This window comes from Passer montanus, unplaced genomic scaffold (assembly GCF_014805655.1).
Source record: "Passer montanus isolate IOZ18808 unplaced genomic scaffold, ASM1480565v1 scaffold73, whole genome shotgun sequence".
Lineage (NCBI taxonomy): Eukaryota > Metazoa > Chordata > Aves > Passeriformes > Passeridae > Passer > Passer montanus.
In genome coordinates this window covers 1-204,348 of record NW_024372481.1, presented here as the reverse complement: position 1 = coordinate 204,348, position 204,348 = coordinate 1, and the positions used below count along the sequence as shown (strand labels likewise).

Sequence of the window (204,348 nt, the reverse complement as noted above, 5' to 3'; positions counted from 1 at the left end):
CATGCAATAGGATAAACTTACCATGCAGGGAAAAATAAGTGGGGAAAATATTACCCTTAGAAATGGCTCTGTCCCATCAAAATGTGAGTCCCAAGGGGGGCTCCCCCACTGCTCAGGGCACCTCAGTGCTCTCTCTGCTCAGCTAGAAAAGACAACGAGGCAAATCATTTCCAAAGGGCATTTTCAGTGGATAACAGCAGTGTCAGGGTAGGTCAGAGCTGATCCAGACACTTTGGCTCCTTGCAGCAAAATTCAACTTGATTGCTTCATTACTGCGTTCAGAAACCTCGCAAAAAAATACAAATCCTGGACTAGGAGGTTTAAAATATTGACCCGCTGGGAAACAACAGAGATTAACATGCGGACATTATCCCTTAGCCAAACTCCCTATAAAAGCACGATCCAAGGACATGGAAGGTGTGGTGACTGAAGCCCAGGGAAGCCTCTCACTGTGGCTTGTAAAGCCCGAGTGCACATGTGCGGATGCAGACCCTCGGGCAAACTTCCCGGAATGCAAATCCAGGACAGCCATAACACAGCTGTGCAAGCTGGAAAAGCATGGAGCCCACTGGGATCCATAACTTTTATCAGTTATTACCCCATTCTGTGCTAAACAAAAGCCTCCAATAATTTACTCACACTGGTGTTTTCCAGCTTGCAAACCCCGGGCAGGTGCTGGTGTGGCCGGGCAGCTGGGACCCCATGGCATCAGTGGGGGAGTTCCACTGCTCTGGGATGGTGAAGCCTGTGCCAGAGTGAGCTGGCAAGTTTGGGAAGGCTGGAGATGCAGGATGAACCCAAGAGCTGATTGTGGGCTTGCAGGGCATGAGGGTTTTTGCAATCGCCTCTGAATTCTGGGTCTAGTAAAAGGGAAATCATAGAGTGGTTTAAAGTGGGAAGGGATTTTGAAGACCACCTTGTTCCACCCCCTGCCACAGATAGGGACACCTTCCACTATCCCATGTTGCTCCAGGCCCCATCCAACCTGGCCTGGAACACTTCCAGGGATGGGGCAGCCACAGCTCCTCTGGGTAGGGAATCTCCTTTAAGCTTCCCCATGCAACACTGAAATAAAACCCCAACAATCATCTCCTGGACCCACCACTCAGATGCCTCAGGATGGTTTGCTTTGCCCCACGTGCCTCAGTTTCCCCAGCAGCGTGACATGAGAAGAGAAAACCAGACACAAATGAAACACTGGGGCAGGGAGGAGAGACCCCAGGAAGGCTTTAGGGGACCAGCTGAAAAAGGCGAGCTGCGAGCTGGTGCTCCCTGTTCTCTGTCCCTCAGCCCTGGCAGAGTTTGACGAGCCCAAGAGATCGACCTTCATCATGTTTGGCGTGCTCACCATCGCCGTGAGGATCTACCACGACCGCTGGGGCTACGGCGTCTACTCGGGCCCCATCGGGACGGCCGTGCTGGTGATCACGGTCAGATGGGTACGTGGGGTGGGCTTTGTGGGGTGCTCCTGCTGGGGAAAGGGCTGAACCCTGCATGGAGGAGTCCAGCTTGTTCCAGGGATTTCCTCCTCAAGATGCAGCTCTCAGTCTCAGAGTGATTTCTCCTTTAACCTGAGCAGAAGGCAGACGGCGGCCCGGGTGATAAATGCCAGATTCTATCGGTCTGAGCAATCTACCACATCTCCTGTCCCTGTATTTCTAATCAGGAGGAACGTATTTATGGAGTTTTTACAGCTACTCAGGGGCAGAGGGATCTGGTAAACTGCCTCAGATCTGGGGAAGATGTGGATAAAACCACGGTGATAAAGGGGGGAGGAATCTGTCTGCAGTCTGCCTGAATCCAGCTGGGACAGTCGGGCACAGTGCTGCAGTCTGTGCCCCACTGTGCTGTGGACCCAGCTGGGAGTGAGGTGGGGAAGCCACTGCAGGAGTGGGCAAGGAGTGATGGGGTAAAAATTGCAGAAAGATGATGTCAAACATCGTGGAAATACAGTGGTGCAAACCCCAGTTATAAACTGTCACTAAGCCAGCAGCTAAAAGCAAGTGACCACCATGGGGAGGGGATGGGCAAGGAGGAGACCAAGGCACGGGAGCACCCTGCATCCTCCAGTCTGCAGATGCTGTGCTGGGATCTGCTCTCCCACAGCTGGGTTTGTGAGGGCACACACTCCCTGAGCTGGCTCTGGGGCTGAATATTTAAAAACCAGTGTTACTACAAGGAATGAGGGTGGAGCAGCCACCTAAATCCAGGTGAATCCACTTGGTGTGCTCTCTCCTTCCTCCCAGCTGCAGAAGATGAAGGAGAAGAAAGGGCTCTATCCTGACAAGAGTGTCTACACCCAACAGATTGGTCCTGGCTTCTGTTTCGGGGCGCTGGCACTGATGCTGAGGTTCTTCTTTGAGGTACCTGTGTGCACACTCACCCTCCCTGACTCTACAAGGTGTGAGGGACATCACCAAGAGAGGGACAGCCCCACTCACACCACTGGGCTGCATCTAGGCTTGCACAAAACCCAGCTCAGGCGTGGGCTTCCAGGGGTGGCATGCTGGAGATGAGGGTCCCTCCATGCTCGTCCCATCCCCTGATCCATTTGGGGCAGGTGTGACAGCAAGTGGCACACAGGGTGATGCTCTGTCTCTTTTCCCCCCTTCAGTGAGTGACAAGGACAGGGCATGTGCTTTCCTCAGGCACACGTGGTCCTCAGAATGGCTTTGTCAAGTGCGAGCAGGGTTTTTTGGAAACTGGGCACGGGTGACTTAAGGACACCTCGCAGCGACGCGGCAGGGACTGGATCCAACCCAGGCATGGCCGGATCCAGAGCTGGCTCACGCCAAAGAAAAGACTCTCAGTGACTCCCAGGGGCACTTGATCCTGTGTTTATATCCTCCTCCTCCTGCTGCTGGCCAGTCCCCCCGTCCTGCTCCGAAGGGTCCCGCCGGGCAGGCGATAACCCCCCGACACAGCTGCCGGCCGTGCCTGCGCTCAGCCCCGCCGTTACGGCTGCTCTGTGCTTTGGGACTTGCGAGATACAACCTCACAGGCATCCCCAAGGATTATTTTTCAAAGCATTTAGTAATTGCAAATTCTAGCAGAACATAAAAATGTCACTTAGCAGAAGCCGCCTCCCCGCGCGCCCCGGCCTCGCCGCCGCGTCCTTTGCGGGGTAATGAAACACTTCATTCAAGAATCGGGAAATGTGCAAATTAGAACGTGTTAAATCCCCTTTGCGTTAGGGTTTTTTGTTCACTGGAAATCCTTTATTCTCTGACAGCAAAGGGAGGCAGAAGGTTCAGGAATCTTTTTTATCCCCTTCCTTTTGGCTACTTGTAGAAATTTAATGTCGCGCACCTCACGCGAGTCCCCGGCCCTGCTGCTCCCGCTTCTCACCGCGCTCTCCCTGCCCGCAGGAGTGGGATTACACCTACGTGCACAGCTTCTACCACTGTGCCTTGGCCATGGCCCTCGTGCTGCTGCTGCCCAAGGAGAACAAGAAGGCCGGGAGCGCCGGGACCCCCGCCAGGCTGGACTGCTCCACGCTCTGCTGCTGCGTCTGAGCCCCGGGCAGGCCGGGCGCGCGTGTTCCTGCCCCTGGGTGATGGAGGCTGCAGCCAAAAGGAAAATGCCTGCCTGGTTTTCCTCTGGCATCTTTTCCCACCAGCTTTGTGCCTGCTCTGGGATTTTCTCCCCCGGGAAGTTCCCTGGGTAACCTGGTCTAGTGGAAGGCATCCCTGCCCATGGCAGGGGCATTGAAACAAGATGGGCTTTAAGGTTCCTCCCAAACCATCCTGAGATTCACCTTTCCACCACCAGCCCTAGCGAAGCTTTTGGTACATATCCATATTCTCCCTGGAGGAGCACTCAGCTGGGCTGTGACCTGTCCCCTGTCCCAGGAGACCCCTGCCCTCCCAGGCCATGTCACCTTGTCCTGGGCTGTGCCTTGTGCTGACCTGGCAGGACCCAAGTTGTCCCCTCCATGCAGGTTTGCCCAGCCCGTGCACACAAAGCTTTGTTTGCAACACCCAGTTAACAGAACCTGTATTTTTTGTGAGATATTAACTATTTTATTTATGCATTCTCTTGATGTAAATAATATATACTAACAAAGACCTTGCCAGCGTGCAATGCCAGCATTTCTTCAGCGGGGTGAGAAACTTTCCAGCTCCACTCATCTCAGTCAAGGCCAGATGCCAATTCCACAGCAGAGCTCTGGGCACGGCCACCAGAGCCCCTGAAACCTGGAGGGACCTGCAACACTGGGCACTTTGTCCTTGCAGACCTGCAGACACAGGCAGCAGGTGCCTCATTGGTATGGAAAGTACATGGAAAATGAGAGGCAGAGAAAAGAAGCTCCTGGAGGGAGGGGGAGGGCTGTAAGCCTATAACATCTCCTCTAACAGACTATTTACTATAGCAGAAGTGTATGATTTATTTAGACTGTCTGGGAAAAAGGCCAAGACTATATGTCATGGACAATTAGAGCAGTATTGATATACAGAGATGTCCACAGAAAGCCCACATTAAGCCTGGGTTCCTCTGGAAGAGAAATCTACCCCAGTCATTCATCAGAGCAACTTCCTGCGACGGGGCAACAACCGAAACTGAATGAGTTTCCAACAAAAATAGAAATGAATTATGAACCCCCAAGCATCCAAGAGTCACTGGCAAGCGGTGGCACAGCTGATGCAGCTGCATGCAGAGGCAGAGCTAGTAGAGAGCTTTCAAAGGGTTCCCCAGCACCTAAACCAACCTAAACCAGCTCCATTCCTTCCCAGGATGTTTACAAGATGCTCTCAGGGTTTGCATGCAAGGTTTTCCTTGTTGCTTGCACGCTACTGGAGCTCTCTGCCATGTGAGGGCTGCTCAGGGTAACCCCAAAAATCAGGCCCAAGTGCTCTGATTTGGAGTGCAAGAAGTAGATCAGCACAGCCTGCAAGAGATGCTTCTGAGGGTGCACAGCAGCTTCCTGAGGGGTCATCCCCATGGGCATCCCATGGCCACGCTGGCTCTTCCTGGGTGTTTGTCACCAAAATGCAAATACTCTACACTGACTCCTCCCAGGATCCTGTCCAGCAGTGCCAGCAGCCTCCCTCGCTTGCTGCAGCCACTGGTCAGAGACTCCTTCACCCCACAGCTCATTTCGGGACTGTTTGGTCCCTCCTGGGCTGCAGTGACAGGCACAGCCCTGCAGCAAGCCCTGGGGACACGGGCACTGTGGGCATGGTGAGAGCCTTGTGAGGGTCCAGTGCTGGAGGAGGGCACTGGGTGACCATGACACCCAGCTGGGGCTGAGCATGAGGGACCAAAGGTTGGCAAACCCCATGAAAACATGGAGGGCATGTTACCTTAGGAGCAGCTGAGTGGATAAAACCTCCTGCTCCCACAGCTGCAAAAAAATCCCCGCAAATTGTCTTGCACACAGCAAAAGGTTTGCTTTGTCCCCTCCTCTCCCTGCTGACGCTCCAGGGTGATGCTCCAGCTCTGCCAACCATCCACCCCTTTGGCCAGCACCCACCTGGGACTGACACACACCTGGGCACACCCACAGGGTCCCTGCCCTGGCATCAGCCCTGAGCTGATGGCATCCCAACACCACAGGAAGGTGCAGGGCTGGATCCACTACCCCGGGCAGGATATCCCCTGCAGCACCAATGCAGCGAAATATTATAAACATCTACAGCAACGTAGACAAAACAGTCTCTTGTAACCTTTTAGCGCTGCCGAGAGCTTTGCCTGTAAGAGCTCTTGAGCCCCTGCCAAAAATTCTGGCTGTTTTCATAAGAGTAGGTGTTTTCGTCTAAGGTGCAGTCTGAGTGCTGTGACCTTTGTCATGTCTGCTACTGAAATTTCCTGCTTCTCTGTTATTCTCTTCTTTGGTAAGACGATATGAAACCCAAAACTTTTATTGCCCCTTTTAAAGTGTCTTTATAGCTCCCCGTCTACTTCATATACTGTCTTACTCTTCAATGCTGGGATATTACTTATGGGATCCGGGCTTGATGCTGCAAAAGGCATTTGGGTTTCACAAAGCCCAAACCGCCTGGGCTTTTTTAAGATCAGCCAGAGGGGTGGGGGGGAAGAAAAAAAAAGGCAGAAAAAAGGAAAAAAGGGAATGAGAGGGGAGGGACTAGGCTTTCCGCTCCGGAGGCATCGGCATCTGCTACCAGTGCAGTCTCCCCACATCTGCCAGGCCTCCCCGGGCACGAAACCCAAAATTTGCTTTGTGTCTGGGTCAGCATGGGGTGCCCACAGACCCCATGGGGATGGCATTGCACAGCATCTCTTCCCCTGCCTCCGTGCCCTGCCAGCTGTGCCCCGGAGCTGGCAGCTCAGATGTGGCCGGACAGCACAGCTGGTGCCAAAGCTGGTGTGCAGCAGCTGGGGCACATCTGCCCTGGAGCTGGCACTGGGGGAGGCCAGCCCTGCTTGGGGGGCTCCCATGCACCCCATTTCCCAGCCCAGTTTGGTATCAGAGCAGACACATGAAGGATGTGTCCCTAGGGAAGGGTTGTGGGTGCTGAGGCTCTGTGCTCCCAGTCCCGTCCCTCAGGCTGTGGAGTGTCACCTCCCTGTCACCCTGGTGACAAAGATCCCTTGGGATCGCATCTGCACGCTCCCCAGCATTCCCACTGCAGGGATGTGGTGTGCCAGAGGGGAGAGGGCTGGTGGAACTGTTCCTCCAGGGGACATTCCCCCACACTTGCCTAGGGCAGGGCTGGCGGAGGAGGGAATCAGAACCTGCTCCTGCTGGAGAGGAGGCTTCCAGAGATGTCTAGTCAGGCTCAGTGCCAGCTAATCTTCCAGGCAAACTTTATCCAGATCCTTTTGGCTGCAGAAAGTGAAAAACCAGCCAGACCCAAACATAAAAGCTTGGTTTCTGCTGCCAGCTGCATGGGGCACTCCAGAAAAGGCCTTATCACCATGTGATTTTGAGAGACAGTTTCAGGTTTTTTTCCTCATGCTGCTCTTCCCTCCTCTCCCTTCCATTGCCATTCCCCCATGAATGTTCAAGAGTTGAAACCAGCCAGGTTAATGCAGATGGTAGGGCCAAGGTTTTCCTTGTGCCCACTTAGAAGCTGTCAGGCCAGTGACACCACCCCACTTCAGAGCGTGGTGTTGCTCCATCCTGAGGCACCAGGAGTTCATTGGGAGCAGCCTTCTCCCTGGAACTGCCAAAGGAACCAAAGTTTCCCCTGGAAATTCAAGAGCAGTGGTAGGTGAAGAAGCTCTGTGGGGAGTCCAAGAGAGATCTCTTGCCTTGGGGTCCTCCATCCCCCTCCAGCTCTGATGTGCCTGTGCCCTGTGAGGGATACATCGGGTCTGCAGGGGTAAAAGGAAGCCACCAGCCAAGTCATACACAGCTCTGGGGCTTCACAACCCCAGGACATGGGGCAGATTCATTGTGAGAACCCAGCCTTGTCCATCAGCCTGGAAAAAAAGGGAGATGGAGCAACTGAAGCACCTATTTGGGACCACTTGGTATCTCTCAGCTTTGCTCCAGCTATCCCAGCCCCAATGAACATCCTTTTTGGGTGTAAAAAGGAGGTCTCCTGCCCTGCCCAGCAGCCAGAAGGCACACAGGAACAGCAGGGTGGAGTTAGGGCAGAGGCAACCACAGGAATCAGTAAAGTGGTACCTCCTGTGAGGGTGCAAATCTGCCTAACCCAGCATTCATGGGAGAAAAAACACATTAATGCATCAGGATCCTGCTTAAAATGCCACACAATGGTGCAGCACATTTCTCTTCTCTCCTCTTTCCTCTCAGCAAGATTCCCAACCAAACCTCCCAGCCCGGTTGGTGCAGGCAGGGCAGCCCCATCCGGTGCCACTGGCAGCATTGGGGTATTTTTGGGGCACTGCAGACTGAGCCACTCAGCTCTGGGGTGCTTTGGGGCACAGAGCCAGCCTGGGGTGCTGCAGGGAGCCCCTCACACCCTCCCTGGTGTCCTCTGTCCCAGCAGCACCAGACATGGACACAGCTGTGGACTCAACCCACAGCACCAAACCCTGGGGCAGGGCAGATGTGGCACAGCCAGACCCTCTGGGCCCTTCCAGGGATGCTTTCCCAGCTGCAAAACCCCTCTCCAAGCCCAGCTTTGGTGTCTCCAGCCTCCCCACTCCTCAGGCAGAGCAGCCCCAGGTCCAAGGTTTTCTGTTTAGGCCAATCTCCCAGAAATTCTGTCATCATGCAGTGCATCACGCACACTCCCGGATCCGCATTACACAGAGCATGGCTCCGCTCCAGCGCCTCTTAAAGGCAGTGGAAAAACCCTCCCTCGTAGGATGGGAGCTGGCTCGGGCCCTGCATGATCTGACAGATACCAGGGAGTTGTTCTAAGCTGGGAATATCTCGTGGCCCCAAAGTTTCTCCTGGAAAGGGACAGGGCAGGGGGTCTGCAGAGCGGGTGCTGCTGGGGAAGGCTCCCGACCTTGCAACCGCCTTTCAATGAGCTTTTAATGAGCCATCGTTATCTGATCCACGTGCTCCAAATGCAAGGGAAACGCTCAGGTTTCCAACTGCACACATCACCTGATGCCCATAAAATGAGCTGATGTGTCTGGGAAGCCCCAGACCCAAAGAACCATTATTTAAATGGAGGGAAAAAAAGTCAATTATGCTTTAAAAACACCCGTGTGGGCAGACAGGGATGGTGGCTGCTCTCCCCTGCTCTCCTCTGGTTTTCCAGTGAAGCAAATGTTCACTGATAAAACTCACAATCTCCTTATAAAGGCAGGATCGTTTTGCCTGTAAAAGGGAAGGTTTGGGGGAAGTTTTACACACGTCTCTACTCTCTTTATGTCTTTATTTGCATTTTCATTTCCACAGTAGTGGAGCTAATCTGAATGGAGCAGGAGCGAGGGTCCAGGTTATAACCAAAGTATCAGGTAGCACCTTCACATCTGGAAGGGATTTTGACACAACTTCTCCCAGACTGTTACAGACAGTTTAAAAGCAAAATCTGATAAATAGCAAATGTTTAACAAGTCAATAGGAAGCTGCATTCGCAAGAACATGTGGCTCTAGCCGGCCTAGCACCGCCAAGGCCCTCCAAACGCATCCGCACACATCCCCGCAGCACGGCGAGGGCTGCTGGGCCCTGCCCCGGCCCAGGCTCGCTTACAGGGGGAAGGATTAAACACAGATGTGTCTTTGTATGGCCAGACATCTCCAGCTTCAAAGCCTGACAGGGTCCCGAGCCTCCCTGCTCTGGTGGCAGGGACTGGCTTCTCCTTCCCGGCCTAAAGCGAGCCCCGCTCGCTTCCGTGAGCCCCAGCCTGGTGTTTGTGGTGGGAAGGGGACAAAGGGAGATGAAGAGCCCAGGAAAGCAGCTCAGAAGCTGTTGTCACAAACCTCCTGGTGTGCTGGGCACTGCTGCCCCTGTCACAGGAGGTTTTGGGGTCGAAGAGGCCCCGCTCAGGGCGCTGCACTGATGGTCACAAGCACACAAGGTCTCACCCCTGTTTTGCACTGCTTGGCATCCATGAGAGCCCCAGTCCACGAGGTAGAGGTGGATTACACCTATTTATACCAATTTACACCTTTAAAACTCCTTTTCCGACCCTTGGGAGCCTCCGCCTCCCCAGGACAGAGGTCACTGGCCATACAGGCAATGCTCCCCTGAGAAAAAGTGCCACAGGACACAAAACCTTTTTCAGTGTTGCAACCCTGGTTTGCAGAGACATCATTCCCAAAATGTGGGCAGAGGCATTAAAAGGGAGAGAATTATGCAAGGAAGGGGAGCAGAGGGGGAGACAGAGAAATAAGTGACCAGGAAAACCACCAGAAACCCTCCAGGATGCCTGCCTATATTTAAAGATAATGTGTCCAGCCCTCTTGCCAAGTCCCACTCATTTGGAGCCGAGCTCATGTTTTGGATTAATTTTAAGGCAGTTCCTAAAGCATCTCACTCGCACAAGGAAGAATTTTTGCCTCCTTGGCCAAGGGGACCTTTTAAAAAATCTCACTCGCTATTTTTCAGCCTCTCACTCATTTAAAATTGTCATTGCCCGGGTGCTGCTGGGGCACTCAGTGCAGACAGTTTGTGTTCTGGCATCCTCCAGCCGCACAGAGCATCCTGGGTGTGAGGATGGGGAGCCAGGGAAGGATTTCTCTGCAAATCAGAGCCCTTCCCTCATCTGTGAGCATCACTCAGCCAAGCACTGAGAGCAGAAATAGCCCCTCCTGCACACCCACATCTCCCCATGTGCTGCTTGAAAGTTTTCCCTTTAAACTCGTCCAGGTATTGGGGTTTTTGAACAAAAATATTGTGTGGACACGTGAATGTGCTTTTTGTCTGAGGAATTAAATTACAGATGTTGCCCCCAAATGGTGGCTGTCCTGTTGCACATGGGTTTTCTGCTCTGAGCCTCCTCAGAAGGAGCCACCTCAAGCCAGAAGGAGCCACCTCAAGCTGTGCTGGGAGGATTCATCCCAGAGGTGTCATTCCCATCTCCCAGCCACAACACAGAGACAGTTTTGGAGCAGAAACATGAGAAGAGTCACTCCCCAGCCCTCCACCCAGCCTACCTTCTCACCCAGGCATCTGCAGCATCCCAATCATCCCGGAATCCAAAGCACGTCCACGCAGGGATTTCAGATGCTCCCACTCAGCTCCAACATTTGCAGAATGCTCAGCCACTGACTCAGGACAGCCACAGCCCTCACTGCACCATGGCAGCACTCAGTGCACCACCCCAGAGGGGTTTTTGACCAGAAAAAAAAAAGGATTTTTGGTAACCAAGAGGCCCTAGGTACCACACAGCTTTCCCAGCACACCCAGGGTGAGCGAGCAGGGTGTGGGACATGGAAGTTGCTAATTTTTGCTGGTGATCCCAGATGTCACACTGGGGTTTTGAGGGAGTGATGGGAGCAGTGGAGGGGAAAAGCACCATCTGTGAGGGATTGGGAAGGGGGAGCTGCAGCAGAGCTCAGTGTGGGGGTGCAGAAGGTGCAGGAAAGGAATCCAGAGGCTGCAGGATGTCAGGAGCCACTCAGCTGCTGCTTGGGCTTTTGGGAGCAAAACAGGTAGGGCCAGACACTTTCTTTACCTCACACCTCGAGCCCTAAAGATCAAGTGACAACAGCAGTGATCAGAAATTGTCCCTTTGGGTGGAAAAAAACCCATCAATCTCAAGATCTTCTTGTTCCCTGCATCCAAAGGCACCAAAAGCAGCATGAGGACATCCTTCCCACAGCAGCTCTGCTGCATGAGCATCTCTTAGGCCCTGGGGGAACCCAGACACACAGAGGCAGCCACAAAAATGAGACAGATATTTGGGGTTTCAGCTTAGCACGACCAGCAAGAAAAGTTGAGCTTGAACTTGACTGGATTTGGGAGATGAAGTTTTAGGGCAGCTCCATAGTTCAACCATAACCTCATCCCACGAGGGAAATGCAGAAATTCAAGGTGCTTCTTGTGCAATAGATGCTGCTCCCTGCTCAGGCAGGTCTGGGATAGTGCTCAGAGTTTTGCTACATCCCTGTCCAGGCTAAAGGAGAGACCACACACAAAACGTTTTCAGGATGCCAGCAGCTGTGCACAAAGCATTTGGTTTACATTAATTATGTCTGGACAAAAAAAATAAAAGGGGGAGAGAAGGAGAGCAAGCGAGTGGAGGACAGGAGGGATGCAGGGAGGCTTCTGCTTGGTGCTGATAAGATCTGCTCTGATCCCACCTGGAGGTCACAGCACAGGCTGGGTGTCTTAACACCTCCTGCCACCCAGAGCAGCCCTGTGAACACCTCGGGGAGTGCCAAGCACAAACAGAGCCTTGACACTCTTAAAGGCTTTGTAGGATCCTGTCCCCTGAGCTTTGCTCCCCTTCTATTTCCTTCTTTCTCCTTCTCTGAGCAGAAATGTTCCCAGGGAAGGTAAAGCAAATTCTGCTGCTGGCAGCTACCAGGGTGGGAAGCAGCACATGAGAGGGGAAGAGGCGGATGGTAAGAGGAGTCATTAAAACCAGGAAGATCCCCTTTGCTCCACAGCTCTGCAGAAAGCCCAGCAGGGCTGAACAAAGCCCTTCCCCATCTTCTCTCCAGGGAGCAGCGGGGACTCTGCATGGTTAGGAACTGCCACCCCCCAGGGATGGACACCAGCACAGACCTGTGGCCCCCTGTCCCCTCCCCAAGGACAAAGGAGCCTGGTGAGGTGCAGGCTGAGCCTGCTTTGCCCTGGGCAAAAAGGCTGTATTGATCAGATCCCCACGAAGTAAAACCCACCATTGAAGGTCCATGGTGCTGCTCTCTGGGGAAGTGCTGTTCTCACCTTGGGTGCACCAGCATCACCCCACTGGCCCAGCCCCAGGCTCAGCAGCACACAGAGGGACATCCAGACCCAGCTCCCAACAGAGGACACCTCAGGGACTGGGCTGAGGGGCCACAAGAAGCTGCCTGTGACCTCCAGCAGCTGCATCCTTGCCATGCCCTGCACATCTTCCATACCCTGCACATCTTCCTGCCCCACATCCCCATCCCAGGCACCCTCCCTGGGCTCTGTGTGCCCACTGGCACTCCAGCAGTCCCTGAGCAAGGAGCTTGCTGTGACAGGAGCTGCACCAATCCTAAATCCATTCCCATCCCCCAGCAGCCACCCAGCCAGGTCCTGCTCCAAAACAAGTGATGTCAGGTGGCAGCACTGCCAGGCACAGGCAGCTGGAAGAGCTGTGCTGCCATCCCAGAGGACTGCAGCGGTCAAACCCCTCCCTGGCAGCAGCTGCCCCCTCCCAAAACCCGGGGCAGCCTCGCTGCTTGATGAATGTTGGCGTTGCAGCAGCAGCGTCTCAGGGGGCCCAGCCTGCGCACGCCAGAGCTGGACTGACCCATGTCAGAGGTGATTAATTTATCAGGCTTTTGGCACCCACCGCTCCCCGCCAGAAAAACAATATCCCGAATTCCAGGCCCTCCCGGCCAGCAGATGTGTCTCGGCCAGGGCGGCCGGCCCAGCGCGGAGCAGGAGCCGCTGCGGGGATGCAGCGCCCGCGGCTCCCGTGGTGCCGGCTGCCTCCCAGCCCCACGGGGAACCCACGGCACGGCCTCCTCCGGAGCAAAACCCGGGCTGTGTCGGAACCCAGGACATGCCTCTGGGTGATCTGGGTGGTTTGGGCCCCGGGCAGGTGGCTGATGAGCCCTGGCAGAAGGCCAAAAACATTTGGGAATTCGATCTGAGCCCCTGGGAGGAATTACCAATCTTGTATGAAGAATCACAGGTCACAAAAGTTTAAGTAGAATAGTAGTGGCAATCACAGGGTGAAGGAAAAATTTCGGAGCATTGTACAGGGGGGTTTAGAACCTTGTTCAGGGGGGTTTGGGATTCTGTACATGGGGGCTCCAAGATGGAGGCATTTGGGCATGCCCTGTCCTCCTTCTTTCTTCTCCCTGGCATCCATGTTCAGGATGATGTTGGCACTCACAGATTGGTTTAGAGTAGAAAGTCACTGTCTAACATAGGTGATAGGTATTGGAACATAATTGTAAACATAGTATACGTAGTTTTTAGTATAAAAGATAGCACTAGCCCGAGAGGTGGGCAGAGAGTGTGTGTGTGCCTCAGACCGACCTGCCAGACAGGCCTGTGGTGGGCCAGAGAGAAAACATCTTAGATAAGCAACAATAAACAACCTTGAGAAGTGCAAATGAAGAATTCTGGCTCTTTCTTTGACCATGGGGCTGGCTCGGGGTCATCCCAACAACAGGGAACCCGAGAGGCTTTGAGCTGGGCTGGCACACCGTGGGTCCAGCCTGTCCCCATGAGGAGGAGCAGGGTGATGGGCTGTCACCTCACCGAGCCCTCCATGGGATGAGCAGCAGCATAGTGTCACAGCATTCAACAGCCCTTGGAGCATGTCTGGGTTTGAAGCAAGCAAGCACTGGTTCAGGGCTAATTAAATTAGCATTAATCTGTTATCATCACGAAAACAAGCCAGGCCTTAAAGGGACAGATTAATGAAGTTGTTGTTGTTAGTGGAGAGGGTCAGAGGATGGGGATGGGGCACAGCACCTCTGGGGGTGCTGCTTGAGCCCTGAACTCTCCATCCCGGCCTCTACCAGGGTTTAAAGCAGGAAATCAAGAGGGCAGTGATATTAGTCAGATACCAAGACATGGGAGATTTTTCATCCTCTCCCCCCACTCTGCTGCCTCCCCCTGGGATTCCAAGGAGGGATGAGAGCCCCTTTGGAGCACAGGAGCAGCCAGCCCCTCTGCCTCCCAGCACTGGCCATGGGGAAACCTGCTCCTGGCCCAGCTCTGAGCTCACCCTGACATCAGGGCGAGGGGTAGAGAGCCAGGACATGGGGAAACGACCCATTATTTATCCCCAAAAGGTCACCAAGCACCTTGGAAGGGGCTGGAGCTGGATCCCCACGGCCCAGAGGGGGCCAGTGTCTCCTCGAAGGAGAGGTTTCACAATTCATCTCATTTGCTCTCTGTGGCATTTTCATCACGGTAGTTCGACTTATGCAATTACATAAAAAACATCTAATGAAATCTCGGTGACACAAAACATGAACGTTTATATTGGCCTCCCCGTGCCGCGGAGTTGATTTTGGCCGGGCCGTCCAGACAGACATTCTGCATTCTTCAGAGATTAAGCACTGAAACGCTCCGGAGAAACCCAGCTGCCCGCTCCCCCTGCAGCCGCGCCGCTAATTCCAACCACATGCTCGCCGGCCGGGAAAAGGGAACGAATCCCTTCCAAAAACACGGGCACCACCGGGACCCGCCACCCCGGGCACCCCCCGAGGGCATCCCGGCCATGAGCACCCGTGGATGCTCCTAAATAAACTCAGCAGGGAGCGGGGATGAAGAAGGTCCTGCAGTGGGATTGTTGTGGAAATAAGAGGAGGAATGGGTAATCCCAAATCTGGAGCCTGCCCGTGCCACACCTCGCTGGGTTATCAGCCAGCCTCCAGAGAGAAATCGATGAGCCCTCACTGGGTTATCAACCAACCTTCAGAGAGAAATTCATGAGCCCTCACTGGGTTATCAACCAACCTTCAGAGAGAAATTCATGAGCCCTCACAGCCTCCAGAGAAAAATCGATGAGCCCTTGCTGGGTTATCAACCAACCTTCAGAGAGAAATCAATGAGCCCTCGCTGGGTTATCAACCAACCTCCAGAGAGAAGCTGATGAACCCTCACTGGGTTATCAACCATCCTCCACAGAGAAATTCATGAGCCCTAGCTGGGTTATCAACCAACGTCCAGAGAGTAATCAATGAGCCCCAGATGCTCTGGGCAATGGAACCTCCATCCCGGCTTGGTTGCCACCTCCCCACTTTAAAATTTCTTCTGCCTCCCATTAAAATTGAGCTGATCTTCAAAATAAAGGGAAAAGAAGCGGAGGATGAGGCGTGGAGGGCGGGGAGTTTGTCCTCAGCTGTGCACAGAAAGCTGGGCAAGGAGTGACAGCCCTTGGGGTGGGGACAAGGGGAGCAGGCACCCCATCCTGATATTGCCCCATCACCCCTGAGGTGGGAGTGAGCCCCAGAGCACAAACAGGGGCCACGGGGTGACGTTGCTTGTGGATGGCCACAGCACTGAGGAGCAGCCACCTTGCTGTCCCCAGCCACCACAAATCCCTGCTGCCACCATGGCCATCCTGCGTTTTAAGGCTCAGAGCAGTGATTCCACTGCAAATCCCCATCTCTGTGCCTGTGGCATCCTGAGGAATGCAGGTCATCTGTAGATGAAGGGCACCTGTCACACCAGGTGACACCACCAGAGCAAAAGCCACTGCAGCACTGTGTGCAGAGCTCCAAACCCTGCACGAGCCCTCCCTGGTGTCCCAGGACAAAGCAGGGCAGATCCCAGCCAGCGCCAGATCACACCACCAGCAATTTCCCCAAATATTGCTCACCTCAAGGACAGGGACCAGCACTGGCTCACTCAGATGTGGCCACCAGGCTCCTGCCCCACACCACTGACCACAACTGGAGCTCTTGGAAAGCCCCAAACTGTCCCTTTTGTGACAACAGAGGGTCTGAAGCACAAAACCCACCAGCCCCATCCCTCGAGCAGTGCCCTCATCTTAAGGGCAGAAAACTTTGACATGGGCAAAACAAGATTTGAGGGCTGAAATTGCTGCTGGCACTGACCCTGCTAGGGCATGGGAGGGATCCAGCAACAACCAGGGGGGGCTCAGTGAGCAGCAGCCCCCTCCCCTGGGCTGTAGCCCCCTCCCCTCTGGCCCACGGGGTCTGCCCACACGGGATATCTGCAAAGGCTCCTGCTTTATCACCCTGCACGGAAGGAGGAGGAAAGGCTGGAAGAGGGGAAGAGGGAGAGGAAAAATAGCCCCTTATTCCACTTTCATCAAGGAAGCATCCAGCCGTCCAAAAAATTTAATGTCATATTTTAGCAAGAAAAACAGCTGTTGTGGTACTTTAAGGCCCAGCATACTTTGGCCAGAGCTGCATGTTGTGGATATTGGCTGAGTCAAGGTTAGCTGTTAAAAGGCAGAAATTCTAGACCCGTATGAAGAAACATCGCGTTCCTCTATATTCAGATAATATTTACTTCCAAGCCTGTTTTGTTTTGTTTTCTTCTCCCTCCTGGAGCGAGGCCTGGCCCCGGGCTGTGGCTGCCCTTGGCATGGCTGCTCCCTGGGCAGGACAGAGCTGTTTGGAGGTGATGGGAGCAGTGGGAAAAGCAAGGGAGGCGCAGCCTGGCACCTCATGCTTGAGCTTCACTCTCTGATTTTCAGCCCTGCCAGGCTTTGTTTGAGCCATGCCCAGTGCAGAGGGACAGAGAGAGGGACAGGAGCTGGGATGGTGGTGGCAGGTCCGTTCCAGCAGCACAGGCACTGACAGGGGTCAGTCACATCCCCAATGTCACAGCGAGGATGGGGACACAGGAGATGGCACTGGTCGTATGGCACAGCAGCCACAGGCCTTTCACCACTCAGTTTGAGTAAAATTTCATTCCTCCCAGGAGGGAAAGATGCCAACAAACCCATGGCAGGAAAAGGGGGAGCGAGGTCCCAGGCCATCAATCTCCCACTCCCCAGGAGGGGCAGCTCTACCCTGGGTAAGGTGCCATTATTAACCCTACAAAAATTCAGTGTAATTTTAACATAGTGTTTTGCAGCTTTATCTTTTTATACCTTTGTTCTGTCAGAGCAAATCTATTTCTAAATTGTCACACATTCAAACACCTGTATCCAGTGCTGTCCCCAAACTGGCCATGTCAGGGCACAGGCAGGGTACAAAGGTCTTTGTGAGGCAGCTCCTTCCAGCTCTCACCTGTGCTGTGAGACCAAACAGAGCTCCTGGGGTGACCAAGGTGGGGCAGGGGTGAATTCCTACTGGAAATGAAAGCCCAAAACCCCAAAAAGAGGCCATGGAGTCGCCAGGTCCCCAGACCCGTGCGAGCACTGTGCCACCCAGGCTGGAGGTGACTCATCTTCTTGTAAAGCTGGTTTGCTGAGGAAGAAAGAAAAGCTTTTGCCACGAAACAATTCCTCTGTGCCTGCCAAGCTCAGCAGGAGCAATCCACGCTGTCTCTGCTTCCCTGGAGCACCCCACAGTGGTGCCACCTTCGGAGCTGGGTCCTCATCTCCCTGCAGCAGCAGGGTTTTCCCCTCCACTCCACACCCCATGCCACGCCAAACCCTCACCACAGAGCCACTAAACACAGCCCCACATGGATCACTAAACCCAGACGTATGGAGAGGAAAGGCTGTGGATGAAAAAAGAAAAAAAAAAGAAAAAAAAAAAAGGATTAAAAAAAAAAAAGTCCAAGGTGGAACCACAATGTTTATAAAATGGGTCACTGAATTATACATAAAAATATTTTCCTTGTGGATGCAATTACTTCCTGGACTTGTTATTCCACAGATGCTTAAGTTCGCCTCAAGCAGCTCCAATAAATGCTTTACAGTCTGCAAGATCAACAGTAGCAGCGCTGGAGCGGATTGAGCAGCGCTGGTTCAAATTTGTCAGAAAACCACACAGTGTTTTCATGCGCACGTTTCAGAAACCCAAACAAAACCATTCCCAACCGTCGTGCTCCCTTTCCTTACGCTTTTTAATGGCTTTCACATGAGCTCCTCCAGACACGGGCACTGCCCCAGGGGCTGCAAACACCCAAAAACTCCGGGGAGCTCCCGGGAGGGGACAGGGACAGAGCGAGGGGTGACACCTGCCACCCCTGCCCCTGGATTTCACATCCCATCCTCCTGCAAGGTCTGGCTCACCCGTTAGGGACCCGGGGGGCAGTGGGATGTGCAAGGGGCTTAGGAGGCTTTCCCAAGGGAAATGAATTTTGGGGTCAGCCCTACCTGCCGGGTGACCGAGAGTTCAGGGGCTGCAGGGGACACACGGCCCGTGGGGTTTAAAAGTGCAGGGACAACATCCCAGAGGAGCTGCAGCAAAGCTGGTGGGAAGGGAAAGGAGCTCCGTGGCACAGGCACGTGGTTCTGAGTGAACTCCCACGGCAAGGACGTGGTTTTGGGGTTTTTTCTCCTCTATCCAGACACAAAATTGAGAGAAACTCCAAGTCATGAAGGTGCCTGAGGATTTTTCTAATGCATGTAGGACTCACCCTAAAGGCCCCTGAATAAAGTCCTGGTGCACCATGAGCTTCCAAAACCTCCAGTCCACTTTGGTTTAATTGAAGATATTTGGTGTCACGAAAGCAATTGAGGGCTGGGGTGTTGGGGACAACCCAGGATCACAGGACAGGACACTGTTATGCCATTAAAATAATGTAATATCTGCCCAGAAATCCTCAAGAGTCACTGCAGGACTAACAGGTGGCTGTAACAAGATTATCCCATTTACAGATCAGCAGCAGGGCAGAAATGTGCTTTCAGGTCTCTGCTTTCACTCCAAATTCCATCCACGAGATTTTCTGACAGCAGGATAAACAGGTTAAAAGGTGCCTATAAAAATGGGTTTATCAGAAGCTCCTGATTCTTCTGCTTTGAGGATGCAGCTGCCTCCCACTGGCCCTTGTATGGGAATCCCAGCTCATCTTGGCCTTTTTATAGGATATTGCAGCAGAAGGAGTGAGTATCAGATCTGCCTAAAGTCCCAAATTAGCCACAAAATAAATAAAAATAAATTAACATTCCTGCCCTGGATCCCAGCCAGGGGAAGGAGCAATTCAGGAGATGGGGATGCAGTCACCAGCAAATGGGTGCAGGGTCCCAGTGCAAACTTCCAGGGAAATGGAAGTGGCCAAAGGTGGGAAAGGGAGGGACCTGCACCTTGCTCCTGGGGATGGCCCTGACAGCTTGTAAATGCCCAGAGCATTTTTCTTCCCAAGGCAAAGCAGCTGGGAGCACCACACGAAAAGTGCCCCACAGTATGTGGGATCTCACAGGAGCTGGATCCCACCCAGCTCCAGCTCCCTGAGGCAGCAGTGCCCGGGTTGGAGGGGTCAGACCTGCCTCAGGGTGTGACTGGGGCGGTGGGCAGGACAGTGCAGGGACAGGAGGGCCCTGGGGACAGCACCGAGAGCATCCCTGCTACCCTGGGCCAGCCCCCGCAGCACCTCAGGTGTCCCCAGCTGCCAGCATCCCCTGGGCTCAGCACCCCACGCAGCCCCCGTGGGCTCTCCCCGGCTGCTGGCACGCTCCAACCCCTCTGTCCCACGCCCTGGCACCCTCCTCCCTCCCAAAGCCTCCTGATTTTGCCATTTGGAGCCGCGGGCGCGCTCCAATGTGTTCCTCATTAGGAGGGGCAGACAGCCCAGCCCGAGTCTGAGCCCTAATCTCCTTTCCAGTTGGTGTCCTTCAGCAGATGTACAACAAGTGCTGGGATATTTTAGTGGGCATGTGTGGGACAGAGCCCCTGGGTTTGCTTGTTTTTGTTTTTTTCCAGCAAGGGGGGATGGATAAAATGCCGTGGCTGGAGGCTGTGATGGACAGCAGGTCCAGGGAAGGCAGCTCTGCTGTGGTTTATTTTACCAAGGGCTTTGCTGGAAGAAGTGGTGATGAAGTTAACAGCCTGCGAGCCATAATTGGCTCACATTAAAGCAAGGAAATGATATGTTTTGTTTTCCTCTTTTTTTTCTTTTTTTAAATCATATTAAACAGGCAAAACCCACACGGAGCCAAAGAGGGAGCAGGCAGCAGCTCTCAGGAATTTAGGGGGGAGATTTTTTTGTCCCAAGTGTAAAGAAATCCAGTCCTTGCCATCAAATAAAAAGTAATTTCAACTTCAGAATACCCAGCAGAAATGGGCAAGGGAAGCGGGATCCAAAAAATCCAGGTTGTGGCATCACAACAGGCACTGCTCCAAAGCCTGGCCCAGCAGCTCCAGAGGGACACAGTAAAAAAAAAAAAAAAAAAGAAAAAAAAAAGGTGTACTTAAAATTCTTCTTCAAATTATTTTATTTATCCTGCCACCTGCCAGCAAACACAGGGCGTTGAAAACCTTGCTGGTGCCTCTGGATGTGAAGGATATTTCCTGCATTTGTTCAATTTTTAGCCCCTGTGGCTGCAGCCTGATGTGGGCTGAGCCTGGCAGTGGCAGAATCCTCATCCCAAGGTCACCATGAGCCTCTCAGGCCTGCCCTGGAGACATCCCTGCAGGAATTCCGTGGATGTGCAGCTCTGAGCTCACCAAGTTCTCACCCAGCACCCAAACCCTGTCCTGGCTCAGCACCAGGGCCCTGAGAGCCATCAGAGCCCTCCCCAGCTGGAAGCTGCCACATCCCAGCTCATCCTGCCCAGTGCTGGATTTTGGGGAAAATCCAAAAGCTCAACATCCCTGGGGACACCCAGCCCTGCGTTTGTCACTGCACAGGTGACCCCACAGCACCCAGGCAAGGCAGGACAGATCCAGGGGGTGCAAGGACAGCAGGGATCCCTGCCTCTCTCAGGAGCCACCACAGCCCTGGGGACATCCAGGGTCCAGCAGCGTGTCCTGCCCTGACCCTGCTCACACCCAAAGCTGTCACACAAGTCACAGAGAGTGACAAAGTCACCACATGGCACAGGAAGGGCTGGAAACCCAGAACCTTCCTCCACGTCCCCTTTTTATGCACTGTGCCAGTTTCACTTGTACCCACAGCCAATGGAATTTGTGGGTCATGGGACTTCATGTGACATCAAAGAAGTCCCCCAAGCAGGTTAAAATATCCCACTTTTGGTACATTCCCCACCCAGCTGAGGGCACACACACATCTTCCAGCTCATCCCAGATCCTTGGGTAGCCAGGTTGGAAGTGGGACACTAAAACCCCTCACTCCAAGCATGGGGACATGAGAAACTCTTCCATTTGTGTGGCAACAAGGAAATCCCTCAAATTCAACCATTTTTCCAGCTTATAAACAACAAAAAACCCCAGATAACCTCAATGGGAAATTTTAATTTTGTTTGGAAATGTCATCTCCAAATGGCACATGAGAAATCACACTCAGACCCAGCCCTGCTGACAGGCAAATATTTATCCCCACAAAATTTCCACATAAACCCATCACTTTTGTCAGTAGGTCTGGATGTTGGGAGCAGAGTGGGAAGGCAGGAAAAGGGAAGCCAGGAGGCACAGGGAGCACCAGCCCTGCCCAGCAGGTCAAAACCACAGCGAGTCCCTCTGAGATCACTGCAAGCTCCTCCAGCCTCATTCCGAGGCAAGATGCAGATTTTTCCGACGCATTCACAGCAGAGATTTGACAGGATTTCAAAGCTATTTGCACCTTTTTTCCAATACATGCAGCCCATGCCAGCCTGCCTTCCCAAAAGCTGCAGCACTCCATCATTCAGCTCCGTGTTGGAGCGGGGAGGATCCTGTCCCACACACATTTCTCAGTCTATCAGGCAGAGTTACTCCTCTGCTCTGTGTTTGGATACTCACAAAGCCATTACCATCCCTCTCATGCACATCCATCATCAGGCCTTCAAACTCCAGAAAGCCCCAAAAAACTGTTTTCCACTCACCATGCAGCCTGCCAGGCTCTGCTCTTCTACTCTGCGTTCCTTCATCCATCGAAAGACGTTTCAGCAAGTTCAGAGTTGGACAAAATAAACAGATGGCAGCCTGGAAGGTGGTGATTTTCTCCTCTGAGGGGGAGTGGGCTGAGGGATCCAGCCAGGGAAGAGCTGAGCTCTGTCTGCCTGGTTGGAAAAGCTAACCTGGGCTCCAGGTGCTGGTGCCCACAGGGAGCTGGGGGTGCAGGCATTATTTTCCAAAGCCGTGGGGTTTTGGAAAGCTGTGGGAGGAGCAGCTGGAGCTGCTTCCTGAGCTGGGAGTCCCCCAGTTGCACCTCCCAGGGGTGTATCCAGACCCCAGCAAGCACCCACCTTCACCCTGTGTGTCCTCAGCAGCCACCAGCCATCCCCTGCATGGCTCTGCCAACCCAGCACACGCTGATGTGCAAGGAAACATTTCATCATTTCACCTCTGCACCACCCTGATGGCTCCTCAGTAGGGACCACACTCCCCAAAATCACCCCCTAAGCAGCACCCTGCAAAACCCCAGCTCTGCTCCAGCCTCAGGATGTGGGGGATGCAGAGAGAACCATCCCAGCCCCAGGCCAGGGTAAATCAGCCCCGGGGCTGCCCCAGCCCAGCACAGACACCAGGCGTTCTTCCATCCTGATCCAGCACTCACCAGCTCAGACTCACAGCAAGATTTATGAAAGGATGTGGCCAGATGAGCGATAGAGATGGATAGCCCTGAGGAGTGACTGATTTCTCCCTTACAAGAGGGATAGAAATTAATTTATGGATTGGGTTAGTTGAGTTGCCAAGTGGCTTTGATGCTGGTTATTTTTTTGCATATGTTTGTGATCTATCTCCCAGCTGTTGTGGGGGGAGGAAGGTCCTGGGGAGCTGGAGCAATGCATCACCGAGCCGAGGCAGCCAACAGCTCTCAACAAAACCAGATTGCCCTTTAATCAGCCAGGGGTTGCTCTGCTTTCCCAAAGTGGGCACCTCAGCCCTCCCCAGCTCACCCTGGAGCTGTTATTTGCTGCAGACAGGCTGGAGCCACTGCCATGTGACAATGGCCAAGCACAGCCCACCAGAGACAGCACTGCCACTGAGTCTGCTCTCACCTCAGCCACCCCTCGTCTGTCTTGGAAGGACCCACAGCAGGTCAGGGAGATCTGGAGCAAGGTGGTGGATCCTTTACTCCTTACCAAAAATGCACTTTTAGGGGAAAAAAAAAAAAAAAAAAAAACAACAAAGGGCAGAGCGAGGATGTAGTACCAGGAGTTCTTCCACCACACTGAGGGACCTCTTCCCTCAGGGGACACTGGGGACAGACCAGCCAGGGGCTCAGCCCTGAGCCAAGAGCAGCACAGACAGCAACTCCCCCTGAGCAGCTCCCTTCCAGGCGTTACAGGTGCTTGGAGGGTTTTCAAGACACAAAGTAATTTCCTGCTTGAAGCAGTTGACAAATCTGCAGAGAAACTGGAGAACCCTCTGTGTTTCAGGGATGGATGCTGCAAAATCATGTAGTGGAAGCCAGCCCAAATTCATGGAGCAAAGTGCAAGCAAGGGAGGAAACGGATGGTGCCTGCTGATGGAAAGGGAGCCCCAGGCACAGGGACCAGCTCCAGGTCTGTTGTGACCTCCCTGCTCAGACCAGCACAGAACTGAACATTTTTTGGATGAGCTGTCCTGCCCACCCCTCTGTCCCACCAATCCATGACCTTTCTTCCTACGGGGAAATCAGAGCCCCGAGTGCCTGAGTCAGCTGTAAATCCCCTGCAGGATCAGACAGCAGAGGCAGCCCTTGGTGGCTGCAGAAGGAGAACCAGCTTGCACGCAGGGAAGACACAGCAGCTCCTGAGGTGGCACTGCAGCCCCCACGCAGGCTTGGGGGTGCAGAAACCACCCACGTGTTCCAAAAAGCACCAAGGGGAATGATGGACACAAGAGGAGCACTGTGGTAGACTGGGGAAATAGAGCTTTTGCTAATTAAATCCAAGGGGCTTTGGGTTCAGAGCTGGCAAGACACAGACAAAACCCTTTCCTGCAGGGTGAGTTTGGACCTGCAGATGTCCCAGCACAACAGTGCCCACAAAACCCTGAGGGGTTGGGGGGAGCAGGGTGAGGGGGCAAATTCACCCATGGGCAGCCTGGAGCCCACCCAGTGTGGCAGAGATGCTGCTCTCACATTTCCCTCCTCGTCACTGCCCTTCATCCCCATCCCCTGCTCTTGTACCCTCCCCATGTTCACCTCCCTCTGCTTTCTTCTCCTGCCTCTTCCTCACCTCTGTTCTACACTGGAAACCCTTTCCCAGGGTGGCTCTGGAGGCTCCCACAGATGGAATTTTCCCTTGTAAACAGAGGCAGCACTGGGCCGGTCTGACTGGTACCAGTTCCTCAATGGGAGAGTCGTGACCTTGGCAAAGGGACATTTCTGCTGGTGAACCCAGCTCTGTGAGGACCATCCCTGCAAGTGTCACTGCAGTGGGAGGGGTTGGTGTCCGTGGGGCTGGGCAGGGTGAAGGGTGCAGGACATCTCTGTCACTGTCACCCTGTGGCTCTCCTCCTGCTGGTTTTCCTGCCCCCCCAGTTTCCTGCTGAGGGGCAGCGGGGTGTGAGCCCACGAGGCACAGATTTCTGTGATTAGGCAACGCCAGGCAGCCTCTCCCCTTTCGTTTTCAGCTGCCTCTTCTTCCCCTTCCCCTGGGCAGCCCCAGCATCCGCCCCAAGCGCAGCCCTGCACGGCCATGGAGCACAGGGACCGCGAGCCCCTGGTCAGGAAAACGAGCTCCTCGTACCACACCTTCCCCGAGAGCACTGCCAGGAGGCTCGACAAGGAGTACCTGAGGTGAGGAGCAGGCTGGGGCCACAGGGTGGGCAGAGGTTGGGCTGTGCCCCCCATCCCCAGGGTGGTGGGCTGGGGGCAGCTGGGGGAAGAGATGTTCCATCCATTGCTGAGCTGCTTTGAGATGGGATTTCATCCTGCTCAAAGAGGCTGGATGAGCCCACTTGGAAGCCTGATGGGTTTGGAAGCTCTTGGAAGATCTTCTGGGGGCAAGAGGTTCTGCTGGGGGCACGGGGGCTTTGAAAGAACCTTTTCCCTGCTCTGCTGGAATGAACTGGCTGCCGCTGGGCTCCTGGTGCCACCCAGCTCCAGCTTCTGCTTTTTTTGCTTTGTTGAACCCCCTGAAAACTGCCTTGCACAGAGAGAAGCACTAGCACAGATAAACCCCACCAGCCCAGGGCTGTGCAGAGCCATTCCCCAGGAAAATCCCTCCGTGGGTGTCACCAGAGCCTCGGCCAAGGCTGGGGGAAGCAGGATTTAAGTTTCTGCTGGTGCCCATCACGTCCCTGTCTGTCCGTGCCTCCCTCAGGAGCCTCCACAACAAGCGGCTCTACCTGGCTGTGTTTGCCGCTGTGCTGGGCAACTTCAGCTTCGGCTTCGCCCTGGTTTATCCCTCCCCCGTCATCCCTGCCCTGGAGGCTCATCCCAGCCCTGCGCTGAGGCTGGACCAGCACACGGCGCCCTGGTTCGGGGTAAGGAGCGGGGTTATTCCTGCCAGGATGGGGCAGAGCTGGGGGATGCCAGGCTCACTCAATGCCCTGGTTCGGGGTAAGGAGCTGGGGGGCAGGATGGGGCAGAGCCAGAGGTGCCCAGGGGGATGCCAGGCTCACTCACCGCCCTGGTTTGGGATAAGGAGCAGGGATATCCCTGCCAGGGTGAGAGCAGAGCTGGGGGATGCCAGGCTCACACAGTGCCCTGGTTATAAGGAGCTGGGGGTCAGGATGGGGCAGAGCCGGGGGTGCCCAGGGGGATGCCAGGCTCTTCAATGCCCTGGTTCATGGTAAGGAGCAGGGTTATCCCTGCCAGGGTGCAGGCAGAGCTAGGGGATGCCAGGCTCACTCAATGCCCTGGTTCAGGGTAAGGAGTAGGGTTATCCCTGCCAGGGTGCAGGCAGAGCTAGGGGATGCCAGGCTCACTCAATGCCCTGGTTCAGGGTAAGGAGTAGGGTTATCCCTGCCAGGATGGGGCAGAGCTGGGGGATGCCAGGCTCACTCAGCGCCCTGGTTATAAGGAGCAGGGGGTCAGGATGGGGCAGGGCCGGGGGTGCCCGGGGGTGCCAGGCTCACACAGCCCCTCTCTCTGCATGCCCCCAGTCGGTGTTCACGCTGGGAGCGGCGGCGGGCGGGCTCAGCACGATGCTGCTCAACGACTGCCTGGGCCGCAAGCTGAGCATCATGTTCTCGGCTCTGCCCTCGGCGCTGGGATACGCGCTGCTGGCCGGGGCCCAGGGCCTCTGGATGCTGCTGCTGGGCCGGGTGCTGACGGGCTACGCCGGCGGAGTGACCTCCGCCTCCATCCCGGTGATTGCCAGGGGAACGCGGGGCAGCGGGAGCTGGGCATGGGCTGGGGGTTGCAGGCAGGAGGAGCTGAGGATGGGTTGGAGGTTGCAGGGCAGCAGGAGCTAAGGGTGGGCTGGGGGTTGCAGGGCAGGAACTGAGGGTGGGCTGGGGGTTACAGGGCAGGAGGTGCTGAAGATGTGCTGGGGGTTACAGGCAGGAGGTGCTGAGGATGGGCTGGGGGTTGCAGGGCAGGAGATGCTATGGATCGCTGGGGGTTGCAGGGCAGGAGGTGCTAAGGGTGGGCTGGGGGTTACAGGGCAGGAGGTGCTGTGGATGGGCTGGAAGTTGCAGGGCAGGAGGAGCTGAGGATGGGCTGGGGGTTGCAGGGCAGGAGGAGCTGAGGATGGGCTGGAAGTTGCAGGGCAGGAGGAGCTGAGGATGGGCTGGGGGCTGCAGGGCAGGAGGTGCTGTGGTGCCCTGGATGAGCTGGGGGATGAGGCTGGGGCACCCTGCTGCTTTTCGGAGGTACCAGCAGAGCTCCAGAGCTGTCTGGGCGAGAGGGATGGGGAGGATGCAGCAGGTCAGCACCGGGGTGGGGAGGGTGTACCCGCTCTTGGTGCTGGATTTCCTGGTCTGCAGGAAAGACAAGGCAGGTCCTCAGCCCCTGCTCCTCCCAGCAGTTATTTCCTCCCAAACTGCAGGCTCGTGTTTCACAGAGAGGGGAAGGCAGGGGTTGAGTAACAGCAGGGCACCTCTTTCCAGTAACGAGTCCCTGGAGCACTTGTGGCACACCGGGGGGAGGAGGGAAGTGGTGCTGCCGGCCAGGCTGTCCTCTCCTCTGGCCAGGAGCAGCTGGACCCATCCGGTCCCCACCTGAGAGGGCAATTCCTCAGCAATTTGGGTTTCCTCTGGTCACAGGGTGTGACTGTGAGGTGCCAGAGGGCAGGAGCAGCGGGTGACAAGGGGATGTTGCAGCTCTGTGAAGTGTGTGCTGTCCCTGTGCAGGTTTACATCTCGGAGATCTCCCACCCGGGGGTCAGGGGGATGCTGGGTGCCTGTCCCCAGATCATGGCAGTGCTGGGCTCCCTCGTCCTGTATGCACTGGGCAAGTATATTTGTGGTATCCCAGTGTCCAGGGCAACACTGTGGGGATGGGGAGCTTAAAATAAAATAAACAAGCAGGTGAGGGCTTGTTCCCTCTGCTATATGATAAATATAAATGTATTCACTTGGTTTTTAATTTCCTAGTTTTCCATTAGAAGGTTTAGAAATTTCCTTGCCTTTCTTAGCTTTGTATCTACTTTCCAAAACCTTTTTGCACTTTCTGAAGTCTTTTACTTTTTTCTATTCCTACAATTCCCGTGGTACCCACCACCACAGCTGTGCTGAGGGAGCTGGACAGGGTCATTCATGCTCCTTGCCCTGGTGTGTGTGCTCTGAGGGATGAATTCATAACCCATGTGGAGCTGTGGCCATCGCTGTGCCCACATACCCAGGTCCTGATGAGGTTTTGTCAGGCCTGAAGGGCAGCACACAATGATATCCCTGTGCATCTCCTGCCAGCACATGCCCTGGTTGCAGCAGGATCTTGCTGGATACTCTCAGATTTGCTGGAATTTCCCCATATCCTACTGCTGGAAATGCTGTAATAGGAGAGAATACATTTTAAATATATTTTTTAAATTATTATTCCTATTTTTCCTGCTAGGTTTATTAAATGAAATCCTTGGGGTGCCCAGGTGGAGGCAAGGCAAGGACACCCATTCCTGAGTGGTTTTTCTTACAGTTCTCCCCTAACTGTGCTGCTCTGGCAGGGCTGGTCCTGGACTGGCGCTGGCTGGCCGTGGCTGGGGAGGTGCCAGTGCTTGCCATGGTCCTCCTGCTCTGCTTCATGCCCAACTCGCCCCGGTTCCTGCTCTCCCAGGGCAAGGAGGAGGAGGCCCTGGGCTCCCTGTGCTGGCTGCGGGGTGAGGACACAGATTACGCCCGGGAGTATGAACAGATCAAAGACAGTGTGAGGAAGCAGGTGAGGAAGCTCAGCATGGGCAGAAGTAACATGAAAACTGCAAAATCCATCCCCTGGGCAACTCCTGAGCCAGCCTCTGGATGCCACATTGTTCCCAGAGGTGTTCTCACTTTGTGTTTCTGCCTTTGTGCCCCCAGAGCCGTCGGGTTTCCTGTGCTGAGCTCAAGGACCCCTTCCTGTACAAGCCCATCCTGATTGCGGGGGCAATGAGGTTCCTGCAGCAGCTCTCGGGGGTCACCTGCATCCTCGTGTACCTGCAGCCAATATTCAAGAAAACATCTGTCATCCTGGTGAGCCCTGGGCTTCTGCTCCTGCCCGGGCTGCCTGGGCCTTCAGTGAGGGTTGCCCAATTCCCCCACTTCCTTACAGACACAAAACCCTTTGTAAAGGACCTGCCCTGCAAAAGGCTGAGGGAGGATGGGGAGCAGGACTGGCCCCACTGTGTCCCTGCTCCTCCTCTGACTTCAGGCTCACCATCTCCAGTCTCCTGCCAGGAGAACAGCCTTGACCAAGTCCCCAGCAGCTGCAGGCACCTGCCCCTTGCCCCAGCTCAGCTTGCCCCTGTTTTTTTGCAGAAAGCAGAGTACGATGCAGCCCTGGTGGGCCTGGTGCGTCTGTCCGCGGTGGCCATCGCTGCTGTGTCCATGGACAAGGCTGGCAGGAAGATCCTCCTCTTTGTATCAGGTGTGGCTCTCTCCACTTGTCCCACTGTCTTCCCAAGGGAAGCTCTTACTGAAGGATTTTCAGGAGCTCTGCAAGTGTGCAGGAGTGGAAAGCTCAGCCCTGCAGGGCTCAGGAAGGGAGGCAGGGAGGTCTCCTTCCCTTGGTGGTGCTTCAGCTCCTCAGCAGGGGCATTCCCAGGGGCTTGGCACAGAGAGGATCACTCACCCCTCATTCCCACTGTGCTGCTGCCTCTCTCCACAGCTGGTGTCATGTTGGTCTCCAACCTGACCATGGGGCTCTACATCCACTTTGAGCCAGCTTCTCACAACGGCACCGTGGCCAACACCACCCTGACGAGCTCTGCCAGCCTCCCTGCTGGGCCAACAAACTACATCACCCTCATCCCCCTCCTGGCAACCATGTTCTTCATCATGGGTAGGTGCAGAGAGCACAGGGCTGGCCACCAGCCAGGGAAGGGTGTTTCTCATCCAAGGCAGGGTGATGTGGAGCAAGGAGACTGGGTTTGGAGGTGGAAGGAAGGCAGATGTCCCTGGAAGAGCAAGAAAGGGGGCATCTGAAGTCACTTTGGGAGGGATAATGATTGCTCAGGGTTCTTCTGCACTCCGTAGTGACCTTCAAAGGCTGATCCCCTTCCCTCCTCCCCTGCAGGTTACGCCATGGGCTGGGGCCCCATCACTTGGCTGCTGATGTCAGAGATCCTCCCTCTCAAAGCCCGTGGGGTGGCCTCGGGCCTCTGTGTGGTCGTGAGCTGGCTGACAGCCTTCACCCTGACCCAGTTCTTCCTCCCAGTCGTGGTGGGTACTGCCTGGGGTGTCCAGCAGCCCCTCCCCAGCCCCTCTCTGCACCAGCTCACAGCTGCTTTCTGCCCCACTTTCCAGAACGCCTTCGGCCTCGAGGTGCCCTTCCTGTTCTTCGCTGTCATCAGTGCTGGGAACATCTTATTCACAGGCTGCTGTGTCCCTGAAACCAAAGGCAGGTCCCTGGAGCAGATTGAGGCCTTTTTCAGGACTGGACGGAGGTCCTTCCTGAGGTAGGAACTGCCCTTGCCCAGGCTGAGGGCAAAGCAAACTTGTGCTGCTGGAAGTGGAGGCTGGAGCTCCCTGTGGGAGAGGAAGGGGCAGCAGTGATCATCTTGCTCTGGCTGTAGAAGTTGCCAGCTGGAATTTTACCTTCTCCTCCTGTCACCCAACACTACCTGTCACCCCTTGGGGTGGGAGCAGGACACCAGCAGGGCCAGGCTGGAGATAAAGGTGTCCTGGAAGAATAAGTGTGGACAGGAGACTGTGGTGCCCTTTGCTCCGCAGCCTGAGGGTCTGGGGGCTTGTCTGGAGCTGAGTTTGCTGCTGGAGCTGTTCTGGCCAAAGCTCACCATGTAGCTGCAAGAATAAAACAGTTTTGCCTCCAACTGCAAGACATTGCCTTGATTTGCAGGGAAGGGAGGGATGGGAGAGGCAGAGCAGGACTGTGGCAAGGGGACCACAGCAGCCTGCAGCTCCCCAGAGGAGTCTCAGGCACTCAAGGACCATGAAAGAGGCAGAGCCAGATCTTTTGTATCAAAAGCTGCCACGTTTTATTGCTCTAAAAACACACATTACACTAGAAGCCTAGAGTAAGACCAAATACAGCTCACAAAGAAAACCCAGGACAAAAGAATGGGAACAGACAAACATCCAGCTGTAGTGCAAGTGATTCCCTGTGGGAAAGACACAGTGAGTACTGACAACACTTTGTGCTGGGGTGGGTCCTTCCCACCCTGGGGTTTGACCCAGCCACAAAGAGGGAGGTGGATGTGCCTCCACCTCCACCACTTTGAGATTTCAACTGCATAGTTAGTAGCAAATCAGTCTTACCCCTTTCCTGTGTGTGTCCTGCAAGATTAAGAACCTTTTATAACTACTAACCCGAGGTAAAACAGCTGCAGGAGGTGGTTATGGCTGTGAGGAACAAATGGCCTTGCTCAGTCCACCCTGACTCCTCCCAAAAGGGCAGAAGCACAAAGGCTGAGCTGGGACATGATGTGCCCAAGCATTTGTCCAAGCTCCTGAAATGCACTTGGCACCCTGAGGACTGTTCCTGGGACATTCCTGCTGTCCTGAGGAAGCAGAGGGTAAAACAGCATGTTTGAGCCAGCCCTCCAGATGTGCCAGCTGCCATTCTGATCTCCTGCAGCAGGAGATGAGAAATCACCTAAGAGAAGATGTGCTTTATCACAGCATTAATTTAAAACAGCCTAGGACAGAGGGAGAGAGGTGGGCCAAAATAAAAAACACAGAAAACATTCACTATTAAACCTACCCTTTGCTGCTGAGACCCTTTTCCAGAAAGATGTTCAGCCCTGGCTGGAACACAACTTTTTCTAAGCATGACCTGACTACAAGAGGTCTCAAGAGCCTCTGGTTTCCACTGACTTTCTGAAGACCGGGATTTCTGGCAGCCCTGTGCTCGAGCATTCTCTTTCTCACATGGCTATGGACCAGCTCTTGATATCTTCACTTCAGTGAAACCCTTCCCTGAAGACAGTGGATGTTTTTTTCCTGAGGAAAAAAATGACAGAGATGAATTGAGCTTCCCAGGGCTCAGCCTAAGGAGGAAATGCCCCACTAGGAAACGAGGTTGGGCTCCAGCTCCTGAGAGAACCTCACTGGAGGAGCATTTTCTGAGTGACCTCCTTCCTCCAGCACAGTGAATCCCAGGGCTTTTGCTACAACGTTTGGAGTGTGAGAAATCACAGTGGCTCTTTCCAGAGGTAGAATGGTGCTTTTATTCACTGCACACACAGAGAACCGATGGGGGTTACATGAGCAGCTCCTGCCCAGAGCAGCGAGCTCTGCCCTGCTCTCCACACCCCGTGGGCAGCCCCAGGGGACACAGAGCCACCACACACGAGTGGCAGAGGCATGGAAGAGTGGCACAGTGCATAGAACTGCCCTGGTGACTGGTGTGTGACAGGCCACTGCTCCCCAGGGCTCCTGCCACTCTCGGTGCCAACAGCTCGCTGTCCTCAGCGTGTCACCCCCTGAGCCCTGACATCACCTCCTTCCCAAGGCCTGGAGAGCAGACCCTGCTGCACAGAGCCCCTCTGGATCCATCCCTCCTGCGTGCCCTCAGCAGGGGTTGGGTGCAGCCTGTGAAACCTCCAGAGCAGGGTTTGAGCTTCATTTGTCCTTGCACAGCTCCAAGCACCCCGAGGGTGCCTCTAAACACAACTAACAACCACCATGCACTGGCACTAACTACTGTGACTCTACTCTACTCTAAAGCTCCTTCCTATCTCCATCAAACAGGCCCACATGGGGGTGAGACCATCCTCTCACTGTCACTACAGCTCTTACAAGCCATGGGTGCTGTCACCAAGCCTGTCTGCCATGCTGGCAGCGTCTGCCTTGGTTCCAGCTGCACCAGACAGCCAAAATTCCCGAGGGTTCCTGCTCCAGACAGGCCCCTGTAGGAGTCACCACCCTTGGGGACACCTCCAGTGGTGACAGACACTTCCCTGTGGCCAAAGGCTCCAGCTCAGCTCTGTCAGGGCAGTCCCTGAGGCCCATTTTCAGCTCGCTGAGCTTTGCCACCCGCTCATGGTGGCAGATTGGTGCAGATTTCCTCCTTGCCTCAGCCCCAGGGTCAGACCCTGCTGCCACAAAACACCGTGACAGCACTGCTGGGACTTCTGCCTGGGTGCCAAGGAGCAGAGAGTGCCCTGCAGGTGCCCTGGAGCAGCACCCACCTGCCCCAGCCCCAGGGACCATGGCAGGGAGTGGCAGATGAGGGTCCCACCAGCTCTGTGCTTCCTCAGAGCACCCTGGAAGTCTCAGCCCTTGAGCTCTGCTTTGCCTTTGGCCTCCTGACACTAAAGCTACTGCAGCACTACTCACAGAGCAAAGCTGTCCCTACCACTGACATGCATGAGTCTGCAACATTCCTCTACTAAACACTACAGAACTCCCCACCCCCCCTGAAATCAAAGCACGTGCCCATTCCTGAGGCAGGACTCTGCCCGTGCAGCACCCAGAGGTTATTCCCTCTGGAGAACCCCCCATTCCTCCTGCATTCCCCCCCTGCAGGCATTGCATTCAGCACCAGGGATCAGCCAAGGGCTGGGGGCTCCAAACCAGCACAGTTTTGAGGGAAAAAAGCTGCTTTTGTGGGAAAAAACCCAGGCTGGTGGTGCCTGCTCTGCATCCCAGACACGGGATCCCAGTTCAAAGGTGGGGGGAAAGGGGCTTTGCACAAAAAGGATGCAGGAAAAAAAAAAAACTACATCCAGGAAATCCTGGCTGGTGGGAATCCTCCCAGCTCCTGGGAAGAAGCAGCAGCTCACAGGAGCCAGCAGCTTGAGGAAGGGCAGGGTTTAAGGAGAGTTTTCAGCATGGACAGACCCCTCTGACAGACAGACAGCTCTCAGCCTCCAGCAGGTTTTCTCAGAGCACAGCACAACCCCTCTGTACCCAAGGACACAAACAGGGACACACAGTGCTGGTGGCTGTCCCAGTCCAGCATTTACAGCCCAGTTTTCCTCCTTCCTCTCTCCCAGAAGAGGAGGAAAACACAGTTTGTCAAGCTTGTGGCCCAGAAGAAGACAAAGGGGTCAAAGGACAACACACTTTTGTTGGAAGAGTCTGAGAAACACTCTGAAGGCTGAAATTGGATTTTGCAGCAGCCGGGGTTCAGAGACCCCTGGTGAAATGAGGCAGCCCTGTGAAGGACAGGAAACAGATCACTCCTTTCTCCGATATCCAGAGAAAATGAGTCCCATTAAAGTACTTAAATAACTAGAAATAAATTATTCCCCTTTTTCCTAATCAAAACAAAAAGCAACTATATAAAAATCAAATAAATTAAAATCCCCAGGACAAACTGGGATGAGAAGAGGGGGATCTGGGCTCAGTGAGCAGTTTTGTACTGCATGGTACAAAGCAAACAGAAAATACAATATGAAAACCACAGAAAGAGCCTGGAATAGCAAAGTAAAACATCCCAGCTGTCCACACTGAAATGGTGCAGCCTCCTCTCTGCTTGCACAGGGAAGTTGTACCACCTTCCCATACAAAACCAGCTCAGGATTGATGCAGAAAACCACAATCCCAAAGACCAGGTGAGCAGAGCACGTCCCTTCATGGAGGGATGCAGGAGCAGAGTCCCCGGCTCACGAGGCAGGAATGCTCCTGCACATCACACCAGCAAAAAATCCCACTTGGCTCAAGAAACAGCATCCTTTTCAGCAGTGGTACAGCAAATATTGTTTCCCTTCTGCCCCACTAAATGAGTGAAGCTTAAGAAAAATGCCCTTATTAAGACAAAGTAATTAATTCTCATAATTCAAGTAAGTAGCAGTCACTGCCTGTAGCTGTGTCCAGAGGAAGCAGGGACTGTGCTTTGGAGGTCCCAGGATCTGCTCAGCAGCTCTGGCAGCTGTGGTACAGCAGATATTGTTTCCCTTCTGCCCCAGTAAAAGAGTGAAGCTTAAGAAAAGTGCCCTTATTAAGACAAAGTAATTAATTATCATAATTCAGGTAAGTAGCAGTCACTGCCTGTAGCTGTGCTTTGGAGGTCCCAGGATCTGCTCAGCAGCTCTGGCAGCTCCCCTGCAGAGATGGATTTTACCTTTAGATTAATTTTTGCTGGAAATCCTTTCCCATGCAGCAATGCCTCCAGTGCTTGGTCCCGTAATTAAAACAGTGGAAGAAGACCAAGGTTAAGCACCAGGGGGTTTTAGGTGTTGTACCTGGGAAGGGCCATCCCAGGGAGTGTTCCTAAACATGTGGAACCTGCACTGGCAGGTCCTCTGTCCCTCCTCACCCATCCAGAGGGCAGTCCATTAAAAAAAAGAAAAAGGCTGGGAAAGCAGCACTCAGAGAGCCAGCACCTCTACTGGCCAGAAAATATTGGAAAAAAAATTCTTTTCACAAGCAAAAAGAAAATAAAAGATTAAAAAATAGGGGCACAGTTTAGGTTGAGGTTTGAGGAGAGAAGGAGCAACATGCTGAGGTCTGGCTGCTGGAGTGAGGAGAGGACACAGCCTGCCCCAGCCCCTGAGATTTCCAGTTGCTGCAGTGTCCAGGGAAATCGTGGTGTAGCAGGGAGTGGAGAGGACAGAGGGAAGGGCAGAGTGGATTTCCACATCTTCACCATCTCAGTGTCCAGGAGATGCTACCCTGAGCTCGTGTCCTTCAGAGAGCCTGTCCCTCCAGGCTCCCCGCGAGCTTCTCTTCATCCATCTGCCTCTGCTGCTGGTGGATCCGGGCGTAGGAGATGGCATCTCCCCTGTGGAGAGAAGGGACAGCGTGGGGTCAAGAAACGTGTTTCCTACTGGTGCACCACAACAGTGGGGATGGCAGGGACTGTCCCAGCTGGGGCCTGGCTCTCCATGCCAAGGGATTCCAGGGGTCAAACCACGCTTGCTGGCCCTCCCCAGTCCCCAAAGCTGCTCTCTGCCCCAGGGCTGAGCCCATCCACCCAACAGCTGTGGACAGAAGAGTGGGACCCTCAGAACTGCCAAACTCCCCAACTCAGCATCTCCCTGTGGAGAGAAGGGACAGTGTGGGGATGGCAGGGACTGTCCCAGCTGGGGCCTGGCTCTCCATGCCAAGGGATTCCAAGTTCAAACGATGCTTGCTGGCCCTTCCCGACCCCCAAAGCTGCTCTCTGCCCCAGGGCTAGACCCATCCACCCAACAGCTGCAGACAGAAGAGTGGGACCCTCAGAACTCCCAAATCTCAGAGCTTCAGCAGCCCCAGGACCTTCCCTTGCAGGGCTCTGACGTGAGGGAGATTTCTCTGGCCGCGTCCACACCTCAGCACGGGTTGTGCACGAGGAAAGCACAGCCTAAGGAGGGCAGATGGAGCAAGGTCTGGAGCTCCTTCTCCCCCTTCCCTGCCCTCCACGAGCAGCTGGATCTCCCTTACTTCTTTCCGAGGGCCGACAGGCCGTAGAGCACGCCGGTGGCGAAGGCGATGGCGTTGCCCAGCAGCGTGGTCAGCGTCAGGCTCAGCATGACGGGGAACACGGCCATCCTGGAAGACAGGGCCGGCCCTCAGAGCAGGGCCCCGCTCCCCGCGGGGTGCAGGGGTGCTCTTTCCCCGGGATGTGCCCACCATGAGCCCCCAGGAGCATCCTCACCCGCAGTAGAAAGCTGCTTTCTGCCAGGCCCGCAGCCGGTCGGCCCTGGCGGCCACGGCGTTGGCGAACTCGATGAACTGGCAGCAGAAAGGGGCCTCGCACAGGAACAGCACGAAGGCGTTCAGCCTCCAGAGAGAGAAAAGCAGAGTTAATGCTGCTTTTAGTCACCAGGTGGGGGTCAGCAATGCCACCCAGGCCCACAGAGAGCAGATACACCATGCTCCGTGCAGGTGGAGGGAATGGTGAGGCTGGGCCCTGCTCTGCTCCCCCCAGTTCTTGATAATTTCCAAATTTCCAAGCCCTGCAGCCCCAGAATTATTTTGGACAAGGGTATCTCAGCATTTAGCTAAAAATGCATAAAGAAATAATATAAATAGAATAAACCTAACATCCCAACCTGCCTGATGGAGCAAAGTCTGGCAATTCCCAGAGCCTGATGGATGTTTTACTCCCATCCACTGCCCAAGCAGGGCAACCTTGCCCCCCTCAGTGTGTCTGGTTAACAAATGTCTCCCTCCCAGCAAGAAAAGGAAAATAAACCTGCTCACATCATCCACACGCCGGCTGCAATGTTCAGGGGGTTGATGGTGACACAGTTCCAGAGACCAGAAAAGGCACAGGCTGGAAAGAGAGACACTTTCAGTGACCACCATGACCAACCCTGCGTGCCCTTGGCCAGCACAGGATGGTGGAGGGAAAAGTCTGGTGGCCCAAAAGGAGTCTGGAATGCAGGGAAGAGCCCTCGTCTGGTATCCTTTTGCAATGGGTGCTGCTCCAACAATTATTTCCCTTGTGTAGAACAATATTTGCTTCCACATGGAGTTCAGGATGTGCACCTGGATTTTATGTGCCAAGGTAGAAAAGCAGTGCCAGCAGGTTCCACCTCTGAGCAGCACAGGGCAAGTTCAGCAGAAATATGACTTTCACACAGGAAAATAATAAATACAGCAGAGGTGAACCCAGCACCTGCCACTCACTGCTGGTTCTGTACAGCTTCACCAGAGATGGGCAGAAAAGAGCCAAGTTTGGGTCTCCACTAACACAAAAGGAGGTGAATAAAGCCCAAAATAGCCCCAGTGCTCCTGGCTCTGTAACTCAGGGAGAGGAACCAGGAAGCAGTGACTGAGCTGAGCTGCATCCACCTCTCTGCTGCCTCATTAAACTTGCAGAGTGTTCCTGGCACCTGATCCGGCCCCTTCCCTCTGCCAGGGCCAGGGCTGGCACCAGGAACTCGAGCCCAGCTGGGAGGGCAGGAGACACACACCCAGCAAACATCATCACACTGCAAAACTCCACCTCACATGGATCCTGTACACTTTAAAGGCTGTCTTGGGGGTGATGGAGAGCAGCAGAGCCTCTCTCTCTGAGGATGAGACCAGCCCTGGATTGAGGATTTTGGGTGTCCGCTGAGGGGATCCCTGAGCAGAGACGCTGTGAGCAGCCCTGACCTTCAAAAGCCTGGCACATGCTTGCAAGGTTTCTTTTAAGCAGTCACTGCTGAATCCTCAAAGTTCCTTTAAAAATAGTTATCCTTGTTTACCAGGCTGGGAAGCAGAATTGCAGGCAATGGCAGGAGAGTCTGAAGGTCATCCCATGAGCAAGTGACCTCCTGGTCTTAGGAAATTCCAAAAATGTTATTTTTTAACACTTTCTAGAACTAGGTCCACAGGACCCAAAATCTTTTGGAGAGTCCTGCAAGAACAAGATCAGCTGGCAGAGGGGATATTCCAGAGGCTGTGCTAATATCCGTGCTCCAAGGGCACTTCTCACCCTCCCACCCCACAGGTTCCAGTGTCACTGTCCCCACACTGCAGGGGACACTGAGGCACGGGGGTGGGGTGATCTGTTCATGGTCACAGGTGCAACCAATGGCCAGCAGGATTTCTGGGAGCTGTGGGCAGCATGGGGAGCAGGGCACAACCAGGGGGTTCTAATTCCCTGTGACCACCAAACCCTTGGGTGCTGATGGAAGAGGAGCTCGGGGGATGCACCCCAGGCTCGTGGCACTCGTTGTCCCCCAGGAAAGGACATTCCTGACAATAATTCTGAGTGACTTTTTGGCACTTTATAATTAGCAGAGCAGCAAAACCTCTCAGCTATCCCCAAAACACAGCCAGGGCTGGGGCAGGACCCTGCCTTGCTAAGCAGCACAGGACAGCAGAGTGGTCCAGGCAGCTCCCAGCAAGTCTCCACCACACAACAAACCAAGGGAAGCAGGATGTTCTTTTCCAAGCAAGTTTTTTTTTGGTTTTTTTTTTTGTTGTTTTTTTTTTTCCCTAATCAAACCAACCAGGGGTTGTTTTGCCAGGTTTCTGGTGTGGTTTTGTCCCCAAACATTCCAAAACAGCCCTGCAGCAGTCCTGGCTCAGCAACCAGCCTGGTTGCCAGAGGACTAATGACCCAGGAAGCAGAGCTGAGAGAGCCCCACGTCAGCAGGAGCAGCAGGAAAGGAGTCAAAGGTCTGGGATCACAGGAGCACTGCCCCCAGAGCTGCTGCCAACAGCCACAGAACAACTCAGTGACCTTGGGTCTCCTTTGCAGAGCTGCTTGTCCCTCACAGCCTGGTACATCCTTGTCCCACCGGGGCAGGAGCTGATCCCACCCCTGCCAAGGCAAAGATTTCTTTTTAAAATATTTTCTTTTCGAGCAGAGGCCTCACAACAGGGTTAAAATGCAGATAATGCTCCGTGGCACGTAAGCCATGGGAGACAGACAGTTCTGCCATTTGTTTAACTGCTGTCCCATCTCGAGTCCCTGAGGAAGCACAAATAACTGGGAGCTAAAATGAGGGGGGAAGGACACCCTTCCCTACAAAGGCTCTATTCATTTCCAGCAGCTGGTCACTGTCCTCAACACAAGCCTATTTTTGCTCCTAGAGTGTTTTACAAAAGCCACAGACTCTCCTCGTCCCATTACAAACAGGAACACAAGGAGAGAAGGGACTTGGCCAAGGTCACCAAGCCAGCATGTGCAGGAGCCAGAAAGGGATCCTGAGCCTTGTCTGTCTGGTTCTTGCTCCAGCCCTTGGATTTTTCTGGCTGAAGCAAGCTGTGGCTGCAGGTGTTTGCATGTGGCAGATGTTGTCTGCTGGTCTCACCTCCACTAACGAAGTTTCTCTTCCTTTCTGAGGGAATTTTTCCTTCTGTAAGAAATAATCCAGCCCTGTAGCAGCATTACAATCCAGTTGCTCACAATCCTTATAAATTAGTTCTGTTCTTTCACAGCAAGCTCTGAGAAGAATAGCAAACTCCAGCCTTGCTGGTTTATTCATCACCTCTTCTCCAAACCATCCACCTTCAACAAGGTGATGCTGAACAAGCAGCATTTTGAAGAGGAATGTTGGTAGTATGGGTGGTTGTTTTTTCCACAATCCCCCTTTTCCCTGTTCATAAAGAGAGTTTGTGCCTCATTCTCTGCCTGATAAAGAGACAGTCAGGGCTCCAGAGCCAGCTGTCACTCCCCAAATCTTTGGCAAACCCTGTTAAGAACCTGACTCTTCTTCCAAAAGCTTCTCCCAGACTCACCCAAAGACATAAAGCTCTCATCTTTCCTGTAAAAACAAGCCACGAGGTCGCAGAGCCGTGAACAAAAGGTTGGGAAAATAATCCAAGTATAATTCAGCTGCTTTGAAACACAAAGACAGAGAGGGAAAAAGAAGAAATTTGCACTTTCAAGCCACTCACAAGCTGCTGTAGCATGAGGCTGGCAGTGCCACCAGCATGACCCACCAGCTCTTCACCCTCCATCCACATCACCCCGAGCTCTGCACGGGATAAAACTGCAGGAAAAGTGCTGAGGCTCCTGCTACAGCCACAGCCCGTGGGAAAGAAACTGCTCCTCTGAACCCCCACCTGGGACCTGCTCCACAGACACTTCCCAGCTGGTTCTCCTGGCTGCTGGCCGGGCCAGGAGCGCGGGGGCCTCCGGCAGGGCACGGGGTGTTCAGAGCAGTCCCACCAAATCCTGTCACACCTCCAGGATTTCAGCACCTAGCACATGGAACGGTGAGAGCAGCACATGTTTTACCAGCCCAGCCAAAAAGAGCTTTCAGGAGCACAGTGATACCACAGGGTGCAAATGTCAGCTCCAAAAACATCTTGGGGTTGTGCAGCCCAGCCCCAAGGCAAAAGGCAGGCAGGGGGAGAGGGTGATCAGACACAAAGCTCCAGCTGATGGAATAAATCAGGGCTGATTGCACTGGCTGAGAAACCTTCTTGTTTAACTTGTGGACCTGAAGCAGGAGAAATTCTCCATCCTGTGCTCTGCAGGAGATCAGACTAAGCGGTCATAACAGTCCCTCCTGCTTTTAAGAGCTATTAATCTCTCCACAGAATGTAGCAAAACAGCACTCCAGGACAGGCTGATTTCTGGCAAAGTTGCTGAGACTCTTTCCCTGGGAAAATTTTTTTCAGCAGCAGGTAATTCTGAGCTCAGCCAACTCACTCTGCGTCTGCAGCTCCGCTCTCTGTGTCCTACCAAACCCCTTAAAAGCACACAGCACAAACCAAAACCATTCTTCACCTTCAGTAAAACCACGGGCAGGCCTTCTGCAATCAGCAACAGGAGCAATGGGAAACATGCTCTGACAGTGAGGATGGAGGGGAAAAAAACAAGTTGTAGGAACATATGAACACTCAAAAGTCAAGTAGGATAAACCAAACCCTGTGGCCACTCTTCCAGCCCTGACCTGACCACCATGAGCCTGGTGCTCATAGTAAAATAATCTAATTTGCCTGGCAGGCACCAGGGCTCAGCTGCTGCTCCCATCACTGCCAGGGAGTGCCACATGCAAGAAGAACCTCGGGGATTTGCAGATTGCCCCGTGACGTCCCCGCTGCCGGGTGCCAAAGTTCAGCAGCCTCAGTGAGCACAGAGCACATCCCTCGTGGGCAGCTGAGCCCACCCTGCTGCAGGCACAGCCACAGCTCTCCCTCCTGCCCCAAACACAGCAAACCGAGAGCTGGCACCGACCCATCAGCCCAAAACCCTTCATGGCACAGCCAGCGTGACCCCACAGCGCTGGCAGGACCCCGGGACGAGCAGTGTCATGCAGGAGGGGGCTCAGAGAGGGGAGGGGATACTCACACATGCCCCCGATGACCCCGGCAATCCTGCAGAGCCACCTGTACCACCAGGTCATGCCCTCATCGGCGTCTGCTGCCTCGGGGGCTGCTGCTGCTGCTGCTGCTGGGAGCTGCTCATCCTGCGAGCTCATCTCCCCCCGCTGCCGGGGGCTCAGTGCCCTGCTGCCCACCTGAGCCCCCAGGTGTCACCCCCTGCTCCAGCCAGCCCCGGGGACAGCCCCTAAAGGCAGGCCTGGGCCTGTGCCCGTGTCCCCATGCAGGGCTGGCACCCCAGGGCTGACAATGGAGGGTGGCTGGCTGCAGGGCGGTGATGCCAGCGGGCCTGGAGCTGCTCCACGGCTCTCTCCAGCTGCATTGTGGGTCCCCCCCGGCAGCAGGCAGGGCTTTGGCTTTGATGTCACTCACATTAAAAGGCTGTGGGCAGAGCTCTGCTGCTCATATTCATCAGCACAGGCACCGCCACGCACCTCACACCAGCTCTGGACAGCCCTGGGAACAACTGGGTGTTGTTACCCAGGCAAGCCTTAAAAATTCACTGTTCCTTAGTGATCCCAGCGATCCTGAACATTTAGTGATCCTAGTGATCCTAGTGATCCTTAACATTTAGTGATCCTAGTGATCCTTAGTGATCCTAGTGATTCTTAACATTTAGTGTCCCTTAGTGATCCTACTGATCCTTGACATTTAGTGTTCCTTAGAGATCCCAGTGATCCCTAACATTTAGTGATCCTAGTGATCCTTAACATTTAGTGATCCTAGTGATCCTTAGTGATCCTAGTGATTCTTAACATTTAGTGTCCCTTAGTGATCCTACTGATCCTTGACATTTAGTGTTCCTTAGAGATCCCAGTGATCCTTAACATTTAGTGTCCCTTAGTGATCCTAGTAATCCTTAACATTTAGTGTTCCTTAGTGATTCTAGTGATCCTTAGTGATCCCAGTGATCCTTAACATTTAGTGTCCCTTAGTGATCTCAGTGATCCTTAACATTTAGTGTTCCATAGTGATCCTAGTGATCCTTAACATTTATTGTTCCATAATGATCCCAGTGATCCTTAACATTTACTGTTCCATAGTGATCCGAGTGATCCTTAACATTTGGTGTTTGCTTTTCCAGAAAGGGAAACAGGAATCCTCATGCTGACGGGAACTGAACGCTGTTGCAAAATTCTGCTCTCCAGATAAGAGGGGTGCACTCCCCTTATCTGACTGGAATCAGGTTTTCTCCCTAAAAATGGGAGCAGAAGTAGCATTTTGCAAGTAGATGCCCCAGCTGGCAAGCTGGTGGTGTCCAAATGGGACAGGGGAACACGCTGAACTCTCCCAAATGAGGAAGGCAACAGCTGCATTTTGTGCAGATGAACGTGGAACACAGGCAGAGCCCAGCTCTGCACAGTCGATCTGGAACAATAAATAGCAGTGAGACTTGGGATCCAGAGCAGAGTGGGAAGACAGATCCCATCTGCTAAAAGGTTACAAAAAAGGGATTAAGGAAAGGATGTCTTTTCATTACCATCTCCTGTCAGACAGGAAATGAAGGCCCAGGGCCTGCATCACCCACGCACTGCAGAGGGATAGCTGATGTATCCAGCTCCTCGAGGATCTCACTTCAGGAATCTATTTTCTGGCTCCTCCAGGAATGGAACGTAAATCTGGAGGCTGGCAAGCAAAAAACTCCAGGTTTAACCAGCAAAAAAACAGTTATTAATTAAGAAAGTATTTGTGGTTGTAGAAGGATGTCAGAGAATCCAACTGAGAGAAAGCAGGAGCAGGGTTAAAACTGCCCAGGCAGAACCATTTATTGCATCCAGCACGAAGAGCAAGTGCAGATGTGTCCAGCCAGGCTCCAGGTGCAGAAAAGACCCTTGAAGCAGTATATTGTGATTTTGAGGAGGATGACAGACTTGGACCAAAGCACAGCCCAATGTTCAAGATACTAAAAAAAAAGAAATAACCTAAAAAATTCATTTAAACGAAGCTTGTGTATTTGCCACTGCTCTAAAATCCCTCTTCCTGCCACAGCTTGTCCATGCAGCCTCAACCACAGTTCTTGTCAAATGAAGATACAGATTGATAGCACAGCTGCTGTTCTTATCTGAATAAGTCAGACCTGGCATCAAACCTGGCATTCATACTTTTATTTTCTCACAGAAAAGAAGTGGTGGTATCACTGTCAGATATCCAACAGTAGAACCACAGAAAGGGTGGCTGGGGAGGGACCTCAGGATGTCATTTAGTCCTCCCACATAAAGCCAGCTGTCACCAGGGCTTGCCCAGCAGTGCCTCAGTTCAGCCAATTTCTGAAAACATTCAAGCTTTGAGTGACCTGTCCTAGGGTGGCACTGCCCACCCCACACATCCCCTTGTGCTGGCAGTTTATCCTCATACACATCTCTGCCCTCTTTACTCCATTCCAGAACTTCACTGTGCCTCAGTTTTGAGGGGCATTTACACTGCAAGAGGGTGAATTTAATGGCTAAAACATTAATTGTGGTGTACAGAGGTTTATACTGGAACACCAACAAATCAAATGACTCTCTTAAAAGGTCCCATCACATTACAGAGGCAGGACCCTGACACTCCAGTGCCCAAGTCACCTCCTGCAGACATGTAAAGTGCCTTAATGCCAACCAAATCAGACAGAAAATCCATATGAGGAAGATTTGCTAAATATTTGGGGGTTACATGTGTTTTGTATGACCTTTATCAAGACTGAGATCCCAAAGGAGTCAGCAGACATTGCTTTTACTCAGCAGATGCGGAAGCAGTTGCAAGAAGATAAATGTGTGCTGTGAGCAAGCAGCAGTGACCAACTGGGCTTTTCTCAGGGCAGTGCTTTTATTTAGGCTCAATAGCATGATATTCAGCCCAGAAATGCGTTCTGTGATCCTTAACATTCTCATGGAATTCAATCTCAGCTTGGCTTCCTGTTGACTGCCACAGGAACTGCTGCTTCCCATGGAACACCACTGTCTTCATGGTGCTGACATCTCGGACCTGCAGGAAGAAAAACCAAACCATTTCACCTCAGCAGGCTAGACATTAAATAAGTGCTTAAAAAATACTGGAGACTTGCAGATTGGTCACTCAGGGAAAAGCTGTGCTACAAAGGTTAGAAGAAATACAGCAGATATCAGAAATTCTCATTCCCATCAGAGATGGGAACACAACAGAGATCCCAGGCACGGGTTTGTGACTGAACTGTGCATCTGGGTGGAAATCTCTGATGGAGATGGGTTTGCTCCCACCCCAGTCATCCCACTGGGGTTCCTGCCTCCTCACCAGGATGTAGTTGAAGTGAGTGTGGTTGCCCCCAGGGCCCAGGTCAGTGCTGAGGGCACGGATGGAGATGCGCTGCCGCGGAGCCACCGTGATGAAAGTGCGGCACACCACGCCCTGCCTCCCCTCAGGAAACTGCACAGGATTCACTATTTCACCCTGGGGGCCAAACAGCTGCTGGTCACAGTCTGACAGAGCAAAGGGAGAAGAAAAAATGGATTAGAGAAGTATCCAGCACCTCCAAGGAAGAAATCATTTAAATGAAACACAGGCAGAACAGTTTTTTAGGGATTTTCAGCTGGGGACCTTTAAGCATCAGCAAATACCTGAGGGGGTTTGCTTTAAAACAAAGGGGCAGTCCACAATTAATACTGAATCCAACACTCCTCAAGAAGGGCATTGTTAGCTGCTAACAATCCATAGATTTCCATAGGCAACCACCATTCATGGAACTCTGTGGGCCTTAATCGAAAACAAGAGCAAAGCTTTCAGTACAATACCTTGGTAATATTTTTTGGTTGCAGTTCTGCTGCTGTACTGCAGAATGACCCCGTTTCCTGGCAGCACAACACGCTGTTTCACAATCAGAGTGTTGGTTCTGGAATTTATCAGTGACAGAGTGAGCTTCCTGCAGCCTGTCCGCCACATCATTCGCCCAGAAAACAGCAGGATCTCACCTGGAACAGAAGAGCACAGGGCCTAGAAACACTTTTCTTTTAAGTTAAAGCCAAAGTCTCTCTTAGACAGGTCTGGAATCAAGTAATTTCTGCATCTTGTTTCTATCTTATCAAAATCTGTCATGAGAACAGGCCAGTTAACTAATCTAACTGTTGATTCCAGCTAGAGGGTACATTAGTTTTATAACAGACCAAACCAAGCAGCTTCTTTAACCCCATAAGCTCCTTTCATCTCATATCTACCAACAAAACAGGGAGAAAACCACTGTGTGAGGGGAGAACAAGCAGCATCTTCATTTTGTTCCACCTGGCAACAACTTGGTGAGACAGAAAAACTCAGTAAAATGGTTTCAGAGATTACAGAGGCTCTGAGGCAGCCAGAGCTTCTCAAGGCACCAGAAAAGCTTGAGATGCAGCTTTGCCAAAGGGCCAGGCTGGACCCCAGAGCTCCAGGCAGTACCTGCAGTGCAGTTGAGGGAGCTCTCGAGGATGGTCACTGAGATCTCCTCCCTCAGGGGCCGCCCGATGGCCACCGTGCAGTCCCTGCTCTCCACGCCTGTCATGTTGATGATGCCAGTGGCATTGAGAAACAGGTTTCCACAGACACCTGGACAGCAGAGACAGGTGAGAAACACACCCAGAAGGAAATACAGGGAAACAATTCCCTTTGTGGCACTATAAGATAAGGTCACATATTCTGGGTAAAGCACAGGAAGAGTCACAGGATCCCAGAACATCCTGAATTGGAAGGGACCCACAAAAGGATCATCAAAATCCAACTCCTGGCCCTGCACAGGACTACCCCAGGAATCACACTACGTGCCTGAGAGTGTTGTCTAAACACTCCCTGGAGCCTTGAGCTGCTGTCCCACAGGCTCCCAGGTCAGAAGAGTTTTGGGAAGCACAGGGAAGCGAGTTTTTGTTCCTAGCTCAGGTGACATGGACATGCTGGAACAGCAGGTTTTCCCTCCCAGCCAGATGCATTCCCTCCCATGCTCCTGTCCTGTCTTGCAGCAGGATCCCCACAGCCCAGCTGCACACAAGAAGCTCCTTTTGGCTGTGCCCTTCTCACCTCCACTGGGCTTTGTCTGCTCCCGGGGCCCAGCAGACTGAGGCACATCCAGCTCCTTGTGTCTGTGCTCTGGGGCAGCTGCAGCTGTTGGCAGGTGTGTGGCTGGTGTCACTGGCTGCAGCTCTGCCCCAGGGGACTGGGTCCCCTCCTGCTCAGGACAGGGCCCTGCAGAGCAGCCACGCACCACGATGGCCTTGGGGAAGTGCCGGCAGAAAAGGGGGTTCACAGCCTTGTGGGTCAGAGAGCTGAGGCAGAAATCCTGCCTGGTCTGAATGCCATTGCCACAGGATGTTGAACACTGCAGAAGAACAAACCCACAGGCTTTTATCCCTGCATTCCAGGTGGTCTTTGGAAATAAATGAATTGATAAGCTCATGCATGATCTGGGGGGGTTCACTGATGCTCTTCTACCATTTGCCCTGTCAGTGCTCTTGTTCCATCAGCTATATGACGCCCCACCTTCCAGGGGACCTTCCAAACTATATGTTTAAATTGCAGAACCACTTCCTAAAAAAATCCCAAAATATCTGCATTCCAGGAGAAAACATGCCAAAACCATTTCTAAGCTGCAGCCAAAACTTGAGCTGAGGAAGGTGGGAAGCAAACCTACGGCTGCTAAACACAGGGCAGTGGAAAGGATGGAAAACACCCTGGAAAGAGTTTAGCATTTCTGTGGGAAGCCAATAGACAATAGAAGTTGTTATTTCTCCCCTGCAGCCTCCAGGGAAGGGAAGAGGTGGAAAATTTCTGCATGTGAAGGGGAGCAGGTACCTCTGACCACTCGCTGAAGCTCCACTCGTAAGAGCACGTGCGGATGACACAGGGGACACTGGTGAGGGGCTTCTCTGCCACAGGGCACAAATGTTCCTCCTGCAAGACCTCCTGGCCGTGGAGGGTCTGCACACAGGTGACCAGCTGCACTGCCAAGCCCAGCCCACAGCTGGAGGAGCAGGGCCCAGCTGGGGTTACCTTCCACCTGACAGGGCAGGGAGGACAAAAAGTGAGTTAGTGATGGGTCCCCACCCTGTCTCACTGCAGAAAAGGCACTGCAGCTCCCTCACCCTTCCTCCTTCTTCATCCTCTGCTTCACATGGTCTGTGGTGCTTGGAATGCAGCCTGGGGCAGCTTTGGAGTTGGATACAGAGGAAATTCCCATTTTGCCAGGAGCCCACAGATTTCAAATCCACACTGAATCTTACTCTGTGTCCATCACTGCCCTCCCCAGAGTGACACACACGGGTTTAACTGCAGGGACAATCTTATCTCCCTCCAAAACACACACACCCCTGAACTCAGATCAGGATCAGACCCAGAGGCCCTGGGAGTGGCATCCTGTAAGAAAAGTTGCAGTAACTTTCCAGTCCTACAGCAAACAGGGCAGGACAAGCTCACCACAAATCCTAAGGAAAGTGCAATGCATTTCCTTCAGTTTTCACAGCAGCTGTTCCAGATTCTGAGAATATTTAATTCTTGCTACTTTCCTTGATGCTCTGTGGAAACTGTACAGCTGGCAAATGTGTCACCACCTTCTGCAACTACAGATTTGTTCCTGCTTCCCCAGAGTAACAAGGGATCAAGAGGTCTTCAGTTTTTCTCTGGACTCAGACTCTGAGGACTACACTGATTTCTGTCTGAGATGTACCAGCACAGGAAACACTCTGAGTTTGCTGAGTATGGAGCAGTGCTACAGTTTTTGCAGCTGGCTGTGCTTCCAAAGCAGGGAAGAGTAGCCTGACCCTTCCTTTACCATGTCCCTGCAAACAGAGAGAGAAAGAAAGAACTCCTCACTGTCTCATTGTCTCCTTTACCTTGGTGGGCAGGGGTTGAGATCACAGACTTCCACCCTGCTCTCTGGCTTTGGCACTGGCTGACAGTTTTCCTCCTGGGTTTCTTCTTTGGTGTCAAAAGCCACACAAACATAGTGCAGCTGAGCCTTACCTAGGAAGGGAAGCAATCTGACTGTGTGGTTTGGATGCAAGGGTTGAAAATAGGTCAGAAGTGTCACATCTGCATGTAAAAAACAAGCAAACTCTGCCCAAGCCATGGCACTCTTACTGCACTCATCCCCCCAGCTCTGAAACACAGCCAGACCACCCTCCAATTATTCTGTTCCAAAAAAACTGTGATCACAGCTACTCTTGGAACTGTAGAGGGGGAAAGACCAGCTGGGCCTCGAGGTTCCCAGGCACTGAACTCACACCCACAGCCAAGCAACATTTCCCTGCAGCACAAAAAGGCCTCACCTCTACCACAGGAGACAGAACACTCCCCAGCTACAGGGCTCCAGACATACACAGTCTGATTTTCCAGCTGGACATGCCCAAGTGACTCCAGAGGCTGAAGTAAACGTGCATCTTCCTCCTCAGAACAGAGCAAAAAACAGCTGCCCTAAACAAACCACCACGAGGAACTGAGGGATCCAGCAGCACATTAAAGAGGGATGGAGCTGTCTAAAGTGACAGGATGAACTCTTAACTGGGCAGAGCAGTGGTGCAAACAACCCTCCAGGTTCCAAGAGTAAGCTGGTGGTTCTTAACTGCTGGATAAAAGTGCAAAGCTCCCAGTGAGGTTCCTGAAAAGCCAAGGCAGCAAACTCACTTTGTCCCAGCCCAAGGGGCAGACATTGACCACACATGGCACAAGGGAGAGGGGTTTTTCTTCTGCTGGGCACAGGCTGTCATCCACCACAGTCTCCAGGCCATCATGGAACTGCACACAGGTCAGGTTCTGCTGGGCAACTCCAGTCCCACAGGCAGCAGAGCATTCATCTCTCTGAGACAACTTCCACCTAAATGGGAGGCAGCTGCATCACCCCATTTCCCATCTGCATCAGGGAGGTTTATTACTCAGGACTGTTTACAGAAATGGGTCATGCAGAATATTCAGCTTCTCTGTGTCAAAAGCTTTGTCTGGATATGACTGAGAGGACAGTTTAAGTCCTTTCAAGGACTAAAAGCACCTATGCTATAGGCTACAGTTGACAGTGCAATCACTTTTTGTTGAACACTAAAAGGTCTCTGAGGGCACTGTCTGGGCAGGCTTGGCCCTTGGTCCTCCTTCCCAAAAAATCATCACAAGGGTCAACCCTCTTTGCTGGCACCATCTTGGAAAGGATGTGAGAGGCATCTTCTTCTGGAGATGCCCTTAAATAACTTCATTTAGCAGATTACTGTAAAACACTGAAGGACTATTTCTCATTCCTTCAGCTGACATCTCAATTATCTCACAGGACCAGGAGAGACAGAACACGGTTTGGGATCTGCTACCTCATTATAATTAGGAGGAAACTACTTCCTACTTCTCCTTTTTTTTTTTGACCTTGACAGCACAAATACAGAGCCTGAGTTAAGTGGCAGAGCAAGGCAGGAATTGAGCTGAGCTCCCAGGAACACCAACCTGTAGAGGCATGGCTCCATGGCACAGGGCTTGTGCTCTGGGAGGGGCTGTGGCAGCTCCAGACACCTCTGATCCTCTGTTACTTCATTCTTGGTCTGATCAAAGCACACGTGAGCCACTGGCTGCACCCCTGGGACACAAAAGGAAAAGGAATTGAAGTTACAACCAAAGTGAACAGCTCCTCTCTGTTATGGAAGGATGATGCAGTGATTTTGCTTTACTGGATCACCTGGGTAAGAAAATGGGCTGTGTAGGAATTCAGACTTCCTGTAAACACACAAACTCCTTTTTGTGATATAACCTCCCTCAAGAGTTTTAAAGTGATTTTCCAAGGTGAGCACCCCAGCAGAGGAGAAGTCTGATTGATAACCCACTGCCAAAATGGAAAGGTTGCTCTAAGCTGGCTGTGTGAAAGAACAAAGATATCAATCATAATTTGGAACAAATGACTTCTAATGATCTGTCTGATGAGGGACAGCAAATAGGCTCTAGGAGGGAGCTGCTTTTAAATGCCACTGTGTAGAAGTGACCAGGTACTATCATCACACAGCCCCTGTGCTCAAACAGCACCAGCCTCCTCAAAGGCATCTGCAGAGCCAAAACCAGAGGCACTGGGAGAGAAACTGGAGACTTGCAGTGCCTGCAGCAGGCTAGGAATGAAATATTCATAAGATACAGCTATAGAGAAGACTTTAAACAATAATGAACATAAAAAGCAAAGCAGATGAAAAGTCAAACTCGAAATTACAAGCAAAGCTAAAAGGAGTCTCCTTTCAGTGAATGGGCTACAAGGAGAGCCAGGCATTCCTGAATCTCCAGCAGCATGCCCCTGAGCACCAAATGTCCAGAATCCATCAGCAGCCTCATCTTTGCTCTACTCTCCTTGTTTTCAAATAATGACTGTTGCTGAGGAGGGCTGTGCATCACTTTCAGCTCTCAAGGTGCAATTTCAGCCCAGATTCCCAACTTTCTGTTAAGTCCTGAGTTTCTCATTCTTTTTTCTGTTTGTGGCTGCTTTAGCTGGAGGCTCTGGAGCCTTCTGAGCTCCAGGGTTTCAGCAATCACTTCCCCTGGGGGATTTGCTGGAGAAAAGCTCTCCAGGCATAACCAGTTATGTGGATTGACTTGCATAAATATTCATTAATGCATTTTCTAAATCCTTGTCACAGAAGTCTTGAGAGGCCTGACAGTGTGATCTGAATTATCTGGTAAACAAGATGTCAGGCCATCTATCAGAGAGAACTGTTACAATCTGCATTATGATTCCTTTAGGGAGGCAGAAAGGATTAGCCATGGCACAGGAATAGAATTCAAAGAAGGAAGTTTCATAATTAGCTCTGAGGCTTTAGTTAGACACCAGATATCCCTTTGGTCTCAGACTTCTGATGTTTAGCCAACTTCAAATTACAGTCTTCAGTAACTTTGAAAAATCTGAGAAATTTATTTAGTCTTAAAACCAAGAGTTCAGTTAAAACCTATTTAAAAATCCTCTATGTGATCAAACATTTTCAGTATCATTTTGATGATTCAGCTCATTTGCTGATTAGTTAATTTAATTCAAAAGCTTCACCACTTTTTCCTTTGGTTCAGTTGAACACTAGCAAACATTTCCAGCAATCTGGTTTGAAATTCAGTTCAGACCAAAGGAGAAGTCTCCATAAAAAGTAAAGACTGAGTCCTGCTGCCTCACCTTCCCCACAGGTCACTGAACATGGGCCCTGCTGAGGAACCCACACATAGGTCAGGCTCTCCCTGGGGACAAAGTAGCTGAAGGTGATGTCTGGGTTGGTGGCATTGCCATACTCCTTTGTGTACCTCCTGTAGACCTGGGAAGGAAAAACTGTGGTCAGTGCAGAAGAAAACTTGGATTTATTTCTCAGGATGGAGGAAGGAGAAGCCAGTTTCCCTTCTTTCCATCCAATCCTGAGCCTCACTGCAGTGCCTCAGTCCCAGCCAGATGCAGTCAGAGCACCCACCCTGTGAATTCTGGGCACTGAAAGTGACTCAGCCAAGCAGAAGGTTTAACTCAGGGTGGTTTTCCCCACACAATCCTGCCTGTGGGGAGCCAACCCCCAGCCTTTCCCAAGAACAGCAATCCCATCACTCTTCAGTGAACCCCAGCCTTGGGCACTGAGTCACCTGAATCACCACACCTGGATTCTGCAGCAAAGCCACCCAAACCAGGCCACTTCTGACTGGCCCCCTTCCAACTCTGCTGCTTTAATTCACCTGTATTTCAATTTCTTCCTGTGTTGGCCCATCCACATGGATTTCCTCCAGGCTTGGCAGGTTGTTCTGGGTGAGGAACACTCGGTATTTGAGCTGCTTGTCCTCCAGAACTGATGGGTAGGTGACATTCAGTGAGATTTTTCCTTTTCCAGCCACCACATACTCTCCTTTAACCTTCACAGCTGGAGAAACCAGAGGAGCAGTGAGTTAAGAGACATGATGTGGTCACCAGGATCCCCTGGTGCTGGCAGCTGCTGGCTGCCCACTTGGCAGGAACCAGTTTGATCCAAGTTTGGAGCATGGCTCCATCAGCTTCCCACTGGAGAGCATCCCACAAGCAAAATGCAGCACCAAAAATTCCATTTCTTTGTTTGCACAAGCTCCTTTCAGCCCTGCCTGTATCCCCTCCTCTCCTTTTCATTCCACTCACCCAGGTGTGTGAAGAGAGGCCTCCTGTTGGTGACATGGACTGAGGTGGTGTTGTAGGGCAGGGACAGGAATGTCACATACTCTGGAAGGGTGGAAAGGAGAAAGATGTGGTCACCTTACACCACTGAAACCCTGTGGGAAAGGATGGGGGCTGCAGCTCAACTCCTAAATTCACCCTGAGCCTGCTCCTTGCCTTGAACAGTGATGGTGACACAGCAAACACAGCTGAGCTGCATCCTGTGTCCTGCTCTCACATTTCTTTGGTTCTTTTTAGGTTCTCTGCTAATCTCTACATGAGACTGCAAGAGCCAGACCAGTTCCCAAATTTAACAAATCAGGAAGCATGGACAACACTCTCAAGGACATGGTGGGATTGGTGGGCTGTCCTGTGCAGGGCCAGGAGCTGGAACGATGATCCTTGTGGGTCCCTTGGGATATTTATGATTCTGTGATCTGATATCACCCCCAGCTCCCAACAGTTTACAGGACTTCCCAAACAGTTACATTTCTGACCCACATCCAGAGAATTATGACCAAAAAGGGCATTCTGCCCACCTCCCTCAGCACTGACCACCCAAAATCCATCTCCACACCCTCCATAAAATAAAACCAAGCAGAAGCAGAAGGGGGAAGGAAGAAGATTTGGAACACTGCACACAAACAGAGCCTGAGGGGGAGGACTACACACCTTCAGCTTTCCCTTCTGTGTAGGATCCACTCACTTTGGTGCAGGTGGAGTTGTCACCCCCACAGACCTTGCAGGGATCCATGGCCTTCCTGGAGCCCATCTGGCCATCACACCCGAATGCCTGAGGGGAGCAGAGGGCAGAGCTGTCAGCCTGGCCTGCTCTGAGAAAACAAGAGAGTAAAAGCAACATCCAGAGTTCCTGAAACTGCCCTTTCCATTTGGAATCTGGATTTAGGAAGACAACAAAGGAAAAGCTGTGTTTGTACCAAGGGCTGCCACTGGGCAGCAGAGTGCAAAGCCAGGGACTGGGAGGTCTTAGCTGAGAGCACAACTCTCAGCAACTGTGACATTTTCTTTCCCATAAGAAGCAGCTCAAAAAATCTCTCCTGTGACCTAAACCCAAAGCTCTGTGCTCTCTTCTATGAACTCTTTCTGGAGGGAGGGAGGAAGGCAGGAAAAAACAAAAGCCCAAGAGGACAGTAAACATGAATGGCAGGTTCTAAAGGAATCTTTAGCTCCCCAGGCTCCAAAGCCAAACCCAGCTCACATCACTTCAGTGCCATGGAACTCAGAAGAGAGATTCTATCCCCATTCCCACGAACAAGACTAATTTACACAAAGCTACAGGAGGATCTCAGCAGGCTTAACAGCAAAACATGTGCAACTGCTGAATTTATGCTGCAGCCACTGATCCCAGGCCTTGGAAGCTGCCATAACATGCATATTTATCACTGCTGCCAATGAAAGAGCCAAAATCAGAACAGGTTGTGCCTACACCCTCTGCTGTTCACAGGGGGAAACACTTCACAAAACATGATGAGCACGAGGATAATGAGAAAAACATAAAATTTACAAGGAGTATTCTGGGAATGTAAAGAAACAACAGAAAACATCCAGCCGGGTCAGCACTGAGCAGTTCCTAAAATGCAGACGGCGCGGGGGAGTTGTGTCCAAGGTCATCAGGAAAGAATGCCTTCCTCAGGTCCAATCCAGGAAAAAAGTCCACGAGCTAGACTGCAGTTTTGATCAGCAATGCTCCAAAAATCAATATGTCGACTTGTGATGCCCAGGTTTTGCTCCTTATCTTGCCACTGACTCAGTGATTCAAGCCATGGAACTTCCCTCCAAGACTGCCAGCATTTTATGGGGCTAATTACAGCAGGCAAGCTGAGCAGCTAATGATGTCTCCTCCACCAACACATAAACCAATTGCTTCTTGGATTAGGGATGAATAGCCCTGTGTGTTTACTGCATAATTAGCAGAATGTCTTATCTAGAGGGCGTTGGATGCACAGACAGAACAGTAGATTTTGGATTCTATCCAACACACCAAGAACAAAACTCTCTTCTGAGAAGAGCTTGCTCTGTTGTTTGGGACACTTTGTTTTTTCCTAGCAGGATTTCCCCTGACTCCTGTGGTGCAGATCACCTGCCAGGGGCTCCCCTGGACTCCCCAGTCACTTACTCTGCATCTCCCCATGACACACAGCTGGAGATCCCCGTGGTGCTCCGTGTCATCCTGCTCACACCTGGTTCCATCCAGGAAATGGTCCCCACGGCTCACCATGAACTCCTTGCCCACAGCCCTGCACATGTGCTTGCAGAGCAGGTCCCCTGGAGCAGGCAGGCACAAGGAAGGGGTTATTCTTTCAGGAAGGCACGTGGCTGCTCATCAAGCAATGGGAAAAAACCCAGAGAGGCTGTGGACTCCCATCCCTGGAAGTGTTCAAGGCCAGGCTGGAGAAGGCTTGGAGCAGCCTGGGATAGTGGAAGGTGTCCCTGCCATGGTGGGATGAGTTTTAAGGCCCCTTCCAACCCACACCATTTTGGGATTCTATGATCTCTCATAAAGCACCCAGGTTTCATGTGAAAACTAAACCAACTCAGTGAAATAGCCTTTTCATTCCAAAGTACAGAGGTCCATGAGCACAAACTGGGGTTCCACATTTCTTACCTTTGGCAAAGCCAACAGCAGAGGTCCAGGTATAAAAGGATGGTGCTTCTACATCAAGGTACAGTGGCTTTAAATTTGTTGCTGCACACTGTTCAGCCATGAAGTCCTGCTGGGTGACCAGACAGGCCTGGATCCCAGAGAGATAATTGTGTAAGGAAAGGAAGTGACTGAGCACTGACACTCAACCCTCTAGCTAAAGGCAAAATGCAGTGCCTGGTGATTAAAACACCCAAACAACTGCAAAGAAAGAAAACCACTTTAAAGGAAGGCTGCAGGATATGCAGAGAATTGTGCTTGGAAGCTGATATCTTTGCAATTTATACACAATAAATAGATAAGGAAAACAGGAACAATACAAGAAAGCCCATCTGAAGAAAACCATCATTGTGAGTCACTATTTTCTCAGCATCTGTCCTGCTATGGGGCATAGAGAAAATGCTTCATTACATGTGAACAGTGCTATTAAATAATCCTGCTGCCTTCCATGGCACAAATACCTCTCCTGCTGTCAGACAGATGGAGGCTGTACACCAGATCTTTACCAGAGCAGTCAGCTGTGGGAAGGACAGTCACAAAACACCCATCCCTCAAAGGGCTCAACAGTGAGGCAGAGGTTCAGATGCTGCTGAGCTCCATTACCTGCGTGTTGCACATCTCTGCTTGCATGCTGGCACCGCGGCACTCCTGCCCCCCAAAAGCAGGCCTGGAAATGACAGAATTCCTCAACAGAGGCAGGTTTGTCCCAGGCAAAGAGGAAGACTCACCCCTGAGGCCCTGAGCACAGGCGGGTGCCCACATCTCACCTGGGGTTGTTACAGAAGCGCTGCCTCAGCAGCACGCCCCCGCCGCAGCTGCGGGAGCAGGGGGACAGGGGGCTCCAGGCAGACCAGTGCCCATGCACCACAGCCATGGGGTTCAGTTCCTCCAGAGAGCTGCACTGACCCTTGGAGCACCACTAGGACCAAGAACACACAGAGCTGGCAGCAGTGAACACAGCAGGGCTGGGATCGAAAAGGCTGGCACAAGTCCCTGTCTTTGGCAGGTCAGTAACAGAGTCCCAAGGGGAATGAGGCACCTTCTGACAAGAGGCTGAAGAGTCCCCTTCCTAATTAGGGTCTAACATGAGGCTGGGGTCAAAGCAAAGAGCACACAGGTCGTTTCAAGTAGGAGAGCTCAGATATCAGGCTATAGAACTGCAAAGCAACTCCAGAGAAAAAGACAAGGTGGAAAGACCTTGAAAGATCAGTACATAACAGTACCCGTTTAGGACTGGTTTTAGCTCCCTGACCAAGAGGCAGTGAGTGCCAGACACTGACAGAGCTCTGCTGCCTGAGCCCCACAGCCCCCACACCCAGTCCTGGTGGGAGCCTCCTTACCTTGTTGATGCCACACTCAGTTCCATCCAGGAGGGGCACCAGAAGCCGAGTACAGCTGGATTTGTCTGCTGGCTGTACATGGCATGAGAGAACTTTACACATGTCCTGGTGTGACAAGAAAATCAGGGAGTTCAGGGAGTCAGGCTCAACAACACAGAACCAAAAGTCTAAAGAGGGCATGCCCCAGGTTTTCTCCTTGACACCCAACAATGCAAATTCCTTCATTTTTCCTGCTATTGGGCAAAAGCTGTGGGCAAGTCAAAAGATCCTCAGTGTAGTGATCACCAGCTGTAATGCTGGAAGATGATCAACTGAAGCAATTAAAGTTGCACCCACCTTTGTGTTTCCTCATTAACAAAACATGTCCAGATGGCAGCTATTAAACACGCTGTGCTTCCCAGACAAAGGGATTTGAGCCATGGCAGGGAAGCTGGAGGAATCCAGTGAACAAGAATTCCCCAAGGCAGGACCCTGAGTGGGTGCACCCAGCACTGCCAGCTGTGCACAACAGCACCCAACTGTGCAAACCTTACAGGAGATTTACGTGGAGGAAGGAGGTGATGAAGAGAAGGGAAACATTTTGAAAGCTTTGCCAAGAAATCTGTGGCAGAAAAGCACCTTCGATCCCTTCAGAATAAAAATGCTGCCAGCCAGTTCTCCCGAATTTTGGCTCCTGAACATTTCCCAGCTGCCCCTTAGCAAGACAAACAAACTTTCTACCTACAACATTGGTGTCAGCAAAGGTGCAAGCTGTGGCCACGCTCCCAAAGGCAATTTTACACTGCTCATCTGCTCCGTAGTACAAGCCAGGCTTCCACCCCGGGATGCTGCCGTCCATGTCCGGCAGGTCATTCAAGCAGCTTGTTTGGCCTGTACTGATAGAAACATGAGGAATAACACTTTCCCAGCTGTGGGTAGTGAGGACAAGGACATGTTTGCAGACTTGTGCTGAGTTTCACTCTGGGAGTTGGCTGCTGCTTTCCCAGACAACACATGCTCGCTGTGGGCTGGGATGGATTTAGTTGCAGCAGCTGCCTGGAGGTTCTCACAGTTCCCTGCTGCTGGAGCTCTATCCATTCCTTTCCTGCACCCAGCCAGCACAGCCTGCAGTGCCTGGATGCTCTGATGTTGTAAATAAAATGTGCAGGCTGAGCCAGTGTCTGAGAAATCCAACCCAGCCCAGGCACGTCAGGCACCAACCAAAGCCACTTCCAGCTATGTAAAGCAAAAACTGGGTTTAACCTCAGCAACAAGTGCTAAGAAACAAACAAACCCCAAGCTTTTCACTGTTCCTCATTTTTCAAGAAACTTTTTTATTCTTTGAGTTTTTCTCTCTTAAGCTCCCAGCACAGGGAGCTGAAGAACTCAACCATTCCCTTACCTGACAAGGGCCAGGAACTGCTCCCGACTGCAGGGAGACCAGGTGAGGTCGATGCTGTTGTGGTTTCCTGCTGAGCCCATGATGTAACCACTGCTGCTGCACAGATTCCCCTCCCCATCGTGGGCAATGCCAAGGCTGTAAAGAAGCAGCACAGAGCCCTGAGAAGAGGAAACCCAGAGTCTGGAGCCTCCCTTCTCTAAGCAAGGACTGAGCTCCCTCTGCAGCCCTTCCTTCTTCTGTTGTCACAAAGAGTTTCTCTCCTCTTTGCAGCTTCTAATTGTCACAGGACATGCAGGGATGCAAGAAATGCAAGAAACTCTTTCCAAAATAGTCCATGATGATAACCAAAAGGGTTAGAATAATCCATGGGGAATTCCCTTTTATTTCAAAAGGTCCTTTGGCTTCTTTCCTTAAACTGGAGGATGTTTTTACCTGAATAAAACCTGCTGGGCTGCTCTGGCAGTTTCCTACTGACCTGTGCCCAATCTCATGGGCTATGGTGACTCCAAGGTCAAAGCCAGTGTCCTGGGTAATGACACAGCTCCAGAAGGAGGAGCAGACTCCCCCTAACTGAGTCACTCCACGAAGCTCCTTGTTCCCATCAGGCAACTCCAGGTCAAACCTAAATAAAGAGGAAAGAGCAAAGAACCCCCCACAGCTAAAAAAGCCAGGTCTAGACATCCAGCTGAATTTATCTGAGCCTTGCCAGCTATCTAACATTTCTTTTGACACGAAGACATTTTGACATTACTTTTGAGCCCACTGCTCAAATTTTATGATGATTCCACATTAAAAAATCCAAACCTCCTCAGACAAGCAGAACTGAATAAAACAACCTAATCCTATTTCCCAAAACAACTTAATCCTATTTCCCAGTCCCTCCCAGGGCAGGGAGCTCAGCACCTGGTGATGTAGAGGACAATGTCAGCGTGCTGGGGGTCAGAGTCGTTCTGGGGGTTCACCTTCTTGCTCCACTCACACACACTGATGAGGGAGGAGGTGATGTTGGTGGTGATGTTCAGCTCTGCCTGCAGGGAAGGCACACGTTGGCACGTTCCAAACAGCCTGGAGCCTGGGCAAGCCTCAAACCCAGCCCTCCCCTTACCTCTGGCTCTCTCAAAACCAGCATCTGCATGAGGTGAACTCTGAAATGAGCCCCCAGGGAGGCATCTCTGAGCAGCTCTGCTCCCTGAGAAGAGACACAAAGGATTCAATAAAAAAGGGGCCTTGGGGACGCCCACTCCCTGCTCCCAAAAACTGGGCTGCACTCATTACAAAGGTAACTACAGCACTAACATATGCACTACAAATGTGAATAAATCTGTCAAGAGATGAGAAGTGGTTGGATTTGTCAGATGCTCTGAAGCAAAGAGAAGAATCTGCAGGAAAAGTTTCACAGGGTAGAGTGAATGCTACAGGCTTTTCTGCAGTACACACAGAGAAAAATTCTTAATAATAGCAGAAAGAGAAATGAAAATTCTGCAATAGAAATAAAACAGTGAAATGTAAAATATGTAAAAAATCAGTGGGATTTAGCTCAATCCCACTGAAAGCAACAGGGTGAGAAAACTCTTTACCTGAGTTGTAACATGAGTAATGAAATTAAGAGCTAGCTTTTCTATGTGGGTTTTAAATCCTCTAAGATCTTCTTTTACTCCTTGCACAAGGGAACTGGGGGGATTTCATGCCCAGGGAAGCACAGAGGAATGCCTGCACATGAGTTCTGAACCAGGCACAGCTGATCCCACCCCCCTGAGGTCCTGCCTGGGGCACGGGGTCCCAAGGCCTGAGGCACTCACAATGTTCAGGTTGGCCAGCACGTAACGCTCCGTGTCCTCTTTGTGGTACAAGTAAACATCTGGCCCTGCCACCACCATCAGCTCCAGATGTTTGACAGCTGTCTCAGCCCTCTTGTGCAGGCGAGGAGGAGCCCACCCTGCTGGACAGCACAGAGGGACACCAGGAGTCAAATGCACCATAAAAGGTCCTACAGATCCACTCCCTCTCCCCAAAAGCTGCAACAACTCAGCTGCAAGTCCACTTCTGCAGGGGCTTGCTCAGCTTTCCCACTTCTGGTGGTGTCTTTCACCTGGCAGCAGCTTTAGCAACACACCTGTGCTATCAAAATAGCAACCAGCCACACCAGACACGCTGGGCACACCTCAGCGAGGTGAGGAACCTTTTCAGGTCTACCCCTGTATTTGTAAACAGCAATTTCTCCTCTGAGCTCATGGAAGCAATGCTCCAGGAGACAGCTTTTCCAGCAGGGCTGTTACCTCTGGCTGGTTTTGCCTCTCCTGCAGCACTTTTGAAGAGGATGTGGGGGCTAGAGAAGCCGAGGTCCTTCAGCAGAGCCACATCTTTGCTCCTGACTGGCCTGATGTGAACCTTCTCCTCGCCCACGGTGACCACTCCTTGCTGAAGCAGATAAAATTCCACCTCTGAGTTATTTGCTATCCATGGGGATGGCAAGGATTTATTCAGTGGATGGTTCACACAGTTTGGAGCAGGAAGCTGCCACCCCAGAGGCTGTTCCTGCTCATACTCACCAGCTGCCCTTCACAGTAAGTGACTCTGCTCCTGGCCCCAGGAGGCTGCAGGGATTTTCCACCTGCAAAGCAGCTCCCTGGGAATCTCCTCAGTAAAATCAAGGAAGAGTTCACCAGCTGGCTGCTCACAAAGGAGGAGGACAGGAGGGCATGGTCCTCGAGGAATTCAAAGGCATAGAGCTGCCCCCAGGCCTGGATGGAGCAGTGCTGGACCCGGCAGGGCCTCAGCCCAAAACGTTCTTCTTGACAAGAGCAAGCTGGCTCAGCCACAACAAACTCAGGTACTGAAAGAAATGAAACAAGACCAGAACAAGGGGAGCAGTTATGAGAAAGGCTGATACACAAAAACCCAATGGAAGGTCTATTTCCCCAGGAAAAATTCCCTACAAATGACAACTGTGTCATCTTGGGGTCATGGTGCCAACAGCCAGAGAATTTCTGTGCTTTTGTGTATTCCAAAGTGAGGATAATCTGACTGGGAACACACAACAGAAAACTGGCACCGAATTTATTGCAGATTTTGCTCTCCCAATTCAGAGAACAGTCCATCTAAAAAGGCTGAGACAGTTTTGTTCCTGCAGATTTTAATTATTACTGAGTGGGAATTATCACAATGCAGACAAAGACACTGGGATGAGCACTAGGTGAACTCACAAGGAGACAACACCCTTCCTTTAGGGATTTGAGACTTCAAAACATCTTTATTCTGAGCTATCATCAATGCAGACCCAAAATTCAAATCTATTTGTGCATTTATTAAAAATAATAATAATTAACAAGTATTTAAAGTTACACTTAGTCTAGAGCTTTTATCAGAAGAAAAACACCAATACAGAGAATGGGGACTGAGCAGAAATGTGCAAAGAGGTTGAGCACATCTCCTTGAGCACATCTGAAGCTCTGACACATCCCTCCATCCACTCACACTGAGACCCACGTTGTCTCGCCCGCACTGGGACTCGGAAACACCAAATGCTGGTCATTTCAGGGGGTGTTAATCAGAGATTGTTAATCAGGGGTTGTTAATCGGGGTGGTTAATCAGTGTTCTCTGCCCTGTCAGCCACACAGGTCAGAAACCAGCGGCCAGGTGTGCTCTAAACCGAGGGACGCTGAGCCCTGCGTACCATCAGCCACTGAGCGGCTTCCAAAGTAAGACAGAACATCTCCCGCCTCCAGAGCGCCCAGGAATTTCTGCAACAAGAAGAAGAAGAGCAAAACGAGATGGACACGAGGCTCTCCCTTCGCTGGAGCCGAGCTGGAAGGAACGGAGCCAACAGAGCCCCTCAGGGCTCTGCTCCGCCGCAGCACGGGGGCACAGAGCAGCTTCATCTTCCTGATTAGCGACCTCGGACGGAGTTTGGCTTAGAACCGCGTCGTCTCCTCTTCTTTTTCTTTTTTTTTTTTTTAATTTTTTTCTTGGCTTAGAACCGCGTCGCCTCCTCTTCTTTTTCTTTTTTTTTTTAATTTTTTTAGCTTTTCTTAGAAGGCCGGCAGCGTTCCTGGAAGGGCCGGTGCGAGGCCAGACTCACCTCAGGGAGCCAGCACAGCCCCAGCGGGAGCACGGCGAGCGCCCGCAGCGCCCAGCTGACGGTCATGCCGGACGGGCCCAGCTCTCCCAGCCCAGCACCGAGAGTTTTGGGCCCAAAGCATCACGTGGAGCGGAAGGGGAGAGCAAAAGCGGCCTTTGAGCAAACGGCCTCTGAGCAAACACGCTCCGAGCGGGCCCGCGGGGGCCGCGGCCGCGCCGGCAGCTGGAGCGCGGCCGCCCTTGCGCAATGGCCGCGGCTTCTGCAGCTTGTGCGCCAGCCCCGCGGGCCAAGGGGCGGCTCGGGGGCCGTGTGGCCCTGGGGACACACCCGTGTGGGGCGGGGGTCACCCCGCGACCCCCGGCCCGGAACCATGGCACCGCCCCCTCCACCCCGGAACCCAAGCGCGGGCCGGCGTTCCCCGCCGGGGCGGTGCGGCGCTGTGCCGGTCCCCCTGCGGTAGCGCGGCCCGGCTGGGACGCGCTGTCCCCTGATCCCGATCCCGGTCCCGGTCCCGATCCCACCCCGCTGACCCCCGCATGGCCAAGCAGAGCCTTGCGGAGCCGCAGGCGGCGGGCCCGAGCGGCGCGGCCCGCGGGAAGAGCAAGAAGAGGAGGAAGAAGAGGAAGGCCCTGGGGAAAGCGGCGGCCGCGGCCGGCGTGGCGGCTGTGGGTCCGCCCCGCAACCCGCAGGAGTTCTCCTCCAACTGGAAGGCTCTGCAGGAGGTGAGGGGCACCGGGGGGTGCGGTGGGGGCAGCCCGGGGAGCTGGGACAGGGGTGCAGCTGAGGGGTGGCAGGGAGAGATGGCACTGCCCCAGCAAACCCCGGCCCTGGGCACTGCCAGGGACCCGGGGACAGCCGCAGCTGCTCTGGGCACCCTGTGCCAGGGCCTGCCCACCCTCACAGGGGATAATTTCTTCCCAAAATCCATCTAACACTGCTTAAAGAACTTAATCCTGGCACTCCAGGCTCTTGTGAATAATCCCTCTCCCCCTTTCCTGAAGGCTCCTTGTAGGTACTGGCAGGACACAATTAGGTCACTCTAAAGTTTTCTCTTTTCCAGGCTCTTTTCCTTTATCTTTCTATCTTTTTTTCTTTTTAATGTCATTTTAGGTGCTGAAACAAAAGGCAAATAACTCCAAGAAGCCCAGCTCCACGGGTCAAACAGAGAGCACAAAGAAGCAGCCACTCAAAGCAGCCAAAGTCCCAGCAGTCAATGGGAGTGGGAATGTGGTAAAAGCCAAATCCACAAAGAAAATGGACAGTGCTGCTGCTAAAGCCAGCCCTTCTCTGGCCAAGCCAGAACCCAAGGGGGTTACAGCAAAGAAGAACTTAAATGGCACCAAAAGCATTGGGAAAAGCTGCAAAGAAAAGAAGAAAAATGGCATTGTTGTGAAGGAGAAGGATGAGCTGAAACACAAGAGGAGGAAAGCTGAGGAACACGTGGAGCAGCAGCCCAAGGAGTGAGTATTTCAGGCAGCAGCTCTGGATGTGAGTATTTCTTTTGGGAGGAGCACAGAGAGGTACATTCCAAACAGCTGCACTTTTCCAGACTAAATTCTAAAAGAAATAAGGAACAGTTTGCCCCAACTCCTCAGACACAGCAAGAAACCTGCAGAGGTGCCAGTCACAGATTTAATTTTCACAAGGTTTATCTCTTGGTTTAAAAAGTAAACATACTTTTTGTACAGCAGACACCAGATTGCTTTGAGAGTGTTAAATGTAATTAAATCTGTTCTTCCCAGGGCTGACATCTGGTTTGATGACGTTGATCCCAAGGATATTGAAGCAGCACTAGGACCTGAAGCAGCAAAAATTGCCAGAAGGAACCTGGGGCTTGAAACAGAGCAGTGCCAGTCTGTGGAGCAGGTGCTGGTTAAGGAAAAGGCTTTTGATGGGTGAGTGACACTGCAGGGGGATGGATGGCATCAGAGTGTGAGAAATGGGAAGATGGAAACTTCCAGAGACACTGAAGGGTTTGATCTGCAGCCTGAGAAGCTTAGATTGATGTAAAAATAAAGTACACAGATGTTAAGCAGAAAGATCATAAACTCATGTTTATAGTTGTAAGAGTATACCTTAAATAAGTAAAAAACTGTATTAACAGGGTAGTGAGTGGTTTATAATGTAAGAGTGTAACTGTGTAGAGTAAGCTAAGAGCTTAGAAGTTACAATAGAAACATGTGTGTACATGTGATAGTAGCCCATCAGATAAAAATATACACATTACAGTAGAAATAAGTAATAGAAAAACAAAATAAACTTTGTAGCAACTGTCCATTAGATTAGAAAGTTATAAATTGTCTTGTAACAAAGAACTTCTAACTACTCTTGAGCTGTAACCAGCTACTTACCCTGACAAATCTCACAGCCCCTGATGAGACTGATGTTTATCTGAACAGTAAATGGTTTTTAGCCTGGCTGCAGTCCCATCCCTTCAATTAAACAACAATAATGATATCAGAGCTGTCAGAGTGCTGACCTGCACAGTGAGCTGCTCTTGTCTTGGCAGCAGGGACCCCACGTGTGAGGACACGAGGCTTGGCTCCATTTTCATCAGAAGGCTGATTTATTATGTTATATATTATATTAAAATACTACATTAAAACTATACTAAAAGAACAGAGAGAAAGGAAGGATCAGAAGGCTACAAAGGACAAGAATAGAATAGAATAGACTAGACTAGAATAGACTAGACTAGAATAGAATAGAATGCATAACAAAAATCCTGTGACTGCTCACAGCCTCAGCATAGGTGGCTGTGATTGGTCACTGATTGAAAACAATCCACATGGACCAATGGAAGATGCACCTGTGGCACTCCACAGCAGCACACAGTTATTGTTTACATTTCTTTCCTGAGGCTCTCAGCTCCTCAGGACAGGAAAAATCCTAGCAGAGGATTTCTCACTAAAATATCATGGCTACAAGCTGCCATCGCCCTGCCTGTGCTGCCTCTGCCCTGCTCACAGCAAGGCGTGAGCCCTGGCAGCTGCAGCTGGGCCCTCACAGGTGTCCCCAAGTGTCCCTTTGCCTTCCAGGCTGACCCGGGCCGTGGCCATGGACTGTGAGATGGTGGGGGTGGGCCCCAAGGGCGAGGACAGCATCTTGGCTCGGGTGTCCATCGTCAACCAGTTTGGGAAGTGTGTCTATGACAAGTATGTCAAGCCCACAGAGAAGGTGACAGACTACAGGACAGCTGTCAGTGGCATCCGGCCTCAGAACATAAACACAGGTACCAGGGGTGCCCCCAAAGAGGGACAGTTCACTGGGTTGGCACAGAAGCCTCATTGGCTGGGCTTGGAATGGTTTGAGACATAATTTGGGAAAACAAAATGCTGAGATTTGAGTTAAAGTTAATGCTAAGAAAAATTGTGGGAAGAAGTGCTTTTATACAGTGATCACTGACACCTTTGAAGGAATTAACTGCTGGAATATGGTATAAAAAATAATTTCCTTTTCATGCCGTGCACTTTATAGAATTCTCTGCACCCTTGAAGGAATTAAATGGTGGAATATAGTATTAAAAAATAATTTTATTTTCATGCTGTGCTCTTTATGGAGTTCTCTGTGTTCTAGCAGACAGAGATGCAGTGTACTGTACAATAACTACAGTCCCAAGGATACAGTTGTTTCCCAGAAAAGATGCAGAGGTTGCTCATGGAAAGTGTTTCCTTGTGTGGCATTTTTAGGTGAAGACTTTAAAACGGTTCAGAAGGAGGTGGCTGAGATTCTGCAGGGAAGGATTTTAGTTGGACACGCCTTACGGAATGACCTGAAGGTACAGTGAGAATGAAGTTTCTGATAAATCATTCTGGATCAAGGGAATACACCTGAGCTCCTGGAAACTCCTGAACCCAGCCTGGATGAGCTGGGTCTTGTTCTTTCATGGCTTTAAAGTGTCTCTTACAGTGGATGGGAGGAAACAAGGGGCAGCTGCACGTTCAGCTCTGTAAAGTTTCATGCAATAACACATTTTAGACTGGAAATCTGATTTCTTCTAGGTTCTACTTCTTGATCACCCTCACAAGAAGATCAGGGACACACAGAGATACAAACCTTTCAAACAGAGAGTCAAGGTGAGAGACTGCTGGGAAGGTGCTCAATTAACAGACTCCAGAGCTGCTGACTCACTCCTGTGCTTGCTTTTACCTGACCCTGTTCCTTCTTTCCTACCTATGCACACACAAATCTCCTAATTCATTAATTATTCCTGGTATTTCACCAGCAGAGGCTAAGGTGTGCTATTCTTTGAGGAACATAACATTTTTATATAACACCATCTCTGTTATTTGAAGTCCTGTGAGACAGCATGGTTTATGATCTGCTCTGTCCTAGAGTTCCAGGCCATCCCTGAAGCTGCTCTGTGAGAAGCTGCTCAATGTTCAGGTGCAGACAGCAGAGCACTGCTCGGTAGGTACCTGCTCACAACACCCAGCTCTGGGCTCTGCTTCAGGCCCCAGGGCTGTGCCTTCATCCCAGGGAACCTCAGCAAGCCCTGCTTGGACAGCAGCAGCAGTGGCATTGACATCTGAGCTGGCTCATTTCATAAACACTCATCCCATGTGTGTCATGAAATGAGTTCACTCATTTCACAAGCAACTTCTGCACAAGTCAACTCTTAATTCTGAATTGTTACTTCAGAATTCCCAGGGGGAAAAGTAATGATGATGATCTGTTTATCCTGAAAGCAGCATTCTGCACTGTGGCAGGATGGGTAAACAGTGGGAGAGGCTACACCTGAACCTCAGCAGATCCTTTACTTCAGTGGGCAGGAGGATGGGAAAGAGGAATGAACTGGGGAAGCAAAACTGGGAGGGGAGCTCAGAGATACTGTATCAAAGTTCTCTTAGGACTTTCCAAGTAACAATCAGAAATGCAGAGCCTTGTGGTGGCCCTGGACTCTAAATACACCATTTATCCCTTTCACTAGGCACAAGAAAAAAGAGGTAATGAAATGTTAATTGGAAGGATGTATTAAAATTATGGAAGATTTAGCTGCTTATTATCTCACATCCTTGTCTGGTCTCTTCTCTTTCAGATCCAGGATGCACAAGCAGCTATGAGACTTTACACCCTGGAGAAAAAGAAATGGGAAGCTGCTGTTAAGAACAAAGCTAACAAGAAAAACTGTAAAACTTAAAAACCCAGGGTAGAATCTTTCATCTGCAGCATTTGCTGGTTTGATGTCACATTCCAGATTTAGAGATAAGTCAGAACTGACAGCAGCTACTTCATAAAATCAATCCATAGACAATGCTACAATAACCTGGAAGTGCAGGAATGCTGCTGGCATCCCTGTGGATGGGCCCTGTGCCTGATGCCTGCTGCTCTGCTCAAACAACGTTGTAACAAATGCCTGCAGCTGGGAAGAACTTCATCAGTTAAATTTCTTCAATGGAAATAGACACTGAATAAGTTAAAAAAAATTAAATTATGATAGATGAAGGAAGAAACTGTTATTGCTTTGTCAAAACTCTGAGGATTGAAATCTTTATTTCAAGTATGTTGAGGCCCACACAGTGAGGTCTGCTGTGAGGTGAATTCTTAATTACTGCTGTTAGTTACACAGTTGTGACACCCAAACCATCAATAAATACCTGTTTGTATATTATTAATAGCCCAATATTCTTTGTTCTGGTGAGAAGAGTCCTCTAATGGAAGATCCAGGCTTTTGTATCCAGCAGTGGCCAAGTCTTCTTCTCAGACAAAGCGTTTTTCCTTCCTCAGTTTCAAAAGTGTTGCATTCACCAGGGTCTGAATCTCCTGGAGGGAAATGTGAGAATTGTCAGAAGATTACCTTGTTGCTCCACTTATTTTTGTATTCATTTATTAATAAAAACAATGTGTCTAACATAGGTCTTTGAAGTGGCTGCTGTTCCAACAGGAGAGGGAGCTTTCTCCCCTTCTGTGGTTATTTTTTCTGTGCTACCTTGTGGCTGCAGTGTTCATTGAATGGGTGCAGGCAGTGCCTGCAGGAGAACAGTTTGTGACTCTTTGAAAACAATTCTGTAAATACATTACTAAAATCAGCAAAATTAAGACTAACCAGTTCTGTTGGCTTGATGGACAAACCCAATTATTGGTTTCTTGCCAGCATCCATTGCAAAAGAAATATTAGTGTAACACATTCTGATAACTTTGCTGGTTTTTCCTTTTTTTTTTTTAAAGTGTGACTGATTGGTGAAATTCAATGTAAGTTAAATGTTCCCACAGACTGTCAGAAAGTTTTTGTTGGGTTTTTTCATTTGTTAACGATGCTACTTCCAAACCAAAAATAAATTGGATGTAATATACTTCTGGCTTTATTCCTGTAAACTTTAGCCTAATTTAGCATGAAGACTGTAGTAAATTCATGTAATGTTGCAAGAGACCAGAACAGAGTTTTTTAATATTTCAGCATTAACAACAAGAAGAAAAACAACTTTCAACCACTTATTCTCAGTAATTAGAACTATCCTTACAAACTCACTCTTCACTCCACATGCAGCTAATTCTCTAAATTTCTGCACTATTATCAAATCCCTCACCAGAAATAATATACTAATGTATTTTATTATTACAGAGACTTCTCCATACCGTGCTAAATGGAAACTGGAGTTTTATTTCACACAGCAGCTTTTCCATTTTCTGGGACCTCATATTCAGCATAACCTCATCTGCAGTGCCAGTGAACAAGAAAATTTATGGTTATAGCACAAGTGCCAGTGGAGCAGGAGCTAAAGGAGCAGGCTGAAGGGGAGAGGACAGAGCTACACAAGGAGGAGGCAACAGAAGATGAAGTTAAAATGTTTTACCATCAGAGTGGTATTTGTTTGGAACAAGTGGAGTGAATTCTCAGGAGGATAAATTGGAGCTTTCTCAGACATAAGTCTTTCCTGAGAGCAGCCAACATGTCCCTGAGAGCTGCTGTTGTGGTTTTACTGATTTTGGGGCTGGGAGAGAGGAGGAGACTCGACAAGTGGCAGCAGCCATCTCACCATACTGAACCATCTCCTTCATCAGCAGGCACAGAGCCTCTGCCACCCCTGGCTCGCTGGGATGAAGGTGATATTCATCTTTGATCAGCTCTGTTCCACTGCCCTTTGAGTCCAGCAGAATTGCCAAAGCTGCAGTTTCTGCAAGGAAGACAAGCACTGCTGGGCTCTCTGCAGCTGCAGACTGCAGGATCTGCTTCCCAGCCCCTCACCAGCTGCCTCATGTCACGTTTTCAGCAAGTTGTGCCCATTATTTTCAGTCTTCCTAACAACTATTCTGAAGCATATTTGGGAACAAGTAGAAAACCAGACATGCAGCTGACACTGTCATGCAGGGCAGAAGTGATTTTAGTGATTACTTTCATGTTGATGGAGCTGATTGGTAATTGATAAAAGCAGAGCTGCTGAATGTTACCTGAGAGCCTCACAAGGCTGGCCAATGCCAGGCAGCCATTCTTCACCAGCACTGCTCTTTCTGGGTTCATCCTGACTGCATCCAGCAAAAGTGCTGCTGTGGGCTCGTAGTCACTGTCAGTTAAGCAACCTTTAAAGAAAATAAACAAAACACAGAGAAAAGCCCAAAATTTCAGTATCCTTCAAGCCAAAAGAATAAAGAGTTGTGAATATTCAACTTATTCTACTGGTGGGGAATAGAAATGAGATTGCTGAGGGTGTTTTGCTCAGCTTTTCCCAGTGGAGCAATGGCACAAGGGCTGGCAGTAGGTAAATGTGACAATATTGCTGCATGAGGAAGAAATAAGACAGAGTAGTACTGCAGTAGTAGTAACTACTACTAGTAGTACTGCAAGGATGGGTTCCTTATTGCAAATGATAATGAAAAATTATTTATTTTTTAACATAAAATACTTTTCCAAATCAACCAAGCAAATTAGCAGCCCACCAGCGGACTCCCCATTAGCAGTATCTGGTGATTTAATTGCTACAGCTCATCAAAAATGGCTTCATTAGGGAGCCACAGAGGGAGTGCAGGAAGAGCAGCCAAGAGAGGATGCAAGTTCCTAACTCTGCTGCCATCTGCAGAGCCTCTCCAGCCCAGCAGCCCGGGCTGCAGGATCACTGACACAGACATCCCAGCCTTTCCCATGCCCGAGGGACAGCAGGGACACTGGGATCACACACCTTGGAGAGCCAGTGCCCACAGAGCTGAGCAGGCAGCCTCTGCCACGACTCCATCCTGGAGGTGTTTCTGAAGCACTGCTGAGGTGACAGGGAGAGCACTTGCCAGCTCTGCTTGGTCTGCATTATTCTCTGAATTACCTTAGCAGAAAGGAAATGCACCAGGCTGAGTTATTTAATGAAGTAATGATATCATTGCAAGTCAAATTATATCAGTAAAACCTTAATGGGTGCTGGCATTGGAATAATGCAACATTGTTTTAGTCTGGAGGGCAGCAGAGGGAAGGAATCAAAAATGTACAGGACCAATAAATAATTCTGTTTATTGGAGAAAGCTGAACTTCTGCAGGAACTAGTGTTCTTTGTCATTTAAATTATGCATAGGGATCACAGCAAGAAGCCTCCAGAAATAACCACAGTTTTGACAGAATCCAGGCTGCAGGATGGAAATTCAGCTGTCCCATAAATCCAACGGGTAATTTGCTGCACAGAGGGAATAAAACACACCAGGTGAAACTGTGCACAATCTGTGCTTCAGCCTTGCATGATGATCAGAACACCTCCACAAGAATACATCACAAACAAATCAGGAAATGTGAAATCAGGTCACATCTTGGCCTGAACGGCTCAAATTTGACACCTTATCACATAAAGGGTTGCTAAAAAACTCTGCATTAATTTTTAGTTTTATCTAACTTTGGATCACAAAGTGATGGTAGCAGTGCTGTGGAAACAACTCTCCAGAATCACAAAATCAGATTGGTTTGGGCTGGAAGGAATATTTAAGATCATCTCATTCCATCTCCATGGAACAAGAATGGGAGAAAAATCCAATCCCAGCGACAGGAATGTCTGAACTCAATTAGGCTCAATACCTGCAGCCCTTCAGTCCCAGGAGTGCAGGCACAAAACTCCTGTGCTCTACTCACCACTCACAGCCAAGCTCCAGAGAACGGCACAGCAAGAGAAGCAGATCTTGTCATTATGAAGAAAACGTCTCAAAATTGACAGAAGGTCCGGAATGATTCCAACTTTCCTTAGGTTCTCCGCAGCTACTTCTGAAAAGCACAGAAATTCTATAGAATCTGGTATTTTTGTCCCACCCACTGGCCTCGAAACAGGCAGCACTAAGGTGTTTAAACTGAGATAACAGAGCGGTAACATGAGCCCATCAGCTGGACAAAAGGAGGAAGAGAACAGACCGGATTCTTTAACAAGATGCACTTAACACATCTGATCCTTTCAAATGCATGCCTCGCCTTCCTTTTTTCTCACAGACTTGGAATTCACAGAGCAGGAAAGGAACTGAGAGGGTGGAAGTTACAATTTTTTACCTGTTTCCATTTTAACGATTCAAACTAAGCTTCAGAATTAGGAAACGCTGGATAAAAATAGTTTGGTCTTAGACATGACTCTTTGTAATTATTTTTTTGAAGATTTCTCCCTTGCTGCTAAATCCTACTGTAACCACATCTAAAAACAGTCTTTGACGACTGTTGAACTGACACTGAAAGCAACTAAAATATAATAAATATTTAGCAATTACAAGTTCAGAAGAAAAGAAAACAAAGTAGAGAAGTTAGGGAGAATGGTTTCAATTCATCATGGCAGAGTCCAAAAGATAATTCAGGTTCTGTGCCCTCATTTTCTCAAGCAGTGCTATTTGCAGAGCTTGTACTTGTTTCCAAACCAAGAGGAAATACAGAATTGTATCTATTAGAGTGGTCCTGTAAATCCCTGAAGCCTCAGCATTGTATCTTAAACTTTCAGGGATGTTATCAATATCTGATCAATCTTACCAATATTACCACTATTCAATTAATAATTACCCACAGACATCCACACCTCTCAGTGAAATCACAAGTTCTGCATTATATCTTGGATTTGTTTCAAAAAGTAAAAATAAATTAAGATTCCCCAAAGAATGAGCAAGGTGACCCACCACTGGCTGAAACCATCATCAATAATGTGCAGAGCATTGAAAGGAACTCTTCATTTTCAGAATGTTTTCTCACTGTGTGTGACAGGCAGCTGGCCACACTCTCATCCAGGGCCACCATCACCCCCTGTTCCAGAGCTGTCACCACAAACATGGGAACAGAACAAAGATTTCAGTGGTTTTGAATGAAATCTGAACCCCCTGCCCTGCAATCAGCATAGCAAAACATTCAATTAGCAGCATTTCTTCACATAAAATAAGCAAAAGTTACTTTAAACTTTCATTTTCTGAAACCCAATTCTTAGTATTTTTTAGCTCATATCATCAGGTGGTTTTGGGGTAAATTGCCAAGAAAGTGACAGCAGGGACCACACAAGAGACCCAAAACCACTTTTATGGTTTAAAATTCAAACATCAAAACAACAATATTATTATCTCTCTAGCAACCCTCCACATAACATGAAAACAAACTTGGTTGGACAAGATCAGCACCTGTATTCAAAATTAACTCTTAAGACAGAATTGCTGTGTGCCAGTCCTGAAGGAAGGCCATGAGAATTCACAAAGCTGCTTAACTTCCTTTAGTTCTTTAAATTCATCCCTAAAATTGTTAATTGAGCAGGTAATGGGTTCAGAAATCTTTACAAGACCCAGCAGAAGGAGGAAGTCTTAAAATTGTACCTTGACTAAGAATTTCAAGCAATAAAGTGCAGCCATCTACTTGTATATCCAGAGAATCTGTGTGAACCTTCATGGCAAGAGTGATCACTTCTGTGCATGTTAGCAGATAGGGGAATGCTGTGGGGGAAAAGAAATTCTTTGAGAAAGGTTCTTGAATCAAAGAGAACAAAACAGAGTGAATTGTTTTCATCTGTGTGGGAAATGCCTCCTATCAATTAAAGCTAAGAATAACCCTGAGTTTTAACATCATAAGCCAATGCCAGCATTACAATGCTGTCAAAGCACAAAGTATTTTATAGCTGATTTAACACAGTGCTTTGAATTATGAATCTTGATCTGAAAGCTTCTTTTGAAAAATGTGCAGCTTCTGGGAGAAAATACACAGTTTTCACCCTCACAGCTTTACAGACAGAGGAATTAGCCATGTGTGGTTTCCTTTTGCTCTGCCAGCCTTGCAGCCCCAGGAATTACCCCCAGGTCATCCCAGGGCTTGTGGAAATTACCTTCCTTAGATGTCAGTTTGTTGCCAATTCAAATATCACAGGGGTTTTTGTTTGTTTTTTTTTTCCCAGTGCCCATTTTTATGATCCAGTGAAACCCCTCTGCTGGTTAACAAAAGCATGTACAGAGCAAGTACTAACACAATCCCATCAGCTACTGGTCTGGAGAAATGGGAACAGAGCAATTTCATTTTTATTTATGGGCATTAGAAATGTTTTCCTCTTCCTATTATCTCAAAATGTAAGAAAGGAGCGAAGGAGCAGAATAAATAAATAAATAGATCAAATAGTGCCTTACCACTTTTATCCTTTACAAAGCTGGCAAGGTGCTGAATGCCTTTAGCCTGGACTTCTTCAACATCCCAGGAAGCCTGCATGAATTCTGAGAAAGCAAGGAAATTCTTCCAACCATTCCACACTTACACAAAATACTCAAATTGCCTCTGTTTTGTGCAAGATGTGAATTCATGTGAATGAAAATAATGAAATTTGGGATTGTTGAAAAGAGAGTTTTTCCCCCAGCTCATTAAACATTTCATTACCAAGTGTTATGATTCACAATGTATTTGGCATTATATATCTGGTTTTGGGGACCTGTTGGAATACTAAACCAGAGAGGGATATGAGCTTTAAATGTATTATTCCAATAGACTTTTCAGATTAAAATAACATCCTCCTTACTTAGAAGGAAAATAATGGAGCAGATTGCTTGTGGCATGAATCAGCAAACATGTTACAATGCAAACAAAATAAGTGGACTCCCAGATTTTCTGAGGAATGACCTCTGTGCATGTTTAACATTTGCAGCAGGAATGGCTGAGAACCTTAGGAATTTTTAGAGGAAAAGCTGCATAGTGATCCTTGCTCCAAAGAGTATCCCATTTTATTGCAGGTAAAATGAGTGGCCAAGAATTTATTTCCAAGTAGAATACATGCTGACTGGAAGGGTCTATTTCCTGTGAAAATCACCTTTACATTCATTTTATTCTCCTTATTACCTAGAACACTTTCAACTCCTCCCTGAAAGAGCATATCTGTTGTTGTGGAAGGCAGAGTCTTCTTCAGTTTTATTGAGGTGTCACCAGCAAAAGTCAGGCATTTCCCAACAAATGGAACAGTGATCAGATCACTGGAATTTTGAGGGACAAAAGCAGCACCAGTGAGTTAGAACTGGTAAATTAGAAAAGAAAAAAAATCTACAGGCATTGCTTCATTTTGATATAAAAAATTTAATATTAAATTTAGTATTAATTTAATATTAAACTTCTAGACTAGATTATTTTTGACAGAACTTAATTTACTTCCAAACAGCTCAAGAAAGAGCTCATGTTGCACAAGCCATGCTTAGGTGTCAAGTTCAGGCTCATAAAATTGTGTGTAAATGAATTTATATTAGAACTGCAAAAAGGGACAGCTGTGCATCTCAGTGTCCACTCTGAAGGAACATCAAATCTTTAATGACTCCATTTGTTGAGGCAGGAAGATAAGCAATGTTAACCCTTTCCAACAGCAGTTGCCAATTTGTGGAGGTAGGAGAGGTTTAGGACAAAATAAATCAAGGGCAGGCAGCCAGAACTCACCTTGCTGTGGGTCTCATGCTGGGCTCAATCTGTAGCATCATCAATAAAAGTGGAAAGAAAGGCAAATAGCTGCTTTCTCCATCCTGCATCAGGGCCAGGACTCTCTCAAGGCAGCTGCTGTCCCCTCTGATGTCCTGCAGTAAGGATTTTATCTCTTCTGCCTGGGAAGAGCACAGTGTCAGAGAGCCCTGACACACTCAGGGGTATCCTGATGAGCCCAGGACCCTTCAAATCCCTAATAAATCACTTTTACACACATTCAGAACAAAGCAGCTCATCATATCAAGGAGGACACAGCCCAGGGACCAGATGTCAGATTTCTCAGTGAAAGAAAATCCAAATGCTTCTGGAGCCATCCAGGACTTGCTTTCTGTAGAAACAGGAATCATATGGTGACATTGCTGACATCGTGCTTCCAAAAACTACAAAACACACTGTAACCAATGAATATTTTTCTGAGATGTTCCTGAGGACAAAGCTAAAAAGGATTCCAGCTGTATTGATTGCAGAAACTCACACACATATCTACATTTTTCACTTGTGAGCACAATTAATGCTACAGACAACTGCCTATGAAAATCCTCTCTGGAAGGCAAATAGTGTAACGCAGAGAAAGGAAAGGGAAGAGAAATTTCTCCTCTTTCCAAATTTTTCCCTGAGGACTAAAACTATCCATCACAACTGAAACCTTTTAAAAATACAGTAGGAAAGAAAAAACAGCAAAACAAATATCTACCTTCTTCCACTCTGATTTTCCATTTCAGCTCATCACCCATAAGTGTTTCAGTGCTGAAGTCACTCAGCATGAAGGATGGTTCACCAGTCACCAGGATGTTTGATGGCTTGAGATTTCTGCAACACAAATATTTTCTGTCATCCTGTGAAATTAGAGTCTAATCACATAGAATTACAAATTTCCTGCATCTTTGGCCCTCAGAAATTTTGGTTTCGTTTTTTTGGGGGGTCGGGGAATTTGTTTGGACATTTTTTTTTGTTTGTGTTCTGTTGTTTTTGGGGGTTTTTGTTTGTTTGATTGTTTTAATATACAAGTGATAATCAACCAAAATACAATTATTTTCCTCTCTAAATAAAAATAAAAAATTGTGCTTGAGACACAAAATGATCAGAGCATGGAATGCAAGGGTTGTCTTTTATTCAGATACACAAACTTTGTCCATCACAGCCACCAAAATGTGAGCATTTACAGAGATGGACAATTTTTTTTAATATTAAAAAACCCCAGGAGATAATACCTCAATCAAATGAGTATTCCAGACAAAACTCAGGAAATAGGTAACTTCAGAAGTAAAAAAAACTAATCTAAAGTCTGGAACTTCTACCCCCTACTTCTTTTGGAAGAGTAAAATTCCCTGCCTCTGAGCACTGCTGAACCAACACTGCAAAGAACAGGAGCCTGTCAGACAAAGAAAACAAGATTTCTGCTCACCTGTGCCAAATATTTTGTTTGTGTATGTAAAACAAAGCATCCACCATCTGTCCCAGGAACTTCTGAACCACCTGTGGAGGGAAACAGACATGAAAGTGTAACACAAACAGAGGAACTTTCAAATATCTTTCAGAAGTGAGCTTCCAAAACCACCCTCCTGTGCTTTGAAGGCTTTAGGGAGGATTTTCAGAAGGAAGGAATACCATAAAAGCAACACCTCTCAGTTCAAACAGGTGCCTCTTCTGTACTTTTTACCATGCCTGCTATCTTTTCTGACTTCTGCCTCTTTTCCCTGATTAGAGCTGAGAGATCTCCTTGGCCTGAGTGCTGCATTACCAGGCAGAGGAACAGAGATGAGACCTGCAATAAAACATTGCACCAAAATTGCTGAATTGTTTGCAGTAACAGAGACAAACCAAGCTGGTGGGTGTGATTTCACAGTACAAAAGGGTTCTGAGATGATGATTCTCTCACAGAAGAGACAATATTTAATTTCTTTCATTAAAAATACAGCATGCTCATTATTTTAGCAAATAAAACCACCACTATCAGGTATATTATCTGGAGCTGTATAGGATGATTCAGATCAATTATGCATCCATAAAATCATCAAAGGTTCTGTCCAAGCACTGAAGAAAATCTCCAAGTAAGTAAGTCAGAGCTCTCAGCTTCTTATGGTGCCCTATAGAAGGGTTTTCATGCAGGCATGAAAATCAGAATTGCACACTAATTCCCATCAGAATCTGGGAGTCTGCCATGTGATGGACTCCATACATATTCACAGCTTTTTAGTGTGTGTATTCAGGAGCCAAAAAAAAAAAAAATCAGGATTGTTTCAAATCAAAAAACCTTCTTTTTTAGCATCTCACCCCAGTGACCCCAAATTTAAATCTGTGAATAGGCTCGTGTGCCTATTACCAAACCACACATCCGGTTTAACTAATCCTGTTCCATTCTCACCTCATTATTCCAAGTCAGGAACAATTCCTTGTAAGTACAGATGTTAGAATGGCAGAGTTTTAGCAAATCCATTGCCTGCACAGAAAAAGATAAGACAGCTTTCTACAGCTACAAGTCCTTCCCTCTAACAGGACCTTAAATAACACCCAAAGCCAGTTCCTCACTTGTTCATGTCACAATTCTGATCAAACTCTTCCAAAGTGCCAGCTCTGTTAAATATTTGCATACACAAATGTGGAAAGAAGGAAAATATTTCCCTCAGTGCTGCAACAGCCTTGTGAGATTCAAAGACATAAACTGATCCACAGGGAGATGATGTGTGAACCACCCCCTTCTTCAGTTCCTAGCATCCTAACCCGAAAACATTTCTTAGAATGTAAGTCAGGATGATTTTTCAAGTGCAGCCATTATTTCCTGTAACCTCCATGCAAGCTTGAACCTCAGCAAATACAATGGCACGAGAGATTTTTATCTCCTTGAAGGTGGTTTCTGTGCAGGGCTCTAACAAATCCTAACCACTTCAGCAAGCTTGCTGATTATGTGGAAGATAAAAAGAATTGAGGTTACTCTCCTGTAGTTGTGTTTGTGGCTGTGCAGGCACAACAGAAAAAGCTAAAAAGAGCCAGGCTCCCAAATGGCACAACTGCATTTATTTTAATGGACGTAATTCAATATGTATTTCAATAGGAAAATTGGAACTATGCTATATTTGGTACAGAAAGAGGTCAGAAAGGTCTGACCAGGATAAAATATCTGCACAGACATTTATTCTCCTTCTTTTCCAACTCCAGATGCTGTGCATACTGGGCACTGGGAGACTCATCCATCATGTGCTATTCCACTATTTTATTGAAACCATTTTTGGTCTTTTAAGAGTATTTCTGATGCTACTTACTCAAGGCACTACAACAAAGCTTGCACCAAAAAAAAAAAAGGGTACAACAAAGGGAGAAAATAATTCACAATAAAAACATCCAACTCTGAGAAATTAGCATATCAGTAAATATATTATCTAGACATTGAATTATTGATAGTAAACTACAAACCGACCATGGTTCTCCTTCAGCCTAAAGGCCAAAAGGATGAGTTTTGTCCTTTAGCTTCACAAAACAAAAATTCTGAGAAGGAATTGTCCTCTGAGAAGACCTGTCCATTTGAGTTTACATATCCATAAATAACAATTAATACAAAGCCTGGCCTGAGCCCAAGCAGAGGGCAGAGAGCACACCCCATAAATAGTCCTACCTGATTTACTCATTTACTCAGCTAATCCTTGTAGATAAAAGACTTGGTTCTATCAAGACTTTGGTCTTTGTAAGAGAAGTAGTAAAGAAAAGACTGCACCAATACCTCCTTCAAGGCCACATTTGCTTGGTGTTGGTCAATGCATTCAACCTGCACCAAACAAACAACAGGGATGAGACTGGAACAGAAACACCAAGGAACTTTGAGCCAGAACACTCTTACCAAGGTGCAAATGACATCAATTTTCAATGATAGGTCAAATCTCTCATGTTTGGGGCAGTTTTGGTGACAGGAGATGGGTAAAACAGAGCTGAAAATTTGTGTGTGACAGTGTTTCTGCACTGTCAGGGCAGCAGTGAGCTGAGGTGAGAGCACTGAGGGCTGCCCTTTCCCCACTTTGAGCCTCAACATTCCAGCAAACTGCTCTGAATCTCCCACTTTCCCAAAAAGCAGCACAGTAACAAGCAAGCCCACTCCTACCCAGCAGCTGGGTCTCCTGCTACTATCCCAGTGCCCCTGGAGACAACAAACACACTGAGCTTCTGTTTTCATAGCAACCACCTGCTCACCTGCTTTATTGCATATTTCTTCTGGGCACCCTCATCTGTTTTCAGCTGAGCCACCAGCACCGTGCCCAGCGCCCCGGGCTGGAGCTGCTCCAGCACCTGCCCAGGACACACCCAGAGCACCTGCTCAGCCAGGCAGAACAACCCAGGGGAAAAAAACCCTTCCACGGAAACCTTCCAGAGAGAAAACACCTCCAGCTCCCCAGGGCAGGACTAGAGACACCCCGGGTTCATACAGCCCTGAGAGGGGCACAGATGGGGACACCCCAGGTTCATACAGCCCTGAGAGGGGCACACACCTGGGGACACCCCAGGTTCATACAGCCCTGAGAGGGACACACACCTTGGGACACCCCGGGTTCCTACAGCCCTGAGAGGGACACAGATGGGGACACCCCGGGTTCATACAGCCCTGAGAGGAACACACACCTTGGGACACCCCCAGCTCCTGGAGGAACAGAGGCCTTGGGACACCCCAAGTTCACCCAGCTCCTGAGAGAAACACAGCCCTTGGGACACCCACACCTTCAGCTCCTGGGAGGAGCACAGGTATTGGGACATCCCAAGTTCACCCAGCCCTGAGAGGAGCACAGCCCTTGGGACACCTCCAGCCCTTGAGAGGAACACAGGTCTTGGGACTCCCACACCTTCAGCCCCTGAGAGGAGCACAGGCCTTCCCTTCCCTCCCCTTCAGGGCATTCCCTATGCTGAAAACACCCCCAGACCCCCTCCACGACCACATAACCCCTCAGGGCCACTGAACCCCCACCTCCTTTGGTGGTGTGCTGCTCCCCACACCATCCCCAGGGCCATGGACCCCTCATAAACCCCTCATAAACTTGACCCACTCAGAACTATGTCCCCTCACAGCCTGCCCTGGCCACAGACCCCCACACAGACCCCTCCAGCACCACAAACACCCACAGAATAATGCTGGATAGATTGAGCTTGGGGGCAGCACCTCATATTTTTCCATGGCGGGGACACAGCCCGGCCTCCCCACACAGACACCTCCAGCACCACCAACACCCCCAGAATGCTGCTTATTGCCGGGTACAGCTTGAGCCTGAGGGAAACACCTCATATTTTTCCATGGCGGGGACACAACCCAGCCTCCCACCCGGGACCGCAGGGCAGCAGCCCTGAGGGCGTGAAACACCCCCCCAACAAGTGATGGGGGCGCGGCCCCTTTAAGAGCCCCGAGGGGCGTGCCCGCGGGGCGTGTCCCGGCGGGCAGGCCCCCCCACCTCACCCCGCGCCCGCCCGGCGGCCTTTGTGCGCCGGGGCCACGCTGAGGGGCCCGGCTGAGGCAGGCCGGGATGGCGGCGGGGTCGCTGCCGCTGAGGGGCCGCGCTGTGCCGGGGCGGCGGGTTTGTGGGGTTGTAGAGCCGCGGAGTGGTTTGGGCTGAAGGGATCGTTAAGATGGTCTCGTTCAAGCCCTGCCGTGGGCAGGGGCACCTTCGGGCAGCCCAGGCTGCTGCAGGCACCGGCCAGCCTGGCCTTGGGCACTGCCAGGGATCCAGGGGCAGCCGCTCTGTGCCAGGGCCTCACGGAGAAGAATTCCTTCCCAATGCCCAGCCTGAGTTTCTTTCGATTTGTAGCCGTTCTACTCTGCCTCCTCACTACCTGCCTCTGTTTCCATCTTTCCTGTGAGTTTCCTGTGAGTTGTCTCCGAGGGCACCCCGGGCCCGGCTCCCCCCGCCCCCGGCCTCTCGGGCAGCCAGTGCTCCTTGGGGACAGCGCTTCTCTCTGTCCCCAAGGAGAGCAGGAGCCGTCCCGGCTGGTGGAGAGGGCACAGAGGGGAGTGGGGAGCCGGGTTATCCAACCTGACAGGGTTAGAGGGGATGTTAGTGAGGAATTCCTCCCTGTGAGGGTGGGCATGCCCTGGCACAGGCTGCCCAGAGAAGCTGTGGCTGCCCCTGGATTCCTGGAAGAGTTCAAGGCCAGGCTGGACAGGGCTTGGAGCAACCTGGGATAGAGGAAGGTGTCCCTGCCCACAGCAGGGGTTTGGAACCAGCTGAGCTTTAGGGTCTTTCCAACCCAAACCACTCTGTGATTTCGAGAAACCCTGATTCATGTCTGGAAGGCCAAACTGGAAAAGGTTGGTCAGCACCGTGGTGCTGTGCTCAGGATTGGGGCAAAAGGCAAGCAAACGAGCTGATGTTGTCTTGTAAACCTTCTTACGTTTATTTCAGTGGAGGCCCGAGTGATTTCTCTGTTAAATAGAAGTTTGTGATCTCTTACAATGTCTGACAACAGGATTATTTTGAGTGTAAGTAGTTGCTCTGCTGGGGATGGTGTTGCAAAGATCTTCACAGTCATGGTGATTCATCTAATCGACAATGAGAAGCAGCAAGTAATCACATTCAGCAAATTGGCTGGAAAATCTGATTCTGCCTGGTTCCACAACCACTGTGATTTAGTGTGAGTTGTGTGGTGCACAATAACACGTCACAGCTCTGAGGGGGCTGTGCTGCCTCTGTCTTTCACTGATTTCACTGGGAAAACCTGTTCTGCACTTCCTCCCCACCCCCAGATGGAAGAAGGAAAACTCGATTTAGAGTTTTAGATTAAAGCTTTTTGTAGTGTGTGGAATACTCAGTTTGAGGAATATCTGGATTATCTTGGCCATTCTCTGTTTACCTTGTCCTCTTGCTCCTTTTAGAGTTGAATGTAAACCATCACTGCAGTGTTCACATTACTTGCCAAAATTTGCAATGCTTGTCCTGACCTTTTTATAACACCTCTCTATTTATTCCTGTGGGGTTATTTCTAGATGTCCTTAACACCCCTTTTTTCACTCTGCTGAAAGCTCTTTTGTCCAGCTTAAATGTAGTTTGCCTCCTCCTAAAGTGAGTTTTAAATGGCACAAATTCACTTGTGCTTGGCCACATCCTGTTTAAAGATGAGTCTTGCCTTAAGCTGCAGAATTTAGAGTTTTGCTCCTCTTACCAGCAGATTGCAAAAGAATTTTATGGTGTTCTGAGTAATAACTCCTGTGATAATTCTGCCTGGTAGCTCAATCAGAACCTTTCAGTGCTGTCTGTGCTGCTAAAGCTCAGTGTCACACCAGTGTAGGAGTGACTTGCTAAACACTAACCTTTGGTATATATTGTGAACTTAACACTTGGCATTACAGGAGCTGTTAGTTCATCTTGGATTAAAAAAAGTATTTGGAATGTTTGGACTGAAATTGTGTTGAAACTCCCCTGGTGGAGGCTGGACAGTGGCTGTTCTGGGAGCTGAATGCATTCTCAGTGATGTTCTTGCTTTTTCCACTCTCTGTACATAATGAGTCTTAATTTGTGTAGCATAAAACCCCTGTGGGAGAATGTTTGAGCTAATTCCACGGCTTATCAGGAAATCCTGAATGTCTCTTACAAAAGCAAGAATAATCTGTTCCTTAAATTCAAGCAGTAAATCTTAGCTTTTCTCAGATACTGTAATTTCCCTTTGAATTAACAAATTATGCCCTAGGTGCCAAGATGCTCAGCAGCAGTAAGTGGCTCTTAATCCAGAGGTGAACTGTGCACTCACAGGCAGCTAAGCTTGCCAGACAGCCAGCTGTCAGTGAAAGGGCTTGTCCTACTTCTCCCAAGGCTACATTCCCCTTTTCTCTCTCACCAGCACTTCTGTCATTGGACTGGGGAGCTGAACTGGCAGGAGAAAAATTTGAGGGTTTTTTTTTCACTTGGTTCAGTTATCTCCATGAGTGAGGTACAGTACTGAGGGTAAGATTGCTGGTAATAGACAGCTCTGAGCTGTGAGGAATTGCAGTGAGGGGACACTGTAACACCAGCTCAGTGTTAGTAACTCAGTAATTTACATACTCAGAAATTAAGCCCATTTTTAGTGATCTTTGTTGAAATATTACTTGGCAACCCCTTCAGTGCAGCCACCAAGTACTGAAAATAGCTGTATCTGGGGCCTTGTCTCTCCTTTGTAATCCCTTCCTAAGAGGGAGCAGAGCTCAGGCAACTTTCCTGGTGTCTGTAATAATCTTTAGGAATAAATCCTAAGAGGTATTTCTGCTGTTCAAAAAAAAAGATTCATGAACAAAAATGCAGGGAGACTATTGAGTCATTGCACAGCAGTGAGAGGGCTGCAGGGAGAGCCAGACTGGGGGAGTTTGTTTAATTTTCCAAGATAAATGCTGATCTGCCTTGTCCAGATAATTCTGATACATAATCAGAGAACCATTTGGGTTGGAAGGGACCTTAAAGCCCATCTTGTTCTGCCCCTTGCCATGGACCTTCCACTGTCCCAGGCTGCTCCAAGCCCTGTCCAGCCTGGCCTTGGGCACTTCCAGGGATGGAGCAGCCACAGCTTCTCTGGGCAGCCTGTGCCAGGGCCCCCCACCCTAACAAGGAGGAATTTCTCCCCAGTTTCTAGCTCACATTTCAGTTTGAACCCATTATTTCTTGTCCTCAGTGTCCTATTTTGCAGAAAATGGAAGGGAGACGAAAACATTTCATTGTTAGTCTGAGCTTTGTCAGTTAGATTAAAAAAATTGAATTTGCAAATATTCTCTAGGACTTTGTCATGGCAGTGCACTGATTGTTTGTCATTATAAGCCAAGTAGCCTGTTCTGGTTAGGCTGAGGAAAAAATTTCCCATGAAGAATGATAGTAAAATGCAATAAATTACTAAAAGTACCATTTTAAAGGTTTCATTAATAAATAGCCTGTTGGAAAAGGGAGTTGGTATGAAGGGAAGGGAGAAGCTTTGAGAAATCTTCCTGCAATTAAAAACCTAATTAATATTGCTGGCAATGCTCTAGTAGGTCAGAGCCCTATTCCTGCCTTTGGAAATAAATGGGAAAGCCTGTTCCCAGTTTTTACAGTATTTTGTAGGCACTGAGCTAATGAATGTGATGGGTTTTGCTGTCCCTGTGATTTTGGGGTGGGATCTCTTTGAGTGAATGTATCCAAGCTGGTGAAAGAAAGGGATTTTTTTTTTCCTCTGTGGATTGAGCATCTTTTTCCAGGAATGATCAGTGGTGTCCCAGGCTGCTGGAGGAATTTGTTCTCCCAGAACAAAGCAATCCCTTAAAAGTGTTCAGGATATTTGGGATGTGCCTTATCAGAAGTTCTACACTAATAATATATATAATAATGCAGTGCAGCTCAGGAGGGTTTCTGTATAGATGAGCAGTGTGCTGTTCCTCACCATAATCAGAACTTCCCTGATACATGAATACACAGGAAAGGGCTTTGTGCCTGGACAGAACATACCTGCAAAAATTCCCAACTCGTATCCATTTATTGGATTTAAAATACCTGTAATTGTACCATGGTACACACACTTTTATCAACACAGAGTGGACTTTCAGCAAATGTGAAACTGTTGGAGGTAGGGTCCAAATGAATCACTTTATTGCCTCTCTTTTGGTCAGGCCTTTATGGGTTTGAACATTTCAGTCCTCCTTTAGAAAAATGGGGGGCTGAGCAGAGCTTTGATTAAGGGATCCCTGGCTCTTCTTGTGCATCTTTGGTTGTTAAACTTAAAGGAGCATTTAAATCTATCTTTGCCTTTCTAATCCCATTAGAGGGGGAAGTGGCAACACAAAGCCCCTCTGACATATGTCAGTGACTTGGCTGCCAACACAGAACCAGCTGTTCTTCTTTAAAATAGTTTTATTTAGCATTTTCTTGTCTTTTCTTGTGATGTTTCACCTCTTCCAAGGAGACAGGACATGTGGAAAGCAGTTGATGCATAGCCCAAAGCAGAAAAAGCCCTGCAGTTATTTGATGTTGTGAGTTTAGTGCTGCCACCTCCTCCATCAGTGGATTTGGATTTGGATGTGTTGTGCTCAGTGCAGGGTGTGTTTCAGGTCCCATTTCTTAGCTGCAGGTATCAAACTGCAATTTTCCTATGTGTGCCACTTTATCTGTGTGAATCTTAAAGGAAGAGGGCTCAGGGTGCAGCTTTTGAGCCCCACAGTGCTGGTGCTGTGCAGGGCCAGGCCCAGGTGACTGGTGCTATTCACTGAGTCCCACTGCTGGAGCTCTCCTGTTTCTTGTCATTTATGCCATCTTTAGTTAAATTACTCGAGTGATTTACACCCAGATCCTCTAATTGTGAGATCACTTGATGCCTGTTACATTCTCTTCCTGTAATCGTGGTGTAGTTGTTCTTTTCCTTTCTCTCTGGATCTCCTGGTTCCTTTGTGTTGGCTGTTTGTTCCCACAGGCTGTTTCTGAAGTTTATTCGAGCTTGCTGTGTACAGGGGGTTCAGCTGGAGTGCAGCTCCAGGAGCTCTGGGTGCCCAGGGCTGATGTGAGAGCTGTGAGGTTGCTTAGCACTGGAGCTGCCATGGGCTGCAGCCTCTGACTTGTCTGGAGCCCATTGGATGTGTGCACTCGTGTTTAATGGCCAGTGTTAAATTCCCTCTGTGTGCCAAGAGAACAGGTAAATGTTAAATGTCTTCTTGGATCCTTCACCTGTGCTGTTCATGGTTCCAGGGAAGGGGAAAATGAGGTCAACTCCCACTTCAAAACAGCAAAGATGAGGCCTGGAGGAAGATACTCTCTATTTGCTGATTTTTTTTCAGCCTTACCACACCACTGTTTTTATCCTTTCCTTACAGATTCCCAGCACTTGTCTTCTTTCATTTCTTTCTACACCAAAGTTGCTTGTTCTGTATCTTACAAACGACTTCTGGTTTGTAAGAACTTTATTCTTAGTATTCCTCAGCAAGTTTCCTCAACCTCACAGTGAAACCCAGGAGGGAGGAAAGCTGTAGACCAAGATGTGAGTCTCATTCAGTGAGTGACAAAGATCAGAAATTCTCTTCTGACTCATTCATCCAACTGTTGACATGGCTTAAAAAAGCCTGAAGTGGCAGCCTTCAGGAGGCAGAGTACAGCTGCACTTAAAATGCACTTGATTAAGGTGAATTTTGACCCTTAGACTCTGGATACAGGCAGTACAACAGTGCAGTTTGTTCCAATATTAACTATTTAATTGACCATTAAGGATGTTTGCTGATTTTTTTCTTGTGATAATCTGTAGTTGCACAGTGAGCTAGGCTTGTCATTTGCATAGCCTTTAGTATTGACTGATTGCTGCTGGCAGGAATAAACTGTCAGAAGTGGCTTTTGTCTCCTTCCTGCTGGAAGTCTCAATTAAGTAATAACCAGTGCTGCCTACAAAATGGGTTGACAATTAAACACTTGTCCTAACCCAGAGGCAGTAAGCTTTCCTGTGCACCCCACAGCCCTATAGAGCAGTACCCTCTAGACTCTGTTTGGCAATTTTGTATTTGTTCCTTTAATTGTTGTAATTGCCGAGCAAACTGATCCAGGAGCCTGCAAGGTGAAGAAGGCCCAGATACATCTTCCATTCCCAAAAACTACAGCTCAGCATCTGTTGCATGATGATATAATTTCCTTTTAACCACTGCACTGAACTGTGGCTATAAACCTCTGTTTCCTTCCTGCAGAAGATGCTCCTTTGAATGGAAGTAAAAACCTAGAGGACAGAGGGTGCAGTTCCATGCAGTGGTTATGTGGAGCTAAGATCTGCTGCTGCTCGAGTGCTTTGTTTGCACGGAGCTGTTGGAGGGAATGAGTTTGGCAAACAACTTAGTAATGTTTTTTAATTTTTACAGAACTTGTCTTCTCTCAGCCTGGCTCCCTGAATCTGGGTTGTTCCAGGGTGCTGAGTGCCTGAGCACATGGGTGGGAGCAGGATTGCCCTTTCAGCTCCGGGCTATCTGATAGCTGAGCTGTAACATGAAACCCTGAGATAGAGAAACTAAAACCAAGGTCAGCCTTCATTAGGAGAGCTCCATCAAAGCACAGTTCCTGTTACACAGAAATGTGCTGCTGGATTCTGCTTTTTTTTCCAAGTCCTAGTCCAATGGAGAATGACAACAAGTTTCCCCTGCTGCTCCCAGTGGATGAAGAAGCATTTCATTAAATCCAAGTCCCAATTTCTCTCTGGATGTTGGTGACCCTGAGTGCATGAGAACTGCTGATCCCAGTGTGCAGAGAGCAGGGCTGTGTTACCCTGCAGTGTCCCTTTCCCTGCCTTCCCTGCTGATGCCCTGTGTGCCCCTGCAGTTCCTGAGGGTGACCAAGCAGTACCTGCCCCACGTGGCCCGGCTGTGCCTGATCAGCACCTTCCTGGAGGATGGCATCCGCATGTGGTTCCAGTGGAGTGAGCAGAGGGACTACATCGATGGCACGTGGAACTGTGGCTACTTCCTGGCCTCCATCTTTGTCATCCTAAACCTCTTTGGGCAGCTGAGTAAGTGGCTCTGGGTCCGTTCAGTGCAGGCAGAGCACTCCAGGGTGGCTGCAGCTCTGTTAGTCATGGCAGCGTGGGATGATGCCTCGCTGATTTCCTGATGGCTCCTGACAGCTCAGAAATGATAGTACTACATGGGCTGAATGAAAAGAGCTCTGAATTGACCTGCTTCAGCCTTTCCTGGAAGCAGTCATAGAGAGTTCCTTGTGACACAATGCCTCTGAGTCAGAGATGCCAAGAATTCATCAGGACAATCTGGTTTCAGTTCTGTACATGTATCCATAAATACGAGCCACACCCAGAGTTCTCTAAATTAAATACTCCTGGTTTTTTAAACAAGGGAATGTTGAGGCTTTCTCAGCCTCCTGTTTTTATGGGCATTCATCTCCAAGGCAAATTCTTACCCAGGAGAGGGGTGCATTTAAGCCTGAGTGAGGTGCTTGTGTCAGAAACATTTCCAAAGCTCAGGAATCAGAATAATCCCTGAAGGAGTGCAGTGCTATGTGTATGCTGGGTGGGCTCAGGCTGTGAGAAATGGAGAGAGGAAAAATCCTGTTCTGTTTATATTATGTCCCTGATTGCCAATTCCTTATCTTGTGTCTGGATTTAGATTTTTTTGCCCTCACTATTTTGTGTAGAGGGTCACCTTAATTTAATGCAGTTGCCAGTCCTCATGTCAAAGTGACAAAGGCTGTTGGTGCTTTCTGATGGAAGTTTTCAGAAAGATTTTGGGTTTTAACCTTTTAAGGAAAAGGAATACAGCATGATGGGCCTAGCAGTTACCTCACAAAAGAAAAAGGAAAATCCAAGTTAGCATTCCTGCAAGAGCTTTTCCAAGTGTAACTGTGTTCAATTTCCCCACCTCAGGTGGCTGTATCCTGGTGCTGAGTAGGAACTTTGTGCAATATGCCTGCTTTGGACTGTTTGGAATTATAGCATTACAGGTAGGAGGCTTAAATCTTCATCCCTTCTAAACTGTATCTTTCAAATCTCTCTTAGCCCCAGTACTCCCAACATGTTTAAATATAACTTGCAACCCTGGAATTTTTCTCCACCCTGGCTTGGTGCCAGTCCTTGATGGCATTGAACTATTTTGCTGCTTCTGTTCCCTGATGTGCCCAATAGATGTAATTGCAATTAGTCAGCTTGGAGAGATTCATTCAATACTTGACCTTGACCAATTTAGCTGAAGTAACTGGCAATTTACCTGGATGTCAGTTAATGAGCCAGATGTGGAACTTGCAGTTGCTTTGGCCTTCAGCTCTGTTCCCATCACAAAGGATCCTATCTAGCAGCATCCTTCCCCTACAAAACCAGGGAATTTTGGGGGCCCTAAAGCACAAATCAAGTGTTACACAGACTCACTGAACCACACTGATGTAATGACCTTGTTTCCCTCACTGTACTGTGCTTATAATCAAATTCTGCTGTGGCTGATACAGCCTTGAGATTGTAACAGAAACTCAAAACTTCAGTGTGATTTCTATGATGTTTTAACCTGTTTTATTCTTTGCCTAGACTATTGCATACAGCATTCTATGGGACCTGAAGTTCTTGATGAGGTATGCCTGCTTCTGGGAGTTGTTATGGAAACAGAATGAAAACTGACACTTGGTGGCAGAGGAAATGACATTTGTACATAGTATTTACTAGAAAGATTTTACAAGTGATGCATTTATATTAAAGAAGAAATTATAGCTCCTGAAAAATCAGGAGGGACTATGTTAAACTAAAGAGAGCAGGTTCAGAAAGGGAACGACTAATCCTAACCCACTAGGATCCAAGTGCTTCTGCTGCTAACCTGGCTGAGAGCTCAGCCAATTGTCTACACTTGATCAGAGTTGCTTTTATTTCCCAAATGGCTAAAATAGCAACTCTGCTTCTGCATGACTGAAGCCATTTTCTGAGAAAACTACAGCATGCGGTCACTGGAGTGGTTTCTGGGATTTTAAACCTCTTAACACCTTCCCTAAGGAGAAGACAAGATTATAAACATGAGCTTTCCTGTCAGGCCCTGAGTGATGGCTGGCTGTTGCCTTTGCACCCCTCTGAGGGAGGCCAGCACAAGAGCTACACTCTGGGCTTCCTACAGCCCTGTCAATGTGTAACTTTTCAGCTGCTCTGTTTTCTCAAAGCAACCTCTGAACTACTTTGGCATATATGGCTAAACCTGAGGTACAGAATAACTGGAACACAACGAAATCCATGTTGTAACAGCCCCTGAAGCAACTGTGCCTGAGTGGTGAGTGCTGGACTTCCCTGGCAGGCTGTGTTCCCCCAAATCCTGGGTGTGCTCAGTGCTGCTGGGGCTGGGAAGTCTAACACAGACCAACACATCCCACGGTGCACAGCAAGTCACTCCTCACTCTCACATAGATCCTTACTGAAATTGTCAGATAAGACTTACAGATATAGATCAGTGCAAGCTGTACTAAACTCTAAACTGCCTTTTTTTTTTCCTTTTTCCCCTTTTGTGTAGGAATCTTGCCCTTGGGGGAGGCTTGCTGCTGCTTCTGGCTGAGTCCCGCTCGGAGGGGAAGAGCATGTTTGCTGGTGTCCCCACCATGAGGGAGAGCTCCCCAAAACAGTACATGCAGCTGGGGGGACGTGTGCTGCTTGTCCTCATGTTCATGACACTGCTACACTTTGACATGAACTTCTTTTCTGTAAGTATCTCAGCAGTAAAGTATGAGTTGAGTAACTAGAATGTAGCACCAGTGCCCAGGTGGGCTGCAGGATCTCAATGGTTATTGCAATCTGTAAGTAGAATTAATACTTTAGAAAATCTGTAAGTAGAATTAATACTTTAGAAAATGTTATTAGGTTATCTGTGCCATGACAACTGAACTTATCCAAGCTCTGCTCTGATGCTGATTTTCTGCTTAAGAACTGTGTAAGTAATGTTTTTTTCACGTTTTTTTTTTCCTTGCAGATTCTGCAGAACATTGTGGGCACAGCCCTGATTATCTTGGTGGCAATTGGCTTCAAGACTAAGCTGGCTGCCTTGACTCTGGTCATCTGGCTCTTTGGCATCAACATCTACTTCAATGCCTTCTGGACCGTCCCAGTCTACAAGCCCATGCACGACTTCCTCAAATACGATTTCTTCCAGACCATGTCTGTCATTGGAGGGCTCCTCCTCGTGGTTGCACTGGGTCCTGGTGGAGTCTCCATGGACGAGAAGAAAAAAGAGTGGTAACAGGAATAGCAACACTTCTTGGGACATACTGTACTAAGTCCAGAACTGATTCTCTATGGATTCAACAAAAACTGCCAGCATTTTACACGTACATGCCCCCTTCCTATAAAAGGCACAGATGTTTTGAATTTGATTTACTGTGGCACCAGTAATACAATAGATAAAATCCTATTTCTTCAAGGAATGTTGCCTAGGCTTATTCTAACTTCCTAGATTTGGAACTAACCCAAGGAACCTGCATTTTGCTGATGCTTCAGTGAATTGCAGTAAAACAGTTGCTGTCTGGAATGTCAGCAATGTCTTAAAATTTGCAGAAAGGTGAGCAGATACAGCTGGATCATTCAGTGGTGTTGGGTTGTAGCTATAACTAAAAAAGTGGATCCCCTTTCTTGCCCTTATCAAAACTGTCTTGTGCATAAGGAGTTCCATGGCTGGTTATAGCATTGCTTATCAAGGTGGAAAGCAGCATCAAAGAAAACCTAGAAAATCACTGTTAATTTGCTGCTCAGAGGCCTGTAATTCCCTTTTGTCCAGCAGGGAAGGGTCTTTCCTGCTCCTGAACAGAAGGCAAAAAGAAAACCCTGGAAGTAGTTGTACTGCTTTCTGGGTAAGAAAAGGGAGAGGATTTTCTAACATGTCCCAGTTCTGCCCTTGAGGGGAACAAGGGGAAATCCTGTGTTGTTAATCATGAATCCTGTATTGCTAATCAGATTTAAAGGAAGTGGGGGAGATAATCCTGAAGAGACAGAACGTTAGATTCTGTGGAAATTCTGTGCCAAAAGAATTCTTTATTCTACATTCTTTCCCCAGAAGTTGCTCCTCCTGAATTCCCAAGAAGGGAGCCAAGTTGTGCTGCAGTTTCCATAATAAAAGCTCCTTTCTGCTATTAACCAGCTTCCATCCATATATACCCCAAATTCATATTTGAATGGCAGGTTAATGGTGAAAATGTCTCGAGAATTACAGAAACTCCCCTTTTCTGTGCACTCAGTACTTGCCAGATGAGAGCAGTCAATCTCCTAATCTGTAGTCTTTGCTTCTTAGATTCACTTGTCAGTCTCTTGGCTGTAGGAGCCCCAGCTGGCTGAAGAGCTGGGCTGCTGAGCTCTCCAGCACAGCCCCTCCTCTGCCACCTCAGAGCACCCTGAGCTGTGCAGGATGGAAATGTGCAAGTGGCCCCTGATCCCAACTCTGCAAACGGTTCTAGCTGAGGAATGTGAGTGCAAAGCCTGGCCAGTGGAGAAGCAGCCAGGGGTGAACCTTCCCTGGGAGGAACTCGGGAGGGTGAGGAGAGGAAGGCCCTGTTTGGCTTCTCAGTGCCACGACCTCTGTGCCATGACCATGCTTAGTGCTGCTCAGGGAGGCCTTGTGTCCTCTCTTAGTCAACTAGGTGTGAACCTGTTTCACTAGATTGTGGAGGAATTCTAGACAGCATGAGCCCTACCAACTTCCTACCATTACACTGATTCCTTGCTCTCTTGCCTCCCCTGAGGAAGATGCTCAGCTCTTTGTTCAAGGAGGAATTCAGCTGAACATCTCCAATGGGAGCTGTTCCCCAGGGTCTCCTGATAAGGACAGTTAATAATAAACAGTTAAACAGTTGCTTTTTAGGAGAGAAAACTGGGCTGAAAGAACTAATAAAAAATAGAAGAGCACTGTTGAAAGTTAAACCAGTGATTTCATCATCCTAAGGGGATAATAGCCCCTGTAAGGGCAAGATGTGCTGCTGCTGGAGGAAGCCATTTGCTATCCCAGAACAGTTAGGGTTGGAAGGGACCTCTGGAGATCCTCTAGTCCAACCCCCACATCCAGACTGATGGAAGGGGAATTCAGCATTAAGGGCAGGTCACTGATGGCTTTCTTTTCAAAGTTTTGCAAGAGAAGTCTTCACCTCAAAGTGTTCTGTGTTCCTGACTCTTCCTGGCTAAACAAACTGGTCCTGTCAGTCACAGAGCTGCAGCACAGGAGCCTTTCACTGTTCCACTGCAGCTCTTACAACGGTTCTAGACTGATCAAGGCAGCCACTCTCAGATACCTGAACTGCTGTTGATGTTCATAGTATTTATAAATGACAGAAACTACTCCTGCAAGTAGCCCCTTGTGTCCTAACTAAGGAGCAGGATGACAGACTAGTCTGAAATATTGACCAGTTTCCTCTGTGAAAATCAAATCCCCTTCCCAACAAAAGACCCTAGAAAAGGAACTGTTGCTGTTCCCTGCAGCAGGAATACTTCAGTATTCCAGGGGCAGTTAGGTGGAGGGCATTATCAGATACTTCTAGGCAGCACAACGTGCAGACTTATTAACTGTGAGTCCTGATGCAGAAGATTCTGGTTTCCTACATACACTGCTGTACTTGTGCATCTCCCAGAAATTCAGTGACCTCTCCCTGTGGCTGAGAAGCTCTCACAAGCAGGATATCAGCTACCAATTGGCTCTGCAAAGTGTTCTGGAATTCATTCTGAATATATTTTTGCTTTCTATGTGGAAAAAAAAAAAAGAAATAAGTATAAATTCTAATTTTATGCTGTATTTTGTACCTTAGTTGTGTTTGAAAATGTTTTGATTTTTGAAAACAATCAAAATAAAACAATGGCATCTTTGTATCCACTTGGCGTGTGTGGCTGGTGATGCTCCACTGCTGAGCTGCTGTGCTTTCCTGCCTACCAAAAACCAGCTTTCTGTAAAAATCTGAGCTGTCTGGACTTGACTGCAGCAGACATCCTACCCTCAGTGTAGGGCTGGCTTGAAGCTCTTGGAATGCAACTTAATTCCAGCCCATTATTCCTTTCACACCTGTAACAGTTAACTGGAATGGGCAGACACTTCATCCTGGGCTCCCACTGGAATTGTTACACAACAGGCTTCAGGCCAGGTATTTATCACAGAATTTATTTCCCGTTGGTTGCTTTCTTGAAGTTTTTGGGTTTTCGATGATGGCTCTTGAATTTCTTCTTTAAAGGGCCTGTCTGTTTCTGTAGGGGGAAAAAAATGTTAATCAGCTTATTTCTAACAGCCAGAAAAAGCCTTGCCTGAGACAGCTTAAACAGAAACTGAGTGTGATCTCTTTCAACAGCCAGAATGAGCCCAAGTCTGCTCATGGAGCCAGGATCCTGCAGCTCAGCAGCCCTTTCTGATGGTTTCATTAGGTATGAACTGAGAGGCTCCCTGCAGCAATGAATCCAAACTTTATCCAGCCCTAATTTTCTACTTTGACACATTTGTAATATAGGGCAGTGGCAGAAAAATGGTCTAGAGGGACTCTGTGGCTGCAAAACAGTTAAATTTTTTGTGTATTTGGAGAACAATTACAGAACCCACAGGACACACATCAGCTTTCCTTCCATGATGCTGTGGGGCAGGATCCCACCCAAGATGAGCTCTTTGTACAGGCAGGAACATCCCTCACTACCCCAGCCAGGATAAATATTGCCTGGCAGGAATTCACACCTCGGGATGCAAGTCACTGTCTGGTACACACGGAAAAATCTATTCTGAACAGCTTTGCACCTTCTGCTGGTTCCCAGACAGGAATAGCTGGCACACCTACGGGCTGGGATGCCAGCTCCACACCCCCTGCTGCTGCAGGCAGGGGGATGACTCCCACCTTTCCTCTCTTGCCAGCTGCTCTGCTGCCATCCTTCCTTGCCCCATGCTCTCCGTTCTGCTTGGCGCCGTCGTCCTCGCTGTCTGTCACGAAGTCATCGCTGCCCTTTGTGCTCTCTGCAGCTGAGGGGTTTTTTTCTGGGAAGAGGGCAGCTAAAAAAGATTCAGCTCAAAATCAGTTCCCTGTGCACACAGGCTCTGCCTCCCCTCACTTTGCTTTAAAGGTGCTTCCAGTCACCACGTGTCACTACTGGAATACTAAGGGAATAAACATGTGGGTGTTTTATTGGAAATGTGCCTTGGTGCTCTTTCTGTTCCCATTCTGGGAATGTCAGCACAGGTGCTGCCATGTGTTACACCCCTGCTCCTGCAGCAAGATGGATTTGCACCTCCAGATCTAAGCCTGACCACCTTCTGTCAAGGCTTTGCTGAGAAACAAGGAAAGTGGAGATTCCTAAAACAGCAAATCCCAGTGGATCTTGTATCCCTTTCCTCACACCTTGCATGATCCAACTCGTTATTAGCATCAGCTATTTCTTATTTGGTGGTGGTAAGGTTTTCCAAAACCCAAGGACTCCCAGCTGGATGAAGTCAGGTGCCTCTGGCGCACCAGCATCAGGCAGAGTGTAAAGAAACCAGGAGACAATTAACCAAGCAACTCCCTTGAGGACATGGCTGACACCAAGGCTCTCACTCACGTGGGTACAGGTCACTCATGCTGTCATCTGTCTCCTCTCCATCCTCCTCACTGGACTTTGGCTCCCAGAACTCCTCTTTCCTGTGAGGCTGCCTGCTCCCATTTGTTTGGTCATCAGGGTGCTGTGCCCGCTGCTTCTTCTGTCTCAGGCAGGCAGGGACGTACTCCACTCCTTCCCTCTGGCATTCCTCATCTAAGAGAGAGGGTCAGGCAGCACTGGTCAGCTGCCCAGCCTCTGAGTCCTCCCATTCCCAGCTCAAGCTTGTAGGAAATGCAACTTGAAAGTCCAGCATGCTCCAAATACACATCTACAGTGATGCTATGGACCAGGGAAGATGTTAACACAGATTGTGCTGGACACATGAATCACACTCCCTGGGGGAGTTTCAGAGCTGATCCTTTTAAGGAAGGATGTTCCAACGTATTTGCTAGAAGCCAATTGCTCCCTATATCTGAGAAGGACACATAGTAACACACTGCTGTCAATTTAAACAAAGCTGTCCCACCCACTTCAGAGAGAGACTCTGGAATTTTAACAGCTCAGGAAATAAATGCTGCCTGGTACAGCTTCAGAAAATAAAAATAAAAAAAAAAGCTACTTACATCTTTTCAGGGCCTTCTGGTAGCGCTTCCCTTGGACGTGACGCAGGACATGCTCTGGAAGCTTGTTGATGTGTCTGAGGGTGAGCTTGCAGAACAGCTGGTGTCTGACAGACACAGAAAGGGCCAGCAACAGAGTTAAAGTGTGCTGTGACTTCAGAACTTCTCACTTACAAGCACTGCAAGTGGCTCAAAGTTGATAAATACTTTATAAATCTTTTCCCAGTCTCCCCAAATCCAGTTCCTAAGAACTTTGTAAAGCCCAACCACATTATGTCTGGGATTGAACAAAGTGTAAAGCATAGCAACAGGAGGGAGAATACGTACAAATTCTTCGTGCTGGGCACTATGTGGGGCTCAAACGTGCCATAGTCGAACTCTCTGGCTGCCTTTATGAGCCGCTGGTACTTCTTGCCGCTGGTGTAAGCCTGCAGCTCCGACAGGCGACAGGGCAGCTCGTGTCCTGTCAGCCTGCACCTCACCTGGAAAACACACTGATGGTCAGGAAAACAGGGGTTTATCCCACTGAATCTCAGAGTCCATTCGGTTGGAAAGAACTTCTGAGATCATCGAATGCAACCTATGAGCGATCCCCACCTTGCCAACCACACCGTGGCACTCAGTGCCACGTCCAGTGGTTCTCCGGGCATGGGGACTCCACCACCTCCCTGGGCAGCCCCTTCCAATGTCTGATCACCCTTCCCGTATCCATCCCAGGGCGAGGAGGGCAGGACAGGCCAGCGCTCTGGGCCGAGCCCCTCGGGTACCACGCGGCGCCGTCCCCATCGCGGACCCGCGGCGAGGCGGCCCCATCCCCTCATTCCCTCACGGTGCCCCCCAGCCCTCACAGCCCTCACAGGCCGCACCTTGCCCGGCCCCGCGGCGCTCAGCAGCGGGTGCTGCCTCAGGAAGAGCCGCTCCGCCTCGGGCACCTCCGGCACGGCTCCGCCGCCGCCCGGGCCCGGCGCTGCCATCGCGAGGGGCCGGCCCCGGGCGCGTTTCCCGTTCCGGGCCGCGGGCGGGGCAGCGCGGCTCCCGCGGGGCGGGGCCGGGCCGGGCCGGGCCGGGGCTGCCATGGCCGCGCTGGTGCTGCGAGCGGGGCCCAGGCTGCTGAGGGAGCGGCGGGGCCCGGGACGGGTAAGCCGCTGATCCTGTCCTTCGATCCCGTCCCCTCACCCTGTCCCATGATCGTGTCCCATTATCCTGTCCCCTCGTCCTGTCCCTTGATCGTGTCCCCTCATCCTGTCCCCTCATCCTGTCCCCTGATCGCGTCCCATTATCCTGTCCCCTCACCCTGTCCCTTGATCGTGTCCCCTCATCCTGTCCCCTGATCGTGTCTCATTATCCTGTTCTCTCATCCTCTCCCCTGATCCAGCCCCTTTCTCTCTTTTCCTGATCATGTCCCCATATCTTGTACCCTCATCCTGTCCCCTGTTTCAGTTCCCTGATCCTGTCCCCTGATCAGTCTCCTCATCCTGTCCCTTGATCCAGTTTCCGCATCCAGTTCCCTCATCCTGTCCCCCGATCTTGTCCCATTATCCTGTCCCCTGATCCAGTCCCTTTCTCTCCTTTCCTGATCCTGTCCCCTGTTTCAGTTCCCTGATCCTGGCCCCTGATCGTGTCCAGTCATCCTGTCCCCTGATCCAGTCTCCTCATCCTGTCTCCTCATCCAGTTCCCTCATCCTGATCCAGTCCCTTGATCCTGTCTCTTCCTCCTATTCCCTCATCCTGTCCCCCGATCTTGTCCCATTATCCTGTCCCCTCATCCTGTCCCCTGATCCAGTCCCTTTCTCTCGTTTCCTGATCATGTCTCCTCATCTTGTCCCCTCATCCTGTCCCGTTTCAGTTCCCTGATCCTGTCCCCTGATCCAGTCCCTTTCTCTTGTTCCATGACCCTGTCCCCTGATCATGTCCAATCATCCAGTCCCTTTCTCTTGTTCCCTGATCCTGTCCCCTGATCAGTCTCCTCATCCTGTCCCTTAATCCAGTTTCCTCATCCAGTTCCCTCATCCTGTCCCCCGATCGTGTCCCATTATCCTTTCCCCTGATCCAGTCCCTTTCTCTCGTTTCCTGATCATGTCTCCTCATCTTGTCCCCTCATCCTGTCCCGTTTCAGTTCCCTGATCCTGTCCCCTGATCCAGTCCCTTTCTCTTGTTCCATGACCCTGTCCCCTGATCATGTCCAATCATCCTGTCCCCTGATCCAGTTTCCTCATCCTGTCCCCTGATCCAGTCCCTTTCTCTCTTTACCTGATCCTGTCCCCTGTTTCAGTTCCCTGATCCTGTCTCCTGATCAGTCTTCTCATCCTGTCCCCTGATCCAGTCCCTTTCTCTCGTTTCCTGATCCTGTCCCCTCATCGTGTCCCCTCATCGTGTCCCCTGCAGGCCCTTGTTTCTGTCAAGAATAGATTAAGCTGTTGTGTGTTTGCTGATTGCATGGCTGGAAGTTCGTTGCTCTGCTATAGGCAGCTCTGTAACGGAAATTTTATCTTATTTCATTTAAAAATAGCCTAACCCGTAGTGTTTCACAAGCAGCTGCTCATTTGAGACTTAAATCAATGGATAAAAAATTATTTCACACAATCATCAATCACTGATATCTCCTAAATAGACGTTTTATAAAGCAGCAACATGACAAAGGATCTTTCTTATTCTGTGTAGTCATCACAGTGCTTGATCAGAACATTTTTTGGATGTCGTCTAACTAAGGGAGGTTCTGGTCTGGTTCAAAAGACTAAAGGTAAGAAAATATTTGTCTGGGCTTCTGCTCTGTTTCACCCTAGAACCAAGATGTAATATTTCCTGCAGGAATTTGGCATCTCTTCTCTGAATTCTGTTCCTATTCTGGTTTTCTGTAGATGTTTGTTTGAGGTTCTGCAGACCACGAGGTTCTACAGCAGCTGCTGGCACATCTGGAGAGGATGCCTTGCTGAAATGGGGCCTTCTCCTCGTCCCTCTGACCACGTTCGCTCTCGGCACATGGCAGGTACAAATCAATATTTCATTTTGTCAGAAAATGAGCACTTGAGGACTGTCAAGTTTTTCCATCTGTTTGATCTAGTTCAGACAACAGGCAGGTTAAATATTTGTTATTTTACATTTCAGTTTTCCAAGTGTCCATTTTTAAGTCTTAAAGGAAGTATTTTTTTACACTTTTATTTTAGTATAAATATTTCCTCAAATTAAATTCATTAACTTCTATTTTCATATCTCCAATTACCCTGATTCAGGCCAGGTCTGATGATAAAATTGTGACCAAGATTTTAAGGCTTGCTGGGGTTGTTACATTGCTCTGTTCTACCCTGAGGAGTTACTTTTGTGTTTGTTTACTTCCAGGTTCAGCGGCGCAAGTGGAAATTAGATTTGATTGCACAGCTGGCATCAAGAATCAGAGCAGATCCCATCCCTCTGACATTAGAGTATGGAAACAGGGATGGTTTGTTGCCTACAGACTGGGAATATTAGATATGGACCATGCACTAATGAGCTTGTGCTGAACTGACCTGCATGAAAATGAAGTGATGCAATGGAAATTGGGATGTGCCAGCAAATTAGAAAGAGATCCTGATTTTTTTTATTTTTTTTTTTTAGTAAAAGGATGTGTCAGTTCTTTCCTGTGGGATACTCTAAATGCATGGGGAAGGATGAATCTCTGTTCAGGAGAATGTGGGATGTAATTCATAGCATTTTTAATCCTGCTGGGGAAAGAGGGCTTGGGTGTCTGTGGTGTTCCAAAGGAATTGTTACTACAACAGGGAGTCTTGGAGCAACAGCAGGCCCTGGAGCCGTTGTGTCAGATGTGAGAGAGATTTTTAAGGCCACTTGGTCACCTGGCACAACTCTCAGAAGGACTCAGTTGTTGGATTTCATGGTCTGGGATGGGAAAGAAACGCTTCCCATGGCTGGATGCACAGGCAGTGAGTCCACCTGCTCTGTGATACCTGGGCTGCAGATACTGTGGAAAAAAACTTCCCCCTGGATGCTCCTGATCATCTCTATTTGATTCTCTGGGACAGTTGAAATACATTAAGCCATATTCCATTTGTCTTCTGCCTGTTTGCCAACAGGCTCCATGCAGAGTGAACCATTAGGGAAAAGGGGAGTCCCACAATAAAACCTCCCAATTGAATTCACCTAGCACAGCCATGATTGTGTTTTCCTCTTGTTGCACGCAGCCCCATGGAGCTGAAGGAGCTGGAGTACAGACCCGTGCAGGTCCGGGGGCGTTTTGAGCACTCCAAGGAGCTGTACCTCCTGCCCCGCTCCCTGCTGGACCCCGAGCGGGAGGCGCGCGAGGCCGGGAGGATCGCATCCCACCCGGAGAACGGGGCCAACGTCATCACCCCCTTCTACTGCACAGAGCTGGGGTGAGTCAGGAGAGTCCTGCTCCACGGGAGCACTCACTTCTCCTTGGAGAATCTGAATGCTGGTGGTTGGGTTTGTATCTGTCACTCACAGAATCACTGGGTTGGAAGAGACCCTAAAGATCATCAAGTCCAACCCAGCCCCAACACCTCCACTAAACCTGGCACCCAGTGCCACATCCAGGCTTTGTTAAACACATCCAGGGATGGTGACTCCACCACCTCCCCAGGTGACTCCACCACCTCCCCAGGCAGAACTTTATCACCCTTTATTCCAGAACTTTAGCACCCTTTCTATAAAAATCTTCTTCCTAATATCCAACCTGTATTTCCCTGCCTTAAAAGGTATCTCTCAGTCTGTGACATCACTGAGGCTCCATTTGAAATTGTATTTAAATTCCTTTATAATGTGCATTCAGGTGACAGCAAAAGTGGCAGCAAACACGTGGGTTGCTTCTTTCTTTGGTCTTTAGTTCTAGGCAGCAGCAGGAATAAATTCCTTTTCACTCCTGAGCAGTGCTTTTTTATGTAACTCTAGGGTCACGATTTTAGTCAACCGAGGATTTGTGCCCAAGAACAAATTGAAACCTGAGACCAGGCTGAAGGGACAGGTAAGGGGGATCCAGGGAATGGGGGATGTTACTTTGTGCCCCTTGCTTACCCAGAGGCACCACTCAGTAATCCAGAAAGGCAGGAGCTATGTTCAGCATCATCGTGGCAGGTGATTTAATTAATCATTGCACTTTTCAAAGACAACAAACCTTTAATTCCCACCTTTTTGTTAAGTAAATAACGTGTTTTACAAACAAGGAGCTGTTCTTGTTCTGCTTCTTTCCCTGCTGTGTTACAGCACTGCCCACTGCAGGGAACAATCACTTCATTTATGTTCAGACCCTTCAAGTGCCACATTTTCCTGACAGGACTTGATGTGTCAGAATATGAAATCAATCTTGAAACATTCCTTTTTCTTTCTGTACTTCTCCTCAGATTGAAGATGAGATTGATCTCACAGGGGTGGTGAGGTTAACAGAAAAAAGGAAACCCTTTGTGCCTGAAAACAACATTGAAAAAAACCGCTGGCACTACCGGGACCTGGAGGCCATGGCCAGGGTGACTGGTGCTGAGCCCATCTTCATCGATGCAGACTTCAGTAAGTCACACAGGAGCCCAGCCCCATGTCCAATTTACATCACTCTCCCTCTCTTTCCCCTCAGTTCTCTTCCTGTGCTCTGCCAGCCCACTGTATGGAAGGTGACAGGGAGCCTGCAAGAGCTGGAGAATGACTTTTGTCAGGAGCATCAAAGATAGGACAAGGGAGAGTGGGTTCAAACTGCCATAGGGTGGGGTTAGATGGGATGTTGGGAAGGAATTCTTCCCTGTGAGGGTGGGGAGGCCCTGGCACAGGATGCCCAGAGCACCTGTGGCTGTCCCTGGATCACTGGAAGTGTTCCAGCCCAGGCTGGACAGGGCTTGGAGCAACCTGGTCTAGAGGAATGCTTCCCTGCATGAGATAAGCTTTAAGGTCCTTTCCAACCCAAACCATTCTGGGTTTCTGTGAACTTGGAACCACCAGTGCTTGTATCCACCAGATTAATCACTTTCTTCTGTTCTTACACACTGTGCAGATAAGGATTTAACTTGGCTGTGTTGTCCCCACAGGAAGCACAGTCCCAGGGGGGCCCATCGGGGGCCAGACCAGGGTGAGCCTGCGGAACGAGCACATGCAGTACATTGTCACCTGGTAAGGGACCAGCCCGAGCACACACAGTGCATTGACACCTGGTAAGGGACCAGCCCAAGCACATTGTCACCTGGTAAGGGACCAGCCTGAGCACACACAGTACATTGTCACCTGGTAAGGGACCAGCCTGAGCACATTGTCACCTGGTAAGGGACCAGCCCGAGCACATTGTCACCTGGTAAGGGACCAACCTAAGCACACACTCTACACTGTCACCTGCTAAGGGACCAGCCCAGGCTGCTCTGGAGTGCCTGGAGGAGCTCTTGAGCTACAAAAGCCCAGTTTTAACCTAAATAGCTTGGGCCAGGTGTTTTTACTTGGTTATTGCAGTTGGTTTAGGGAGGCCCAGTCCACCCTGGAAATATTTTCTTTAGTATTTTGAAAATCAACGTGTGATCTTTCTCTCACAGGTATGGCTTGTGTGCTGCAACTTCCTTCTTGTGGTACAAGAAATTTATACAGAAGGTACCTCTGTGAGGGGAAGGAACATGAAACATCTTTAGTCAAGAGCAGACTTTTATGGATGACAGGAGCCTGATCAGTCCTAAATAACTGAAGCACCTGGAATGCCAGAGCAGTTTGAGCAAACGAATTATCAAGCTGCACACAGACTTCAAGCAATCCCTGCAAACTGAGCTCCCACCAGTGTGATCTGGCTACAGCTTGGGAGCCCTGAATTTCAACAGTACTCACAAGAATACTGTTTTTCTATCCATGCTGGTTGTAAGCTATATTTTAACAATTCAATTTTTTTTTTCTTAAGACAAATCCAGGGGATTTTGTGAATCAGCCTATTTGCAGCAAGTAGTCCTTCCTGAAGTCAGGAGTGGCTCACAGCAGCTGCAGCAGAATAAATAAAGGCCTGCAGGACTTTGCCTTGTGACTTGCATCATGCATCTTACATGAAGTGCAGCAAACCTGAATTAGAGGCTACTGTGGACACTCAGGTCTAGCTGGGGAAGGCAGCCTGTGGCTTTGCAACACGAGGGCTGGCAAAAACAAGAAACTACCACAGCTGGAGCCTTGGCAGCCTCCACAGTGCCACCAGACCAAGTCAGCACTCAGGAAAGTCTTTTTTCCCCCCCTCAGCCTGCCCTCATTGCAAGGGGCACTGCAGGTGTGGAAGGTTGTAACACTGTATAACCCTGTATACTGTAACCCAGTCCTAAGTAAGGAGAAATCAAGAGCTATTTCCAATTTAGATTTGCAAAACAAAGCCAGGCTTAAAGCCAGCATTAGCCCAGCCCAGTCAACTTCAACACCCCATGTGCAGCTGAGCTGCTGGGCTGTGTGTTCAAGAAAGAGGAGCTACTGCACAGGGCTAGTAATTAAGGAAAGTTATTCCAAGGTAAGTACTAACCAGCTCTGTGCCCCCATTTCTGCCCAGCACTGTTCTGCCACTGGATGGAAGGCACAGAAATACAGCACAGCCACTGTGCTACTCCCTGCCTAGAACACTCCATGAACAGAGACCACTGAAACAGCTGGGTTTATTATGTACAGAGAACACGGTGCAATGCAGTACATCTTCAGCCCAGCTTTGTGGCCAGCTCTTTGGCCTTGGCTTTTTCCAGCTTCGCGATGCGCGCCACCGATTTTGGACCCAGGACATTCCCGCCCCAGTGGCGACGGATCTGCAAGGAAGGGACAACAGGTCAGACACCTCATTCCATCTCTCACTCGTGTGTTCAAGAGAGAGGAGTTACTGTACAGGACTAGTAATTAAGTTATTCCAAGGTGAGTACTAATCAGCTCTGTGCCCCCATTTCTGCCCAGCACTGTTCTGCCACTGGATGGAAGGCACAGAAATACAGCACAGCCACTGTGCTATTCCCTGCCTAGAACACTCCATGAACAGAGACCACTGAAACAGCTGGGTTTATTATGTACAGAGAACACGGTGCAATGCAGTACATCTTCAGCCCAGCTTTGTGGCCAGCTCTTTGGCCTTGGCTTTTTCCAGCTTCGCGATGCGCGCCACCGATTTTGGACCCAGGACATTCCCGCCCCAGTGGCGACGGATCTGCAAGGAAGGGACAACAGGTCAGACACCTCATTCCATCTCTCACTGTGGCACTCAATTCTGCACAAGGGGAAGAGCTCCCTCAACTAAGAAGTCCTGCACATTTCAAGCATTGCACTACATTTTGGGGCAGCAAAGAGAAAAGCTTTAAGTCTTTCCCAATGAGGGATGTTGGATTCAGCTATGCCACAACTCCTGGCTTTGGGATATGGAGTTTAGGTAGCAAAAGCTGTTGCCCTCTCTAAAATCCTTGCCCTAGGGGTTGCTGTTTACTTCTAACCTGCTGACAGCTTTCACATTTTACCCCATCCTCAGGTAGAGAATCTGAGTACATTGTAAGCAAACCTAGGTATAACACACACAGGTATAAACTGATGTCACTATGTCCCATTTCTCCCTTCTGTTAACAGTGCAAAAAGACAAGGCCAGCAGCACACAGAATCTTACCTCATCATATCTGTCATTGTAGTTGGTCTTGACAGCCTCCACCAGCTTTGCAAGTGCTCCCTTATCCTCCCTGTTGATGACAGTTTTAGTTCCTTTAGAGCCTCGATATAACATTTTCCATAAATACCTTGCCATAGAATTTGAGAGATTCTAGTGACAACCCAATTATTCAAGTTAAGCAAAAGCATCACTTTTAAAGGGTTAACACTCAGAGTCTGCACTGCTTGCATTTTAGAGTAACCACCCTTTTGGCAAACCAAAATAATCTGCACCTTCAGAATTTGATAGACATTTTTATCAGACACTACAGAGGTAATATTTTAAATTTTACTATTTCAGAGAGACCCAAGTTTGCTACCCACCTGCCTAAAGCCTGTACTTAGGGAAGTTTGCTTTCTCCACAAGACAATCAAGAGAGCTCCCAGAACACTTACGGGTTAACCTGGGTGAAGGCCACGGAGGTGCAGGTCTTCCTGTGGACCAGCCTGCCCAGCCTGGCTTTGCCCTTGATGATGCAGTAGGGAACTCCCATCTTACGGCACAGGGCTGGCAGGAAAACCACCAGCTGAAAGGGAAGGGAGAGCTGAGTACCTGAGAGAGAACATCCCCTTGTGCTGGCTGCCAGCCTGGGCTGTGCCAGCTGCTCAGTGTTAAAAAGCTCGTTTTGCTCTTCACTGCTGCTTCAGGTGAAGAAATTCAAAACATCATTGCAAGGGCCCAGCCTCACTGTCCAACCAGGACAACTACAAACATGCACAAGCATCCAGTTCTTTTTTTTTGTGCATTCTCTTTCATGCAATTTGTCCTAAACCCCAAATGTGCCTTAAAAGCACTTCTGACCCCACCCTGAGTTACACTGTAACATGCTCACCTCAATGGGGTCTACATCGTGGGCAATAACAACAAGCTGAGCTTTCTTGTTCTCCACCAGAGTTGTGACAGTATTGATACCTGAAAAACAAGTTCTAGATAAGCTTTGATTCCTCTCAGTCAATTTCAGAACTTTCTTGCAAGCCAACTCTGATTCCATAGCACAACATCACTATGGAAATCACAAAAACTTCACAAAAACATCAGTGGCACAAAGACATTTCATGGACAACTTGCTAAAGCTCAGGGTTAAAAAGCTCGTCTATTTTGCTCTTCACTTTGAGCTCAGGTGAAGAAATTCATAACATCATTGCCATAGCTTGTCCAAGGCTGGCTGAAGAACCAACTCTTTATCAGTTTTCTCTCTCCCACACTCCACATTCCCCCAGCTCAGGTGCAAAGTCACCTGCTCGGAGGACGGGCGGCCGCTTGGTTGGAGTATCTCCCTTCCCTGCAGCCTTCTGCTCAGCACGAGCCAGCAGCCTCTGCTTCTTCTCTTGCTTGTTTTCAGGCCTGTATTTGTGTGCCAGCTTCAGGAGCTGCGTGGCTGGAAGAGAACACCTACTAATTAGTTGCATGACCTGAAAATCTGAGCATTCTTTTTAAAAAAATACTGCAGTGCATCAGCGATCTTGGTGGTTGGCATCATTTTTTTTTCACAGCGAAAAGTGATCATCATCTGCACAGTCCCAGAGAAGAGCACCCGAGAGCCCCTCTTTGCTGTGATGGCACTGAGAGCTCCTTGACTGTCTGGATGAGGAAATGCCTGGGGATCCCCACAGCAATTATGGTTAGAGGTGGTTCATGGCTCTTTTAAAGCAAGGAGCATCTATAAGGAGGAAATTATTCTACACAGGTCCAAAGTTTTTTGTATTCACAGAAGAGCCCTAAATCCATTCTTCCTTCAGTGCCAGCTTCCCCCCAAAACCTGCACTCCCACAGATGTCTCAAGCAATCTGTTTATACCACCCTGGATAGGTCTACATCAAGCTGGAAAAATGGAATCACAGTTAAGATTTAATGCAGGGTTTGGGTCAGTAAATAAAGCTTTGATATTTTCTAAACCTCTTTTCAGGGTACACAGCAGCAATCCAAAATTTAAGCCAGCCAATTGATTCTGACACCACCCTGGTGGCTATTAAAGCCTCCCTAGTGTTAAGGCTTTGTTAAGCCCTTTGTTAAGGCTCATTTTGGTTTCTTTGCCCTTTTTTGAGGCACACCCCATTTAGAACCCAAGGCTGGAGAAGCTTGTGGGGCTCATGCTCACCTGTCTGGCGGTCCAGGGCCTGGGTGAACTGGTTGACGGCAGGAGGCACCTTGAGGCGTTTGTAGAGGATGGACCTCTGGCGCTGCAGCCGAATGTAGCGCGGCCATTTCACAAACCGCGTGAGGTCACGCTTGGGCTGGATATCCTGTCCTGAAAAAACACAGCCTTGAGCTCAGGGCTGCCCCAAATCCACAGCAGCAGCAGCAGCAGCACGGGAAAGGCACAGGAGCATCAGTGATCTTGGTGGTAAGGTGTCAGCACGACCACTCAGATAGCAAATATTCTTTCACATCATCTGCGCCTTGTACAACAGCACTGCACAAAGCCTGCAGTGGTTTTTAGTGTTTAGAGCTTAATCTGTTCATCAAACAAGAAAAAAAAGCCATGGGTGCAACTACCCCAAATATCCATTTACTCACCAATGCCAAAGTTCTTGGGCCTCTTCTCAAAGAGGGGATTAACAACCTTCTTGGCCTCCTGCTTCTTGACTACAGCAGGGGCCGGTGCCACCTTCTTGCCCTTGGCCTTCTTTCCTTTCGGCTGCAAGAAAGAAACACACTTGGTCTTCTCTTGCCTCCAAAACTCGCGTGCTCGGAAATTACCTAGAAATGCATTTGTTTTCCCAGGCATTTCATCAGCCTGCGGCCTCCCATGCTCGCCCTCCTCTTCCAGAGAGAGCAACTCCATCCCTTTACGTTTATAAGGTTTATAAACCACCCCGAGGGGAAAAAAAAGATTAAAACGAGCGTTATGATCGCTTCGCCCGGCCGGGCACTCCTGAGAGCAGCCAAGATACCCCCACGGTGATTTACCGACCACCGGGACCCGACCTACCCCGGGAAGGCCCTGCGGCCCGGCCGGGCTGCCCGAGCCCGCAGCAGCCGCAGGCTCCCGGCCCGGGCTGCCGGGCCCGCGCGCGGCCTTCCCCCATCACGGCAAATCGGGCACGGAACATCGCTGCACCGCCTCCCCCGCCAGCCGAGCACCCTCGCGGCGCTGCCGCAGCCCATGGGCGGCGGCGGATGACCCCCGATGGCGGCGGATGGCGCCGGCCCCCCCGCGCCGCCGCCAGCACTCACCATCTTGGGCGGCGGGAGAGAAAGGCGGAGCGAGGCATGCCGGGAGATATCTACGTTGCGCGAGGTCTCGCGAGAGCGCGGGAGGGCGGGGCCGGGCCGTGAGGGAGGCGCGGCCATGGCGCAGCCCCGGGTGCTGCCCCAGAGCAAGGAGACCCTGCTGCAGTCCTACAACAAGCGCCTCAAGGACGATGTCAAGTCCATCATGGACAACTTCACCGAGATCATCAAGACGGCCAAGGTGGGCCTGAGCGGGCTGGATGCTCCCATGGGAGCGCCCCGGGTGCTAAGCGGAGAAGGGCGGGGGTACGCGAGGAAGAAGGGGCTGTGAGGGGAGAACCTTTTGTAGAATCCCCGAATGCTAAAGGCCTTAAAGGGATCTTAAAATTGTTTCTTTCCGCCCCCTGCCGTGGGCAGGGCCACCTTCCACCAGACCAGGCTGCTCCAAGCCCTGTTCAGCCTGGCCTTGAATACTGTATGAATTATACAGATGTAAATTTTACATACGTAATGTGTAAGCTCATTTCGCATCTATAGGAAATTCACGCACATATCCACATCTATAGGAAATTCACACTCATATCTACATCTATAGGAAATCCACACACATGTCCACATATGTGGGAAATCCACACACATATCCACATCTATAGGAAATTCACACACATATCCACATCTATAGGAAATTCACACACATATCCACATCTATAGGAAATTCACACACACATCCACATCTATAGGAAATTCACACACATATCCACATATGCAGGAAATTCACACACATACCGACATATATATTCCCATATATTGTACCTTATAACATAGTAATTGCCTGTTTGAATTTTAAGTATGTAGAGGTGGATTTGTGTATTTTTTTCCTTAGATTGAGGACGAAACTCAAGTCTCTCGAGCAACCCAGGGTGAACAAGATAACTACGAGATGCATGTCAGAGCTGCAAATATTGTGAGTAGCCCTGTACTGCCCAGACCTGTGGGCAGCACCTCCTGCAGGGGCTGTTTGGTTCATTTTTGGGTCTTTGTAACACTCCCAAGGACTGCTGCCAGCACAGCAACTTCACGTTTGGGGTGGCTGGGGAAGGTAAGGTAAGAATTCTGTCAGAATCCTCATATTGTGGGGAGGTTTTATCCAAAGTTTGGGCTGCAGGAGCAGCTTGGGAGGTGCTGGAGCTGGAGCAGAGCCCTGATGTGGTGTGTGATTTTTCTCGCTGCTGCAAGGTCCGAGCTGGCGAGTCCCTGATGAAACTCGTGTCCGACCTGAAGCAGTTCTTGATCCTCAACGATTTCCCCTCGGTGAACGAGGCCATCAACCAGCGCAACCAGCAGCTCAGGAGTCTGCAGGAGGAGTGTGACAAGAAGCTGATTGCCCTGCGGGATGAGATCTCCATTGACCTCTACGAGCTAGAAGAAGAATATTACTCTTCCAGGTACAAATAGGGCAGTGGACTCTGCCTCACAACTCCAGGCCTTTTTGGGGTAGTTAGTCCAGACTATCAAATAGCCCTTAGAGTATAGGTGTTGAGAATGTTCCCCAGAAATTTTCAGTCCTGTTGTTAATTAGGTCAAACTCTTTTTCTTCAACTAAAGCAGCTGCCTTTTCCTTGTGGATATCCTGCAGGGTTTAAATGTCCTGGTGAAGGAGGTGTTCACAGCAGCCCAGGTTTGATAGGTAATTTCCTTAGGCTCCTGTTTAATCATTAGAAGATGAATTTCCTTGGGGGAAATCCCTCTGAAGGAGCCTCTGGCTCCCTCCCTGCAGAGACCAGCTTGCTGAGCTGTGCTGATGTCAGCTGGTGTCACCTCACCTTGGTGGTGAGTCCTTTCACAAGTGACCTGGTCACACATTGTGCCTTTTCCTTCACAGCCCACTGCCCCCAGCTGCCTCCAGCCCTGCTGGGGTCAGAATTTGCAAGGAGCAAAAAGCCTTGCTCAGTTTAATTGAATTATGAAGTATTGTGATAGGATTTTCTAAGGAATTACTTATTTCTGATTTGTTTGTGGGATTTTTAATATTTTTAAAAGCCTCTTATTTAGCAAACAGACTTTAGAGAATTCAGACACTTTATTTTTTTTTTGTCATGCACTCCAGCACTTCTAGTTAATGATTCAGTTAATGAAAGCAGAAGAAAACAAATGTAAACCTGGTTATTTTGGCTGCACTTTCCAAGCTAAGTGAAGTCAGTGCAATAATTCTAGGACTTTTAAACAAACACTCAACTTTTAAAAAATCTTACTTAAAATTTTACTGACCAGGTTTTCTATGTTTGCCTTTTCCATTTTTCTAAGAATGCTGAATGCCTGTAACCCCAGCTAAGTCAACTAAATTGCTCAAGATCTTTGAAAGTAAGGCCATTGTTTATGAGTAATATATGTATTTTTAAGAGTTAAAAGATAATAATATGACACAGCTTAGAGGTAAAAGTTTAGAGTTGCTTTTCAAACTTCAGTTTTTTGAGGAGGTTGTGATGATCACAAGCCCAAGCACCCGTGCAGGTGCTGATAGGTCCATGACATAGCAGTGAGCTTCTCCAGAGGGATGTGGTGTGGGATGAGAGTGCCCCACAAGTGCCAGGCATGCTTCCCTCCCCTGTCCCCAGGCTGCCAGCACTGTGTGCTGGTCACTCTCACTTTTGCCCTGAGGGGTTCTGGCCATGCTGGCATGGTCTGCTCACCTGCCTGGCCCACATAAAGCAGCCCTTGCTGGCAGAACTAACATGCAAGCACAAATCTTGGTGTACATCAGATGGATTTGCCTTCCTGCTCTTTCTTAAGGGCCATGAGGTGAGGAAACCTGACAGCTCTGCAGAGCTGTGATCTGACACTTTGTTATCATGTAGCACTTGGTCATTTGCTTTTAGCACTTCCTCCCTTCCTGTGCTCTTTCCTGTCTTTTTTCTGCACCAAAGAAATTGTGTCTGTGTAAATACAGAAATAGTGATTTATTCAAAGTCCTTTTATAATTAGAATACTACAATATTTTTAATGAAATTTTATTATCTAATGTGGGGGAAAAGGGTTTCTGTTATGTCACAGCCATGTTCCAGTGGCTGTCAACACAACAGCCTGTTTGCCCCCAAGGGGGAGTTCCTTGCTGTCCTGGGAATGCCTGGTCAGTTGTAGGGTCAGGTGTTTGCCAGGCTTTTTATGTGCACATGGGCCTTTTGATGAGACCCAAAAGCAGGTCCTTGAAACTAAACCTGAGAAGATTGTCCTGAAGGGATCTGTTTTCCTGCCCTGTGATCAAGTAGTTTTCTAGAGTGTCCCTCTGCCCTCAGACTGGCTGGGTGCCTCAGGGGAGCAGTGAAATCCCTTCCACACCCTGAGGAGCCCTGCCAGGACAGAGCAGCAGGCTGGCCAGTGCTCCTGGCTGTGCAGAGCTGCTCACTGACCCTGACTCTGAGGAGTGCTAGCTGAGAGGTGGAGCTTAGACTCTGCAACTGTTCTAACTGGGGCAGCAGGAGAAGCAGTCGTGCTTCTGACACAGCTGAAACATGGTTAGCAGCTCCCCTGCCATGAAGTGTGGATGCTGTGCTCAGGTTCTCCTGCAGCTCCCCTGCCATGAAGTGTGGATGCTGTGCTCAGGTTCTCCTGGGAAGTGGTGGCCTGAGGTCTGACAGAGCAGGAGTTGTAGTTCTGGTTCAGTCCTGATGGTCTTTGTTAACTGAACCCAGCTCCACTGTGTTGGGGACTGATCTTCCAAGGGATTTTACAGAAGCCCCAGATATAAAACCTGTGTCCACTGCCTTCTCACTTCTCCTGCAAAGCCAGCTGGGTGATGCTGCCAGAAGAGAGCTCAGCTTGCCCCTAGTGCTTTGTGTGCTTGTTCCCCAAAGTGGTAACTGCAAGTCCAGCTTGCCCTCTCTCATCCTAACCCCCAGACCTGCATTTGTGTTCCATTGCTCCCTCCTCTGAGATCACAGGAGCTGTCTTGAGTGTGGGGTTAAATCTCACATGTTTCATGTTTGTGCAATATGAACTGTCTCATATTTCTATACTTAAAATATTTCCCTAAGCATCAGTCCATACATTACAAATGTAAATAAAGCTGCAACAACAAAATCACTTGACCCACTGGGTTTGTTTTTCTCTGAATGCAAGCTTGCTTCCTGCTCCAGCACTCTCTTTGTCTTGGGTGTCTCTTGTGTGTGCAGCTCCTTCTTCTCTTTGGGATTTGTGTTGGTTTTGTTCCAGTTCCTTCCGTGTTTCTTTTTCGTTTTGGCCCTTCCACATTATGTTTTCCTCAGAGTATGGGCAAGAATTAGCCAGTTGTTTAAAAACCTTATTTTCCCACACTGCTGGTTCATGCAGTGTTGGAGTCCAGCCAGCTGCTTTTAGAAGCACTGTTAGCTCAGGCTCTTTGGGAAAAGGCAGGAGCTGTCAGGATTTAATCATCAAACTGGGAAGTTTCATTGGGAGATCCAAACCTGTGGAGCACTTTTTTGAAAGGGCAGGGGTGCAAATAGGATTTTTCTTTATTGTGACAGGGACAGGCCCCAAAACAGTTGTGGCAGGTTTTTTTGCTGAAGTAAAATTTAAAGCAGGATTTCTATTTTTTCCTCACATAGGTTGCAGTCTAATTCCAAGTAAAATAATTGTGGGTAAGGTCCATATCTCACTCATCAGTAGCAGAAGTTGCATATTTGGGGGTGCCAGGACTTCAGCTCAGATCTTTTCAGAGACTTGGAGTGTCTGGTTTAGAATTGAGCCTCTGTTTTATTTTGTAGCCATAGTTCTTCTCTAAAATTGCCCCAATCCTCACCAGGCCCAAGAGATTTTGGGACCAGCCCTTAGTTGGGGTGTCTTGGGAAAAGCCAGTGTCACACAGTTTAGGATGATTTCATGAACACAGACCTTACATCCAGCATTTTTTTTGCCATTTTCTTAATGCTTTGCTTCTGTCTTGCTCCCTCCACCCTTTCCATCCCTCCCCTCCTCTGTCACCACACCTGCTCTCTCCTCACTGGGGTTGTTTGTTCTGGAAAGCTACAGTCTGTGTGACAGCAATGATCTCCCACTGTGCGAAGCCTACTGGAGACAAGACTTTGCCACGCTGTCCCCGGAGAGCCTCTCGATGCCTCTGGCAGCTGCCGCGGCCGAGCAGAGCGTTGTCACCTCGCAGAGTTCCACCCCGTCACACCCGCACGTGAACGGGCACGGGGCGGGCCCCGCCGAGCATTCCTGACCCGGACCCGCTGCTGCCGGGCCGCTTCACCGGGACGGCCCCGCCGCGGCCCCGCGCTGCTCCAAGTCTTCCTCCTGCTGTCCTGAGGAGGCGCTGGGGCTGTGCTGGCAGGGCTCTGCCCCCTGCGTGGCTGCAGTGCTTCCTCCACGCCAGGACCTTGCCAGGAGTGTTCCTGTCCCTTAAGAGATATGTAGACACAAAGTGAATCTCATTATAAGAAATTAGAGTCGGGTTTGCTTTAACGTGATCGTTAGGTGTAGAGTTCATTAGAGGTCTTAGAAGTTTGTTTCCATGTGAGTGTTGGGAGGTGAATTTCTTTGGGATAAACTTGAGCCAAATGTGGGGGCAGTGAGCATGTTGGGGTTTTTACTCTGCTTCCCAAGGTTATTGACGTTCTGGCTGCTTTAAAGCTCTCTCAGGATGGCATGTGACAACCTCTGGTCTACTGTAAAGAGTCTTATAGTACTTTTACACAACAGTCTGCACTGTCAAAATGCTTTACAAACTTGAACTCTTGATTTGGAAGGAGGATCCCAGGACACCCTTATGGAAGAGCAGTGTTCCCCCCTGGAAGAAGAACAGGCAGACAGGGATCAGGCTGAGGGATCAATGACACCACTTGCTCAAAGCCACAAAGAGAAGCAGTGTCATGCTTTAGTCAGTCAATTCCTTCCTCAGTGTTTACACAGAAATTCCTGTTAATGTAGTCTGAGCTAACATGGAGCCACTGTTTATGTTGGCTTTTAGTTTTGTCTAATGGAAAAATCTTGAGAGCAGTGAGGAATACTCAGTTACTCTGTTTCCTTCCAAAGAAACCCATTTGGTGCTTGGTCTGCAGCTGTTCAGCAGCTCAGCACATCTTCTGTCCTTTCCTTTTGTGGTGGCTCTGCCTTGGCTCGAGCTGTGCTGCTGAAAGGGAGATGCCACTGACCTGAACAGTGTCACCGCAGCTCGGTGTCACGGGCACCACAGAGCCACAGGGCATTCCAACAACTGAGCTGAGCTTCCCCAGCTTTCTGCTGTAATGTCTCGTTTCTTAGGATGTGAATTTTTGCCATTATTTTTTTGTTTCTTTTTCCTCCATTCCATTTATTTTTGTAACTAGGTGATTTAATAAAACCGACTGTTTTGTATAATTTTTAAGGCGTGTGTTTTCAGCCTCGAGGCTTTGTGAAAGTGTCACAATATGAGCGTGCACTTGCGAGGAGGGGATGAGCTCCCTGCAGCTGTTCCCGTACAGGGGCTGCACAAACCCTCCCGAAACTGGGCACCTCACCCCGGTGCTGGGGCAAGCTCGGTTTAGTCCTCCAATAAATGGAGATTTGGCAAAAAAAAAAAACAACCTTTGGGACGTGCGGCGGAGGCGAACCGGGGGCTGCGGGGAGGTGTGTGGAAGGAATGGGGCTCGCAGCCTTCCCGCAGAGCCCGGAGCAGCCCCGGTGTGGCCGGGGAACGCGGTGGGTTCGCGGCAGCCCCGGTGTGACCGAGGCAGCCCCGGTGTGGCCGGGGGACGCCGTGCATCCCCGGTAGCCCCGGTGTGACCGAGGCAGCCCCGGTGTGGCCGGGGGACGCGGTGCATCCCCGGCAGCCCCGGCAGGGCGGCTCCGTGCGCCCGGCGCTGCCGTCACTTCCCGGCCGGCGCGCTCCATCCATCACTTCCTGCCGGCGGCTCCACGAGGAGCACGCCGCTGTCCCCAGCTGTCCCCAGCTGTGCCCAGCTGTCCCCGGCAGCTCTGGGACCCGGGGCGGCAATGGCCAGCCTGGCCGCCCAGGACTCCTACCTGCAGGGCTTGGCCAGGAGGGCCGGCGTGCAGCACGCCCCGGAGTCGCGGAAGAGGAAATTGGGTACTGGAATTGTAACGCTTCGGTTCTGTTCTCTGGCTGGTTTGTGGGAGGCTGGGCGCGACAGCCGTGCCCCCACGGGGTGCTTGGCTCGGGATTGTGCCGGTTTCTAACAAAAAAAAACCAATCTGCTCAAACACGGAGCTCTCGAACACGTTGCACACATTATACTGGGAACCCTGGCAGTCAGTGGTCTCCATTCTCTGTTATGATGGATGTGGAGAGCTGGGATTTTACAGAAGTGTGCAAGGATGTTTGGTCTAATTAAATAAATCCTGAAACGTATAAGTTTTGAACATTAAGATATGCCATTGTGATGCTAGAACTTTAGTGTTCAGTAATAACAGAATGTTATGAGTGGGAATGCAGCATTGTTCTCTTTTGTGTAATTTGTTTTTGCCTTCTAGTGTCTAAGCCAGGCCAGCCCGAGGATGCTGGCAGACAGGTCAAAAAACAGAAGAAAAAGAAGCCCAGGAAGCAAACTGAGAAGAAGAATGCTCCTTCAGCCAAACAGGTGGTTTCTAACAGCAGTAAACCCACTCCAGGACAGAAAGCAGCCCCTCAAGCCAGCAAATCATCTCCACAGGGTGGCACACAGAACAGAAAGGAGAGTTTGGCTACAGGTAAGAATCTCAGCTTTGCCATGGTCTGATTAAAGTGACGTGGGCTGAGCTGGCTGCTTTTCACTTGCTTCACACAAGTCTAGTTTGGAAAGCCTAAACTGAGAACATCTTTGCTTATTTGATGTGCCCCAGAGGCTTTTGCCTATGGACAGGAATTTGTGCCATCACCACTGGGTGGCTCTCTGGAAACGGTGTTTAACTGAACTGCAGAGGTTTTGTGCATGTGGTGGATGCAATCCCTGTCCTGCCAGCTCAGCTTTCTTTTATGACAATGAAAAGCCAGATCACAGAGAAAAGATGTCCTGAGCCTCTCTGTTCCACAAGCTTGGTACTTGTCTTTGGCTTGCCAGGCAGCCCCAGGGCATACCAGGCCACTGCTGGCAGTGTTGAATGATGAAAGGGGAAATTCTAAAGAAACCAATGAAATAGAAACTCTGGGTTTCTTTGGATTTTCCGTTCCATTCACAGCATCTAAAGAGTTCCCAGAGTTTTTCCCATAGCCAGAGAAAGTGCTACTGTTTAGCTGGTGCTGCTTTTTCAGTATTTTTATTTTCTCTCTCTAATTTTCAGGAAGTAAAAGTGAACTGAGTTCTCCTTCTGTTTCTGCAATCAGTCTGTTGCGTCAGAGACTCCACGAGAAGATTAAAAAGGCTTCTGGGCAGGTATGGGACTCTGCATGTGTATCCATATGTGTGTTTGTGCCCCTGAAATCCTCCCCAGCCTCCCAGGGTGTGTGGGGACAGGATCTCATGGGCTCAGGGTCTGAGCTGATTCCATTTCCTAAGGAATTGCCTGTAGGGATTGCCAGGTGACCTGTGTATGTTCTGTGGAAAAACCTATGAGAAAAGATGTGGCCAGCTTCAAAGAGAACATGCCTTTGGTGATTTTTAGGAAAAAGCAAAATGGTGAGAGCCTGCAAGGGAACAGCTACAGGCTGTTGGGGGAAAGCAAAGGGTTTGAAATGTTTCTGTGTTTAGTGTCTCTAACAGTGGAGTCACAGCTTCACATCACAGGTGGTGCTTCTTAGGAGGAGTTTGAAATCAGAACTGGGCAACAGCCCACTTTTACTTCTGCTTTAGCCCTTTAAGGCTTCTCATTCATGTCCATCCTTCTCCTTAGGATAATGCCAAGGAGTTAACCCCTGCAGTGCTGGAGAAGAGGCAGCGGAGGAAGTATGAGAGGGAGAGAAAGAAACGCCGACGGAAGGAGTTGAAGATGAAGGCAAAAATGGAGAAGAAAGAGACTGAGGAGGTACCAGCTGAGCCAGAAAACAAAAAGGAGGAGAGCAAAACTGACATTGTCTTCAACAGGGTTAAAGTTCATGCCAGGCTCAGAGTCTGAGCTGATTCCATTTCCTAAGGAATTGCCTGTAGGGATTGCCAGGTGACCTGTGTATGTTCTGTGGAAAAACCTATGAGAAAAGATGTGGCCAGCTTCAAAGAGAACATGCCTTTGGTGATTTTTAGGAAAAAGCAAAATGGTGAGAGCCTGCAAGGGAACAGCTACAGGCTGTTGGGGGAAAGCAAAGGGTTTGAAATGTTTCTGTGTTTAGTGTCTCTAACAGTGGAGTCACAGCTTCACATCACAGGTGGTGCTTCTTAGGAGGAGTTTGAAATCAGAACTGGGCAACAGCCCACTTTTACTTCTGCTTTAGCCCTTTAAGGCTTCTCATTCATGTCCATCCTTCTCCTTAGGATAATGCCAAGGAGTTAACCCCTGCAGTGCTGGAGAAGAGGCAGCGGAGGAAGTATGAGAGGGAGAGAAAGAAACGCCGACGGAAGGAGTTGAAGATGAAGGCAAAAATGGAGAAGAAAGAGACTGAGGAGGTACCAGCTGAGCCAGAAAACAAAAAGGAGGAGAGCAAAACTGACATTGTCTTCAACAGGGTTAAAGTTCATGAAGAGAACGAGTTAAACAAGGTCCAGAAGAAGAAAGAGAAGAGGAAAGCGGTGAAAGGCAATATCACTCCTCTGACAGGCAAGAACTACAAGCAGCTGCTGAGCAGGCTGGAGACCAGGAAGAATAAACTGGAGGAGCTCAAGGAGAAGGACGAGAAGAAAGCTCAGGAGCTGGAGACCAAGATAAAATGGACAAATGCCCTCTATAAGGCAGAAGGGGTGAAGATCCGTGACGACGAGGAGCGTCTGAAGGAGGCCCTGAAGCGCAAGGAGAAGCGGAGAGCGCAGCGCAAGAGGCAGTGGGAGGAACGCACGGTGAGGGTGGTGGAGAAGATGCAGCAGCGGCAGGACAAGCGCAAGAAGAACATCCAGAAGAAGAAGAAGGAGAGGATAGAGAAGAAGAAAGCCAGGGCCCGGAAGAAGGGCCGAGTTCTGCCAGAGGACTTGAAAAAAGCTGGGTTAAAGTGAGAGGCAGCTCTGCTGGCATTGGGGTTCCAGGGTCTGTCACACGGGGTGTGTGTGAGATTCCCAGCCTCATCGTGCTAAAAAAACAGTTGTATGTTTGTTAATAAAGTTTTCTATCCTAAAGAAACACCTTCTGGCTGATTTCTAATAGGAATTATTATTTTTCTAAAGGAGAAGTGTGGGAAATATCAGTTGCTGTTACTTCCTCTGATGGGGCACAGTGTGTTTGCATCCCCTGGGAATGGGAAAGAGGAAACAAAAAGGCAAAAAGACCAAACATGGGATTCATCTCAACACAAAGATAGTAAAACCTTTGCTTATACCTTTGGAAAGGAGAGTGAATCTTGGATTCATTTATCCTCCCCACCACAAGAAAACTGGAAATAATTTTCAATTTTAGGCAGTGCTGTTCATTTATAAGTTATGTTTTATCAGCATTAGGTCAATGTACACATAAACACATGTACATTTGCATGGATTTATTGTGGAGCTAACTGATCTTTTTGGATCATCCATAGGACACACTGATCCTGATGGCAGAAGGATTGGCTCCAAGTCTGCCTTTGGCAATAATAAAAAATTAGGTTAAAAAAAAATCTGGCAACCACAGGTGCCTTCAAGGGTTTCTTCTCTGCACAGTTTACCAGTGCAAAATTGTATTGGGTCATTACCAATTTTTTCCTTTATTGTTGTTGGTACAGAAATATAAATGTGAATTTGAGCAGCTGTTTGCCCAGCTCAGCAGGGAAAGTACAGCTTGGCTGCTGGCAATTCAGCCTGGGGAAGATTGGTGGGAACAATCCAGAAAATAAAGCAACTCTGCCCCTGAGATCAGTCAAACCTTGCTGATGCCCTCCTGATCTTGGTTGGTGTGAACTGATAATTTATACTGAGCACAGGGGTGTTATAAATTGAGTCTGGTTGAATTCTGGATTCTCTCGATCTGGCTTTTTGGAAGAAGCCCTTTTCTGCCTTATGACTAAAGCTGAGAATGTGCTGGGAGGGAAACGCAGGCTGTGCTGTGCAGTGCTTCCCAGCTGGACCCCTGCCAGAGCCCAGGTGACTCCCTGGTGCAGCTGTAATCTGAGACTCTGCAGTGGATTTGTGCTGAATTTGTGTTCAAGCCTCAGGTGTGACCGAGCACATTTGTGTTCCTGCAGCCTGTTCCACGCTGGAGTCCAGCAAGGAAAGCTCTCCTCGGGCACAGATGGAGCTCTCCCCGTGGATATCTTCTCTTTCTTCACTTTCTGAACAGCCCTGCACTCACAGCTTGCCACTTCAGTTGTAGAAATCCGAAATCCACGTTTGGAAATCTGAAATAGTTGCTCTGCAAAGAATATTTTCCATGGAACGGTCTACAAGTGAGGTATTTATCAGCTGTCCAGAATGCTTTCCAAGCAGGGCTTGAAGATAAAGTAATGCTTTGTTCTGGGAGGTCAAGCAAGTTCATTTGGGAGTAACAGAGCTACTTTCAGCCATATCCCTTTTAAAAAACCCTCTGAACAAATTCGAGGAAGCTGAGTAACTATTAAAAATGCTTTAGCTGGGATTTCTGTTTGGTTGGAGATTCTTTCCTCAGCTACAACCACATCTATTTAATTTCTGTTTGTATTCATGGCAAACTGTAAATCAGTTGAGGTAAACCTCAGTGAGAAGGCTTTAGATGCAAAGGATGTTTCAGTCTCAGCTGGCTCTGGTGCTCTGGCAGGTTTGTACCACAGAAACTGAAAATAAGAGGGGAATGCATCAGCTGTGCTCCTAATGATGTAATATTTCAAAATATGTGTATTTCTCTTCCTGAGGGATTAGATGTTTACTCTGTAAAAAGACACGTGGACGTGCTCTATGTCCATTGCAACAGCTGAAACTGCACTAAAATAACCAAACACCCAGATATTTTTTTATTCTTTGTTTATTCTTTGTTAATTTTACTGCCCCGTTTGAGAACAACTATCAGTCCCCTTTCTTCTCTCTGTTCTTGAGCCTCTGTCCTTCCCCATCACCCAAATTCTGTGCTCTCAGCCTCTGTATGCCATGGAGACAGAGCATGGGTCAGGTGCAGAAAATGAGAATCCCCAGGAGACTCTGCAAAGGGATTGTTTGTGTATTCCTTTATGCTTTGGGAGGAAATGTTGAGAGGTTATTTATGCAATTGGAAAGTGGCATCAAGCTGGGAGGGGCTGCAAACCCCAAGGAAAACAGGATTCAGGAAAACAAATAGCCTGGAAATTGAGTTTGTTTCCATGAAGTCAAGTACAGGTTTTGTGTGCCTCCCACCTGGCTGGGAGAGGTTCCACAGAGAACACATGGATTGCATTTGGGCCCAGGCTGTGTCATCCCAGTGCTGAGGTCCTGCAAGACAGGCAGATGTCCTGTGGAATGCATGGACCGTGACAGCTTTTCAGTTTTGGGGGGCAATCCAGCTTTACTTCACTGCTGAGGGCTCAGCAGGGGAATTTGGGGTGCTTTGACACCAATTTAATGAGAATGGGCTGATTAGAGTCCAGTCAGAACTGACAGAAATAATCCCAGATCTTGTAGTTAGACAATTACAAAGATTGAAGGAGGTGACAGAAGAGAAGAGGGAAGGAAACATCAGAGTATGGAAAGGGAGACTGCCCGGACCTGGGCTGCAGCAGGTGAGATCCTGGTTGGAAATTTGGAAGCCTGCTGATGAGAAGGGCTTTCCTACCTGCTCTGTGTGCAGCCATCTCTCAAAGAATGCCTGAAAAACATCTGTTTGAACCCCCCTGTGCACATTTATCTGCTTTGCGTGTGCTGGAAGCATCAAGCACAAGGTAAGAAACGTGGCACTGACAAATCCTGGTGTCAGCACAGCAGCTCTCATGACACAACTAGCACAGGAATGAGATAAATCTGGTCAAAACACAGAACAACTGCCTGGGGGGGAAGGCTGTTTGTACTTCTTTCTGTGGTTGTGGATCTGCAGCATTTTCAGGCAAGAATCCAGAACTGCTCAGCATGAATCCATGAAGGTTTTAAGTGGTGGAAGGCCTTAAGATGTATATTTATATAGATGCACACACATACATAGATATAAGTGTGTATATACATAGTCATTATTTTTAAGTAGGATTTTGTGATGCTTCCTGGTGAAAGCTAATTAGATTCTCTCAAAGGAAAGTGAAGGAGAAGCACCAGTGAGGATTTCTGTGTGACACAGCAAAGCAAATTAAAGGACTTTTTTGCCACTTGTCTTTTTCCAGCCAAAGAAATTAAAGCAGGAAAATCACTCCTGCTTGTTCAGATCCATTGGCACTGTCCTGTGCCTTACCAAGGGCCACTAATGACCGCCTCTAGGATTACTCCAGCATCCTCCAGGAAGCATCATGTACCAGCTCCTCCCCTTAGTATAAATGCTGCCATCTTTATAAATGGTTGATAAACAGCCTTTTCCTCTTTTTATTTTCTTTTTCCTTCTCTGCAGGTTCCAATCACATTCTAGAAAGTAGAAAGCTCTGGCTGGAAATATATCTGGTTTGGTCCTGAGGAAGCAGGAGTGAGATGAAAGCCCACGAGCCTGATCCACAGCTCCCTGCTGCTGTCCTCACTGAAGTCAATAATGAAAGGAATAACAATTAATGTGCTTGTACTGGAGGCCCCACACAAATGCATTTTGTGTTCAACACGGGGACCAGCCAAAGTTTACACTGTGGGCACTTCTGCTTCCCTGTAAACAGAAAAAGAGATTGATTTGAGCTTTTAAGGTAAGACTGCTGGGGTTGGGAAAGTTGATTTTCATGGCTGTCGTAGAGGAAATAATTTCCTTGGCTTAATCTTTACCCAAGGTGCATTAGGATTGTGAAATGTTCCTTTGTTGGTCTCACACCTCAGTTTACCTTTCCTTGGGGCACCTTTGCAGGGAGTGCCCCCGGTGGTTCCTGGACTGTGAAAGGTGGAGTTAATCAGCTCAGGTGATAAACTGTGTTAGCTCTCTGATAGGACAGGAGTGAGTGTTTGATTCAATTGCAAAGGGTGCGTGCTTGAGGTGAAAGAATGGAATCTACAGAAAGTGGAATGAAATCAGAAAGGCTCCCCATGCACTAGAGCTGGGGTTGAAGCTCCCTGAAATGAAAAACTTGCTCAGACATTTTACAGATCTGCCTCAGTGCCCTGGCTCCTACAGTCTGATGCCTTCTGTGTTTATCACTTCAGAAAGACTGAAAGAGAAGCTACCAAGAAGCTCCATCCTCCTCTGAGAAATGATCAGTTTCTCTCACAGTGAGGCACTTACAGCCCTCTTCCCTTTATGTTTGCTCTCTGCAGAGTGAAAGCTGCTGGAATTCAGAAGTTGCCCTTCCCTCTCCTGCAGAAGATATGATTTCCAGGAAGGTGCTGCTGGGATCTCTTGTCTGCCTGGGCGGTGTTGCTGCAGTTATCTGGTAAGCATTTGCTGGCCAGCTCGGTCATACCTAAAACACCCTGTGTAGATCCTGTGCTAAACCTCCTAGAACACAAAAATAAAGGTTGTGCATTTTGTGGGAAGCCCCTCTTCCAGCTGTGAGAAAGAACAGCAATTTGTGTCATAGGTAAAGGAGCACTGGTAGAGGGAGAAGGCCCTGAGGGAAAGAGCAAAAAAGAGCAATTGGGTCCAAAGCAGGCTGCTAACACCGTAGTGACTCACAAACAAACGCTTGAGTAGAGAATATTCCAGTTACATTTCAGCTCAGGCCTTGCAGAGGTGATTATTTGTCTCTTCACACAGTCCAAACTCACTCCAGTGTCACCAGGGTCTATCAGACATCACAGCTTTCAAACACAGAATTCTGTAACTGAATATTCTTACAGCTGAGTATGGCTTATGGAGCAGACTCAAACATCCTTGGAAGGGAATCTGAGATGAGGCATTTCTGTTAAGTATTGAAATATTAATTATTAAATTATTAGGAATTATTGCAGTTTTATGATGCTGCAGTTTGCTGTACTTTCACCTTGTGGGTAGCTGCATTTTGCCTCAGCAGCAGGACACTGTGTTAAAATGTGAGCACAGCAGATCCTACACTAATTAATAAAGTAGATATGGAGTTAGCCAGATTTACCTCCCAAAATCTTTGCCAGGTCCTTAGGTGGTGTTGGAAAATCCTAGGAAGGTTTCCCTCAACATTTCCTATCTTAAAACATCTCTTTGCTCTCACAGGGCTGTAGCTGGGAGTGGAAAAGTTCATTACCTGCCCTACTACCTTCCCTGCCCTGAAATCTTGTGAGTATTTTGTTCTGTGCCTGATGAGTAACCCAGCTCATTGCTACAGTCCTGCTCTTCACTGCCAACACAAACACTGACCAACAAGGGGCTTGTTCTTTATTTATGAAGCTGTAATTAGTCACTCAAAACAAAAAGCTACCAATGCTGCCCAGGTGAGGGAGGCTTTGTGTGGTGTGGGTGCCAGGACTAAAGGGTTCCTTATCAGGGTGCAATCCCACAGCTGTGCTCTCAGGATCCCCTGACCAGACAGAGATACCTGAAGCACAGAGGTGAGATGAACAGGCTCAGGAGGAGTCTGGCACAGCCAGGAGTAACCCCCAGCCCTCATCAGGCTCCTGCTCTCCCTCTGAGCTCTGCTCTGCCCCCTCTCCAGGGATGTTTGTGCTGTGGCAGCACCTGAGCTCTGCACCCGAGCAGGTGAAGGGAGGCTGCTCCTGGGAAATACCTCCTGAGCTTGTGCCTGACCTAGCCCGGGTGCCAAGAGCTCTCCCAGAGCTGCACAGGAGAGAATTTGCACTGTGCAGGGGCCAGGGCCATGGCCCCAGTGACCTCCTCACTGCCACCTTGCCCCAGGGCTGGGACAGGACAAGCTGGGGCTTTTCCCATGACCTACTGTTCTTGTAAAAACAAAGCCAAGCCATGCAAATAGAAAAAAAAAAAGATGTTTCATGGAGGTATTTGTGATTATTCCAGCCCAGAAATGTGATCATTTCAGGTAGTTCAGCCCTCCAGGTGACCAGGAGCAGTTTTGCAGGGCGTGGAGCACATACATGATCATTGCTGACAGTCCCACAGGGATTTTGACCCCTAAACCCCAGTGTGATTTCCTCAGAGACTGGGACTGCTGCCAGCACCTCTCTGTCCCTGTTGTGTGTGTGTTCTGTCCCTTTGGGGAGGGTGTGCAGGGGATGCCTAACCCTGGGCCAGGCAGGGCAGCGTCCACAGCAGCTGGGGCTGGGTTTGCACAGCAGGTCCTGAGGCCAGGCTTGGCTGATATTTTAAGAAAAGCATAACAATCCCTTTCATTTCCCACCCCACCATGCAGCTCCATGAAACTCCAATACACAGAAGAGAAGCTAATCCAGCTTTTCCCCCAGTAAGTACTAGCTTTTTATCTCCTGACCTTTAAACTGCTGCTCCTCTCTTCCAGGCATATTCATGCACTATTCAATGGGTATTTCTTCCTTTTTTCAGATTATTTTATCAGCAGCCAAGAGTGCTGGCGCCAAAGTAAGTTTCTTTGTTTGAACTTTGTTTCTGCTGAGTTTGGCTTGGGCACTTTGCAGCACTCACAGAGTCCTGGGGCACACTGAGCAGGACCTTGTTCCACGAGAATCCAGCCACAGGGGTGTGCCAGCAGCTGCCTGTGCTGCCCTGAGGTTGGGTTTGGTTACTGTACACTCATTAACACACTTCCTGTTAATTCCCAATTATTACCTTAGCGCACACACTCTCTGACGTAGCCAGGAGCTCTTTTTGAGGTAGCAGATCTGTAATATCTGTAAGTAAGAAATTCCTTCTCTTATCTGTATTTAAGATATTACAGATCTGTGATATGAAAGTGGGAAATACCTTCTGGAGCTGTGGGGCCAGCTGTGGGAGAGCTCTGAACCCATTTCAGGGCAAAATGAAGCCGGTGCTCTGTGTGGCCTCCAGCAAACACAGCCAAAGCAGGGAGTTTAAGGGAAGATTTGGGGCAGCAGCTCTGAGAAGTGGCTTGGACAAACTGTCTGTTTGAGAGAGTTGTTGTTAAATTTCCTCAAGCTCAGGTTGTTACAGCCTCCTTTGGCCTGACTTTTATCTGGAGCAGTTCACCTTCAACAGCCACAATCTTTTGCATGCTAATAAACACACCCTGTTGGAACACACACTATATATATATTATTTCCCTCACATATTCAGGATATGCTCAGCCTGAATATTTCTTCCATATTGGAATAAATTTCTGTGCTAAATCATCTGGTATATTCTGGGACAAACGAGGGGTGAAGCCTGAAGCTTTTTCTGTGTCCTCTGCAGGGAGTTCACTGGCACTGAGAGGGTGACCATGACTCATTGGGAAACCCAGGGCAGCCCTGTAAAATCAAATTTACCAAGCTTAGAGAAATGAACATGCCTGTTTCCTTCCCTCTCCAATAAAGAGGATAATCAACTCAGAAACCCAGATCAGTCAGTACATTTTCCCCAACCCAAATTCTTCCTCCTGTATAATTTAATCTTTCAATCACAGGCATTGCTGCAGGAAGGAGTGCAAGTGTTATTCTTGTATCCTCTCAGACTGAAAGCATTAGATCTGGCTTGGAGGCTCTGACTGGACCAGGCTGCTCCCCACAGCCCCCCCAGTTTGGTTCTGGTGCTGTTTTGCCCTGGCACTGTGTCAGGTGGCAGCCCCCAGGTGTGGCCACGTGCTGTGTGTGACAAATTTCATTAGCAGAGGGCTCCTGGTCTGGAGCGAATGTGAGCAGGCTCCACCATAAATGACATCTCCTTTTAGAATCAAAAAGGCAAGAATGAAACGCTGAAAACAAAGCAGCAAATTGAAACAGCATTGCAGAGCTGTAACAGGGCAGAACCAGACTCTGCTGCATTTATATTCAGTATTTCCACTTCCCTCACAGGAGATTAAGGATTTTTTTCTAACTTTGTTACACATTTGAATGCTGGCTGACATACAGCATTTTAAATTATATCTGAATGTGTTGGAGCTATATATAAATACTGGGAAAATAAGCTGTCATGCTGCAAGCTGTGCTTTAATAACACAGCAATGGGCTATATTTTATAGCAATTTTCATATTATTATTATTACTTGTGTTTTAATCTGCCTGTTACACTCTGCATCAGGCTGATAGCAAATAGGCACAGCTTCGCATTCTGAGAGTTCAGTGGTCATTAAACTCTTCCCCAGCAGAAAAGTCCTTAAATGAGATTTTAGCAGATCCTCAGGTTTTTGCTGATGTGTTAAGTGCCTAATTTCAGCCCAGGAATTGAAATATCCATGCTCTGTAACCTCAAATAAGAGTGCAGGGAGAAAATATCTGAGCTAATACCCTCCATGGCGAATTAATGCTGATTCACACACTCCTCTAGCTGCCTTTTTCGTGCTTCTTTCTCATTTACTGGCCTCAAAACCAGCAGGAGCAGTTACATTTCATGAACATTTCTGGTTTTTTCCCCCTTCAGGCGCCAGGATGTGCTGACAGTCACACCATGGCTGGCCCCCATCGTCTGGGAAGGGACCTTTGAGCCTGAGATCCTGGACAGTGCCTACAGACCCCTGAACCTCACCATAGGGGTGACAGCCTTTGCTGTTGGAAAGTAAGGGAAGCACTCAGTGGGCACTGCTCTTGGGGTGATTTCCTCTGTGGAAAGATGATTTTGGCTTTCCTTTTCCTGAAATGTGCCCCAGTTTCGTGGGCACAGTTCTTGGGGTGATGCCCTTCCTCTGTGGAAAGATGATTTTGGCTTTCCTTTTCCTGAAATGTGCCCCAGTTTATAGGAGGTTTTGTGCCCATGTAATCACACAAGGCCATGGGATGACGACACATGAGGTTCCTGAGGTGTGGGCAGTGTTTTTGAACAATTAGCATGTGGCTTGGGAATTAGAGCTGGTCAAAATGGGGATAATCCACTTATTCCTCATCCTCCACCACACCTGGTAGTGCTAATCAGGGAACTCTCCTCACTCCTTGTCTTGCATTCTCTAATGCTCTTCATAATCCACCACACATCCCCTTGGAATCCCAGAATGATTTGGGTTGGAGGGGACCTTAAAATCCATCTCCTTTCACCCCCTGCCGTGGGCAGGGACAGCTTCCTCTAGACCAGGTTGTATCAGCCTGTCCTGGGACACTTCAGGGATCCAGGGGCAGCCACAGCTTCTCTGGGCACCCTGTGCCAGGGCTTCCCCACCCTCACAGGGAACAATTCCTTCCTCAAATCTGATCTAACCCTGCCCTCCTTCAGCTGGAGGCCATTCCCCTGATGCCTTGTGAAGGCTGACCTAGAACAGAGACTAGATGGAGCAAAAGAACAAAGTAGAGATTTATTAAGAGGCCTCAATAGATACACCTTGGGCAGCACAACCCAAAAATGGACAGCTGGTCATGAGGTCTCACACTTTGATCAGCTCCATTTGCATATTGGAGTTAATTGTCCAATTCCAGCTTTAGGTTATGGAGTCCCATCCTTGTTTTTCCCTCTTCAGTCCATGTTTGTGCTCTTGGGGCTGAGATTTGGATCATTTGTCCTTGGTCCCCAGCTGGAGCAGGAATTGTTTTGTCACGCTGCTCTGTGCAGAGAGCTCACCATCCCCTGATGTGAACCCAGACCCTCAAACCAAAGCAGCACAGAATGTAGAAAATAGAAAATCTAAACGTAAAAATGTAAAAAATAGAGGCATCGCCCCTCTCCTCTGTCACCCAAGCCCTTGCAGGAGGGGCACAGCTCGGCCCTGCTGGTCCCTGCTGTTCTTCTGTCACCCAAGCCCTTCAGAAGGGGCACAGCTCGGCCCTGCTGTCCCCACTGTGCCCACAGCTGTGTCTGCTCAGGTACACGAGGTTCGTGCGGCGCTTCCTGGAGTCGGCGGAGCAGCACTTCATGCGGGGCTACCGGGTGAACTACTACATCTTCACTGACAGCCCCCAGAGCATGCCCCACGCCCAGCTGCAGCCGGGGCGCAGGCTGGTCGCCGTCCCCGTGCAGAAGCACCTCAGCTGGCAGGAGATCTCCATGCGCAGGATGGAGGCCATCAACCGGCACGTGGCCAGGGAGAGCCACGGCCAGGTGCAGTACCTCTTCTGCCTGGACATCGACATGGTGTTCCACAACCCCTGGGGCCCCGAGACCCTGGGGGACATGGTGGCAGCCATCCACCCTGGCTACTTCCACGTGCCACGGGAGCAGTTCCCTTATGAGAGGAGGAGCTCCTCGGCGGCCTTCATCCCTGAGGGAGAAGGGGATTTCTACTACGGAGGGGCCGTGTTTGGAGGCTTGGTCAAGAAGGTCTATGAGTTCACCAAGATCTGCCACATGACCATCCTGGCAGACAAAGCCAACGGGATCATGGCAGCCTGGCAGGAGGAGAGTCACCTCAACAGGCATTTCCTGTCCCACAAACCCTCCAAGGTGCTTTCTCCAGAGTACATATGGGATGACAGGAAGCCAAAGCCGCCCGAAATCCGCCTCGTACGTTTTTCCACTGTGAATAAGAACTACAAGGAGGTCAGAAACTGACCATCCCTGCAGAGAGATCCTCCACGCAGCCAAACCCACGCAAATTAGTTTCTGCACAATGTGCCCCACCTTGAATTTCTGTTTCTGGTAGGAGCAAACTGGGAAGGGAACATGTGGATAGTTCCTCTGGAGAGCAGAGTATAAACACATTTCAGAAGCAGCAAAGTGCAGGTGAGACTGAAAAGCTTTCTGGATTCCCACTCTTTGTAAATACATCCTGCTTGAGGCTGCAGCACACAAAAAAGCATCCACAAGGCCAGTTATCCAATGCATGGCTGCAGTTGCCTTTGCCTGAGCGTTTTCCAGAGACCTGGTGGAAATTTAACAAGATCAAAATGGCATTTGACGTTCCTGTGGAGAAGAAAACCTTGGGTTTTGGTAAAGACCTTTTCACTTAAAAAAAAAATAACATTGCAGGGCAATAAATTTTCCTGAATTGTGATTTAAACTAACGCCTTTTGTCAGAATCAGGAGGAAACTTGCACTCAGAGCTCGTTGTCCCTGCCTGGTGTGCAGCAGGATTTCTTGGACATTCTCAGCAGAGAGCTGGTGCCAGGCATTGCCAGTAAGAGCCCTGGTCTGACAGGACAAACAGCGTGAACTCATCTAGCAGTTATCTCCCAAATTCCAGTCTGTGCTTTGGAGACCCAAGTTTAGACAGAACTGGCACAGCTCAGAGCAGGCTGAACTTCTTCAGGTTTATTTCAATCACAGATGTGCTCTGAACCTTTTCCCTGGGTCACATGTCTCTGTGGATCATGTAATCTTTTCCAACACAGAAAATCTGGTTTGGAGATGTTCATGTTCCTCTCCATTGCTTCAACCCTTTCCAATTTTTCTGAGCTCTGTGAAATAAATTGGCGAGGAGCCTCTGGAGCTGACAGCACGAGCTGATGCCTTTCCAGCAAACAGGATGATTTCATTCCATAATGAAATGCTCTGGAGGAGCTGGGAGTTCAGCGTGGAGCTGGAAGTGGGCTGGGGTTAACATTTCCTCTCCTTGGGTGTGCTGAGGAGCTGAACCAGGCGTTTAGAGCCTGGCAGCTCCCTCGGGGGAGCCCTGGCAGCTGAGGTCACACTGGGGTGCCTGTGCCACCTCCCTGGTCACAGCAGGGCTGCCATCAACATCATCTCCCCGTGCTGCAGAAGGGCTGAGCATGTTCTCTCAGGGGGAGCAGGGAGAGGAGGAGCAGGGTGAAAGGGTGAGCTGTTTCTAAGGGAACAGTTTAGGGGGGGAAAAAAAGCTAAAAAATAAAAAAATAGTTTAAAAAAAGCTAATTTGGCAGAGAGAGGGAAAATAGGGAAGAGGTGCCTGACTGTTCCTGCTTCTCTTCACATGAGAAAATTGCTGTATGGCAGTGAATCAAGTATGCAAAGCTTTAGGGCCCCACCACTGATTGCAGATGACTTAACGAGCCGTTTCAGTCCTGTGAGCAGGCTGGAAATGGCACTTGCCACTGTCATCGCAGGCATTTCATCTTCCAGAAGACTAATTAGAAAAGCTTTCACGGACCCATAATACAGATAAGGTACCTGAAATACCTCCAGCCCCAAAGCCCCAGTGGCAGCTGGGTTGGCTGATTTGTGCTTAATCCAGCAAAGGGTCTTTATTATATTTTCTCCTGACTGTTCTTAGTGATGTGGTGCAGGAGGAAGATGCCCCTTTACATAAACTAAACCAGAACTGAAACCCCTGCCATATATGTTGGGTAACCAGGCACCTCAGCTAAGCCAAAATGGTGAGGAAAAATACTCATCCAAATAGTTCCAGAAAGATACATTTCCAACCAGCCCAGGATTAATACTGTCTGTTTCTTATTTGTTAAATGAGTTAGGGCCTCAAGGCCATGCTGAAACTGGGTTCTCATTATGCTAATTATACATATATGCATATGGATTCTTTACCAGCCAGAAGGAGCTGTCCAGTCAAGCCAGATAATTTTATCTCCTGGTGTCAGTGCGTGGCTGGGCTGGGCTAGACCTCGTAGAAAACTACTCAGATTCCAAGAAAAACGTGAAGTTCCATAGCAGCCACAAATCTATAGATCAGCTGTAGCAATGGCTAATTCCCCTCATGCCTTAATTCTGCTGGAAATTGCTCTGGGTTTGCAGCCATAGGGCTTCATCCTGCCACGTTAATGATTGGATTTCTGTGCAGACACTCATAAATCCTCTGTGAGAGGAAGCTCTGCAGCACAGATGATGGGTGATAGAGGGTGGTCTGTGTTTCTGGGGTACCTGTTTTGGACAAATGGTGAAGGGCTTGGTCTGAGCCCTGCATCCGAGCTGCCTTTTGGCTGAATCCTCAGCCCTCTGATTGACACCATAATGGCCTGGCTCGTGCTGTGCCAAACATGTTTATTTTCCTGGCAGGCCTGCAGCTTCTCCCCAGGGGAATGGCTTGTGTTGTGTGACACAGTTCTGCTCCACGGGGCTGTGGTTTGAAGCACTACCTACCAACTCCTGGTGCCTCCAGGGAGAGGAGAATGTCTGCAGAAAAAAACCCCCACAGCGCCGTGTGGGAGATGCTCCCTGAATCAGCTCGTGCCCTGCTGTAATTAATGAAAGGCTGGACTTCTGTTGTCATCCCCTGCTGATTAATCCCCTTCCCCCAGCAGCAGCAGCCAGCTTTCCTTCTCCCAGTTTGCATTGTGCAGCCTGAGGCTTGTGTGCACGGTGGGAGCTTCACCAGCACCTGCTTTCTGATGTGCATCTCCCACCCACACCCAGTGGGGAAACTGAGGCACGTGATAGAAAGGCAGCACAGTGCCACTCTCATGGGGGACAACGTTGTCTTACGTGTTCTTGTGCCAAAGGAATTTGGACTTGGAAATGCAGGGGACTGCATGAAAACTGAATCACCACGTGTAAATAAACCCCACTGCCTGGGGATGTGGTTGTGCTCTCAAGGTATTTCCCACTCAAGCCCTTGACCCAGCCTCAGAGCAGCAGCTTGTTGCCCTCCCAAGGGCCCCTTTTTCCTTCCATCCCTTTCTGCTCGGCTGGAACAGACTCATCATTCATAGTCCCTCTAATTTAAGCACTCATCTGACAGGCTGTTTCTTTCCTTCTCCCTGCTGCTGTCTTGCCCAGTGCATCCACCCCCAAAGGGCAAATTTCTCTGTGTGATATGAAAGAGAAATTTCCAGCACTGGATATGATCTGCGGTGGGGCCAGGCTCTGATCCTCTCATTCTCCCCACTGATAACACAAGAATCATTTCCACTTAGCCAGATTAGGATTATTTTCCTCTCTGGTTTGGATTTCCCATAACCCTCCCACAGGTGATGTTCCCTGACAGTTTTGACCAGAAATGTCGTTTTGTACCACATGGAAGCATTCATGAAAGGACTGGCTTAGTCAAACTCTCTGTGGGTGAGATCTGTGCCTGTGGGGCACGGAAATGAGATGATCTTTGAGCAGAGGGGGTAAGAACATCAGTCACACACTCCCTGCACAAACCCAGCTTGTGCAAAAGCCACGTGCATCCGGCTGCCTTCGTGCAGCTGGTGGTGGCAAGGAAGGCTGGGAGCTCCCTGCCAGGCTGCTGGCCTCACTCCCCTGCCCTTTGTCACCTCCCCTGTTCAGCTTTTTGAGGGAGGGACTCTGTCTCTTGCTCTGTGTTTGCACTCAGCGGGGATTTGCTCTGATCTCGAAGGGCAGCTCCTAGCACCAAGGTTATTATTTTGTCACTTCAATCCCACCTGCTCTGCTTCACCTCCTGCCCCTGCAAGTCCCCGTGGGACCCCGGGGGTGACACACACAGAGCAACAGCTGCTCTCCAGGTGGAGTGACAGTGACAGAAACAGTGACAGTGACTGTGACAGGGGTTCTGGGGACAGCAGGAACAGGAGAAGGAGTTACAGGAGTGGGTTGGCTTGTACTTTACTCACGGTAAATCCCCAACCCTGGAGTTCTGCTCCACACAATCAAATGTTTTAGGGAAGCATCACTAGAAAAACCCATCTGAGGAGTGACATTTGAGTGTCTGCCTGCCCACCAGACTCCCTCCTTTCCCCACGAGTGTTGCTGTACTGACGTGACTTTTCCTGTGCTATATTTAGCTGAAACATAGATCCACCAAATGTCGCTGTTTTGTGTAAAACTAGTGTAAAGCCTTAGGAGTAAAGAGGCAGTTTTAACCACAAATCTCCTCTGCCTGTATGCCCACATCATCCCCCTGCTCCCCTGCTGAACCTCCAGCCGATTTAAAGCAAGCCAGATGAGTACAAATTACATTTAAAAAGCGCTTCATTCCGGTGTGGTTTTTGGCGAGTTTTGCCAGCAGCAAATCACACAGCTCTAGACCTTTTGACGTGCGTGTTTTTCTCGCCGCGTTTCTCACTGACACCGTTACTATAATTAGAAAGATGTCGCTCTGTAGCAGCATCCAGCGCCAGGGGCAGAGCCCTGGCAGCACCTTTTCCTTTCCTGGCTGCGCTCCCCGGCCAGAGCTGCTGGTTCAGCTGGCCCCGAGCCACGGAGGAGCGGCACGGGCAGGTGCTGCGGGCTGTGCCTTGTCGCTCACTCCCTGCAGAAATCGGGGATGGCTGCTGGGGCCAGCACGGGGTGTTGTGCCCAGGAGCAGCCCCGCAGCGCCTGGGAGCGCTCGGCCATGGACTGCAGCCTTCTCCCGGCTCCTTCTCCCCGTGGAATGGCTCATGGCATCGGCCTCATCATGACAAACGATGGGGACCGGAGCTGTTTCCAGGGAAACCCCGCTGGCTCCGGCAGCGCTGCCCGGGGGTCCCCCCGCACCCCATTTCGGTGCCGAGCTCAGCGGAGAGGAGCGTGGGGTGCCCTGGCTACCCGGGTCTCTCCTCCAGAGCCGGACAGCCCGTGGGGTCCCGGGGGTCTCTCCCGACCACTCCCCAATTTCTTCTCCCCGCTCCCCGCCGGGGTCCGCCCGGTGCCTCCCGCTCCGGGGGGAAAACACCCCAAAAACGCCAAGCATCGCCCCGGTACCCCCGGAGCGGTGTCCGTGCGGAGCAGCCCCGCTGCCGGGGCCGGGCGGAGCCGGAGCCGCCCCCTCCCTCCCTCCGTCCCTCCCTCCCTCCGTCCCTCCCTTCTTCCATCCTCGCCCCCGGCCCTGAGCGCGGCCCCGGCCCCGCAGCGGGGCCAGCGGCTCTCGGCGCGGCCGCGGGGCTATGAGCGGGGCACGATGATGATCGACAGCCAGGTGAGTGCGCCGGGAGCCGCTTCTGTCCCTCCGGGCTGTCCCCCGGCTCGGTCCCGGCTCTCAGGCGGGGCTCGGGGCGGTGTCCGCGGGGGATTGATGGGGGCGCGGAGCCGGGGGGCTCTGTAGCTGCAGGTGGCCGTGCCTTGCTGCCTCCTGGGGCCGGGGTCACTGGACGTGCCAGCAGCCCCGGTGTGCAGCGGAGGAGCTTTGCCGAGGGAGCGGGAGGAAGTCTGTTTTTCGGTGTTTTTCCCTTGATGTTTTTTTCGCTTTCTGTTTGTACGATGGTTAATGCGGCTGGGAGAAGAGGAGCTGGCGGATGGGGAGGGGAAGGGACAGGTTTGGGACAGGCTGGGAGGGCGCCGCGATGCTGCAGCAGCGCCGTGCTGCGATGCTGCTGCCAGGCTGGCGCTGCTGCCCGCCGAGCCAGGGCCGGCTCCCCTGGCACCGCTCAGGCCAAGGGGCACCAGCAGGTCCCTTGTCTCTGCCTGGTGTGTTTATGAGGCCAAAAAAGCTAAATCCAGCCGAGGTGGGCTACAGCTCTGCACTCCCAACCCCCCTGGTGCTTTTGGGGTAGGGGAGGATGAAGCAAAGGTATGAAATTTGGGGGTGGCACCAGAGCATGGCTCTGGGTTTGGTCCTGATGCTCCTCTGATTTTTGTTTTTTCTTCTTCTGATGTTTGATCCCATCCCTGCTGCCCTTGGGGGGTGCTGGGAATGTAAGTGGGCAGCAATGGCTCCTTGGAGACCAGGAATGAATAAAGGGAAGGGCTGATGCTGTGCTGGAGAAGTGGGCTGGGATCTATTTTTGGGCTGGAAAATGTGCATTCCAGAGCTGCCTCCTGCACCCTGTGGGTCTCTTTGGTCTGGGCCTCACTCACCTTGGTCCAGCCCAATTAAAAGCTGAATTAACTCTCTTGGGGGCACGTGTGTGAGCCAGGCCCTAGTGCCACACCGGTGTGTGCTGGATGGTGGCTCGTCCCTTTGGAAAAGGGGATTGGCAGCCAAAATACTGGAGTTTGGGTCCTGACCCTGCCTAGGGTCAAGAACGAGAGTTTTCTGTCATTATGGAGTGGGAAGATTGATCTTGCTGGGAGATCCAGAAGATTAAAGGTGTAAGGCTGTCTGGAAAAAGATGTCCAGAGGAGCTCAGCCTCCCATGTTGGGGAATGCATGTGGCATCCTACAGAATGTTTTGCATTAAGCTCTCAGCTTTAGTCTTCCTGTCACGTTTTTATGCTCACCCCATTTTATATATGTATTTATAGGTATATTTTATATGGGTAAACTGAGGCATGTAGAGATATTTGTTCCAAGCCCAGCATCCTGCGTGGGTGGAGAGCAGAGGTTTAAAGTCCTGGTTCCTCCTGCTCAAGGGGATGAGCCACTCTGCCTTTTAAGGGGTGCAATTCCTTGAGGTCCCGTTGTTTGTGGCTACCAGTTAAGAGGAATTTCCAGCTGCACCCGCAGCCTCACCCTGCCAGTTCTGAGGGCTGCACAGCTACATTTTTCATGCCTTGTAAATGTTCCTCTCCCTGGTTGCTAAGGGAAAGACCCACACAAACAACTGGTAAAACTGAGTGTTGCAGAGTAAATAAGCTGAGCAAACAAGGAGGTTTTTTTCATCTCTCAGTGCTGCAGGTGTGTTGTTCCAGGTGTCCCGACATGTGAAAGCCAAGGTTCACGTGCAAGGGTGAATTTCAGCCTTTGAAAAGGAAACCTGCTCTTGAGCTGGCTCAGAAGGAGGCTTCCATCCTGAACCAAGCAGGGCTGCAGGCTCACCCCCGTGTCCCTGTCTGGCCGTGTGGGCGGCAGGAGGGAGCAGATGGTGGATGAGCAGCCTCGGGCTGGCTGGGGCAGGAGGCGGCGAGCGCGGGGAGCTCAGCTCGGCGGGAGCTGCCTTCGCTCGTGTCTCCCCTTTCATCTGCCCCCAGCGTCTGAAGCGGCTCCAGCGGCTCGGAGCGAGCTCCTGGAGCTGCTCTGCAGGGGCAGGGGGGCGAGCTGGCAACAAGTGACAGCCAGGGAGGGTCCAGCTGGCAGCAGGGGCTGGGAGGCAGCAGGTGGAGAGATGCAAAGTCCCCTCCTCGGCACGGCTCAGCCGCTCCATCTGGAGCTCCCACTCACGCCCGGGTCTGTGTGCCTGGGCTCATCGGGCATGAGCAGAGGATGCAGCGACTGCTGCAGGCTCCGGAATAAATCTCTGGGATGTTGTAATGATGGCTCTGACATCCCCTAGATCGGTGCAGTGGGTTATCTCCAAGCCAGGTTGCTCAGTGAAAAAACGAGGGGATTTTCAGGTTATTCTGGGCGTCTTTGGGGTTGTGGTTTTCATCTCCTCGTAGTGTTTTCACTCTGTCATTCCCTAAATGGTGCCTGACTGTCAGGGCTTCTGTCTCAGGTGGTGATGTCCAGAGCAATCTGCACTATCCATCAGGATTCTGTCATTCCCTAAATGGTGCCTGACTGCTGGACCTGATCAGGGCAGTCAGGGCTTCTGTCTCAGGTGGTGATGTCCAGAGCAATCTGCACTATCCATCAGGATGGATTTTGCTTCTGATACCTTTCCCATTGCTATAGCAACCCATCTGAGGAGGATGCCAGCACGCTTTCCAGGCAGTGTGTGCAGGGAAACTGCTTCACCTGCCACCAAGCTGCCACCAAGCTGCCACCACTCGTGGGGCAGGGCTGGTTAGCTGGAAACTGCACGCAGGTGCTGAGCCTGGAGGGGCAGGGGAGCTGCTGCCAGCTCCCTCAGGCTGACCCTGCCCTCCCGGGTGTCCCCACCACCTGGAGTTTCCCTGGGATATCGGGGTGACACAGCTCAGCTGGGGGAGCGCATGGTGCCTAGTGCCAGGATCTGGGATTTCTCCCCAAAAGAGATGCTCAGGGTGGTGTGAAGGAGCTCACCAGGGCTCGGTGAGTGTTAGGGGCTGCTTCCCCCTCCCCTTGCCTGTGGAGAGGATGGAAGGTGGGTCTCAGCTCCAGGGGCTGATAGAGAAGTTGTTTTGCCTGCTTTTGCCAGGGGAGCCCGTTCACACTCTGCAGTCACTAGATGTGCTCCAGCACGTTCTGCTCTGCCTCATCCTGCTGCCCTGTGCCTCCTGTGCCAACCAGAGCCCATCCAGCTGTGGCTGATGCCAGGACAGCTGTGGGGCCGCCTTCCCTGCTGATGGCGCTGCCTGGGGCTGTGTTGTGCCCGGTGGCACTGCCAGGCTGTGTGACCCTGCGTGGGCCGGCCGGGGCTGCCCGGAGCCCGGCGGGGCCGTGCAGCAGATGGCACTGTTGTTTTCCCGATGAGTTATTGCCGTGGGTTCAGCGCTGGGAAGGGTCAGCAGTGATGGGAGCGGGCTCGGAGCCAGCGCCGGCTCCCTGGGAAAGCCCAGCACGCCAAACTGGGCTCGGCTGTGGCAAGCAGAGCTCGGTGTGCGGGCACTGCCCGCCCAGGAGGAGCCGAGGTGGAGGCAGCTCCATCCTCGCCCATCTCCGGCCCCGCAGCCGCAGCTGGGGGGGCTCTGCTGGCACAGAGAGCACGGAGCAGCAGGATGAGAGGCAGAGCAGCACAGAGAGCGTGCTGGAGAACATCTAGCGACTGCAGAGCGCGAAGGACATGGAGGAGGGGACAGCCGTGGGAGACCCCAGCAAGGCCGCGACAATCACAGCATCCTTCCCATAAAAATAAATCCCCGATCCCCCGCTCCCGTTTGTGCCTGGGAGCTGCCCCAGCTGTCCCCCAGCACTCCGTGGGCAGCAGGGACCCGGCCCTGACCTTTCCCTGGGGCCGCCAGGCACGGCTGCCCGTGTCGCTGTCGCATCCGCGCCGCCGGTGTCACATCAGGAGCGCCAAGCCCGTGCCCGGGGCGCTGCGGCTGGGCTGGCACAGCCCTGGCGGTCGGGGGGGGCTGTGGCAGCTGCTGCCAGCTCTTTGGGTGCTCCCACACGCAATCCATCCCTCCCCGCCCGGGATGCGCTGGCGGAGCTGCAGATGTTGACAGCTTTTCCCGGCGGGATCGCCCGAGCCCGGCCGGTTTGACCTGCCCTGGGGTCAGCCGCCTGTTTTCCTCGAGGATCTGCGTGTTTGACTGGCTGGGTTTCCTGGGGACCTTTCGGCTCCCAAGGCACCGCGGGTGTCTCCGCGGATTGTCGCTGACATCCCGGCTCTGCAGCCCTGGCCGCGGGTCAGAGGCGGCGTTTGGAGCCATCAGCTGCTGCCAAAGGCGGCTCGGGGCTGCGGGATCGCGGAGATTCCGCTCCCTCGGGCCCTGCGGTGCAGCGGGAGTTCATCCTCCGCACGGATTTACAGCCCCCCCCCGGTGCTCCCGGGTTTGCTGTGCCCTGAGGGCTCCTGTCCCTGCCGAGCCTCATGCTCCCTGGAAATGGAATTCATGTTCTTCATCACCCTGCCTGGAGAGGGGGTCCAGAAATGGGGGAAAGGGGAAGCAGGGTGAAGGGGCTGGGCAGAAGGAAGGGGCGCAGCGGGGGCCTGATGGGTCACAGAGGGTGGAGAAGCCATTCCTGGTCTGTGCTGCCCTGTGGGGCATCAGGAGAAAATCAGAAGCTTTAGATGTGGTGGCAGAGCTGTGGGATGTCAGAACATGTGGGATCCTGAGAAAATCAGATGCTTTAGATGTGGTGGCAGAGCTGTGGGATGTCAGAACATGTGGGATGTCAAGGCAGCCCAGGTCAGGCCCCACACTTTCCTGTAGGGTCTGGAAGAGAAAGGGAGGAGGGGAGAAGCTGAGCGAGGTGTGCTGCAGACATTGCCGTGTTCCGAGGGGGGATCACTGCAGGAGCACTCCAGGCAGCCTGGAGGGGACGTGCAGGGCGCTGGCACAGCCTGGGGGCGATGCTGTGCTGGGATTCAGGATGTGGCCGTGTGAGCCTGCCCTCCCTGGGCTGATAACACCCGGCTCTGCCTCATGGGCTTCTCGGGGCTTCCGCTGCCCCTTTTTATCTTTCCTTTTCCGTGCAGTCCCACTCCGTTTCCCACTCCCCTGCCATAAACACCCTGCCGGGGCTGGCGGCAGGAAGCAAACCCTGCCAAGCGCTGGAGGAGCTCCGGCCGGCTCCGTGCGAGCCCTCGGCACGGAACGGGGAGGTCGAGGTCATCCCTCAGCACAGCCAGGAGAAATCCCTTTGAAATCCCCGGCAGCCGCTCCTCTGGCCCCGCCGGCTCCATCCCGCAGCCGATTTCCCACCGAGTGTTTCCTGCCTGTCCCTCTCGGCAGTGTCCCACAGCTCTTCACCCTCCCCGGGGGTGTGACACCCCTGGGGTGAATCACAACGGGCAGCCAGGGTGGGGTGGCAAAGTCCAGGGCAGGCAGGAACAGCCTGGCCACACCTGGGCACTGCTGCATGTCCTGAATGACAGGGAAAGGGGCACAGCCATGTCCTGAATGACAGAGAACAGGGACACAGACATGGCCCTGAATGACAGAGAACAGGGACACAGCCATGGCCCTGGATTGATGGAACAGTGACACAGCCATGGCCCTGAACTGAAGGAACAGGAGCACAGCCATGGCCCTGAACTGAAGGAACAGGAGCACAGCCATGGCCCTGAATTGATGGAACAGGGACACAGCCATGGCCCTGAACTGAAGGAACAGGAGCACAGCCATGGCCCTGAATTGATGGAACAGGGACACAACCATGGTCCAGAATTAAAGGAACAGGAGCCCAGCCATGGCCCTGAATTGATGGAACAGGGACACAACCATGATCCAGAATTAAAGGAACAGGAGCCCAGCCATGGCCCTGAATGACAGAGAACAGGAGCACAGCTATGGCCCTAAACTGAAGGAACAGGGTCACAGCCATGGCCCAGGGCAGGGGTTGGGCTCTGCCCATGTGGAGGCTGGAGGAGCAGGGCTGGGCATCCTTTCTTTTTCATTATTATCATTATTACTGTATTTCAATAATTAAACTGTTCTTATCTCAGCCCATGAGGTTTTTACCCTGGGAGAAGTCCCACATTTTCTGCCCCATGACCAGCAGGCCAAAGGCAGCACAAATCTTCCCCTCGTACAAACGAGGGCTTGTGGATGTTTAAGGGCCCTGTTTTTCTTGGCTGAGAGGTTGAAAGTCCCAGCAGGCTTCAAACCCTCCCGTTCAGCATTTCCATGGTGACAGGAAGGCTCTGCTGGTGCCTGTGCTGTCCTCAGTGCCACCAAAATAACGAGGCTGGTGCAAGCCCTGTGCCTTTTGGGGGGGTTGGAAGGCAGAGCCCGTGCCCAGGGTTGGATTGGACACTGTCCTCCGTGTCCCTGATTTTACCCCGCTGGGATAAGCCCAAAAGGAGGCAGGGGTGGTTCAGGAGACCATGCCCAGCCTCCCGTGCTGTCCCTGCGTGCCTGGCACTGCTGGTGGTGCTGTGGCATCACGTCCCCTGACACAGAGCCCACCCTGTGCCCGTCAGGGCCAACAGCAGCCCCGGCCCTTGGCAGTGCTGTGCGAGCAGCCGGAGGCACAGGCAGGCTGATAAACGCTCCCCCAGCCGGGGAAGGAGCGCTTCTGCCGCTGGAAACGCCTTTGTGTCCCTCCTCCTGCCAGGATCCCGCAGGGATTCCAGCGGGGTGGGGCACGGGCAGACGCCCACCCCTGGTGTGACAGCTGGGGGAGCTGCGGCTGCTCCATCCCTGTCCTTGTCCGTGACACTGCTCCATCCCTGTCCCTGCTCCATCCCTGTCCCCGCGGCTGCTCCATCCCTGTCCCTGCTCCATCCCTGTCCCTGTCCCTGTGACTGTTCCATCCCTGTCCCTGTCCCTTCTCCATCCCTGTCCCTGCGTTTCCCCGGAGCTCAGCAGAGCCTGGCAGCTTCTCCCACCCACATGGCTCTGGATACCCGGAACTGCCACACGGCTTCTGGTACCTGGAACTGCCTCAAAAATTGGGATTTTACACCCCCTGCGTGCTGGATTCATGGCTTTTCCCCCGCACTGTCCATGCTGACTGGGAGGGGAGGGCTGCACTCCTGAAACCTTTTACAAATACAGTTAAATGTATCCTTTCTCCTTAGAAAGCAGCAAGGAAATTCCTGTTCTCCCCCGGAATGCTGATATATTTTGGGCCAAGCTGTGTGTCTTCTGCTGTCAGGCACCCACAAGGAGGACCAGGTGCAGTGAGATTTGTCAGTGTTTCAGGGGCCAGCTCCTGTGAATTTGCCTGTGTGGGCACCATGTCCCTGTGCAAAGTCTGTGGCTCAGTGGCCTGCAGCCAGAGCTCGTGTTTGGTGGTGGCATCCAAATTTTCCCTGTGCTGGCCACCACTGACCCCTCCCTGGCCGCTCTGGGTGTCACAGCCCAGCTTTTGGGGCATTTTTGGGGCATTTGCTGGGGCTGGGTGGCTGTGACTGCTTACACAAGTCCCCTTTGGAAGGGTGTTTAGTTAATAGGATTATAAAGCTTTCCTGTCGTCAGGCAACGGAAATCAATGGAGGGCCCCTGGGAATGAGCCTCATCCCAGTTCCAGCCCAGCCCAGCAGGGCTGTGTGGCCAGGGCTGCTGAAAGGGGACGAGCTGCCCCCTCTGTGCTGCCCCCCACACTGCTGGAAATAAGGAAAAAAGGATGTAAAGCTACTGGAAAGTGTTTGGAAAAAATTCCTTCTTGAAGCATGCTTTGAAGGCCAAGAATTGGAAATCCTTTCTTCTGTAAAAATGGATTTTTTGCATCAGATTCGGCATTTTTGGCTTGAACAAAACAAAGAAAACTTCAGATATCACTCCCTATCACCCTGTGTATAAAGATGCAGATTCCTGGTGTAATTGTACCTCAGTTCTGTTTTCAGCACTCAGTCATACCCCTTCCCAATTACTGTGGGGGATGCTTTTCATCCCTGGAGAGAGAGTTTGTGGAGATATCTGTGGAGATACCTGTGGAGATATCTGTGGAGATAAAGCATTTTCCAAAGAAAATGGTGAAGACTCCATGGGGCCATCTGAGGAGTGGCTGCATGGGGGATGCTTTTCATCTGTGGAGAGAGAGCTGGTGGAGATATCTGTGGAGATATCTGTGGAGATAAAGCATTTTCCAAAGAAAATGGTGAAGGCTCCATGGGGCCATCTGAGGAGTGGCTGAGGGCACTTGGCTTTTTGGCTGGAGAAAAGGAGACCCTGAGTTCTGCACTTTGCTCACGAGGGACAGCACAGGGTGATTTCTCTGATCTCTCTCCTCTGGTGGCCACTGACAGCACCTGAGGGAATGGCTGGAGCTGGGTTGAGAAGATTTAGGTTGGACATCAGGGGAAGGTTCTTCCCCCTGGGCACTGCCCAGGCTCCCCAGGGAATGGGCACAGCCCCAGAGCTCCAGGAGTGCTTGGACACTGCTCCCAGGCACAGGGTGGGGTTGTTGGGGTGTCCTGGACAGGGCCAGGAGTTTGAGTTGATGATCCTTGTGGGTCCCATCCAGTTTGGGATTCTCTGAAGTGCAGAGGCTGCTCTCAATCCATTCATGCCAGCTGCAAGGATGCAGCTGGGGCAGTGCCTGGGATCCCACTGAGGATCCTGCTGCAGCCCCTGGCTGTCCCAAAGTGCTGGATGTTCCCCTGCTCCCATCCCTGCTGCTGGGCTGGTGCACAGGAATCCCTGGAATCAGCAATTTTCCCTTTCTCCAGTCAAAAACCATGGCTTGGCCTGAAAGCTGAGAGGAGGTGCTGCTCTGTGGCGCATGGGGGGGCTTTGCCCTCTTCCCTGCTGCCAGCAAACATCAGCAGCTCGGCAGGATGGGCTCATTCAGGAATTTCTGGGGTGTCCCCAGAGCACGCAGCCAGCTCCAGCCCCTCCCTGGTGGGCTGCACCTTTCACTGCACAGGGCAGCACTGGAAAAGCCCAGGTCCCCCCCAGCCCCCGGGAGGTCAGGGAAGCTCCTTTGTGCTCTCTGGGCTGTCTGCACCAGGGCTGACAGCCTCAAGCTCTGCTCGGTCCCGCCCTGCCCTGTCCCTGCCCTCCCGCAGGGGATTCCAGGCTGGAATGCCTCTCTCCGGTCTGACCCAGCAGGGAGAGCTCTGCACAGCCAGGAGAGCCACTGGAACCTTTGCTGTGGGGGAGCAGCAGGGAAACTTCCAGAAAAATCCACCCGCTCCAGGAATCTGGCCGTGCAGAGAGTGTTTCCCATCCTTTGGCTGCCAGAGAGGGGGCTGCACGTGGTGGAGAATTCCTTAATCCCTGGGGGCTGCAGAACAGGGTGAAGAGGGAGGATTGGGAGGCTCAGGGTGCAGGGCTGGAAAGCTGCAGGCTGCCAAAGCCGTGTCTGTTATCTCTGGAGCCTGGGGCTTGCCGTGTGCCAGGCAGCACGGCGTGGATCTGCAGATAACCTCTGGTGTGGTCACAGCACGTCAGGAGCTGGGCTGGGCTGAGCAGCACCCTCAGAGCGAGCTCCAGGGCTGGGGAGGCTGGAATCCCCTCTCTGGGTTATTTCAGCTCCAGCTCAGCCCTGGAGAATGTGCTGAAGGGAGCAGCCCTGCCCAGCACTCAGCCAAGTGGGTGAATCAGTGGATGCCCCACATCTGGCAAACATCTGGCTGCCTGCAGGCCTGCGCCCAGAGAGGTGCCCTGGCCTTGCTGCCAGCCTGGTCCTGCCACAGGCAGCTGCTGCTCTGGCCTGCTGTCATTCCTGGGGAGGTCTTTGATGCTTGACATCAAGCACTGGAGTCAGTCTCCCTTTGTGAGTCACTGGGTGCCAGGAGTGCCCAGCTCCATGGGAGAGGTTGGTCACTGGTTTTTGGAGCATCCCAAAATGGAAAAATCACCACGGGTGACCATGTCCTGCCTCGCTGATACCCCCAGCTGGTTCCCCCTGGCATCTTTCTCTTCTCCACCAAAGATATTGGCAGCTGGTCCTGCTGCTGGGCTGGTGTGGGCACAGCTGAGCTTTGCTGTCACCTGTGCTGTGCCCGCCTTGTCCCTGCAAGGTCAGTGCCCAGCGCTGGCCCTGGAGGGGACAGCATGTGCTGGCATTTGGGAGCTTATTCCTGTCCCCAGCTGCCTGTGCTGCAGCTCCCCTGCCAGCAGGAGCTTGGGGAAATGAGGCTTCTCCTTAGGTCTGGAGCTGCAGGGGACACGTGGCAGCGTGTGCCTTGTCCCGCAGTGCCAGGAGCAAAGGCTGGGGTGTGTGCCCAGCCTGGCAAGAGGGGCAGCGTGCAGGGGCACAGCCAGCCTGGCAATCCAGGCAGCTGGGGGCCCTGTGCCAGGGATTTCCCGGCGGCAGAGCCACGCCCGGCTCTCCGCTGTGGTGCAGGTGGGGTGGGGACACCCCGGAGGTGTCACTGGGAGGGCTCAGTCGGGTGGGAAACCATCCTGGGGCGAAACCATCCTTCCCCCCCATCGCCGGGAAGGGCGGTGGGAGCAGCCGTGCACTGCAGGGAGCTGTGTGGCCCCGTCCTCCTCCTTCCCCCCGCTCGGGGTGGAACGGGGGCAGCAGGGAGTGGGGGTCTGCCCAGGGGCACGGGCTCCTTCCCCACCCTGCGTGTGAGCGCTCCTGGCACGGCTGTGCGGCGGTGCAAGGGCAGGAATCCCCTCCTGGAGCATCCCCAGGGGTGTTCCCACGCCGATCTCTGTCCCCGGCTCCGCAGGGAGGGAGGGAGGGAGGGAGGGAGGGAGGGAGGCTGCGGAATCCCCTGGAGCAGTTGCCATGGCAGCCCCGAGCAGGGCTCGCTCCCCGTGCCCACGCCGTACCCTCCGTGAGAGGGCACGCCTGGCACCGGGCTTGGCATTCCCAACTCCCCTGGCACCGGGCTCGGCATTCCCAACTCCCCTGGCACCGGGCTCGGCATTCCCAATTCCCCTGGCACCGGGCTCGGCATTCCCGGCTCTCATGCCACCAGGCTCGGCATTCCCGGTTCCTGTGGCACCGGGCTTGGCATTCCCAACTTCCCTGGCACCGGGCTCGGCATTCCCGGCTCCCGTGGCACCCAGCTCGTCATTCCTGGCTGCCTTGGCACCGGGCTTGGCATTCCCGGCTCTCATGGCACTGAGCTCGGCGTTCCCGGCTCCCGTGGCACCGGGCTCGGCATTCCTGGCTCCCGTAGCACCCAGCTCGTCATTCCTGGCTGCCTTGGCACCGGGCTTGGCATTCCCGGCTCTCATGGCACTGAGCTCGGCGTTCCCGGCTCCCGTGGCACCGGGCTCGGCATTCCTGGCTCCCGTAGCACCCAGCTCGTCATTCCTGGCTGCCTTGGCACCGGGCTTGGCATTCCCGGCTCTCATGGCACCAGGCTGGGCATTCCCGGCTCCCGGGCACCGGGCTCAGCCCCTGGGCAGCAGATCCCTTTCCCCCGCCGATCGGGAGGTGTGCGGGCTCCCGCCGCTCCCTTTCCCACCGGAGCCGTGCTCCCGGTCCCCGCGCATCCCCTCCCGCCCCGGGAGCACGGCGGGTCCCCGTTGCTGCGGTGACGGTCTCCATGGAGACCGGCCGGGCACAGCTGCATCCCGGGCACCGCAGGGGATGTCCCCCTCCCCACGGGGACACGCTGGCTCCCGGGGTGCACCCTCAGCCCCCAGGGCAGCGTGGAGATGGAAATCCCTCAAGTGTGTGGCAAAGGCGTGGAGGAATCCCAAGGAAAGTGAATTGGTTTTCCCACACCCCGCCTTTAATGCTCGTTGGCTTTCACTCCACGCTGGTAATTGCTGCTCTGCACTATTAAAAGGCTGTCTCGTGCTTTGCACGGGCTTGATTGTGGATTAATTTTGCATATGTATCTATTCTGGGGAGCATGGGGATGCATTCAGGATGCTGAATGGCAGACGGGCTCTCCAGAGGTGTGAGGTGCAGCAGGGGCTGTGCCTGCTCTCAGGAGGGGCTTTGAGGAAATGACAGTGGCTTCTCCAAAGAAATGCCTAAAAACAAGGTTCAAATCAAAGGGATTTATTCCCACAACTAGTTTGGGAGGAGACAGGTTGTGTATATCCTATTAGAAATCCCTCTTGGACCTCAAGGTGATTTTGATTTTCACTGGGAAATAGGTATCCTACCTGCTCATGGTCTCCTGGAAGTCCCACCAGGCTCCATCTCCATGTCTGCCTCTCTAAACCTACCCACAGGCTTTCTGTAAACACCACATTTCTCCAGAGAAATGCTGTTTGGTTGGGATTTCTGTGGTTTTGAAACCAGATTTCCTCTTTCTATTACTGAGAAGTGCCAAAAGGGAAGAGCTGTTGGGATTTTCCATTTGCCATTTACTCCTCGTGGCACTTTCTTTCCCCTTTGCCTTTCTATCAGCCTCACACAGTGAAAATAAACCTGCAAGTTTTGTGTCATTTCTCTCAAATACCGTGCTCTGGTGCAGGATGCTGCGATGTTGGAGCACGGAGTTGCAATTTCCTTTGAAAAACAAACTCACCATTGTCATTCCTGGGGAATTTCTTTCATTTTGTGGAGGTCTTTGATGCTTGACATCAAGCACTGGAGCCAGTCTCCCTTTGTGAGTCACTGGGTGTAGGAATGCCCAGCTCCATGGGAGAGGTTGGTCACTGGTTTTTGGAGCATCCCAAAATGTTCAGCGGTGCTGGGTGCTGAGATCCTCCTGTGCCCGAGCTTGTCCCTGAAAGCTGCATTCACCTGTGCAGAGGTTCAGTCGTGGGGTGCTCAAAATGATGTTTTTGCAGGGTGGCAGAGGCTGTTTGGGCCTTGAGGAGTGGCTGCACCTCCCAGTGCAGGAGCCGTTCTCTCCCCGGGGCAGCAGCAGAGTGGCTGTGAGCAGGATGCACCCAGCATGGGAATTGCAATGAATTTGCCCTGCAGTTGCTCTGTTCCTGCCAAGACTCTTACTGCAAAACTGTATTTTCCCAGTAATGGTTGCTAAGCACTGATGGGCTTTATCTGCTCAGCTGGAGCTGCCACAACAAAGCTCTGGAGCAAAATAAAACAGGGAAACATCAGTGCTGGGGCTTCCCTGTCCTCCAGAGGCAGCACCAGGAGGAGATTTCCCCTTCCCTGGGCAGGGCTGGCCCGTGCTGCTGCGGGGCTGCAGCCTGGGGGTGTTTGCTCTGTGTTCCCTGCACGGGGAAGGTTTCCTGCTGGCAGATCTGGGATCCCAGCAGGGTTTGCACTCACGTCAGCCAGACTGGGGGAGCAGGAGGATGAAGCTGTCGTTCAAACATCTGCGTGGGATCATCCTGTCTGGGCTGCTTTGACAGTGGGGTTTTGTTTTGTGTTTCTGCTGCAGATCTGCCAGTGGGAAGGGTTCAGAGCCGCTCTGCTGGTTCAGTGAGGGACAGCTCCATTCCCCGGTGGGTGGACATGCATGAGCTGGCCCCAGCACAGGAGGGGAAGGCTCCTCACCATCTCTGGGGCTGTGTGAATGCCCACAACACCTGTCAGGTTGCCTCTGACCAAAGCATTCCCTGCACAGCAGCTCTCATGTCCCCTCAACCCACCGTGTCCCGTTCCTGTTGGTTTGGGATGGATCTCTGGAGCATCTCTTCTTCTCTCCAGCCTCTGCTGCTGCTCCTCTGCCTGGTGTCCCTCCTGGGACTCTGCACTTGGAATTTTACTTTCCTTTGCAGCCTGCCTGTGTGGTTTGTCACTTTCCCAGAAGGATTGTCCCTTTTGGCATCTCTGTGGCTGCCAGGTGGGAGGTCACTGGGCTGTGTGGGCCAGCAGAGCACACTGAGCCCTGGCAGAGGTGTGTGACAGCTTCTGAGTCTGTCCCTAGCCCTGGAAGTCCAGGGAAGCCCTAGAAACCAGGGAACCAGCAGGTCATGGGGCTCCTGCACCTCCACACCACCTCTGCAGAGATTCCTGTTCCCACAGTACACATCAGCTGCTGAACAGGATGAGTTCCTGGGAATGGTAGCTCTTGGAGACTGGCACTTGAGTGTGAAATCTGTGTCCTTCTCAGGCTGTTTGGAAGCTGCAATCTCAGCTGACCAAGCCCTCTTACTGGAGAGCTGTTGTTGGAAAGCCGAGCTCTGCTGACCAATTGTTGCAGGCAGGTGAGTAACCTGAGCTGGGGCTGAGGCACAGCTTGAATCACCTTTCCTGGAAGCTGAGCTGCGGGCACTGCCTGCGCTGAGGGCAGGGTTTGGGGCTGGTGAGATGTGGGACAGTCCTCAGAGGGAATGCTCTTTGCACTGAGTCACCAAGGAATGGAGAAGGAGCAGGACAGAGACTGCCTGTGCCAGGGAGTTTCCAGGGCTGGGGCACTGCCTCTCTGCCCTGAAAAAAGTTGCCAAAATTCTTTCAGTCAGCAGCTGGGGCATGGCCCTGGAAATTTTGCCTTGTGCACGTGCTCCAGCCCTGATCTCCCCTCTTTCCTCTCCTGCAAATCCATTCCTGGGGCTGCTGCAGTGCTGAATTCTCATCCTCGCTGCTGCTCATCTCAGCCATATGGCGGATGAAAAATCCGCCTAATTTCCAGTTAAAACTTAATTCATGGCGGGTTTATCCCTACTTGGTCTTGTTCCAGGCTTGCCCATTAGCTCCCATTCCTGCAGCAGGCGAGGGCTGCTTTCCTTAACCTTGCATTTCCCCCAGGAAGGGAAGTTCCCAGCTGAGTGTGGGAACTCAGCTGGGAGCTGCGAGGGGCACGGAGGGTCCGTGAGCGTGTGAGACCCCTCGAAGCCCGGCTCTTGGCTCTGGCTGCTGCGCGGATGAGTCAGCCCGGCTTAGCTGGCGTAGCGCTGAGCGGGGCTCTGCCAAGCCCGGCTTACCTAAGCCCGCAGGAATGCCTGGCTCAGCGGGGCTCCTGGGCTCCGCTCCCACACCCCGGCGTGCTGCGAGCCGCCCTTGTGGCCTCGGGCAGCGGCTGCGTTTGGGAAAGCTGGGAAAAGGCTGCACAGCCCCGGACCTTTGCCCTGCAAGGCTCCTCGGAGTGGGACCCACAAAGCACCCAGGAAGAGCAGGGTCTGCTCATCCCATTTGTGTCACCCCTGCTGGGCCCGGCAGCAAGGGCAGTGTGAGGACATCACTCCAGTTCATCTGGGATTTTCACTGGCGTTTCTCCCTGGTCCCTGTGTTGGGTGTGTGGCTGGCCCCAGTGTCTCCCCTGGCCCACCAAAGTGTTTCTGTCCTGCTGCCCTCGCTGGGAAGGGACACCCTGGTGTCACCCCTGCCACTGAGCCTGGCCTCTGTTGGGGTGAGGTGGTGGCTCAGGGGCTCGGCCCAGGTCCCTCCTGTGTGTGAGAGCAGTAAAATCCGTGTGATGTGTCTGCAGGTGACAACACCAGTTGCTCCGTGTTGAGGCACCCACCCCACTGCTGCTGTTGGTGAAAATTCTGTAGGAAAGTGCTTTTCACACCCGATTTTGTGCCGTGCTTCTTTCAGCAAAGCTCCAGTTGGGATTCACAGGTTCTCTGGTGGGAAAGGCAGCTGGGAATGCTCACCTGGGCAAAACCTTCCACACACAATTGTGCTAGGAAAGAAGTGATCAGCAGCACTGGTGGTCTCTCAGTGCCATGCTGCATCCTCGGTGCCACAAGGCTCCCCGGCACGCCGTGGATGTGAATTATTGAAGCCTCACTGTGGTCCTTGGAGCTCAGGAAGGCGTTGAGCTGAACCTGCCTCTGACAATGGAAAAGAGGGACGGGAGAAGAAAGGGGGAGGCTCCATCTCCGACCATTCATCCTCGCTGTGTTTCACACCCTCTCATCCTTCCAGCTCTGCCTGTTTGCCTGTCACAACAGCCAGGGGGGAAGGCTGCGAGTGCCGCAGACGCGGTGTGATCGCAACCACAACCCACCAGCAGCAGGACCTGTTGTGCTCCTCCGAGACAATGCGAGGGCTCGGCGAGTGCCTCGCGTGTGGATGAGGCTGGGCAGCTCCCCGGGGCCCAGCAGAGCCGGAGCCGAGCTCAGCCCGGAGGAAGGAGAAGCGGGGGGCAGGCGGGGAGCCGGGGCAGGCTGGCCGGGGCTGCTTCCCCAGCCGCGCACGCCCAGCCCCCGGCACAGCTCCTCGCTGCTCTTTGATTCGCGAGGGAGGAAATAAGAGCTCGTAGGAGCGGCAAGAAGCAGCAGCTGTTGGCAAGATGTGCTGACAAAATTGGACGGGGGGAGAGAGAGAGAGAAAGAGAGAGAGGTCTCCGATCGGTGTCGCCGCCAGGGCTGGAGCTGCTCCCGGCAGAGGAGAGGGAGGAGGATGAGCAGCCCCTCCATCCCCGGGAAGATGGAGGCTAAACCTTTGTTCAACGTGCAGAAGGCTCTGGTGCAGCCTGTGCAGATGTGCATGTTGGACATCCCCCTGAGCGTGCAGGATGACGATGTGAGTAAAAGGCGAGGGAGCTGCCGGCTCGGGGACACGGAGGGGACACGCGAGGGGCAGTGAGGTGCTGTGACCCCACCCCGGCACCAGCCGGGGGTGGTGAACTTCTGGCAAAGTTGACGGTGCCAGGAGCTGGCACCGCCTCCAGATGTGACCCGTTTCCTCTCTCAAGTGCCGTGTCCCGAGGCTGTGGCGCTTGCCAGAGCCAGGGCACCAAAACGAGAGGAGGGGTTTGGGAGGGAGGGGAAGCCTTCCTGCGCCGAGTAGGAGCCGTTCTGTGTCTCGGGAGTGTTTGCTGTGCGTGTCCTGGCTCTGCCGGCCTGGGGTGGAGGCGGCTGTGTGTCCTGGCTCTGCCTTCACACACCTTGGTGGCTGCCCTGCCCGGTGTCACTGTCACTGCGGTCCTGCCCTCCCGCTCTGCTGCAGCTGCAGGGTTTGGCTCACCACGCAAAAACTGGTGTCGATTGCAGCATCGAGGGAGGCTGAGCTTCCCAATGTGGGTCAGGGGATTCCTGCTGAGGGCTCCTCTTGCCACCTTCGCTCTGCCCCTCGCAGAAACACCCCCCGAATCTGCTGTGCATGAGGGACCCTGCGATAAAGCTACTGGAGAACCCAAAATCAGGGGTGATGCTTTTTAGGGCAGGTGGGTGGTGAGTGGTCAGTGTCCCACCTGTGTGAGGGTTTTGGTTGTGATCCAGGTGCTGTTAAAATTTCAGGCCAAACTTGCTTTGATTTTTGGAGCAGGGAAGCCCATCTCTTGCTCAGGGCGTGTAGTGTCACTGCAGGAGCCTTAAATCTGGATTTTCTCCATGGCCACCAACTGTTCTGTCACAATCACTGCTACCTTCTCTTCAGCATTGTCTGTGTGTTTAAAGAGGTGAAATGAGAGCACAAAAACGAGCCCAGTTCCAGGGGAGGAGGGAGCACTTTCCTGCAGGGGTGGGATGCCCAGCATCCTGAGTATCCCTACAGGGACTTGCAGGGAGCCTCCTATTTTTAGAAACAGCCCGGGGGGCTTTGCCAGGATCCACGGTGTTGCTGCACTAATGAGGATAATGAGGATACCTGTGACGGCCACTGCGGAGCTGCTGGGGTGTGCCGGGGTGGGCAGGTGCCTCCTGCAGCATTCCTGGCAAGGAGGGAGGGTGGGAGGCGGCTGGAGCGGGGGATGAAGCGGGTGAAGCAGTGCCTGGGTGCTTTATTCTCCTTCAGCTCGCTTCCCAAGCAGCAGATTTCTCCAGGTTTATGGCAGGGCCTCTCCATTGCTGCTCAGCAGTGCAAACGGTGCTGGACTTCCCTGCTGCAGCGAGGGGGATCCTCAGGGATCAGGAAGCTTCCCTGCTTCCCTCCCTGCTCTGGGCATCAGCTGGGACCAGGCACGGGGAATGCCCTGGCCTGGCTCACTCAGGGACCTCTGCTTGCTTGTCCTGTTCCTGGTTTTTAGCAGAAAATACAAATAATTGTTGAGGGGGCTGTGCAGTGTGTTGGTGCTGGGTTATTTTCTCATTTGGTTGGTTGGGTTTTTAACAATTCCTGCGAGCCCTCTGGAGGCTGCTGGGTGACAGCCAGTCCTGGCAGTGAGGCTCTGGGTGATGACTGGCACATCAGGGTGTCCCCAGAGCTCAGGTCATGGCTGGGGCATCAGTGCAGGACAGGAGAGGTTAGGGCTTCCCTGGGAAACTCCAGCTCCGGGGGGACACACAGGGGCTGGGTCTCCAGCATCCCCATTGTCACATTTCCCAGCCTTGCTCACATTTCCCAGCTGTGCTCGCTGGTGCTTTCACCCCCTGCCCTCTCCTGCACTGGGCAGAGTGGGGTGAAACCCCCAGGGGTGGCCCCCGTGAGCAGGAGCTGGGTCAGGGGCTGCTCTGCTCTCCATGCTCACGTGGCCCTGCTCTGAGGCTCAGTTCCCGTCCCTGGGAAGCAGGACCACAGCGGGTCCCATCGCTGGAATCTCCATCTGCTGCAGAACTCAGACTGGGAATTTCCCCAGCAGGGAAATCCTGAGCGGCGTTTTTGTCTGTGGGGTGATGGAGAAGCTCCTCTTTCCGAGCTGAAACATTCCCCCAGGGTTTGGAGTCTCACACCCACCCGCAGGTCCCTGCTCATCTCCTGCCGGCGCTTCCCGGTCTGCGTGGGCAGCAGGGAGGGAGCAGTGCTGGCATTTCCCCCTCTATTTCAGGCTTTTAATTTCTATTTCAGGCTCGTTAATTTCCTTTCTTCTTGGAGACGACACAGGCAGGTTGGGGAAAGTTTGGGGGCTGCGTTACCTGGGGCTCTTCTGCAGGATTCTGTCTGTCTGTGTCAGTCACATCTGGGCCATCCCTGTGGGAGGGCCTGGCTGGAAAAATGGGCTTTGCTCCTGCTGCAAACGCATTCACTGAGCACACCACTGACCTTGTTCAGGCTGGATTCCCAGGGAGCAAGGCTTTGACTTCAAAAAGGAGCAAGGCAAAGCCCAGGCTGGGGACACCTCGCAAAAACTGGAACCTCTGGGTCAAGTCTCTTCTCCCAGGGCAGCAAACTCTGTTGGGATCTCATCTCATTTTCCTGTTTTCCAGGGAAACTGATGTGGCCCAGCAATGGCCTGGGTCTCCTTTGGGGCACATTTCAACAGCAGGCAGGTGCTCATGCCCAGGTTGAGTGGGTGGGTGGGGGTGAGCATCCCCCCAGGTTTCCCTCAGTGTGGTGCTGTGTATCAGGCACACCAGGCTCTCGTTTCTGCCTCCCTTGATCACTTCCAGTGGGGCTGTCAATCCCCCCTTTCATAACTCAGCCACAGCAATTGCAAAATTGCCTCTTTTGCTGTGATGGGGAGGGATTTCCACAGCTTTGCTAATAAAAGAGCAGCAGTTTCTGTGCGTGGAAGGTGGGGAAATCAATGAGCAGGCTGTCGCAAGTGACACAACGGCCTTTTGTGGCATCTCAGGCAGCTCCCTGACACACGGAGCTTTGTGGCTCGCTGTTTGTCACCTCAATTGGCGACATCCCCTCCCTGCCGGGGCTGGGAGGGAGCAGCGAGCCGTGCCCGGGATGCTGCTGCCCGCTCCCCGCGCATCCCTCCTGCCTGCCTGCCTTCTCCACCCGGCTGGGCACCCCAGGGCACGCCAGGCCGGTGCCACTCAGGGTCGCAGCGCCGTGTGGGGATGGAAAGCGATGGGAAAGCTCATCTCATTGTCCTGCTTGCAGCCCCCGCAGCCGGTCCTGGCGGCCTCCCCATCTTTGCCTCCTTCCCTTCTCCTCTCTGATGTCCTAATAAGTGCAGTCGGACTGACTTCAAAGTGGTTAGCAAATATTTTCCACTCCAGTGAGCTAATTAGTTAAATTACATTTCACATGCTAATTTATTCCTCCAATATTATTTTTTTTTCCCCTCAGCATACTGAAATACAGGAGAAGATAAAAGCTTGGTTTGACCTTAGAGCCAGGCTCAGAGGAGCTGGAGATGGGAACTAATGATTAGTTCCCGGGTTTGCTGTAGCACAGGCTTATTCCCTGCCGCATTTGAGACCTCGTTCGGATGAGTTTTAAGAGTTTTAGCTGCCTGCAACCCGGGCATCCTGGGTGAAACGTTGTCCTGTAGCACATGGAAAGAAAACTTTCAGCCCAGCAGTAATGAGCTCCTAATTTCCGCCCTCATTGTTCCTGTCCGCAGCAGCGGCATCACCTCGGAGTGCTGCATAAATAGCCAATTAATCCTTCAGGACGGGCTGGGAATGGTGTTACTTCCCCCATCGGGGCTGGAAAGGCTTTAGCTGGGAGTCAAACAGGGCCAGGGAGCTGATGCTGGTGTCAATCCCGGGCTGAAGTGATAGCTGCCAACGGCCCCGTGGTGAATCAAAGCCTGCCGTGTCTGTACCAAAGGCTGTTTCTTTTCCACTGCGTGCATATGGGAGATGTTATCAAGAGGGAGGAGCTGAAAATGAGCTCTAGGACCATTTCCTGACCACGGCTGCAGTCAAAAACAAATCCCTCGATCCCCGCTCTTGGCCAAACTCTCCTTTTCCCTCAGGCAAATCATCGCTTGGTTTCTTTGGAGGTAATTAGAAACTATGGAAAAAGACTCCCAGGTTTAATTCTCATCTGTAAGGGCAGAGGTTGAGGAGCACTCTGTAAAGTCTTGGAACTTCTGGGAATTGCTCTGCCCAGGCTGAGGGCTGAGCCCATCCCACACCATTTGTGCCCGTCCAGCTCTGAATCCGTGAGGCCACGAACACGCTGCTTTGTGCCTCTGGCTGCTGCTGTCCCAGGAGCTTTTGGGGTGGTGGCAATCCCTGTTTCCAGCCCTGGGTGAGGCTGCAGAGAGGGAAGAGTTGGTGTGGTGGCTGAGCCCTTACACTGGTTTAAAAGGGATGGGGAAAAGGGTGCCCTGTTGCTGCTGTTTGGGTCAGTGGTGCTAAAACCAGAGTCTTCGTGTTCCCACACTGAATAAACATGAGAAATACAGCCCTGGGAGTGCCAGGCCAGTAATACCAGGGTTAGTACAAATAAGCAGGTAGCAGGGTGGTGTTGATGCAGACAAGAGCTGCTGAGGCAGAGTGAGAGCACAGACCTCTGGAGCCTCAGCCAGCCTCTGACGCCGCTCGCTGGGGTACAGCCTGTCCTGGGGCTCGTGCTGGCCAAGGGCTTGTCATTATTGCCCGAACTCTGTCACCTCTGGGACAGGCTGGCTGCAGGTTTTGAGGTGCCTGGTGCTCACCAAACGCCTGTGCCTTGCCCGTGTGTGGCCTCAGCAGTGGGTCTGTGGTGGTCACCCCACGTGTGCTTACTGCAGGGGCTGGAGTTGCCTGGCCAGCTCTCACTGCTGCCCTCTGAGAGCTGCTGGTGCAGTTAAAGCTCTGCTAATTCTCTGTATTGCGGGCAGAAGGAGCTGATGTTTCCAGTAATTGTTCAGTCCGTCTATTTTCAGTGGTTTTTTCTAAGTGGCCTGGCTGGGTCAGTGGTTGTGAGAAAATGAGGTAAAACACCCTGTGCCACATCCTCAGCTGGTGCACATCCAGGTCAACCCTCTGATTTTGGGGGCATTACAAGCTGTCCCTAGCTAGGAACGTGAGGTTCAAGGTGACCTCCTAGAGTGTTTCTGTGCTTCTTTGCTCTTCCTCCCCATCCTTCAGCACCAACTTCTCTGTCTGAAGCTTCAGGGCAATGTGAGAACTTGCTCCTCGTGCAGCTTTTACTCTGTAGCCATGGTTTTCCCGGAGGTACAGGCTCTGCATTTTGCACTTTCCCTCTCTCCAGTGAAATGGGATCTCTCCCTGCATTTTCAGCCTTCTCTCTCTCTCTGCTCTCAATTTCCATCCCGACCATCCTGTGGGATCAGCAGAGCCTTTCTGGTGGCTCCGGGTGCTGCCGAGACAGCTACACAGCCAGATCCTGCACAGCCAGATCCTGCACAGCCAGCTCCCTGCACAGCCAGACCCCTGCACAGCCAGATCCTGCACAGCCAGATCCCTGCACTGCCTGATCCTGCACAGCCAGACCCCTGCACTGCCAGATCCCTGAAAACCTATACCTCTGAACAGCCAGATCCTGAACAGCCAGACCCCTGCAAACCCAGATCCCTGCACAGCCAGGTCTCAGTGCTGGCTCCATCCCTGCACAGCCAGACCCCTGCACAGCCACATCCCTGCACAGACAGATCCCTGCACAGCCAGACCCCTGCAAACCCAGATCCCTGCAAACCCAGATCCCTGCACCGCCAGGTCCCTGCACAGCCAGATCCCTGAAAACCCGGATCCCTGCACAGCCAGACCCCTGTACACCCAGATCCCTGCACAGCCAGGTCCCTGAAAACCCAGATCCCTGAAAACTCAGATCCCTGCACAGCCAGGTCCCAGTTCTGGCTCCATCCCTGCACAGCCAGCTCCCGGTGCCGTGTGCCGCTGGCAGGAGCCGGCTCCATCCCTGCCCCCGGGGCTGGGCACCCTGACTCACGGCAGATCAGCCACGGAGCAGCTGCCTGCTGACACTTTGGTTCAGTTAAGGGCCCGTCAGTGCAATTTGCTGTTGTCTGTCCCGGTGCAGCACTGGCAGAAGCAGCTGTTGCAGGAGTGTGCGGTGAGCGCTGCCAGCCATCCCAAGTGTGCTCAAATAAGGCAAATCCAGCTTGCTGACTGCTTTGGCACAGCACACGCTGCTTGCTGCCTGCTTTGGGGCTTTGCCAGAGCACGGGCTGTTTGCCCCTGGCCATCCTGCCCTCCCTGGGCGGAGGTGCTGAGTTGGAGGTGTGGGTGTTGCCTGCCCCTGGCTCCATCCCCTCCAGGTCCTGCAGGGACAAGGTTACCACCACCACAGCCATGGATTCAGAGTGTGCCAGCTGCAAACACCGGGGAAATGGAGGGTTTGCCCAGTCACAACCCTTCACATATCAGCAGAGCACGGGTGTAACCGCAGGCATCTCCCACCCAGGGACTCCATCCGAGATGACCCCATGTCATCACCCCGTGCTTCAGGGAGCCCTGGGGCTGTGCAGCAGCAGAGACAGCTGAGAGTGGCAATCCTGAGTGTGCCTGACACGCCTTGGGCTGGACCCCGCCTGGCCTCGGATGTGGCTGCCACCACAGAGGTGATGGCACTGCTCCTTGCTGACACGAGCTGCGTGTGCTCCTGTGACCCGTGGCGTTGCTGAAACGTCCTCCTGTCACACACAGCCTGCAGGGCTGCTCCCCGGGCAGCCCCGATGAGCCCCGGGGCTCTGGGCTCGGCTCCAAAGCCATCACACGGCTCTGGAGCATCCCCTGCCCCTCGCTGCTCGCTGCTGTCCCCAGCAGGACACAGCAGCTTGCTTTTGTGGGGCACTGCCAAGCACAGACAGGCACCACTGCTGCACCCAGGTAGGGCTGGATGTAGCCATGGGAGCTCCAAATACTGCTGAGAAAAACCCTGGTCTGTATCAGCTCGAATTGGCCACTGCTGGCTGTTAAATGCTGTTGAGATGCAAAAAGCATCTTTGGTTTCAGGGAAATTGCTCATGAGGTGGTAAAGCCCTGCAAGGAGTGGGGACAGCCAGGTGCAGCTTGGTGTTGGCTCTTTTATCAACCTGCAGAGCTTTGTGGGGTCAGCAGTGCTGGAAGGATTGGCTCTGCTGCCCCAGATCCTCCTGCCTGCCCCATCATGTGATAATGGTGTAACAGGACAGGCAGGGCTGCTGGTTCTGTTGGGGCAGAACTTGTGATATTTGGTATTTTTAACTCTGGGCTCCTGTGCGTGGCATCACTCGTGGTGTCTAGAGAGGGCAGCACGTGGTGCACCCCAGTGTTGTGCTCCAGAGCTCAGGCTTTGGGGCACCACCTCCATAAAGATGCTGGTGAGGGGCTGACTTTAGGAACCTCAAAGGCTGTTTGATCCAAAATCTGATTTGTTTATTTTCTTGCGTCACCCCTGTGCAGGCATCCCCTCAGCCCTGTGTCCTCACTCCTCTCCTGGCTTCTCTGGGCCTGTGCTGGGGCTGCAGCAGCTTTTGGCAGCAGGACTTGGGGTTTTTGCTTCCACTTGACAGCCCAGGAGTGGGAAACACCCAATCCCATCCTGCTGACAGCTGCCTTTGTAGTTCGGGTGCTGTGAGCTCCCAGAGAGCAGCTGTGAGCATCAGCCCTTCACCTGGGGGCATCGAGGAGCTGTTTGGGGGGACAGGGCTGGTTTGGGTGTACTGAGGAGCTGTTTGGGGGGACAGGGCTGGTTTGGGTGTACTGAGGAGCTGTTTGGGGGGACAGGGCTGGTTTGGGTGTACTGAGGAGCTGTTTGGGGGGACAGGGCTGGTTTGGGTGTCTTGAGGAGCTGTTTGGGGGGACAGGGCTGGTTTGGGTGTACTGAGGAGCTGTTTGGGAGGACAGGGTGTGACAATCTCGGTAGTGTCTCACTGTGATGTTGGTGACAGGAAAATGCAGTGCTGACCTGACACGAGGGGGCTTCCTCCCCTGCCTGCCAGGAAAGCAGCACCCCAAAATCTCCCTTAATAACCCCTTTCTGCTCATCCTTCTCCCTTTAGGCTCCCGCGTGCATTGCTCTGAGAGTCAGGGGTTTTTCTTTCATCACAGTGCCCTCCCAGCACTTCTCCTTCCCATACTGGAAACCGAGCGTGAGTTAGAAACTGCAACCGAGGAGGAAGGAGGGGCAGTGTGGTTTGTGGTGCCAGAGCCTGGCCTGGCCCAGCAGAGCAGCAGGGAGGCACTTCTGGGGGCTCTGGGGAGAGGAGCTGAGGGCAGGGGAAGCGGGGTGCAGGAGCTGCTCCAGCCCTGTGGGGTCTGGCAGTGTCCTGGCCGTGGTTGGGGAGCCCCTGGCCGGGGGGATCCCGCCTGGGCAGCCCTGGAGCTGTCTGCAGGCAGGAAATGGAGACTGATCCCTCCCCACCCAGCTGCGTGCAGAGCGAGAGGGAATCAAAAGCAGCTGAAAATCCCGGATTTCCCTTTCTGTTTGGCCATGCGGGAAGCACAGGGGAGGAGAGGACAAGTGAAGTGGGCTCAGCTCCACCTTCCCCTGACACCTCTGCACCCACAGCCCCTGGGGGGAACTGCCCCTCCCAGCCCTCCCCAGCTGTTTATTTATCTATAATCTGCTGCTGACAATCCAGCCGGCCTCAGAATGGCACCAGACCCTGTCTGAGACCTGTGGCACAACTCCATTCCCAGGGGCTCTCGAGTGCCAGCTGTGCCCTGGCACACCTGCCCCGGGCAGGAGCGTTGTCAGAGGTGACTCTCAGCCAGGGCTGGGGCAAGGAGGGGGAAAGGGAAGCTCCCCAGGGGTTTGGCTGTTGTGACAGATGACTCAGTGCATGCCCTGGCTGGGTGGCACCCTCTGTGCCACCGTGTTACGTGCCCACGTGTCATGGAAACCCTGACACTGCTCCGTGCCCGCGTGGCACTGGGAAATGAACCCTCAGTGCAGGTCTGATCCTCCCTGCTGGGGTTAAAGAGTCACAATGCAACGGTGCTGGCAGCTCAGGAAGGGATGGATCAGGCTGTGCCCTCTGTGCCAAAGAGGGGAGAAGCTCCACTGCTGTGAAGGGCTGGGTGAGCCCCTCGGGGAGCAGCTTGTCCCACTCTCTGCTCCCTGACCCTCCTGCAGGAGCTCGGGCTGTGTTTCCTCACTGTTTTCCCTGCAGTTAAGGGAGCCAGAAAGAGCTTAAAAATCTAATTTCCTACCAAAGTCAGGCTGCTGCTGTCACGGTGTCCCTCTGGCTGTGCCCTCTCTCCCCAGATGACTCCTGAACCCTGCGTGGCAGATCTGGCCGAGGGCTCGCGGATAATTATGCAGAGATGATGAAATGAGATGGCTGAGAGGAGGAAAAGAATCCTGTAAATGCCCCAAAACATCTGTAGCATGAGTTCATGTATTATTAGACACCAGCAAATCCACGTGGGAGATGCTTTTACAAACACTTAACCGCAAAAACATTTTCATTCTCAGTTCGTGCATTTTTAGGCACCAAAACCGGTCTTGAGACACAAAACCATAGGAAGCAACACAAGTAGTTTCAGTGCTCATGGGATAACCTTTTATTTTAATAAAACCTGAAATTCTTTTGGCACTCAATGTGATTCCCAGAGCCAAGGCTTGAAGGAAAAACAACATAAATCATGGACTCGAGAGTAAAAAGTTGGGAGGGTCAGAGCACTGTGGCCAGACCCAGCCGTGGTGTGACTTGGTGGCACTTGATGAGTTTGTTGATGTTTCTGAGGGACAAACCTGGCCCCTCAGCTGCTGGCACACGGTGTTGTTTGGGAGAGCACTGCTCCTCCATGCCAGAACCCCCACAACAAGAAGAGTTCTGCTGGCCGTGGAGAGAGGCCCTGGAATAACTTCCCCCTCTAAAACAATGCGGAGCGGAAACGCTTCAAAGTGGTAATCACCAAAGGGAAAATAATTTTTTTTAAACATCCTTTGTCTGAGCACCTAACAATACCTGGGGATACTGAAAGACTTTTCCAATCCTTAATTGACTTTTCAGCCATGTCACTGTTTGTTTCATCTCTGCAAGAGCCAGCTCGGGGCTGGGCAGTGAAACTTTCCCTTTCCAGCTCTTGCCAGCCCCTTTTCCTGGCTCTCACGTGGCCAACACCAGTAAGTGTGTGCTCAGGCTGTTACAGCACGATGTTTTCATGTCCACTCACTGCATCCCTGCCCAGCCCGTGGTGAATTTGGCCCGGATGATTTGGCAGGGGCCTCGCAGTGTCAGCACTGCTGGCTGCTGGAATCTCTGCTGCTCCTCCTGCAGCTCCTCTCCCTCATCCCCGAGGCTGTTCCGGCCCTCTGGCTCCTCTCTTGGCTCCTGGCTTTCAATCACACCAGCTCCTCACTCTGCTGGAGCCTGGCTCCAAGGTTTCACTCCTCACTTCAGACCAAGCTTTCCTGCAGCCTCCCGACGTGTCTGGGGTTTGATTTATGCTTTCCCTGACGTTTGTGCGGTCAGAGGAGATACAGGACCATTGTTGGAACATCCTTTTCATATCCCCTCTTAAGGGGCTCTGTTCCTGTTTAGCTGGGTTTCTTGTTTTCAGTAATCTCAGTTATTTATTGGTGTTATTAATGTTGTGTGTGTAGCTTTGCTGTTGCTTTGTTTATCCCCATGATCTGGCATTTAAATCTGCTCCACCTTATTCCTATACTGGGACAACTTCGTGCAAATCTGTTTTATTTCCCTACCTGTATCTCTTCAGATCAACTCAGCACCTTACAACCTGTTTGGCTCCATTTTCAAGCTGACCTTTGGATATAATATAATCTTGTGCAAGGAATCAGCCCCACGTGCTTCTTCCCTGTGCCTGTGCTATGGCCTCACTTTTCTCTTGGGCTCCTCAGCAGCTCTGTGGCATCACTCCCTCCCCTGTGTGTGTGTCCAGGCACGTCCTTCCAGCAGCAGGGCAGAGACTGGTGCTGTGCAGGTTCAGGGAGCTGAGTCTGAGCGTGCTGGGCTGGTGGCACACGCCAGCCTGCATCCCTGTCCCCAGGGGAACAGCAGTGTGGGGTCACAGCACATCCCCGGGGGATGCCCTGCACGTGCTGTCACCTGGGCAGGGGGAGCCTCTCCTGGCCTTCCCAGCCCAGGAGAGACAGTGGGAATAAAGCTGGAATAAAGCTGGAATAAAGCTAGAATACAGCTGGAGTAAAGCTGGAATAAAACTGGAATAAAGCTAGAATACAGCTGGAGTAAAGCTGGGATACAGCTGGAATAAAGGTGGAATAAAACTGGAATAAAGCTAGAATAAAGCTAGAATACAGCTGGAATAAAGCTAGAATACAGCTGGAATAAAGCTGGAATAAAGCTAGAATACAGCTAGAATACAACTGGAATAAAGCTGGAATAAAGCTAGAATAAAGCTAGAATACAGCTGGAATAAAGCTGGAATACAACTGGAATAAAGGTGGAATAAAGCAGGAATAAAAGTGGAATAAAGGTGGAATAAAGCTGGAATGAAGCTGGAATACAGCTGGGATACAGCTGGAATAAAGCTGGAATAAAGCTAGAATAAATCTAGAATAAAGCTGGAATGAAGCTGGAATACAGCTGGGATACAGCTGGAATAAAGTGGAATAAAACAGGAATAAAAGTTGGAATACAGCTGGAATAAAACTGGGATAAAGGTGCCCTCCTGCTGTCCTGGCTGCACTCACAGGCCAGTCCCATTCCCCATCTGGAGGCACAGGTGAGCTGGGTGTCCCTGTCCCTGCAGCAGGGCTGGGGCTTGGGCTGGGCTAGGAGCTGAGGAGGAGGAGGAGGAGGAGGAGGAAGAGCTGCTCTGCCCGGCAAAGTCTCCTGTTATCCACTGGGATTTCTCCGTGGATCAGTTTGCAGAGCCTCTCGTTTCTGGGATTCTCCTTTTACACGACTCAGCTGAACGTGTCATTCTGGCCGGTTGTTGTGGGTGGAAAATTGCACTGCCTGCCCTTGGATGTGCTTTGGAGAGGTGAGCAGAGCCAGAGCTCTGCTCTGTATCCACCCAGGTGGTGCCTGTGTCTTTTCAATATAAAATGAAATCTCGCTGTTTCATTTAATTTTTTTCTGGCAGATTAGAAGGAACAGCTTGATTTCACAACTGAGTTTCCCTTATCCTGAGGGGCTACACCTCTTCCCACCCTTCCCTGCAATTTTTTGTGGCTCCATAACCTTTCCCCTCTTTCCCACCCGTGGTTTTCCTTTCCCTGGCTGCTCTGCAGAGGAGCAAGGATGGAAATTACAATAACGGAGCACCTGGGAGGCTTGAACCCGCCACACGCTGATTGCTAAGCAACAGGGAGAAATGTTTTTCCTGTTTTCCTTTTGGTTGCGGGCACCTTAGGTGGTATTTGTTAAAAGAGCTGACTGAAACATTCTGGCAGAAAGGTGATGGGGAGATAAAAGCTGCCTTTAAAGACAAACAGCTCAAGAAATAAAGGTGCTTAGCAGAGGGGCTCTGGCGTGTCTGCAGCAGCTTAAAGCCTGCTGAACTCTGCCATCCAGGGAGAACACATGGGAAAAGGGAGAACACGTGGGAAAAGGGAGAACACGTGGGAAAAGGGAGAACACGTGGGAAAAGGGAGCTGCAGCTTCCTCCCGGTGTGGGGATGTCCCTGACAAAACTCCCTAGATTTGTGGGGATGTCCCTGACAAAACTCCCTGGGTGTCTTGTGAGCTTTGGGCCCTGCATCCCCCTGCCAGCAGTGCCCTGCAAAACGCTCTGAGCTCTCTCGGTGCTTTTTGGGCATATTTTGGTATTAAGAGTTGTATCTTGCATCTTATTTTTCTGAGTATTTTCTTTGCTGTGAAGGAATCCAGGTGCCTGCTTGGAGCGTGCTGTGGTTGCTTCTTTCTGAGAAAGTGGCTTGATCTCCCCCCCCCTCACATGTTGGCCTTGTTCTGATGAGCTTTTAGAGGTCAGAAAGTTTGGAAAACAGATGTTTGTGTTGTTGCTTGCTGCCCTAATGGAAGCTCCTCGAATACCTGATAAATTGCCTGGAGAAGAGAAGGTTCTGGGGCAATTTTAGCATCCCAGAGCATGAAGTGGCTTCAAGAGAGCTGGAGAGGGACTTTATACAAAGGTCTGGAGTGACAGGGCAAGGGACAATGGCTTTAAAAGGAAGGAGAGTGGATTTAGATTAGATATTAGGAAAAAATGTGCCCTGTGAGGGTGGGGACGCCCTGGCACAGGTTTTCCAAGGAAGCTGTGGCTGCCCCTGGATCCCTGGAAGTGTTGCAGGCCAGGCTTGGAGCAACCTGGGCTAGAGGGAGGGGTTGAATCTTTAGGTCAATCTTTAGGTCAATCTTTAAGGTTTCTTTCAACCCAAACCTGTTTGAATCTAAAAAAACCCAACCCCCCAAAAAATCTGTGATTCTGCTACGGCCAAGGGAGTGGTGCAAGGAGCAGGATGGAGGAGAAATATTCCTGCAAGCTCTTGAGTCTGCAAGGCTTGTGGAATAATTGCTGAGCTTCGGGAGGCGGCAGCCTGGGCAGGAGCTGCCGTGGCCCAGCCGTGCCTGGAGCTGCAGGAAATGAACCACAGAATAGCTGGATGGAGGCTTTCAGGTCCTGCCTGCCCTGGGATTTGCTGTGCTTCCTCTGCTGGGAGCTGACAGTAGTGAGGGGCTTGCCTGGCTGTGTTAATGGGGGTGTGGAGGAGAAATGTGCTCCCAAATGAACCCAGCTGCCCCCGGGGGGAGCAGGGGGTGCTGCAGCTGGGCAAGGGCACCAGGGGCACAAGGGGCAGGAGAGCCCGAGCCAGCCTCCCTCCCTGCCAGCACAAAGGGTTCACAGTGCCTGATCTGTCAAAAACAGCTCCAAAGAATGCCCAAAGCCTGGAGGCAGAGTAGTCCAGCTGCCCTGGATCTGAAATACTCAGCAGAGAATCTGAAATCCATGCCTGCTGTAAGCTGTGGCAAGTGGTGGGTGGCTCTCATCTAAAATCTGGTTAAATCAGGGCATTGTTCATGCTGGGAGTGAGAACTGGGTGTGTGAGGGTCTGAGGTCTGTTGGTCCCCAAATTTGGGGGGACCCAATCTAACATCTCTGTATAGAATGTATGAACAGAGCAGTGACATTGTTTTCCCTTCTTGCTCCAGCTTCCCCCCTCATCCTGAAGTGGAAGAGATAGTACTGGTTGTTTACTCTAATTATTATTATTATTATTATTATTATTATTATTATTATTATTATTATTATTATTATTATTATTATTATTTCTTCTTATAAAATAACCTTCCAGCTGATTCTCAGCAGTGAAAACAAAAGTCTTTTCCTATTAAAATTGGAATGCCCAAAAAGTTTTGATCTAGCACATAATGCCTAACCTCCAGTTAGTAATTCTTGTAACTGGGTAGCACTTTTCCTCCAAAATGCCTTAAAAACAGCAAGCAGAAGGGCTTCCCCAGCTGCACAATAGAAGGAAGTGCTAAGGGCTCCATGTCAGAGCCTGACACAGACTCGCCTTGTGAGCTGGTGCCAGAGCTGGGACAGAGGCTGGGTCGTGTTGCAACTCCCACATGAAGCAGCCCAGTTCCCCTCAGGGGCTGCTGGTTTGGGTCCTGGGTGCTTTGCTGGTCCAGCAGTGGGAGCTGGGGCTGTGGGATGCTGCAGAGGGGCTCAGTTGGGGGTGGTGAGGGTGATTCCTGTGAGGGTGATTCCTGTGAGGGTGATTCCTGCCTTCCCTGCTCGGGGCTGGGATCAGCTCCTTGCAGCCCTTGGCATCGCTCCTGCTGTGCTTTCACTGAGCCTCAAAGGGAATGTGGGTTTGTTGGGGTGCTGGCAGTGCTCTGGGGGTGCTGGCACTGCCCTGTGGGTGCTGGCACTGCCCTGAGGATGGTGGCAGGAGCACTGGGGTGTTTGCAGGTGATGCCAGGCAGGAGTAGCTCCCGTGGGAGTGTTTGTGAGCCATGCCTTGGGGTGGGCAGCTTCACTCGAAATGGCAAAAACAACCCCCCCACAGTAACACTGAGCACAGGAGCTGGGTCACTGTGAGTTTTGCCCTGTAGGAAATGTGCTGGAAAGCCCCACTGAGCAGCAGAGCAGGGATAAAAGCAAAGGAGGGCTGGAGGATGTAGCTGAGGGAATGCTCAGACACCACGAGCTGGGCAGAGACAATTTGGGGTCCAGGCTGAGCCCAGTTATTAACTGAGGTCTGAATCTGCAGGTCCTGACTGTAACAGATTGACCCAAATTGATTCCCAAACCAGAAAATTGGCTTAAAGTTTCCAAAAGTTCCTCTGTGTTACCCTCTCACGTTACTGACCCTGCAGGAAAGGCTGGAGGCTGCAGCAGAGGAGCTGCTCTGGTGTTGGGTGTGTGGAGTTGGTGTTCATCCAGCCAAGAGCTGATTTCAGAGTGGTGGAAAGACAAAAATTGGTGAATTTCTCAGCACCCAATTCCTGGGCCTGCCAGAGTCAATGGGACATTTACAGATGACCTGCAAAAGCTCAGTGTGTTGTGAAAAGTTTCTGGCTGAGTTTGCCAAGTGCAAATTGACAGTATATATATATATATTTTTAATGAGTCACTCAAGCATTGATCGTTTTCTTAAATCCCTGAAGTCACGTGCCTGTCAATTCATCACATTTTGCAACAATTTCTCGACCTTCAAGGATTCTGCAGGGAAGCCTGAGGGTGTGATGCTTCCCGTTCTCTTTCACCTGTGTGCTTAGAGGCAAACAAGCCCTGAAAAGTTATTTGTTTTGAATCTCATGATTTTCAAGAGCCTTGCCCCTGACGGCTGAGTGTTTGGGGTTAGCTGCACAGAGCAAACATCCTGAACTTGGGCTCCTGACCCTGCCTTGAGTGTTTTGCTTTTCAGACCCAGAAGGTTCCCAAGAGAGGAGAGAGGAAACTGGCTGGCTATTTTTAAACCCCTGCAGTTGCCTTCCTGCCTTATATTATTTATTATCCATTATCAGAAGTGTTTTTCCCCTGGAACCATCTTTAGTGGTCAACCGAGGGATGGTGAAAATTGCCCATCAAACAGAGCTGCATCTTTCTGCAGAGGTCAGACAGAGCTGGAGGCTCTGGGAGGGCTGGAAATGAGTGCTGCTGTTGTTTGTTGTGTGCACTTGAGCTGTGCCAAGCAGTTCCAGGGGTGGGCTGTGATTTCTCTGCCCTAAGACTCAAACATGGAGCAAAGCAGAGCCTCATTCCCAAATATTTCAGAGTCCAGAGAGGCAACGCTGATTTCTGCTGGAAAGCAGGTCCCTGCCTCTGATTTCAGCAGGTCCCTGCCTCTGATTTCAGCATGTCTCTCTGATTTCAGCATGTCTCTCTGATTTCAGTATGTCTCTCTGATTTCAGCATGACTCTCTGATTTCAGCATGTCCCGAGCAAAGGGATGCACAGCCCTGAGTTTCACAGCACATCTTGCAGTGCCACGTGGTTCCTGCATGACATGTCACCGGGGCTGGGGACACCTCTGCAGGGAGCAGCATCACATCCTTCTGCCGTGGAGAGAGCTGCCCTGACCCCCCTGGCACTGCAGGGTGACCTGGGCAGGGAGCAGGGCTGGAGCTCAGTGCCTGGGCAGGCTTAAAGTGTGCATTGCCCCCAGGGATCAGGGCTGGATCTCTGTGTGTTGCCCCCAGGGATCAGGGCTGGATCTCTCTGTGTTGCCCCAGGGATCAGGGGCTGGATCTCTGTGTTGCCCCAGGGATCAGGGCTGGATCTCTGTGTTACCCCAGGGATCAGGGCTGGATCTCTGTATTGCCCCCAGGGATCAGGGCTGGATCTCTCTGTGTTGCCCCCAGAGGTGTGGGGCTGCCTCGGGCAGTGCAAGGCCCTGCTGCTGGGCTGGGTCCCCTTTCCCAGGATGTCCAGGAAGTCCCCTCTGACCTCTTTGGCTCCAGATAAAGCAGGACAATAGCCCACGTTGTCCTGGCTCATCCTTCTGCCTGGTAAACTTTCCAGTTGGAAGCCTATCACAGCCTGGCAGCTTTGTTAATCCTTTCCTGCCCGGGCAGGAGCTGCTGGTGCCCTGGGCAGAGCTGGACATGTGAGCCTTGGCTCCATCCTCGCTGGAAATAAAGCTGCAGGGCTGGGAGGCCCTGGGAGGCCGATGTTATTTCAGCTGCAGAGGGAGCTGAGGCATGAAAGTCCAGGTTTTGGTGGTGTCAGCAGCACTGCCCGGCCCTGGGATGCAGTTTCTGAGCAGTGTGTGAGGAGGGAAGAGCAGGGGAGGGCTGGGGCACGCAGTGCTCAGCACGGGGGGCTGATGAATGACAAACAGTTCTGCCCGTTTCTCTCTGCCTCTGAAAACAAAATTATGTCGCAGGGGGTCTCTAAAGTGGGATCTGCAGCCCTGCTGTCCCCCAGGCTCGTTTTGCTGGGCCGAGAGCAGGTGCCCGGGTCCCCAACCCCCACTTTGGCTGTGCATGGGGGGCTGGCACGGCCTCCCATCAGTGTCACATCCCTCCACCCCGCAGGGGACACTGCCTGCTGTCCCCGCGGGGCTGTGACCGTGTCACGAAGCCCAGCTGCGGCCAGCGAGGGGCTGAGATAATGCTGGGATGAAAACACGTGCTGCTGATGTTCACTCGCTGGCAGTTCACACTTTTCCCGTGGCTGGCGGTGCGCGAACCGCGGGTGCTTCACGGGCACCTGGTGACACAAAGATCCCCTCCCTGAGCCGTTGTCACCTGTGTGACTCCGCTCCCTCCCACCAGCGGTAACACCCTGCTGTTCCCCACGCCCCGCTGAGGCTGGAGCTCCGGCCACGCCGCCCCCCGAGCATCCTCACCATCCTCATCCTCCTCCCGCCCGCCGCCCCTTCGCGCGGCCCCGGGGCTTTGCCCGCCCGCCGCGTCCCCGTCCCCCCTCCCCGAGGGGGCCGAGCCGAGCCGGGCCGGCCCCCGGGGGCGGGCGGAGGCTGCGGGAGGAAATCCAGCTCCTGCTGCTCCGCCGAGCCGGCTCCATCCCGTCACACCGGGCCGCTCTCCCTCCCCGCTGCGGCCGCGGGCTCCCGCCGCCTGCCGGCTCCTCCCGCTCCCCTCCACGCCGAGCATCGCCCCCCACGTCCCCGCTGCGGCTCCCCGGGCAGCCGGGGGGGCTGGCGGCGGCTTGCGGGGCCGGGGATGCGGCGGCCCCGCCGATGGTGAGCCGCCGCCGGGCCCCGGCGCACCATGTCCCCGCCGGCCCCGAGAGGATGTTCGAGGGCTGCCGGCGGGCGAGGAGCCTCTGGGGCGGCGTCAGGCTGGAGGTGGCCGGGGAGAGCAGCCCCGTGGTGCTGCACAGCTTCACGCAGCTCGACCCCGACCTGCCGCCGCTGGAGGTGAGTGCGGGGTTTGGGGGGTTTGGGGGGGCTCCGCCTCGCTGGCAGCGTGGGGAGGGCCGGCCCGGAGGCTGTGGGTGTCTGCAGAGTTGTGAGTTTCGCAGAATTCTGTTCCGTGGAATCACCGAGCGGTTTGGGTTGGGAGGGACCGTTAAAGTCATCTCGAAAATCATCTCTAAAATCATCTTTAAAGTCATCTTTGACCACCCCTGCCGTGGGCAGGGACACCTCCCACTAGCCCAGGTTGTTCCAAGCACCATCCAGCCTGGGATCCAGGGGCAGCCACAGCTGCTCTGGGCACCCCGTGCCGCTGCCTCACCACCCTCACGGAGAATAATTTCTTCCTAATATCTAAATCTACCCTCCTTCGGCTTAAATCCTGCCACTCCACGCCTTTGCAAAAGTCTCGCCAGCCTTCTTGTAGCCCCCTCTAGGTGCTTTAGGTGTTTCATTTTATTCAACAAATGGGTGCCCCTGCTTGGCTTTTTTTGCTGTGAGTGCCTGTGCCCCTGGGGACTGGCAGGCTCTGTAGGGAGGAGCCAGATGCTCTCCCTCCAGGCACCCAGGGAAAGGGGCAGATTGTTAAAACTCCGGGTTTTTAATATTTTATTTGAGACTTTGGCTGCGGGAGGCGGGAGTCTGCTCAGTTCCGAGCTGTTTGTAAAGGCTCCAGGCTTGTCCAAACCACAAAAGCGTCCTCTGGGAAGGATACGGGCATCGGGAGGACTTTTCCTGGAGGATGCAAAAAAATATTTGTGCTTGTTTGGATTCAACCTCGGGTGGTTCAAAGTCAGGCTGGTCCCAGCGAGGCCCGAGCGCTTTGTTGATGGCAGATGCATGTGGAGGCACCCGAAATAATCTGAGTCAGAGCTGGGCCTTTTATCTTCGTAATGGACGATCATCATCCGTGTGGTGGGAGTGTCGCTGACTGGGAGCGAACGGTGTGCCAGGAGGAGCTCGGAGGGAGGGAAATGCTGCTGCTGAGAAGTCGCAGCCCCGGCGGTGCAGGGGTTAACAGCAGCGAGGGTCAGCAAGCCTGGCTGTGCCGGGATTTGCAGCCAGCTGCAGATGTGCTGCTCTGGATGCTTCCCGCTGCACTGGGAGGGGGGATCACCACGAAATCCTCTCTGCTTGCCCTGCAGATATCCGCCGAGGGCAGGGGCTCCTTCTGCCGAGCACTCAGCCCCGCAGCCCGCGGTGGAAAGTCCTGCTCAGGAAGGGATGAGCTCAGGCTGCGGCTGTTCCGCTTCACCCCTGGCCTGGTGGCAGGGCTCGTCAGCTCTGCGAGGGTTCAGGAAGGCTCCATGCAGCTTGTTTTCCCCGCTCTCCCCTCCCCGCCCGGCTCTCCTGGGGGTGGGCGTGCTGACACGCTTTGGAGTGCATCATCTGGTTCGTGTTATGCCTGGCAGGAAGTCCAGCCTCGGCCGGGAGGCTGAGGGGCCGCGCTTTTGGCAGGCAGAGCAGGAGCAGGGGGAGGAAAAGAGGGAAAAGAGGGGCTGATGCAGCCTGCTGCTGCTCTCATCCCAGGGGACAGCCTGCCTGGCACGGTGTGCCCCGGCTGGAGGGGGCTCTGGAGCTCAGGGGGGGCTTGGAGCATCTTGGGCGATGTGAGAGAAAAAGGATGGGGCTGAGGGAGGATTTGCACGGCCCTGAGCAAAGCCCTGCTCACCTGAGCGTGGCACGGGCACAGCTGCCAGCCAGAGCTGCTCCCAGCTGCCTGTGCCCACATCTCTGCCCTGGGTTTGTGCTGGGGAGTGCTCAGAGCACAGCCCCAGCATCCTCCAGCTTTCCTCCCAGTGCTGAGCAGAGACATTCCTTCTTTTTTGTTTTTTTTTGGTTTTTTTTTACTCTTTCCAAGTGATGCTGAGCAAAGAGGGGTGCACTGTGACCCCCTGAGCAGCTTTGGGATGCACAGGGTGTTCAGTGCCTGACCAGGGAAAGGAAAAAATGTGTCACTGTTGTGACAACTGCGGTGGCCTGGTGGGGCTGCAGTCCTCAGGCAGAGCTGCAGATGCACACTGAGAGGAGAAGGGAGATTATTTCAGTCAGATCCCCCAGGGACAGTCCCCAGGACACGTGGCACCTTTGTCACCTCTGCCGCAGGGAGCCGTGCTGGGTTTTGGCAGAGTTTGTGGGTGGATGGTCAGGTCCCACGGGGAGTGAGGATCCCTGGAAAGCTGCTGGGCAGGCTGCAGGGAATGTGGCTCTCTCTGGTCCTGGCTGAGCCCCAGGGGATGGCAGCAGGGCAGACTTTGCCTGTATCCCACAGCAACGGTATCGACCAGCAGGCACCACTGTGAGCATCACTGGAGGCCTCCTGGCCGAGTGCTCTCACCAGGATTTTAACCACGGGGGATGGAAGATTTAAACTGACTGTTTCAGGTGGGGGGATTGACAGGGCAGCTCTGCAGACCTTTTGTTTTGACCTTTTCAGTTCTAATCCATTCCGTATTCAGCAGGGAGTGTCAATCCTTCCAGTCCAACAGGAGCCACAGAGTGAATTTGGTGGCCCTGCTGGTCCTGCTGGCCAAGAATGGCCTAAAACACCCCTGCAGATGACACAGACTGAAACTTTCATGCAGCTGATGTTGCTGAACCTCTGAGGAGGCTGGGCTGACTCTAATAAAAAAAGCCCTCACAAAAAAAAAATCCTTGTAATTCTGGCTGTGTTTGTTTTCTGAACAATTAGGAGATTTTCAGTTGCTAAATGAATCCTTGAAAACTTGAATTGCTCAGCCCAGATGCCTCATAGGTCAGCGCTTGTTCTTTACAGCTGGGAGGGAGAGGCAAAGATATCTCATAAAAGCCATTTTCTTTTCACTTCCTATGGTGCCTTTGGAACAAGATCCTTTTCTCCCAGCCTGTTCTCCTCCCCCAGGCACAACCTGATATGTCCCTTGCAATTTGCCAGATGAACATCATCTGTTGGTATTTCTTGGATGGGCATCTACCTTCTGGCTCCCTTCCAGAGGGGTTTGGTGCCGAGGCCTGGAGCAGCCTGGGATGCTGATTGTTGGTGGCTGGTGCAGGGTGGGAATAACAGAGGTGGGAGGGGTTTTTTTAATTATTATTGTTTGATATGGTTAGAGAGAAGCTGGAGAGAAGCTTCCAAATGAGTTTGTGTAATGATTGTTTTACTCAGAGGCTGCTGTGCCATGCTCCCATAAGGGTGGGGATCCCCATACTGGGGCCTCACTCAGGTTTTAGTGGATTTAGTACCAGACTGGCAGCCCTACAAACTGAAATCTGTGTTTGTTCATGGGCTGAATGAGCAGACCACCCCCCAGGCCACCCCTGTGCTTCAGCATCACTCAGCTTCAGCCCCCTGGCCCAGGTCACACTATTGCTCCACTGCAGCCTCTGTTTTGTTTTTTTTTTGGTGTTTTTTTTTTTCTGGCTCTCAGGGTGGCATCACCAGGCAGGGGCAAATAAATAATATAATAAATGCAGTCTTGGGGTATTTCCCCACTTCCCTGTGCCTGGATTTGGGGTGTGATGAGCAAAAGGAGCATCAGGCCAGCTGTGCCTGCAGGGATGGGTCTCATTTAGCCCCCACCACTGTTTGGGATTTGGGATCTGGCTGTGCCCACCCCACTCTTAGGGCCAGCCTGTTTTTAGGGCCCCCTGAGCTGGTCTGGCCAGCAGCTCCTCCATCTCCCTTCCCAGCTCTCTAACCAGCCACTGTGTCCCCCGAGGGGAGTGCAATTGAAGGAGGAAAGAGCTTATTTAGGTCACTCCAGACCACATTTAAAGGCTGGGTATGCCCTGCTCACACTTTCTCCAGCACCCTTATCTCCAGAGCTGCCTAATGACTGCCTCTCCAACGTCCATGCTCCTTTTATTTAAATATATCCTTGCAGCAGGCCTGTCTCAGTTCTCAAATATTTCTTCATCTCCCACGGACTCAGCAAGAGGGGGGAAAAAAATGTGGTTGCTAAGGAGCAGGATTTGGATACAAAGCTGGCTGAGCTGCTGGCGGGGGGCCCCGGGGGGCTCCAGCACAGCTCGTGGCCACTCAGGGTTTGTGCATTGCTTTGGTGGGGTCTGGGCGAGGAGGATTGGGCTTTGAGACATTCCTTTGGCCTCGGGGAGAAAGAGTTGGGTTGTGGACTGGCTCCTTTCGCGGGTTAATGTGGTGTTTGTGTGGGTGAGATCCCATCCATGGCTGGTCCCAAGTGCGTGTCTGTTGTTCCAGGGGTCTGTGGGATCTTTGTTTTGCAGAGGGAAGCATCTGTGGGCTGGAGGGTGAGGCTGGCAGTGGGGTTTGGTGCCCAGGGAGAAGCATCACGCTGCAACTGTGTGGCAGCCCCTGTTCCCTGGAGCATTCCTGGGAACAGCAGCAGCAGGGCAGGGATGGGATGTTTGGATACTGCACTGCCCAGGTGTCTCACTGCCCAGGTGGGGACTCACCTGCACGTCACAGCAGCCCCAGCAACCATGCATTTGGACTTTGCTCCTGAGTCGTTAGGGAAAGGGAGTGCTGAGCTGGGGCACGGAGCACTAATCCCAGTAATCCCAGTAATCCCAGTAATCGCAGCCTGAAGGGAGTCACGGGGAGGGGGTCGGAGCAGGGGCAGAGCTGCAGGGGCTGCCCTGGGCACTGGGTTGGCACGGGGGGATTGCAGAAGGGCTTTTTGTTCTGCTCACACCTGGGAACAGCCCTGCCAGAGGTGCCGGGAAAGTCCTTTCCCAATTCTGCACGTGGCAGCGTGGGCTGTGCTGAGCAAACGCTGCTCTCCTGCTGCTCTGAGGAGGTGACTGAGCTCCCCAAAGCTCCTCCGGGGCTGCAGCTCCCCAAAGCTCGTCCCTCTCACCTGGTTTGGGTTGTTTTTGTGCTGTTATGCAAATCTCCTCTCCGGTTTTTGGTTACATCCCCGGGGCTGTGCTGGCGCGGGTTCTGGCAGGGCAGCACTTTGACAGGAGATAACGCCGAGTTCCCTCCACCTGAGGGTCACAGTTGTGTGACAGCTGAATGTCACTGCAGATTAAGCACAGGCAGAGGCTCCTGGCGTGGCCCTTGCCTCGGCTGGCTCCACAGCAGTTTGTTTGCATTACACCGTTGGTATTTGGATGAGCTCTGCTGTCAGAAACATGCTGGGACGAGAAAGGGCGTCTTCCCTCCGCACGTGGGGTGCTGGGAGCAGCTTCCCGGGGAGCCCCGGGCTCAGCAGAGGCAGGATGGGGATGGCTCTGGCTGCCAGGCACCAGCCGAGTCCTCAGAGCTGATGGAAGGGAAAAAAAGTTGGTCTAACTTGCAAACAGAGCAGATTGGAGAGGAAACTCATCGGAGGCAGCTTCATCTGGAATGCTGAGGCATTATTTTTAGAGCGGCTTTGCTTTCTGCTAACCACAGTCCAGCAGCTGAACCGAGGGCTTGTGTGGAAACCTGCTTTGCAAAGGGCTGGCTACCCGTCTTACCAGAACTCCTTTTCATGTGATGGAGCAAAACCACACAGCCTTTCCCCGCTCCTTGCAGTGGTTGGGTCTCCATGGAGACTCTGAAGCTGAGAGGCTGCCCCAGGCTCCTGCTCCAGCCAGTGTGTGCTTGTGAAATTATGTGTTTGCTTTGGGTTCACCTCTAGGAGTCGGAACTGACTTCAGGAAAACGGGGTTTAGCCAAGCTGGGCAAAGCAGAGCACCTTGCCTGGGACTGGCAGGGGCAAAGCTCAACTGTGGCAAGTCAATAAAGATGCTGAAGCTCCACCTTCATGTGGCTGGGGGGTTCAGGACCTCACCTTTCAGTTTAGGCTGAAACCCCGGGGATTTTGGCCAGACAGCTGTCTAAAGGCTCAGCCCTGCTGCTGGCAAGGCCTGGCTCTGTGCACTGGAGCAGCAGCAGAGCCTGAGGGCTGGGGGATGTGAGCTGGGGCTGATGGTGTGACCCCCGCAATCACTGCAGACCCTCCAGGGCAAGGCCAACACTCAGGCTGGTTTATCACCTTAAAGCAGCCCAGCTTTCCTCCAAAAGCTGCTTTTTGTTTGCTTTTGGTTGTATTTTTCATGTCTGTCTGCTCCCAGCTGCAGTTCTGCTGCTCAGGAGCCCCGTGCTGAGCAATGCTGGCAGTGCCCGGTGCTGGTGACACTCACTGGCATTTCTGGGTTTCTAGACAAAGTGCTTGACTCGATTCTGTCCCTGTTGCAACAGTGAGAACTGGCACGGAGACGGGACAGGCCTGGCTGGTTCTTCCCTGGCAGGGCTGGGGTGACTCAGAGCGTAGCTATGGATCACAGCAGTGTCATAACAAACTCTTCTTCCCTGAGGTGCTTCCTGGGGGGGTGTTCCACAAACTCCATCTCTCCCAGTTCTCATTCCCATGGGTTTTGGTGTGCTCCTCAGCAAAATCAGCTCTGGGAGGATGGGGATGTTTGGGGCTTGGCTGGTCTTAGTCCAGGGAGCATCAAAGGAAAGGAGTCAGGGAAGGGAGGTGGGCACCTCTGCCCTCTTCACACGGATGCTGCCCCACGGTCATTGTGCACTTCAGCTTTTTGGGTATCCCAGGGTGTGTCCCCCAGAATGACTTTATTAATCGGGAGGGTGAGCTGCAGGAGTGCTCACCTGTGGCTGCTAATGCCAGAGGATGAAGGGGCAGGGTGGCAGGGATGGATGAGTGGGGGTGGGAGCTGCGTGTGTGCCGGCTCACCGAGGGGTGTGACCGGGAGGAAAGGCACCTGTGCGGTGCTGGAGCTGCTCCGACGTGCTCCGTGGCCAAACCCGCACCTACAGAGCAGGGCTGAGGGTCTGGGGAGGGTGGAATTCATCCTCCCAGCCCGGGCACCCGCATTCCTTGTGCCGCTGATCTGGCACACTCGGCGCTCAGGGCAGGACCCAGGGCCAAACCTCACTGCTGGGGCTCCCGGTGCCTGCGTTCAGACAACAGAGGGAGTTTTATCCTTTTCCAGTGCTTTTCTCCCCAAAAAGTGCCAGTTAATAGTAAAATCTCATTTGCCTCAGCTGTGGAAATCACCCGGAGCTGGCGGAGCATCCCGATCCCCCCCCCAGGTGTCGGCATGCTGCCACCTGCTCCTGTCGCACCTCCTGCCTCGTTGACACCTATTTAAGTAATACTCCCAAGGTGAGATTTTGTTGATTACAAAGCAGAAGCTCTGGCTCCTGCCTCTTCCACCTTCCCACGGGCGCCGCGGGGAGGAGAACAAGTAGCGGGATGCCCTGCAAGGGGAAAAAATCTCCGCGGAGCGAAGGGGATGGCTTGAAACCCGCAGCTGGGCTGTGCTGGGACACGCTGGGGCTGCGGGTGTCAGGAGGAGGCTGGGACGAGCCCGGCTGATCCCGGGGAGAACACGGCAGCAGCAAATGGAGGAGCCGCGCGTCATCCCGGCCGGGGTGGGAGCTGGGCAGAACAAAGGCTCGCATTTATTCCCTTCACCGTCAGCCCCTCTGTGCCTCCCCGCGCTGGATTGTTCCTGCATTTTCTCTGCTTCAGCTGTTTACTGGGTCACCCTGGTGCAGGCACGCACACAAAGGGAGAGCCGCGGCCGGGGCTGTCGCTGTGCCGCCGGCGCTGCCAGCCCCGCAGCAGCGGTGCCACCGAGCCGGGCTGGCAGCCGAGCCCCCCGGGCATCATCCTCTGCGCTGTGGCCGTGGGATTTTGAGGAGGGGGCCCTGAAGGTCTGGGATTGCCAGCTTTGCTCACACTGCGAAGCTGTGTGAGGGAATGCCAGTGATGTAAGGCGGAGTAAACACATGGGTGGGCACGTTTGTTTCACCGGGTTTATTTCGGTTCAGCTTAGCTAAGCTGAGGATGTGTCTGAGCTAAACTGAAATTAACCTTGTTCAAATGGAAATGGAGGGGAAAGGGGCTGCTTCTGTCAGCCAGAGTGTGGCCAGGCAAGGCTGTGGATTTTGGACAGCCCCCAGTCTGTGCAGCTTCAAAATTCCAGGGAGATGTGGCTTTGCTGTCTTTTCCCCTCCGCAAGCTGCAGCAGGCAAGTTACTGCACAGACATTTACATTTACAGTTTAACCAGGCTGCTGGGAAATACTGTGGGGTGAAACTCTCTGGGAATGTCACTGTGGGGGCAGTGGGACCTGGCAGTTGTGCTCTTTGCTTTGCCCTTCCTGCACATCCCACCTTGGTGTGCCCAGGGGAGCGCTTCATTCATGCAGGACAAGGATGTGCCAGGGCAAGGGGCAGGTTTGACAAAAGGAGCTGATTTTATTGCAGCTGATGCCTCTTAAGACAAATTTTTTGGATGTCTGGGCTGGTGCATGGGCTGAGAGCTGGAGAGTGTTCAAGGTTTAGCATCTCTGGGAATGTAAAGGCTTTTGTGAAGATGGAGCCACTTGCAGGTGCTGATGCATGCAAAGGACAAGCATTGCCCTGGAGCTGCCATGAGGAAGGAGTCTGCGTGTCCTGGTGAACAGGTGTGAAGCCAGAATTGACATTTTAGCTGTGACTATTCCAATCAGCTTCAAGTAACATCATCTCTGAGTGCCAACCTCACCTCCATGCCTTCCCCAGTACACCTGGCAGCTGTTGCTGCCCCAGAAATAACACATCTGGTGCACCAGGGCCCTGCTTCAGAGGTGGAATTCATAGAGCAGCATTAGGTCAGGTAGGCTGGAACTCTTCAGGGCACTGTGTTTTAATTCACATTTGAACAAGGCACTGGGGAACTGTCATGTGCATGTGACTTCCAGGTGCTACTGTACACCCAGAAAAAAACATCAATCCGTTTTTGAACTTGTTTCAGTTATGTTTTTATTGCAGATTTTTCCGTTCCATCTCAGTAAAACGCAAACCTTTTGTTCTGAGCTGAAACAACTTGGGACGAGACGCTCGATCTCTATTTAACCTCGCAGAGAGCAGTACCTACATTAATTTTTTATGCACCGTTTTTCACCAGCCGCGTCGTTCTGGTTTCACTTCCAGTAATGCCCCGGGGGTGTGGGCGAGTCGGTGGCGCAGCAGTGGCTCTGTGAGCTCACTGTGTCCCTCTGCTCCGAGCCTGCCCTGCAGAGGCTCTGGGCAGGGATGCTGCTGGGGCCATCACCAGCACAGGGCTCAGGGCTGTGGAGCAAGAGCCACATCTGCTGTGTCGGCGGGATTTTTTTTTTTTTTTATTTTCCATCGACTTAGAGAGGAAGCAAAACCTGCTGCACTCAGTTTTCTTCGAACAGCCTGCTTGGGGAGCCCATCCCAGCACGTCCGCTGGGAGGGGACACGAGGTGGTGTTTCCACATGGGGTGCAAATGGCTGGTGGTTTCCTGGGTGTAGGAAACTCAGGGTTTGCACTTTACGGGTCATCCCTTTTGTGGCTGGAGTTTGTTTTTCCCTGGGGAGTCCCCCTGCCAGGCTGATCCCCCAGCACCTGCATTTCCCCACCTCAGGGGTCTGATCCTGGCCCTTGAAGGCTGGGGATGGAGTGGCCATGCAGAGTCTTTGATTTCCAAACCACAAAAAGAGTGAAAAAGTCTCTCCACGTGGGAAGGCTCTTAGTTTTCTCTAAAAGCAAACCAGGAGCAAATGGGGGGAGGAATCCTGCTTATCTGCCTTGTCTGTTCCTGGACCTAGCACTGAGCTCCTAATCCTTGCTCCAGCCACTGACTCAGTTTGTGTGAGTCACAAGATGCCTCTGTAACCCAGCTGCCAGCTTCCCTTCTCCCTGAGCTGCCAGGGTGGAGAAGGCTGCCTTTGGATACCCTCTGCAACCCCTCTGGTCTTGGGACCCGCAGAGCCCGAGGGAGGAGGTATAAGGTCCCTACAAGAGGCAGATATGGGGTGATGTGGCCTCTCTCTCTTTCTCTTTCTCTTTTTCTGCCCCATTTTGGTGCTGGGTGATGCACTGGCTCCAGGGCTGTTCCCCTGGGCACAGCTTTCTGTGCTGAAACATCTGGAGCAGAGTGTCAGGAAAACCCAGCTGTGGAGCCCAGGAGCTGCTGGGGAGAGAACAGCCCTCAGCTGTTGCCACTGGCCTGGTGTCCTGGCGAAACCACCCCTTTTTCATGGTGGGTTTAAGTTCAGCTTCTGGCCCTTTTTCTGTTCTTTTCCTGTTTCCCCTTTTGTTGCTGTGTTTTTATGAGCTGCTGGAACCAGTCCTGGTTTGAGGCAGCTCGGAGCAGGCAGGAAGGAAGGCAGAGAGTGTGAAAACCCAAAGGAATTGTGTCTTTCTGCTGAACATCTCTGCATGGGGAGCAGGGGCTGGGTGCACCCAGCTGTGGCAGGGGACTGAGCTCCATCAGCAGCCACGGGAGCACTCAGGGGGGAAGGAGACAGTGGGAGATGAAGCTGCAGAGAGCCACCCCAGTGCCACCACGGCCGTGTTTTGGAGCAGAAATGCTCCTGCCCTCGGTGGGGCTGCTGCTCCAAAGGACATGCTGTGAGTCACCAGCGTGGGCACCTCTCCTTCCCCTGGAACAGGGGATGTTTGTCAGCTTCCTCAGCACTTGGGGTAGTCCTTGTAGCCTTCCTGAGCACAGCCAGGGGAAGGAAGCTGTGAGTGCCAGGAGTGGATGATCCCTCGAGGCAGAGCCGTGGGGGAAGAGCCACCACAGGGCTTTTTGCCTGGAAGTCCCCGTGGGGAAGAGCCTTGTGCTGTGTGTGCTTATTTTGGACGTGTAGGACAGAGGGTGCTTCTGCTTTTGTGGTCTTTATCTTCGGTTCACAGAACTGAGCTTGTTTTCCTTTCACTACCCGGGGGTGACTTTTTTCCTATTTCCTTTTACATAATGTCATACGCTCAGCTTTGCATAAGAGGTCCCAGAGTCACAGGGCTTCAGGGTTTGCTCCTGGGGGTGAAATGAAAGTGAGCTGGGGGTTGGTGTTGGACAGGGGCCCTGCTGGAGCTGGTTTCCTTCGTTTTTTCCGGAAAGTCCCATTTCCCCTTGCTAGTGGGAAGGGATTATTCTGAGAAAGGGCTGGGGATTGTAAAGACCAAACCCCCACTTGCTGTTCCTGGCTTTACCACCTTTCATCGGGTTCTTTTGAGCTTGTGCAAGCATGGAGCTTCAATGGGAAACTCCTGGTGACGTCTCCGAGGCTCAGCTCTGCCTTTTCTTGTCTCCTTAGCCAGTGGGGCTGTTAATTCCCAACAGGAAAGCATTCCTGGCTTCCCACGGGCAGGGTTAGTGCCTGCTCCTCTCTTGTGGCTGCTAGCAGCAGCCCCTTTGAAATCAGAGTGCAGAGATACTCTCAGCTGCTCTGTACCTGTCTGTAGAACAGGCATTTTGTGTAACTCAACAGAAAAGGGAGCAGAGTAACACAAATATCTTGATTGTTAAACCAGCTGTGGTCCAGAGAGTGTCAGCAAAAGCACTTTAGGCAGTTGTGCCTCCTCCATGTGTGCTGAAATTAATACCTTTTTCCACTAACAGTTCATTATTTTTGTGCCTTTGGAGGCCAGTGCACTAACCTGGGGCACGTGGGAGCAGAGCTCTTAAGACCTGGTAATTGTTGGGTAATTGTCTGTGTGTAAGTGTGGGGATGCAGCCATGCTCACGCTTAATCCTGCACTTTGCTCCTGTCTTACTAAAACCACCTTTGTGACTGAGCTCAGACACTTTCCAAAATGCAGAGCCTGAGCCAATGTTTTGCTTTGCTGTTTGGTTTTTGCATTTTCCCCTCCTTTCATCTGTCGGGAAGAGCCGAAGGCAGAGTCCCTGCTGCTGCTCTCTGCCTGGCTCTCAGGGTCCCTCACTCCCTTCCTCCAGGCTCACAAACCTTGGCTGCATCTTGGAGCTCCTTATTAATCCTCTGTGTGAAGACGTGGGGTTTGACACCACGCCGAGTACAAGAACATTCACCAGAGAGCAGGAGAGTTTATTGCACGGAGCAGGAATTCCTCCCTGGTGGAGTCACAAAAGCTTTGAACCATCAGTGGGAGCTCCAGGGCTGGCTGCAATTGGAAGAGGCAGTCCCCAGGCCCAGGGCAGCCATCTGGTGCAGGCTCCCGTTTCATATTTCAGGGGATGAACTCCTGCAGGCTGCTTCTGCAAAAGCCTCTGCTTTGCACAACTGGGGAGAGTTAAACATGTGGCTGCTCCTTGTGCCCCTCCAGCCAGAGGCCTTTTTCCTGATGTGTGGAGAGGACCAGGATTGCACACTGAGCTGGGAAAAGCAAACCAAACCTTCATTTGTTTTGTGTATTCCAATTCTTGGTGCCCATCTTGAAATGTGTTGGACCTCACTTTCTGGGCTGCCGGGTCCCTCCTGTATGAGTTTGGTGGAAGGTGCAGATGCCATAACCATCAAATCTTGTTGCAGATGTTTAAAGCACTGCCTGGGCCTGTTGGATTCATCCCTTGTGCCAACAGAAGGGGCTGTTCACCTGTGTCTCACCCTCAGGCTGAGGTGGAGGAGGGTTTGTGTGCTGGCTGAGCCTGACTCACGTTCCCTTCTTCTGAGGGGCAGAAGATTCCAGCAGATGTGCAGGGCAGGCAGCGGGGAGCAATGATGTTGCAATATTCAATGACTGCTGCCTCCAAGGCCCTGTCTGCTCTGCCTCTTTAGAAACAGTGTCATTTCCAATAATCTGAGTAAAGGAAAGCACTCATCTGTCTCTCCAGAGAGCGTTTTGAAGGCATGCAGCTTTGGCTGGGAGCGCAGGATTCTGGGTGGCCAGCACAAACACCAGCCACAGCTCAAGGTTCTGACTCTGTCCCTGCTCCCAGCTCACCTGCAAGGGCAGAAACGTGTGCTTGGTGCAGGTGTTGGAGTGAGACCCCTCTGGCTCCGTCCTGCTGCTGCTTTTTTGCTTTGGGTTGTTTTTTAACCGACGTGTGCGGAATGCACAATCAGCATCTCGGAGGAGCAGCCGTAGGGAAGAGGAAGCTCACACGGAATATAAATAGCCAAATTTTAGAATGTCCCAGTGTAGCAGCTCTCCTGGCTCTTGGCAGGAGCCTGCAGACCGCTGGGAAGCCGTGGCCTTCGTGTGTGGTTTGCAAAGGGGGAACTTCAGGGGATAGCGCACAAGTCAGCAAGGCAAAAAATGAATGAATCTGACAGCCTTGGATATGGGAAGGAAATGAAATTTGCTTTTCTGCACATCAGAGTGGGGTGTATCCCCTGCACGTGACATGAAATGCAGAGTGAAAACCCTGCACAGTTGTGGCAATATTTTCCACTGTAGTTGCACAGCAGTTGCCAATGATTCATGGGTTGATCCTGAGGTGGTTTTTTCCTCCCATGTGATTTAATTTATGAATTTAATTGCATGTCAGCAAGCATCTGATTTTTCTTGATATTTTTGTCTGGGGTTTACAACTGCCTAGCCAAATCTCTTTTCTGAGTTAGACTGTACAGGGCTCTGGTCCTGCTGGACCCAGAGCTTTCCTCTCAGCTTAAGTGGGAGGTACACAGGGGTAGGACTGACATGCAGGTTGGGTGATGAAGGCTGGGAAAGAGCCCAGGACAAATTGGGAAGCATTTCCATGGCTTTCTTTTTTTTTTTTTTTTTTTTTCCTTTTTTTTTTTGGGTGGGTTTTTTGGTTTTTGTTTTTTTTTTTTGTTTTGGTTTTTTTTTTTGTTTGTTTGTTTGTTTTTGTTTTGTTTTTTGTTTTTGTTGGAAACGGCATCTAAAGGTGGAAGAAAGACAACTTGGTTAGGTGCTGTCAGTGCAGATATTTGATCCAGAGTGGACACAAGGCTTTAGCTGTGCTGGCAGCCCTCTCCCAAGGCTGTGCCAGTCCCCAGGGCTGTGTACTTGAACACGAATTTGTGCCATAATTTATCTCAGAGCACAGAACAAGAGAGGGTCAGACACAGGTGCCAGGGAGGATGTTTGGTGTCTGCTGCCTCATGTGGGTGCTCTCAGGGTTGCTCTGGAAGCCAGTGAACCCTGGGAAAGGCTCCTGATGTTCACTTGAACTCCAGCAAACCAAACCTCTCCATAGTCTGGCATGAAGTGAGAAAAGCAGGTTCAGCAGAAAGTGAAAAAGTCAGTAACCCTGCCCAGGGGGATTCTCTGCCCTCATTCATTACAGCCATGAATGAGAGGTTTTTTCAAGCTTCCCCTCAGTCTCTGGGCTGGCTGTGCTTCCCTGCCTTGATTCCTTGTGAGGAACAACCCTGCCTTGAGCAGGTGTGAGAGCAGAGCAGTGAGCTGTGGTGGGGCTGATAAAGGACTTTTTTGCAGGGAGCAGCATCACTTTTGGGGCTCCATCCTGAGTCCTGTCATGTCAGTTCTTCCTCAGTGTGTTGTTTCAATGCTCAGGCCTCTTTGAGGGGCAGTTGCAGGGAAAGCTGAGGGCTGGCTCTGGCAGGAGAGGTTTGTCCCCACAGCCCTGTGTCCCAGTGATGGTCACCTCCCCCTCTAACCAGCTTTTGGGCATTTTCTCCTCCTGCTGAGCTGTGGGTTTTGGTGTGTGTTCGTCCATGTCCTGCCATTTGGTGAGGGGGATGGAGGGCGGGGGAGATCCCTGCAGTGTTTAAAAGGATCTGGATAAATCTTCTTAAGGGAGGCACTGACTCAGCAGAGCGTGGTTAGGGAGGAGGAGGGAACCAAATTGTCCTTGTGGGGCTGGAGCTGCTGCTGAGCCCGTGCTGGTTGTGGTGCTGGGGGAGGCGTGTGCCTGGGGATCTGCCCTGAGAAGCAGCACCCCTTTCCTCACCAAACTGGAGCAGAAATAGGAGCCTCATAGTTGGGTGCCTGTCACCCAGAGGTGCCTGAACCCTGTGCCCAGACCAGTCCTGGCTGTGCCTGATCCCACCCTGGTGCAGATTTCTGGGATTTTCCCCCCAGCTTTGAGGTTTGGATTTCTGCCTCATGCCATGGGCTGGTGGGCAGCTTGGTTTGACAGTGATTATTTATCAGGGAAGTGCACCAGGGTGCTTGGTTCAGATCTCTGAGATTCTGCTCAGACCAGGAGCCAGTGTCACCTCACGGGACAGGCAGAGGCTTGGGGAGCAGCCAGGGCTGGGCACTGGGCTGTGCTGTCACTGTCCCTTTGCCTGCCTTGTGACAGGTCCCACCTTGCACTGGCAGAGCCTGGCTTTGCTGAAGGGCTGAGAAATGGAGCCAGGGGATGTGGGACACTCCAAAAGCAGCTTCCCAAAGTCCTGGCTCCACTGTGGAGCCAGGGCTCAGCCAGCCAGACACACTGGTGTCACCTGGTTTGCATTTCTGAGCAGGTGAGGGAGACTCCCTGCCAGCCAGCTGCTGCCTTTGGCTTGCTGGGATCCCTCGCAGGAGCCACAAAAGCGTCTCTGCCACGCTTTGCTCTCCTTATCTCACGGTGTATCTTGTCTTTCCATGCAGAGCTCCACACAGGAGATTGGAGAAGAGCTGGAGGATGGTGTGATCTACAGCATATCCCTCCGGAAAGTGCAGCTCCATCACACGGCCAACAAAGGGCAGCGCTGGCTGGGGGTAAGCTGGGGGCTCCTCCTGCCTCAGGGGAGGATTCAGACGTTTCCCTGCCATGGGAGTCATGTGTTGATTTGGGAGCAGGGAGTGGGAGCACCTGTTGCCCTCTGCTGCATGGGAAGGGGTACAGGTGAAACAATCTGCAGCTCCATTTTGAAAAAATAGGGCAACTCCGATTTGTATCTGGATTTTGGCAAGCCTGAGCCTTTCCTGGGGTTTCCCAAGTGCTCAGGCCTTCTAGGCTGAGTTGTGGTGTTTGCTGTCTGAGGAGACTCAGCTTTCCTTTCCCAGTCAGGAGAGCCTCAGGCGCTGTGGGGATCCCAGCCTAGACCTGACCTTGTGAAGCTGCTGGGAGCACTTTGCACCTGATGGTGTCTGTCTGTCAGCCCACTGACTTCTGCTCCTGTCCTGGCAGTTTGAGAACGAGTCAGCCTTAAACCTCTACGAGACGTGCAAGGTGCGGACGATAAAAGCCGGGACCTTGGAGAAGCTGGTGGAGTACCTGGTCTCAGCCTTCAAGGGCAATGACTCCACCTATGTCACCATCTTCCTGTGCACCTACCGGGCCTTCGCCACCACCAAGCAAGTGCTGGACCTGCTGCTGAACAGGTGAGGCTGCCCTGAGCCCCAAAACACAGCTGGGGGTGGCCAGGAAAGCCCCAGCATCTCCTGCTGCAATGCCTTGGGGGTTTGGTGGCTTCTCCCAGCTCCGTCTGCTTGAAGGTTTTGGGACAGGGCAGGGAGGACACAGATTTCTGCAAAGCTGGAGCTTTTCCAGTGTGGTGGCCAGTGCTGGCTGCTTCCCTTCCTGTAATGGGGGGGTTGTGGCAGAGGGAGGGGGCAGACACTGCATAGCAGGTTCATCCTGACCCCGTGGCAGGGCTGGGGGTGGTGTGGAGGGAAAAGAGGCTGCTCTGAGAGGCAGCTGAGTGCAGGGTGCTCACTGCCTCCCCTCTGCCCCTCCAGGTATGGCAAACTGCACGTGCAGGCCAATGGGGACCACGCCAGGCACACTGTGGACGAGAGGATGGAGCTGAAGAAGTAAGTCTGCCTGTGCTGTGGTTGCTCTGCAGCTCTTTGGGAGGGATGGCATCTCTTTGGGAGGGATGGCAGCTCTTTTGGGAGGGATGGCAGCTCTTTTGGGATGGGATGGCAGCTCTTTTGGGATGGGATCATCCCAGCGCTACTCCTGGGATCGTGGGCGTGCACAGAGGTTTCTCCTGGCACCTGATTCCCTTTGCCTGTGTTTTCCCCCTTCCTGCAGCACCATCTCCTCCATCCTGGGGGCCTGGCTGGACCAGTACTCGGAGGATTTCCGCAAGCCCCCCGACTTTGGCTGCCTCAAGCAGCTCATCTCCTACGTGCGCCACAACATCCCCGGCTCCGACCTGGAGCGCCGAGCCCGCATCCTGCTGGCCCAGTTCCAGCAGCAGGAGCAGAGCGAGGCCGAGGCAGAAGGTGGGGTCCTCCCCTGGCTTCCAGGGCTCATTTGGGGCTGCAGGTGGAGGGAATGCTGCTGGTTGGCATCGAGGGTCTCCAGAACTTGAGCCACGTGGCTGAACACCTGTGTACTCTGTTTACATGGAGGGAAGGCAATCCGACTGCAGCAGGAGTGGGATTTCTAAGTGGATTAGCTAATCTGCCTTTAATCCTCTGTAGACACTTGCACCCAGGTTTAAAATGACTATCCTTTTATCTGAGCCTTGCTGCTGGAGGTGTGAAGCCAGATGGGATGAAGAGCCTGGGAGCTGGGGTGTGGGTGTCTCAGGGGGTTGGTGTGGGCACTGCAGTGCCCAGACTCACCCTTGTCTCCTGCAGCTGTGGACCACAGCAGCTGCACCTTCCAGCTGGTGGAAGAGAATGGGGTTGGTGATGGGAAGCCAGATTTCCTCTCCTTCTCCCCAGAGATGGTGGCAGAGCAGTTCACACTGATGGATGCTGTGAGTAGTCCCCCACCAGCTGGGTCAGTGGTGCTCTGGGCACGGGCCTGGCTCTTCCCATCCCTTTTTCCTTCTTGCCCGTTCTCTCCCCAGAAAACACCAAGAAGCCCTTCTCCATCCCTTTATCTTGCAGGAGCTGTTCAAGAAAGTGGTGCCTTACCACTGCCTGGGCTGCATCTGGTCCCAGAGGGACAAGAAGGGCAAAGAGCACCTGGCCCCCACCATCCGTGCCACGGTCTCCCAGTTCAACAGCGTGGCCAACTGTGTCATTGCCACTTGTCTGGGGGACAGGTCCCTGAAGCCACAGCAGAGGGCCAAGGTGGTGGAGCGGTGGATCGAAGTGGCTCGGGTAGGACAGCCCCCCTCCCACCTCCACCCAAGGGATGAGCTTGTGCCCTGCTGAAATACCAGCAGATCCTCCAGCTTTTTTTAACCCAAATCCTGCTCTCTCCTTGTCTGCCCCCAGGAGTGTCGCATCCTGAAGAACTTCTCCTCCCTCCGAGCCATCCTCTCAGCCCTGCAGTGCAACGCCGTGCACCGGCTGAAGAAGACCTGGGATGAGGTCCTGAGGTAAGGAGCTCCTCTAGGGCTGCTTCCAAGGGGAAGGATGTGCTGTGGCACTTGAACGTGTCAATGGGATCACTTCAGCTCCAGCATTGCCTCCTGGAGTGTGCGCAAAACCCAGGGACCAGTGTAAGGTGTCAGGGACCTCAGGAAGGTGAGGAAATAAAAGCACCTCACCCTTCCGTGTGAAACACCTTGGAATTGCTCCCAAACAGCAAGGCCCAGCTGGAGCTGAGCTTAACTGGGGTCATTGGGGTGAGCAGAAGAGAGCCCAAGGAGGGAACCTCACTGTGCAGCATTGCTGACTTTTCCCCTTGTCCCCCCTGTGCAGGGAGAGCTTCCGCACGTTCCACGAGCTCTCAGAGATCTTCTCCGACGAGAACAACCACTCGCTGAGCCGGGAGCTCCTCATCAAGGTAGGGGGAAGGAGGACCCACATTGCCCTGCTCCTGGCAGGCAGCTCAGGTTTCCATGGCATTCCACGGGGATAAAGCCCTGGCAGAGCTGCTGGAGTCACAGGCCTGGGTGCAGGCAGGGTGTGCTGAGCCTGGGGAGCAGGCAGGGGTTTCAGACCAAGGCTGGAATTTCTGTTTCTCCAGCCAAAACTTATTACTTGGAGCTGGCAAATCAATTCAGGGAACAGATAAGCACTGGGATGGGATCCAGAACACCAGGCGACAGCTTGTCCCCAGAGGCAGCTGCCTGTTAACAGTCCAGTGCAAAGTCCTCTTGATGCCAGGTGGGGTGGTAGAGTTGGTGAAAGGCTGCAGCAAAAATGTCCTTATTCCATGTGGAACTTCTCCCCAGATCCCAGGCTAGCTCTGGTTTAGGGACTGAGAGGCAACAAAATGCAGAAGGGGACAAAACATCCCAGTAGGGAGGCATTTATACAGAAATGAGAGCAGCAGTTCCTATCCACTAAGCTCTCCTCTCTGTGAGCCATGGAAAAGCTTTGATTCCCTCCTCTTTCCTACAAGGAAGGTTATATAAATGAAAATGGGTGTGAATTTTAGCTAATAGGTATTAGTGCCATTTCCCACCTGTGCTGATCCCACCTCTCCCCACCATCCAGGAGGGCACATCCAAATTTGCCACCTTGGAGATCAACCCAAAGCGGGCTCAGAAGCGGCAGCAGCAGCAGCGAGAGATGGTGAGTGTGCCAGGGCTGTCCCTGTGCCCCGTCCCCAGCAGCTGCCTGGGCTGGTCCCAGCTCTGCTGACCCCACTGTCCCTTCTGTCCCCACAGGGTGTGATGCAGGGCACCATTCCCTACCTTGGCACCTTCCTCACGGACCTGGTGATGCTGGACACGGCCATGAAGGATTTCCTGGATGTATGTACCTCCTCCCTGTCCTCCCTTTCCTCCCAGAGCCTGGGCTGGTAAAAGGAAGGCTGGTCCCCCCTGTGTCCTCTACCCCACGTTACATCCTGTATCCCACACTACATCCTGTATCCCACACTGCACATCCTGTATCCCACATCCCATATCCAGCTCTGCCCATCCACCTCTGTCCCAAGGAAATGGGTTTGTTTTGTTCAGCAGGGTTACTCACACTGCAGTGGCAGCACAACAGAGATAGACTGGGGAGGGAGCAATATTCTTCTGCTTGCTCCATCCTGACCTTCATCTCTTTCTTTTCCAGGGTGGGCTGATCAACTTTGAGAAGAGAAGGAAGGTGAGAGCTTTGCGCTGGCAATCCTGGTGCAATCCCAGGCTGTGCCAGTCACTTTGGGCTTGATCTCTCTCCTTTCTATCCTTTGTGTTCTTCAGTTTGGGGAGGGGATTCTGGTCTCATGGCTTCCATTTGCTGCAGGAGTCCTCTCCTTTTTTTTCCTTTGTGTTCTTCAGTTTTGGGGGAGGGGATTCTGGTCTCATGGCTTCCATTTGCTGCAGGAGTTCGAAGTCATCGCTCAGATCAAGCTGCTCCAGTCAGCCTGCAACAACTACAGCTTCACACAGGAGGACCAGTTTGTGGAGTGGTTCCACAGCCTGGAGCGGCTCAGCGAGGCTGAGAGGTGAGAGAGGGGTCTGGGCTGTGCTGTGCCCTGGGAGGTCCCACCTCTCATTTCCTCTGACAGCAGCAGCTGCCCCCTGCTCCCCTCTCTGCTCTGCAGCACAGGGAGCTCAAACCCTCCTCTCTCCCCTCGCAGCTATGGGCTGTCGTGTGAGATTGAGCCACTGTCAGAGTCAGCCAGCAACACGCTGAAGGCCAAGAAAAACACGGGCATCATCAAGAGATGGAGCGAGTGAGTCCCCGGTGGGAGGTGGGGGCCAGCATTGGGCATCTCTGGCTGGACATTGCAGGGGACCAGGCAGGCATGGCCACTGTCCTGCCAGCCAAATGCACCCTCACCCTGCCCCCTTCTCACCTGCCCCACCTCTCTCCTGGCAGCCGGCAGCCGCCGAGCACGGAGCCCTGTGCCAGCGGCAGCTCCCACTCCAAGTCCTTCGACCAGCTCAAGTGTGGGCAGTACCTGTGCAGTGGGGACGCCACTGACTCAGTGAGTGTCACCTCTGCTGGCTCCAGCAGCTCTGACGTGGAGGAGATCAACATCAGCTTCATCCCCGAGTCCCCCGACTGCCAGGAGAAGAAGGTACGTGGCAGCTCACAGGGTCCGGGGGTCCCAGGGCCACTGTGGCCATCGTGTGGGGACTGTCCCACCTCTGCCCCGGCGCTGGGGCTGGGGGGAGCAGGCGGGGGGCCCGGGGGCTGCTCGGGAGGCCCCTGCCCTTGGCTGCTCTGGCAGCATGGCAAGGCTCCCATGCCTCCAGTGGCTGTAGTTGTGTCGGTCCCCCGTTGTCACAGGTCAGTGAGATCCCTCTGGCCTCCCTCCCCCAGCGCTGGTACGCCCCGTCTGTGGCCGATGGAGAAGCTAAACCCACTGTGTCCTCCGCATCCCCTCTCCTCCCTGCCCTCCAGTTCTGGGAATCCACCTCCCTCTCTTCCCTGGACACGTCAGGCATCGGCTCAGGCTCCAGCAGTGCCTCCTCCTCCTCCGTCTCCTCCACGCCGGTGACGGCCTCCCGCACGCACAAGCGCTCGGTCTCCGGCATCTCCAGCTACTCCTCACTCTCGCTGCCCCTCTACAACCAGCAGGTCGACGACTGTTGCATCATCCGGGTCAGCCTGGCTGTGGACAACGGCAACATGTACAAGAGCATCCTGGTCAGTGACCCCCCCAGGGAGGGGTGGGCGGCTTGTCATGTTTGGATATGGGCATGGCACGGTTTGGGAGGAGTGGGAGGCTTTAGCAGGGTTCTGAGCTGACAGCACTCTGTGCTCACAGGTGACGAGCCAGGACAAGACCCCCGTGGTTATTCGCAAGGCCATGGCCAAACACAACCTGGATGGGGACCGGCCTGAAGACTATGAGCTTGTCCAGATCATCTCGGAGGAGAGAGGTGTGTGTGTGTGCTGGGTGTGGGGGCTTTCCTGGGGACATGCAGCCCTGCAGCCTGGGCAGCACCAGGCTGGAGCTGGGATGAGGTGGCAGCAAGAGGCGTCCCAGCACCTGGGGACAAACCTGAGCCCCACTCTGGTCCCTTTTCCCTGACTGACCCTCATCCTTGTTCACCTGCAGAGCTGAAGATCCCCGACAACGCCAACGTCTTCTACGCCATGAACTCTGCTGCCAACTATGATTTTGTGCTCAAGAAGCGGGGCTTCTCCAAGGGGGTGAAGATCAAGCACGGCTCCAGCTCCACCCTGCCCAGAATGAAGCAGAAAGGCCTGAAGATCGCCAAGGGCATCTTCTAGCCTCAGCCCCACTGCCACCCATCACCGACGGGGCCTTGGGGGCAGCTGCTCCAGGCTTGGCTGTGGCCACTCCTTGTGCCACCCTGCAGGGCAGAGGAGTGACCCTCACCCACGGGCGACGGCCGTGCACCTCCCTTCCGCACCCAGAGCTGAGAGTTGGGCGATGCTGTCGGCCTCTGCCTCTCTCTGCACAAGCCCCCGTTCCAATCAGGTCTTTTTTTCTACACAGGAAGGCAGCAGTGGGGGGGATTTGTCTATTTTTTGTTTTGTTTTGTTTTTTTAACCTTCCACGGTGCGACACTCGGCCAGCCCAGAGCTGGAGCCCGCCTCTGCCGTAGGTGCCTTGTGTCTGAGCGAGCCGAGGAGCAGTGACTTGCAGAGGGGCTGTGTGACAGAGCAGAGCAGGAGCCACCATCACCCTGGAAGGGGCTGCCAAGCCCCCTTTCCCAGTGTTACCTCCACGTCTGTCCTCCCTGGGATCACTGGCGTTGCCACCACCGCACAGCTCTGCCTGTCCTGCCCTTGGGAGAAGCCACGGATGCCCTGGGCTGGGAGGATGCAGCCCTGCACCAGTGCTGAGCCCCGTGGAGGAGCCCGTGGCTGTGCCATGATGGAGTGGGTGCCTCGTGCTCTCCCCAGCTGGAAGCCTGCGTGGTCTCGCTCCTCTCCCGATCCAGCACATCCTCCAGCTGGACTGGGCCAGTTCAAACTTGCACCAAAGATCAAATGCCAGTGTCTCTTCTGCCAAGGGGGAGCTTCAGGCCGTGCCCCCAGCGCTGCCAGCCTGAGGAGGAGGAGAGCAAAGTTCTGTGTGAAACTGTGTAAATAGAGACCTTGGGTCTGTGCGGGCACGCGAGGGGCCAGAGCTCAGCGTGCTCCAGGTGCCCCAGCTGCCACTGCCTGACCCACAGAAAGTGCCACTCACCTTGGGCTTTAACCAGACTTTTTCAAACACTGACCACGGGAGAAGCAGCAATGAGACTTCTTTTTTTGTATAAAACAAAAAAGTTTACTGATTTTTTTTTTTCAGTATTTATTGGTTGTAAATAGAAGAGGCAAACTTGTACATTTTACTAATCCAGCCTCCCCCTGCCCTGCAGCCCAGTCCCTGTCCTGTGACCCCTGCTATTTAAGGCTGCTGGGAGGGATCCTGGCTCATGGGGTGCAGACCCTGCCAGCCCCTCCTCCCAAATCCTCTACCACTAATTGCTCGAGCAGGGGCAGAGATGCTTCTTTTAATCATTGTAGGAAACACTAACCAAAGGGGGACCTTTTGTTGCTCCTGCCTCTCTGTTTTTTAACCACTTCATTCCAGCAGACCTTTTCAGTTTCCCATCCGCCAGCATTCCCAGGTGGTTGTGGTGCCTTCCCCTGCTCCAGGACAGGAACCACCCTCCAGGGGCTGGGGCTGGTGAGGAAGAGGCTGCTTGGGTGTGAGTGTGGCTGGCACGGAGCTCCTCCAGCCCCGTGGCCCCTCGGGCAGGGCTGCCCACGATGCACATGATGGGAGCTCGTGGCTCCTTGACGCAGGGGCAGCCTCCTGCCTCCCCCCTGCCCTGCCCTGCCCTGGGAGGGTGTTCCCTCTGCTCCCCACCCTGGGACTGTCCCCTCCCCTCCCTCTGGGGGGACTGGCTGTACCGTATGTATTTTGTACTTCAATGAAGGAGCACACTGCCCGGTGTGACTTGTACACAGCAATGTAATTAGTCTTTGCAATAAAATAATGATGCTCAAAAGTCTCTGCCCCAAGGCAGGGCTTGTCCTGTCATCCTTCCCCAAAATGCCAGCACCTTCCTGGAGAAAGAGGGATGGGCCTGACTGTGAGGGAGTTCATACTTTATGTTTTACTCTGGTGGGTTGAACTTTGTTTTGAAAAGTAGGCTTTTTGGCTAAGGGACCATGGCTCAATTTTGAAATGAACTATTCCTTTGAACCCATGAATTGAAACTGTTGCATTTTCCAGTTACAAATTGTTTGATTTACCATTTTTGTTACAAGTGACAGCTTTAAAAACAACTGTAACAGCCCATAGGGCCTCCTCAGTGGAGGAGATGAGGAGGTCAACTCCTTTTAAAAAACAAAGCTTGACTTTCAGGTGTGCTCAGAACATACTGGAGCATGCACAAGATCTAGAAAATGTCAGTAGCTCTTTAATTTTTGAGGCTTTCTTTTGGTGGGAGCAACGCAGCTGGCAGTGGCCAACTTCTGTGCACCTGCAGCTCTGCCCCTCTGCCAGCTGCCTTCAGTCCTTGTCACCTGCTGGCTGGGGACGTCAAAACAGACCTGAGAAGTGCATCAGGTAATGAGGACAACACACACTACACCCCAGGAAGGGAATTATTCACTGCCAGAAAGTGTATTTTCCTGCTGGCTTTATTTCCAAGATGACCAGCAAGGCTCAATGCTGAAGGCCTGGCTCAGTTTTCCATTCCCTGTGGACAAGCAGAAGGGCAGAACCTGCTTAGAGACTTCAGCAGCACTGGACTGCTTCTTCTCCCAGCACCTCAGGCACCTTTTCTATTTTCCACATGGCCACCAGCCTGGAGAGAATGCACTCCCACACATGGAGAGATTTGGGAATGCAGCTTCTCCCATATCCTGGTGTGTTACCAGCTGGTTTGGATTCTGGGCTCACTCGTGGGAGTTTGTTGAGCTTGCTGGAGAGTTTCTCAGCCAGCAATTCTGAAAATGTAGGCAGTGGCTCCCAAACATCCAGAATGCTGCCCACCAGGAGTCAGTGCAGAGAGAACATCATCAGCTTAGTACGAGCTCTGCTTTCCCAGATCCTGATGCTGAGCCCTTGGCTCTCAAGGAGCAAGAGCAGAGATAGTTCTGTCCACAGCAGCCACACTGCTCACTGAGCTCACACATAGTCCAGAATTTCTGTCTCCATTTCATTTTCACTCCCATCAGAAGGCTTGAAGTCCTCTTCCTCCTCCTCTTCATCATCCTCATCCTCTCCGGACTCATATGCCAGCTGTTCTTTGCCATCTTCATTGCTTGTTGTGTTTGAGAAAAGAGCTTAAATTGGGAAGAAAGAAAGACACTGTGATGCCTCTCTCAGTGCAACCTGGGGGCATTTGCAATTGAGTTCACAGAACATGTGAGAGGAAGGCAGCAGCCTCAGGGGCACAGCTAACACTGCACAACTTAACAGAATCTGATCAAGCCCAGAGCAATCCATCTCACAGTCCAGGAAGGAGAGCAGAACAGAAGAGCTGCAGTGCTGTGCCTCCTCTCCTGCCTCATTCTGACCCAATTCACTGGGATATTATTGCTTTGGCCCAGCATCATGAAGAAATAATTTCCTCACTTCTTGGTCGAGCAATAATATCAATAAAAAATAAAATGCCACCAACAGACACATCAGTCAGAATTAAGAACTTGATTATCACTGTGCAGAAGACATTTAAAAGCTGAAGGGCTTTTGATACTGGAAAGAGTAAATAAAAAACCTTAACTCCCAGCCATCCCTAATGCCAACCCACATTCCCACTGCAGGCAGCAGCCTCAGCTCCTACACTGGAATGTGCTACATCCCAAAGAACACACAGAGGATGCAGGAACACTTCTGCCTCAGTGCCAACTACAACATCCTCATGTTCAAAGCATCCTTACCAGGTCTGGTGGATCTGATGATCTGCTTTATCATCAGGGACATGCTATCCCTGAGGTCATCACTTGTCTTGGCAAGGCACCACCCGTCCCTCTCCGTGCACTCTGACTCCGTGCCGTCATTGCGATGGATGATCTTCTGCAGGCTAAAGAGCAGCAAAAGGGAAGGAAACCTCAATCTTCTGCACTCAGGAGTGAGTTTGAAATGAGACACATTGGTTTACTTCCACTTCCCTTCACTGAGCTGGAATAGCACAGTTGGTTATCCAGGTAATTGTCAGATGGGAAAGGAAGTTCACGCGTGAAAAAACTTTTCTGTTTTTACTGAGCAACTGAACATCTCTGATGTTCCGGAGAGGGGTGAATGGACAGGGTATAAACTACAGGCTTTGAAATCTGTCTCTAAGTAAGACTCAGCTGTCAGAGTGCAGTACCTTTCCACATTTAAGTCACAGAGCTGGTAGAACATCTGGCGGTAAGGGGGCAAGGCTCCTTCTCGGAAAATGTAAACGGATTCCTGAGAGGAGGAAAGGAGGAAAGAAGGAAAGGATTAGAGACTATTTTATGCTGTAAAAAAAGTACTCCCAATTGGCTGATTCAAGAACATGGAACTTCCAAGAGGAAAAAGTTTTAAGGCATAGATCTGTATGTGGCAGAAGATAAAGCTGAATGAGGACTGCCTCAAAGTGTCCCTGCAGCCACAGTGACACCAGCACTGCTGTGCAGAGCACACTTCACCTCTCCAGCCTGCAGCTCTGCAGCCAGTCACTGCCTAGCAGTGCATCATGGGCTTCATTCTAGTAAAAAAAAAGAATAGCAAGGCTCATTTATTTATTTTTTCCACCCTGTTGGACTTTGCAGCATGACCTGATAAAGACATGGTGATTTTTTTGCACTTCACTGCCTATGAAGTTCCAATTTTATCAATTGAAACAAAATACTCCTCACATCTATGATGAGGGTGGAAAGCACCAATCCCACCTTGCAGCATGTCACAAAATACACTCAGGTGGTGTTCCATAGTGCCATGTCCAACTGGGAGCTTCCCAGGCAAACCTGAGCACATCAACTCACTCACAGCTGATCCCTGAATGACTGAAAATCCAGGAATCATCCCTGTTTCACTGAGATATTCCAAGATTTTTGTACACAAAGTCATGCTTACCTTCAGCTTATACCTGCTGGAGGGGGGCTTTTTTGCCCCAGATGTACCAGCTGAACCCAGCCCTTGTTTCAGGTCGTGGACACTGACTGTGTGACTTCCTGAAAGGAAAACAAAGAGTTCTAATAAGGGACATCCTTCATATTGGACTGTCACTTCTCTCTGTTGATTCAACAAAACCAGCCAGCATGTGCTTTGCTCATTCTTCAGAGATACTACTGGACAGTCCTAGGAAAAGTGCTGACTTGGGCAGCTTTTTCCAGAGCTCATTTGTTCATAATTTTAACATTTTCTACTCTCCTTTGACATAGAAAAGAGAACTTCCCCCATTCTCTGCACCTCAGTGAATTCTGAATTCCCAGTGTGGCTTGCAGAACTCCCTCCTGCCTGCTGACAGACACTGTGGCTCAGCCAGACTCCCACAACACCTCCCAGCAGATTTTTCTCAGGCTTAACAGCAGCAATATTACTACCAGAAAACAAGCTCCAGTTTTGGCTCAGCTAGAATACAGGAACTCAGCTTCACCACCTGTGACTAGGAGGGGGCAAACAGAGAAGCAGAAGAGCCAGGCAGCCCTCCTGGCCCAGCATACCTTGTTTCTTGACTGTGATGGGCAGGCTGTAGTTGTATGTGCTGCGTTTTGCTTTCACAGGCATGTCAGTAGCAGCATAACCTGGAGGTGAAAACCAAAATGCAGTCATGAACTGAGGGCAAGCACTCAGCAGAGTATCCCCAGGTCAGGAACACAAGGGCTGGACTGGAGTGGGAAGGGCAGGCTGGTCTTTGGGATATTCTGGTTTTAGCAGGGTGGGGAGAAGAGATCAACAAAACCCTTTAACTTGGAAATGTGATCTGATGTCAGTAAGTGGATGCCAGCTCTGTCATGGACTTATTAGATGGCATCAGAAACTCCTTTTCCTCAACTTGTCCTTTGCAAAATCAAAACAGAGAACCCCACATCCAAGGTCAGAGACCAGCATCCTGCAGGAAATGCTGAGGTCCTTGAGGAAAAGCTGCTATGTGAGCACCAGAATTCCTGCTTGGTGCCTCCCCTGAGTGAGGAGGAGGATGCTCTGCTACACCCACTTGGGCTTGGAACACATGGAGGAGGAAAGGCAGAACTTAGAATGTGCCAAACGAGGAAGGAGTCATTGCATACTATGAAAGAAAGTATGACAAGAGTTTTAAAAAGAATTACAGTAAGCAAGGAGCTCAAAAGGTGACATGTTCATCAAAGCAGAAATATGGCAAAAGAGTTTGAAAAACACATAAAAAGAAAAATACTACCAGGATTAACCAGAAAGCAGAGAGAGCAGCTCTGTGGGTTGGGCCCTTTTACCATATTTCATTCCACAGCGAATTCGGAAGTCCAGCACTTGATAAATCTTTGCTTCAGGGTGTTTTCTGGGGTCATACCCAAACCTAACCCATAAGCTTCTCCAAGGACCTGTTAACTGCACAAACACATGAGGGAAGATGGTCACAAAAAAGCACCACAGTGTTGCAACTTCCTTCAGTAGCAATATCCTTGGAAAGTTCTAATATTTTCCCTCACTGCCCAAAGATAATTGTTTTACCAGCTCTTTGCTCACTTGCCATGCCAGTATTTATACACCAAAATACATTCATACACTTGGCAATCAAAGCACAAATATTTCTGTGCTTTGTGTGCAGATTGGTTTACAAACCAATCTGCAAGGTCACAGCCAAGTGCTTGTGTGGAAAAACTCTGCTACCACTGCCAGGTGAACAGTCACTTGGAGTGCCTGCCTGACCTGCAGAGGTGGTTGGAACCCATGCAGCAAACAGTCACTGAATCCTCCTTGGCTTCAACTTTGGTTCTAAAGCATTTCCTTCCCCCTGTCTCAGGTACATAGCAGTCACTTGGAGTGCCTGCCTGAACTGCAGAGATGGTTGTAACCCATGGAGCCAACAGTCACTGAATCCTCCTTGCCTTCAACTTTGGTTCTAAAGCATTTCCTTCCCCCTGTCTCAGGTACATAGCAGTCACTTGGAGTGCCTGCCTGAACTGCAGAGATGGTTGTAACCCATGGAGCCAACAGTCACTGAATCCTCCTTGCCTTCAACTTTGGTTCTAAAGCATTTCCTTCCCCCTGTCTCAGGTACATAGCAGTCACTTGGAGTGCCTGCCTGAACTGCAGAGATGGTTGTAACCCATGGAGCCAACAGTCACTGAATCCTCCTTGCCTTCAACTTTGGTTCTAAAGCATTTCCTTCCCCCTGTCTCTTTACATTAAATTAAGCTCAGGTACTTAGTGGCAGGACCTGAGAAGTGGTAAAGGACCAGGAAGAGGCAGGTGATGCCCCCTTGCTCACAGATGTACCACTCACCATGTAATAGGCCAAATAGGGCAGCAGCACCTTCAGCTTGTCTGGATGGACGCTGATGTTGGCTTTGACTGCATTGCGAGACCACACGGGACGCACTTCAAAGAGCTGCAATGACACACAGACAGGCACACTGTGACACACAGACAGCACACTGTGACACACAGACAGGCACACAGCAGTGGGAAGGGGCTCCCAAAGGCACAGCAGCTTGCCAAGTGGACTCAGGTCCATATCGGGGCCTTTGGCCCTCAAGAGGAGCTATTGGATGGTGAGGGGAGAAGTCGTGGCACAAAAAGGGGCTTGATGTTAATGTGAGTTAAGCCACAGATTCAAAGCTTGACTTGCAGAACTGAAATGATCACAGCAGTGTCACCAGCATCTACTCACACCTGTACCAGGCACTTACAATCACCAAGAATTTCTGGGAAAAATGCAGTTTTCCCTCCGCAGCTTGCTGCAGGACAGTGCTCAGACCAGCAGTAAGGCACACACCTTTCTCAGCTCTTCCTCCACCTTTTTATCCACAGGGTTGGTGCACACTTTCTTCCAGTTCTGTACAGCAGCATCCAGGGGTTTAGTTGGGACTTCTTCATCATCAAAGTTGACAAAGATGGCATTGTGTGGGCGCCGGGCCCTGCTGAGGCCAATCAGGTTCTCACCAGACACCTGGGGGTTGTTGTATCCCTCCCTAAGGAACAGGGAAACACAAAAGGGACTCAGCTGGGTGAGCAATGGGTTGCTTTAACTTTGGTTCCCTTGATCACATACTGGTACCATAAAAGACTCTCATGGCACCACTGAAGGAAGTAAATTTAAATTTAAATAAATTTCAAAACTCCTAAACTACATCCATTTTTGCACTGACAGAGGAGCTCTGCCCTGGCTGGCAGAAAACCTTCCAACACTCAGGAATGATCTGTATGAAATGTGTTGGAAAGGCTTCACCCTCTGCGTTTGCCCTCTTGGAGCTGCTGCAGGGGCAAAGCAAGAGGGAACTGCAGGCACCCACTCAATCTGGAAATTTCTTTTCTTTTGAAAAGTGCCGGTGAAGGCCAACAGTGAGAAAATGAAAGATGTTTCTTGTGGGAGATCTCCCAGATTGTTCTTCTGGCACAGCCAGTTGGGGTTAGGAGAGCACAGGAACACATGGCATTGATCCTTGCAAACCCTGCCCTTGGTCCTGCAGGCAGGAGCTGTGTCCTGCATCCCACCATGTGTGAGGTGACCTGGGACTCCATCATCTCCACCTCATGCCCAGCTCCCCTCACCTGGCAAACCCTCAAGTGGAATTTTGCTGGGGTTGCCACTGCCAGGCAGCTGCTGGTGGTATTTTTTTGCCTCTGCTGTGCCAAATCAGCACAAGGCAGCAAATTAAAAGGGTGAAGCACATGGAAGATGTATCATGAGGAAAGGCACTGACCTGTGCTGTATATCTGGGCGATAAAAATAGTCCACAGGAGTGTCCAGACGTGAGAAAATGGGTGGTGGGATGTAAAGAGGTAAATCCCTATTGAAAAACTCTTCCTTCTCTGGTTTGAGCATCAGGACTTTGTCGTACATGGAGGTTTGTTTGCCATCAGGGCCAGAGTGCATTGCCAGGTACTGGAAGTCAGACATTCCTGTAAGAAACAGAAGTTAAAACATTGTGAAGTTTGCTGTGAATCCAGCAATTCTTCTCACACTCAGCTTTCAGGAGCAGGAGTCTGACAAGTTTATGCAAAGGTTTCTCCAGCAAGGAGGCTGCAACAGCACTTGATTTTCCTTCCAGTCCTCAACTGCTTAAGGGAAACCCTTCACACTCACCTGCAAGCCACCTGCACACAATCCCAAAGGTTACCTTGAAACTTGTAAACAGTGGTGACAATCCCCAGAATCTCCATCTCAAACTGGACTTCTGGCTGGCTTTGTTCCTCGGGGTCCAGCTGCTGCCTCCTCCTGGTCCTCCTGCTGACCCTGAGCAGCATGGTGGAGGTGGGGAAGCGGTTGGCACACACGGGGTGGCAGTAGGGGTCCTTGGGGCGGAAATACAGCTCCAGCCTTTTGGCAGGGTCGGCGTAGATCTGTCAGCAAGGGGGGCACAGCCCCTGTCAGCATGCCACCCACACAGCCCCTGCCCCTGTGCCAGCCCCACACGCTGCTCCCCTCACACAGCCCCAGGGGGATCATCCCTGCCCCACGTCACAGGGGTGTGCAGCCACTCGCAGCCTGGGTATCAGGAAAAATAAATTTAAAATATAATAGTCTGGATGTGAGGAAGAAATTCTTCCCTGTGAGGGTGGGGAGGCTCTGGCACAGGCTGCTCCATCTCTGGAAGGACAGGCTGGAGCAAGCTGGTCTAGGGGAAGATGCCCCCTGCCCACAGCAAGCAGCTGGAATTGAATGAACTTTATGGTCCATTTCAACCCAGTTCTACGATTCCATAACTTTACTGCACACCGCCTGAATCCCTGCTGGGGGACAGCAGGGCAGCGGCATCACCCCCAAACCTCCCACGGGCCCCGCGTGGGGCCACGCTGGGCTGGAACGACTCACACAGAAAGTCCCACGGGCAGGCTCTGCCCATCCCCGCCCCATCCCCCTTGCCCAGGGCCTCCTGCCCCTCACCCTCTGCCCAGCGAGCCCCCACACCCGCCGGGCCCCCCTCACCCGCGACACCCCCTGCTCTCCTCCCAGCGTCCTCAGCATGGCCCCGACATCGCGGACGAGCCCCGGGTACTCCACGCAGACCAGGCGCGGGTTGCGGGGCAGCTCCAGCACGGCCGAGCCCCGCGGGCCCCGCTGCCGCGCCGCCGCCATCGCTGCCGCGCCGCTCCCGCCCGGCGCCGCCCCGCGGGCCGCGCCGCGAAGGTTCCGCCGCACGAAGGTTCCGAGGGCGGCCGGCCCGGGCTGGGCCTGTGGGGATGGCGAGGCCTGAGGGCGGCCTGAGCTCGTCCTGTTGTACCTGGGGCTCCTCAGCCCAGCTTGTGGGCACAAACACATACACAATCACCTCCCCCGCGGGTTGTTTTGTCCCTGTCCTGCCTGGATAATGAGGGGAAACAATCCTGAGCTGAGCAAATGCTGGCGTGCAGACGTACGTTTCTCTGATCACGCAAGGAATGTGGTGTTAATTCTCATTGAAACAAGCTTTTGCTTCCTAAGAACTTCAGCCTTCATCTCAGCAATGTTTAATGCCACAAAAGGCGGCAGATAAGGGATATGAAGGTGACGGTGAGAATGTAATTTGCCACAAGGACAGCTTGGCCAGCACTGACTGTCACAGCCAGGGGAACGCGCGCTGCCCTCAGGATGTTCCATCCCGCCTGACCTTGACATTAGCGAGGTGGTTTTTCATTTTCTCACTGTTGGCCTTCACCGGCACTTTTCAAAAGAAAAGAAATTTCCAGATTGAGTGGGTACCTGCAGTTCCCTCTTGCTTTGCCCCTGCAGCAGCTCCAAGGGGCAAACGCAGAGGGTGAAGCCTTTCCAACACATTTCATACAGATCATTCCTGAGTGCTGGAGGGTTTTCTGCCAGCCACCACAGAGGAACAGAAAACAGAGAAACAGAGCCACTCAGCTACAAGCAAGCCTTTAATGATCTCTAAAAGATGGGTTTTTTCTTAGCTTCAGAACATTAACTCCGACTGGGAGATGTCGGCAACCTGCGGCAGCTTCAGGTAGACCGAGTTCCAGAAGGTCACAAAGCGGGACCTCAGGTCCTGCTTCACAGAGCTCTTGCTCATCTTGTGGTTGATATCCAGGTAGAACTTGCCATTGTTGGTGTAGGCTGGCCAGGAAACGGGCACATCTGAATGCCCTTTGTTGGGATCACTGGGAATAAAAGGAGACACAGAAGCTCAGTTTTGCAGATTTTGGTAGGAACCCTGTCTGCTCAAGTCAGGCTTTAAGTGAGAGGAAAAGAGAGAATCAAACAGTGGGAGAAGCAATAGGAATTCTGCCTGCCAGGAATGAGTGGATGACCTGCACTCTCTCCCTCCGTCCCCACTGGCATCATCCCAGCTTCACACAGGGACTTATCTTCTGTATGAACATCAAGATTCAGGAATAAGAAATGCAGACATTGAGCACTCTGATTTTCTGAATGATCCTGAAAACTTTCTGGACAAAACCAGCAGCCTGAATGGCTGCATCAAGCCCCAAATATGGAATGGAGATCACTCACCCGGTCCTGGCAAAATTGGTCCAGTAAGCAATCATGGTCTTTGAGACAGTCCTGTGCTTGGGCTTGTAGCCCAGAGGGGTGGCAAAGGGCTTCCCAAACACGTAACTGCAGGTCATCAGCATGGTCTGCCCCAACCCAGCGGGGGTAGATGGGCATGCGGGACGGCTCCGAGAACAAGTAGCTGTAGGTCTTGCCACTCCTGGGAAATCAAAGAGACTGGCTTTGAGCAGGGAGAAAGCAGAAAAAGGGCTGCAAATCCCAACCAACACTCCAAATACCATCAGGGCCACGGGTTCAGAATTGGAAGATGCTCACATGCATCATCTCAAATGGGGTGGTTTCAGGAGAAAACATCCTGAAACAAATTTTAAACATTTTTAACTTCCGTTTCCAATTCTCACCCTAACCCTCCTCCATGTACAACAACCCTAGGGCTGAGCTGCTCACTTGGCATTCTGCAGGTGCAGGTCCAGTGCCACCTGTGTTGGAATCAGGAAGATGTAGTCAGTGGCCAGATCCACCACTGTCTTCTTCACGACCTCCTGCCAGTGTGCACCATGGGCACTGCAAGAGACAAGAGTGGGGTCTGTTAGGAGGTGAGGAAACACAGATGTGTGCTCTGGCATATCCCATGACCCAAAGAGCTCGGTAAAGAACAGGCCCAAGTGGATGACAGCTTGAGCAGTGACTTCAGCATGGACAGGAGGTCACCCACATGCCGGGTAAACCTCATGACTATGGTTGAAGGAGAAGAGCAAGAGATCTGCCAGGCAAACAGCACCTGGTAATATCCACAAATCCTCTCCTTCTTCAAATCCCTTCCCAAGAACCCAGCCAAAGATAAGAAAGAGCTGGACTTCTCATCCCACCTGGCCAAGCTGTCTGAGTGTCAGGACAGCCAGACCAGAGTATGCAGTTGCTCGGCAGTGTTTTGGCCACTCCCTGGCTAAACACTGGTTTGTGACCAGAAGCTCCAGGAGAATCTTCTTGGGAAAGGAATCCCCACAGGCACAAAAGCAGCAGCGTTCCTGCACTCCACCCAGCGACTCAAATAAAAATAGCAGGGGTATGATCTTTTTTGTTCGTTTGTTTGTTTACAAGCTGTTTTTTGGGATTGCTCTTGCTGCTTTCACAGAACAGGAAGCCCAAACAGTTGTTGTGAGGCCAAGGCAGTGCCATTGGATAATCCCTCTGCCACTGCTGCCATTGCACGGTGGGCAGTGTTCATCAGGTGCAGTGTGCATCTGCCCACAGAAAGGTGACTGCAAGAGCTCTCATTAATGTCCCTTTACTGAAGGGCACAAGCACCACCTCAACACTCCTGGCAGTTACTCCAGAGTCCTGCCAAGAGCTTGGGGAGCTCAGGATGGTTGAGGGACCACATCATGGGCTGGGGTGCTTACTGGGCAGGTGGGTGAGCTGCAGGTGGTAGGACAGGGTCAACTCCTTGGGATCAGCGTGGCGCAGGCAGTTGGCCAAGACGGTGGTGTTGTCTGTGGAGCAGCCCACCTTTTCTCCAAGCTGTGGCAGAAGAGAGAAACATCCTAGCATTAGCTCCCAAAGGCAGGGGTTATTTTTACAGAGGCAGAACTGTGGGTTGTTCTTAATCTCAAAGCAGCAGCTTTCCACAGCACTGTTGGGCACATCTCCTGCCCAATCCCATCCTAGCCAGGCTCTCCTCTAGGAAATTGGTTTTTTTCTTTTTATAGCTTTGTAGGCATGACTTTGCACGTTACCTTTTTGGCCCAGAGGAGCGGGTCCCTCTGGATGGCCCAGCTGCAGAGCCCAACACCGCTCTGGCTGATGGCTCTCTTGAACAGGCCCTTGTTCTTTGGGGACAGTGTCTGGGGGGCAAAGCACAAACAAGAGGGGTTTGGGTACAAACTCTTGAGGAGACCATGGCCTGACAAAACAGGTGAATGGTCTTGTGGGTCTTGCACCAGTCCCAGGGAAGCTTCCAGGTTATGAGGTGTTCAAGAGTCTCAGGAGTTAAAGTAAAAAGTGAGATGTTGAGAAGAGGAGCAGAGGAGTGGGACATGGAAGGTAAAGGCTGTCTCTTCACAGGACACGTGGCTGCACTGGTGGGACTGCTGAAGCTGAAGAAGGAGGAGCAGCTACAGAGCACTGAGGCTGAGCATTGCTGTGCTGGCCAGGGCAGGACGGTAATGAGGCAGCAGGTGGGGAGGAAAGCAGGTGAGTGCCAAGGGGTCCCTCTCTCCCACTGACAGGGCAGGGGCTCTGATCAGAACCAAGGAGGAGCATTCACCTGCAGGGAGACACTGGCGGCACCGGCCGACTCGCCAAAGATGGTGATGTTGTCCGGGTCACCCCCAAAGGCCTTGATGTTCCTCTTCACCCAGGCAATGGCCATGTGCTGGTCCTTGAGCCCGTAGTTCCCTGAGGGACAGAGATCAGCCGGCAGTGAGCAGGGGCACAGCCGAGCTGTCAAGCTGAGCGCTCGGGACAGAGCCCCAGGGCGGGATCGGCCGGGCTACCTGGCAGGTTTGCGTCCCCGGTGCTCAGGAAGCCCAGCGGCCCCACGCGGTAGTTGATGGTCACCACGATGACGTTGCCCCGCACGGCGATCTCCTCCCCATCGTACAGGTAGTTGTCCAGAAAATTGGCTCCCTGGCCGCCTCCCACCAGGAAGGCACCGCCGTAGATATAAACCATCACAGGCAGCTTGGTGGAGACTGGGAGGAGAGGAACAAGGGCAGAGTGAGCTCCACTGAGCTGGGAGGGTGCTGCCCCTCCATCCCTCACCCCCTCCTTGAGCATTGCTCCACCTGCCCTGGGCAGGAGCTGACTTGATGCTCTGCAGGAGCATTTGCTCTTGATGCTCTGCTCAAGAGGCTGACCCTCCCAGTGGGGTGAAGGTGAGGTAGGACATTGTCTGAGACAGTTCCCACCCTTGCCCCTGAAAATCCCTGCTCAGCACCTGCCCACTATGGAGCAGAACTGCTGAGAGAGGCTGCGGCACAAGCTGTGCACACAAGGCAGATGGGAAAGTCCATCCCAGGTCCCTGCCAAGCTCGTACCCTCTCTTCTCCCTTGAGGGACCCAGATGTTCAGGTAGAGACAGTCCTCGCTCCCACGGACATTATTCTGTGTCAGCTTCACCTGCATGCAACGTTTTTTGAATTCTTTTGCCTTCAGAGTTCCTGAAAGGAAAGAGGGAACACCACGGCATCAGCTCCATTTTCTGGTTGCAAGGTGTCTGCTCATCCATCCTTTCCCCTCTGAGTGCAGTGCAGTGGCAGCAAAGCCTCTGCAAAGCCTCTCCTGCCACTGTGCCTGGTATGAGGGAGTGACAAACTGGGAGAGTTTCCCTTTTGAACAAGCTCTGGACAGCCAAGGCATGGGGAAGGCAAGGTGCAGGTGTGATGCCTGAGTTGAGGCCTGTCCCTGGCCGATGATCATGGCCGTGTGAGAGCCCTGCAGGTGCTGCTTGATTGGGCTGGAGGCCAAACCAAAGGAAATGGCTCAGTCCCAGAAAACTCCAGAGAAATGAATCCCATTGGAGTCTTGAGAAGCCTCATCCAAGCAAAGGGGGCTGAAATCATATTAAGCTGTGCAGTAGAACATGTTATCAGCAACCCATGAGAAGCTTGCATTCATAACACACTGGGGAATGTAAAAGATTCAAAATGGCAGCAAGTCTTAAAGTTGATTTGATCCAACAGCAGCCAGATTGCTCATCAAGTTCACACATAGTCCAGAATTTCTGTCTCCATTTCATTGCCCCCTCTATCAGAAAGCTCGTCTGAATGCCCTTTGTTGGGATCGCTGGGGAAAAAGGAGACACAGAAGCTCAGTTTTATCAGGGCAGCTTGGGAATGCAGTTTAATGCATGACCATGCAGAGTGTTCGACACTGGGAGAAGCAATAGGAATTCTGCCTGGCAGAAATGAGTGGATGACCTGCAGTCTCCTCCCTCCATCCCCACTGGCATCATCCCAGCTTCACACAGCTGCACTGGTGGGACTGCTGAAGCTGAAGAAGGAGGAGCAGCTACAGAGCACTGAGGCTGAGCATTGCTGTGCTGGCCAGGGCAGGACGGTAATGAGGCAGCAGGTGGGGAGGAAAGCAGGTGAGTGCCAAGGGGTCCCTCTCTCCCACTGACAGGGCAGGGGCTCTGATCAGAACCAAGGAGGAGCATTCACCTGCAGGGAGACACTGGCGGCACCGGCCGACTCGCCAAAGATGGTGATGTTGTCCGGGTCACCCCCAAAGGCCTTGATGTTCCTCTTCACCCAGGCAATGGCCATGTGCTGGTCCTTGAGCCCGTAGTTCCCTGAGGGACAGAGATCAGCCGGCAGTGAGCAGGGGCACAGCCGAGCTGTCAAGCTGAGCGCTCGGGACAGAGCCCCAGGGCGGGATCGGCCGGGCTACCTGGCAGGTTTGCGTCCCCGGTGCTCAGGAAGCCCAGCGGCCCCACGCGGTAGTTGATGGTCACCACGATGACGTTGCCCCGCACGGCGATCTCCTCCCCATCGTACAGGTAGTTGTCCAGAAAATTGGCTCCCTGGCTTCCTCCAAGGAGAAAGGCACCTCCGTAGATATAAACCATCACAGGCAGCTT

At 51.7% G+C, this 204,348-nt stretch overlaps 17 protein-coding genes, 1 long non-coding RNA gene and 3 other non-coding genes across 33 annotated transcripts in view; 10 read left to right on the top strand and 11 right to left on the bottom strand.

The window, feature by feature from the left end:
- The window catches only part of MYMK (myomaker, myoblast fusion factor), a 7,862-nt gene extending 3,803 nt beyond the window's left edge, over window positions 1–4,059 (top strand). The window contains exons 3-5 of the mRNA XM_039730738.1: window positions 1,291–1,439; window positions 2,247–2,363; window positions 3,369–4,059. Of these exons, the coding sequence (XP_039586672.1) occupies window positions 1,291–1,439; window positions 2,247–2,363; window positions 3,369–3,515 (413 nt within the window). The 3' untranslated portion in view covers window positions 3,516–4,059. The remainder of the gene's footprint in view (window positions 1–1,290; window positions 1,440–2,246; window positions 2,364–3,368) is intronic.
- Window positions 4,060–24,374: 20,315 nt separating this feature from the next.
- Window positions 24,375–30,284, top strand: SLC2A6 (solute carrier family 2 member 6). Of its 2 annotated transcripts, XM_039730714.1 has the most exons (10): window positions 24,375–24,686; window positions 25,213–25,375; window positions 25,997–26,203; window positions 27,188–27,287; window positions 27,997–28,208; window positions 28,346–28,498; window positions 28,784–28,892; window positions 29,133–29,306; window positions 29,541–29,686; window positions 29,771–30,284. In XM_039730714.1, exons 1-10 carry the CDS (start codon window positions 24,586–24,588, stop codon window positions 29,924–29,926), a joined length of 1,521 nt encoding a protein of 506 aa, XP_039586648.1. In that variant the 5' UTR covers window positions 24,375–24,585; the 3' UTR covers window positions 29,927–30,284. The 2 variants fall into 2 exon arrangements, with proteins under 2 accessions (XP_039586648.1, XP_039586649.1); XM_039730715.1 differs by lacking the exons at window positions 24,375–24,686; window positions 25,213–25,375; window positions 27,188–27,287 and having other exon boundaries at window positions 25,535–26,203.
- A 4,222-nt stretch (window positions 30,285–34,506) lies between these two features.
- CACFD1 (calcium channel flower domain containing 1) lies at window positions 34,507–41,547 on the bottom strand. The gene is made up of 5 exons (XM_039730788.1): window positions 41,094–41,547; window positions 36,557–36,629; window positions 36,009–36,134; window positions 35,795–35,902; window positions 34,507–35,153 (listed from the first exon to the last, which is right to left on the bottom strand). Exons 1-5 carry the CDS (start codon window positions 41,221–41,223, stop codon window positions 35,060–35,062), a joined length of 531 nt encoding a protein of 176 aa, XP_039586722.1. The 5' UTR covers window positions 41,224–41,547; the 3' UTR covers window positions 34,507–35,059.
- A 2,364-nt stretch (window positions 41,548–43,911) lies between these two features.
- On the bottom strand, window positions 43,912–61,866 carry ADAMTS13 (ADAM metallopeptidase with thrombospondin type 1 motif 13). Of its 3 annotated transcripts, none has more exons than XM_039730709.1 (29): window positions 61,653–61,866; window positions 61,248–61,314; window positions 60,123–60,406; window positions 59,850–59,991; window positions 59,373–59,512; window positions 58,679–58,762; window positions 58,477–58,601; window positions 58,049–58,195; window positions 57,574–57,708; window positions 56,917–57,067; window positions 56,193–56,297; window positions 55,620–55,771; window positions 55,456–55,519; window positions 54,817–54,943; window positions 54,328–54,476; window positions 52,863–52,983; window positions 52,176–52,256; window positions 51,746–51,927; window positions 51,207–51,342; window positions 49,517–49,646; window positions 48,719–48,908; window positions 48,364–48,481; window positions 47,929–48,058; window positions 46,892–47,096; window positions 46,121–46,418; window positions 45,509–45,655; window positions 44,872–45,048; window positions 44,375–44,559; window positions 43,912–44,089 (listed from the first exon to the last, which is right to left on the bottom strand). In XM_039730709.1, exons 1-29 carry the CDS (start codon window positions 61,716–61,718, stop codon window positions 43,931–43,933), a joined length of 4,197 nt encoding a protein of 1,398 aa, XP_039586643.1. In that variant the 5' UTR covers window positions 61,719–61,866; the 3' UTR covers window positions 43,912–43,930. The 3 variants fall into 3 exon arrangements, with proteins under 3 accessions (XP_039586643.1, XP_039586645.1, XP_039586644.1); XM_039730711.1 differs by having other exon boundaries at window positions 48,364–48,478; XM_039730710.1 differs by having other exon boundaries at window positions 59,373–59,509.
- A 182-nt stretch (window positions 61,867–62,048) lies between these two features.
- On the top strand, window positions 62,049–67,945 carry REXO4 (REX4 homolog, 3'-5' exonuclease). Its single transcript, XM_039730712.1, has 8 exons — window positions 62,049–62,374; window positions 62,763–63,112; window positions 63,395–63,547; window positions 64,691–64,884; window positions 65,342–65,430; window positions 65,654–65,728; window positions 65,988–66,062; window positions 66,691–67,945. The coding sequence occupies exons 1-8, from the start codon at window positions 62,189–62,191 to the stop codon at window positions 66,790–66,792; spliced, it is 1,224 nt and encodes a 407-aa protein (XP_039586646.1). The 5' UTR covers window positions 62,049–62,188; the 3' UTR covers window positions 66,793–67,945.
- STKLD1 (serine/threonine kinase like domain containing 1) lies at window positions 67,353–79,829 on the bottom strand. Its single transcript, XM_039730713.1, has 19 exons — window positions 79,643–79,829; window positions 78,685–78,780; window positions 78,221–78,265; window positions 76,871–76,945; window positions 76,166–76,270; window positions 75,911–75,981; window positions 75,200–75,315; window positions 74,721–74,833; window positions 74,464–74,624; window positions 73,882–74,012; window positions 73,182–73,265; window positions 72,384–72,500; window positions 71,706–71,840; window positions 70,693–70,821; window positions 69,767–69,904; window positions 69,042–69,170; window positions 68,630–68,767; window positions 68,229–68,308; window positions 67,353–67,415 (listed from the first exon to the last, which is right to left on the bottom strand). Exons 1-19 carry the CDS (start codon window positions 79,763–79,765, stop codon window positions 67,353–67,355), a joined length of 2,049 nt encoding a protein of 682 aa, XP_039586647.1. The 5' UTR covers window positions 79,766–79,829.
- An 888-nt stretch (window positions 79,830–80,717) lies between these two features.
- On the top strand, window positions 80,718–92,743 carry SURF4 (surfeit 4). The gene is made up of 6 exons (XM_039730564.1): window positions 80,718–80,953; window positions 86,748–86,934; window positions 87,802–87,878; window positions 88,453–88,496; window positions 89,414–89,600; window positions 89,867–92,743. The coding sequence occupies exons 1-6, from the start codon at window positions 80,927–80,929 to the stop codon at window positions 90,131–90,133; spliced, it is 789 nt and encodes a 262-aa protein (XP_039586498.1). The 5' UTR covers window positions 80,718–80,926; the 3' UTR covers window positions 90,134–92,743.
- A 261-nt stretch (window positions 92,744–93,004) lies between these two features.
- SURF2 (surfeit 2) lies at window positions 93,005–96,034 on the bottom strand. The gene is made up of 6 exons (XM_039730563.1): window positions 95,903–96,034; window positions 95,364–95,518; window positions 95,040–95,143; window positions 94,438–94,629; window positions 93,741–93,892; window positions 93,005–93,108 (listed from the first exon to the last, which is right to left on the bottom strand). The coding sequence occupies exons 1-6, from the start codon at window positions 96,008–96,010 to the stop codon at window positions 93,025–93,027; spliced, it is 795 nt and encodes a 264-aa protein (XP_039586497.1). The 5' UTR covers window positions 96,011–96,034; the 3' UTR covers window positions 93,005–93,024.
- Window positions 96,035–96,079: 45 nt separating this feature from the next.
- Window positions 96,080–102,024, top strand: LOC120512356 (surfeit locus protein 1). 2 transcript variants are annotated; one of them, XM_039730555.1, is made up of 9 exons: window positions 96,080–96,173; window positions 97,698–97,776; window positions 97,895–98,022; window positions 98,373–98,455; window positions 99,212–99,403; window positions 99,939–100,011; window positions 100,388–100,550; window positions 101,060–101,141; window positions 101,552–102,024. In XM_039730555.1, exons 1-9 carry the CDS (start codon window positions 96,111–96,113, stop codon window positions 101,616–101,618), a joined length of 930 nt encoding a protein of 309 aa, XP_039586489.1. In that variant the 5' UTR covers window positions 96,080–96,110; the 3' UTR covers window positions 101,619–102,024. The 2 variants fall into 2 exon arrangements, with proteins under 2 accessions (XP_039586489.1, XP_039586490.1); XM_039730556.1 differs by having other exon boundaries at window positions 96,084–96,173; window positions 97,707–97,776.
- A 977-nt stretch (window positions 102,025–103,001) lies between these two features.
- RPL7A (ribosomal protein L7a) lies at window positions 103,002–106,959 on the bottom strand. Its single transcript, XM_039730557.1, has 8 exons — window positions 106,828–106,959; window positions 106,168–106,288; window positions 105,749–105,898; window positions 104,888–105,028; window positions 104,483–104,562; window positions 104,046–104,176; window positions 103,612–103,681; window positions 103,002–103,164 (listed from the first exon to the last, which is right to left on the bottom strand). Exons 1-8 carry the CDS (start codon window positions 106,942–106,944, stop codon window positions 103,060–103,062), a joined length of 915 nt encoding a protein of 304 aa, XP_039586491.1. The 5' UTR covers window positions 106,945–106,959; the 3' UTR covers window positions 103,002–103,059.
- Window positions 104,251–104,324, bottom strand: LOC120512473. Its single transcript, XR_005630019.1, has one exon. It is a non-coding gene; the product is annotated as a small nucleolar RNA SNORD36 (small nucleolar RNA).
- Window positions 104,720–104,797, bottom strand: LOC120512476. The gene has a single exon (XR_005630022.1). It is a non-coding gene; the product is annotated as a small nucleolar RNA SNORD36 (small nucleolar RNA).
- Window positions 105,976–106,048, bottom strand: LOC120512477. Its single transcript, XR_005630023.1, has one exon. It is a non-coding gene; the product is annotated as a small nucleolar RNA SNORD24 (small nucleolar RNA).
- MED22 (mediator complex subunit 22) lies at window positions 106,892–113,167 on the top strand. Of its 4 annotated transcripts, none has more exons than XM_039730559.1 (5): window positions 106,892–107,065; window positions 107,708–107,788; window positions 107,878–107,928; window positions 108,061–108,269; window positions 111,832–113,167. In XM_039730559.1, the coding sequence occupies exons 1-5, from the start codon at window positions 106,943–106,945 to the stop codon at window positions 112,022–112,024; spliced, it is 657 nt and encodes a 218-aa protein (XP_039586493.1). In that variant the 5' UTR covers window positions 106,892–106,942; the 3' UTR covers window positions 112,025–113,167. The 4 variants fall into 4 exon arrangements, with proteins under 4 accessions (XP_039586493.1, XP_039586492.1, XP_039586495.1 ...); XM_039730558.1 differs by having other exon boundaries at window positions 106,894–107,065; window positions 111,826–113,167; XM_039730561.1 differs by lacking the exon at window positions 107,878–107,928 and having other exon boundaries at window positions 106,897–107,065.
- Window positions 108,276–110,902, top strand: LOC120512359. Its single transcript, XR_005629998.1, has 2 exons — window positions 108,276–110,378; window positions 110,425–110,902. It is a non-coding gene; the product is annotated as an uncharacterized LOC120512359 (long non-coding RNA).
- A 132-nt stretch (window positions 113,168–113,299) lies between the features above and the next one.
- On the top strand, window positions 113,300–116,979 carry SURF6 (surfeit 6). 2 transcript variants are annotated; one of them, XM_039730553.1, is made up of 5 exons: window positions 113,300–113,869; window positions 114,274–114,489; window positions 115,060–115,151; window positions 115,609–115,800; window positions 116,376–116,979. In XM_039730553.1, the coding sequence occupies exons 1-5, from the start codon at window positions 113,776–113,778 to the stop codon at window positions 116,853–116,855; spliced, it is 1,074 nt and encodes a 357-aa protein (XP_039586487.1). In that variant the 5' UTR covers window positions 113,300–113,775; the 3' UTR covers window positions 116,856–116,979. The 2 variants fall into 2 exon arrangements, with proteins under 2 accessions (XP_039586487.1, XP_039586488.1); XM_039730554.1 differs by lacking the exon at window positions 115,609–115,800 and having other exon boundaries at window positions 116,184–116,979.
- Window positions 116,980–118,012: 1,033 nt separating this feature from the next.
- On the top strand, window positions 118,013–128,170 carry LOC120512426 (globoside alpha-1,3-N-acetylgalactosaminyltransferase 1-like). Of its 2 annotated transcripts, XM_039730720.1 has the most exons (8): window positions 118,013–118,218; window positions 120,301–120,580; window positions 121,140–121,255; window positions 122,011–122,073; window positions 123,122–123,172; window positions 123,271–123,306; window positions 125,260–125,394; window positions 126,627–128,170. In XM_039730720.1, exons 3-8 carry the CDS (start codon window positions 121,191–121,193, stop codon window positions 127,309–127,311), a joined length of 1,035 nt encoding a protein of 344 aa, XP_039586654.1. In that variant the 5' UTR covers window positions 118,013–118,218; window positions 120,301–120,580; window positions 121,140–121,190; the 3' UTR covers window positions 127,312–128,170. The 2 variants fall into 2 exon arrangements, with proteins under 2 accessions (XP_039586654.1, XP_039586655.1); XM_039730721.1 differs by lacking the exons at window positions 118,013–118,218; window positions 120,301–120,580; window positions 121,140–121,255; window positions 122,011–122,073 and adding an exon at window positions 122,330–122,345.
- Window positions 128,171–132,389: 4,219 nt separating this feature from the next.
- On the top strand, window positions 132,390–190,208 carry RALGDS (ral guanine nucleotide dissociation stimulator). 4 transcript variants are annotated; one of them, XM_039730680.1, is made up of 18 exons: window positions 132,390–132,490; window positions 182,104–182,214; window positions 182,627–182,820; window positions 183,178–183,252; window positions 183,476–183,669; window positions 184,030–184,151; window positions 184,285–184,500; window positions 184,618–184,721; window positions 185,047–185,131; window positions 185,788–185,865; window positions 185,961–186,047; window positions 186,358–186,390; window positions 186,609–186,730; window positions 186,866–186,961; window positions 187,108–187,309; window positions 187,522–187,881; window positions 188,003–188,117; window positions 188,297–190,208. In XM_039730680.1, the coding sequence occupies exons 1-18, from the start codon at window positions 132,473–132,475 to the stop codon at window positions 188,470–188,472; spliced, it is 2,388 nt and encodes a 795-aa protein (XP_039586614.1). In that variant the 5' UTR covers window positions 132,390–132,472; the 3' UTR covers window positions 188,473–190,208. The 4 variants fall into 4 exon arrangements, with proteins under 4 accessions (XP_039586614.1, XP_039586613.1, XP_039586612.1 ...); XM_039730679.1 differs by lacking the exon at window positions 132,390–132,490 and adding an exon at window positions 166,467–166,888 and having other exon boundaries at window positions 187,636–187,881; XM_039730678.1 differs by lacking the exon at window positions 132,390–132,490 and adding an exon at window positions 166,467–166,888 and having other exon boundaries at window positions 187,555–187,881.
- Window positions 190,209–190,827: 619 nt separating this feature from the next.
- GTF3C5 (general transcription factor IIIC subunit 5) lies at window positions 190,828–198,439 on the bottom strand. Its single transcript, XM_039730682.1, has 11 exons — window positions 198,249–198,439; window positions 197,440–197,662; window positions 197,023–197,221; window positions 196,095–196,290; window positions 195,603–195,707; window positions 194,590–194,704; window positions 193,843–193,923; window positions 193,253–193,350; window positions 192,522–192,604; window positions 192,091–192,233; window positions 190,828–191,493 (listed from the first exon to the last, which is right to left on the bottom strand). The coding sequence occupies exons 1-11, from the start codon at window positions 198,396–198,398 to the stop codon at window positions 191,336–191,338; spliced, it is 1,551 nt and encodes a 516-aa protein (XP_039586616.1). The 5' UTR covers window positions 198,399–198,439; the 3' UTR covers window positions 190,828–191,335.
- A 770-nt stretch (window positions 198,440–199,209) lies between these two features.
- LOC120512389 (bile salt-activated lipase-like) lies at window positions 199,210–203,186 on the bottom strand. The gene is given in 11 exon segments (XM_039730637.1): window positions 199,210–199,414; window positions 199,767–199,870; window positions 199,872–199,965; window positions 200,214–200,330; window positions 200,478–200,529; window positions 201,170–201,287; window positions 201,503–201,610; window positions 202,033–202,163; window positions 202,262–202,459; window positions 202,805–202,927; window positions 203,177–203,186. Coding segments are annotated over 11 exon segments (1,260 nt in total).
- Window positions 203,187–203,805: 619 nt separating this feature from the next.
- LOC120512449 (bile salt-activated lipase-like) lies at window positions 203,806–204,336 on the bottom strand. The gene is made up of 2 exons (XM_039730785.1): window positions 204,159–204,336; window positions 203,806–204,060 (listed from the first exon to the last, which is right to left on the bottom strand). The coding sequence occupies exons 1-2, from the start codon at window positions 204,334–204,336 to the stop codon at window positions 203,906–203,908; spliced, it is 333 nt and encodes a 110-aa protein (XP_039586719.1). The 3' UTR covers window positions 203,806–203,905.
- Between the last annotated feature and the right edge of the window lie 12 nt (window positions 204,337–204,348).

What these genes read in the sequence shown, in the direction of transcription:
- SLC2A6 (XM_039730714.1), top strand. Translation starts at nt 24,586, where the DNA reads ATGGAGCACAGGGACCGCGAGCCCCTGGTCAGGAAAACGAGCTCCTCG. An exon ending in ACACGGCGCCCTGGTTCGGG is followed by an intron (nt 25,376 to 25,996) that starts GTAAGGAGCGGG and finishes GCATGCCCCCAG; the next exon opens with TCGGTGTTCACGCTGGGAGC. An exon ending in GATCCTCCTCTTTGTATCAG is followed by an intron (nt 28,893 to 29,132) that starts GTGTGGCTCTCT and finishes CTCTCTCCACAG; the next exon opens with CTGGTGTCATGTTGGTCTCC.
- CACFD1 (XM_039730788.1), bottom strand. Translation starts at nt 41,223, where the DNA reads ATGAGCTCGCAGGATGAGCAGCTCCCAGCAGCAGCAGCAGCAGCAGCC. An exon ending in CGGGGTCATCGGGGGCATGT is followed by an intron (nt 36,630 to 41,093) that starts GTGAGTATCCCC and finishes CTCTCTTTCCAG; the next exon opens with CCTGTGCCTTTTCTGGTCTC. An exon ending in CTGTCGGCCCTCGGAAAGAA is followed by an intron (nt 35,154 to 35,794) that starts GTAAGGGAGATC and finishes TTCTCTCCACAG; the next exon opens with GGGAGATGCCATCTCCTACG.
- ADAMTS13 (XM_039730709.1), bottom strand. Translation starts at nt 61,718, where the DNA reads ATGACCGTCAGCTGGGCGCTGCGGGCGCTCGCCGTGCTCCCGCTGGGG. An exon ending in TTCTGTCTCCTGTGGTAGAG is followed by an intron (nt 48,059 to 48,363) that starts GTGAGGCCTTTT and finishes TTCCCTTCCTAG; the next exon opens with GTAAGGCTCAGCTGCACTAT. An exon ending in GCAGACAAAGCCCAGTGGAG is followed by an intron (nt 45,656 to 46,120) that starts GTGAGAAGGGCA and finishes TCTGCTGTCCAG; the next exon opens with GTGTCTGTGGAAACCTGTTT.
- REXO4 (XM_039730712.1), top strand. Translation starts at nt 62,189, where the DNA reads ATGGCCAAGCAGAGCCTTGCGGAGCCGCAGGCGGCGGGCCCGAGCGGC. An exon ending in AAGGAAAAGGCTTTTGATGG is followed by an intron (nt 63,548 to 64,690) that starts GTGAGTGACACT and finishes TTTGCCTTCCAG; the next exon opens with GCTGACCCGGGCCGTGGCCA. An exon ending in CCTTACGGAATGACCTGAAG is followed by an intron (nt 65,431 to 65,653) that starts GTACAGTGAGAA and finishes GATTTCTTCTAG; the next exon opens with GTTCTACTTCTTGATCACCC.
- STKLD1 (XM_039730713.1), bottom strand. Translation starts at nt 79,765, where the DNA reads ATGAGGTGTTTCCCTCAGGCTCAAGCTGTACCCGGCAATAAGCAGCAT. An exon ending in CCGCCATGGAAAAATATGAG is followed by an intron (nt 78,781 to 79,642) that starts GTGCTGCCCCCA and finishes TGTCCTGGGCAG; the next exon opens with GTGCTGGAGCAGCTCCAGCC. An exon ending in CAGCCTTGTGAGGCTCTCAG is followed by an intron (nt 68,768 to 69,041) that starts GTAACATTCAGC and finishes TCTTCCTTGCAG; the next exon opens with AAACTGCAGCTTTGGCAATT.
- SURF4 (XM_039730564.1), top strand. Translation starts at nt 80,927, where the DNA reads ATGTCTGACAACAGGATTATTTTGAGT. An exon ending in GACCTGAAGTTCTTGATGAG is followed by an intron (nt 88,497 to 89,413) that starts GTATGCCTGCTT and finishes CCTTTTGTGTAG; the next exon opens with GAATCTTGCCCTTGGGGGAG. An exon ending in TTGACATGAACTTCTTTTCT is followed by an intron (nt 89,601 to 89,866) that starts GTAAGTATCTCA and finishes TTTTCCTTGCAG; the next exon opens with ATTCTGCAGAACATTGTGGG.
- SURF2 (XM_039730563.1), bottom strand. Translation starts at nt 96,010, where the DNA reads ATGGCAGCGCCGGGCCCGGGCGGCGGCGGAGCCGTGCCGGAGGTGCCC. An exon ending in GTGCCCAGCACGAAGAATTT is followed by an intron (nt 95,144 to 95,363) that starts GTACGTATTCTC and finishes TGTGTCTGTCAG; the next exon opens with ACACCAGCTGTTCTGCAAGC. An exon ending in CAGCTGGCAAGAGAGGAAAG is followed by an intron (nt 93,109 to 93,740) that starts GTGGGAGTCATC and finishes TTCCCCCTACAG; the next exon opens with AAACAGACAGGCCCTTTAAA.
- LOC120512356 (XM_039730555.1), top strand. Translation starts at nt 96,111, where the DNA reads ATGGCCGCGCTGGTGCTGCGAGCGGGGCCCAGGCTGCTGAGGGAGCGG. An exon ending in CCCATCCCTCTGACATTAGA is followed by an intron (nt 98,456 to 99,211) that starts GTATGGAAACAG and finishes TGTTGCACGCAG; the next exon opens with CCCCATGGAGCTGAAGGAGC. An exon ending in AGACCAGGCTGAAGGGACAG is followed by an intron (nt 100,012 to 100,387) that starts GTAAGGGGGATC and finishes ACTTCTCCTCAG; the next exon opens with ATTGAAGATGAGATTGATCT.
- MED22 (XM_039730558.1), top strand. Translation starts at nt 106,943, where the DNA reads ATGGCGCAGCCCCGGGTGCTGCCCCAGAGCAAGGAGACCCTGCTGCAG. An exon ending in AGATCATCAAGACGGCCAAG is followed by an intron (nt 107,066 to 107,707) that starts GTGGGCCTGAGC and finishes TTTTTTCCTTAG; the next exon opens with ATTGAGGACGAAACTCAAGT. An exon ending in ATGTCAGAGCTGCAAATATT is followed by an intron (nt 107,789 to 107,877) that starts GTGAGTAGCCCT and finishes AACACTCCCAAG; the next exon opens with GACTGCTGCCAGCACAGCAA.
- RPL7A (XM_039730557.1), bottom strand. Translation starts at nt 106,944, where the DNA reads ATGGCCGCGCCTCCCTCACGGCCCGGCCCCGCCCTCCCGCGCTCTCGC. An exon ending in GGCCCTGGACCGCCAGACAG is followed by an intron (nt 105,029 to 105,748) that starts GTGAGCATGAGC and finishes GTTCTCTTCCAG; the next exon opens with CCACGCAGCTCCTGAAGCTG. An exon ending in GCCTTCACCCAGGTTAACCC is followed by an intron (nt 103,682 to 104,045) that starts GTAAGTGTTCTG and finishes TGTCATCAACAG; the next exon opens with GGAGGATAAGGGAGCACTTG.
- SURF6 (XM_039730554.1), top strand. Translation starts at nt 113,776, where the DNA reads ATGGCCAGCCTGGCCGCCCAGGACTCCTACCTGCAGGGCTTGGCCAGG. An exon ending in AAAGGAGAGTTTGGCTACAG is followed by an intron (nt 114,490 to 115,059) that starts GTAAGAATCTCA and finishes TCTAATTTTCAG; the next exon opens with GAAGTAAAAGTGAACTGAGT. An exon ending in TTAAAAAGGCTTCTGGGCAG is followed by an intron (nt 115,152 to 116,183) that starts GTATGGGACTCT and finishes CCTTCTCCTTAG; the next exon opens with GATAATGCCAAGGAGTTAAC.
- LOC120512426 (XM_039730720.1), top strand. Translation starts at nt 121,191, where the DNA reads ATGATTTCCAGGAAGGTGCTGCTGGGATCTCTTGTCTGCCTGGGCGGT. An exon ending in GGTGTTGCTGCAGTTATCTG is followed by an intron (nt 121,256 to 122,010) that starts GTAAGCATTTGC and finishes TTGCTCTCACAG; the next exon opens with GGCTGTAGCTGGGAGTGGAA. An exon ending in ACAGCCTTTGCTGTTGGAAA is followed by an intron (nt 125,395 to 126,626) that starts GTAAGGGAAGCA and finishes GTGTCTGCTCAG; the next exon opens with GTACACGAGGTTCGTGCGGC.
- RALGDS (XM_039730677.1), top strand. Translation starts at nt 166,709, where the DNA reads ATGGTGAGCCGCCGCCGGGCCCCGGCGCACCATGTCCCCGCCGGCCCC. An exon ending in CCGACTGCCAGGAGAAGAAG is followed by an intron (nt 187,310 to 187,521) that starts GTACGTGGCAGC and finishes CCGTTGTCACAG; the next exon opens with GTCAGTGAGATCCCTCTGGC. An exon ending in ACATGTACAAGAGCATCCTG is followed by an intron (nt 187,882 to 188,002) that starts GTCAGTGACCCC and finishes CTGTGCTCACAG; the next exon opens with GTGACGAGCCAGGACAAGAC.
- GTF3C5 (XM_039730682.1), bottom strand. Translation starts at nt 198,398, where the DNA reads ATGGCGGCGGCGCGGCAGCGGGGCCCGCGGGGCTCGGCCGTGCTGGAG. An exon ending in CACTGTTTACAAGTTTCAAG is followed by an intron (nt 197,222 to 197,439) that starts GTAACCTTTGGG and finishes TGTTTCTTACAG; the next exon opens with GAATGTCTGACTTCCAGTAC. An exon ending in CATCAGATCCACCAGACCTG is followed by an intron (nt 191,494 to 192,090) that starts GTAAGGATGCTT and finishes TCCCAATTTAAG; the next exon opens with CTCTTTTCTCAAACACAACA.
- LOC120512449 (XM_039730785.1), bottom strand. Translation starts at nt 204,336, where the DNA reads ATGGTTTATATCTACGGAGGTGCCTTTCTCCTTGGAGGAAGCCAGGGA. An exon ending in CGGGGACGCAAACCTGCCAG is followed by an intron (nt 204,061 to 204,158) that starts GTAGCCCGGCCG and finishes TCTGTCCCTCAG; the next exon opens with GGAACTACGGGCTCAAGGAC.